This window comes from Dendropsophus ebraccatus, chromosome 2, assembly GCF_027789765.1.
Source record: "Dendropsophus ebraccatus isolate aDenEbr1 chromosome 2, aDenEbr1.pat, whole genome shotgun sequence".
NCBI lineage: Eukaryota > Metazoa > Chordata > Amphibia > Anura > Hylidae > Dendropsophus > Dendropsophus ebraccatus.
This window is the reverse complement of record NC_091455.1, coordinates 110495768-110784125: the sequence shown is the minus strand read 5'-3', so window position 1 is coordinate 110784125 and position 288358 is coordinate 110495768.

Below are 288358 nucleotides of genomic sequence, written 5' to 3'. Positions count from 1 at the left end.
CTGGTTTCGCAGTGTACTTTATGAAAAAATTCAGCCTGTCATTGCAAAGTACAATTAGTGGCGCAAAAAAATAAGGGCTTATGTGGGTTTCTTGGTGAAAAATGCAAGTGCTATGGCCTTTTAAGCACAAGGAGGAAAAAACAAAAATGCAAAAATTTTAATTGGCCCGGTCTTCTAAGGGTTAAAGGGATATATAGTATCATGTCAAGGGAGGTACAGTGAGCCCTATTTAAAACCTGACCATCTGTCCCTGCCTACTTGATGTGCTTAAAGGGGTTGGCCACTTTATAGTAAAATAGGTCAGTGTACAGTATTAGTAACTGTACTCACTGTATATACTGACAGCAGGTTCCTGTGTACCTCATAGAGCTAAAATCAGACTCCCCTCCTCCAGGCTGGGCTGCCCTGCTCTGTGGGGTTTTGGTCCATAAAATAGCTGATATGGAGGAGCATGTGACCATGCCCTGTCCACTGTGTCCTCCATAGACATATACAGGCTCAGTGGTGGATACTGGGGGGCGGGGCATGGTCACATGCTTCTCCATGTAAGCAATCTTATGGACCAAAACACCACAGAGCAGGGCAGCACATTCTGGAGGAGGGGAGCCTGATTATAGCTCTATGAGGTACACAGGAAGCTGCTGTCAGTATATACAGTGAGTACACTTACTAATACTGTACACTGACCTATTTTACTATAAAGTGGCCAACCCCTTTAACTAGGCAACAGACCCCAACTGAACAATGGTCCATACACTGCTTATGTGCTAAGGGCATCAGGGGAGAATAGCCACAAATCAGAACCAGAATCAAATTCAGATAACAAGCCAGGGTAAAATCGAGAGACAAAATTAGAACCAAAGGGGAAACCATATAACAAGCCAAGATGAACACATTATCTAAATCACCAACAACACATGTTTCATTAAAGGCCCCTATATAGCAAAATAGTTAAGTATACAGTATTGGTTGGTGTACTCACTGTATATACTGACAGCAGCTCCCTGTGTACCTCATAGAGCTAATATCAGACTCTCCTCCTCCAGGCTGTGCTGTCCTGCTCTGTTTTGTTTCTGTCCATAAAATGGCCGACATGGAGGAGCATGTGACCATGCCCCGCCCCCCAGTGTCCACCACTGAGGCTGTAAATGTATATGGAGGACACAGGGGACAGGGCATGGTCACATGCTCCTCCATGCCGGCCATTGTATGGACAGACACACCACACAGCAGGGCAGCACAGCCTGGAGGAGGGGAGCCTGATATTAGCTCTATGAGGTACACAGGGAGCTGCTGTCAGTATATACATAGAGTACACTTACTAATACTGCACACTGAACTATTTTATTATAACGTGGCCAACCCCTTTAAGCTTGTGGCTGCATATTAAGTTTCAACCTGCTTCTAGTATCAAACTTGTCTCTTGGTAGTGTTTCTTCCATAAGACATGCTGCATGTAAGATCTGTTACTGCTAATTGCTTCTTCCCTCATTAGCCCTCATGGACTAATACTGTGTTTACACAGACAGATTTATCTGACAAATTTTTGAAGCTAAAGCCAGGAATGGATATGAAAAGAGGATAGATCCTAGTCTTTCCTTTATGACCTGTTCTCTGTTTATAGTCTGTTCCTGGCTTTAAAGATCTGTCAGATGTATAAATGCACCATAAGGGTATAAACCCAAACACCTTATACGCAGCAGATACGCAACAAATACGCAGCAGATTTGATGGTGCAGATTTGATGCTGTGTTCAGTTATTTAGATCTAATCTGCTGCGTATTTGCTGCTTATCGCAGTAGTAAATACGCTGCTTATACGGTGTGTGGGTTTATACCCTAAGGCTAGGTTCACACTAGATATATTTCAGTCAGTATTGTGGTCCTCATATTGCAACCAAAACCAGGAGTGGATTAAAAACACAGAAAGGCTCTGTCCACACAATGTTGAAATTGAGTGGATGGCCGCCATATAACAGTAAATAACGGCCATTATTTCAATACAACAGCTGTTGTTTTAAAATAACAGCAAATATTTGCCATTAATTGGCGGCCATCCACTCAATTTCAACATTGTGTGAACAGATCCTTTCTGTGTTTTTAATCCACTTCTGGTTTTGGTTGCAATATGAGGACCACAATACTGACTGAAATATACGTAGTGTGAACCCAATTAAACTGTTTTATTGTTTTATCCCTTTATTTCTCACACTCGCAGTGAGAGACAAACACTGGTTACTATAGCACACATAATAGGGGGACAGTACCGAATTTCTGTAGATTATTTGTCAGCTTTTACTGTGTACAGTGTCGGCAAAAAAAATAAAAAAAATCTTTACATGTAAAATCTGCATCAGAATTTCTTTAGGCTATGTTTTCTATTAATTAATCTCGGCCGTTGTTGCCGATTTGCAGCAATGGCCGTGATTAATAGAAAATTTATGTTGCACTGCAGTCAATGGCTGGAGTTTACACACATAGTCCATTATGTCCATCAATGCATTGTTTTAATTGACTTGTTAATGAATTGCATTAAAGTCTGGGGATAATGAATGTCTTTTGTACAAAGTGTATTAAATCACAAACTTCTTTTAAAGGTGGACATCAACTAATGTTCATGACAATTATTTTCTGATGTCTTTTGCAAACAACGGATGTTATTTTCAACTAGATTTGCATTTCCAGGGAAATACATAGTGCTTGAAAAGAGCGCCCCTTTACCAGTGACTTCCTCTTAACTTTAATCCTGGGTGTCGTCCCTTTAAGAGCGACTTGGGTCCCATCCCTTTAAGAGCAACTTGGCTCCCGTCCCTTTAAGAGCGACCTGGGTTTCGTTAAGAGCGACCTGGGTTGCTTTAAGAGCGACGTGGGTCCCTTCGCTCTTAAAGGGACCCAGGTTGCTCTTAAAGGGACCCAGGTCGCTCTTAACGAAACCCAGGTCGCCCTTAAAGAGACCCATTTCGCTCTTAAAGGGACCCAGGTCGCTCTTAAAGGGACCCAGGTCGCTCTTAAAGGGACCCAGGTCGCTCTTAAAGGGGCCCAAATCGCTCTTAATGGGACCAATTTCGCTCTTAAAGGGACCCAGATCATTCTTAAAGGGACCAATTTTACTCTTAAAAGGACCCAGGTCACTCTTAAAGGGCCCCCGTTGGACTTAAAGGGACCCAGGTCGCTCTTAAAGGGACCCATTTTGCTCTTAAAGGTACATATTTCACTCTTAAAGGGCCCCAGCTCGCTCTTAAAGGGACCCATTTCACTCTTAAAGGGACCCAGGTCGCTTTTAAAGGGACCCATTTCGCTCTTAAAGGGACCTATTTAACTCTTAAAGGGACCCAGGTCGCTCTTAAAGGGACAAAGGTCGCTCTTAAAGGGACCCAGCTCGCTCTTAAAGGGACCCATTTCACTCTTAAAGGGACCCAGGTCGCTTTTAAAGGGACCCATTTCTCTCTTAAAGGGACCTATTTCGCTCTTAAAGGGACCCAGGTCGCTCTTAAAGGGAGCCAGGTCGCACATAAAGGGACCCATTTCACTCTTACAGGGACCCAGATCGCTGTTAAAGGGACCCAGGTCGCTGTTAAAGGGACCCAGGTTGCACTTAAAGTGACCCATTTTGCTCTTTAAGGGACATATTTTGCTCTTAAAGGGACCCAGGTCGCTATTAAAGAGACCAATTTCACTCTTAAAGGGACCCAGGTTGCTCCTAAAGGGACCAAGGTCACTCTTAAAAGGATCCATTTTGCTCTTAAAGGGACATATTTCACTCTTAAAGGGACCAATTTCACGCTTAAAGGGACCCATTTCGCTCTTAAAGGTACCCAGGTCGCTGTTAAAGGGACCCATTTCGCTCTTAAAGGGACCCAGGTCGCTCTTAAAGGGACCCAGGTCGCTAATAAAGGGACCCAGGTCGCACATAAAGGGACCCATTTCACTCTTACAGGGACTCAGATCGCTGTTAAAGGGACCCAGGTCGCTGTTAAAGGGACCCAGGTTGCTCTTAAAGGGACCCATTCTGCTTTTAAAGGGACATATTTTGCTCTTAAAGGGACCCAGGTCGCTATTAAAGAGACCAATTTCACTCTTAAAGGGACCTATTTCGCTCTTAAAGGGACCCAGGTAACTCTTAAAGGGACCAATTTTGCTCTTAAAGGGACCCAGGTCGCTCTTAAAGGGACCCATTTTGCTCTTGAAGGGACATATTTAGCTCTTAAAGGGACATATTTTGAACTTAAAGGGATCCAGGTCGCTCTTAAAGGGACATATTTCGCTCTTAAAGGGACTTAGGTTGCTCTTTAAGGGACCCATTTCACTCTTAAAGGGACCCAGGTCGCTCTTTAAGGGACCCAGGTCGCTCTTAAAGGGACCAGGTCGCTCTTAAAAGGACCCAGGTCGCTCTTAAGGGGACCCAGGTATCTCTTAAAGGGACCCAGGTCGCTCGTAAAGGGACCCAGATCGCTCTTAAAGGAACCCAGGTCGCTCTTAAAGGGACCCAGGTCGCTCTTAAAGAGACCCATTTTGCTCTTAAAGGGACATATTTTGCAATTAAAGGGACTTAGGTTGCTATTAAAGGGACCCATTTTGCTCTTAAAGGGACCCATTTCGCTCTTAAAGGGACAAATTTCATGCTTAAAGGGACCCATTTTGCTCTTAAAGGGACCCAGGTCACTCTTAAAAGGTTGCTCTTAAAGGGACCAATTTCACGCTTAAAGGGACCCATTTCGCTCTTAAAGGTACCCAGGTCGCTGTTAAAGGGACCCATTTCGCTCTTAAAGGGACCCAGGTCGCTCTTAAAGGGACCCAGGTCGCTAATAAAGGGACCCAGGTCGCACATAAAGGGACCCATTTCACTCTTACAGGGACTCAGATCGCTGTTAAAGGGACCCAGGTCGCTGTTAAAGGGACCCAGGTTGCTCTTAAAGGGACCCATTCTGCTTTTAAAGGGACATATTTTGCTCTTAAAGGGACCCAGGTCGCTATTAAAGAGACCAATTTCACTCTTAAAGGGACCTATTTCGCTCTTAAAGGGACCCAGGTAACTCTTAAAGGGACCAATTTTGCTCTTAAAGGGACCCAGGTCGCTCTTAAAGGGACCCATTTTGCTCTTGAAGGGACATATTTAGCTCTTAAAGGGACATATTTTGAACTTAAAGGGATCCAGGTCGCTCTTAAAGGGACATATTTCGCTCTTAAAGGGACTTAGGTTGCTCTTTAAGGGACCCATGTCGCTCTTTAAGGGACCCAGGTCGCTCTTTAAGGGACCCAGGTCGCTCTTAAAGGGACCAGGTCGCTCTTAAAAGGACCCAGGTCGCTCTTAAGGGGACCCAGGTATCTCTTAAAGGGACCCAGGTCGCTCGTAAAGGGACCCAGATCGCTCTTAAAGGAACCCAGGTCGCTCTTAAAGGGACCCAGGTCGCTCTTAAAGAGACCCATTTTGCTCTTAAAGGGACATATTTTGCAATTAAAGGGACTTAGGTTGCTATTAAAGGGACCCATTTTGCTCTTAAAGGGACCCATTTCGCTCTTAAAGGGACAAATTTCATGCTTAAAGGGACCCATTTTGCTCTTAAAGGGACCCAGGTCACTCTTAAAAGGTTGCTCTTAAAGGGATATATTTCGCTCTTAAAGGGACACATTTCGCTCTTAATGGGACCCAGATCGCTCTTAAAGGGACCCAGGTAGCTCTTAAAGGGACCTAAATCGCTCTTAAAGGGACCAATTTCTCTCCTAAAGGGACAAATTTCACTCTTAAAGGGACCCATTTCGCTCTTAAAGGGACTCAGGTCGCTCTTAAAAGGACCCATTTTGCTCTTAAGCGGACATATTTCGCTCTTAAAGGGACCCAGGTCGCTCTTTAAGGGACCCAGGTCGCTCTTAAAGGGACCCATTTCGCTCTTAAAAGGACCCAGGTCGCTCTTAAAGGGATCAATTTCTCTCCTAAAGGGACCCATTTCGCTCTTAAAGGGACCCATTTCGCTCTTAAAGGGACATATTTCGCTCTTGACATACTTTGCTCTTAAAGGGACCCAGGTTGCTATTAACGGGACCCAGATCGCTCTTAAAGGGACCTATTTTGCTGTTAAAGGGACCCAGGTTGCTCTTAAAAGAACCTATTTCGCTCTTAAAGGGACCCAGATCACTCTTAAAGGGACCCAGGTGGCTCTTAAAGGGACCTAGGTCACTCTTAAAGGGACCAATTTCTCTCCTAAAGGGACCAATTTCACTGTTAAAAGGACCCATTTTGCTCTTAAACTGACATTTCGCTCTTAAAGGGACCCAGGTCACTCTTAAAGGGACCCATTTCGCTCATAAAGGGACCCAGGTCACTCTTAAAGGGACCCAGGTCGCTCTTAAAGGGACATATTTTGCTCTTTAATGGACATATTTCACTCTTAAAAGGACCCAGGTCGCTCTTAAGGGGACCTAAGTCGCTCATAAAGGGACCCAGGTCGCTTTTAAAGGGACCCGGGTCACTCTTTAAGGGACCCAAGTCGCTCTAGCGACATGGGTCTCTTTAAGAGCGACATGGGTTCCATACCTTTTGGAGTGACTTGGGTCCCTTTAAGAGCAACATGTGTCCCATCTGTTTAAGAGCAACTTGGGTCTTGTCCCTTTAAGAGCGACTTGGATCCCTTTAAGAGCTACATGGGACCCTTTAAGAGTGACTTGGGTCCCGTCCCTTTAAGAGCGACTTGGGTCCCGCTATTTTAAGAGAGACTTGGGTACCTTTAAGAACGACTTGGGTCCCTTTAAGAGCGGCATGGCTCCCGTCCCTTTAAGAGTGACTTGGGTCTCTTTAAGAGCGACTTGCGTTCCTTTAAGGGTGACCTGGGCACTTTTAAGAGCTATCTGGGTACTTATAATGGTAAAGATCATTGCTCGGTTACCATGACAATCTTACTCATGTCAGTGAGACAAAATCGTTAAGGACCTTCCATATATTACATCTTCTATTGGCCAATAGTGGACATGTGACTGTGGATGTTGTGATACATTGCCTGACGAGACCTTAGAGTTCCTATTGGCTGCTATATCTCAGCTATTTGCATATGTGCTGTGATTGGCTGTTAGCGGTTAGAGTGTGGCCATTATTTGCAATGGGCCATTATTTTCTATGGGAAATTTGGGGTCTTTAAACATAAATTTCTTAAAAACGACAAATCTGATCGAAACGAAAAATAGATAGCACACCTCACACCGCCGAGGGCTTCGAAATACAGAGTCTGTGCGTAAAGCGGTTCGGGCTGTATTACGCGCAGAAAAATAGCTGGAAGAAGAAGAAGAAACGGAAGAAGAAGAAGAATACGGATTAAAATATTGTGCTTTTCAAGCACTATAATTAAAGACACGCCCAAAGGGAAATCACTAGAGATGAGCGAACTTGCCGGATTTCTGGTTCGTATGAATCAGAAATCTCGGAGTCTGATTCCCGCTGTCTGCCGGCTCCGTGCACCGGGTGGATACATTGTAAGGAACACCTGGAAAACTGGGATACAGCCATTGGCATCCACCAGCTGCACAGAGGGAGCAGACAGTGGGAATCAGACGCCGAGATTTCTGATTCATACGATCCAGAAATCCGGCAAGTTTGCTCATCTCTAGCAATCACTCCACCTAAGCTAGAATGATGTACCAACAGGCTTTATTGCACTGATGTTTAAACCATGATATGATGGACGTTATTTTGGGCTCAAGATGAAAGATGTCATTTTAAAATATATTAGTGGACAGAAAAAACATTGTGGTAACAAAGTTACATGGATAGTGATCCGTGCAACAATTGTGGATCCTTACTATTTTTTTTTTCTGTCACAGACCACAGCCCCATAACACGTACAGAAGCGTGAACGGTGCCATTGAAATGTATGGGTCTGTACTGCAGTCTGTACTTAGGAGTCCGAAACCACAGGCTGCACTGCAGACGTGTGAATGAGGCCTAATGGTGACATGACTAAATACTAATTGTAACTAAATTTTCACAATAAAACACTTGAATGTTAAGATTTTGTAGTCTTATTAAACTTGTGACTTACATATAGTCAGTGCACTTAGAATTATTTACATTAAAAACATTTTCTTTTATTGCATAATGCAGGGGATATGATACAACTCCAAAGCTTTTTATTCCTGTAAAAGACTTCTACCAAAGTAAACAGAGCAGGGAAAGAGTGATATCACTTGTTAGCGAAGGAACTGAGGCTGGCCTAATGAAGGCGTTCACGGAGTCCTAGAAACCCAATCTATTCATTATCTGATAAATTGTACTCATGTTTTTCTACTTGGTCCAACAACTTGAACAAAGCCTTTTTGTCTTGACATAACCTTCTATCTAAGTAAAAACTTGTGGAAGCCGAAAAGATAAAACAGAAAAGATAATAGTGCCAGGAGGACTGGCATTTTATTTTGTGAGACATTAACAGAGATAAATATAGTAAATGGCATCCTCTCTGCAGAAGAGCACATAGCCGTTCCTCTATTCCTATTTATGCTCCTGGAATTCTGATGACCAAGTATTTTCATTGAATATAAAATCAAGTGCCTTTCCTTTCTAGCAATGTAATAAAACATTAATTAAAACACTGGCACTTGTGCTATCTGACATATAAATATCATATACATTTTACTATGACATTTATTCTGATTAACCATTTAGGTTATTTTAGCAGGTATATGTGTGTGAAATTACAAATATTATACAGCTTTATTAGTGTGTAGTCCCACATAAGTACCCATTGCCCATGAAGACCAAATATAAGGCTGTGTTCACATTTATGTTGCAATAATGATGTGTTTTTCACACAATTTTGAGGGTATTTTGCTGCAAATTGCGCAGTTGCAGTAAAATAGCACCATTTTTGCAGTGATTCTGTCAAAATTGTGCAATTAACTGCAAAAGCAAAATACTGTACGGTCAAAAGTGAGGCAAAAGTGCACCATAAAAATTGACTGCTGCAGTTGCACAGTACAGTTATCTAAAAAAAAAGCATAAATTAGCACTCAGACATATATGAGAAGGAGAAAATAGCTTTTGGCAAAATTCTCTTTTGGCCAAGAGCTATTTATCCCGACTCCTCTATAAACATGGAAACTTGACTTGACCAAGGGTGCATGTTTATTTTAATAGAAGAAGTGAAAAAGCCACTGCCAGACACCTCGGGCATTATTTATCTGCTGGGAACAAAGGATTGGGCATGTTGAAATCCAGCTTCCCTTACGTCCCATTGGCATCACAACATATGGGGTAAATTCGCCCCTGCGAGCCCCTGGGACAAAGAAATATTTAATGAAAAAATAACAATTAAATTTTAATCCCCTCCTCCATGAGGTATAAATAGGCTCCACCTCCCCCTAGACCTCAGTCTTTTCTTACTTCGTTGCTGTTAGCCCTAGGGGACTTTGTCCCTCCTCCGTTTTTATGCTTTGTTAACCTGTTACATTCAGGTTTTCTCTCCAGGTAATGATTGCTGGGATGCTGCTGGAGCCGGTGTACAGGTAGTATCCTGATATCCTGATATTTTGCTTTTAAGTTTTTCTTACCTAGTGCATCTTGGAACGCACTCTGCGTGTCACCCGAGCCGCTGGCTTTTCTTCCAGTCGCGTTCGACTGTGGAACGCATGAGCGCTGCGTGTGCGTCTCAGCACTGCGGCATCGGCGTGATGTCACTTCCGGGGGCCGGCAGCGGCGCGCGCTCTCTGCATGCCGGATTAGCTGTGTGTCCAAGGCAGAAGGTAAGCTGTTGCTACCTCTAGGTCTGGCTGTCTTCCTCTGGAAGGATTTTCTGTGGCTCATTTGGATCTAATAGAAAACATCTGAGCGCAAAGTGCTGTGATCTCTATATACTTAAAAGTAAGTGTTGCTGCCACCTAGTGTCTCTTTCCTGTATCACTCTAGCCAGGCTAGTGGTTTATATGTATTGTAATACATTGATTATTTGCAGATGTCTGAAATGGAGACCAGTCCTGCTGCTGGCAAAAGACCTTCTAAGGAAGCACTTCATGTGCCGAGTGTGAGACTCCACTACCTGACGGCTATGGATACCGTAGGAGGATCATTTTTTCCAGATAAGATTCATCCTTTCTTTCATAAAAATATTTATAATGCCTAAGTACGCTGTCCTTCATGCAGACCTAAACCTATGAGGAGCCTGATGTTCAGGATGTAGTTGTATGGGTCAAGGACTATGTGCAAAAGACTTTAGCGGCTAATGAGAATCGCCGCCCGTGTCCTAAGTTAAAGACCAAATGGAGTATTTCTCTCTCTACTCCCAGCCTTTGAGTATATTACTTTATGGCTGCAGGATTATGGTCATTTTCAGTTTTACTGTGATTGATAAAGTTAACTCATCATCTTCTTCTGAAACCTCTTCTACTTCTGAAGATGAGAAAGAATTATTCAGGGGGTATTTCACAGCTGATAGAATTCACAAGCTCTGCTAAGCTGTGCAAGCTGAAATACACCCTGAGGAAATAGAAGAGGATAGGATTGGTCCTCCTCAAAAAAGCCTAGGGCCTTCTCTGTGGGTAAGACTTCATTGTCTAGGTTACAGGCGGAATGGAAGGAACCGGAAAAGGCTCCGGGTTTGAGCAAGAGGTTTAAGACCTTATATGTTCTCAAGGAAGAACAATGTAAGGACTGGATTGAGCCTCCAAAGGTGGACCCGGCCATAGCCAAAATGTACTGTGCTGCCTGCGGAGGACGGATCCAATCTTAAGGATCCGATGGATAGAAGGGTGGAGGTAGCCCTCAAGAGATCATATACGGCAGCGGCAGCCCAAGGGGCAGTCTCCATTTCTTCTTTTGAGGTTTCTAGAAGCCTAAGGAGATGGCTGAACAAGGTCCAGGAAAATTTGGAAGGTGGAGCGAGCAGGGACAAGGTCCTTCGCTCCTTAAAAAAGGTCATTATGGCCATTGACTTCCTCTGCGATGATGCATCTCAGGGAACCAGGTTAGCGTAAAAAAACTAGTACGCTCTCAACCGCTGCCGAAGGGCGCTATGGTTAAAACCCTGGGTTGGAGATGCTAACTCCAAAATTCAGCTCTGTAATATGGAGTTCCAGCCAGGTAGGCTGTTTGGCTCTGAGCTGGATAAATTAATGGAGGAATTGTCTGACAAGGAGGGGAAGTCCCTACCATTGTCCTATAAGAGCGGTGATTCCTTTCGCAGAGCAAAATCTCCTCAGCGAGGCAAAGGGAGATACCAGTACAGAGGTCGAGGAAGAAACTATTCCAGAAGAGGTTCCGGGAAGCAGCAGAATAAGGACACCAACAAGAAACCAGACTTCTGACGCAGAAGCTGTCCAGTGGGGGGCGTCTGAGTTTGTTTCTCCCTGACTGGGAAGAATTAAGAAAAGATCACTGGGTGTTAAATATTATTCAAAATGGTTATGTCCTTCATTTATCATCTCTTCCTCCTCCAAGATTTCTTCTGTCAAGAAATCTTAAGCCAGAAAGACACTTAGTCCTAGAGACAGAAATTCTTTACCTCCTTTTCCATTGAGGCTCTAGAGGATGTTCCTCTATCTGAGATCGGTCAGGGAGTTTACTCCCCAGTGTTACTAGTGCTGAAGCCATCCGGAAATTGGAGGCTTATTATAGATTTGCGATATCTCAACAGGTCCATCGTAAAGAAGACCTTCCACATGGAGAACATAAGATCGGTAAAATCTATCCTCCAGGAGGGAGATTTTATGGTCACCATAGATCTACCGGATGCATATCTTCATGTACCGATTCTGAAGGCTCACAGGAGAGCCTTCGCCATCCAAATCCAGGGGAAGGTAAGACACTTACAATTCAAAGTCCTTCCATTCGGAATACCTCCGCACCCTTTGTTTTCACATAGGTAGTGTCACCATGATGGTTCGCTTCCGTCTACAGGGGATAAAGTTATCCCTTACCTGGACGATTGGTTGATTATGATCTTCTGAGAGTTCAGTTGTGTCCAGGACATACTTCAACAATTAGGTTGGCTCATCAACATAGAGAAATCAGACTTAATTCCTAATTCCTCCTCGTCAGGTATCCATAAGAACATAAATGCGCTTTCTAGGGCTCCTTGCCTCAGCTGCGGACGCGGTGCCATGGGCGTTATGGCACATGAGATTTCTTCAGAGAGAAGCACTAACAGTATGGAACCGAGGACTGAAGGACTTGGATGCGATGATGTTCTATCGACTCAAACAAGACATTCTCTAATGTGGTGGAGACAAGTCAAACATGGAGTTTATTTTCAGAACCACACTGGGTAACCATCACGACAGATGCTTCAGGAACAGGTTGGGGAGCTCATCTGACAGTCATCACGACTGCAGGATCTTGGAGTCAACAGGAATCCGCTCTGCCCTCCAACGTGAGGGAGCTTAGAGCGATTTACCTAGCTCTTCTTCATTTTTCTCCTCCTATTTTACAGAGAGCAGTCAGAATCCGGATGGACGACATGGCCTGTGTGGCGTACCTAAACAGGGAGGTACCAGATCCCCTTCTCTCCTCAGGGAAGTAGAGAAGATTTTCTGTTGGGCAGAAACCAGAATAACCAGACTCTCTGCGATTCATATCAGGGGTGTCGATAATACATTGGCGGATCGACTAAGTCGAGGCCTGACATTCCCGGGGGAATGGTCTCTCTCAAGGAGAGTGTTCATTCAGTTAACCCAGAGGTGGGGGCTTCCTCAGAGAGACCTCATGGCATCAGCAAGCAATGCCAAACTGAGGAATTTCTGTTCCCTTTACAGGGCGGACAATCCCACGGTAGTGGACTCAATGACAATACCATGGACATACCAGCTGGCGTATATCTTTCCTCCCATAGCCATGGACATACCAGCTGGCGTATATCTTTCCTCCCATAGCCATGGACATACCAGCTGGCGTATATCTTTCCTCCCATAGCCATGGACATACCAGCTGGCGTATATCTTTCCTCCCATAGCCATGGACATACCAGCTGGCGTATATCTTTCCTCCCATAGCCATGGACATACCAGCTGGCGTATATCTTTCCTCCCATAGCCATGGACATACCAGCTGGCGTATATCTTTCCTCCCATAGCCATGGACATACCAGCTGGCGTATATCTTTCCTCCCATAGCCATGATTCCCAGAGTTCAGTCTAGATCAGTCGTCAGTAATAATAATAACTCCTTTCTGGCCGAAGGGGTCATGGTTCACCCTGCCCATGAATATGAGCAGAGGGGAATTTTGGAGATTACCTCTGCATCCGGATCTTATATTCCAGGGTCAACATCTGTGCAGGAATCTTTCCAGCCTCAGCTTGACAGCTTGGAGACTGAGAGGACTGTATTGGACTCTAGTTTTTCTGAGAAGGTATAGTATACTCTTTCTCACGCTCGTAGTAGCACTACAAATAAATCTTATGCACGGATTTAGAAGATTTTTCAAGATTGGAGTGCGAGCAGGAGTATTGATGGACTTAAACCTTCTACTCCACAGTCATTGGAGTTTTTACAGGAAGGCTTCTATAAAGGATTAAAACCTAGTTCCATCAAGGTGCAGATAGCAGCCCTCTCTGCACACCTAAACTCACGTTTCTTTCAGATCTTGGAGGTTAAGAATTTTGTTAAGGCTAGACTAGGCCTAACCTGGTAAAGTAGGTAGACCCATGGGACTTATCCTTTGTGTTGAGACGCCTGTGTCTTCCTCCCTTTAAGCCTTGGGAGGAAGTAGACTTCAAGTTAACATTGAAAGTTTCTCTTTTACTAGCCATTACCTCTGCTAAGAGAGTTGGAGAACGTCAAGCCCTTGGCTCCGCACCTCCATACATGATTTTTTCCCAAGACAAGGTTATCCTTAGGTTCCTTCCAGGATTCCTGCCTATGGTGGCTTCATTTGCCAACATCAACCAGCCAATAGTATTGCCTGTATTTTCTCCTACTGGATCATCTGAAGAAGACTTGGATCTTTCTTTATTGGATGTATCCAGAGCTATCAAGATCTATCTACATAGAGTAGGTGATTTTCATAAAGACAAGAATTTCTTTATCCCTTTCGCAGGAAAGAACAAGGGGAGGAAGGCTTCAAAACCTTCAATATCCAGATGGATCTGTGACTCCATTGCCTTATGTTACTCTTCTGCTGATCTGGATCCACCAGAATTTACCAGGGCTCACTCTACTAGAGCTGTGGCCTCCACTTGGGCAGAGCGTGCCGCTGTGCCACCTGAGGACATATGCCAGGCAGCTACCTGGTCGTCTTTGACAACCTTTGTGAGATATTTCAGGCTGGATACTTCAAGAACAACCTTTGCAAGATCTGTTCTTAATGCGGACGTAATAAATAACCCGCCCATTGGGGATAATGCTTGCTAATTCCCCATATGTTGTGATGCCAATGGGACGTAAGGGAAGCTAAAATTATTATGTTAATTTGTTTTCCCTGAGACCCATTGGCATCACAAGACTCCCTCCCTGTGTTTTATGTTTCTTTATAATTAGACTGAGGTCTAGGGGGAGGTGGAGCCTATTTATACCTCATGGAGGAGGGGATTAAAATTTAATTGTTATTTTTTCATTAAATATTCCTTCGTCCCAGGGGCTCGCAGGGGCGAATTTACCCCATATGTTGTGATGCCAATGGGTCTCAGGGAAAACAAATTAACATAATAATTTTAGCATGTTTGATCTTTTTTTCCTCTGAAGTCTGCCATCAGGGAACTGTAGGGCTGCACACTGAATTCAGCTTCTACGGCAACTGTCACATAACTTTCATTACACTTTTGTAGTGTTATTCTCCCTATGTATTTCTTACTCATACATTTTTGTGCAATACCCACATGATCTCTTACAAGTTACAGTATATGTGATTTCATACAAATCTAAGGCTTGGTTCATATCACATTTAGAAGATTTATGTTTATTTCTTTTTGCAAGGAAAAAAAATTTCTGCATACAGTATACAATGTGCACACTGACTGTGCTTTGGCTAGAGCCTAAACAAACATTTTTAACATCCACTTCTTAAAACCCTTAATCCTGAGGATAGGCCATCAATTATTAAAGGGATATTCACATCTCAAGTAACATAGTCAAATGTGTAGGGCTCGTCAAGAGAAATACATTTTTGCAAGTATACTTATTTAGCAGACTTGCCCCTTCTTCATATATATTTCCATCCCACCGTTGCTCTTAAAGCAGTGGTCTGGCAGGTGTATATATATTTTTTTTATAGTTTACAGTATATATATATTCTATGTGGTAGATGCATCATTGGGTTTGCAGTGTTATTGCAGTGATCTGCTGCAGATCCACTGCAGATCCTGTACGTATGAATGCACCCTAAGGCTAGGTTCACACTATGTAACTGTGCGGCTGTATTTTTTATGCGGCTGTAAATGTGCGGATGAAACTACGGACGTGGGAAAAAATAGACATGCGGCTCAAAACATACGGTCATTTACTTGGAAATCTGGTTCAACTAAAAATAACAAATAAAATCTTAAAAAAGTGATGCAAACACCTCTGGATGCATCTGGGAAAGCAGGGAAACAGTTTACATGAATTGCTATTACCGGGGTTTGCGATCCTCTGCAGTATGCCGATGTCTCTCATGGTTAATCTAGTAAAATAATAAAACACATTTTCGTTGTAATAAAGTCCCTTTCGTTGTTCAATAATTAAGTTTAAACTAATCCATCATTTTGCAATTAAATATACTGTTAAAATAAATATATATATATAAATGTATATTTATATATATATATATTTATTTTTTGACAGTATATTTAAATGCAAAATGATGGATTCGTTAGAATTAAATTATTGAACAACGAAACTGATTTTATTTCAACGAAAATGTGTTTTATTAATTAAATATTAATTAGTACAGGAAGCTCCATAAGCCGTTAATTCATATTGCCGGCAAAAGAGTATTCTGTACTAATCATCACTTTACTGTAATGAAAACATCAAATGTTTCTTCTAATTATGTTATTACAATAGCATTATTAGAAGAAACATTTAGAATTATATGTGCGCTCAGCTGATTGGCTGATCGGCTGAGCGCACATATAATTAGCGGGTCCGCAGCACAGTGACTTCATTGTGCTGCGGACCAGCGAAGAGGACACATCGCTGTGAGTATAGAGCTCTCCCCACCCCCTCCCCAGCACTGCACCCCTCCCAGCAAGGAAGGGGGGGTCACTTAACCCCTTCCTTGCTGGGATGGGTGCAGTCTGACATCAGTCTGGCCCCCAAGCGGTTAAGGGGGATGCAATACATCCTCCCTTAACCCCTTGGGGGCCAGACTGTAAGCAGCGATCTGTAAAGATGCTGCATACTGTAAGGAGCACAACACCGCTCACAATGATGGGTGTTGTGCTCCTGTTTGTGTGTTTTTTGTGTGTTTCTCCCTTTTTGTTTTTCAGATATCGGTATCCTGGGGATTACGTCGGATTCTGTGGACTACTTCGATGACCAGCGTTTTTTGTTTTTTTTTAATAAAATGGTCAATGAGGGGTGTGGGGGTGTTTTTATTTGAATAAAAAAAATTTTTAACTTGTGTCTTGGCTTTATTTCTTTACTTTATAGACTTAGTAGTGGAAGCCGTCTAATAGACGGAATCCATTACTAAGTTGGGGCCTAGTGTTAGCCGGTATAAAATGGCTAACACTAACCCCCTATTATTATTACCCCAGTACCCAATGCCACCAGGGGTACTGGGAAGAGCCGGGTCCCAGTGGTCCCAGAGCGTCAAAATTGGCGCTCCTGGACCGGGCGGCAGCAGGCTGGTAAGATTTAGGCTGGGGAGGGCCTAAACCAATGGCTCTTCCCACCCTGGTGTTACCAGGCTGCTGTCGTTTGGTTTTTAACCCGGCTGGTTATAAAAATAGGGGGGACCCTATGCATTTTTTAAATTATTTATTTATTTAAAAAAAAACCTGCATAGGGTCCCCCCTATTTTTATAACCAGCCGGGTTAAAAACCAAACGACAGCAGCCTGGTAACACCAGGGTGGGAAGAGCCATTGGTTTAGGCCCTCCCCAGCCTAAATCTTACCAGCCTGCTGCCGCCCGGTCCAGAAGCGCCAATTTTGACGCTCCGGGACCACTGGCAACCCGGCTCTTCCCAGTACCCCTGGTGGCATTGGGTACTGGGGTAATAATAGGGGGTTAGTGTTAGCCATTTTATACCGGCTAACACTAGGCCCCAACTTAGTAATGGATTCCGTCTATTAGACGGCTTCCACTACTAAGTCTATAAAGTAAAGAAATAAAGACAAGACACAAGTTAAAAAAAAAAAATTATTCAAATAAAAACACCCCCACACCCCTCATTGACCATTTTATTAAAAAAATAAATAAAAAAACGCTGGTCATCGACGTAGTCCACGGAATCCGACGTAATCCCCAGGATACCGATATCTGAAAAATAAAAAGGGAAAAACACACAAAAAACACACAAACAGGAGCACAACACCCATCATTGTGAGCGGTGTTGTGCTCCTTACAGTATGCAGCATCTTTACAGATCGCTGCTTACAATCTGGCCCCCAAGGGGTTAAGGGAGGATGTATTGCATCCCCCTTAACCCATTGAGGGCCAGACTGATGTCAAACTGCACCCATCCCAGCAAGGAAGGGGTTAAGTGAACCCCCCTTCCTTTCTGGGAGGGGTGCAGTGCTGGGGAGGGGGTGGGGAGAGCTCTATACTTATCCCGATGTGTCCTCTTCGCTGGTCCGCAGCACAATGAAGTCACTGTGCTGCGGACCCGGCAATTATATGTGCGCTCAGCCGATCAGCCAATCAGCTGAGCGCACATATAATTCTAAATGTTTCTTCTAATAATGCTATTGTCATAACATAATTAGAAGAAACATTTGATGTTTTCATTAAAGTAAAGTGATGATTAGTACAGAATGCTCTTTTGCCGGCAATATGAATTAACGGCTTATTGAGCTTCCTGTACTAATTAATATTTAATTAATAAAACACATTTTCGATTAAATAAATTCAGTTTCGTTGTTCAATAATTTAATTCTAACGAATCCATCATTGTGCAATTAATACTGTCAAAAAATAAATATATATATATATATATATATATATATATATATATATATATATAAATATACATTTATTTATATATATATTTATTTTAACAGTATATTTAATTGCAAAATGATGGATTCGTTAGAATTTAATTATTAAACAATGAAAGGGACTTTATTACAAAGAAAATGTGTTTTATTAATTTAATATATTAACTATTAGAGGCATCGACATTCGGCATCATTGCCGGCTATTTTTGAAGTACTCCGTACGGACCGCCTGTCAATCCACGGCCGCGTTTCCAGCCGCAAACAATGGTCTTGTTCATTTTTTACGGGTCCGTTTGCGATCGGGCCGTAGATTCATACATAGTGTGCACTGTGCAGCCGTATATCCTATACTTTCCAGCGTACGCATGAACCACCAAAAATACCGCCGCACAATTACAGCCGCATATACAGCCGCACACTTACATAGTCTGAACCCGGCCTAATACTGAGTTTTTGTGCACAGTGTACAAAATTGTGCTAAATTATTTGCTCTTTGCTCTTTCTTTGAGCAGTTTTTGACAGCTGCACCTTTTTCATTTTTTACACTTGGAGGGGGTATGGTTTATTTTATAGTGAGATTTATCATGTGGTTTTTCAGTTTTTACAGTTTTTCGTTTTTCACAATTGCTCAGCAGTACTCTACTACCCTGGTGTAGTTTTTTATGATTATTATTTTTTTAGCCAATATGTCCTAAGGCCCTGTTACACACAGATATTTATCTGATTATTGAAGAAAAGGCCAGGAATGGATTTGAAAAGAGGAAAAATCTTAATATTTCCTTTATGACCTATTCTCTGTTTAACCCCTTCAAGACAGAGCCCAGTGATGCACAGATATCGGTGTCAAACTAATGCAATGTTCTTCCCCGCTTCTAATAGCCATAGCGCTTTTATTTTTCCACCTACAGGGCCGGTTGGGGTGTCATTTTTTGCGCCATTATCTCTAGGTTTTATAAATATCATATTAATGTAACGGAAAAATTTTGATTGCTTTTTATACATTTTTCTCTGATATATAATTATAAAAAGTTCAGTTTTTTTATTTAATTTTTTATTTTGTTTACCATGCGGGAACAATAATGTAACATCTAAATATATCGCACAATTCCGCTTACAGTAAATAGCAGCAGAAGATCCCGATATTTAAGATCACAATTGTTTATAGGAAGTCTCAAACAATAAAGGGGTGCCATATCCCTTTATCAAGTTAAAAAGACACTCAGCTCTCCAAAGAAAGATGATCAAAAATCAAGAGAAAAAAAAAAATATATATATATATATATATATATATATATATATATATATATACACTACCGTTCAAAAGTTTGGGGTCACATTGAAATGTCCTTATTTTTGAAGGAAAAGCACTGTACTTTTCAATGAAGATAACTTTAAACTAGTCCAAACTTTAAAGAAATACACTATATACATTGCTAATGTGGTAAATGACTATTCTAGCTGCAAATGTCTGGTTTTTGGTGCAATATCTACATAGGTGTATAGAGGCCCATTTCTAGCAACTATCACTCCAGTGTTCTAATGGTGCAATGTGTTTGCTCATTGGCTCAGAAGGCTAATTGATGATTAGAAAACCCTTGTGCAATTATGTTCACACATCTGAAAACAGTCTAGCTCGTTACAGAAGCTACAAAACTGACCTTCCTTTGAGCAGATTGTGTTTCTGGAGCATCACATTTGTGGGGTCAATTAAATGCTCAAAATGGCCAGAAAAAGAGAACAGTCTATTCTTGTTTTTAGAAATGAAGGCTATTCCATGCGAGAAATTGCTAAGAAATTGAAGATTCCCTACAACGGTGTGTACTACTCCCTTCAGAGGACAGCACAAACAGGCTTTAACCAGAGTAGAAAAAGAAGTGGGAGGCCGCGTTGCACAACTAAGCAAGAAGATAAGCACATTAGAGTCTCTAGTTTGAGAAACAGACGCCTCACAGGTTCCCAACTGGCATCTTCATTAAATAGTACCCGCAAAACACCAGTGTCAAAATCTACAGTGAAGAGGTGGCTGCGGGATTTTGGGCTTCAGGGCAGAGTGGCAAAGAAAAAGCCATATCTGAGACTGGCCAATAAAAGAAAAAGATTAAGATGGGCAAAAGAACCCAGACATTGGACAGAGGAAGACTGGAAAAAAGTGTTGTGGACGGATGAATCCAAGTTTGAGGTGTTTGGATCACAAAGAAGAACGTTTGTGAGACGCAGAACAAATAAAAAGATGCTGGAAGTATGCCTGACGCCATCTGTTAAGCATGGTGGAGGTAATGTGATGGTCTGGGGTTGCTTTGGTGCTGGTAAGGTGAGAGATTTGTACAGGGTAAAAGGGATTCTGAATAAGGAAGGCTATCACTCAATTTTGCAACGCCATGCCATACCCAGTGGTCAAACGCTTGATTGGAGCCAATTTCATCCTACAACAGGACAATGACCCTTAACACACCTGCAAATTGTGCCAGAACTATTTACAGCAGAAGCAGGCAGCTGGTATTCTATCGGTAATGGAGTGGCCAGCGCAGTCACCAGATCTAAACCCCATTGAGCTGTTGTGGGAGCAGCTTGACCGTATGGTACGCCAGAAGTGCCCATCCAACCAATCCAACTTGTGGGAGCTGCTTCTAGAAGCGTGGCGTGCAATTTCTCCAGCTTACCTCAACAGATTAATAGCTAGAGTGCCAAAGGTGTGCAATGCTGTAATTGCTGCAAAATGTGGATTCTTTAAAGAAAGCAAAGTTTGATGTAAAAACAATGTTATTTCAAATACAAATCATTATTTCTAACCTTGCCTTGACTCTATTTTCTATTCTTTTCACAATGTATGGTGGTGAATAAGTGTGACTTTTCATGGAAAACACAAAATTGTTTGGGTGACCCCAAACTTTTGATTGGTAGTGTGTGTGTGTATGTGTAGATATATATATATATATATATATATATATATATATATATATATATATATATATATGTATTACCCTGTACACACGGAGACACACACACACACACACACACACACACAAACACACCATTGTATTAGGGAAGATTGGTCCAGAAAATCCTTAAACACTGTATATACAATGCATCTTGTACATATAAAAGAATTACCAGAACCATTTTCTGAAGACCATTACTATCTTAATGTACCCTCAACCAAGGAGTAGGCCTTTCATTTATCTAATTTAAGAAAGAAAGATGTATCTGATTTAGATTTTCTGATATAACACACATACTAAATAAATCATTTAAAATAATATCATGTAAGAAGACATACAGTTTTACCATACTGTTTTAATCTTAAATTGTTCTTCACTCAGAGTTCTTCTGTGCTGTATGTATCACTGAATACATATACCAACTGCGCGGTCGCGGTTCAAAAAAAGGACTGTGGCACCAGCATCCCCACACTGGTGCCGGTCTGTTACTGTAAAAAGCCCATAGCAATGTACCTGGTGGTACAATCCGTTTAACAACCATATCTATACATAATCTTATACAGTAGGCAGGTATTTATAGTGTCACTTAATATGGCCTTAAATTTTGAATAAAAGTAAATACATAAATAGTTAAGTGAATTCCCAATATTAAGTATCATTTTGTCGGGGTTATAATAGAAAAATATGTTGTGTGTATTTCAAAAGTATCTATGGAAAAAAAAACTGCCATAGCAACTAAAATATAAGCTACAGTATATGAGATTATAAAATACAGGATTTTACAACAATGTTAATCTAAGTGTAGTATTAATTCTCTCTCTCTCTCTCTCTCTCTCTCTCTCTCCATATACAGGCTTAAAGATGTTCATGAAGGAAGTACATGAAGCACAAATAAAGGACTTACTTTATATTGTTATTGTTTAACTTTTCTATGCCAAAGAAGCCCAGGCTGCTACAAAGGTACATTAATGAATGAATCAAAATAACCAAATTAACCAAAATAAAGGTGTAAATTCAATTTTTTTTTAAGTATTCTCTATTTGATTTATAATGTTGTTCTTAATCCAGATTAGAATATTGTATTAATAGAGAATACAGCCTCACTAGACTTTAAAGTTTTTATTACATTTTAGTATTGAGCTAACATTTTTATTGATTTGTGATTTCCTTAACGTAGTTTCAGAATACATTATTTATTTAAATAGATAAATGAAGGTCATGAAATAACCTTTGAAAAGAGATATTTGACAGTTTTGTTTAAAGATTTTTTTAAAGTTTTTAATATACTATGGTTTGTTTCGCTGCTAGCAAAACTTCAAAGCAAATTAAACTCTCTGATATATTTATCTAGGAATTGTATATTGTGTAAAGACTTTTTCAAAAGTTAACAGAAATCATTAGCGTTTTCATGAAATATACCAGATTCACACATTAGCCAACATCTCTGCTTTTTGAACATTTTTCTTTGAATTTCTCGAACCCGTTAAAATGAAAGCCTTACTTGTTCTTATAATGAAAAAATCATAGAACCAAATATAGTGAAACTAATTCTATAGGAATACTTTTTTAGTGTTAATACAGTATAGAGTGCTGTAATTTACATTATTCCAAACTCCTGACATGATTTCTGGGTGTGTTTATTATTCTGCTGCTTGTTTACACCCAGGCATAATTCTAAATGGTAAATATGATGGACATACAGTATTTCTGGTTCCGGAATTAGTAATTTTTTTTATATCGTTCTGACATTTTGGAACTAGTCTCAGTTAAGCAATTATGCTGTTTGCCTAGGTACATGTTATTTTTAGAGATGATCGAGTATACCATTCGTTCAAGTATCGGGGTGCTCGGAAGTGCTTGATACTCTAATGAATGGTACTCGTGTAAAATAGCAAGTCTCCTCCCTGCACGTTTGGCAGCTTAATTCAGCCAAAAAATATGCAGGGAAGGGCCCCCTAAAAATGTTATTTAAACATAGCCTTTTTAAAAAAAAATAATGCCTTCCAGCACCTATTATCTGCAGTATGCTCTAGAAAAGCCATGTAGTTTTTCAAGTGAGAAATTATGCTTCTGACAGTGGTGGCATGAACTGTCCAGATCAGGAAAGGTTTGCACCTTGTATGACCGGTAAGAATACAGCACCTTCTCCAGGACATACAGCAGCTGATAAGTACCAAAATGTATCTTTTTGCTCTTTAATAAGAACTAATTTACAAATTAGTATTTGAAAGGAGGTGATTACAAAGGACCATCCACATTTATGCCGATACCATAAGTCTCCAGGCAGAATATTGCCCATAGAATCATAATATTTCTGTCAGCTTATTTTTTCCCACATTCTGGTGCCATCACTAAAAATAGAAACAGTGATTCACAAGATGTAAAATAATACAGAAATAATCAAAAAGCTCACCTTCTTTTATTGGTGTTTGGTTCAGTTCTGATGGTAGCATTCCCATTGCACTTTTTATGGGTTTACACATGCATCAATAAGCTTTGAGTGCAATGTACTGGAAGCAATTTACTGTTTGTATTGCATTCCATCCCTTACTATACTTTATAAACTAAACAATGTATCACCCAAACCTATTTGTTTGGATCTATTCTGACTGGGTCTGGAAAAAGAGTAGGTGAGGTAAGTGAGTGCTTAGGGCACCACTGTGCTACAGAGAGTAAAGGGGCACATTGTATTGAAAATAAAAATGTCCTTCTGGTTCCTACCAGTCACTGTTAATGAACACATTCATTATCCAATGAGAGCATCCACCTACCTGCATGAGGAGAGGAGAGTTTTCTGCTACAAGAGAATGGAGGGTGAGAAAATCTGAGATCCCTGTTTGTGGCACCTGACCTAGCATGTAGTAACCTGCTCAGCTCCTTCTCACCTGTCCCAAGCTGCTGCCAAATTCTGTCCTATTAAGGTAAGGACTAGTGATGAGCGAGTACTAAAATGCTCGGGTACTCGTTACTCAAGACAAATATTTCCCGATACTAGGGTGCTTGTTTCTAGTAACAAACCCTATTGAAGTCAATGGGAAACTCAAGCATTATTGCAGGGGACCCAAGCTCGGCACAGGGAAGGTTGCAGGAAAACCTGTCAACCTCAGAAAATGATGGAAACACCACGGAAATGGAAAGGAAACAGCAGGGGCAGCATGTATGCATGCCTCTGAGGCTGCCTAATTGCACCATTACGCCAAATTCTGGGCAACAGCTTGGCAGTGAGAACAGAGGAAACCATTAAAACAGTGGTAGCATATGAACCACCCCAAAATTTAGCCTGACACAGCATGGCAGTGAGAACACAGGAAACCATTAAAACAGAGGTAGCATATGAACCAGCCAAAAACTTTGCCTGACACCACGGAACACCATGGAAATGGGCAGGAAACAGCAGGGGCAGCATGCAAGGATGCCTCTGAGGCTGCCTAATCGCACCATTACACCAAATTCTGGGCAACAGCCTGGTGGTCAACCTTAAGACAATAGTGCTGACCCAGACCAAGATGGGCAAGGCACATGCGACCAAGGTCAAAGGCCTAAAGGTCACTTTAAAGGTCAAAGGCCTCTAACACAGGACAATCAGCAGTGAGCTTGGATATGGCTGCACTAAGAAACAATAAAGCAAGCCTGATGACTGGCTGTAGATGAGAAAATATACTGGCCACACTAGTTTTTGGAGGTTGTCGTATAGAATCTGTGTGTAAGTGTTGCTATATGGTGTATGCCACCCTCTTACACAGGAAAATCAGCAGTTGAGCTTGGATAGGGCTGCACTAAGAAATGACACAACCCTGATGACTGGCTGCAGATGAGAAAATATAGTGGTCACACTAGTTTTTGGAGGTTGTTGTATAGGCTGTGTGTTAGTGGTGGTATATGATGTATGCCACCTGTTACACAGGACAATGAGCAGGAAGGTTCTATGCAGCTGTACTACAAATCACAGCAGTATGATGTACAACAGCAGCAGCACCAGCCACAAAAAAATATAATAGTTCTGAGGACTTCTTTGGGTTCTGTATGAAACACCTGCTGTTCCCTTTCTGCCAGCAGTTGATCACCACAGTGTGCTGCTAAAATCATTGTAGATGCACTGCAAGTCACAGCCAGCAGTCTGGAGTAATCCAAAAAAAATTAAGATTTTAAGCCCTTACAAGGGCTGTTGGGTTCTTTCTCTAGTATCCCCTACCTACTAGAACGCTAATTCCCTCCCTAACGCTCTCCCTGACAAGCAGCAGCTCTGTCCCTATTCTCCTCCAGCATGCATGTGAGGCGAGCACAGGTTTTTATATGCCAGGGTCATCTGATCTGGCCAACCAATCGCTGCTATCGACATGTATGGGTCCCACATAATCGCAGGATGTTCCAAAGTCTCTTGCATATTGATTGGCTGAGAAATTGTGACCAAACTTACAGGAAAAGGATGATGATTTTCTCGAAGATCGTGAGAGTAACGAGTACCATCAAGTACCCTAATGCTCGAACGAGTACCAATCTTGGACGAGCATGCTCACTCATCAATAGTAAGGACACTTATTTCTATATGTGCATATATTATATAGTGAAGGTGAGAGTGAGCCTGTCTGTAAGTCAAGAAGATGTGTCCAATTATCAGATGAATGAGAATTCCTGGGAGCACTCATTCACTTTAGTCAGCATGTGTAAAAGAGACAGTCATTAGTTAGATTCGATCTTTTGTTTGACAAAAAAAAAATTATTATTATTATGGGAGACACATTAATACAACAGGGGATATGCAGCTGATAATAATAATTTTGATGGGCTACACAAACAATCCAGTGATCAGCACTGAGAAGCAAGATCAGCACTTCACTGTTCACTGCTGAAAGTCGACCTGTCTAAAAGGATTCCAAGTGGAGAAGGTGAATGTGAGTGTTCAAGAAAGTGACAAAAGGTGTTTGTTTATATTTTTAACCCGTCCTTCTCAGGAGTAGTGGGGTATATATATTACATTTTGGGGTCTGGTTTGTAATGTAAATAACTTAGTGGCCTGGTCTGTGGTGTAATAAACTGTATGGTGGAATCAGTGATCAGGAGAAGTCATCATACTGGTATAAGCAGATAAATAAGCAAAGTGGTTATGTGTGGACCCGTGGATATTTGTGTTCACATGTTTTATTCAAACTTGGGGGGGGGGGGGGGGAGCTTGATGACCCAGACTTTTACTCAAACTTTAGCATTGATCCAAACCCAATTGAAGTCAATAGGGACCTGATCTTCAGGCCATAAAAGTGGGTGTAGAAAGGGAAAGAAGGCTGCAAATGCAACCAAAATGTTGGTAACAACAGGACTAGCTAATTAAAATTTAAACTGCAATTTTGATTGCAGTTTTTTTTTAAGTTCCTGTTTGTAATTTTCAATTTAATTTGAATTTAATCTTTTAATTAATAATGAAATTTTATTTTATGGTTTGATGCAACAATGAGGTAAGGGTGAGGGGTAAGGGCCTGGTGGTGAACCTCCTTATAATTTATTATGATGGCCTAGTGGTGAACTTCCTTATAATTTATGTCGAGAGCCTAGTGTGATCGTCTTTAAATTCTTGGAGGTAGGGCTGAATAAATAACAATACAGTCTTTCTAAGAGGGCCTGGAATTTTGTTTTTGTAATCACTGTTTATTATAAAGTTTTTCAGAAAGCATAACAGGAAAAGAAAAAAGATTAGAAATAGCAATATCACGGTTGGGGAACAGTCCCCAGGAGGCACATGGTGAAAACCAGAAAAAAACAATAACATAGCTATATATTTATATATACATCCAAAGTATGTCTACACATGATAAATGTAAAGCTAAGAGGGCCTGGAATTTGAATGTGCACACTTTCAATTATTTAACAACTATCTATGAGAGGGCAAGTGTAACAGTGAAGACCCAGAACTCAAAGACAATAGCCATGCCAAGCATGATGGAAATTTGTGAAGGATCCAGAGTGGGTGGGAGCCTAATTTTAAGTTACGTTTGACAATTTCTTATTCAAATTTAATTTTTTTTTTATAGTGTTAATTTGAATTTATTAAACAATTCAAGTTTTAAAATGGAACCTCTAAAATATGAAGCCTAGAAGAATTGAAAAAGACCAATCTAAAAATAGTTCTTGTAAGATTCAGGCTCATGGCACAGATGCCAGGCCATGGAAAAAAAACTCTCCCCAAAAGGGGTGTAGGTTTTTAAGGGTAACAGAGGAGAAACTGCTACAGGGGAAAACAGTGTGGGGGGATAACATTGAAGCCCCCAATGTAGACACGTAACAAACTTTGTTGCATTTAAAATTCTAGGACGCTCTGAGCCACCTGCCCCTCAGCACAGGAGACTGCACTGTTGTGCCTTGAAGTTAGTAAAATGTTTTGGCCTACCTAGCTCTCCCTGCCTGCTGCTGCAATCTCTCCCTACACTAATCAGCAGCAGAATGGTGGAAGGACACATGACCGGTATTATTATACACCAGGGTCACATGTCCTGCCTGACCAGTTGCAAGTGCAACAGTAATGCGTACAAACTTGATGACTGGCTGCTGAGGCAGCAGCAGCGTTTCAACAAACTTTATATATAAACAAGGAACAGATACACAAACACTTAGGGAGAGATTTATCAAAGGGTGTAAAATTTAGACTGGTGTAAACTGCCCGCAATAACCAATCACAGCTCCTCTTTCCTTTCAGCAGAGCTGGAAGCTGAGCTGTAATTGGTTGCTGTAAGCAGTTTACACCAGTCTAAATTTTACACCCTTTGATGAATCTCCCCCTTACTGTTCATTTATCGGTTCTGGGGTACTAACATGTGCGTTTGTACATGAACTCAAACTTGGTGGTTCGAATTCGCTCATCCCTTATGGAAAGCGAACATCTACAATGAGAGATGACATATCTGCGAGTCACCAGTTGTAATAATGATGTACTCTGCCTGTCATTTCATCTGACCAGTGCTAAGGCTGGGTTCACATTACGTTTTTCCTATCCGTTTAACATATCTGTTTTCATTTGGTTACTTTTAAGAACAGAAAACGCAGTCAACGCTATTTTTGTGTATGTTAAAAAAACGCATCAGTTTCGATCCCCTTTTTTTATGTAATGGAAGTCAATAGAAAAACGAATCCAAACGGATAGTATACAATTGCATCCATTTTTGCATCCGTTTTTTTTTCATAAAGCATATACGTTAATTGGATAGGAAAAACATAGTGTGAACCCAGCCTACATACTTCTGTATAATTTTCAGTGTGATATCAGAATCAGCAGACTGTATGGATCTAGTATTTACAATAACCATTTACAATATAGTGGTGGCTAATATGTGTGCATGACTGAGAGAGCAAGCACATGTCTGTTTGGAATGTGTGACTGTTTTTTTCTGATTCATTGTCCACTTACCACCTAATACTGTACATCCCAGCCCTTGACATGTGGCATTGTAGCAGTTGATCAATGTTACTATCTTCTCCTGTCAGTGGTTTTAATGTTCCCGCTGATCAGTGTATGTATGCATCAGCATAACTGCCATTTATCACACTAATAAATAAAGGGAATCTGAGAGTATACTGTGACTGCTTTGTGGGTCTCTCTATATCCACAGACTACAGTACAAAAGCAGGCACACACCTTCATCTCATCAATGCTGTTATGCTCTGAAAGGTATTTGGTTCCGCTCTGTAGGCAAAGCTACAGATTTGCCTAACACGTACATATTAATAATGTATTGAATACCATTACACTCTACTGGAGTGGTTTTGTTTTATTCTTATTTTAACTTCTCTTCTTACAAAATAATATGGAAAAAGAAAGAAAACTGCTAATTTTCCAATTCATTGATTCTGACAGTGTTCCAGGGTGAAATATTTCTCACACTGTGTTGTTGACTGGTAATTTACTTTTTAGGAGCTATTTCAATAGCAATGCCAAAAAGTAAGAAACTGCAGTTCTATCATTGCTGAAATACTGGAGATGGGAAGGTAATGTAGCAGAGCTGCTGCTTATCTACAGCAGGATACAAGGGAGATAATGCTAATAGAAAAAGGTCAATGTGCAAAGCCACTCCAAATAAAAACTGGAGAGCAGTTTACAAAATGTCTGTTTGCATAAGGCAGAAATAAACAGTTCTTTTGCTATGTATTTCTTCTGCAAACCCTTATGTCAATAATAGATCTCTTTCTTAGTGAATATTTTAAGCTAATGCCATATTCAGTCCTATGCCAGGCTTGCACGTGCCACCACCAATAGAGGGTAGTAACTCAAAGAAGGAGATGAGGAGAAATGAGACAGCTATTGATATTAAGATAAGTAGAGGAACACACTAGGAAGTCTAGAGAGAGCAATAGCGAATGTGTGCAGAATGCAAATGGCCATAAAGAAAAGACACACTGGGGAAGATGTATAAGACAAATTACATTCAGATGGTAAAGCCTTGCTGGATTAGCGACAGAGCCACTAAGACTTTATATGAGAAAAACTGCTAAGAAGGAAACTCAATGTCCTCTAACTTATGAATTATGAATTACCAAATACAAAAATATACAATGGATTTCTAGGGGTTTACAATTGAACTAGATTGCATTCAGTGAAATGTTATTGTTGAAAAGACTATGTTGGAAAGAATAATGTTTCAAAACTATTTTACTAGTGACTAATGACTAATGGAGGGGGGGGGAAACTATAAGGATATACCTACTATTATTATGTTTACAGTGGTCCCATACTGATTATGGCTGATGTGACTCGTTACACTGCACAGTGATGGAAGGACTACCTAGTAGTCATTCTTTTAAGACACACTATTGTGTTACTATTCCATAGTTTCTCTTTCTAGAGGTATGTTCTTTTCGGTTAGCTACCAGTTTTTCCCAAACACCTTAAAGCGAATGTACCATTAGGTATATTTGCTTAAAGTTTTGCCTATGAATAGAACGGCATCGGCGTGGGGAAGCCAATGCAGTGGTTCCTCTTTTGAACTGAGACATGTTTCCGGTGTACAGCACCATTCTATTCATGAGCACTGGGCCGGGGTGAAACACTGGAGGAGTGCTTCCGGCCTGTCCCCAGTGGGAGAACCGCCCCTCCCTCTATGATGCGGCTCCATTGATTCTAGAGTGGCTTCAGTGCTTCACACACACCCCTGGCCTGCTGCCAGCGAATAGACCAGCACCGTACATGAGAACTGGGCCGCGGTTCAAAAAAAGGACAGTGGCACCAGCTTCCCAACGCTGCGCTGTTCTATCCATGGGTAAAACATGATGGTACATTCGCTTTAACTCATTTTCTAAGCTGCAATTCCAATAAGGGTTCTCCAAGTTCTGTGTTTTGGTAGCTTGGCAGCCAATTGGTCTGTCTTGCTTTCAGGAAGGAATCAGGATAAGAACAGCAAGTTAGAATTTTTCACAGAAGCTAGGATAATCCTAAGCAGTTGTGGGTATAAGACTAACTCCTAAGAGGGAAAGAAGCTAGACACACCTCTGTCCTTGGCACTCCACTAGAATTACTTAGAGAAGACAACGCTTTCTTTCTCGTTACTATAGAACATGTACTATATGTGAGTATGTAGGCGTATACAGTAGGTTAATCCGATTTTATGACATCCAAATTACAGTCCCTACAGGGATCCTAGTGGGACACTGCATAAAGATCCTAAATACTGTATGTCCACACTTTACATAGAGTGACCGTATACATAATTGTACTTAATATTTTTTATAAGAAGCATGGCTAATGCATATGTTATGCAAGGTTCTTACACAGTGTAGAGTAGCTACATTGCCTACCATAGCCTTATGATTATAAGGTAAAATAATAATCTGTTGGTAAAATTACATTTTCTATTCACTTAGCTATTTTGTGCAGACTAGCTACACTGTAAATTCCACAATCCTCTTGATATTGCTCTGAAATTTAGGATTGTTTGTTTTAGCATGCTTACAAAAGACCAGCTGATCCAGCAAACACAATAGGTAAATTATTTATAGCATGCATAGTACTGTACCCGGCTGAGGTCAAGCATATTTAATATATCACAAATCTCCTACAAAACACAACTTTGCTTTGTAAAGAAAGTGGTCATAGGCTATATTCCTTGTCATTTTATAGACTGTACTGAGATGACCAATAATGAATGTCAGATCTCAGAATAAGCTGTAGAAATAAACACAATATGATATTAAGATACTGTATACTGTATTTCATGTAATGGTACATTAAATTGTTGATTTAAAAAAAGATGGATTTTGTTAGAGCCACAATTTACATAAAATATCAATGTACTACATATGTGTGAAAAATTACAAAGATTGGGATTTTGAGCCATGTGATCTCCTTGTGATAAAACTCATCTTTATAGATAAAAAAAAACATCCACAGTGAATCCCTACCAAAATCTAATGGAATTGGATGTAACATAGCAAAAACATGTAGCTCAACAATGCACTGTGTTATAATATGTGCAGTAAGCCAGTCATTCTTGACAAGTACTGTGCTATTTTTGAAATTGTGTTGATGTAAACCCAGGGTTCAGCTGTGCTGTAAATTATAGACAAAGATTTAACACATAAATGTTTTGAAGGGGAAAGAATGGTACTTCTGCCCAGGGCTGGCCTTAGGGGTATTTGACCTGTGCAGCTGCACAGCGCTGTGCCCTCCCAGTAGCACATGGGCACAACCTATCCGATCCTGTAAATACTTTAAAAAGTCTTTCAAAAGACAACTTCAGAGATTGAAATATATATATTTTTTTTTTATTTGCTTATACAGTATTTTAATAAAGTCATGAGGCACAAGCTTTTGAGACAGAAATAAAAGCGGCACTCACCAAATTATGCTGATTTTCTTTATTGGTGGAAAACGACCAGAAAAAAAAGTCATGTGCACATAGCCTATATATCACTATATATATATATATATATATATATATATATATATATATATATATATATATATACACTCACCGGCCACTTTATTAGGTACACCTGTCCAACAGCACGTTACCCCTTAATTTCTAATCAGCCAATCACATGGCGGCAACTCAGTGCATTTAGGCATGTAGGCATGGTCAAGACAATCTCCTGCAGTTCAAACCGAGCATCAGTATGGGGAAGAAAGGTGATTTGAGTGCCTTTGAACGTGGCATAGTTGTTGGTGCCAGAAGGGCTGGTCTGAGTATTTCAGAAACTGCTGATCTACTGGGATTTTCACGCACAACCATCTCTAGGGTTTACAGAGAATGGTCCGAAAAAGAAAAAACATCCAGTGAGCGGCAGTTCTGTGGGCGGAAATGCCTTGTTGATGCCAGAGGTCAGAGGAGAATGGGCAGACTGGTTCCAGCTGATAGAAAGGCAACAGTGACTCAAATAGCCAACCGTTACAACCAAGGTAGGCAGAAGAGCATCTCTGAATGCACAGTACCTCCAACTTTGAGGCAGATGGGCTACAGCAGCAGAAGACCACACCGGGTGCCACTCCTTTCAGCTAAGAACAGGAAACTGAGGCTACAATTTGCACAAGCTCATCGAAATTGGACAGTAGAAGATTGGAAAAACGTTGCCTGGTCTGATTAGTCTCGATTTCTGCTGCGACATTCGGATGGTAGGGTCAGAATTTGGCGTCAACAACATGAAAGCATGGATCCATCCTGCCTTGTATCAACGGTTCAGGCTGGTGGTGGTGGTGTCATGGTGTGGGGAATATTTTCTTGGCACTCTTTGGGCCCCTTGGTACCAATTGAGCATCATTGCAACGCCACAGCCTACCTGAGTATTGTTGCTGACCATGTCCATCCCTTTATGACCACAATGTACCCAACATCTGATGGCTACTTTCAGCAGGATAATGCGCCATGTCATAAAGCTAGAATCATCTCAGACTGGTTTCTTGAACATGACAATGAGTTCACTGTACTCCAATGGCCTCCACAGTCACCAGATCTCAATCCAATAGAGCATCTTTGGGATGTGGTGGAACGGGAGATTGGCATCATGGATGTGCAGCCGACAAATCTGCGGCAACTGTGTAATGCCATCATGTCAATATGGACCAAAATCTCTGAGGAAGCTTCCAGCACCTTGTTGTATCTATGCCACCAAGAATTGAGGCAGTTCTGAAGGCAAAAGGGGGTCCAACCCGTTACTAGCATGGTGTACCTAATAAAGTGGCCGGTGAGTGTATATATATATATATATATATATATATATATATATATATATATATATATATATATATATTCATTTATTTATTTGTATGTGTATACAGTGTATGTGCCTGCATGTATGTTTGTGTATATATGGCTATGTTTGAAAGTTGTTTTCTTCTGTTAGCTTTTGCTTTGACTCCCATCATTTTGCGTACCAAATGAAGTCAGTCATTTAGTGTTTGGACATCTGTCAATGCAGACAATGTCCGTTATTTGATACATTATGTGCACTGGGCATCCGTCATTCCATTGACTATTAAATTATCACATTTCTGATTGCACATTGTAAACAGCAGAAGCAAAAAAGCCAAAGTGCAAAATTGCTGATTTTATTTTCACTTCAAACCCAGAAAAACTGACGTAATTTTAAAAAGAAAAAACACATTTGTGTCACTTGCTGGTTGGAGGAAGAGACTGTATACCAGGGAAAGAAAGCTTTTAGGTTGAGTTAGGAAGGAAGGGACTCCCAAAAGCCCTTGCCAGGGCTAAAAGTATAGAAAGCAGAGATTTAGAAGCTGTTTTGAGACAGTGGGGGAGATTTATGAAAGGGTGTAAATATACACCTGGTGTAAACTGCCCACTGCAACCAATCACAGCTCCACTTTGGTTCTACCAGAGCTGAAAGCTGAGCCGTGATTGGTTGCTGTGGGCAGTTTACACCATGTGTATATTTACACCCATATCATAAATGTTTAATGTTTACCGACAACAATAGCAAACAAGATTGTTTATCGTTAATCTGAAATTGTTCACCATATTACACATAACTATAGTCGTTAGTTCAGATCATTATTGTGAAAGTTACTACGATTGTTTACTCCATCTGATCCCAGCAAAACAATAAACAATGTGCAATTATATTGAATAAGTAGTAAACAAATGCGGAACTTGAGCGAACGAATGTGGAATTACAGCGAACGATTAGCAAACACAATAGTTAGCAAACGATAATAGTCCTGTGCAATAGGGCCCTTGGGTAGGAAGGGACCCCAAAAGTCAGATGCACCCAGGCATGCTTTCTCTGCTTTCCCATATGCATTTCATAGGTTTTGGCATTATTTCTTTAGGTGTCATTGGTGACTTGGTGACCTCCAAGTGGTCGAATATTGATTTCAAAGTCCCAAGTATTTTTCTCCCTTAGACTATAATGGGATTCGATATTTGATCGAATATAAGAATATCGGGGGCTATTTTAATCGAATTTCAAATTTTCGAATATTTCACTATTCGCTCATCTCTAATCAAGACAATTATTTTCAGGCGTCTATTGCAAACAATGGGCGTTATTTTTTTTTTAGTTGTTCACAGGTTTTTTTTTTTTTGTCACTGTCCTTTCACCATTTTTACTATTTAATTCAATGAAATTTTAAATTAAAAACACACCCAAAGGCCAAAGAGTTCAATTAACCCCTTTGTGCTGCAGCTAGTTTGGGCCTTAATGACCAGACTAATTTTTCAAAATCTGACCTGTCTCACTTTATGCTCTTATAGCTCAGTGATGCTTTAACGTATGCTAGCGATTCTGAGATTGTTTTTTCGTGACATATGGCACTTTATGTTAGTGGCAAAATTTGGTCACTACTTTGTGTGTTTTTTGTGAAAAACATCAAAATATCATGAAAAATTAAAAAAATTTGCATTTTATGAACTTTGAAATTCTCTGCTTCTAAAAAAAGAAAGTCGTAGCACATAAATTAGTTACTAAGTCACATTACCAATATGTCTTCTTTATTCTGGCATAATTTGGTAAACATATTTTACTTTTTTAGGGTGTTATGGGGCTTAGAAATTTATCAGCAAATTATCACATTTTCGTGAAACTGATTTTTTTAGGGACCAGTTCTTTTTTTAAATGGATTTAGAAGTCTGGTATCCTGAAAACCACCATAAGTGACCCCATTTTGGAAACTACACACCTTAAAGAATTAATCTAGGGGTATAATGAGCATTTTAACCCTACAGGGGCTGGAGGAAAGTATTCACAATTAGGCAGGAAAAAAATTGAAAATTTTAATTTTCCAATAATATATACGTTTAGATTAAAGTTTCTCATTTTCAAAAGGAATATGAGACAAAAAGCACCCCAAAATTTGTAATGCAGGTTCTCTTGAGTACAACGGTACCCCATATGTGGGCGTAAACCACTGTATGGGCACACAGCAGGGCTCAGAAGGAAGGGAGCGCCAATTAGCTTTTCCAATGCAGATTTTGCTGAAGAAGTTTCTGAGCGCCAGGTGCGTTTGCAGAGCCCCTGTAGTGTCAGCAGAGAGAAAACCCCCCATAAGTCACCCCATTTTGGAAAGTACACCCCTCAAAGAATTCATCTTGGTGTGTGGTGACCATTTTGACCCCACAGGTATTACAGGAAAGTATTCAAAAGAAGACAGTAAAAATGAAAAACTCGAATTCTTCCAATAATATGTTCGTTTAGTTTGAAATTTCTCAATTTCACGAGGAACAAGAGGAAAAAAGTACCCCAAAATTTGTAACGCAGGTTCTCCTGAGTACAATGGTACCCCATATGTGGGCATAAACCACTGCATGGGCACACAGGAGGGCTCAGAAGGGAAGGAGCGCCAATTAGCTTTTTCAATGCAGATTTTGCTGCAGAAGTTTTCGAGCGCCAGGTGCGTTTGCAGTGCCCCTGTAGTGCCAGCGGAGTAAAATCTCGCCATAAGTCACTCTATTTTGGAAAGTGCACCCCTCAAAGTATTCATCTTGGTGTGTGGTGACCATTTTGACCCCACAGGTATTAGAGGAAAGTATTCAAAAGTAGACAGTAAAAATGAAAAACTCAAATTTTTCCAATATTATGTTCTTTTAGTTTGAAATTTCTCAATTTCACGAGGAACAAGAGGAAAAAAGTACCACAAAATTTGTAACGCAGGTTCTCCTGAGTACAATGGTACCCCATATGTGGGCGTAAACCACTGTATGGGCACACAGGAGGGCTCAAAAGGGAAGGAGCGCCAATTAGCTTTTTCAATGCAGATTTTGCTGAAGAAGTTTCCGAGTGCCAGGTGCGTTTGCAGAGCCCCTGTAGTGTCCACAGAGTAAAATCTCCCAATAAGTCACTCCATTTTGGAAAGTGCACCCCTCAAAGAATTTATTTTGGGGTGTGGTGAGCATTTTGACCCCACAGGTGTTTGAGGAAAATATTCAAAAGTAGACAGTAAAAATGAAAAACTCGAATTTTTCCAATAATATGTTCCTTTAGTTTGAAATTTCTCAATTTCACGAGGAACAGGAGAGAAATGTCACCCCAATATATGTAAAGCAGGTTCTCCTGAGTAGAGCAGTACCCCATATGTGGGCATAAACCACTGCATGGGCACACAGCCGGGCTCAGAAGGGAAGGAGCGCCAATTAGCATTTTCAGTGCAGATTTTTCTGAAGATGTTTCTGAGCGCCAGGTGCGTTTGCTGAGCCCCTGTAGTGTCAGCAGAATAGATTCCCCCCAAAAGTCACCACATTTTGGAAAGAGCACCCCTCAAAGAATTCATCTTGGTGTGTGGTGACCATTTTTACCCCACAGGTATTAGAGGAAAGTATTCAAAATTGGCCAGTAAAAATGAAAAACTCGAATTTTTCCAATAATATGTTGGTTTAGTTTGAAATTTCTCAATTTGACGAGGAACAGGAGAGAAAATTCACCCCAAAATCTGTAACGCAGGTTCTCCTGAGTAAAACGGTACCTCATATGTGGGCATAAACCACTGTATGGGCACACAGCAGGGCTCAGAAGGGAAGGAGCGCCAATTTACAGGAGCAAAACCGCAGCTATTAATGGTTATTAGAATAGCGCAGTTACTAAAATAAAATAAAAAAAATGAAATTACAGGTAATGTGGGGTGGTTATGGGCAACCAGGGGTGGTTACAGGTAATCTGGGGTGGTTACGGACAACATGGGGTGGTCACGGGCAACCTGCTGTGGTTACAGGCAACGTGGGGTGGTTACAGGCAACGCGGGGTGGTTACGGGCAACGTGTGGTGGTTATGGGCAACGTGTGGTGGTCACGGGCAACCTGCTGTGGTTACGGCAACGTGGGGTGGTTACAGGCAACGTGGGCTGGTTACAGACAACGTGGGCTGGTTACAGGCAACGTGGGCTGGTTACAGGCAACGTGGGCTGGTAACGGGCAACGTGGGCTGGTTACGGGCAACCTGCTGTGCTTACAGACAATCTGGGATGGTTACGGGAAACGTGGGGTGGTTACGGGCAACCTGCAGTGCTTACAGACAATCTGGGGTGGATACGGGCAACGTGGGGTGGTTACGGGCAACCTGCTGTGCTTACAGACAATCTGGGGTGGATACGGGCAACGTGGGGTGGTTACGGGCAACCTGCAGTGCTTACAGACAATCTGGGGTGGTTACGGGCAACGTGGGGTGGTTACGGGCAATGTGGGGTGGTTATGGATAAACTGAAGTTCTTATAGGCAATCTGGGGTGGGTACCTGTAATCTGACATGGGCACCGCAATCTGGAGGGGGTCATTGGCAATTTGGGGTGGTCAGAGGCGACGTGTGGTGGTCAGAGGCGACGTGCGGTGGTCAGAGGCGACGTGCGGTGGTCAGAGGCGACGTGGCGTGGTCAGAGGCATCGTGGCGTGGTCAGAGGCATCGTGGCGTGGTCAGAGGCATCGTGGCGTGGTCAGAGGCATCGTGGCGTGGTCAGAGGCAACGCGCGGTGGTTACGTGCAATCTGGGGGGGGTTACATGTAATCTGGCATGATTACGGGGAACCTGGGGGGGTTATGTGCAACCTGGAAGGGTTACAGACAATCTGGGATTGTTACTGATAAACTGAAGTGCTTATAGGTAATCTGGGGTGGGTACATGTAATTTGGGGTGGTTACGGGCAATCTGGAGGGGGTCACTGGCAATTTGCGGTGGTTACGGGCAACGTGCGGTGGTTACGGGCAACGTGCGGTGGTTACGGGCAACGTGCGGTTGTTACGGGCAACGTGCGGTGGTTACGGGCAACGTGCGGTGGTTATGGGCAACGTGCGGTGGTTACGGGCAACGTGCGGTGGTTACGGGTAACGTGCGGTGGTTACGGGTAATCTGGGGAGGGGTTAGGGGTAATTTGGGAGTAAACTGCAATTATTACTATAATAAAAAGTGTGTGTTTTATTTTTTTGTATGTTTGTCACTTTTTGTACTTTATACATTCATTTTCACTGTATTACTATGATTACTGTGATATTTTCTATCTCAGTAATCATAGTTCAGTGACAGAGACCAAATTGGTCTCTGTCACTTTAAATTTTCAGAGCTTGGCTGGTTGTGAAGCGCATGCGCACTTCATAACCAGCCAGGACGTCGAGGAGGAAGGAGCTCCGTGGATCCGGTGAGTATATGGGGAAGGGAGGGTGACTCGGGGACGGGGGTGACAGGGGGGGTGGGGGGCGACTTGGGGGGTGGGGGGACATCACTTTTTATCCCCTGTCACCAATCATTTATGGTGACAGGGGATAAAAAGTGCCAGGAGCACATGGTACAAGCGATCAGCGGTATATAGTATATACCGCTGATCGCTTGTACCGGGACCCCACAGGGGGGTCCCCGATGACTGCCCCATGCTCTCCGCTACCTCCGGTGGCGGAGAGCATGGGGCTTTCATTCATTTTAACTTTTTAATCGCTGTGAACCGACGTTAGTCGGTTCACAGCGATTGCGGCGGCCATCTTGGAAATGATGGCCGCCGGGGGAGGGGGGTTAGTTATCGGGGCACTAGGGGGGTCTGATCTGGGGTCTGATATACACTTATTTCATCTCCCCCCGCTGTAGATTCACGGCGGGGGGAGATGAAAGGTGGCGGCGGCACCGGTAATCCTCTTTACCGACGGTCGCCGCTATAACGTTAATAGCGGCGATCGTCGGTAAGGGGGGGGGCCGGGACGGACCTCACACACTGCCCCAACCCCTCAGCTACCTCCGGTAGCCGGGGGGATGGGGTGGGAGCCGTCCCGGCCCCGCAGCCTTATTCTCTGCCATCGCCGTAAAAAGCTGATGGCAGCAGAATAAGGCCCATTAGTGACCGCCGTAGAAAGCCGTATCGGCGGTCACTAAGGGGTTAAACTAGATTAATGTACCAACAGCCGTCATTTCACGGCAGCCAAACAGCGAAATGACGGACAGCATTTTAAAGTCAAAATGACGGGCGTCATTTTATATGGAGAGGAAAAAGAAAAAAGTTGTGTGAACATAGCCTAATTGTGTAAATGTATATTTTATGTATGTGTCTGTATGTGTAAATGTGCCTGAATGTACCTGCATATATATAGATGTGTGTGTCTCTATCTAGCTCTATATAAGTGCAAACGTAAATGATTATGTAAATCTACTCTTTACTATGTAAAGTTTAGAGGATAACCATAATACACCTTGGTTTAAGAGTAACTTGGATTGAGAGAGTTTTACAAGAAGAGCTCAGTTTTTCAAAATTGTAACTTGGTTTTAGAGCATTGCTTTTGTTTAAGAGCTCCCTGTACTGGGTGGGAGGGGACTGGGGAAGAGTATGGTCTGCATAGCGTGGTCTACAGCATTGTACTCTGACCCAGGAAGTTCCCTGACAGAGAGGGCTGCATTTATGTGCCCACATATGCCCTGCTCATTCCTTCATGCTCCATGCAGTCTCTGTCAGCCCTTGTGTTTCCCATCCTCTCCATTCATACTATAATGTGCCTACTATGGGACCTATGGCTGGGTTCACACTATGTATATTTGAGGCTGTATTTGGTCCTCATGTTAGGTCCTCATAGCAACCAAAACCAGGAGTGGATTGAAAACACAGAAAGGCTCTGTTCACATAATGTTGTAATTGAGTGGATGGCCGCCATATAACAGTAAATAACGTCCATTATTTCAATACAACAGCCGTTGTTTTAAAATAACAGCACATATTAGCCATTAAATTACGGCCATCCACTAAATTACAACATTATGTGAATAGAGCCTTTCTGTGTTTTCAATTCACTCCTTGTTTTGGTTGCTATACAGCCTCAAATATACGTAGTGTGAACATAGCCTAAAAAGCCTAAAAATGTATACCTCTGCAAATGCCTAAAAAATTGACCTCACCCAGATAAGTACTGGATTTAATGACCAGAATGCCATTCAGCTGTCAGTAGGACAATTCTTCTAAAATAATGTGCTTATACATAGCATACTGTATTACATGTCTGCACAATCCATCACTTGAGTTCAATACAACATTATTAAAATCATTTAGGCAGGCCATAGGGCATGAGTTAATAATTCAACTCTCTGTAAATCCACCAAAGCTGGAGGCCTTAATCTACCAGACCTCAAATTATATTACCAAGCTGCTTTGATAATGCAAACCTTAGCCTGCAACTGTGACCCTTATTCTGCTAAATGGGTTCCTTCTACATCCCTTTATATCTCCCCACCAACCTTAAGGCCACTAATATGGTCCCATTATCTGGTTAAACAGCTGGCAATTATTTCAAATAGGATTCAACTATAAGTTTAACTATACGTTATCATATGATGTAGTATTTTTGCAGAACATTAGAAAATTAGAACATAGAAAATGATCTTTTGAATTTTCTATTACAACCATTATTAATCATCCCAGATTATTCCACTGGCCTGTGCCCTTAAAGACTTTCATCTTGGGACCTTAAAAAAACCTCCATTCATTATATGAGTAGTTTTGCTGTATTTGCAAATGAATCATTTTCTATCCTCTCCCACATGCTGTACATTTCCAACAATTTTCAAATCCCATGTGGCTTGCCATGACTCACCCAAAGGTAAAAAGCAACAGTATTTTAACAGATTAAATCTATATCTTACATAGGACCAGCTTTATAAATATAAAACCATCGGAAAACAACTTTTGCTGTTCCTAGGGAATAATCAAAATTGAACGTATTCCTTTTCTGCACTTGTGGCACATATCTCAGTCACCATTTAATGTGGCAATTACTAATAACACTGCCTTTTCATTTTTCTACTTCTCAGTCTGGTTGTTCTCAATTAAATACTTTAGCTTTGTATATTGCTGAGCACACCCAGCTCCGATAATCCAAAAATTTAGAGGAGAAGTCCAGGCATGAAAAAAAAAAAAAAAAAAACTGCCGGAGAGGAGGTGGGGGAAAAAAACAACATACACTCATCTCCCCAGCTCCCGCATTTGGGTCCACTGGCCTCCACTCCATGACCCCCTTCTAGGTCTGAGTGGGATCTGGGACATGATATATCATGCCTGCTCAGCCAGTCAGCAGAATAGGCAGGACCCCAGTATGGCCATTGACTGGCTGAGATGACTTGGATCATCAAGTCCCAACTCCACTCTCGAGACCAGGAAGCTGCCAGGTATAAGAGACCAGGGTGGAGAACAGAGGACTCCAGTGCTTGAGGCGGGGAGGTAAATGCATGTTGTTTTGTTCACCCACCTCCTCCCCAGTAGTTTTGAAAAAAAAAAGTCTATGCCCAGACTTCTCCTTTAAGGATACCATGACTAAAAAACAAGGGTATTCTTTGTGTAGTGCATTTAAAGTTTTGTATTGCCCTACCCCCCAAAAGTTATACAAATCACCAATATACACTTATAACGGGAAATGCTTATAAAGGGCTTTTTTCCCTGCACTTACTACTGCATCAAGGCTTCACTTCCTGGATAACATGGTAATGTCACGACCCAACTCCCAGAGCTGTGCGGGCTGTGGCTGCTGGAGAGGATGATGGTAGGGGGACACTGAGGGACACTGAGCATCCCTCTGCCATCATCCTCTCTAGCAGCCACAACCCACACAGCTCTTGGAGTCGTGTCGTGACATCACCATTTTATCCAGGAAGTGAAGCCTTGATGCCGTAGTAAGTGCAGGGAAAAAAAGCACTTTATAATCATTTCCTGTGATAAGTGTAAATTGGTGATTTGTATAACTTTTGGGGGGCAATACAATACTTTAATAAAACATTTCGCTGGACTTCTCCTTTAAGGTTCCAACCCAGCTTGTTTCTTAACTATTCCGCTCTTCTGCTTGGTACCTGTGATTACTGAATTTAATGACTAGGGTAGCTGACCTTCTTTCAACATCTATGGCCATTGAACCTAGATAAGTCAGCTGTTATGTTAGGAAACTATAGGGTGGTGACCTGTCAATGCCCTATGGTAAAGAACATACAATTTTGTAGGGATTTAGGTGAATTTATCAGCTGCAATTCATATTCCAAACTTCTGGCATGGTTACATAGCATACATGCCAAATAAATGAAAGGCATCCACTTTTTCTTTTTAAAATTACATCCATTATTACCGCGTTTTAATTGACTTCAATGGAATGTGTTGAAGTCAATGGAATGGCGGCTGCCCAATGCACACAATGTATTAAATAACAGACGATGCTTGTACGGGCGTCAGAATAATGAACATGATAATGATTTGTGGATGTCTTTTGCAACCAGCAGATGTTATATTTTAGTTGTTCGCACATTTCTTTGTTTTCTTCACTGTTCTTTTTCTGTCTTTATTTTTAAACTCAATTAAAGACACACCCAAAGGCCAACCCACCTAAACTAAAATAATGTACCAACAATTGTCATTGTAATAACAAAATGTCCAAAACGTGACGTCATTTTAAACTCAAAATAACATGTTATTTTGAAAATTAAAAAATGGAAAGAAAAAAAAGTCATGTCTATGTTCACACACCAAGGCTATGTTCACACAATGTAATTTTTCAGTAAAGAAAGGACGCTGATCAGTGCCCGTTCTTTACTGCAGAGTCAGCATTGCATTGAAGTCAATGTGATGCTTCCCACTGTGTTCACACATCGTCATGTTAATGCCCGTTCTATATTGTACCTGTCTATTATTTGCAGACCCTGTTCAATGAACAGTATCCGGAAATAATAGGTGTTCACACAAGTAATGTGCAGTGGCTGCACATTACATTGAAGTGAATGGTAAATTGATTTGCGTGCACACCCGACGGTGCAGGAACGTCCTTAATGCAGCCTGGCAGCCTGCAGTTTAACATAGCAACGGACACTGTTAAACGTTTTGTGAAGATAGCCTAATTTATCCAGGTCAGTTCCACTTCTTTTTTTGGTTGAAAAAAGACAAACAGAAATACTATGCGTGAACATAGCGTAAGGGAGAAGATCCACAAAATTCCTCAGACTCCACTCTCAGATTTAGTCAAAATTATCCACTTGGACTGTTCACATTTACTATCACTAACATTTAATATTGGGGACATTTGAAGCATTTTTACAAATTGTGTTCCCTTATAATTAGCTAAAATTCATGACACTCAACACATTGAAAGGATAAGTAGTACTACAAAAGACAGAGGGGGAGATTTATCAAAGGGTGTAAAATTTAGACTGGTGGAAACTGGCCACAGCAACCAATCACAGCTCAGCTTTCAGCTCTGGTAAAAGGAAAGAGGAGCTGTGATTGGTTGCTGTGGCCAGTTTTCACCAGTCTAAATTTTACACCCTTTGATAAATCTCCTCAAGATTCCCCAATGTTAAAGGTCTGTGGTCAGTATAGAGTTCTTTATGAGTGACACCAAAGAGTCTTAAACTGCAGGAGACTGTTATTTATTTTATTTCCTGTACCATGAACGAGTGATATGTACTATTGTTTTGAGACTTCAAGCTCCTGCTTCTGCTTTGCTACTTAAAGGGGTTATCTAGAATTAGAAAAACATGGTCACTTTCTTCCAGAGACAACATGACTCCAGTTCAGGTGTAATTTGCAGTTAAGCTCCATTCATTTCAAGGTAATTGAGTTGCAAAACCCCATCCAAACTGGAGTCAAGAGTGGTGTTGTCTCTGAAAGAAAGTGGCCATGTTTTTTTAACACTGGATAACCTAATACGTGGTTGTGGAGCTTTGTAAAAAGAGAATATATAAACAATTGGCAACAGTAAGAGCAATTTAGGAATAATTGACTAATTATAGGTTGACAGTACTATTTGTGCTATATTAGCACAATTGGTAATATTTGTTTTTAAATGGTGTGTTTTTCCAGTAATAGTACTGAGATAATATTTAATCAGTGTATGGTGGTATCAACTGGTCCTTATATAGAGGTATTATTTACCACTGTATATAAATTGCTTCTGTTTTGTGTGTATATGCTTAGAGCTTGTGTCCTTTATCTTTTATGATCCTAGCAAAATCCCTAGAAGCTCTAGAGTTCAGTTCTGCAGCTCTCTGTACACAACATTTTGAACTGACTAGACATGATTAAATTATTAGTACAGCACTTTAACCCCTTAGCGACCCATGACGTATCTGATACGTCATGGTGCCGCGGGGGGTGTTCAGAGCGGGGTCCCACCAGGACCCCGCTCAGAACGGCGCTGATCCCAGCTGACATGTGCAGCTGGGCAGTGCCTCTATTAGCCGGCGCGGGTCCCGCTGCCGCGCCGGCTAATTAAGCCTCTAAGTGCAGATGTCAAATCTGACAGCTGCACTTAGAGGCTTTGATCCGTGCATCCCTGGTGTCTAGTAGGATGGTAGGATATCCGTTCTTCTGCCCGTTCCGGGCCTCAGCGTCAGCGTCAGAATGACGCTGATCCCGGCTCGGCAATAGATTGCTATGGCCTGCAGCAGGCCATAGCAATCTATCACCGATCTGATCAATCTTTGCTGTGTATATACACAGCATTGATCTCTATGAGAGATCAGTGCTGTGTATATACAAGTCCCCCAGGGGGACTTCTAGTTAAAGTAAAAATAAAAGTAAAAATGTTTTTTTATTAATAAAAAATCCCCTCCCCTATTAAAAGTCCAAATCACCCCCTTTTCCCATTTTATAAATAGAAATAAATAAATAAACATATTTAGTATCGCCGCACACGTAATCACCCGAACTATTAAGCCATCACATTCCTGATCTCGCACGGTAAACGGCGTAAGCGCAAAAAATTTCCAAAGTGCAAAATCGCGCATTTTTTGGTCGCATCAAATCCAGAAAAAATGTAATAAAAAGTGATCAAAAAGTTGCATATGCGCAATCAAGGTACCGATAGAAAGTACATGTCTTGGCGCAAAAAATTACACCTCACACAGCCCCATAGACCAAAGGATAAAAGAGCTATAAGCCTGGGAATAGAGCGATTTTAAGGAACATATATTTGTTAACAATGGTTTGAATTTTTTACAAGCCATGAGATAATATTAAAGTTATACATGTTACATATCGTCGTAATTGTAACGACTTGAGGAACATGCATAACAAGTCAGTTTTACCATAGGGCGAACTGCGTAAATGCAAAACTCCCCGAAATCAAACCAAATTCCTTTTTTTTTTTCCAATTTGACAGCGCAAATGATTTTTTTCTAGTTTCGCAGCATATGTTGTGGAAAAATAATGCCTGTCATTCTAAAGTACAATTGGTTTTGCAAAAAATAAGGGCTCATGTGGGTCTCTAGGTGAAAAAATGCAAGCGCTATGGCCTTTTAAACATGAAGTGGAAAAAGCAAAAGTTCAAAAACGAAAATTGGCTTTGACCTTAAGGAGTTAAGGCCACGTTCCTTTAAGGCACACTGTATTTTTGCAATAAACAACGGCCATTGTTGCAGGTTGCAACAACAGTCACTGTTTATTAACAGTTGAAATTACATTAGGGTGTATGGAACGGCTGTAGTGTATACACACTGTATGCACTACGGACGATATTCTCTGCGGCCGCACAAAATAATTGACAGGTCTATTTTGTACGACCCTTAGTCATTGAACAGCTGCCCTACAAGATAGCCTCTGCACACAATGTAAAGTATCGCTCCAAGCCATACTTTACTTTGTGCTCTATGGTTAATTGGAGTGCGAGCACACTTGAATCCAATTAAAATGAAGTGATTCAGATTCGGCTGGGTGAACATCTGAGACATTGGCCATTGTTTGACACGTCATGGCCTAAGGCTGTATGTTCACACATAGTATTTTGGTCAGCATTTCTCTGTCAGGAATGGTACCGACTGAGAAAAATTATAATGGAAAGAGTTGCACAGCTTCTGTGTTTTCAATCCACTCATGGTTTTGGTTAAAATAATACTGACCAATATACTGAGCAAAATATTACATTATTGCCTAAAACTTCAAGTAGACTTTAACATTTAATTTTCACAAGGGACATACTTTGTATTAAAATGGGCCAAATGTTATAATATTATAATAGAGATCAGTGAACCTCGACCATGCTTGAGCCCATCCGAACCCGATCTTTCGGCATTTGATTAGCGGTGGCTGCTGAAGTTGGATAAAGCATTAAGACTATGGTGAAAACATGGATATAGTCATTGGCTGTATCCATATTTTCCAGATAACAAGAGCTTTATCCAACTTCAGCAGCCACCGCTAATCAAATGCAGAACAATCAGGTTTGGATGGGCTTGAGCATGCTTGAGGTTTGCTCATCTCTATATTACAACACTATCCTAGTCAATGAACCATGGCATCCATAATCCTGTCAGTGATTTACCAGTTGTCTTTCATTGTACTATTTTGTTAAATACTAATCATAGCATACTGGAAACACTTTAAGATTTTTGAGGGGAAGTTTTGACCTACTGTAGTAATTTAGCCACCACACTATTACCTGTGTCATTTCAGTCTTGGCCCTTTTTCCTTCTTCTCACATATCAGTGACCTGATTATTCACTTTTGTCTGTTATAATAATCTGGTATGTCCCTCGCTTGCTTTTCCCTTTTTATTTTCTGCCTTTCCCAGCCCATTTCACTTTTTCCTATATCAATGTCAGCTCTGTGTAGCCTTTTTTTCCCTAGATGAGAGATATTTTTTCTTTCTGTCTACTTTAAAAGTTTTTAAAAAGTTTGAAAAATACATAAATAATTATTTAAAGAGATAAGCCACCGTGCTAATATAAAAAATAAAATGACCTTTGAGTCTTAATTTGGGTTTAACATGCTGTGTTACGCTAATGCTCATGCTCATGAACCAAAGTGTGACATTTAACTACTGTACTATAGCATAGCCAAATACATTTGAACTTATGTACATTTTATTAAGCAGACATTGTAGAATTCAGAAAAATTCTACGAGAATAAAATGTAAAGGACAGAAAGTATTATTCTATACCTACTTATTCTGGAGGTGCAAATTGCACAACAGGAAAAAAATCATCTTTAAAGGTCTTTTTGCTAAGTGTATAATTTAATTCACTTACTATAAAAATGCTACTTTCTAGTTAAGGGATATTTTCTATACAAAAACCTAGAATTAAGAAGAAGAAAAAAAAAGTCCAAGAAGCCAAAAGATTTGTTTATGAAGCTATAAAGTACCTCAATATAACAGCAGATTGAGTTTAAAGTCCAAGCAATATGTATTTATGTCACACCAAAGCACAGAACTGACATATTAAGCTGTAGATGAGTTATATGAAGAAGTTATAAAATCTATCTTTGGGAAAAACTGGCAGAATGAAATTTGTGCAATCAAACTTTACAGTGCCAGGGTGATAATGTATCAAATATGACATTAGTAACATATATCATAATCATTCCTCAAATGAATTTATAATAATACCTTAAAGGAAAAATCCAGACAAATATTACATTGTATGATGCCTAGTTTAGTTAGCGGTGCACCTCCCCTTATAAGATAATAAAACAAAATCTGTTTTGGTATTTTTTTTCCTATTCCAATTTCGCTGGAATAAAAACTCTATATAGGAAAATGAAGATGAGCAGGTATTTATAGAAATGTCAGATAAAGGATCCTGGTGTCAAGAGGCATGTTCTACTAGGGCTATATAATTCTACTAGGGCTATAAAAGTCAAAGTGCAACATAATGATGTTTTTCCAATTAAAAACAAAGGGGAAAAAAATAAACTGAGTCTGACATTTATGAGAGGACACGCAGTGATTGTTATGTAAATCAATGCCCAGATAATATGTAAGGATATTGTTTTGAAAGACTTTTATTAAAAACTTTATTTCATCACTTAACTAATAAAAAGGTAAGTCTGGACACATCTGCACAAATGGGTACAATAGGCCATTGTTTGTTAATCTCAATAAATTTTTTGAAGTAAAACTTTTGGTTCACATGGTAAAAATAGAATGGGCCGTTTAGGGGTGGGGGCCATCTCTGCAGGGGACATATTTAAATAATATCACAAACTAATGTGCTTGGCATATTCCAGACAAAATAAAGAAAATGTCAACCCTCTCACCTTATTTCTGTCAGTTACACTATTTTTCAATTTTCTTTGTTAGTAATAGTGTCATGTCCATAACTTGATTATTCCCACAGCTCTTCTTGTACTATACTTAGTTTTGCCTCCCCCCTCTTATTTCCCAAGCACAGTTAATAACATTTATACATTTCTCCTACCAGCACATTCACCTGCTTGCTCATTTGTCATCCTGCTGTATTCTGTCAATCCTAATGCAGCATTATTGAGGTGACCATTACAGGTCATGCAGATTCTGTATCTTGCTTCCTTCTCCTCTGCAGAGCATCATATAGCAATTAGAAACATAGTTTCCCCAAACTTTATATTTATAAGACCTGGTTCACACTGTGCTTTCCCACCTTTTCTACTGTTTTCATTTCAGTACTTTTAATTTTAACATACAGAAAATCTAGGTCAACCATGTTTTTGTGTACATAAAAAAGATCCATTTTGAGCTGTTTTTATAATGTAAGTCAATAGAAAATGGATTCTGGGCTGCAGTATGGCAGATAATATCATCCGTTTTTACCCTTTTTTTTTTTCTAACTAACAGCTACCACTTCTAGCTAGATATGACTAGCTAGAAACAGGCCTTAATATGTAAATAAATATAATATATTCGTTAGATCTGCGCTCCACTCATCAAGCTGCCGTCCTTTCAGCACTACTCCATTTTCTGCCACTCCACTCAGAATGCCGGGATGAGATGGAGCCAATCCTGGGAAACTTCTTCTAGTTTCCCAGGATTGGATCCAGCTTTTCCCCAGCATGCTGGGTGGAGAGGTAAGGAGCAGAGCGGTGCTGAAAGGCTGGCAACATGATGGGGGGACAAAGATCATACGAAGAGTTTCGCTATGTTTAGATAAGTGATTTGCTCATCTCTAATTCTATTCAGCTTATCTAGAATTACGACAAAAAGGATCTTCTGTTCAACATACTGACATATGCTATTCTGCACAATTAGAAGTGTGCAGTGAATAATTAATATACAAGACACTAGATAATATAATGTGAAAGTTCATCTTGTGACCTTCCCAGATCTATATGTAAAAGTTCTCATGCTGTGACAGTTTCACATTGTAAGTAACCTTGTTATTTACTAAATGGTAAGCCATTTTCCTTTTTTATGTCATTTTAAGCTCCAAAGTGTCCCCTGGAGATTTATTCAATAGATTTACTTACCGAAAGCCTGATGTGAGTGGGAAAAACCAGCCATCTACTGCTCACTGCAGTAAACCACAGGGTGTAAGCTTACTTTTGATTAATGCTTATCGCTAGACCACCAGCTGTTTAGGAAACTACCCCTGTGATGAGGGGAAATCAACTGTTGGTACTTACTGCTTTTTAGTAGCTGCAAAGTACTTGGCTTAACACATTAGACTGGAATGGAACATTATGCATGAGCATATTTAAATATGCACAGCAAAATGATCAGTGTTTAAGACAGAACATTACTATTTATAGTTTATAGTGTGGAAGAAAGTGCAATGGAGCTGGTCTCCTTGAATAAATATCTAAATTTATATGAAAAAAATAATAATTATTTTTTTATATTATTAGTGTTCACAGTCAACATATTTTTGATAATGAGGAGCCATGCAGTTTTCTGTAGGCATATTTCAGTAGAAATCCAAATAGTGGCCTATATAAGTGCTATAAAACATGAGTATAAAAAGAAAAGAGGAAATAAAGCCCCTACCATTACTCTTTCATCTATCATCCTGCTCTGAAATTAGCTCCTTTACTAAGTACTTGTGATTACTATTGTTGCCACACAATCAGCTGGTAATTTTCACAGTTGTCCTTGTTGAGCTGCGTAATTAAGAACCGGTTGGTAGATACTTATCTTGGTTATATTTATGGGATAAATATAACTTCCTTATCAGACTCTCTGAAACAGACTGAGTAGCCTATCTATCAGATAATACCTAGATCGATAGTTACAGACTTTAGAGTGTGTGGGTGCTGCTCGTAGTCATGGATGAAAAGATTAACATCTACAGTCCTTGAGATGGTTTAGTACTAGGAAATTAGAAATCATAGAGCCGTATCCTCTTGATTGTATACCATTTACCATACAGAAATGTATACCAGAGATCTAATATTAATGATTGCTATTTATTCAGATTTTTTTGTCTTAATTTTATAAATGACAGAACTAAAATATAATAATTTCATTACATGTTTGGGGCATACCATTAAGTTTATGTATTTTTTTTGTTATGAATAAATGTTAAGTTGAACTGTTATAGTGAACTGTAATGCAATGCAATTATAAAATAATCAAGACAATATTACAACTGCCTTAGCCTTTCACTGCAAAAACCTTGCAACAACATGGATGACTACATTTTTCATATAGTCAACAACAGTATCAGGCTATGTTCATACTAAGAAAAAAAAGTGTCCGCTTTTTAATAAATAAATAAATAAAATCTGGCATTAGAATATCTTAACATGCATTGAAGACTATGGAATAATGGACGTGATTTGAACACTATATAAAATGACGGACGTTTGCACAGACATCAAAATAATGATCATGACAATTGTTTTCAAATGTCTTTAGTAAACAATGATTGTTGTTTTTTTGTTGTTCACATACAGTTTTTCTTTTTTCACCATCCTTTCATCATCTTTACTATTAGATTCAATGGACTTTTCAAATTAAAGACACACCCAAAGGCCAATCAGTCCACCTGAACTAGAACAGTGTACCAAAAGCCATGATTGCACTGGCAGGTGGCCAAACCGCAAAATAACTGATGTTATTTTAGGTTCAAAATTACTGGTGTCATTAAAAAAAAAAAAATTGTGTTAACAAAGACCCAAGATGTAAAGCTTTTCAAACTCTACTTACCCATATTTGTCCACAGTAACTGATTTTTTTTTTTTACTTTTAAAACAACAGTGATGCATTGTATATTGGCAACTTTCATCTGAAAGATAACATATTCCATGAATATTTTGATATTTATTGTACAGCCATGCATTCTTATTTTACTGTGCAATGCACATATTGGTACACCATGAATTTAGAAGCAGAGATTTGTGTCTATGAGAAGATACTGTTACTGAGTAACATGGGACCAGCTAGTTTAATGATAATTGATAACTGACTCTCTATGGGACATATTAATTAACTCAGCCATAGTCAGCCATATTGCATTATTTATATTAGAATATAAAGCCTAACAAAAATTAAGATGCTTAATTAAGCTTAAATAATACATTAAGCAATCCTAATTATAGTTTATATATATACAAAAGCTGCGTTGTTATACTTTCAAAAACTAGCATTATTTCGCCTTTTACAGTTGCTCTAGTAAATGTTACATTAGTAATACTATTATAGGCCATGTTTCCATAGTGTGAACATTGTCTTACACTGTACTGTATATCGTCCAAACTGTACAGGACACTCAGGAAACGGAGAATGAGGAAACTGTATACTGTATATACACTCCATAAGAAATAAAGATTTCTGTTACAAAACTAAAGAGAGTGAAAAAAAATATAAAATAATATGAAGAATACTGTAGAGGAAATATGATTTGGTAATCATTAAAACTGTGAGACATTTAAGAACAATTGTTAAGAGTATATTCGCATGCAGGAGATTTTTTGGAGACATTTCAGACAATTTAAAGAATTGTATTGCCCCCCAAAAGTTATACAAATCACCAATATACACTTATTACAGGAAATGCTTATAAAGTGTTTTTTTCCCTGCACTTGCTACTGCATCAAGGCTTCACTTCCTAGATAACATGGTGATGTCATGACCTGACTCCCAGAGCTGTGCGGACTCTGGCTGCTGGAGAGGATGATGGCAGAGGCATGCTCAGTGTCCCTCCAGTTCCCTGTGTCCCTCAGTGTCCCCCTGCCATCATCCTCTCCAGCAGCCACAGCCAGCAAAGCCCTGGGAGTAGCAGCATGTACTGCAGGTGTTGGGTGACGGATTGCAGGATATCAAGCAGTTAATATGGTAGGTGGAAGCTTTTACTAGGCCTTTGTGCCTACCATATTGGGTCTGCTAATAAACTCTGTCTCAGAAAGTCTCTAGTAACAGAATGACGAGCTAACTGATCAGTATAACTAATTCGGTAATTATTATAGTCTTGTAGGGGGAATCAAAAAGTGTATTCTTTCAAATGTTTTAAAAATATATTTTAAAAATCCCTCTCCAAAGAGAAATTAAATTTTTCACACTTATCCCATGTTATTAATCCCATACAGTAAACTGAGTAAATGGCAAAAAAAAAAAACATAAAAATAATAATAATAATAATAATAATAATAATAAATACAAAACACCACCTTTACTGATTGATTCTTACATATCACATAAAAATATGAATCTCTCTCTCTCTCTCTCTCTCTCTCTCTCTCTCTTTCATTGAAAAATCCACTTTTCTCCCCAATACTTCATTGCTCCCTGCATTGGTTTGTCTGTGTAATGGTATGTCCTGGCTTCACTCTCTTCTGTATTGGCACTTATTGCTGCCCTCTGTAAACAGTAAACTAACAATGTTTGTTTTCAAAAATGTTTCGCTGATCTTCACTTAATTGTTTTCATGGGCCCACCCACTTCATGTTTCACACCTGGTAAAAGTGATTAGTTAATCCCTTCAGGACCAGTCCCGATAGTGCCTTAAAGGGGAGCTCCAGGTAGAGGGGGAAAAAATGAAACTTCTTCAAAAGCATATATCATTACTTACCTATCTATCCCAGTTTTGAAACTACCAAAATCCATTTGTTTTGGAGGGGTTTATTCTGTATTGTGTTTCTGAACTTCCTGGTTGAGCAGTTCTACACAGTATTACAGGTTCCATAATGCAATGCTTTCTCTCAGCTGTTCATCACAGTCCTCCACCCTGCATATTCCCCGCCAAAAGCTTTTGCAGACCATCTAGGCTGTGTTCACACATTGCAGTTTAATTGTGTTACTGAATTATTTGCAGTACTTTATCATTTCATTGTGGTCCCACCCACACAGCTCACTGTATTTTCTACCTGTAACGCTGATATTGGAATAAAGTACTTTTTTAAGAACTTAGAACTTTTTTAAATTATTTTCTTTTCTTTTTATCTCCACGCACATATTATGATCAAGCATCTTTTATTTTTAAGGTTGAGTCCCACAATAAGGACTTTATCCGATATTATCTTACATGGGATATGCTGTTAATGTCTTGTTTCTGTCCAGGAGGGATTGGCAGTGTCGGCTCTGATCCTCTGTACTGTTTAGCATCATTTAATTGTGTTACTGCATCATTTTTGTGGCTGCGCTGCAGTACTGCAATGAAACTTCAACATGTGTGAACATGACCCTAATTTCACTGCAGACTTTTGCACAATCAGCAAAGTTGCAGTACCTGCTTCTGGCCGTTCAAAAATGGTGGATCAAAAATGGTGGGGATTGGGGGATCCAGCCAAGCCTCCTGTGACATCACGCCCTGCCTCCTGTCTGCATCATCAGCCTGTGCTCAGCAAACACACAATGTGAGACAGAGGCATGGAATATTTGTCACCTAAGGGAGCAGGAGATAATGTGGATTGGCACAGAGGCCATTTTTCTTCACTTCCTGTATTTCAAACAGATATGGTAATACATTGTATAGACACATCTGTATAACTTTAAATGTACTTTTAATAGAAAACAGGTTTTCCTTGTGTGGAGTTCCCCTTTAACCCTTTGAGGACCAAGCCCAAAATGACCCAGTGGACCGCGCAAATTTTCATTTTTGTGTTTTCATTTTTTCCTCCTCCCCTTCTAAGAGCTCTAGCACATTCATTTTTCTATCTACAGGGCCATGTAAGGGCTTGTTTTTTTTACAGTAATAGTTGTACTTTGAAATTGTGTCTTTTATTCTAAAATGACATGTATAATGGAACATCAAAATTATTATTTATGAAGATATAAATTGGTGAAATCGTAAAAAAGAATGCAATATGGTAATGTTTGGGGGTTTCCTGAGTCTACGTAATGCACTATATGGTAAAAGAGACATGATATTATTCTATAGGTCAGTCCGAACACAACCATATGCAGGTTTACACATACTTTCTAAAGTTATATATTTTTTTTTAATGAAATCCTTTTTTTTGCAATTAATTATTAATAATATGGTCCTATTGACTCTTATATCGGTTTTAGTTTTTCACCTATGGGGCTGTATGGGGTGTCATTTTTTCCACCATGATCTCTAGTTTTTATTAATACCATATTTGTGAAGATGGGACGTTTTGATCACTTTTAATTACATTTTTATTATATATAATGTAACAAATAGTCGGTAATACTGGCCCTTTTTTTCCTCTCTTTGTCTACGATGTTCGCCGTTAGTAATGACGCTTGTTATATTTTAATAGATCAGACAATTATGCACGCTATGGTATATTATATGTTTATTTATTGTTATATGTTTTATTTATATAATGGGAAAGGGGGTGATTCCAACTTTTTTGGGGGGAGGGGCTTTGGGGGTACTTATAAAGATATTTTTACTTTTTTTTTACACATTTTAAGTCCCCCTGGGGTACTTTTACATTCCATACTTTGATTATTCACACTGATCATTGCTATGCCATAGGCATAGCATTGATCAGTGTGATAGTCGCTCTGCTGAATAAGCCCGCCTGCGGCAGACTTAATCCTCAGAGCGCCGATTGGACCGCACGGAGGCAGGTGAGAGACCTCTGGCGGTCCACTGAAACTATTTGGACCCCCCCGTTTAAGGAGTTAATCCCAATCGCTGCTTCCTGTCATTAACGGTGAGGTGCAGGCTGCTCATTGCAGTCAGCCCCCACCTGCTATTAAGCGCGCTCCGCTTCTAAACGAGCTTCATAGGTAAGGACATACCAGCACACCCAGGGTCGTCTGGGCACAGACTTCCAGGGCGTACTGGTACGTCCTTAGTCATCTAGGGGTTAAGGACCAGAGCTCATTGCCAGAGCTTATTATTAAATCTGACAAGTCTTACTTTATTCCGTTACAGCTCTGTGATGCTATAACTTATCCATGTGATTCTGGGACTATTTTCTCGTGACATATTAAACTTTAGGTTAGTGGTACATTTTGACTGATAGCCGCTATCTCTTTGTGAAAAATGCCAATTTTTCATGAGAAAAATGGCAAAATTAACGTTTTCACATTTATTGTGGTCACCATATGGGTTTAACCTCTTAACAACGGCTCCCGGCGTGAGCCCTCTCTGCAGCGCGCGGTCCCCGGTTGCTAAGTGCAGCCAGGGACCGCGTGTATTCGCCGGCGCGGCCGATCGCCGCGCCCGCCTAATTAACTATTCAAATGCTGCTGTCAAAGCTGACAGCTGCATTTGAATAGCAGCTGTGCCCCCTCTCCCTGGTGTCCAGTGGGGGATCTCCCCCCCGCGATGCGATCGTGGAGGGGAGATCCGTTCTAATGAGCCGGCCGGGGCTCAGCGTCGGAATGATGCTGATCCCGGCTCGGCAATCTATTCAGATGGTCTGCAGCAGACCATTATAATAGAGCACCGATCTGATGGATCATTGCTCTATTATATACACAGGATTGATCTCAATGGGAGATCAGTTCTGTGTATATAGAAGTCCCCCAGGGGGCTTCATATTACTGTGAGTGAAAGTGAAAAAAAGTGTGTTTATTAATAAAAAATCCCCTCCACTAATAAAAGTCTGAATCACCCCCCTTTTCCCATTTTACAAATAAATAAATAAATAAACATGTTTGCTATCGCCGCGTGCGTAATCGCCTGAACTATTAATTGATCACATTCCTGATCTCGTACGGTAAACGGTGTAAACGCAAAAAAATCCCAAAGTGCAAAACACAGGAGCCAGAAGCAACAAACTCTGCAAGCTAAGTACTTCTATATTGTATTGTGAGCGAGTTTTGGAGCGTGCGAGTTTTTGATCTGAAGTGTGTTTTTGTCTAAAGTGTGGGACTTTAATATTCTGGGAAGGAGTGTATAACATACCTGTTACTGAGTGCTATCTGTCCTTACTGGGTTTATAGATAACAAATCCCTGTACACATATAGTATATAGCAAGGTACTATAGATTAGTTATCTGTATTTATTTTCCTAGAGGTTATATACATTGTATCTGGTTTACTTGGGACACATTACTATAGCCTGTATATACACAAGCTTGCTGGAGGTTACACAGGTGGAAGGGGAGGGGACTGATTGCTAATTAAGAGTTGATAAATTACATCTGTGTGAAGCCTGCCAGTCTCTCCAACACAGGAGCCAGAAGCAACAAACTCTGCAAGCTAAGTACTTCTATATTGTATTGTGAGCGAGTTTTGGAGCGTGCGAGTTTTTGATCTGAAGTGTGTTTTTGTCTAAAGTGTGGGACTTTAATATTCTGGGAAGGAGTGTATAACATACCTGTTACTGAGTGCTATCTGTCCTTACTGGGTTTATAGATAACAAATCCCTGTACACATATAGTATATAGCAAGGTACTATAGATTAGTTATCTGTATTTATTTTCCTAGAGGTTATATACATTGTATCTGGTTTACTTGGGACACATTACTATAGCCTGTATATACACAAGCTTGCTGGAGGTTACACAGGTGGAAGGGGAGGGGACTGATTGCTAATTAAGAGTTGATAAATTACATCTGTGTGAAGCCTGCCAGTCTCTCCAACACAGGAGCCAGAAGCAACAAACTCTGCAAGCTAAGTACTTCTATATTGTATTGTGAGCGAGTTTTGGAGCGTGCGAGTTTTTGATCTGAAGTGTGTTTTTGTCTAAAGTGTGGGACTTTAATATTCTGGGACTTTAGATTCGGGGAGTTTTAGAGGAAAACAAATTGTTTATTTGCTTTTGAACACATTGTTTGCTTTTGTTGCTTGTTTGTTTTTTCTTTCTTTATACATAATATCCCCATATAAATGAGCGCCATGTTTGACAATGCGGCCCAATGTACATCTTGTGCGATGTATGCAATCCTTGATCAACCGATCGAGGGTGCATACCATTGTGGGAGATGTGTGCATGTTGCTGGTTTGGAAGCCCAGATCCTGGATCTAAATGAGCAGCTGCAACGATTGAGATGCATTGGCAAACTGGAAAGGGGTCTGCTTCTGACTGAGCAAGCACTCCAAGGGGTAGATGGGGGAGAGAGTGATAGCATGGAGGTACAGGAGGAAGAGGCAGCTAGTTGGGTCACAGTTAGAAAAAGGGGTAGAGGGAAGAGTGTGAGGGAGGCCAGTCCTGATCTGGCACACCCCAACAAGTTTGCCAAATTGGCGGATGAGGGGGATGTTGATTCAGGGGTGGCATTGCTGCAGCAGGACACTGCCTCTGAAAGCCAGGGGGGTGTCTGCTCCAGTAAGGTGGGAAACAGGAGTTCAGGGCAGGCCAGGCAGGTACTGGTAGTGGGGGACTCAATTATTAGGGGGACAGACAGGGCAATCTGTCACAAAGACCGGGATCGTCGAACAGTGTGTTGCCTTCCTGGCGCTCGAGTTCGTCACATCGCGGATCGGGCTGACAGATTACTGGGAGGGGCTGGCGATGACCCAGCAGTCATGGTGCACATTGGCACCAATGATAAAGTTAGAGGTAGGTGGCGGGTCCTTAAAAATGATTTCAGGGACTTAGGCAGGAAGCTTAAAACTAGGACCTCCAAGGTGATATTTTCCGAAATATTACCTGTACCACGAGCCACACCTGAGAGACAGCGGGAGATTAGGGAGGTAAATAAGTGGCTCAAGAGCTGGTGTAGGGTAGAGGGGTTTGGGTTCATGGAGAACTGGGCCGACTTCTCGGTCGGTTACAGGCTCTACGGTAGGGACGGGCTGCATCTCAATGGGGAGGGTGCAGCCGTGCTGGGGGAGAAGATGGCTAAGAGGTTGGAGGAGTGTTTAAACTAGGGACCGGGGGGGAGGGCAACTACAATATAGTAAGTAAAGACAGAGTAGATGGAGAGCTGGGCCTAGATTATGGAACTGGGGGTGGAGCGGCGGGAGGGGTTAGAATAGTCACTAGTGATAAAAGGAAAGGGAATATGGACAAATATATTAAATGTATGTATACTAATGCTCGAAGCCTCACTAATAAAGCTGAGGAATTAGAACTCATAATGGTTGAAGAGAAATACGATATAGTGGGGATAAGCGAGACATGGCTGGATGAGACCTATGACTGGGCCGTTAATATCCAGGGTTATAGTCTATTCAGAAATAACCGTAAAAATAAGAAAGGGGGAGGGGTCTGTCTATATGTTAAATCATGCCTTAAGCCTATTCTGCGGGAGGATATATGTGATGATAATGTGGAGTCTCTTTGGGTAGAAATAAGGGGAGGGACGAAGAATAATAAAATTCTTATAGGAGTGATTTATAAACCGCCAAGTATAGTGGAAGAATCAGAAAATCTTCTTATAAGACAAATAGATGCGGCAGCGAAGCAGGGGGAAGTCATTATTATGGGGGACTTTAACTACCCAAATATCAACTGGAAAGCAGAAACCTGCAGCTCCAGGAAGGGAAGCGTGTTTTTGGAAATAGTAAAAGATAATTACCTTTCCCAACTAGTAGAGGAACCAACAAGAGGGGGGGCCCTTCTGGACCTGATCTTAACCAATAGGCCAGACAGAATATCAAAAATAGAGGTGGGGGGTCACCTAGGTAATAGTGACCATAACATAGTAAGTTTTCAATTATCCTTCAATAAAATGATTAGCAAAGGGGCTACAAAAACATTAAATTTCAGGAAGGCTAATTTCCAAAAACTAAGAGAGGACCTTGGGAACATAGACTGGGACAATGCCTTCAGAAATAAAAGTACACAAGAGAAATGGGACATATTTAAGAGCATCCTGGGTAAATCGTGTGAACGACACATACCATATGGGAATAAACGTAGTAGAAATAAGAGAAATCCAATGTGGTTAACTACAGCTGTAAGGGGTGCAATAAATGATAAGAAACAAGCATTCAGACAACTAAAACAAGAAGGTAGTGGGGAAGCATTGAGCAACTATAGACAGAAGAATAGAATGTGTAAAACGCAAATAAAAGAAGCAAAAATAGCAACAGAAAGAAGGATAGCCAAAGAAAGTAAAACAAATCCCAAAATGTTCTTCACCTATATAAATAACAAAAGACTTAAAACCGAAAATGTTGGTCCCCTCAAAAATAATCTGGGTGTAATGGTGGAGGGGGAAGAGGAAAAGGCCAATCTACTAAATACATTCTTCTCTACTGTATTCACAGAGGAGAATCCCATAACAGACGATATGACTAGGGATAATGTTAATCCTCCCATAAATCTCACCTGCCTAACACAACAAGAAGTGGGGAAACGCCTTAAAAATATTAAAATCCATAAGTCACCGGGCCCAGAAGGTATCCATCCTAGAGTTTTGCAAGAATTAAATACTGTGTTAGACAGACCGTTATTCCTATTATTTAAAGATTCTATTACGACAGGGATTCTTCCACAGGACTGGCGCATAGCTAATGTGGTACCAATATTCAAGAAGGGGTCAAGGAGTGATCCTGGAAACTACAGGCCCGTAAGTCTAACATCTATAGTAGGTAAAGTATTTGAGGGGATTGTAAGAGATGCTATACTGGAGTATCTTAATGAAAATAATCTTATGACTCAGCACCAGCATGGATTTATGAGGGATCGGTCCTGTCAGACTAATCTGATCGGCTTCTATGAAGAGGTAAGTTATAGACTGGACCTGGGGGAGGCTGTGGATGTTGTGTATCTGGACTTTTCAAAGGCATTTGATACTGTGCCGCATGAAAGGTTGGTCTACAAAATGAGGATGCTGGGACTCGGGGAAAACGTATGCAAATGGGTAAGTAACTGGTTGTGTGATAGAAAACAGAGGGTGGTCATTGATGGAACATATTCAGATTGGGTTTTAGTTACTAGTGGGGTACCACAGGGGTCAGTGTTGGGTCCACTTCTTTTTAATATTTTTATTAATGATCTTGTAGAGGGGCTACAGAGCAGAATCTCCATTTTTGCAGATGATACTAAACTGGGTAAAGTAATCAGTACAGAGGAGGATAATATCATATTACAGAGGGATTTGGAGAAGCTAGAGGCTTGGGCGGAGAAATGGCAAATGAAGTTTAATGTGGATAAATGTAAGGTTATGCATTTGGGCCATAGAAATAATAAGTACAGTTATGTGCTAAATAATAAAACACTGGGTAAAACTACTTCCGAAAAGGACCTGGGGGTATTGGTGGACAGTAAACTCAACTTTAGTGATCAGTGCCAGGCAGCAGCTGCCAAGGCTAATAAAATAATGGGATGCATCAAAAGAGGTATAGATGCTAAAGATGAGAACATAGTTTTGCCTCTTTATAAATCACTGGTCAGACCACACTTGGAATACTGTGTACAGTTTTGGGCACCGGTATATAAGAAGGACACAGCTGACCTAGAGCGGGTGCAGAGGAGGGCAACAAAGGTCATTAAGGGAATGGGTGGGTTACAGTACCAGGACAGGTTATCACGCTTGGGGTTATTTACGCTAGAAAAAAGACGTCTTAGGGGCGATCTGATCACAATGTACAAATATATGAATGGACAGTACAGAGATTTTTGTAGTGGTCTTTTTACTCCTAGGTCTGTAACAATGACAAGGGGGCATCCTCTACGTCTAGAGGAAAGAAGATTTCATCATCAGCATCGACGCGGGTTCTTTACTGTACGAGCGGTAAGACTGTGGAACTCTCTGCCACATGATGTTGTCATGGCTGATTCAGTAAATAAGTTCAAGGGAGGCCTGGATGCTTTTCTTGAACAATATAATATTACAAGTTATGGGCATTAGATTTCTGGTGATACGTTGATCCGGGGATTGTTCTGGTTGCCATTGCAGTCGGGGGAGGGGGGAGGGGGGGGGAGTTTCTCCCTGTGGTGGGGCGTTTGTCTTCTGCCTCATAGGGGTTTTTCGCCTTCCTGGATCAACACAGTAGGATTTTCCTAGGTTGAACCTGATGGACTCTTGTCTTCTTTCAACCTTATTTACTATGTTACTATGTTACTATGTAAAATTGCGCATTTTTAGTTGCATCAAATCCAGAAAAAAATGTAATATAAAGCGATCAAAAAGTCGCATATGCACAATCAAGGTACCGATGAAAAGAACACATCATGGCGCAAAAAATGACACCTGACACAGCCCCATAGACCAAAGTATAAAAGCGCTATAAGCCTGGGAATAGAGCGATTTTAAGGAACGTATATTTGTTAACAATCGTTTTAATTTTTTACAGGCCATCAGATACAATAAAAGTTATACATGTTACATATCGTTTTAATCGTAATGACTTGAGGAACATATATAACAACTACGTTTTTCCATAGTACACACGGCGTAAAAATGAAGCCCCCCCCAAAGAAAAATAATTGCGTTTTTTTTTTCAATTTCACTGCGCATATAATTTTTTTCTAGTTTCGCAGCATATTTTATGGAAAAATTCAGCCTGTCATTGCGAAGTACAATTAGTGACGCAAAAAATAAGGGCTCATGTGGGTCTGTAGGTGTAAAATGCAAGTGCTATGGCCTTTTAAGCACATGGAGGAAAAAACGAAAACGCAAAAACAAAAGTTAGCACGGTCCTTAAATGGTTAATATTGTGATAGTTGTATTGCTAGTGTCATTATGCACGCCATGATACTAAATCTGTGTACTTTTTTATTTATTCTACATTTATTATTGCATTGGGGGCTATGGGGATTTTATGTGTTTTGTACTTTATTTATTTATTTATTTGTGTGTATTTTATGTTTTACTTTATTTTACTGTTCCAACATGGAGACATCACTATTTGATTGCCTGATTACAGACACATTACATTGCAATGTAAAACTGCATTCCATTGAAATGTGCCTGTAACAGGCAACACTGACCTTGAGCCTGATCAGCCACTGTACTTAAAACACAGGAGGCTTAAGGGAAGCCTCCTGGTGTCATAACTACCATTGGGACTATGATATTGCTTCTGCACAGCGCCGATGGGAAGATCCTCTCTCCTCTCTCTGCTGGATAGGTGTTACGATCGGCCTGATCAGAGCACCTATAGGGTTAACTACCGCAATCCACAGACAGCCAGGACCCGCTGCGGATGTCATGGGCACAGATCATGCACTGTCCTATGGTGGGCTTCAACTTCCAACATCCCTCAGCCTGACAACAAACAGGGTCGGGTTGTTGGTCGGCTGTTATTGGACAACTGCTCCTTTACCATAATTCCACTTCTCCCTACCCTCTTCCATTCCTTTGAAGTGCATTTCATCTACTCCCCCTGCAACCTCCAGTGCTACAGAACAACCTTCTTTGACCAATATACCACTTCACTATTGCACTTCCTCTCTATGGACATTCCCACATCATCATTGGTGACTTTAACATCCCTATTGGCAAATCCCAAATAGCCACTTCCAAACTTCTCCTTCAGCCTCATGTAGTGGTTCTCCATGGCCACAAACAAGAAAGGGTCACACACTGTACCTTATCTTTTTCTGCCTCTATCCAATATCTGACCTTGCTTGCACCTCTCCAGATCACTGACCACAATCTCCTAACATTCTCTTCTTTCTTTTTGTTAAATAACCCCACTACTACTACCACCACCACCACCACCACCACAAGTCCAGAACCTTGCCAACCCTCACAGGAGCCTTAAAAACCTTAAAATTTAAACATTCTCTGACTCTATATCTTCTCTTAATAACACATGTGCAGCCCCAACCAGCAAATACACAATTATCTCAGATAATAGAACTTGAGGCATCAACAGACAGCCCTGGCACACCAACATAGCCAAATACCTAAGGCAAGTGTCCAGGGCAGCTGAACGGCACTGGAAGAAATCCCGCTCCAAGGAAGACCTTAGACATACACACAAGCACTCCTGAATTTCAAATCTCCCTTTACCTCTACTAAACAGGATAGCGTTACTTCCCTCATTTCTTCTTTGTCACACAACCCTAGGCAACTGTTTAACACCTTCAACTCCCTTCTCCACCCCTTGACCTATATTCTCCCACTTCTCATCCAACTGACTTTTTGAACCACTGCAATCTGCCCCCTACACCACTCCATTGAAACTGCCCTTACCAAAATGGCCAATTACCAAAGCCTCACGTCAATACTCTGTACTCCTTCTCCTTGACCTATGTTCTTCCTTTGACACAGTTGACCATTCCCCCCTCCTACAAACTCTTTCATTCCTTGATGTAACCAGCTTGGCCCTCTCCTGGATTACCTCTGCAACCTATTTTTAGTGTCTCACTCTCCTTGCCCCTTAACTGTTCCTGTCCCCCAAGGCTCTGTCCTAGGGCTTCTTCTCTTCTTCATCTATACTTTTGGCTTGGGACATATCATAGAATTCCATGGCTTCAAGAACCACCTCTACACTGATAACACAAAACTACCTCTCTGGTCTGATTGATGACAACTCTCTGCTATCCAGAAATCCAGAGTGTCTACCAGACTTATCTTATTGCATGTATAGTGCTATGGAATCATGTGTTGCTAGGCATCTGCCTTCTCCCCCGACGGTGCCTGTGGGGTGTGGGGGGCCCAGTGGGTTTAGTCCTGTGACAGTAGGGTTGGAGGGCCATTCTGTGGCCCCCCTCTCCTGTTGTCTCTTGCTTTGTGGGGTTGGTGGTCCCTGACTAGCACAGTGTTGGTTTGGTGTAGAGACTCATGTGCGCAAAAAGACCTGCATGCGTTACATGAGGCAATATGGTTTGATCAAATTATATACCAACAGTCTGGCATTGGGTGTGAGGTGCTGCAGATCCTTTTTCTCTAGGTCTGTATGAAAAACGACATACCCAAATGACATACCCAAATTATGAGACCCTGTTTTTTAGACTTTTTGATATTTTGTAGTATAATTTATTGTAATATCTTGCTATAGTGTTTTGACACGTAAAAAAAAAAAGAATAAAAAGAAACAGTGAAACAGCTATGAAAAATCTTGCAGTATGAAATTTGAATCCAGTCTTATGTGACTAAGCTGTGCTCTACAAGCATGCTTTTTACTATGCTTATGTACTGTAGCAAACAACTTAATTTTTATCAGCTGCTGAACCTTAGGTAATAATTTGCCATGCTCCATGCTGATCTGTTTTGGACTGTAAATCACTGGAGGGCTGAGGAGCTTGTCTAACGGAAATATAACAGGGAATTTTAATATAGCTGGCCTGGTCAGAATCAAACTAAAAAATCTAAATGATTTCTCCTTTTACATCAATCTCTGTTCAAAGCTTCTTTTAGTTTACATTTGAAAGGAACATAGGTCAGTGTTCAGGCAAATGATATTGCTATAAACACTCAATCCCAATTATGACAAGGTATAAATAACCCACCGATCAGCTGACAAATGGCTGCTTCGTTATTTGATTTCTGTCACTTTAATGGTGGAATGTTTATGCTGTTTATTGGCATTTCAGAACAAGATCAAAGTTTCTATGTAAAGTCTTTCCTTATTGATGTACTGTAACTGCACTGGTCATAACCAGTGGTTTTAATGGTACTGGGAAACATTACTCCAGGGCAGGACCTGACCTAGTCAATGGCACCTCTCACTTAGGCTAGGTTCACACTGCGTTTTTGCAATCCTTTTTTTTTTTCCCATCCTTTTTTTGCAAAAAACGGATGAAAAAAATCAAAGCATTTGTGTGCATCTGTATTGATGTGTTTTTCCATTGACTACCATTGTAAAAAAAAGTGGATCAAAACTGATCCGTTTTTTTTAACGGACACGAAAGTAATGTTAGCAATGTTTTTGTGTCCGTAAAAAAAACGGTTTCTTTTTGATCGTTTTTTTTTTTTTTTTTTTTTACAATGGAAGTCAATGGAAAAACGTATCAAAACGGATGCACACAGATGCATCCGTTTTTTTCATCCGTTTTTTGCAAAAAACATATGAAAAAAAAAAAACGGATTGCAAAAATGGTGTGAAACTAGCCTTAGGAGGACACTAGTTTGTGTGCTTTTTCCCATAAAGAGGAGGCACTTTTCACAATGAAAATGCTGAGATGATGTTGTGTACGTAGTATACATAATGCTACAACCAACTGTAATACTGGCCTCAGTGGTCATGCGCTGGACACGCAAGAAGAGCATAAGTCACCCTTATTAAAGTATCTCAATATTATTTAGGTTGTCTTGATGTCACCCCAAAAACTGTGACCCATTGAGGCATGGATTTTAAAAGAACTCTGAAGGCGTATTTTGGTATTAAGCCCCAAATATTAACAGTAATTCCATTAACTTTAGTAAGTTGCAAGGTGGAGCCTCCACTGAATCATTTCTCCAGCACAATCCAGAGATGCTCTTTTGAATTATGATCTGAGCACCTTTAACTCTTTAACATATTCCTCACATCCTACGGAGAGTGTTGACCACCATAAGGTAATACCAGTGCCATGAATGGAAGTATTTGCTCAGGTGGTGTGTGGTATATGCCAAAGTAACATTCATGAGTTTTCCTTTCTTGGAACACTTGTATTAGATGCTAATCACTGTATATTGGTAACAACCCAAAGGTTCTGCCATTTCAAAGATGCTCTGATCCAAATATCTAACCATTGTAAAGTAATTTGGCCCTTGTCATAGTCATTCGGATTCTTCCACTTGTCTATTGCAATTGCTCCCAACACATCAGCTTGAAGGACTGACTGTCTACTTGCTGCTCCAAGTGGCATTGTCACAAGGTAATTATTGTTATCCACGTCATCTGCCATTGGTTAATGATAAGGGTGATCAGTTAATTTGACCTGAGTTTTTTATGCTGTAACTAGAGAAAAAGTAAATTTCAGTGATGAAGGAATGATTTCTATATATAAGTTTTACCAAGTTAAACCTTTATACTATGTGCTCAATTACTTGTCTTTACTCTTTTCAAATAATCTTTTATTCAATATATTCTTAGGTTCTATGTCTTTAAAAAAAAGTAGCTGAATCATAATATAAAGAAGTAACAAAGAAAACTGTTTAGTCTTTTGAGAACAGAACATTCAGTAATAACAATTCTTAACCCAGCGGGAAATCATAATGCCTTTTGAAACACTTGGGCTATCACATATATGTTTTTTCATGTTCATAATATTTCAGATTCTCTCCAGTAGATATACCAAGATACAGTATGAAATCTTCAAAACTCCAGAATAAATAATAGAAGATGATAAGAAAAAAGAATATGTTACATTACTTCAGTTACTATAAAATGTGCTACCTTAGGAGATGTTGCACACTGATATATTGTAAGAAAAGAATCAAAACGTTATTGTCAAACATGTCAATCACAGCAAATTATAATTAACACATTTATTGTAAAAACACAATGAATTATGCATGTTATAAAAACACAATACAGTGGGATAAACATTTTCTATAAACCTGGTCATGACTTAATCCATAGATACCTCAAAGTCAATGGTAGTGAATCAAACAAAACATTAACATGGGTTTGGCTTGCCCTTTTTTTCCAGGGTAAAAAAAAAAACATTGTTGCTTTCTTAAGAAATAAAACAAAATTAAATAAAAAAAAAACAGCATCACACCTGTCCTTGTGTTGTTTGTGGTATTACGACTTGGCTTCTGTTCGCTTTATTGGCTTCTATTCGCTATTGAGCTACAGTATTGCACATAAATTGAACGGTGCTGTTTCTGGAAGAAAGCAACAATATTTTCCCAATCTTGGATAACCCCTTTAAATTCTATTCCTTGCACCAATACACCACTTCTCAATTATGCCTGGGAGCAATAAAACATTGCAACCAACTACGGATCCAGAAGTTTTGTCTACCCATATACAACAATCTCATTCCCTTACAATGACCATTTTAAACCATCCTGTAGTATGGTAAAGTCATGTCTTATTTCTTCAAGTAAAACATCTGGCAGCAGGGAACAAAACACACTTTATTCATGCCTGAGAACTAGATATTAATGTATCATTTGAGCTATTTGTAGTTGATGCCAGGCCTATGTATAGTGCATTAGACCACACAATACAAGACAAAATATCTATATTTTACTGATTTGCAAAACAATGAAGGACTTTGACTTTCAATATGGTTTTACATTTTCTAACTAACATTGTAGTAATGTAACATACCATGCCTACTTGCACTAATAACTCAAGGTTTGGTATTCCAAGGTACGACTATATGCCAGTATTCACACATGCCTTTGATGACTGCATATAAAAATATACCCTTTAACCCCTTAGCGACCCATGACGGGGGATGTTCAGAGCGGGGTCCCGCCGAGCCCCGCTCTGAACGGCACAGCTCCCGGCTGCAATCTGCAGCCGGGCAGTGCCTCTATTAGCCGGCACGGGTCCCATTGCCGCTCCGGCTAATTAAGCACTTCAATGCAGCTGTCAAACCTGAGAATTGCTGTGGCCTGCAGCAGGCCAAAGCAATCTATGACCGATGTAATTGATCTTTGCTGTGTATCTACCCAGCATTGATCTCTATGAGATATCAGTGCTGTGTATATAAAAGTCCCCCAGGGGGACTTCTAGTTTATGTAAATATATAAATTATAAATGAATGCAAAAATATTAATATAAAATATAAATTAATAAATAAACAAATAAATAAACATATTTGGTATCGCTGCACACGTAATCGCCCGAACTATTAAATTATCACATTCCTAATCTCGCACGGTAAACGGTGTCAGTGCAAAATTGCGCATTTTTGGTCGCATCAAATCCAGAAAAAATGTAATAAAAAGTGATCAAAAAGTCATATATGCGCAATCAAGGTACCGATAGAAAGAACACATCATGGCGCAAAAAATGACACCTCACACAGCCCCATAGACCAAAGGATAAAAGCGCCATAAGCATGGGAATAGAGCGATTTTAAGGAACATATATTTGTTAACAATGGATTGAATTTTTTACAGACCATCTCATAATATAAAAGTTATACATGTTATATATCATTGTAATTGTAACAACTTGAGGAACATGCATAACAAGTCAGTTTTACCATAGGGCCAACGGCGTAAATGCAAAACTCCCCGAAATCAAAGCAAATTCGTTTTTGTTTTTTTGTTTTCAATTTGACAGCGCAAATGATTTTTTTCCGGTTTCGCAGCATATTTTATAGAAAAATAATGCCTGTCATTGCAAAGTACAATTGGTTTCACAAAAAATAAGCGCTTATATAAGTCTCTAGGTGAAATAATGCAAGCGCTATGGACTTTTAAACATAAAATGGAAAAAGCAAAAGCGCAAAAACGAAAATTGGCTTTGACCTTAAAGGGTTAAAGTAAGTATTGAAAAATTGTATAGTGATGTTTATAGTAATGTTTATATTAAGAGGGTAAAACAAAGGTACAAGGAATATTGCTTTCTACTGGACAACCCTGCTTTCTACTTTTCCAACCCCTTTCTACTGGGTCCTACACATCTAGAATACGATGATGCTTGGGCATCATCAGCATGCAAAAAATAAGCCTAAGCCAAAAAGAGTGAAGACGCTTATGTAAGAAGAGAAAAGCTTGCATAGCATGTCATCAATTTTGTGAAAACTGCCTCTCCAGCTGCGCTTCATCAATAACTAAGGGGCGCCTCACCAGTTAGGCCCACCTCACAGTATGAGGAGCTCAGGATTAGTGTGTTGTCATTCCTGGGGTCATTGCTCATCAATTTGAGGTCAATCATAAACACTCTAGACAGGTTCTATTCAGCACCACAATAGATTATCTCCATGGGGAATATATAGAGTCAAGCTTTCCATTACTTAGAGCCAAAAGTGACCTCCATCTATACTGAAAGTCCTTTTCACATGGAAGTATGACTTAAAGGCTCATTCTTAAATCAGTGTTAACTTGGTCATGTCTTGAGTATAAACTCATTTTCACCTTCAGATTTAATAATAAAAAAAGGTTAGGTATTGCATCATGTGAATTCACAATGCAAATGGAGATATCTTGCCAATTAGCCTTATGAATAATTAGGATGCATTTAGTAAAGACTCAGAAAACCTTCACATTTCCCATTGTTATGAATAGTTTGGCATCCACATTATCTACAGTATATTGCTCTCCATAATGCTTTCCAGTATCTCTACACTTACTGAAACTGTAGACTGTGATTGGATTGTCTCAGACAACACTGAGACAGATGCAACTAACTGGTAAAATCAACTTAACCATTTATTCATTTATTCATTCATTCATTCATTCATTCATTTATTCATTCATACATACATTTCTACATTTATACAATAAAAAAAAAAGCTGTCCCAGAATTATCATATCATGGGGAATACATGTATTTACTAAAGTAGACTTGTCAGGAGGAGCAAGACAAGAGCAACATTGCAGGGGAAACTTTTTCTTTAGCAAGAGACACCATTTTGCGTGCATTTTTATACATTATACCAGTGAGCAACATATGTGACTTCATGGTTATACATACATTAAACATGTATTTCTAGGAATACACATAAACAGTATGTCTGACTGAGGCTAGGTTCACACTATGTATCTGTGTGGCTGTGTTGCGGGTGGTAAAGCAATATATCCTCCCTTAACCCTTTGGGGGCCAGACTGTAAGCAGCGATCTGTAAAGATGCTGCATACTGTAAGGTGCACAACACCGCTCACAATGATGGGTGTTGTGCTCCTGTTTGTTTGTTTTTTGTGTGTTTCTCCCTTTTTGTTTTTCAGATATCGATATCCTGTGGATTACGTCGGATTACGTGGACTACGTCGATGGCCAGCGGTTGTTTGGTGTTTTTTTTTTTAATAAAATGGTCAATGAGGGGTGTGGGGGTGTTTTTATTTGAATAAAAAAAAAATTTCACTTGTGTGTTGTCTTTATTTCTTTACTTTATAGACTTAGTAGTAGAAGCCGTCTAATAGACGGAATCCATTATTAAGTCAGGGCCTAGTGTTAGCCGATATAAAATGGCTAACACTAACCCCCTATTATTACCCCAGTACACAATGCCACCAGGGGTACTGGGAAGAGCCAGGTGCCAGTGGTCCCGGAGCGTCAAAATTGGCGCTAGGGGGGTTAGTGTTAGCCATTTTATACCGGCTAACACTAGGCCCCGACTTAGTAATGGATTCCGTCTATTAGACGGCTTCCACTACTAAGTCTATAAAGTAAAGAAATAAAGACAACACACAAGTGAAATTTTTTTTTTATTCAAATAAAAACACCCCCACACCCCTCATTGACCATTTTATATAAAAAAACACACCAAACAACCACTGGTCATCCACGTAGTCCACGGAATCCGACGCAATCCACAGGATATCGATATCTGAAAGACAAAAAGGGAGAAACACACAAAAAACACACAAACAGGAGCACAACACCCATCATTGTGAGCGGTGTTGTGCACCTTACAGTATGCAGCATCTTTACAGATTGCTGCTTACAGTCTGGCCCCCAAGGGGTTAGGGGGGATGTATTGCATCCCCTTTAACCCCTTGGGAGCCAGACTGATGTCAGACTGCACCCATCCCAGCAAGGAAGGGGTTAAGTGACCCCCCTTCCTTACTGGGATGGGAGCAGTGCAGGGGAGGGGGTGGGGAGAGCTTTATACTCACCCCGATGTGTCCTCTTCGCTGATCCGCAGCACAATGAAGTCACTGTGCTGCGGACCGGCTCTTTATATGTGCGCTCAGCCGATCAGCCAATCAGCTGAGCGCACATATAATTCAAAATGTTTCTTCTAATAATGCTATTGTGATAACATAATTAGAAGAAACATTTGATGTTTTCATTAAAGTAAAGTGATGATTAGTACAGAATGCTCTATTGCCGGCAATATGAATTAACGGCTTAATGGAGCTTCCTGTACTAATTAATATTTAATTAATAAAACACATTTTCGTTGTAATAAAATCAGTTTCGTTGTTCAATTATTTAATTTAAACGAATCCATTATTGTGCAATTAAATATACAGTCAAAAAATAAATATATATATAAATATACATTTATTTATATATATATATTTATTTTAACAGTATATTTAATTGCAAAATGATGGATTTGTTTAAATTTAAATATTGAACAACGAAATGGGACTTTATTACAACGAAAATGTGTTTTATTATTTAAATATATTAACCATGAGAGGCATCGGCATACTGCAGAGGATCGCAAACCCCGGTAATAGCGATTCATGTAAACTGTTTCCCTGCTTTCCCAGGTGCATCCAGAGGTGTTTGCATCACTTTCTTAAGATTTAGTTTTTTTTAGTTGAACCAGATTTCCAAGTAAATGTTTGTTTTCAGCCGCATGTCTATTTTTTCCCACGGCCGTAGTTTCAGCAGCACATTTCCAGCCGCATAAAAAATGTGTACACAGTATGTGAATAGAAGTTATATGTGTTACTGTAGTTATATATAATGTGTATGTGGGTAATATGTGTATACTTTATGAAGGGAATTAGTCTAAAATGCTGGTTATGCTATAAAAGCACACAGATTTGCACTTCCCTGTTTTTTTTTTTTAAAGGTGCATGTCCATTCATAAATCATGTAGTAAAGCGGGCCATGTAACTTCTAGCTAGCGTAGATTTTAGATACATTGGGGGAGATTTATCAAACATGGTGTAAAACTGGCTCAGTTGCCCCTAGCAACCAATCAGATTCCACCTTTCATTTTCCAAAGAGTCTGTGAGGAATGAAAGGTGGAATCTGATTGGTTGCTAGGGGCAACTGAGCCAGTTTCATTTTACACCGTGTGTGATTAACCCTCCCCCTATTAATATACAGTATTACAGGAGGCTAGGCCTCCTATGTGTCCACCTTACGCTAAGAATCACCCACTCGGTAGGCATGACATAAAGTGTATGTATGTGTGTATGTATGTATGTGTGTATGTATGTATGTATGCATCTATCTATCATATAACTGTAATATATATATATATATATATATATATATATATATATTATGTGTGTGTGTGTGTGTGTGTGCAGCTTAGTGGTACTATGCAGGTCTGCTCTACATCTTCTCAATGTATGTGTGCATCTGAATAATGTACGTTTTAAGTGTAGTGGAACTATGCCTGTATGTAGTAAAATTACACAATGTATGTGCTACTGTTGGAATTGTAATCATGCTGTATTTATACCTTTTATGGGGAAAGGGGATAATGGGGTTCTAGCTACAGATGAGGGATAGATTCCTAGTTCTAGAACTTGTCTTTCAATATTACATGCATTCCAATTATATATCATTTCCTGGCATTGTCTTCCAGTGCACTCACATTAATTATATGGGACCTGTTGTTTTAAAATAAATAAATCAATAGTTGACATATCCTAGGAACATATCAAACATTTTGATCAGGGTGGGTCTGTTTAGACCCCCATTGATAGAACAGACTGAGTGCTGTCTCTAAAATATCTGTGCATGAAACAGGAGACTGGCCCATAGACTTACCATTGAAGTGTGCTTCCTATTGTGTGGACGAAATGAGGAGTAACCTTTAGTGCTGCCTTCATTTTCTCATCTCTGTATCTATCTATATCTCTATCTATGAACAACCAAAACTTTTGACATGTCCCTATTACTTACATCTACTTGGGGCTAGCCCACAGTGGCCCAACAATGGCTCCCAAAGTCCCTCAATTTCTTTGCCAGCTAATCGACTTGTCCTCTAGCAGCTACATTTTTTTTATTCTGTGAAGCACAACTCTCGGGCATTAGCTCTACATCTGTCAAAGCAGCTCTACTTGGCAATTATGTCCCATTTTGACTCAAGCCCCTACCCAAAGTCCCTACCCGAAGTCCATTAACATCTTAAAGTTGTATTGCTCTTGTTAAGTGTACCTTCAGCAGGCATCTCTTTGGCAACTGGATGCAAACTCTATTATATAACCCCTTCTGCTCCCACCCAATGATGTAGTGCAACACTAGATATCAAAAAACTGTACACCCCTAAACTTTTCTCCACTGACATCTTTCATCAAAAGAGAACCTGAAGACCCATTACATGATTGGTTCTATCAAAATCAATGGTTTTGGTCACATTAATTTATTGTCTACTGTAATACAGTACAGAGCTATTTGTTTATTTTGTGAGACATTGAGAAGCATTACATTGTTGACAAAATTATTTATTTGACATAGGCCATTAGTCAGAATAATAATTGCACCAACTGTTAACCATATATACTAAACAGAATAGATCATGTTTTTATAGGACAGACCCGTGACTATCATTTCTATCTCTGAAAAACACATAACATATAAAAATAGATGAAGTTCATTTCTTATTTTTAGTATATTTTTATATAGAAATGAAATCTCCATTTGGACCCTTAAGCGCTTTTTCCCCTCCTGCTGTAGACTTTGCTATTTCTTACATTGTTTTTTTTCCCACTCTGTTTCCTGAAATCATACACAGAAATGTTATTCTCTTCTAGGATATATTTAATGATGGGGGGAGAAATGTTTGGCTCATCTAAATGATTTCTGCTCAGCTAACCTAATTCCATTATCCGTTAGTCATGTTTATAGCGTACTGACAGCTAATAACTCAGGCGGAACTCTGTAACCATTTTTAATCTTCCTCTTCATCCAAGTCAGTGCTCAAAGTGCTTTGCTTTCTTGATTATTAAGGATCATGTGCACGTATCCTGTCAGCTTTCAGTTCATGGAATCTGAATAAGCCACAAGGTCAAATTTTTCAAACCAACTATGTAGATTGACATATGATAATTACAAGCACCTATCAAAACCGATTTGAATTATCTGAGACACAACACCTCAGACATTAACATTTGCTCTTCAAGCTTATGAAGAAAAAACGCTGAACGACATCTTGGCTGTTAATGTTAGAGCAATGCCTGAATGACAAACGGATACTTTTTGTCTAGCTTTAGACTAGACTGATAAAGGTTTGATAAACATGAAGAAATTGCCTTGTGATGCATTGGTTCTCATGTTGTATAGCACATGCATTGAGATGGAGGAAATAGTGAATAGCAAAAGGATGCATTCCCTTTTAAGCCTGTACATTATTATCTCTACTCTGTGGCTTAAAAGAAATGTGCTTCAAATAACAGAGCCAATGTACACTTTAAGCAATCTACAATGTATGTGGAATTCCAATACAACAGGTCTGAAGGACAATAGCTGCAGAGTGGGGGGGCACTGTAGATTCAAATACTCTAAGTACATATTCCCTGCATAGGGCAACATATATACAAACAAGCACTTACATTCTCTTTGTATCTATAGTACCAAAGAAAATCTACATTTTACCGAAAAATATACTAGTACGACTTCAAGTAGTTTGTAAAATACAGAAACATTGTTTATTGTTTATGAAGCAAAACCAATTTTTTCATTGCCTATAAATCAATTTGAAGTAATACGTTACCACTTATTGTGCACATCATATATCATTACATTCTACTGCACTGTGGAAATAGCAGAGATAGATTCTTTAAAACATAGACACTGAGCAGATAATTTTCATTTTCTCACAGCCAGTAGACCAGTTAATTGCTAATATACCATCTTTTTATATATATACTTTTACTTTTTGGGGGAAGTTTCAAATATTTATAAAAAATTCCCGAACCATTAGTAAGTATTCTCTTGTAATTATACCAAAAATTCTTAATAGATTAGTAAATCAATTGACATAATTCAGCTTGATGGTTATTTCTACAGTATTTTTTCCAACATTTTCACTTGACACTTTTAGCATAGATATATCTGAGGCAGCTTTTAAGGCAACACTTGGGAGATACTTGTTTTTCTACATTTAATGATGCCTTTGTTAAAAGTCAAGTGGCAAACAATCAGAAGAATGTATGAAGTACCCGGCCAATCAGAATTCTGAATCTAATCAAAGTGGCTTAAGCGCGTGCTACAAGACAACTTTAGCATCTGACAGTTCCAATATAAGAGGTAAACAAATTAATTTAACAAATTTTCTATTTGACCCCAATTTGCACTGTGTAAATCAATGAAGGCTCAATCTATTACCACATTAAAACTTCAAGAAGGTATAAAGAAATCATGTACAAATGGGAGTGAAAGATAAAGAGATTGAAAGATATAAGGCAGAGAAAGTAAAATGTAGGCAATCAATGAATTAGATTTCCATTTTATCACTCAGAATTCCTGACAACTGTAATGAGACACAACCATCCTTAACAAGGGCATCTATGAGATGTCCATCAAGAGGTAAAGTAATAGGTGTGAAGAGCTTCTATTATTATAGCCCCAAAAATACAGATATAGCTGCACAGGAACAATACTGAGTGCACGCTTCCCTTATTGTAGTGTAATTACAAAAAGAGTAGCCAGAGTCAGCACTTTGAGAGTCCAAATAGGATTTCATCACACCAGTGGGCAACATGTTGTCTGTGTAAGTCTAGCCATTCTGCATGAGGTCACACACAGCCGAATCATCACACACTGACGTGATGAAATCCTGTTTGGGATCTTGAAGTGCACTAGATACTATTTACTAACTACATAAAAAGAACATTAGGGTAAATGTTGTGAGGTAGGTATTCTGAGCATAGCTGGTTCTCTTATTTCATTATGTTCCTCAAAGAGTGAATGCCACACACAGTATACAGCCTCTTATTTTCAGTGGGAATTGTAAAGTGGAAACTTTTCTCACTTATTAATTTAACCCTTTAAATTTTGTCCTTTTTTTGGATTCCAGCCCAAACTTCCATCATGACTTCTTCTAATCACTGAAGTTTCCTTCTGAGGCCTCTTTTGCCCTTTACTTCTGCAGCAATGCAAATACGTTGAGATACCTAACCATTAAATTAATGCAAATCCTGGACCTGACCCCTCAGAAAATACAAAAACCTATAACCAACCCCCTAAACTAATAAAAAGCCATACATGACCCTAAAGAATAGCAGACCTCATGTTAGGCAAGCATTTCCAGTCTGGACCCAGATCAGCCCCTGCAGAGCTCCTAAGGGGACATTTATCAATGCTGGTTATACACCAGTCTTAAATAAAGGCGAGTGGGGCTTACAGCTGGCGTAACCATTGCAAAGGTAAGAATCTGTATGTTTTTAATAAATGTGCTCCATAGCCTCAAGCCCTCAAGGTCACATCAAGCCCTGCAGAGGTCATATCCACAGCTGACCTTTGAATGTACATATGACCTCTATAGGGGCTCATATAACAAGGGATAACATGACCAATGTAATGGCAGATAATCAACCTTCACAGAAGTCCTATCAGTTGTAGTTATGGCAGCCTCTAATCTAAAAAAAATAAAATAAAATAAAAATCCACCATTTACTGCTTTGCCTGGTGCAGATTCTCCTAATATCTATCCATCAATAATTCCCCTTCCCATGATATTTCAGTAACCTCCATCTCTCTGGCCACTTTACTGGGCCATCAGGAGTCAGCTACTTTCAGAAGGGGGAGCGCATATGCCGTACACACAACACAGTACAGGAATCATAAGGGAGGTTTTAGTTTGCTGCTGAAAATCCACTGTCCATGAGATGGCAGTATGTTATGAATATAGCCGTATCATTTTAAACTAAAGCATCTGAGTGTAGCCAATGACTGATTTTACATGGGCATAAACCAATTTGTGTGCTTGGATTACGGCTGAATGGTGGTTTGATTACCTGAAGTGACAGCTGTTAGTGTGGGTCACTAGACTGGTAGTCATATAATATGCCCATGAGAAACCAGACTAAATCCATTTACTCTATCACTTCCCTACATATAATTGTAATGATACTTCAGCATTCAGATCCCCTCTAGCAGGCTGCAGTGAATAGGGGACAAGCCAGCCCCAGCTTCCTCCACCACACAGTTGCAGATAAATAACATCTCCCCTCCCTTCAACTTAAAAAGTCCCATGAAAATAAAATCTCTTTCCTCTTTCCAGTGACATTTATGTTGGGGATGCTGGTATCCATTGTTTGTTGATCCATTGCCTTTTCTACAATAAAATAAGAAGAGAACTGTTCCAGTGAGGGCTACTTGTCTACTTTTCTTCTATATTCAACGTTTATATATCTTTAAGCTTACACGTTAGCTGAGCACCATCAGTTTCTTATTGAGTATCCGTTTCCAGAGGGCTAAATACAGAGTGCTTCCACACTTATATGGACTGCTGGTTTGACCTGTATATAACAATGCTTTTCCTCAGTTGAGGCTTCCTATCCTACAATCCTAGTTAAATAACATCACTCTTTTCCCTTCAAGCTCTCCAATATACAGCTTCATGTGAATACCATCATGCCCCTTTCTTTAGGCACTCCAAAATACATTCTCATGTAAGTAACACCACCCCCACACACCGTTTCAGGCTCTCCAACATGCAGTACCATGTAAATGACATCACTTTCCTCCCTTTAGGTGCCCCAACTTACAGTCCCATGTATCTTATGGAGTCATTCATGCTCAATGACATACAGTCCCATGTTAATAACATCACTTAGCCTCCCTGCAGGCTCCATTACAATCTGTAAGGCCCCACCCCTTCCTCCAAATTGTACCCAGTACCATTATAAATTGATAACAGAAGTTTCTATAGAGGGCCTGATGGTGAGCGCTCCTCCTCAGCTTGCTCTTCCCCTGCACCTGTACACTTTATACGACATAGCTGGTCCTCTAGCAGGCTGTGAAGTGTAAGGAGCATGCTGTAAATGCCAGATGGTCTGTAACTATTGTGTTAGTAAAATAATCACTGTCAGAATTTTATATAAAAGATTAATACACCTGCACTCACAATCTTTCAAACATCGGCTGCTGTACTGCATGGAAATGCCCTGGGCCAATGAAAAGATTATCTTAAGAATTATCCAACCCTTTGAATATAATGATTTCTTTCTAAATTAGATTCTATTAAAAGCCGATCATGTGAAAATAAGTCCAGATAATATATTGTTTAGACACCAGTGCGTTGTAAGCTCTAATGAACTCTTGTTCACTGCAATATTAAGTTACTCTACAAAACCAGATATAAAAACATTGCATACTGTAAAACACAATTCAGTTGGAGACAGTTATGCACAAAGGTACAGTATGAGAAAAGTCTGCACAGTATTAGAAAAACCCACTCTGCAAAGCAGACATACTCCAATCCCAGTGCAGACTACACAATAGCACAAAAACCCACTTCATAATGTGAAGAATTCTCTGTAGACATACAGTTTAGAAAATGTTATTAAGGTTAGCTTCACATGTACCAGATTCACAGCGGATTTCATGCTGCGAGTTTGCAGCGAAATCCGCTGCGGTCCTAGTACTGTCACTTCAATGGGGTTACACACCCACGGCAAAATTTCCATTCCACTGCGAGTATTTAACCCTGCCCTGTAGCTTGAAATCCACTGCAAATCCGGTGTGAAGGTACCCTTAAAATATACAGAAAGGGCATATATGGTCTGGAGTCACATGCATTATTTGAAGCTATTTCACAACTTTGGTACTACAGGATAGTATCATTATAGTGCCATGGGAGCAGTGTCCTACTGTATGCCAACCTTTTCTGGGATACTGGGAGAGGGAGGTTTTTTTTGTAGAGCGGCATAAGCTTTAGCTCATGTGCAGTGCCGTTATGGTGCAAATGGTTGCCATCCCTCCTTAAAGACTTCATGGAGAGTCCGAATTCTAATCAGATAAATGTTAAAGAGGTAGAATAAAAAAGTTTTTTTTTTTTTTTACCAAAGATGCCAGTTCATCAGAGCATTGCCATGGATATGTATGCAATACTGTACTTCTGTGATCAGTGTCTTGAAAATGGCAGCACAGACATTTATATATCCGTTTAAAAGATCTTTTAGTAAGAAGCCATTATGTACACAAACCATCAAACCCATTTAAAGTGAGAGGACAGAAGGCAGGATTTTATCTGTGCTTTGATTGCATGGCATGTCAAAATATTGTTCAACAATAGATTTATCTATCTAGTGGTAAACACAGTGTCAACATTCACCAATAGAGTGGTTGCCCCAAGATTTACATAGGTTTGACATATTCACATACGTGAACATTAGTGTTGAGCGGGCATGCTTGGTCGATTGTTGTTGCTGCAGAAACCTATCATAACTTTTATTCTAATGTTTGTATATTTCATCCACTGAAGGGATATTTAAATGAAATATACAATATTTATAATAAAAACATGTAATAGATTTTTACAAGACACATTAGAACCCTCACAGTTCACCGGCAGGCAATTGCTGAGCAGGGGGTCACATTGTTAAATGCTTGATTCTATCATTGATTCAATGGAGTTCATTACTCGTACTTGACCATTTTAAAGTGCTCAACTTGTGTAACGAGCACCCGAGCATTTGAGCTCTTTCTCAACCATGGTGAACATGTTAGGGACTTTCTTGTAGCAAAAGGAACACAGGACATAGCAGAACTGAAAACTTTACCTAGATATTTTAAAATATACCCTGCTTGATGTACTTAGGTTGGTGTTTTGCATGGTTTAAACATTTTTTTTTACATGGCACACTGCTTTTGGTTTTACTCTTTGCTTTCTGCAAAAGTTGTTAGGTATACATTCTACTGAGTTACATAGAAGTGTGCCTGGAAAGGTAAGCTCCACCTTTTAAAATCAGTGTGGAGAGACACAGGTCTACAATTTTGGTTTTCACTGACCACTGATATGTCAATTTGTTCTGAACAAATCATACAAGGTACAAGGTCACCAGGCAAGATACTGTATGTCACTAGATGTTACCTAAGGGCGCTGGTTGAACATTGCCCCCTGGGAAATCAAATATGCATACTAGATGTTACCTAGAATAGAAATAAACAGCATGCATCAAGTCTGTCCTAGTCCTCTGATATCTACATTGTGTATAGAACCAAAATTATAATTATTAAATCTCCAAGCATTATTCATAGAGGTCCACTTGAACACAGAATTGTACTATAGGCAGATGTTGTACTGCTAGTTTGTCAAAATCCAGAAAAGTTCCTCCCAGCTATCATGGACATAATTGATCAGTTTTCCAAAGCACCCTACTATAAACTTAATGAAACAAACTCCTCACTCACGCCATTAAAATTATTGTCAGCTGTATATGTTGTTTCCTTTGAACTGAAGTTTATACTGGCTTTACTATGCATAACATATTTGGGTATCCTTTTAACTCTGTCTATGTCTCAAGCAGTCTCTCAAAACTATTTAAAACTTACTAAGACGCTTTAGCAGGACTGCCCCAGACCTCCCTCTTTCTAGTTATCTTGGATTGCTAGAATCAATATTGTAAAAATGATTTTGCTCCGGAAATATTTATATTTGTGTTATAGGGGCTAGAGAAGCTGTCCCTAATCTAAAACCTTATAATACTGATGTGATCCCAGACCAAATAGCTCTGGTATAAACTTTAAACAGCTTTGGTATAAACTAGACATGACCCCCAATTTGTGACTAGAAATCTTCTATTAGCATTATATTTTGGGATTCCTTAACAAGCTTTTCAGTTGCAATCCATGTCAGATGTTTTGACGCTTGGGGACCAATATTTGGTCCGCCTAAATTGGATACATGTTCTAAAAGAATCAATTCCCACCCAGTTTCTGCAATGCATTATGCCCAACCTAGACTTCCAAAATTGGATAATCATTGGCTGCACTTCCTTGCCTAACTTTTATGACAATGATAAACTAAAGTCCTTTGCAGATATAAACAACCTACTATCCCATTTAAAAAACTAAACCCATTTTCCAATATTTGTAGATTAAAGTGTTACTAAAGTCGTTAATTCTTTTTTTTTCTTCAGAAATCAATAATCCAGGTGATTTTAAGAAACTTTGTAATTGGGTTTATTAGGCAAATATGCCATTATCTGCATTTTAAAAGACTTTCCCCAGGTCCCCCCTCCTCTCCTTTCTGTCATCCACTGCTCAGAATTGGAAAATCTCCATCAGACAGGTCCTGTCTGTTCTATGAAGAGGGGAGGGGGGAGAAGAGATGAGGGAGAAAGCAGCAGAGAGCAGAGAACAAAGGATTACACAGTGGGGGCGCTATTCAGAGTGCTATTCAGAGGTCAGTGGTGACATCAGAGGGGAGAGCCCAGTGATGTAGCTTTAAATTAACTCTTTGTTGTCCTGTTTTGGGGTCTCATTTCCCTTTCTCATTACGAGAAAAATGAAGGCAGGGGAAGAGCTTCAAACTTCTTTTTCATGATAAAAATGTATTTTTCAGCTAATAAACCCAATTACAAAGTTTATTAAAATCACCTGTACTATTGATTTCTATCGCCCAAACTATTTATTTATCAGATTCCTGATCTCGCACAGTAAACAGCGTTAGAGCAAAAACTCACCAAAGTGAAAAATTGCGCATTTATGTTTACATCAAATCCAGGAAAAATGTAATAAAAATTGATCAAAAAGTCGCATATCCAGTAAGTAATCAAGGTACCGAAAGAAATAACAGATCATGGCGCAAAAATGACACCTCAGTCGGCCCCATAGAACAAAGAATAAAAACGTTATAATCATGGTAATAGAGCGATTTTAGGGAACCTTTATTTTCTGTGAAAGTGTCATGAATGCAACTTTGGCACAGTCCTCGGTGCGTAAGGTATGACCGAGAGTGCGCTTTTGGCCATAATCTTCTATTTATTCTGTGTTTTGTTTGCCTTTTGTTTTTGCCAGTCTGAACTGTGTCTTTTTCCTTCTGGTCTGCTAATTGTTTTCCCTGCCCCACCCATGTCTGTTCTTCTAAACTTCCCTGGTCATGTAACGGTTAACCTGCCTTTGCCTCAGTGATTGACAGCTGGTCCCTCCTACCATCTTCTGGACTTGGTTCCTGGTGTCCTATTTTAGATTTCTGTTTCTGCCTGTGCCTTGCCGGTTATTGACTTAGTCTCTGCCTGCTTGTGTGTTCTGTTTTCTGGTTTCTCCTGATTTCTGCCTTGTATCTTTTGACCTCGCTTGCTTGCTGCCTGCCCCCGACCATATTGCCTGTTATTTGACTACTATTTTGGATCCTGATTTTGTACCTTTGCTGCCAGACTGTTGTGACCCAGATTGCTGACCATTCTTATTGTGTTTGTTCGTTTTGTCTTGTCTATTGTTTCACGTATCCAGGCCAGGGATCGCCGCCAAGTTGTCCGCTGCCATTTTAGGGCAGATTGCGGCAATTAGGTAGGGACAGTGGGCGGGGCTGAGCTCAGGGCTCACTGTCTCTGTGTGTTTGGTGTGACTGGTCCTGACAGAAAGGTTTTATTTTTTTAATCAAATAATATAAAAGTTATGCATGTTACATATCGTTTTAATCCTACCAACTTGAGGAACATAAATAACATGTCAGTTTTTCCATAGGACTAACGGTGTAAAAGCGAAGACCCCCCCCCCCCCCCGAAAAGAAAAAGAATTGCGTTTTTGTTTCAATTTCACCGCACATATAATTTTTTTTCTGGGTTCGCAGCATATTTTTTGCAAAAATTAAGTCTGCCATTGCAAAGTACAAATAGTGACACAAAAAATAAGGGCTCATGTGGGTTTCTAGGTGATAAAATGCAAGTACTATGGCCTTTAACCCCTTAAGGACAGAGCCAATTTCGATTTTGGCGGTTTCGTTTTTTCCTCCTTGTGCATCAAAGGCCATAGCACTTGCATTTTTCCACCTAGAAACCCACATGAGCCCTTAATTTTTGCGTCACTAATTGTACTTTGCAATGACAGGCTGAATTTTTGCATAAAGTACACTGCGAAACCAGAAAAAAAATTCAAAGTGTGGTGAAATTGAAAAAAAAAAACGCATTTTGTTTATTTGGGGGAAATGTGTTTTTACGCCATACGCCCTGGGGTAAAATTGACTTGTTATGCACGTTCCTCAAGTCGTTACGATTAAAACGATATATAACATATATAACTTATATTGTATCGGATGGCCTGTAAAAAATTCAAACCATTGTCAACAAATACACGTCACTTAAAACTGCTCTATTCCCAGGCTTATAGCGCTTTTATCCTTTGGTCTATGGGGCTGTATCAGGTGTCATTTTTTGCGCCATGATGTGTTCTTTCTATCGGTTCCTTGATTGCGCATATACGACTTTTTGATCGCTTTTGATTACAATTTTTCTGGATTTGATGCGACCAAAAATGCTCAATTTTGCACTTTGGGATTTTTTTTGCGCTTACGCCGTTCACCATACCAGATCAGTAATGTGATTAATTGATAGTTCGGGCGATTACGCACGCGGCGATAGCAAACATGTTTTTTTATTTATTTATTTGTTTACTTTTATTTATAACCTGGGAAAAGGGGGGTGATTCAGACTTTTATTAGGGGAGGGGGCTTTTTATTGACAACAACACTATATATATTTTTTTTACACATATACTAGAAGCCCCCCTAGGGGACTTCTAGTATATACACTTTGATCTCTCATTGAGATCTCTGCAGCATAGATATGCTGCAGAGATCCATGAGATAGGCACTCGTTTACTTCCGGCTGCTGCTGCTGGTCATGTCCAAAACTACAGAATTTTTTGATTTTTTTTTTCAACTCATATCCAAAATTTCTAGAATGGTTATTTCCCCTGAACCAGCTCTTGCTGTACTGGATATTTCTTCTCAATACTTTTCTCCTAATGTCATCATGAGTTGACTCTCTCATCCTTAACTATATCAGGTAGAAGGTGGATTAAAGCTTGGAATCAATGGACTTACTCAGAATACTTTAATGACTTGATTATATTATCTCTACTATAAATGCTCACCGATGCTTTTTAGCAATGCCTTAGTACTGTTTCCTTTTTTGCTTTTATTGTTATGTTGAACAGTTTGGCTCTGTGGAAGCTATTTTTTGTAAAATCTTTATAAATTAAATAAATAAAAACCTAAATGTGTAAACATACCCTAAAAATGTTGACGTTAATTGTTGATCAAGATCCAATATGTGATTTAGGATTCCCTTTAATAAAACACTTTTTTTTTCTGCCTGCAATACTTTTTCTATTAGAATGTGGTAATGCAGAGGTTAAAATGGTTACATTTTAGCTGCATGAAGGTTAGAATTAATCATTCTTTAGCTTTGTAGAGGATGTCAAACCTTAGGCAACAGTGTCAAATCACCAACTAAGTTTTCACAGGTCATTCAAGGCTGTAGAATACAGAAGGGTATAAAACACATCAAAGCCATTTGAAATAGTAGTCATCTTTTCTGAATACATATATAACATCTGTCATCTGCACCATATTCTCTGCAGCATATGTTATTTTTTATCATTTGCAGCCAAACAATCGAGCAACGGGCTGTATATTTTTGGTACTCGTACTCAGGAGAATATTTCAAAAATTCTCATACAACAGACTTATACCTAGTAAGAGGCAGAGGGCTTGAGCGGGCATTTTTTCTTAATGTGGAATCCCGAATGAGATTCCACAATCAAAACTTTAACTCAAAGTCTAAATGAGTTTCCTTTTCTGTGGCCATGGGTTTCAAACCATAATCTAACAGGATGTTATCTAATGAGGAAAGGCAGGGAAGAAGCACAGAGAGGCTCTGTAGACCTAGGGCACGGCAGCTTCAGGAGCTGCATCTTTAAAGGGGTTGACCAGCAAAAATCTTTTTCTTTCAAATCAACTGGTGTCAGAAAGTCATATAGATTTGTAATTTACTTCTATTAAAAATCTCAAGTATTCCTGTACTTAAAAGCTGCTGTATGTCCTGCAGGAAATGTTTTATTTTCAGAGACAGTGCTCTCTGCTGACATCTCTGGCCGAGACAGGAACTTTCCAGAGCAGGAAAGGTTTTCTATGGGAATTCCCAAAGCAAGCCTCTCCTTCTCTGAAAAATTCCTGTCTCGGCCATATATGTCAGCAGAGAGCACTGTCTCCAACTTAAAATAAAACAACATTTTCTGCATGACATACAACCACTTTTAAGTATGGGAAGACTTGGGATTTTTTTAAAGAAATAAATTACAAATCTGTATAACTTTCTGATACCAGTTGATTTGAAAGAAGAAAAAAAATTCGCTGGACAACCCCTTAATCCAATGTACAGAAACAGACGTTTTTTTCCCAAAAAAATACTTTCACCAGTAGAGATTTGAACCCCAAGTTTTCTTGAAAGTTACACAACGGTACAACAAATCTACTTTAAAGCTGTGCCACTGTGTCACACTTTAAGTCAGGATACCTATTTTCTTCTGTTCCAGTTTAGTTCAGTAGTAATGCATGATAAGCATAATGTGAATTATACCAGGGTTTACATATTGTTTCTGAGGCAAAGTTGTAGTGTATTCATGTTGTAACTTTGCTTAAAATGATTCTTCATTATTCTTCCATACTGTTTAAGAAACACGATGCAGATATTAAGAACATCTTTTCAAGTCTTGCTGCCTAGAAGCATAATTCTATTGTGTCTAATAAAATATGTGTCCCCATTTGAATTAAAATTCCTTTAATCTGCCATCTGTTCAGAGATATTAATAGTCTAAAAGTTTTTTTTTTCTAGAACAGCAAAATAATTTAATTTTTTTAAGACTTTAGGCAGGAGACAGGATAGAGAGAACAGTTGTAAGTATATAATTTTACTGTCCAGTAATCCAGTACATTGGATAAATCACAATCAGTTTACTGTAAAGATTAATTGCAAAGTTCTGACTTTTTAGTCTACATAACTTTATATTCAAATACTTATATTTACTAAACGGTCTGTTCAGTATGGACACAGTGTTCAAGTTTCAATAAATGATGGTTAATGTTGGTGTTATCAAATCTCATCTTTTTTTCTCATATTCATTCTGTATCATTTTCTTATACCATAGCAAGAACTTTTTACTGTTATTTAACCACTTAGTAGTTTATCATCACCCTATGCCTAATATACATGTATAACCTATCTTGCACCCTTTACCTGTTTTTTTTTTTTTTGCATTCTTATCAGCTTTGGATGTGTAAAATCCTCTACTCTAGGTACACTCTGACCGCCCTCAGCTCCCTCTTTCCCCCTATCTTTGTGGTAACAGGATATGTGACCTCCTCTCTGGGGGCCGAGTTAGCTGTCCATTGACTTGGTTACTTGGCCCCCTGGAGACATTATCAGCACCTGATCACTACTAGTGAATGTGCTGTGTCCCTAGACTTACAAGTGTCCCTGAGCCTAGGTTTCTGTAATGTGAAATGGTATAGTTCTATATCTGCTTGCTTCCAGTGAATTCAGGTATATACATGTCTTTGTGTCACAGCTCTGTATATTGCAAGTGTAATAGATGTTCTTAGAGTCTGGATAGAACTAGAATGTTTTCATTTACAGTCAGCAAGCACAGATCTAAACCTACACTAAACCCCCATCCCTGTTAAACAGTTGTCTGTTATGCAGCACATAGCTACACCATATGTATGTCAGCTCTGCTACATCATCAGCTAGTATGGAATACATATTGGTGGATGTGATGCAAAATCAGTGTTTACTGTGCAATAGTAATTAACCCCTTAACGACATAGGGCGTAAACTTACGCCCTCGCGCCCTGGTACTTGGCGCATCAGGGCGTAAATTTACACCCGATGTTTCCCTGATCGCTGCGTGTTCACACACAGCGGTTGGGGAAGATGGCCTGCTATAAATCATAGCAGGCCATCATACCTCCACGGCACGGGGGGTGGTTAACACCCCCCGTGCTTACGATCGCCGCTATAGGCTGATCAATTCAGATCAGCCAATAGCGGCGATCGGAACCTTTCCGGGTCATCGGCGACCCGATGACCCGGAAAAAAACAGCGGTCGGTGCTGTCCGAGGACGGCACCGACCGCCATTACTGTAAAAAGTAATGGTGATCGCCGTGCCACCGGCGATCGGGCCGGTGGCACGGCGATCAGAGTCCCACAAAATAGTAAATACCTGCCCTGGACCCCTCAGCTAGGTAGCCGAGGGGTCCAGAGCAGGTATTTGTACATTACTCACCTGTCCCGGGCTCCTGATCGGCGTCTTCCGGGTTTGCGGCGTCCTCGTCTTCGTTCTGCTCTTCGGCTTCTTCCGTGACGTCACGTTCGGCTTCTCTCGGCTATTTTCGGCTCCAGCGTCGGCTTTTTCCGTATTTTGCGCTCTGCTGCCCTCTAGCGGCTGATATGTGTAATACACTTATCAGCAGCTACAGGGATGTTCAGAATGTAGAAAAATTTTTATTTTTTTTTTCAATTTTTTTTTTTCTATTTTCCGCACCCTATCGCCGCTGAGTGTCGATCAGCATCGCACGAAAGTGCGCTGCTAATCAGCAACTCCTCCTTTTTGGCGTAGAGTGTTTTTTTTCTATATTCTACTGCCACGGTCTGCTGATAAGTGCGGCATTTATCAGCAACTCCTTTGTTGGCGTAGGTTTTTTTTTTATACTTACTGTAAAAAAACACGTAAAAAACACTACATTACACCACACTACATTGAATAAAGTTTGACACTACACCACTACATACCCCATATACCAATCCCCATATAAAGATGGCCCCCAGAGTGTTTTCGGCGTCAGAGGGATACGTTATTATTGCCTCCGACACCGAAACAGCCAGTGAGGATGAATGGGGGGATCCTTCTTTCCTCCATTCATCCTCATCATCCTCATCATCCAGTGACGTGTCTGGGGGGTAGCGTAGTGTACGCTGCCCCCCAGACACGTCTTTTCCGCCAGTTCCGTCCCAATAAGAGATGACGGTATGGTGTGAAATTCTACAAACTGTGTGAGCGTACCTCAGGGTACTCTTACAGATTTAGGGTACGTGCACACTGCGGAATGGCGAAGGATAACCCTTTGTGCATTCCGCAGCTCGCACCCACCAGCGGGCTGATGCGGGCGCATGTCTCCACCTGTGTCATAGACTCCATGTTATGCATGGGCGGATTCCATCGTCCGTGCAAAGAATGAACACGTTGGACAGAGAGCGGAATCCACCCGTGCATAGAATGGAGTCTATGACACGGATGGAGACGCGCGCCCGCATCAGTCCGCCGGTGGGTGCCAGCTGCGGAATGCACGAAGGGATATCTGTCGCAATTCCGCAGTGTTCATGTACCCTTAGAATGTATGTAGGAAGGGACACCCGAATCCAGCCCCAGATGCCCCCTCCCCCCCCATCCTCGGAGTTAGTGGGAAGATCGTCGGGCAGTAACAGAGCCCTAATATTTAGCAGCCATGAAGGACATGAGGGATATGAAGGACCCCGTATTGCACCAGGACAACATTTTCCAGGTGACGTCCCCCACACTGGAGAACAGGAGACCCCAGAAGAAGTGCAGAGTGTGGCGTAACAGGGGGATCAGGAAGGACACCATTTTCCAGTGTGACGCCTGTCCTGATCACCCCGGCCTTTGCATACTGGATCGCTCCAAGGCGCACCACACGTCATTGGGGTTCTACATTATCTAAATTCTGTCCCTTATTCCTATTTCAGGGGTCACGTTGGTCCAGGGATTATTCTGATCGCCATTATGGAGTCGGGAAGGAATTTTTTCCCAGTGATGAGGCTACTGTCGTCTGCCTCACGAGAGTTTTTTTTGCCTTCCTCTGGATCAACACAGGTTGAATTTGATGGACACCTGTCATTTCCAACCTTATAAACTAATAATTGCCCTAATACCCCCAAATAAATTAGAATTGTCCCTTTTTCCCCAGCTAAATAGGTATGGCCGCCATTCCCATTAGAGGATGCCATGATGCAATTACAAAGCCTCTGTGCGGCCAGGACAGTAGAAACCCCCCACAAGTGACCCCATTCTGGAAACTACACCCCATAAGGAATCTAACAAGGGGAGCAGCGGGGATATGGCCCCCTGGTGACGGCCACGTTTGGGACGTGAAGATGAAAAAAAAATGTATTTTTTATTTTCTCGGCACATGTTCTACGTAAGTGCCCGTCACCAGTGGGGTCAATATGCTCACTGCACCCCTTGTTAGATTCCTTATGGGGTGTAGTTTCCAGAATGGGGTCACTTGTTGGGGGTTTCTACTGTCCTGGCAGCACAGGAGCTTTGTAATTGCGACGTGGCCTCCATCCTCCATTCCAGCCTCTAAATGGCGCTCTGTCCTTTTGGTGACTTGCCCTGTGCCCATATGGCACATTATGCCCACATGTGGGGTATTTTCGTACTCAGGGGAAACTACCCTACACGTTTTGTGTTCATTTTCTTTTTTAACCCCTTGTGGAAATGGAAAAAAAATCAAGGCTAGACCAACATTTAGTGTAATTTTTGTAAAATTTTTACTCTAAATCATTAATCTTGTCATGATTTTTTCATTTTCACAAGGGGTTAAAAGATAAAAAAAAAACATTTAATGTGTAGCGCAATTTCCCCTGAGTACGGAAATACCCCACATGTGTACATAAAGCGCCATTCGGGTGCAGGGTAAGCCTCCGAAGGGACGGAGCGCCATTTGGTTTTTGAAGGCTGGATTTGGATGGAATGGATTTCGAGGGGCCATGTTGCATTCAAAAGGCCCCTGTGTTGCCAAGACAGTTGAAACCCCCCACAAGGGACCCCATTATGGAAACTGCACCCCTCAAGGAATGTAACAAGGGGTGTAGTGAGCATATGGACCCCACTGGAGACGGACACAAATGTGGAACAATGTGGCGTGAAAATGAAATATTACATTTTTTACACTATAATGTTGGTTTAGCCTTGAATTTATCATTTTCACAAGGGGTTAAAAGAGAAAAAAACACACAATATGTGTAGAGCAATTTCCCCCGAGTCCGTAAATACCCCACATGTGGACATAAAGCGCCATGTGGATGCAGGGCAAGCCTCCGAAGGGAAGGAGCGCCATTTGGATTTTGGAGGTTGGATTTGGCTAGAATGGATGATGAACGCCATGTCGCATTTACAGAGCCCTCGTGCTGCCAAAACACTGGAAACCCCCCACAAGTGACCCCATTCTGGAAACTGCACCCCTCAAGGAATCTAACAAGGGGTGCAGTGAGGATAAGGACCCCTTGATGACGGGCACATTTGTGCCATGAAAGTGAAAAAATGAAATTTTTCCCTTTCACGTCACATTGTTCCACATTTGTGCCCGTCACCAGTGGGGTCCATATGCTCACTGCACCCCTTGTTAGATTCCTTGAGGGGTGTAGTTTCCATAAAGGGGTCACTTGTGGGGGGTTTCCAGTGTCTTCGCAGCACGAGGGCTCTGTAAATACGACATGGCCCTTGAAATCCTTTTCAGTGAAATTCAGCTTCCAAAAGCCAATTGGCGCTCCTTCCCTTTGGAGGCTCGTCCTGCGCCCCCTTGGCACTCTATCGCCACATGTGGGGTATTTCCGTACTCGGGAGAAACTGCGCTACATATTTTTTGTCTTTTTTTGCCTCTTATCCCTTTAAGAAAATGAAAAATTGAAGGCTAGAACAACGTTTTAGTGTAAAAAATAAATTTTTATTTTTTCACGCCATATTGTTCGGAAAATCTGTGAAGCACCTGTGGGGTCCAGATGCTCACCGCACCCCTTGTTACATTCCTTGAGGGGTGTAGTTTTCTAAATGGTGTCCCTTTAGGGGTGTTTTTTAGGTTTTGGCACCCCAGAGCCTCTGCCAACCTGAAGTGGTACAGTCAGAAATGACCAAATATAACGGAGGCGTTGAAATTCACTAGGCGCTCCTTTATATCTGAGGCTTGTGGTTGCGTCAAATAGCGCAATAGGGCCACATATGGGGTATTTTTATAAACTGCAGAAACGGGACAATAATTATTGGGGTGCATTTCTCTGGTAATAGGTTTATAATTATGAAAAATATTGGATTACAATAAAATCTCCGCACAGAAAATTAAAATTTTCAAATTCCTTACACACTTAGCTTTTATTTCTGTGACTCCCCTAAAGGGTTAAAACACTTTCTGGATATGCTTTTGCAGAGTTTGGGGGGTGCAGTTTCTGAAATGGGGTGCTTTGTGGGGCTTTCTAACATACAGGCCCCTCAAATACACTTTAAACCTGAACAGGTCCCTAAAAATATCTGATTTTGAAATTTTACTGAAAATTTGGAAATTTGCTGCTAATGTTTTAAGCTTCCTATTCTCTAAAAAAAATGAAATATAGTTTAATAAATGCCGCCAACATAAAGTAGACATGTTGCTAATGCTATTTAATATATAATTTATGTGGTATAACCACTTTCTGTATACGCAAAAAAGTTTCAAAGTTGGAAAAATGCATTTTTTCACATTTTTTCACATTATTTGGTTTTTTTTTCATAAAGATTTGTTATGAGTATCGACTCCAATTTACCAGAAATGTAAAGTACAATATGTCACGAGAAAACAATCTCAGAATCAGCCGGATAGGTAAAAGCATCCCGAAGTTATTAATGAATAAAGTGACACTGGTCATATTCATAAAATTTGTCTCTGTCATTAAGGCCATTTCAGGCTCTGTCCTTAAGGGGTTAAAGGAAAGAAAGCTAAGGGGACGAGTACGCAAATGGACCAATCAGGGAAATGCATGATGGGAAATGTAGTTTCCTATCTTGGTTATAGATCATTTTTTAGAAAAAGTAACTCATGAATGGCAGCAGCATTTCATTTTTCACTCTTAGGTGAATAACCCCTTTAAATTTGAGGAAACTGTCACTGTGCCCACACAATCAGGTAGCAAGATCTCCACCATAATCCACAACTGAGACCATGCTGCAACAGTCTGATTTAGACTATGTTTACACTAGGTAAAAGTACGGCCGTTGTTGCCGATGGCAACAACGGCCGTACTTTTGGCGCTGTGGAACAATGCCTTACTTTCAATGGGATCCCGGCCGGAGCATATACACATCGTATACGCTCTGGCTGGGATCCCGTACGGGGCCGCAAATAACTGACATGTCAGTTTTCTGCGGCCACAACTCAATGAATTGCGGCCGTAGGAAACACTGTCAGTTCACACTCCATAGTGTGCAGGGGGAAGCTCTGATGCGGGTTCGCGCTGATGCGCCCTCATCAGAGCTCTGCGGCCGGACAGATCATCCGGCCAGTACCGGCCGCTATAATCCGGGCAGAGACTGTTGGTCGGTTGTCAATGCAGCATCGTCTAGGCCTCCTGGAGCTTGATTCAGCCTGCCTCTACTAGGCTGAAACAATCTAGTCCCACGGTGATTGATCAATGCAGTAAATAGAATAAAAAGTGATCAAAACGTAAAAATATATGCAAAGGTGGTATCAATAAAAACTACAGATCACATATGAGCCCTCACACAAGATAGAAGTTATAGGTGTCAAAATAGGACACATTTAAACCCCTTAAGGACAGAGCCTTAAAATGACCTTAAGGACCGGGCCAATTGTCACCTTTGCATTTTCGTGTTTTCCTCTCCTTCTAAGACTCATAACACTTTTATTTTTTCCCCTACAAGGCCATGTGAAGGCTTGATTTTTTTCAGGAGCAGGTATATTTTGTAATGGCATCTTTCGATCTGCCATAAAATGAATGACGGAACCCCCAAAATATAATTTATGGGGTGAATTTGGGTCAAAAAAGGAGATTCCGCATTATGGTATTATGCACTTTACGGGAAAACTGACATTTTTTCTTTATTCTATAGGTTAGTCTGAACACAGCAATATGCATTTTTCTTGGTTTTCTAACGTCTTACTTTTTTATTAGCAGTAAAACTTTTTTTTTTTGCAAATAGGTGTATTTAAAATGGCCCTATTGTGACTTATAGTGCTTTTATTTTTTCACCTACGTTTTTTTTTTGCGCTATGATGCCTAGTTTTTATTAGTAACATTTTTTCTAGATCAGACATCTTGATCGCTTTTTATAAATTTTTTATACATAAAATGTAATTAAAAAAAAAAAAGCAATCTCTGTGTTTTTTACCGCTTTTTGTTCACAACGTTTACTGTGCGGGAACAATATTGTTTTATTTTAATAGATCGGACGATTACGCATGCTACGGTATATTATGTGTTAATTGGCTTTAATATTTTTATGTGTTTTATGTATAAAATGGAAAGGGGGGGTGATTTAGACTTTTATTGGGGGAGGGGCTTTGGGACATTTTTTAAAACTTTATTATTATTTTTTTTAAACATTAGGGGACTTTTACATACATACATTAGATTGTATACACTGATCACTGCCATATGCCATAGCATAGCAGGGTCAGTGTTATCTGTGATCTTCTGATAGAGCCTACCTGTGGCATTCTCTATCAGAAGATTAAAGATCAGACCGCACTGAGCTAAGGAGTATACCTCCGGCAGTCGGGAAGTGTGATCGTGTCCCGATCGGTAAGTGAATGGAGATGCTCTGGTCACTTACACTTAAACGATTGCGGTGTAGAAGGGGTTAATGCCAGCCGGCGGCCCGCTATTGAGGTTGAGGGCCCGGCAGACGGTCCTCACCCGCCATAGGCTAACTCAGCTCCTGAGCCTGCGCCATAGCCCGGTACCACGGCAGGGCGTACACGGGCACCCCATGTTGTTAAGGGGTTAAGCAAGTAGTACAACAAAATAAAAGGTACATACATTGCATATCATTGTGATCATACTGACCTGAAGAATATAGATAACGTCATTTACCATGTAAAAACAAAATCACCCAAATTAGAAAAGTGTTTTTTTTTTTTTCTATTTCATAGAAATATATACATTTTTTTTATTCTTGTTTTGCTGCATGTTTTCTGGAAAAGAGTGTAATTGCAGTACAGCTGGTTTCACAAAATAAGCAATCATATAATTCTGTGCATGGAAGAATAAAAGAGTTATGGCTATTCAAAGGTAACAAGAAGAAAACAAAAACCACAAAATGAAAATTGGCTGTGGAGTTAGGGGGTTAATGGCACAGACTATTGCAACTGTGGCATGTAAACTTCCTTTTGCCACTGTGCAAGCTGCTCTTCTATACAGCCTGGACCTTGCTGTAAGTGCTATGGTCAGACATGCATTTAATCCTTATTAACCCTTAAAATGCTGCTGTCCGCCTAAGAAATTTTACAGATGGAGGAGACTACCATTGTCACCTGTCAGCACTTTAAATCCAAGATCTGTCATTGGGTCCGTTCGGCAGGTGATGCAGTTATTGTCCTAAAAAACAACGTAAACTTGCAGCCCTGTGTCAAATTGGCGTGGCCTAGAGAGTCTATAAAGTAGGCTGGCACAACCACTCCATCCCTCCTCCTCGCCCTCTTCATTACTAGGAATGCCCCAGGCAGGTATTGTCCTATTAATCAGCTGTGTGAGCACGGCACATGGGCTGGATTGTTAAGGCACCTGTGCAGTTTTCAATGCAGAGGAATAGGAAAAATCCTCCCAGTGGCATTCCTAATGATAAAGAGGGTGGGGAGGAGGGACGGAAGGGTGGTGCAAGGTTAGAGAACACATACTCTAGGACACGGCAGTTTGACACAGGGCTGCAAGTTTAAAAGTTGTTTTTTTAGGACAATAACTGCATCACCTGCGGAATGGACCCCAGGACTGATCTTGGATTAAAAGCAGCTATCAGAAGGTAGTCCTAGTGTCTGTGTGTCTAAGGGAATTTCCAGCATCCAGCACCTTGGCCGATCAGTTGTTCAGTGCCCACACTGGACAGTGAACAGACCAAAAGCAGTTTGTCTCAATTCTCTGTGTAATTGTGATGACCTGTAACTGCAGATCAGCTCCTGTTTCACATTTTCCAAAGAACTTAAAACCTTATAACAATTTTACATGGTAAAAATAAATAAAAAAATAAACATCTAAAGAAATGCAAGCTTCACTTGCTACAGTTATAAACAGTATACAATATTCTACAATAAGACACTCCATAAATGTGTAGAATAATATAATTGCAAGTCACAAATCACTGCTGACCAAAGAGACCCATCAAGGAGGCTTCATGTGAGCATAATACAGATGCATTTATGCCTCAATATTATGGCCACAGTTACCAGCCCGACTGTGGGCCTAATAACTGAAATAGATAGCATGACAGGTTAGGTGAAACTAGTCTAAACCAGATTAACCCCTAGATGGCCCTTTATGACATGGCCACCTGGGACTGAACGATCCATGCCGTACCAATAAGCCATAGGGAACAGAAGGTTCTATGAAGTAAGCTTAGAAGCTGAGCTTGTTTCATAGGGATTTCTAACTGTAAATGATGAGCAGCAGTGATTATGCTCCTGCTCGTCATTAACCCCTAGACGACCCAGGGCGTATAGTTACGCCATGGAAGTCTGTCCCCAGACGACCTAGGGCGTAACTGTACGCCCTGGGTGTTTCTCCCGCTATGAAGCGTGCTCCGGAGCAGAGCGCGCTTCATAGCAGGTGGGGGCCGGCTGCAATCAGCAGCCGGGACCTCACCGGTAATGACACGCTGCAGCGATCGCGCTGCCGCGTGTCATTAACTCCTTAAACGCCGCGATCGCGGCGCGACCGCGGCGTTTAAGTGTAAGTGACAGGGGGAGTCCCCTGTCACTTACCGATCGGGACCCCCGCAGTGTGACTGCGGGGGTCCCGATCGGTAAAACGGGCCGCCGGAGGTCTCTTACCTGCCTCCGTGCGGTCCGATCGGCGCTCTGGTCACTGAGCCTGCACAATCAGGCTCAATGAGCAGATTGCCGATAACACTGATCAATGCTGTGCCTATGGCATAGCATTCATCAGTGTAGAAATCTAAGTACTGTATGTAGAAGTCCCCCAAAGGGACTTCAAATGTGTAAAAAAAAAAAAAGTTAAAAACACTAACACACTACCCCAAAACCCCTCCCCCAATAAAAGTTGAAATCACCCCCCTTTCCCATTATATAAATAAAACATATAAAAATAAATAAATAGATAAACATATAATATACCGTAGCGTGCGTAATTGTCCGGTCTATTAAAATATAACAAGCGTCATTGCGAACGGTAAACGGCGTACACGAAAAGAGGGAAAAAAGTGCGCGGATTACCGATTTTATGTTACATTATATATATAAAAAAATTAATAAAAAGTGATCAAAACGTCCGATCTTCACACATATGGTATTAATAAAAACTAGAGATCATGGCGGAAAAAATGACACCCCATACAGCCCCGTAGGTGAAAAAATAAAACCGTTAAAAGCGTCACAATAGTCCCATTTTATTTATAATTAATTGCCAAAAAAAAGGATTTCATTTAAAAAAAATATATAACATTAGAGAATCTGTGTAACCTGCATATGGTTGTGTTCGGACTGACCTATAGAGTAATGGTATCATGTCGCTGTTACCATATAGTGCATTACGTAGACACAGGAACCCCCCCAAACGTTACCATATTGCATTCTTTTTTGCGATTTCACCTATTTATATCTTCATAAATAATATATTTGGAATTCCATCATACATGTTATGGTAAAATGAAAGACGCCATTACACAGTACAACTACTCCTGTAACAAATAAGCCCTTACATGGTCCTGTAGATAGAAAACTGAGAGTGCTAGAGCTCTTAGAAGGGGAGGAGGGAAAAACGGAAACACTAAGATCAAAATTTGCGCGGTCCACTGGGTCATTTTGGGCCTGGTCCTCAAAGGGTTAAAACCTTTGTGATTGCAGCATTTATTGTAAGTGTAACACTGATCAATGCTATAGCATTTACAAGTATATAAAATCTATTGAGATCATGTAATAGTTCCCTAGGGGGACTTAAAAAATGTAAGAAAATATATACAGTGAAACCTCCCAAGCAGACCAAATTTTTTTTTTTTGTGACCAATTTTTTAACCGTTATTTCCTATGAACATTGCATCTCTTTGAAAAGATTACCCCTTGAACCGACCAAAGTCCACTTTGTTTTATGCAGATTTCATAAAAAGACCCCCCCATAAAAAGACCAGAAGCAGGACTTACATGTTAAAATTGCTACCCGACAGCGCTGACAGGCACCTTGATGAAAGAGGAGGGAACGCTCAAGCAGGACGTGAGAGGGTGGAGGGTGGAAGGAAGAGACATGGCTGAGCTGGGAGGAGAAGGAGTGCTATAGCATCCAGGAACAGCACCCACAGTGGAGCTGTGTGGGGAGCAGCTCCAGCAGCCACCAGGACCCCAAGATTGCCCCCTCCTCTTTCCCTGGTAACTAGCATTCTCTGGATGACATGGGCACAGAAAAGCCTGTGTCATCCGTGGTGGGTTCTGGCTGTCAGTGATATTAGAGCCCACCACAACTGTCAGCGCTGGAGACATGCTCCAGTGCTGAAAGTTAAATCTATAAATACATGACTGCAGCATCTATAGGGCTACAGAGAGAGAATTATCCTCGTACAGACATGGACATGGAGAGAGGGGAGGCTGACAGAAAGAGAGGGGAGGCAAATCCTCCTCCCCCGTCTTCATAGAATGGTATAGATTCTTACACCAGTGATTGAATAGAGTATGCAGCTGATTCCAGTGATGGGATAGAATGGTGTATAGAGCTGATACCAGTAATGGAATAGAATGGTATGCAGAGCTGATACCAGTGATGGAATACAATGGTGTATAGATCATGATACCAGTGATGTAATGAATGGTGTATACAGTTGATACTGTATTTTTGCTATACTGTATTTAGTTCCAAGAATAGTTTTAGGGCTGAACAATACTTCCCATATGTGGGGATGTATGAAAAAAGTTCACATAAGGCATGGTTGTGAGCTCTTTCATCATTATATAAGTATAAACGTAAAAGAGGGGTTTGTGGAGCCTCAGTTACGAGTCTCAAAAGCACAGGAATAGCCAGATATCCCTCCAGGGGAGAGAAGCCTATTGCTAAGGGGGTGACTCCCAGTGGGGAGATCACCAAACCACCCTGACATGTAGCCCCTTAAGTCGGTTGCGAGTTAAAATAACAGGGTGGCCCCTTTTGCGTCAGTCTAACTCTGTGGCGAGTATTGCGACATGACAAGGGTTTACCAAGGCAGGCATCCATCCACAGACAGCCATTTCAGGGTAGTTGTCCCTCATCAGTGAGGAGTAGGATTCTGGCTAACAGGGTCAATGAAAAATAGACCAACAAAACACAGCAATCGGTGAGCTCAGGGAGAACAGCAACAAAAAAATCTAATGGAGTACTCACTCAAGAGTCTTCATTGATACATTTTTTGTCGCTGGTCTCCCTGAGCTTAGCGATTGCTATGTTTTGTTGGTCTATTTTTCATTGCCCCTGTTAGCCAGAATCCTATGCCACACTGACGAGGGGCAACTACCCCGAAATGGCAGTCTGTGGATGGATGCCAGATTTAGACTTTGACACAAAAGGGGCCACCCTGGTATTTCCCTAGTTATGTTCCAATACTCGCAACTGAGTGGGACTTAAGGGGCCATGTATCAGGGTGACTCTTAACTGAGGCTCCACAGACCCCTCTTTTGCAAATTTATAGGGGGCAATGTATCAATGGGACTCTTCGGTGAGTACTTCATTTGATGTATAAATGTATACTGTACATATTCCTGCTTCAATTTCACATTTAATTCTGCATTTTCTATATTTTGTTCTTTGACAAGACCACCTCCATAAAAGACAATTTTTTGTGCAAAATTGGGTGGTCAGCTCATAGAGGTTTCATTGTACTTAGTTAAAAAAAAAAATATCACAAATCTCCTTCCCAATTAACATCTAAATCACCCCCTCTTTCTCATTTTATAAATAAAATGAGTAAAATGAATAAAAAAAAACATGTTTGATATTGTAGTGTGCAGAATTGTCCAATCTCTTAAGATATAACATTGTTGTCCTCGCATGGTGAATAGCGTAAATAAAAAAAAAGAAAAAGAAACACCAGGATTGACAATTCTTTTGTTACATTATATTTCAGAAAAAGATATAAAAATAAGATTTAACACAATCAAAGCACGAAATCATGGGGAAAAAAGGTTTGCCTCAAACCCCGTAGGTTGAAAAATAAAACCGTTATATGATTTACAATAGGGTAATTTTAGTCATTATCATTATTCGCAAATACAAAAGTTTTGCTTTTATAAAATGTGAAATGTTAGAAAAGCTATGTAAACACAGCTATCACTGTGTTTGGACTGACCTTTAGAATAAAAGATATCCAGTCAATTCTACCATTAAGTGCATTGTGTAGACATGGAAGCCAACCCCCCCCCCCCCAAAAAAAAAAAAAAAAAAAAAAGTTTTTTTTTGGGAGGTTCCATCATACATTTTATGGTAGATTGGAAGGTGCCATTACAAAGTACACTTGTTACTGAAAAAATGAAAATTACCATTTTCATTTTTGGGCTGTGTCATTAGGGGGTTAAGCAAATATTTTTAATTCTATAGAGGAATTAAGAAATATAAATGTGGATTTGTTTGGTTTGTTTGGGAAACTCACTTTTATCATGCTTTAGTTTTGATACATTTTCACAATAAAATTTCATTTATAATACAAATTAAGATTGTAATGGTAAGGGAAATACATTAATTAAATTAAAGAAAGTGCTTCAAGGTGTAAAATTGCTACACATTTATACATAAATGGGTTTTATTGTAGGTAAGAAGATCAAGAAGGTACTAAAAAGAATAAGACAGGCAATATAGTAAGATAGTCATGCAAATGCAGTGTATCAGATGAGATATTCCTTCATTAAAGTTCAAATTTCATCACTGTGTATGCGTTGCGGTGCAGTAAGGAATTATTTGTCGTTTCCATGTGTCCTCTAGTCAAAGTCAGAACTAAAAGAGACTCTGGGGTTAAACATGTAAGGAGCAGGTCATATTCCTTTCAGTCCAGAAATGACAGGGTGGACAATAATAGACTTGATTCACACATGCAGGTTTTATGCCAGTTTTTGAGCCAACACAAGAGAGCATACAAAAGATAGAAAAGGTGTAATGGCTTCATTAGCATTTAGCAGGGGGTCAGAAAACCTTTAACTCTCCAGCTGTGGCAAAACTTCTAATCCCATTATGCCTGGACAGCCAAAGCTTCACCTGATAGTCATGATGGGAACTTTAGTTTTGCAACAGCTGGAGGGCCGCAGTTTCCCCTTTCCTGATTTAGCAGAATCAACAGAGGGAGTATTAGGGTAACAATGCTAATGATTATTGTTAAAATATATATCAAACAGAAACCCACATAGAAAAACACAGTCTACAGAATATGGATACAGGCAAGAATATGATTGAAGGATCTCAAAACATTGGCATTTCCATTCACCCAATATGATGAGGCCTGCACTGCATTAAGGGATTTCTAGCCTATTTCATGTAAACACTACACTCCTGCATTAAATGGATCCATAGACCCCAATTTACCCTATAGAGGCCAAGAGTGTGTCATTTTGTCCTCCATTTAGAAGGTATGTGTCAGTCGGATTTTTCTGGATGGAATCTCTGCACTATTCTGCTAAATTTGGTTGGTAAAGAACTACAGCTTTATTGATATAACTCATCTTGTGGAGTAATGAACACAGCACATTCCTAGTTTGCTTGTCTTTGCTCCTGCAGTCACATTTTTGATCCAGCTTACTTTAAATTGTCTTTTGCTTCTGACATGGTTGTTCAATTGTACCTTTACCTATATGTTATGAAGCCCATGTTTACCTATTCTGTACCTCTTCAGCTATGTTCACACAACGCCGCAATTTAACTGACTGCAATGGCAATGCATTGAAGTCAATGTGAAGACGGACGTCCAATGCGCACAATGCATTGAATAATGGACGTTTTTTCAGCTGATGTCAAAATAATTAACATTATTTTCGGACCTCTTTTGCAAACAACTGATGTTTTTTATTAGTTGTTCTCACACAGTTTTTGTTTTCTTACTGTTCTTTCTCCGGTTTTACTATTAAATTCAATGGACTTTTCAATTAAGCCGCACCCAAAGACCAATTAGTAACTCCAAACTAGAATAATGTACCAACAGCCGTCATTGCACTAAGCGGAGGCCAGGCTGCTAAATGATGTCCGCAATTTGAGACTCAAAATGAGGGACGTCATTTTAAATGGAGCTGAAAAAACGTTAGAATAATTTTAGATTTGGATTCTTCTGAAGTGTCATTACGCCCCTGTGAAACTAACTTTAACCCCTTAAGGGACGGGCCAATTTTGATTTTTGCTTTTTGTTTATTTAAATCCACAAAAAAGTCAAAGCAGCACAAGACCTAAAGTATGGGTGCACGTCTCACCAAACTGGACCCAGGTTCGTATGAATATCCAGGTAACACGATGGAGACCGCACTTCCAAAATGAAGACTCTTTAATCACACCAGTGCAATGTTTCGGCTCATAGTGTAGCCTGTCTCAGTATCACTGCTTTAGAAAGGCTACACTATGACCCAAAACATTGCACTGGTGTGATTAAAGAGCGTCTTCATTTTGGAAGTGCGGTCTCTATCGTGTTACTTGTTTATTTTTTTATTTTTATTTATAACGTGGGAAAAGGGGGGGTGATTCAAACTTTTATTAGGGGAGGGGTCTTTTTATTAATGTTGACATTTTTTTTTTTTACACATATACTAGAAGCCCCCCTAGGGGACTTCTGGTATAAGCATACTGATCTCTCATTGAGATCTTTGCTGTATAGATAAACAGCATAGATCAATGAGATAGGCACTGGATTGATTCCGGGGAAGCAATCGAGTGCCGAGCCAGGATCAGTGCCATTACGGTGCTGACCCCAGCCGGTAAAGGATGTGTGGATCACTCCTCCGGGACAACATCCCGGGGGGGGGGGATCCACCCCACTAGACACCAGGGAATTGGCTGCATAAAGGATTCAGATGCAGCTGTCAACTTTGACAGCTGCATCTGAATCCTTAATTAGCGGGTACGGCGATCGGACCATGGCAGCTAATTGCCCCGGTTCCGGGCAACTAGCTCCCCCAGGACCACGGCAGTTCAGAGCACCTGGGATCGCGGTGGTTCAGAGCAGGGTTGCCGCACAACCCCTCTCTGAACGCCCCCACCTGCATGAGGACGTACAGTTACGCCCTCATGCGGGAAGGGGTTAAAATAGCACAGATAGGCAAGACAGCTTTCTTAAACCTGGCCAGATTGTATTGTATTTTATTTTTCATATGAGTCCTTTATCTTAAAGTCTTTTTGTGTCTTTTTTGTCTTGAGGGAAGAATATTAGTTTCATACTGTGCATTTTTCTAATATTCCCATTAGACACTTTTTTCCCAAAGATTTAGAAAATGGAAATATGAATTTCAACAACGCATTTTCTTTTCCTTTGTGCGACATATAAAAGTATGAAGACATAAAGTTGTGTTTGAATTGGAGACTCTTTATGCTGTTGTATTGTTGTCTATTAACAGCAAATGTTACATCATACAGAAAGATATCTTTAGAAATAGAAACACTCACAAATACTCTGACACAAAATACAGAGTTCTATTGTAAAAAAAGGTTCATAGGCATGATAATATTTATGAATTCTATCAAATAGCAGTGCTAACACAGTAGACAGTCTTTCTGCTACTGTACACTCATAAATTAGCTACAAAATTATATTTTGTATAGATATATATTTTTGTATTGCTAGAGAAGTAATATTAGTAGTATCAGACATTTACAAGTAATCATATAGCAAAATTATTCCTATTCTGTATTGTGAGCTGCACAGCACATCAGGCTGACGTATTGTCAGGCGGGTCAGACAAGAGCTGTTTCTTATCCACACAGGCAACCAAGGAGAGTAGACGTTAAGGGCCATGGAGGACACCCATTCTGACCACACACTGAGGTAACATACCAATAATGTTATTGTTTTTGTTGCTGTTGTTGTTTTCTTTTAAAGTTGCACTTAAAATGAAGTGACACATTTTTTTTACTTGTCCCAGACATTTAAAAGCGCTTTTTATGAAAAACTGAGCTTTAAAATGCATCAAAAACTACACCAAAAAAGTGTGCTTTTTAATTACTGTGTAAACAAACCCTTACAGAGTATTATTGCAGGAGGCAGTAACCGGTGGTTTCAGTGAGCTCACAGGGCTAAAGACAGACATAAAATTTATATGGCCCCTCCCCTCTGACGCGGCTCCATTGATTTTAATGGAGCCTTTTCAAGGAGGGGCTTTTGTCACACTGTGGGCTGGTGGGCCTGCCCACAATGCTCCAGGTCGGTGCTCTGGAAAAGACTGGCGCTGAGTATGGGAATGGCGGAGCAACACAAAAAACAGACCATGCCATCGGCATCCCAGCGCTGCCACCGATCGATTAAGGTAAAAAAAATTGCAGCAATGTACCTGATGGTACATTTGCTTTAACCGTAGAAAAGTTTTTACAACATAACAGCTGAAGTAAGAATAGAATGGACACAGGATATGGATGTGGGGCCTGTCAGAGTTGTACTAGTAAGACTGAAAAAAGTAAGTCCAGGGGAGCCAAATTGTAGCAAGTTTTTCCAGTTGTTGGTTATAATCTGCTATAATTTTTTCCATATGATGGAAGAAATATATGTGTTTAAATCAGTCAGAAAAGGATCAATCATATTAAATTCCGTATTTTCCAGCATAAAAGACGGCTTTTTAAACTCAAAAAATCTTCTTAGAAGTCGGCGGTCATCTTATACGCCGGGTATGGTCACCCCATACAGTGGGGGAATTAAAAAATGGCCCCATCCCCACCGTATGGAACTACCACTACAAAAAAACTAACAGTTAACTCACCTGGGGCCCGTTCCCGGCCTCCGTGCACCTCCTGATCCCATTACCAGCCTTCGCGGGCCTCGTGTCCCGCTCCCGACGTAGGCAGTGTGACATACATTGACTGCGCCGGGGATCCCCCAAAGCTCTCCCAAGCAGCCGAGCATCTCATTGGAGAAGCTTGGAGACGCTCGGCTGCCGGGAGAGTTTCGGAAGAATGACAGAGGCTCTGGAAGTGCCCAAAGCCTCTGTCATTTTTCCAAAGCTCTCCCGGCAGCCGGGGGTATCCAATGAGACGCTTGACTGCTCAGGAGAGCTTCGGGGATCTCCGGCACAGTCAGTGTACGTCACACTGCCTTCGCCGGGAACAGAACAGGAGGCGCATGGAGGCCAGGAACGGGCCCCAGGTGAGTTAACAGTTTTTATTTTTTTTATTTAGATGCAGTTAACCCCTGCCTGGGGTTAACATTTTCCGGTGTATAAGGCAAACCCCTGACAATCTTCTTGAAAGTCAGGGGTTGTCTTATATAGCCAGTCGCCTTATACGCCAAAAATACGGTAGATGCCAGTGGAATAGGTAAAAGGAGGGAAACTGGGTCATTTGGAAGTAATTCATTCATGAGTTAATGTGCCCTTGTCATTTCTGCATCTCCAGCATTGGTCATAAATGGCAGGGTAAGCTTTATGCGGGACGGTAGGTACATGTTACAATCTAAGCAATTTGTTACTAGTTTCTGGTATTTTACTGGAGGAAGAACTTGTAGAAACATAGGATATAATTGGCAGAAAAAGACCACCTGGTCCATCTAGTCTGCTCTTATATTATTTTCTTTATTATTATCTTAAAATAAATACATTAGCAAAAAATGGCACAAAGTAAAAGCTTTTTTCTAGTCAGATGCTGGGAAGGTCCAACCTAGTTTCTTTTCCCAACTTGAAGTGAATATTGGTGTAGAAGCATAACAACTGTCCTAACAACTAATAGTGTTAGTGTAACGACTGGAGTCGTGGATCCGCTTTGCTACCACTAGCAATGATGTAAGCCGCACCAGGGAGCAGAGTTTAAGGGTCTGCTGGTCTTCACCAGTGCCCACCAGAAGGCGGGATAGACTTGCTGTGGTAGGCAACCCCCCCAGGTCATTACCTCAGGCTTGGCTTGCTAGTGGCGGGCGAGGTGAAGCTGGTGACATGTAGGCAGGCAAGTTGGATTCAAAGCTTGAACCGGAATAACAGACACAGGCAAAACCACAGTTGGCTGGAACCAGGAACAGCAGGAAACAAAAATGGCAGGAACCACGGGCAAGAAACATGGAGAGCTGGGACCATACACTGACGGGAAGCATGCAGAGGCTCCAACAGGAATTGTCAGGAAAGACATTTTAACATATATAATTTACTTTATGGATACCTGCACATGCTGGATAATGGTGTCAGAGAAAATCACAAGACTTACGTCACCTGTAAATCTTTGAGGGGTTTTCTGTGACTTTGACATGATCACAGTCAGATTTTTTATAGGGTCAGTTATAGGAAAATAACCTCCATCAATAATTGACCTCTTCAAAGGGCTCTTTAAATGAGCACTGAACAACTTGTACATTTTCAGTCAGTCATCTGCCTATCTAACACAGCCTATAAAGGGTATCAAAAGGTGTCAAAAAAGCCTATCCAGGTATCAAAACAGAAAGGAAGGATGAGGGAAGACATTCCAGCAACTTGCGTATCAGGAGCATGGAAAAGCCTCTTTAACTCTGTGTACCAGTAAATAAAACCATTTCTCTACATCCTGGACAAACAGTTATATGAAGGGTACCATGTGCCTTCTTGGCCTAACAGGTATTGGACAGCTATTTGCACCATGAATTACAACTGACAGATTCCCTTCAAACTCCTCATTACCCAGTTTCATTTGTATAGATTTTTGACAATACATCCAAGCATGTCAAAGTTTGTGTCACACTGGGTCTCAAACTAAAACTCAAAGTTTGTGTCCTGAAGGCCAACATTGACTGCATCCTGAAGATTTCAAGCAAGAATGACTCGGCCTAGGCATGTGTGGGCTACAGCCATAATGGGGTTCTGAAGCCACAACATACTGACACCAGCTTTTATTCTCTTTACCAGTACATATACCATGTTAAGAAAGGTCCAATACCAAAATATCCATACATAGGTATACAGATATTTTGTTTAAATCTATGGATAAAATAATGGGGGGGGTTCATGAGTTGATAACATTCATGGTCATATAAGGTAATATTCATGGTCATGGAAGATACACTCAAACTGTCTTTGCTTTTAACTGTTTTTAGTTCATTACCGGTGGCTGCAGTAGTTGGATGTGGTCCTAAGGCTACCTGGAAAATATGGCACAGGCTGTATCCATGTTCTCCAGGAATCCCTAGGGCTGCAGCTAATATCTGCAGCCACCAGTAAACAAATTCTGCACACTTGGACAAACCTGAACATGCTTTAGGTTTGTTCATTTCTAATTAAGAGCAAAAACAATAGCAATAAACAACGGCTGTTGTTGCAGGTTTGCAATAACGGCCGTTGTTTAATGACATCGGCCAATTACATTACAGCCTATGGAATTACAGCCATGGTGTATACAAACTGTATACACTGCGGCCAGGATTCCATACAACCACACAGAAAACTGACATGTCTCTTTTGTGCGGCTGCTATTCAATGAACAGGGGCCGCGCAAAATAGGCTATGCGCACAATATAATGTATGGCTCCCGGACGTACTTTACATTGTGTACTATGGCTAATTGGAGTGCGGGCACACCCTAATGTGCCCCCATTCCAATTCAAATAAAGTGAAGTAAAGTGGTAGTACACCCTGCAGATACACGGCTGTGTAACCAAACGACTGATGTTTGTACCATGTGTGAATGATCTTCTAACTTTTGGGGTGGTGTTTAATTTTTCCAATATAGAAATAGGGTGGGTTCACACTGAGGAATTCTCGCAGATAAACTCTGCGGAATTCCGTGGGCTGTACACGCTCATGGACGCGCGCCTTTCCGCCGGCTCCATAGACACCTTTCTATGGGTCGGCTGATTCTGCATTCCGCCGAAAGAACTGACATGTCAATCCTTTTGGCGGAATGCGGAATCAGCCAGCCCATAGAATGGTGTCTATGGAGCCGGCGGAAAGGCGCGCAGAGTTTATCCTCGAGAATTCCTCAGTGTGAACCCACCCTGTGTATACCTCAAATAGGGTTACCCTAAGGGCTTGGCATCCGCCTGATGGTTTGACTGGTAGCCTCGTTGCCACAGCCCAGTGGAGCAACACATATAAATGTGGCAAAATAAAGGGAGGTATGTGCTGTTTAAGATGAGACAGAATAGTACATTACAGTGTAGTGTAGCTCAAGTATAAAATAAATATATGAATAAACTATATTGAGATATATCTTTATAAACCTCTAACATAATCTAGAACGTGCCCTTGAAAGATTATCTACAATGCTGTGAAAAAGTAGTTCCCTTGCTCCTTTCTTTAGTTTGAACTCATTTTGTCTGAAATAAAATGAATATTGGAAACTATTAAGAATGACAAAAATGTGAAACAAAAAAATATAGGCAAACAGGTTTAACGATACACTTCAGGTGTCTTGGACATAAAAGTAACTTTTTACAGTTTTTCTTTTTCTCATATGTATTGCAAGGTAATTGAAGTTAATGTATGGAACACCTGTATATGACACTCCTGCTTGCAGTTTTGTTCTTTTTAATTAAAGTTTAAGTCTTATAAAGACTATGTTAGCAAGATTCCTTCTGTAAATGTAACAGGATATTAAAATACAACAAAATTTATCTAAAGCATCTGTTTATGCAGAAACCTCTAACATTGCCTTTATATGTGAATTGTTTAGAGATTAGTTTTTTAGAAGGTTTGAAATTTCTTGACATTGTAGAAACCTAGTGCTTGGAAATACCTCAATGACTTCTATGAGAGTCTGATCTTGGCATGTTTTGCGACCTGTGCAGATGTCACAGCACAGGGAGTGGGAGTGGGTGAGCTCTGACTATCATCTATTGTTAATAATAGCTGGCTCCTGATTTTATTGGTGTTACTTTTAATTATTATCCTCCCTGTGGTGACTGCTGAGAATCGTCAACAATCTCAGTGCCCAGTATGGATACAGCAATACTTCAGGACAATATATATATATATATATATATATATATATATATATATATATATACATATATTTCATAGTTCATTAATATTTTTAACATGAAAACTTGATTGAAACAAGAGGTAATTTAAGTCAATGACAGTCAGGCCTTATGGTTATTCTGTAATGCAATTTTAGAAATCAGCTTAACCCCTTTGCTATAACAGACACATTGTCTTTATAAATTTAGCCAATTTCCTTAAAGAATTTCCATTTTAATTTATTAAGACCCTTTAGGAATTATGTTCATGAATTATTCAGACCTCCTATTGCAGTATGCGGAACCATCAATGATTTAGTGCAGTTTAAATTTGGACTCAGCAGCTTGAACGGAATCTTAACTAGTACAGACATCAATGCTAAGCTGGAGACTTCTATGTGATATCAGCCATCCATCACAACATGATTTCTGGCTAGAAAAAATGTAGTAGTAATCTTCAAAGATAACAAGTATAAACACTTGTGAAAGCGCAGAGCGATATGAAAAATTCACTAGCAGGTTACAGAAAAACTTGAAGCACAGCTTCAGTCACAAATGATATTAACATCACGAATAACAGGAATTATGAAAACAATATTAGTATTCTGAAGTTTTCACCCATTATACTTTTTAATAACCTACATTATGTTAGCTTGAGAAATATTATTTTTAGTATCATTTTGCTAAAAAACAAACGAACAAACATTACAATGCATTGTAAGCAACAAAAGTTGTAGGGTAGTATATGTATTATTGCTGTCTTTGGCTATGTTCACACACGTCAAAAATATTGAAAAGGTGTCCGATTTTGATATTTAAAAAAATCATCCGTTATTGCCGCTATTTAACTGACTGTTAAATGCAGTGAAGTCAATAGAAAGATGGACCTCCAATGCACACAGTCTATTGAATAACAGACGTTTTTACCGCAGACGTCAAAATAATGAACTTAAACATTATTTACGGACGTCTTTTGTAAACAGCGGACTTTTTTTATTAGTAGTTCACACACAGTTTTTCTTTTCTCACCGTTCTTTCTCTGTTTTGATTAATAAACTTAAGTGACTTTTCAATTAAGCTGCATCCAAAGGGCAATTAGTAATCCCAAAGAAGAATAATGTACAAACACCAGGGGAGGTAACGCGGGTAAATGACATCCGTCATTTTAGACTCAAAATTACAGACGTCATTTTAAACGGAGCAGAAAAAACGTGTGAACATAGCCTTTAACAACTTTTGAGTTACATATTAGAATATACAGTATATACCCTGTTTCCCCTAAAATAAGAGATCCTCCGAAAATAACACATAGTGGATGATTTACAGGATAGCTTAAAATAAGGCATCCTCCTGAAAATAAGGCATCCCCCGAATATAATACCCCCGCCACCACCATGGTTATGTCTAGTTATGCTGCTTATTTATGACAACCACTGTACAGTATATAATAAATGTTCTTTTTTTTGGGGGGGGGGGGATTCTTCATGGAAAAATAATACACCCCCTGAAAATAAGACATAGTGCCTCTTTAGGAGCAAAAATTAGTACAAGACAGTGTCTTTTTTTTGGGGAAACACAATATAAATAAATATATATATATATAGAGAGAGAGAGAGAGAGAGAGAGATGAGCAGACCTCGAGCATGCTCAAGTACATCCGAACCCGAACTTTTGGCATTTGATTAGCGGTTGCTGCTGAAGTTGAATAAAGCTCTAAGGCTGTGTGGAAAACATGGATAGGCTAGGTTCACACAACGTTTAACAGCGTCCATTGCATAGCTGCAGGCACATTCTTTTTTCACAATTGATTTGCGGGCACCGGCAGCTGTGCCCGCAAATCAATTAACCATTCACTCCAATGCAATGTGCGGCCGCGCTGCACATTACGTTGTGTGAACAGCTGATATTTCCAAGCTCTGCATCAAGTCTATTTAGTGATAACATGCTTTATCCTATCATGTATTATTGCACTTGGAATAATACATGATGAAACATCATGTACAAATTACCTGTTGTGATTGTACCAGAATAGAAGCAAAATTAAAGTACTCAATAAAACTTACATCGCTAATGTGCATAAATAAATGCAGTGTGAATAAGTGCAGTAATACATTTCTTATATGGGTACAATAATTGTTTAAGAAAAACAACAGTGTTGAAGAAATAAAATAGTGTGAACAAGTGTAATAATACATAATAGAATAGTACATGTTATCAATAATTGGACTTGATGCAGTGTCCTTTGAATTTGGTGACTTTATGAACTGATAAGAACTTTCATGAACTGTTACACAAGGTTCCCATGGTGCTATTGGTGATGGCTGCTTAAGTATAAGTGTTTGGTTTCTTTTCATTTTGTTTATTTAGTTTATTTTAAATAACTAATAACAGTTATATTTTAAGTCTTTTTCTACTCAGTGAAGATAATTAAATAAAAGGCTATATTAAACTACTGATAATTTTTATGTGTCTCTATGGTTACAAACTAAGTAAGGCTATGTTCACATAAAGTATAATAAATGTGAGTAATTATAAAAAAAATGAGAAAAAAAGCTGTATTTTGCAAAAACATGATAAATTATGAGCGTGCTCATTATTTGGATTGTTGTAATCATTTTACGGTAGTTATTCTATACTGTGTGGGCACTGCCGCCCTATTACCATTCACTTCAATGAAGCACATTATTATATTAAAAACATAACTGTATTTTCACCTCAAAATTACAGCTGTATTCTCGTATTTTGGTGTGCGAACACATCCTTGCCTCGTCTTGTCACAAATAGCACTGTTACTTCATGTTCTGGTATCTCTCTCTCCATTTGCGTCAGTAGCACCATGTCGCTAGGTAATCTGTGGATGCTGCTATTTTTGTAAAATGTGACCAAGAGGTTTGGGCAAAATCAGCACCTTTTTCACAAAGTATGCCTTGCTTGTCTGATAGGTGGGCAGGGGGGTATGGCATGTTGGGAAGGAAGAGTCTGATGGGGAGGAGTCCGATAGTTCAGCATTTCAATACTGGTGGCTGAAGAAGTTGGATGCAGCCCTAGGGAGTCTGGGGAAATATGCATACAGTCTATGGCTATGTTCCCACAACGTCAAAAATAGAGAAAAGGCGGCAAATTTTAAAAAAATGTAAGTTTTTGCCACGATTTAACTGACTACAATGGCAATGCATTGCAGTCAACGTTAAGACGGACGTCTAATGCACACAATGCATTAAATAACAATGTTTTTACCACGGACGCCAAAAGAATGAACATGATCATTACTTTCGGACGTCTTTTGCAAACAGCAGAGGTTTTTTATTAATTGTTCCTACACAGTTTTTTTTTTCCACTGTTCTTTCTCTGTTTTTTCTATTAAATTCAATAGACTTTTCAATTAAGCCACATCCAAAGGCCAATTAGTAATCCCAAAATAAAATAATGTGCCAACACCAGGCATTGCACTGCATTGCAAGGGGAGGCCAGACAGCTAAATGACGTCTGTTATTTTAGACTCAAAATGACGAATGTCATTTTAAACGGAGCTGAAAAAACATTGTGTGACACATAGCCTATGGCTGTATGATGTTTTCCGGGCAGCTCCATGACTCCCTAGGGTTGCATCTAAATTCTTCAGCCACCAGTAAATAATGAGTATTTTTTTTTTTTTTTGCCAGTTTTATTTTCTATACAGTGTGTGTACTTTTGACCTAAACTTGCCCCTGCCAGCTGTCCCTGTCTACTTGCCCCAGACAGCCCTAGGTGGCTGCAAGCAACTGGGCAAGAGTCCCTAGCCTGTGACCAAGGTGTGAAACATAAAACACAAACAAGACAAACAAAAACCAAAGAGGTAGTAGCAGAGGCCATGGTCAAATCAAACTACCAAGATGGTACAAAAGCACAATCCAAGAGGGAAGTTGAAGAAACCAAAGCCAAGATCAGAAAACCAGAGTGTACGAAACAAGAGCATTGTTATAGAAAGACCAATAGCGTAAAGAACAGGGCAATAATGCACTTTAAAGAGGGACCCAGTCCGGTGCAGGATTGGACAAGGCACACAGAACACAGATTAACACAACAAAGTTGTTAGACAGGATGTCAATCACCTCAAAAAACAAAGGTTAACTGTTTAATGACCAGAGGGAAATTATCAGAGAGGAGATGGGTATGATGCAGAATGATATACCAGAGCAGAAGGACTTGAGCTATGTTCAGACAGTGTTCAGGCTGGAGCAAATAAAACATAGAATTTAAATGCAAAATTAGGGCTAAGAGCACAGTTTCGGCAATGTATGACAAGCTGAGGACTGCACTGAGGTCCGAACATGACAGCCATGTTCCTACTATGGGATTTTATTATGAAATGACGACCATCTATTCATAACAACGGACATAAATAATGTTCATGATCATTATTTGCAGCAACAATTATAAATAGACTTCCGTCATTTTACAATGAAATCCCATAGTGGGAACATAGCCTTATACTTAAAATATGACAGTATTTTTACCTCAAAACTATGGAATTATGGTTGTATTTTGTCTTTAGGTTATGATGTGTGAAGGTAGTCTAAGGCGATGTTCCTACTTAGGGAACATATCAGGCAAAGGTGGCCGTCTCAATATATAGGACACTAATTATGTCCATGATCTTTAAAACATCTATATAACGAGACAGTCGCCTTTGTTTGATATGGTCCAGAAGTGGGAACATTCTGACTGACATGAATAAAAAAAAGGGTAAAAATTTGCAGATGATAAATTCCTCCCATTACTGATCCCCACAGAAAGTGTAAACATTTGCCAGATTTACTGTTTACTGCATGTGCTGATATTGCACAACCTCAGATTCACATAATTAAACCTTTAACTTCTTCTTGATTGTTTTTGTTAACTAAAATGGTTCTTTAATTTAGTGAAAATGCTGCATTAAGAGTTTTGTGATGATTTATTAGCTCTTTAATAAATGTTGTCTATTTGACAAAAACTTTTCATTTTATAAAATAATAAAATACCTGAAGGAAAATACCTTGATGAATTCATCAATTAGCACACATATCTGTGAACAAAGGACAGATTACTATTTCAGTACTAATTACTCACAGATTTATCACATCAGCAAGTGGTCAATTAGGAATCACAATTAGCTAACTGAACCACATCTGCAGAGGAGCTTAATAAAGTACCTCATGCATGGCTTCATATAACGTATATATGAATAGACCACAGCACTCCGAATTGTGAAGAAAACATGGTAGGTTTATTATTAACCCACAAGAACACAGCAAGCAATGTAGGGTCCGTGCACACTATGAAATTAGCAAGGAATCTCAAGCGGAGTCTGTGCCGCAGAAGTTCTGCCTGTACCGTTGGTTTAATAGGATGTCTCTCACGCATTCTGCCATCTACTCAAAGACTTGAAATTCCACGCTAATTCCATAGTGTGAACTGACCCTAAGTGTGTGCTCCTTTATCCCTTCACTACTACGTAAGTGTATTGTTCCTGTCAGCATACTGCCTACAGGCAAGCTGCTCTGCCATGCTTCAGGCACAGCTGAGTAGGCAGATACCAATGGAAGGTCCGGGGGATTTTATTTTGGCTATTGAAACTCAACTGCGTCTGGTGATTGTATTCCTGAGTTGCTGAACCTCACAAACTTTTTACTCTGTCACATTACTTTTAGCAGGAGATTTCCATGTTACACATCTATAACATATACAGTAGCAGCAGTGTGGATAAGAAATCTCATCTACACTCTCCATAAAAAAATTGCACAAAATCCATTCAGAAATTGACCTGCAGAAATTAAGCCACAGGGGATCTCACTTTACTATCCTGGTTCTTCACCTTCTGCTTTGATTTCATTGCTAGGATTGAAAAAAGTTGACATTTACATGTACATATAGTGCTCACAATAATGCAAAAAATGTCATAGTTCCCCTTTGCCATCAATCATTTTAGCATTGGTGAGTGTGGAACTAGAGAACAAAGGTCTATTAAGTCGAAAGGAGAGGCATGGGGAATAGTGGAGGTGAAAGGGAAAAGCCGCAGGCCATCCCAGTGAGCTCTTCTGTCTCATTTACATAAAAGTGGATTTTCTCCGCAAAGACTACAGCTCAGTACAATAAAGCTATGTATGTTAATGTCATTCAAATCCCTTACTTAGACCTGTGGTTATTTTAGTTGTGAAGATACTTCTTACTGGCTCCCTTTAAATTTGTCAATGGAATATAATCTAGCACTATTTCTGCTAAGGTATGTTTTATTATTTTTTTTACCTTGTACACACTCTATTTTGATGCTTTTGTTGCCTTTGAAAATCAAGCTTCAATGTAAGTGTTTTTTCTTTTCCTTCTAATGAAACAACACAAGTGATATACTGTTTATTTACAAGACCTCGAACTTTCCAGAACTATTGTCAGCAGCAGTAACAGAAGGAAAGAACAAGTGTTCTATTTTAATATCACAAAAAAGCAACAACAACAACAACAACAACAACAATAATAATAATAATAATAATAATAATAATAATAATAATTTAACCCCTTAATGACACAGCCAATTTTCATTTTTGCATTTTTTTTTTACCTCCTTGCCCTCTAAGAGCCATAACATTTTTTTTTTCATTTTCTTTGTACAGAGCTTTATGAGATTTCGACACCTTTCATTTAACCATAAAAATAGAAAGTGAAACAAACAAACGAAACAAAACACTTTAATGCAATTTTTTTTATTTTTTTTTTTTTGGGGGGGGGGGATTTTGTGCAGTCATTTTAAAACATAAATATGGACATACTATGCAAATTACAGGCATAATTTACATAATGAGGGCAATTGAAAAAGACATTAAAAAAAAGATGCCGCGCAAACATAGCCTACAACTTTTTTTTTTTTTTTTTTTTATAAATCAGATGGGGAAACTAATCAGAACCCCCCCCCCCCACACACACACACAGTCACACTGCAGGAGTTGCTATCAGGTAGTGACAGGTGCCACTTGAAAGCTGTAATTGCTATATATCAAGGGGTTAATGGCAGTACTAAAAATGCTACAACTAGATGTTAGCTGAGAGTCAGTGGGAAAAATGTAACCTAATAGTAATGATGAATCAGTTGGAGGGCAAGGTGGAGAGGCTGCATGTGTGCTGGCTATGGCACCTATGGGTGCTGTGGTCAGAGGCTGCTGTATAAAGTGATTAGAGGGCAATTAAGCCTCCATTTGTGAAGAGCAGTGGTATTTATCCCTGGGCCACCATTGGATATCTTTATACACTGTGCACTTTATATTGGTATGTCATGTTGTATGATCAGATAGAAGTCTGATGTAGTCTCTGTTGTCCTAGAGCGGTTTTCTGTAATTTTGATACACATGTAAGTATTTTATGTCCTAGCCCCTCCACCTTGTTTTTAAATGTCCTTGTGTGTTTATGTTTTTTATGGGATTATCTGGAAGTTATGATTTAATAAAAGTCTAATTATCTTCATGAATGTGGCGTCATTTTGGTCTTATAAGGGTTTATTTATTTATTTATTTTTTAAATAGTTATCATGATCACTATTCACCGTGATTATTATGAGACAGTCGCCTTTCCCGTTATGTTCCGATAGTGGGAAGATAGCCTTATAGTGTGAAAACATGATCTAACTGCTAAGTTGAAGTACACAAAAGGTTAGTGCATGGGTCTTCAATGTGCGGCCCTCCAGCTGCTGCAAAAGCACAATTCCCATCATGTCCGGACTGCTAAAGCTTTGGATTTGGCTGTGCAGGCATGATGGGAAATGTAGTATTGCAACTGCTGGAGGGCCACAGTTTGGAGACCCAGGGGTTAGTGTCTAATACGCTATAGATTTCAAAGCTTTATGCACACATACATATTTGTTGGTAATGATGATTTTAAATCGAAAGTACGGCTACAACCACACAACACCTTTTTTCGGGGCGTATAATGGTCATTTTTTGTGGATGGCAGTCATTTTGCTGCCAAATAACAGCAATTATTTGTTTTTATTTTTCAAAAAGCAAAAGCTCTTTTCCCAAACAATTCACTGTTAAGTCAGTGTGACGTCGAATTTTTAACTCTGCTGGTAGTGTATAGAACGGTGAGAGAGATGTACAATTATGTATGAGGTCATTTCTGTGTTTCTCTATTATGTATACATGTGAGGAAAGTATTATGTATAGACGCACTATGCTAGGACATCTGCCTCTATCTATGCATATCTACAATATAGAATAGCAGAAATGTTTAAGCTCAACCTTATGTTCTAGAAGTTTCATTTGCATATTGCAGATATGAGTCAATAGATATACACACACACAGACAATATATCTATACATAATACTTTTCTCACATACTTCATGTATATGTTATAGACACTAAACTAAATTACAAACCACCTCATTAAATTGTCCATCTCTCTGGCCCTGCTATACCCTGCCAGCAGAGAGAATTTTAACTTCACACTGACTCCTTAGCGGACATTCTGAGAGAAGAACCTTTGACTCTTGGCTAAACATGAAAGCAAACATGGAAATGATTGATAATTAATGCATACGTTATATATTTCACGCTAATGCTAATTCTGGACATTCAAAAAGTAAGAGATAAGAGGCAGACATTGAAATAAATGGAATTAATGCACAAATATGTCCATGTTCTGCTGTGAAATGACCCCTTCCATGAGCATTACATGGCTTACTGCTCACTAGTCTGTATCACAAACCTAAAGTGTAATCCATCAATTGCTCAAACAGATCTGTGCATACAGGATAGGCATGTATCTCAAAGCAAAATACTGATCTGAGGGTGATCACATTAATTAATCTCCCCAACCGTTACGAAGACATATTATCTCACTTTATAGGAAGCAGTAAAAACACTTTATTCTTCTCTTCTTTTTAACAAATATAACAAAACAAAGAGTTGATAGCATGATACAAAACTAATGACTGTGTCTGGGAATATTTCATTTTAATGTAAAACAAAATCAAGTGATTAAAATGCAAGCATTATATTGTTTGGAATTTCCATATTTTAGAATGCTTTTCTTGTCGACATTCAATTCTATAGCATCATTTCCCAATTGACTTAATGTGCTATTATCCAACAACTGCTTATTGTGTTTTTTTTTCTTCCTTGCATTGTCTTTAGGGAAATAGTGTGTTCTTCCAAACAAATGCTTCATACTGATCACTAGGCCCTGTACTACTGAGTCTTAAAACGTTCTCAAAAACAGTAAAAAAAAATTAAAAAATAAAAATACACAAATTAAATACCATATGCCATACATTGTTGATTTAAACAAATATTATTGAAAAGAGTTTTCCATATTTAATTAATATGAGTGATTTGTGGAAGTCTGAGGGCTAAAACTCAACCAATAAAGGAGACACATTGGTGAAAAGTATACAATCCTCATTAGTGATGGTCAGTGAGAAATGTTAAAGGTTCTATTACACTGAGCCAAGGAGCAAGCAATTCTTCACTGATCGGCTGATTGGTGTCTTTCAACATGTTTAAAAATCATTGTCCGCCAGCTGTGTAATAGGCTCGGCAAGGGAGTGTTCACTTATCAGATTGCCGCTTACCCCTTGGGTTCGGCAGTGTAATTTGGCCCTAAGAGTAATTTTGGGGCCAGGTTTATGGTTTTCCCTAAACATCCAGTACATACTGTATCCATAGGACATAGGACTGTTCACTGTTTATGTAAATGGATGTAGAACTCACCCAGTCTTGATAAGCATGTGCACAGGCGGTAAAGGAGAGTTCCTGTAAAGAAGCAAAGAAATGTACGGTCAGTGCTGTTTCTATTAAAGACGATAAACAACAACAACTAAACACATATTCTTATTGTTTTGCAGGTAAAATTGTTATAAAATAAATAAATATATAATAACATTGCAATTGCAAATTCAGTGCTATGTGAAATTTGGGGCTGATGTAAGAGCACTGCCCTTACGAAACTTCAAGCCAAAGAGCTGAGTAATAGGATTTAGGTTAATGTGGGTTAGGTAAGGAGTAAACTCTGTTTAGAATAGAAAAGAGACTCGGATCTGCCTGATGAGACGTTTCACTGAAAAGACCTGCAAAAGGATCTAAGATTGTCTGCTGGCTTGATTGTGAACCTGGTAAAGGTTTGTAGAATATTGATGGATAAACTGTGTGCGGGTGTTTTAGATGAGAGAGAAGGCATGGGGGAAGTCCTGGAGAGGAGATAAATAGATGTGATTAAAGTAGAGGAATAGGTCACACATAGAGACAAGAACTTAGGGTAAATAGCAGTCAGTGCAAGGCCTAACAATGAAGAAGGGACTCCAATGAGATGAAAAGAGCATGGAATCGATATCTATAGCCTGATCAATATTTATAGCACATACTCTCATTAATTTCTTATTTAACCTAGAATTATAGGATGAATCAGATTTATCTTTTACAGATCAATTATCAATACATTAAATGGTTACATTAAATACAGCCATCTATGGTATAATATTTATTATTAAGTAAGTTTAACCACTTTGGGGAGGAGTTCAAAACATGGGTAAACTTTTTCAAGCAGATAGATAGATAGATAGACAGACAGACACTTTTTTTTTACCCTTGTATGGGTTACATATATTGCATTGAGTCTTTTATTTTATTTTTTTTAAAAATGTGCGCGCTCTTTTAAATTATTTTTTATTATTCTTATTTTTAACCCTTTTGTATCACTTATTTAATACTTTGGTATACTTAGCATTCCACAGCATTATTACATGTCAGTATTACAACCTTGTCTGCTGACATTGTCATAAAATATTTTATGACATGGAGATAAGCAAGGATTTAAAGAGACAGGCCTCAGTAAACAACATATGCTGTGTGTCTCAACATTCCTCCTGTCATTCTGTACTCAGACACTGTCCTACTCCCTTTTCTTTGCAGCTTTCTTTGCAGGCAAACTCAGCCTGAGCTTTACTCGGCAAAACTGCATTGTCCTTTGCCAGGAGCCCAAATACAGATCGGGCTGGACTGTTAAGTGGTAAAAAAAAATTTTCACACCAATATCATAGTGATAAAAACTAGACATCGTAGCAAAAAAAAAAAAAAAAAAAAGCCCTCAACCAGCCTTGTAGGTGGAAATATAAAAGCATTGTGGCTCTTCAAAGGCGAGGAGGCGACACTGCTTTATTGTGACCTTGACATCTGTGCATTAATGACCTTGGTCATGAAGGGGTTAAAATAGCAGACAAACATCAATATAATAGACCATAATTTCACATAGATGATGCCAAACAACAATAATGATCATTCGTCCGTTGTAAATGGTATCTAAAAAATATTTATATGCAATATAAAACTTTCTACATAAATATAAAACCTTCTAAAATAGTGACCAGTCACAAAATATTCTTTACCGCTTATTAATTTTTTTCTGATATACAGTATGAAAAAATGAGCTATTCTGTTTCCCCCCCTCTTTTTGTTTACGCCTTTCACCAGGCAGGAAAAATATTAAGATATTTTAATATATCAGACAATTCCGCAAGCTACAATATATAATATGCTTATTTATTTTTCATATTTTTATGTTTATAATGGCCAAGAAGGTAATTTATACTTTTATTGGAGGTTTATTTTATAAAATTTAAATGTTTTATTTTTTACACTTTTTAACAGTTACATATGCAGTCAATGGATTACATATACTGATCTATGCTATTCCATAGCATAGCATAGATCAGTACTATCGGCGATCTGTACATAGAGTCTGTCTGAGAGTGGACTCTATGCACAGATCTCTGATCCAACATGACTGAGGTAAGTGGCTTACCGCCTACCGACTGTGGGGGTTCTGATCAGTCAGTGAAAGGTGCTTGACTTGTCACTGACTTCTTTTAACACTGATATCACTATGCATCGTGACGATCAAGGGATAAATGACAGGCAGCTGCGTTACTACGGCTGGCTGTCATTATGGCTGGCTCTGGCAACACTGATATGTATGGCACCACTCACATTGACGTGGCCCTGCACACATTTAAAACCCCTTCAGTTAAGGAACATTATATATATATATATATATATATATATATATATATATATATATATATTTATTCATACTGCGTGGGGTATGTGCAATAAAACACACACATATTTTTTTAGAGGTGAAGGTTAAATATTGTTGTAATATTGTTATAATAAGGGCCATGGTAAAATCCTTTGCTGCTTTTACTATGGACAGGACATGTACAATCCCAGATCCCAGATATTTTGCTAGATATCATGGCTGGGTTGATAATTTGGGAAATAAAAGATTTGTACTGAATGCTGCTAATAATTCTTCTCATTCAAATGTAAAGGATTCTAGTATTATTTAGCCAACATCTCAAAAACAAGCACATACCTGAATAAGATGTGGCACCAGAAGAAAAATGTAGCCATTAGCTTAAAGTGAATCTGCTACATTCAAAGTAAAGTTCAATTTATCTGCAGTATGGGGGGATCTGTACAGAAAGATACATGGATTTGCGGGAAAAGTTTCAGTTTAAATTGGCCCTTATTCATGTTAATTTCTTCTTATTCTGGGAGAAGTAGTCCATTGGTTGGTCCTACTTAGTGGCGATAACTGTATATGTGTACATTTATAGTGATCTGTCAGTTACTGAGTAGGGCCTCCCACTTGACTACTTAGCTCAGAGTGTACAGAGATTTACATTAAAAAAAGACTTTTATCCTGAACTTATCCACAAAGCCTAATATGAGCATAGCTCTTCTGTTCTATAACACAATTTCTTTAATGTGACAGGTTCCCTTTAAAAGATGGTCTTGGCAGAAACTTTAAATATTGTTACACTTTAAGTGTTGACCCATCAGGAAATCCCTTCTCAAATGCCCTATGAGGACATATACTACATACATTAGAGATAAAAATTTCTCCCCCTGAGAACGCCTTTTCTCAGGTACAACAGATAGCCAAGTCTACAGTCTCTCTCTCTCTCTCTCTCTCTCTCTCTCTCTTTCTTTCTCTTTCTCTCTGAGATGAAGACAACTCTCAAAGGCAGCTAGGCCTGCTGTCATATTAGAATGGTTGTCTATGAAGTAGACACAGTGATTTAGTATGATACACATAAAAGTAGTCACAATTGAGAAGATATTTCATGGCTGGGAAGGGAATAATCATATTGTATCCTTAATATCAAAGATACTTGCTGTTTATTTTGTACTACGCTGAATAAAAATATACCTGTAAGGTAAGTCATCACAAAACGTGTCTGTCATCTAACCATTTTTCGACAGTTTGATTTATGAACATGTTAAATTGATGTAAATTCCCTAGCTGAAATCCTAAAAGTAATTTTGGGGTTTGTGCTGACTGTTACAAATTGGTATTGTCTTGTCAAACCTCGAAGTGCCAATCATGTTGACAGAACAGCAATTTTACATACTGAATGAACACTTAAACTGTTTCTCACTTTTTTGTACTTACATAATCTTTCTTTTCCCCCTCTGTCATTATTTCATATGATTATGTGACACATTTCTTCTTTGCAGGTATACCATTAAAATGAAAAAAAAAAAAAAAAAATGATGGACTGAACTGTTGTAATTGTATGCTTTGCTTAAGTGCCAGTCATTCTGTAGTTTTAAAATGACAGAAAAGTAACTTTGGAATTGAAAAGGCTGCCATTGCTAACCAGCAGCAGTTACTTAGGGGTTTGAGACTGTTCATTACATTATGAATGATGTGGATTAGAGGAAATGCAAATTACTATTAATGACCACTACATGCTTCTTGATAAAAAAAAATAAAAATAAAAATAAAGAATAAAGGGATTTTACGAGTTTTTTTTGTTTAGTGACCTTTTTAATATTACATTACTGGGGCGAGGAGGAGAATGGTTGTAATATTGTCAATTGGATGTGCTCAGACTGTAGACCAAATTGATTAAACAGAAGATTCATCATCAATTGGATATTACACAAAATAGTTTGCAAAGTGTAATGGGCAAAAAACAAACAAACACACATTTGGTTTATGGAGTAGCCTGTTAAAGGGGTACTCCGACATCAGGTAAAAAAATAAATAAATAACCATTCTGCAGAAGCATGTGGCATAGCTTACCTTGCCCCAGTTTTAAAACTACCAAAAATCTATTTGTTTGGGGGTCTTAGTTCTGCATTTATTCATAAAACATTGATTTCTTCTGCGTATTCCCCTCCCCCAGCACTCCTGCCAGTTCCTCACCCATCACATCTAATGTCATTGCACACCATAATGTTGTAGCAACTGCTTATCATTCAGCACAAGACAGCATGTTGTAATTACTCCTCATTCTCCTTAAGGCTATGTTCACACAAGGCAGTTTTTATGTGTTTTTGCAGCAAGATCCACCCTATTAAATCACAATTGCGCAATTTGTATAGTGGCATGTTCACACATTCAGGTTTTCTTAATTGCTGTTAAAGGGATACTCATGTACTTAAAACATAAACTTTTTATCCTCCCTTCCCCAATGTCCTTCTGTGTCATCTCCAAGGCAAACTTGTCTTGGTAGTGACAGCCTGCTCGGCCAATCACTGATGCTGTCTTTTCGACTGAGCGGGATGTCACTGGGCAGCACAATATCAAATGTTTTTAAGTGCCAGACTACCTCTTTAACCCTTTAACACCCCATGAAGTACCTCATACGTCATGGCAGTGCATGGGGCGGGGGGTTTCAGGGAGGGGACATGCTAGGACCATGCTCTGAACGGCGCCGCTCCCAGCTTCTATCAGCAGACAGGGAGAGCCTCTATTAGCCTACGGGGTCTGCTTGCCACGACGGCTAATTAAGCATTTAAAAGTAGCTGTCGAACCTGTTAGTTTGATTAAAATGCTCTGAAAGCCCCTACCCTAGCGTCTAGTAGCTGGGCCTCAGCTTCGCACTGTCGATGATCCTGGCTCGGCAATACATTGCTCTGGGCTTTTAGAAGCCCGCTGATCATATATATATATATATATATACACTACCGTTCAAAAGTTTGGGGTCACATTGAAATGTCCTTATTTTTGAAGTAAAAGCACTGTACTTTTCAATGAAGATAACTTTAAACTAGTCCTAACTTTAAACAAATACACTCTATACATAGCTAGACTATTCTAGCTGCAAATGCCTGGTTTTTGGTGCAATATTTACATAGGTGTATAGAGGCCCATTTCCGGCAACCATCACTCCAGTGTTCTAATGGTACAATGTGTTTGCTCATTGGCTCAGAAGGCTAATTGATGATTAGAAAATCCTTGTGCAATCATGTTCACACATCTGAAAACAGTCTAGCTCGTTACAGAAGCTACAAAACTGACCTTCCTTTGAGCAGATTTTGTTTCTGGAGCATCACATTTGTGGGGTCAATTAAACACTCAAAATGGTCAGAAAAAGAGAACTTTCATCTGAAACTCGATAGTCTATTCTTGTTCTTAGAAATGAAGGCTATTCCATGCGAGAAATTGCTAAGAAATTGAAGATTCCCTACAACGGTGTGTACTACTCCCTTCAGAGGACAGCACAAACAGGCTCTAACCAGAGTAGAAAAAGAAGTGGGAGGCCGCGTTGCACAACTAAGCAAGAAGATAAGCACATTAGAGTCTCTAGTTTGAAAAACAGATGCCTCAAAGGTCCTCAACTGGTATCTTCATTAAATAGTACCCGCAAAACACCAGTGTCAAAATCTACAGTGAAGAGGCGGCTGCAGGATTTTGGGCTTCAGGGCAGAGTGGCAAAGAAAAAGCCATATCTGAGACTGACCAATAAAAGAAAAAAAATTAAGATGGGCAAAAGAACACAGACATTGGACAGAGGAAGACTGGAAAAAAGTATTGTGGACAGATGAATCCAAGTTTGAGGTGTTTGGATCACAAAGAAGAACGTTTGTGAGACGCAGAACAAATGAAAAGATGCTGGAAGAATGCCTGACACCATCTGTTAAGCATGGTGGAGCTAATGTGATGGTCTGAGGTTGCTTTGGTGCTGGTAAGGTGGGAGATTTGTGCAGGGTAAAAGGGATTCTGAATAAGGAAGGCTATCACTCAATTTTGCAATGCCATGCCATACCCAGTGGACAGCGCTTGATTGGAGACAATTTCATCCTACAACAGGACAATGACCCTAAACACACCTCCAAATTGTGCAAGAACTATTTACAGCAGAAGCAGGCAGCTGGTATTCTATAGGTAATGGAGTGGCCAGCGCAGTCACCAGATCTGAACCCCATTGAGCTGTTGTGGGAGCAGCTTGACCGTATGGTACGCCAGAAGTGCCCATCCAACCAATCCAACTTGTGGGAGCTGCTTCTAGAAGTGTGGGGTGCAATTTCTCCAGCTTACCTCAACAGATTAATAGCTAGAATGCCAAAGGTGTGCAATGCTGTAATTGCTGCAAAAGGTGGATTCTTTGACCAAGCAAAGTATGATGTAAAAACAATGTTATTTCAAATACAAATCACTATTTCTAACCTTGTCAATGTCTCGACTCTATTTTCTATTCATTTCACATTGTATGGTGGTGAATAAGTGTGACTTTTCATGGAAAACACAAAATTGTTTGGGTGACCCCAAACTTTTGAACGGTAGTATATTATATATATATATATATATATATATATATATATATATATATATATATATATGTATTAAGCATGGGAATAGAACAATTTTAGGGAATGTTTTTTTTGCTGTAGAAGGTTTTATTTTTATAAAAGCCATTAAATAATATAAAAGTTATGCAAGTTGCATATCGTTTTAATTGTACCAACTTGAGGAACATATATAACATGTCAGTTTTTTCCATAGGACAAACGGCGTAAAAACGAAAACGCCACAAATAAATAAAATTGCGCTTTATTTCAATTTCACTGCGCGTATAATTTTTTTCTGCTTTCCAGCGTATTTTATGCAAAAAATAAATCTGCCATTGCAAAGTACCATTAGTGGCGCATAAAATAATGGCTCATGTGGGTTTCTAGGTGAAAAAATGCAAGTGCTTTGGCCTTTCAAACACAAGGAGGTAAAAACGAAAACGCAAAAACGAAAATTGGCTCAGTGCTTAAGAGATTAAAGAAACTTTCTTTTAGATTTTGCTAATATAGTTACTTTTTTGTTTACATGCTTGCTATTTTTTACCTGAATTAGTTTTATCTGCAGAAAAAGTAGTAAATTAATATTTTCACTAATAATTAGTGATGAGCTGACATGTAGATATTTGGGTTTGAACAGTTCATTTAAACTTGAAAAAAGTTTGATAACCCAGACTTTTGCTTGAAATTTTGCACAGACTCAAACCCCATTGAAGTCAATGAAAGTCACCAAAAATGTGGAATAATAGGACAACCTATTTCAAAATTAAATTGAAATTTTAAATTAAATTTTTTATTGAAACTTTAAGCAATTCCCGACCATAAAAGTCCCTTGTTGCTGTTTTACAAAGATTGAACTGTTGCGACCTTTTGCAGTGTGAAGAGCAGCTAGGAGGGCAGAGGTGAAAATGTAATGATGATAAGATTCCACATTGACACATTGACTAAAGTCCATGAGAGACTGGAGGAAGAGGTAGTGGAAACTCAGCACCAGCCTCCCAGTGGCCCGTAACCAGCTAGTCAGCAGGTACAAGCTACTGCGCCCAGGACACACCAAAGCCAGCTCAGAGGAGCTAACTGCCATCTCATATTTACACCCTGCTGCTGCTCACTTGTCTGTGCTGCGCATTGTAACTTGGATCATATAACCTACCCAATCATATGTGTTGTAACCACAATGCTGCAAGGACTGTATGAGCAAAAGGAGGCCATAGTGGAGGATTTCATGAAATGTGGTGTGACTATGGGGATGTAGTGGACCTAAAGGAGAAATTTCACACCAAGGACTACATGCCAGGGACTACATGCATGCAAGGACTACCCCATTAACTACATGCATTAATGCCAGTGCAGCAACCACAGTTACCTATCCTGCTATATTGCCCATTGAGTTTGAAAGTGAGGGCTCTGTGGAAGCACAAGGCCCAGGTGGTGGCAGTGGCAAACGCTATCTGGAGCAACAGCACAAACTTAGAAGGGAGGGTTAGCATGGTAACAAAGTGAAACCTTGTTATGAGTACTCCACAACCTCCACTTACTGCATGTGATAGGGATGCTCTTTATGGGAGGCAGAGTAGAAACCTATAAAATTGCAACCAAATATATGTACACAGCTCTCCAGTTAATGAGCGAGGGGTTCACTGCTCAATTTCATTGTCACTAAATTTTGCAGATTTTGCGCTTTGTGCCTTGAAGGTGCAGACCTGTTCTATGGTAATTGTGCTATCTTAATGGGTGTTTCACATGGCAGGGGTAGTCATCACAGACAAGCATATCTTCCTATCCATGGCAACATGGATAAGCTGAGTTTGACACTGACATGTGTGTGGGGGGGAAAGATATAAACACTCACAGCCTCCATCTATGCCGGCTTGGCGAACTTGCACATAGCCACAATCACTAAAATAAATTAGCCTGCAATAAACACATAACAGTGTGACTGTGGAGGTCTCGATCATTAAACTGACCGCCGGAGGTCTCTCACCTGCCTCCGTGCGGTCTGATCGGCGCTCAATGAGCAGAGCGCCAATAACACTGATCAATGCTATGCCTAGAATACAATACAATGAGCAGTGTAAAAATCAAAGTACTGTATGTAGAAGTCCCCCAAAGGGACTTAAAATGTGTAAAAAAAAAAATTTAAATCACTAACACACTACCCCAAAGCCCCTCCCCAATAAACGTTGAAATCACCCCCCTTTCCCAATATATAAAAACATATAAAAATAAATAAACATATAATATACCGTAGCGTGCGTAATTGTCCAATCTATTAAAATATAACAAGCGTCATTACGAACAGCGAACGGCGTACACAAAAAGAGGGAAAAAAGGGCGCGGATTACCGATTTTATGTTACATTATATATTTTAAAAAAATCTATAAAAAGGGATCAAAACGTCCGATCTTCACAAGTATGGTATTAATAAAAACTAGAGATCATGGCGGAAAAAATGACACCCCATAAAGGCCCATAGGTGTAAAAATAAAAGCGCTATAAGCGTCACAATAAGGCCCATTTTATTAATAATGAATTGCCAAAAAAAGGATTTCATTAAAAAAAAAAAAAAATAACATTAGAGAATCTGTGTAAACCTGCATATGGTTGTGTTCGGACTGACCTATAGAATAATGGTATGATGTCGCTTTTACCATGTAGTGCATTACGTAGACACAGGAACCCCCCAAAAGTTACCATATTGCATTCTTTTTTACAATTTCACCAATTTATATCTTCATAAATAATAATTTCAGGGTTCAATCATACATGTTATGGTAAAATGAAAGACACCATTACAAAGTAAAACTATTCCTGTAAAAAACAAGCTATTACATGGCCCTGTAGATAGAAAACTGAAAGTGCTAGAGCTCTTAAAAGGGGAGGAGGAAAAAAACGAAAACTAACAAAATTTGCGCGGTCCACTGGGTCATTTAGGGCCTGGTCCTCAAAGGGTTAAATGCAAACTAACCCTGAACTGGAGACAAGAGTGGTGCCATCTCTAGAGGAAAGTGGCCATGTTTTTGCAGTGCTGAATAACCCCTTTAACTAAAAGAAGTAGACACTGGAGTCCACTAAACAGCTGATTGCAGTGGTGTTGCTTGTAACCTGTGTCTTCAGTTGTTTTATGTAGTATATGAATGCTGATCATGTGCTATTTTGCTGACACAGTTTAACTCATAATCCCCACTAGTGGAAGATAAATATATGGCATAGATTTTCATGTAACTGTAATTTTGCCTCCGGCTGGTATCAGCATCTGTCAGGACAGACTGGTATAGTACTGTAGCTTGATGAACACTTGTGAGGGGGGGGAAAAAGAAATGTTTATGCTGTAGCAATATTAAAAATAATTTCTTAAATAAAGACCATAAAAGTCTTTTTAAAGTGGTCAGGAAACTTGTATGACCAGGCTATGTATTGAAGATCTAAGTAATTGTTGGGTATGTGGAGGTCAGTCTAGCTAAGGGGCGATCTATTTATTATACTACCTCTTAAGAAAGTAGAGTAAGGGTCCTAATACACTGAGCGATTTTTAACGATTAACGATAAACTATCGCAAATGAGATTGTTTATCGTTAACCTGAAATCGTTCACCATATTAGGGTGCGTTTACACAGACAGATTTATCTGACAGATTTTGGAAGCCAAAGCCAGGAATGGATTTAAAAAGAGGAGAAATCTCAGTCTATCCTTTATGACCTGATCCCTGTTTATAGTCTGTTCCTGGCTTTGGCTTAAAAGATCTGTCAAATAAATCTGTCTGTTTAAACGCAACATTACACAGAACAATAATCGTTAGTTACGATCGTTACTATGACCGTTATTGCGATCGTTACTATGATCGTTTATTCTTTCTGATCCCAGAAAAACAATGAACAATGTGCTATTACACTGAATGATTAGTGAAAAAACATGGAATTTAAGAGAACGAATGTGGAATTACAGCGAACGATTAGCGAACGATTAACCATAATTTTAGGTTCAGATCGAAATAAATGATAAATGGCATACGAACAATTTTTCGATCGCTGCCTGCAATTACACAGAAAGATTATCCTTTAAATTTGAACGATTTAATGATTTTTCACACGATAATCGTCCCGTGTAATAGGGCCCTAATTTGTAAGTGTTAGGTGATTTCTGCTTTTTTTCAAAGCAGTTTGTATGTCTGTATGCCATTAATTTGTCTTTTTTTATTTGTATACAATATGCTTTTTACTGTATATAAGTGGTGGTAACGGGTATCTGGGATGCTTGGACTCTGTTGGGGTATGATTTATGCATGTGAGTAGAGATGGATCAATCTCTTGTAAGTGCACCACGCATCATGTGCTTCAGGCCCCAGACAGCTGCCAAGTCGCCCACCTTATTATCATGTTCTAGGGAAGTACATACATTATAACACTGAACTGTGTACAGCAATACCGTGAGAAGAAAGATGAGGGCACTCACCGCTTATGTGATCTTCTTATTTATTTCATCTCTTTACGTGCAAAAACTTACAGGGCAAACTGGGCTTAACGTGGACGCCAGACACCCACCGAGTCGGGTAACAGCTGTTTCACGCGCATGCGCGCTTCTACAGAGCCTGAACTGTGTTCTACTGAACTGTGTACTCTACCTACCTAAATTAATTTCTCTCTAACATTTATTCATGAGTTTCTGCCAATATTTAAAGAGACTATGTAATTATTACCCAAAGCCTAACCTATACATTTCTCTCTATGAGGCAGATATGCTTTTTGCTAAGCCATGTCACATTGTTGTTGATTTCCCCTGCACGCTGAATTTGGTTCTATATGACTTTGATGTATATGGCGCACTTCAGTAATTTGCTCTTTACCTATTTTACTTTGTAGCGGTCATGTCCCCATGCCCTCTGCTGCTCTCCTCTCTAACACTGTTCTCACATTCATGGCTCTGCTCCTTTTGGCCTTTCTGCATAGCATTCTGTCTGCCACTGCTCTCCTCAAGGTAGCGCCTAACTTGTGCACACCCGCAACCTATTTTTTATAATTCCAGTCACAGTTTTATCTCCTCAGCCAATGTCCTGTTACCATTGACTAGGATTAACTTCCTATTGTACCCTGCTGGAGGTTACTACAGTAGGTTCACTATTTACCATTACAAGTGAACCCCATCAGCCCTGACCTCCATGTATCTTGCTAAAGGATCCTACTTTGTTAGTAATGACCTTTACTCTCGCAAAGCAGCATAATTCCCCCACCACTCTGACCTGCATGACTGATGTACAGGACTCAGCATGTTACTCTGGCCAATTTACCACCTGACGACATAAAGTGTGACTTGTCTTTCAAATTGCAGTTTCACTGTTCAGTTAACATTAAAGGCTATGGACACTGTGTTTGACATGTATTGCATCAAATGAACTATATTTACAATTGGTTGAAATTAGAAATCCAAATTATTTGACTTCTGCGGCTCGTATGTTCTACAATACAATGGCAGCTGCTGAAGGCTGTTTAGAACTCAAGCTGTCAATGAAGATCTGTTCAGTCTGCTGCCCCTTCTATCCTGATTATTCATCTAGGCTGACATCTTTACAGTCAAGATTTATTTTACTGAATTGTAAAGATGTCAGGTGTACATGTAGATTAACATTCAGGAGGGTAGGGAGGGGAATGAGACTGAGCAGTCAGAGAGCATGTCTGACAGAATGACTTCTGAATGGCTTACAGCGGCTGATACTGCACTCTAAGACACACCAGCAGCGGAGGAGAAAGGGCAGTATTATTGCTCCACATGCTCCTGGTGTACTTTGAGCCACTGTGTAGATGCTTTGGGACACATTTTTTTACTACTGCGCTCAACATAGGGGTGTGGCATAACAAAAAAGGGTGTCAATAGTCAGAAAGGGCGTGGTTTCAGTGTGATTTACCAGTGAACCACATTGATAATGATGATGATTATTATTAATTTTATTTATTTATGAAGTGCCCTCAATTCCAGGGCGCTATACAAGCAATAGGGTTAACAAACAGGAACATTACAGGATCAAAAACACATTACATGAAGGTAAATGGCAGACTGGTACATAGGGAAGAGGACCCTGCCTGCGAGGGCTTACAGTCTATAAGGTACTGGGAGAGAGACAGAAGGTAAAGTGCAGCCAGTCAAGTGTGATGCAGAATTGTTATAGGTTGTAGCCTAGTTTGAAGAGATGGGTTTTCAGGTTACTTTTGAAGGTCTTGATGGTAGATAAGAGAAGGATGTCTTGGCGTAGCAAGTTCCAGAGTATGGGGGAGGCTCGGGCAAAGTCTTGGAGGCAGTTGTGCGAGGTACGAACAAGGGGGAAGCACATAAGGAGGTAACTGGAGGATCGAAGGTTGCGTGAGGGACGGTAAAGGGATATCAGGTCAGAGATGTACAGAGGGGACAGGCTGTGGATGGCCTTGTACAGTCATGGCCAAAAGTTTTGAGAATGATACAAATATTAATTTTTACAAAGTCTACTACTTCATTTTTTAAAATGGCAATTTGCATGTACTGGCAAAATGGCAATTTGAATGTTGTAAAGAGTGATCAGCTTAAAAGCAATTACTTGAAAAGTCAATATTTGCCTAGAAAATTTACTTTTCCCCCAAAACACATTTCAACATCATTTCAGCCCTTCCTTAAAAGGGCCAGCTAACATTGTTTCAGTGATTGCTCCATTAACACAGGTGAAGGTGTTGATGAGGACATTGCTGGAGATCAATCTGTCATGATTAAGTAAGAATCACACCACTGGACACTGTAAAAGGAGGCTGGTGCTTGGCATCATTGTTCCTCTTCTTTTAACCATGGTTATCTCTACAGAAACACTTGCAGTCATCATTGCACTGCACAAAAATGGCCTAAGATAGAAGAGTATCGCAGATAGAAAGATTGCACCTCAGTCAACAATCTATTGCATCATCAAGAACTTCAAGGAGAGAGGTTCCATTGATGCCAAAAAGGGTGCCCAAGAAAGACCAGCAAGCACCAGGACCATCTCTTAAAAGTGTTTCAGCTGCGGGATCGGGCTACCAGCAGTGCATAGGTTGCTCAGGAATGGCAGCAGACAGGTGTGAGTGCATCTGCACGCACTGTGAGGCAGAGACTCTAGGAGCAAGGCCTGGTCTCAAGGAGGGCAGCAAAGAAGCCACTTCTTTCCAGAAAAAACATCGGAGACAGACTGATATTCTGCAAAAGGTACAGGGAGTGGACTGCTGAGGACTGGGGTAAAGTCATTTTCTCTGATGAATCCCCTTTCTGATTGTTTGAGACATCTGGAAAACAGCCTATTCCGAGAAGACGAGGTGAGCGCTACCACCAGTCTTGTCCCATGCCAACTGTAAAGCATCCTGAAACCATTTATGTGTGGGGTTGCTTCTCAGCCAAGGGAATCGACTCTCTCACAGTCTTGCCTAAAAACACAGCCATGAATAAAGAATGGTACCAGAATGTCCTCCAAGAGCAACTTCTTCCAACCATCCAACAATGCCTTTCCCACCATGATGGAGCACCTTGCCATAAAGCAAAGGTGATAACTAAATGGCTCAGGGAACAAAACATAGAGATTTTGGGTCCATGACCTGGAAACTCCCCAGATCTTAATCCCATTGAGAACTTGTGGTCAATCATCAAGAGACGGGTGGACAAACAAAAACCAACAAATTCTGACAAAATATAAGCATTGATTGTGCAAGAATGGACTGCTATCAGTCAGGATTTGGTCCAGAAGTTGATTGAGAGCATGTCAGGGAGAATTGCAGAGGTCCTGAAGAAGAAGGGTCAACACTGCAAATATTCACTTGCTGCATTAACTCATTCTAACTGTCAATATGAGCTTTTGTTACTCCTAATATGATTGCAATTATATTTCTGGATGTGATAAAAACATCCAACAAACACATATAAAAACCAGAGGGTAGCAGATCATGTGAAAATATAATATTTGTGTCATTCTCAAAACTTTTGGCCATTACTGTATGTCATGGTTATCTGATACTTTTCCAAACTGTCTATTCAAAGTTTACACTGTCTCAGAATTAAACAGTTAAATAAATCTGGCCCAATGGGGAAATTGATCATTAAAGTAAACTAGTTTTCTGATGGATACTTCATCAGCCTATTTTGCCTAACAAATCCCTTTAAACACCTATGAACAAACAAAATGGTCATTTGTAAAATAACTGTAAAGCAATATAGCTGTGCATAACATATCTGTATACACTCGCAATGAAAATGTGTAAAAACACTGAGCTTTCATATCAAGTGACAGATAAATACCAGACAGTGCTAAGGTTACCTGGTAGAAAATGTTCAATGTGAATATGCTGCATACATAGTGCAACACTTGCATGCATAAGTCCTATAAAACTAAGAAAACATATAGCACCCAATACTACACTTATCCTAACATACATAAAGTATAAAGGGCTTCCCAAAAGGTATATAGTTCAGTCCAAGGCATGTAGGCAGCCCCTGAGGTGACCAATGTGCTTCTTTATAATTCAAATGCAAAGTACTTAACTACAAAACAACAAACGTGCCTAAGTATGCACTATAGCAAGCATCAGGCATAGTGAGTGACTGAGTTTTAAAGAAAACCAAGTCCCCGTCTCAGAGGTGATTGGGGCTGACAGCCAAAAACTTATAGGGCTGACAATCACTGGCAAGGCAAGAAGATTTGTTATTTATTATAGAGCTGATAAGTACCGGAAGACTTGATATTTTTTATAGAAGTACAGTGGTATTTTGGTTTAAGATTAACTTGGTTTAAGAGCATTTTGGTTTAAGAGCTCACAGTTTTTCAAAATTGTAACTTGGTTTAAGAGCATTGCTTTGGTGTAAGAGCTCCCTGTACTGGGAGGGAGCGCGAGTGGGGGAGGGGCAAGGCCTGTATAGCGGGGTCTACAGCCCTGTACTCTGACCCAGGAAGTCTCCTTCACCTTCCAAATCATAGTAGATCCACTTCAGGCTGGGGCTTACATCAGGGGACAGGACTGTGGAGGTAATCTCTTCATAGCTGTAACCCCTCTCTCCCCGGACAGAGAGTGCTGCATGCATGTGCCCACATATGTCCTGCCCATTCCTTCCTGCTCCCTGCAGTCTCTGTCAGCCCTTGTGTTTCCTGTCCTCTCCATTACTGTACAGTAACTTATTATATCACATATTCTGCTGTTTCTGAATGTTTGTTTCATCTGTTTTACATGTTATTCAAAATAATAAATCATTATTTTGGGGGGGTGGAACCAATTGTTTGCATATCAGTGTTTTCCTATGGGAAACTTTGCTTTGGTTTAAGAGTGGATTTGGATTACAAGCAAAGTCCCAGAACAAATTATGCTCATAATCCAAGTTACCACTGTATATTACAAATCTCTGGTACTTTCTGGCATTAGTCGATTTGAAAGAAATATTTTTTTGGGGTGAACTGCCCCTTTAATCTTAATGAAAATACAACTTCCATTTCCAGTTCCTTACTCCAGGACTCAAAGCTCTTTTTGTGTGTATTTGTGTATATTTTGTGTTAATTAGGGATGAGCGAGTAGTACTCAATCGAGTAGTTTTTCTATCAAAAAATACACTATTTGAAATATTTGTTTTCAATCGAGCATCTGACCAAATACGCAGCCAAAATGTGATGCTCCTCCCACCTTGGAACTTTTTTTCTAGCCAATACCAATGCAGTGGGGGGGGGGGGAGAGGCCGTAGGAGCATGCAGGCATCACACAAGAACAGCCTCTACAAACATAGTCTGGCTTATTCATGTGAATCAACTGTAGAAGCTACTAGCCTGAAGAAACCGCAGCAGCGCTTACATTTGCCAGCGCTACAGCTGTTGTGCGACGTCAGCATGTGCTGGAACTCAACATACTATGGCCAAGGTTTGTGAGCCGCAGAGAGTGTTAATTTAGTACCAGCTCCAAAACCCCCATGTGCACCCACTGTGTATGCCAGCAGAGAGTGGCAGAGAGTGAAGGCACTCAAGGCATCGCAAGTGTCATCTCTATGATGTGTCTATGATGGAAAATCATGGTGGGCCTCTTTGTTCAAAGAGAGATAAGCTGCAGCGAGAGCACTCTTGTTTCAGCTTGCCCCTCCCCACCCCATAGAGAACACAAGAATGCTCAGCAGTGCCAGATGTTCCTGTGCCAGAATGCTTAGTTATCAAACACCGCTCTGTGTCATATCTGTAATAAGTGTATTTGCTACAAAGTTACAAAAGAAAAATCCTCTAAACCTCATGTTAAGTTGTGTTTTTTTTCATATTTTATTCAAGTATTGTAGAGAGACCTGCATTTAATTGTTCTATCCCACCACATATATTTCATAGCATATTTTATGATCCTAATAAGAGACAAACACACACACATTTCCATGCCAGTGCTAGGAAACCATAGTCTCTTAGCAGTGAAATAATCAGTCAATAACATCAGTAGGTAAACCACCACCTACTCCGTATATCTACCTTTTTTAGAGTTATTTTATCTGATTAAAACATATGTTTAGGGTTTTTTTTATTTTTTTTGCAATCCTTTGAAATTAGATTTAGGCAATTCTGCCCTGTAACAAAAGCAAGTTGAAAAGATTAATGGTCAATTAAGTTTCTTTTGCAGTTATTTACAACACTAATCATGCGTGCAGTATATTGTTTAAGTCTAACAACATACTAGCATTTGGCTGAACAAGGATATATTTGCATAAGTGGGAAATTGTTTTGAAAGCTAAACCATCTGAAAATCTAAAGAGGGATCTTTGTTTTCAAAGTAACATTATGCTCCCTTATTACATTATTTCATGCAGCCGCAGATTTATTCATTGTTCAGAGACAGATTTTCTTTTGCCTTTTTGAGAGCCTGGTAAAGAATGACACCATTAATGTCGTAAGTGAACTCTTGTCATAACCAGAAGTATTTAAGCAGATTTATCAGTATTGTTGTAAATACAGAGCTTGCCAGTATGGTAAAGCAATTTACCTGAGGCACTTTTCACTTACCACACACTAATAAATTTTATCCATTGTGTTTATAGGGTATTACAACTAGGGTTGAATTGTGCAGTGATTTTTTATTACTCACATTGGGCTGAAATATCATGATGTGTTACCTTTGTTACTTCATAGGACATTAAGTAAACCAACTTTATTGTGATGGGATAGGACTTCTTTAAAGTAAGAAATCTATTACAAGTCATATTGTACAGTGTTCTTGTTTGGCACTGTGCCCAATAAACAGCCCATTTACTGTCAATCACCAAAATGACTTTTTTATTTGATTTTTTTCTAATTTTCATGCTGCTCCCAGCAAACAGTGTATACGTTTTAGTTTTAGTGGGGGAGTTTGTTCACAACCATGCACATTATGTTAGTGTTGATTGAGTATTATAGCATTTATGAATACTTGTGAGTAAACGGCGTAGCACTTGCTGCCATTCTGTACAGTACATATATAGGCTGGGTTCACACTACGTATATTTCAGTCAGTATTGTGGTCCTCATATTGCAACCAAAACCAGGAGTGGATTAAAAACACAGAAAGGCTGTGTTCACACAATGTTGAAATTGAGTGGATGGCCGCCATATAATGGCAAATATTTGCTGTTATTTTAAAACAACGGCTGTTATATTGAAATAATGGCAGTTATTTACCGTTATATGGCGGCCATCCACTCAATTTCAACATTGTGTGGACAGAGCCTTTCTGTGTTTTTAATCCACTCCTGGTTTTGGTTGCAATATGAGGAACACAATACTGACTGAAATATACGTAGTGTGAACCCAGCCATAAGGTGATTCATATCTTTCACTGCTGATTGGGTATCATATTATTACTTGTATCCACTAATCCACTAAACTGAAATGCTTTAGAGTTTAGGGTGTTTTTTTTTTTTTCTATGCAAAAGTTAGTTTCATTGCTTGATGCAAACTATGATCTTTAATCCCCTGATTAAAGGTCATAGTGTCTGAAACCCTTGGAGAACAGAGCGGCAGCCTCTCCACTACAAGTGCACCGCTTGCGCTGCTAGTGGTTCTATCAGAGTATAAAGATGGACAGAGGGAAGAAGTGGAGCTCTCCAGATAACCCTTTTAATAACAATTGTAAGAAACTTTCTAAAACATATTTGTAGAGAAGCATGCATTTTTCCTTTCCAACTGCTAAACTTCCATTTAGTTAGGAAAAAAAACTGCTAACCCTGAAAAGTTACCTTTTATTTATCAAATTACGTTCCACGAGAATTATTATGTTCCATTAGAATTATACCTTTGCAGGAATGTATCTGTACTTACTAGTACACACAATTTACCTGCCTGTGGTTGAAATACTGACTCTACACCAAGAATAATGCTTTAGAGGAAAAACCTTTGATCTTTCAAGTCTATGGTGACATACCAAGGCTGAGTCAAAGAATTGGTTTCTTTACAGACTGATTGCTTTAGACAAGTTGAAAACATAAGATTTGCTACAACCTGAAAGTTGCCCTAAACTCACATTGCCAGCCCTTTCTTTGTGTTTCTTAACCCATAATGACGTCCCTGGATGTCAAAATGCGTTAAGGGGTTAAATATTGTGGTAAAACCGCAAACTTTGCACCACTACAATGTACCACTATCAGACTGCTTAGACGGTATAATACTGGTATACTATACTGTATGTCAGATGCTTTTTATTGTATGTGTCACACAGGGATATCACTAGGCCAAAAAAGGTAAAACAAATTCACTGGGCACCAATACACTTTACCACTATCAGACCTGCCTAATAACATAAGCCCTACACTTGCTCTATCCGGCTGTAGCAGCTCTCCTTGTTAGCTAACAAACCGCAGGTGAGACAGGCACCAGGTTAGTTGTGTCTATATACACCTGATACAGCCAGCCAATTACTGCTATACCGGCAGCCAACATGGCTGTGGCATGCCAGGATGTGCTAGCCCTTTCCCCACGTGTTTATTGGCTAAATAAAGCTGTCAAACATGCAGGTAGGAGACTTCTGCTCCATGCAGTATTCGTTCAATTATAAAAAATGATAGAATGTCCCAATACTCAAGCGAATGCTGTACTCGAAAAAAACACATGATTGCTTATCTCTATTGGGTACCTTTCAGCATTTGTTACTATGCGAGTTTCGGCAATAAAGAACATTCAGTAACATCTAATAAACTACAATAAAATTCTGGAAAATAAACTAAAAATGATGTATGATTGGTGAACCATAATTAATATTTCCTTAATCTCAGCTAAGATAAATTACACAGTTTAGTCATTCCAGCCTAAAATGTAGCCTTCAGAAGCAAAGTATTTGGGATGACCAACCTTCTTTTTAGTCAATAAGTTCTATTTCACCAGAGCGTTGTAAAGGAGATGACTCTGTGTGCAGTTTAATGATAGAGAAAAGCATAGGATGGACCTTTCTACAGTAAGCATCCATCACAAATATAGCTCATTGCTTTTCTGTTGCGGATAACAATATTTTTCACTTGCAAGTTCCCTTGTGATATGTTGACTGTACAGAGAAATCTTAAAAGCTTCTTCAGCTCCAACAACCCAAGTGAATCACTAATCTGAAACATGGGCTTTATATGCCATAGGGACAATTGTGCTGCGCTTGTTATAACTGAGGCATGCATACTTAATACGTAATAAAAGTTATAAAAATAATTTTTCAGCCAAAGGCTATGTTCACACAGCGTTAAAAATAGAGAAAAGGCGGCCAATTTTGCTATTTAAAAAAAGTCTGTTATTGCCATGATTTAACAGACTGCAATGCAATGCATTGAAGTCATTGAAAAGACGGAGTTTATCATTTTATTCATCCTCCACCCAGGCATATAGTAAAATGTCCCCTGCGGATGACCCCTTTAACATAGTGCAACTAATACGTGACACAACTTATTACATTTTGTACTTTCAGACTATGTCCACACACCGTTGAAATGACAGCTCTTATTTACCGTTAAATGATGTCTGTCTAATAGAAATGTGTATGAACATAGCCTTATGTACAAAAAAAGGTAATATTCAGGTTATTTTTTTGTTGGCAGTATTATATAACTGTAAAAAAAATTGCTGTAATTCATATGGCTATGAGACACCTGAACAAAAATATAGCGGGCACCACAGAGATACTTAGATGAGGTGCAAACAAATAAGTATGTCAAACATACCAAGAAACATAAGCGACCATATTATAAATGACAATGTACACTCGTATATAGAACTGAGAAAAAATATGTAAACTTTATTACATATACTACAATTAAAAACACTTAAAAAGTGGCCAATAGAGATGAGCGAACCGGGTTCGGGTTCGAGACTATCCGAATCCGAACATTCGGTATTTGATTAGCGGGGGCTGCTGAACTTGGATAAAGCTCTAAGGTTGTCTGGAAAATATGGATACAGCCAATGACTATATCCATGATTTCCACATAGCCTTAGGGCTTTATGCAAGTTCAGCAGCCACCGCTAATCAAATGCCGAAAGTTCAGGTTCAGATCGACTCGAGCATGCTCGAGGTTCGCTCATCTCTAGTGGCCAACTATGGTCCATGTACATGCTGGTGGGCCCCCATGATAAATGGACCACTACCATTCACCTGATGAACAATAACATAAGGAATAGGCTCACTTGAACATGGTTATATATAGTACAACGGATTAAACAATTAATCAAAGCCAATAATCACACAATAGTAATCCAAAGTAACACACAGGACAAATACATAAAGAAAATAAATCACAAGTGATATGTGATAAATGAAAATAAGTGAGCTGACCTGATCTGGTGAATACAGACCAACCCATATAAAATAAAATAAATCACAAATATGTGATAAATAAAAAAAAGTGAGCTGACCCGATCTGGTGTACTTATATTGCTATGTGTATACGTTGTACAATGTTTTTAAGTTAAAAAAATATGGTTGTTACGGCCATAAATACTGATGATGCTTTTTATTCATGGCTATAGTTTTGCCTAAAAAAACGTTTTGTGAACATAGCCTACTGATTTATTTTTTGAATTTGTCACATTCCATTCAGTTATTTATCAGCACAGGCAAATCATTTTTTTTTTCTATGAATCTGTTAAATGAAAGTGAAAATGAAAGGATGTGTGAATAGGTTTTACTGTACAGGTTACAGGTTGTACAGGTTGTAAGTAATAAACATGTTCATTACTTTTTAAAGGAAACCATTCACCCCGTGGCCCCCGGCAGAAACTGACATACAGTGACATAAAGGTTAATATACTTACCACATCGCTCCCGATCCCGTTGTTGACACGGAGAAATCGCCGACTCTTCCTCTCCCACCCATTATGGTAATGAGCTGAGATGAGTCCAACGTCCATAGGAAACGATGGACGAGTCCAACTTATTCATGAGGTCCTCTTCTCGTTGCCGCCCATCCACGCCTCCTGGAACTTGATTGACGTCTTCAGTCTGCAGTCTACTGACGAATTCCTGCGCAGGCGCCGTTGCGATGGTCTCATCACTTCTTCTGCGCCTGCACGGTAAACAGGATACGTGTTCGAGACAATCGGCGCACGCGCAGTAAACAGTGAAGCTGCGGAGCGGCTTCAATTGTGAACTGCGCATGCGCCGAAAACGACTGTCACGGCGCCTGCGTGGGATCCGGCGAGAAGAAAGAAGACGAGGAGGAAGAGGACCCGGCATCAATCAAGTGTCGGAGGCGGGGAGAAGGCTGGACTTCGGACCTGGCGGCGCTCATTACCATAATGTGCGCGAGAAGAAGAATCGTCGATTTCTCTGTGTCAACAACGGGATTCGGGACGGGACCGGGAGCGTTGTGGTAGGTATATTGACCTTTATGTCACTGTATGTCAGTTTCTGCTGGGGGCCACGGGGTGAATGGTTCCCTTTAAGCCTGTACTTAATTACCAATGTTTTTACAATGTTTTTATGTTCTACTGTGTGTGCACTGATTTCCAGTCCCTGAGATTTCAAGCACATTATTGCATTTAAAAAAACCTGACATATTTTTCACTTAAAATGATGGCTATATTTTTGTGTTATTTTACTGTGTGTGAACATAGCCTCACACTGAATGGCAACTTAATTAGAGATACCCAACTAGTATTGGACCTCAACTGACCTTCCGAACTGCAGCGATTTAATGTGGTAAAAAGCCACTAGATCTTTGAATTGTTGCAGGATAACTGGCACATATGAACAGGACAGCTTTTTGCAGTTGCAGTAAATTAGACGGAAGTTCTGAAATACTTTAAACAGCCCGTTATACCTTATTCCAGAGATGCCATATAGGATAAATATCTGGGGACTGTGAAGGTCACGGAAGCAAGAAAAACTCACTGTCATGTTCCTAGAACATTTCATGACTATATTTCTCATGTGGCATAGTGCATTGTCAGCCAAAATGTAAAGATATGACCTACAGCAGGCAGGGATGGGGATCCTTTGGCCCTCCAGCTATTGAAAAAACTAAAATTCCCATTATGCCCTGATAGCCACAGCAAAGGTTTCTCCATCCCTGCCCTAAAGTCTAAAGGCTATGTTCACACCCTGTACAAACAACGGCCATGTGCCGTAAACAGCCTTTTCTTAATGCTACCAACCACCAGAATTAATGATCATGATAATTAATTCCGTCAGTATCCGTCAGTTAAACGAATGAGTTAAGTTATGTTCACATTACGTAAGAGACGGCCGGGGTCATGGAACGGCTGGTCTCTGCAAAGATCATCCCGGATGGTACTGCAGTACCGATCCGGATGATCTTTCCGGCTGCAGTGTTCTGATGCGGGCGCATCAGGGCGCGCCCGCATCGGAACTCTCATAGCACACAATGAAGCAAGCGGACGTAGCCGCTAGCTTTATTGTGTGAACTGATAGGTCTTTCTGCGGCCGCAATTCACTGAATTGCGGCCGCAGAAAACTGACATGTCAGTTCTTTGCGACGCTGCATGGGATCCCTGCCAGAGCGTATACTATGTGTATACGCTCTGCCCGGGATCCCATAGAAGAATAGGCAGTGTTTCGCCATTGTTGCCGATGGTACTTTTACGCTGTGTGAACATAGACTTACAGCCATTGTTTGTACAGAGTGTGAACATGAATGAATGTCAAAACCCAGGTATCAAAGGACCAAGATTATGCAAAGAAAACATCCCCTTCTCCATTCTGTTAGCACTACCACTTTTTTAACAAATTGGGGGAGATTTATCAAACTGGGGGAAAGTGGAAACTGATTGGTTGCTAGGGGCAACTGAGCCAGTTCTACTTTACATCCCTTTGATAAATGTCCCCCATTGTTTTAATAAAGTACTGGCTGTACTGAGGTGAAGCTTAAGGGAGGCCAGCATGACTGGGTATGTAGGGAGCAGAAGGTGCTGGGCTATGGGTGGGGTTGGCATGGGGTGACCGTGGTGGCTGCTAGGAAGGAATTAGGGGGGGGGGTGTATAAAGGGGGGGCTAATACAGGAGGGTTTTAGGATTGGTGGCTGGCAGTAGTGGTCTTGGGCACCAAGCATCCCACGCAATTGCGTGGGGCCCCCGACATCCAGGGGGGCCCCGCTCTGGTGCCCAAGACCGCTGTGGCTAACTATGTGCGCTCGTAACAAGCGCACATAGTTACAGGCAGCAGCGGAACTGGCAGGGCAGGAGCCATTGTCTTCATCCCTGTCAGTCACTCTTGTGGCCGCAGGAAGTGTTTTTCCTGCGGTCACAAGAGGCCGCTCTGTGTCTCTGGTGCCGGCGCTCGAGGCGTCACTAGAGCGCTGATGCCATGACAACGGGAGAGCGGCCTCTTGTGACCGCAGGGGAAACACTTCCCGCAGCCACAAGAGGGAAGAGAAGAGAAGAGGAGACGCCGGACCCAGGTGAGTAAAAATGTTTTTTTTTTTTTTTTTTTTTGTGTTATATACTATATAGGAGGTAGAGCACACAGTGGGGGCCTATATAAAACGGGAGGAGCGCACAGGGGGGCTATATAAACGGGGGGAACGCACAGGGGGCTATATAAACGGGGGGAGCGCACAGGGGGGTTATATAAATGGGGGGAGCGCACAAGGGGGCTATATAAATAGGGGGAGCACACAGGGGGCTATATAAATGGGGGGAGCACACAGGGGGCTATATAAATGGGGGAACACACAGGGGGGCTATATAAACGAGGGGAGCACACAGTGGGGGTCTATATAAACGGGGGAGCGCACAGGGGGGCTATATAAACAGAGGAGCACACAGGGGGGCTCTATACAAGTGGGGGAGCGCACGGGGGGCTATATAAATGGGAGCACACAGGGGGCTATATACAAGTGGGGGAGCTCACAGGGGGCTATATACAAGTGGGGGAGCTCACAGGGGGCTATATACAAGTGGGGGAGCTCACAGGGGGGCTATATAAGGGGGAGCACACAGGGGGGCTATATACACAGGGGGTAGATAAAACTGGGGGCAGCACACAGGGGGTATATACAACTGGGGGCAGCACACAGGGGGCTATATACTAGTAGGGGAGCACACAGTGGGTATATACAACTGGGGGGAGCACACAGGGGGTATATACAACTGGGGGGAGCACACGGGGTATATACGACTGGGAGCAGCACACAGGGGGTCTGTATAGTATACTGGGGGAGCACACAGGGGGTGTATATAGTATACTGGGGGAGCACACAGGGGGGCTATGTATAACTGGGGGATCACACAGGTCTATATATAACTGGGGGAGCACACAGGGGGGTCTATATACCACTGGGGACAGCACACAAGAGGTATATACTACTGGGGGCAGCACACAAGCGGTATTTACTACTGTCGGCAGCGCACAAGGGGTCTATATAACTGGGGGCAATGTCTTTATTACATTGGGACTGCACAGAAGTGCCTATATGCCTTACTACTATACTGGGGCACAGAACATACCTAATTAATAAGTGGGGTCACAGGGACACCTTTAATCTGTGGGGGCACAGAGGGGCGTAACTACTATATAGGGGTACAGGGGACCTAACTACTGTATGTGTTGGAGCCTAAAATATTTCTCTGACAGATTCTGGAGGGAAGATTACCAGCGGGGAGAAGAGTACAAGGTGGCCCACGCTGGATGGAGAGAGAAAGAAAAAGAAGTAAAAGACGCTGATCAGAGAAGACACCTCCTGTAAGTCACTGGATGTAACTGCACTCTGTTATAGGGTCTGTAGTGATAGGGGTCATGGTGTGGCAGTATTATGTTATGGCATCATTGGTAATATCTTCCTGTTTTGTTCAGAGCAGTTTTGAGGCGATATGTAATCTCTGTATGGTGGTAGGAGGGTTATAAGAGGACTACTGGGGGGGGGGGAGCGCATGTCGAGGGGGGGCCCCGGACATGACTTCGCTTGGGGCCCCAGAAATGCCAAGACCGCCTCTGGTGGCTAGTAGGGTGTGGTAGTGGGAGTGCCACCAAAAAGGGTGTAAGAAAAAAAAGGGGAGGGCTATTTTAGGGGGCTACGAGGTGGTGTTATTAGCCTTTTAGGTTAAGCAGAGCCAGTGGTCAAAACTACCACCCACCCTCCCTTATGTTTTTTCTTTTGTTTGTTTGTGTCTTTTGGCAGTGTCACCTTGCTTTGGGCCTGAAATGAGTTGGAGGGTTGTTCATAGGTCTGGGTCTGGGCAGTCTGGTGGTCTCATTTGTCACAGTGGCTGTGGGGAGGGGGAGAGAGTCGGAGGGTGGCATAAAAGGGATCGGAGGTTTAAAAGGGAGGGAACCAATATAGGTTCTGGACTTTCTAATTATGCATTGGTGGTTTATGGTGATGGCAGTTTATGGACAGGATTATTTGGGCACACAGGTGTTTAGGGGTGGTGCCTTCCAAGTCTGGGTTAATCGGCTGGGGGTGCCACCTATGTATTTGGGGGTAAATCATAGTAATGGGGACCGCCAGTTGTTTTGGGGCTTCGAGGACTGCCTCCTATAGTTCTTAGATATACCGATGGGACCTTATTTGATGGGGTTAGGGGTTGTCATGGGAATGTGCAATTGTTGTCATGTTGTTTTAATATTTTAATAATAAATATGGCTCCTGTGGCCTCTTAAAATCTACAGTACCCAGTCAAGTTATATACTGCAGTATATAACTTGTGCGGGATGAACTTCACAGACAGCGAACGTTCTGTGACACGGCCATGTCACAGAACGGCCGCTGTCATACAGCATGTGAACCGGTGTAGCAGGCCAGAATAACCCCTGTCCAGATTATACCCGGGTATAGTTTTACCTAGGCCAGAGTATACCACAGGGTATAAAATAGCCTAGGCCAAACTATACCCCTCCAGGCCAGAATATAACCCAGGGTATAAAATAGCCTAGGCCAGAGTATACCCTGGGGTATAAAATAGCCTTAGACAAACTATACCCGATGTGTAAAAAAGTCTATCTAATGTCGAACCAGGCCACAGTATACCCCGGGGGATAAACTCTATACCTGGAGGTTTAAAACAGCCTAGGTCATGCTATATCCCTCCGGGCCATAATGTTATTATGTCACTGGTTTTCTCACCCCCTGCCCAGGCCACAGTGTACCCCAGGAAATATATTTTCATACCCAGGGGTGTAATATAGCCTAAGCCATACTATAAAGTCTAGCAAAGGCCACAGTATACCCTGGGTGATAACCGGGGTGTAAAACAGTCTAGGCCAGACTATATTCCTCCAAGTTATCATGTCACTGGTTTTCTCAGTTCTAGCCCAGGCTATACTCTAGGGGATATAGTCTTTATGAGGGGGTGTAAAAAAAAAATTGGCCAGATTTTATCGCTCGAGGTCATAATGTTATAACTTTGTTGGTTTTTTACACTTTATCTCTAATTTGTTGAAAAGTGCGCAAATATTTATTTTTATATATATGGAACTGATGGCGCTTTACCATCAGTGCATCATCTGCACTATTTTTTTGAGCAGGAGAAGGTTTTTATGGGCTGCGCAAAATTGTTGTGCAAAAATCATCATTAGACGCAAGTGCCTTGATACTTCTTGCACAATTTATTCCACAATCTTTGCCTAAGGCTGGGGTCGCACTGCAATTTTTGCAGTCCATTTTTTCATCCTTTATTGCAAACGAAAAGAACGCATTGAAAAATGGATCAAAACGCATCTTTTTTTAGCGTACACAAAAACGTGGTTAACCACGTTTTTTGTGTACACTAAAAAAACCATGCATTTTTATCCATTTTTTTATTAAGGAAGTTAATGGGAAAACTGATCAAAACGGAGGCACACAGATGTTTACTTTTTTCCCATCTATTTTGCAAAAAAACGGACGGGGGGGGGGGGGGGGACATACTGCAAAAACACGCATCTCCTTACTAGACAAAAAAAAAATGTGCAAAAACAATGGTACATGTCTCCTCTGGGGGAGATTTATCAAACATGGTGTAAAGTGAAACTGGCTCAGTTGCGCCTAGCAACCAATCAGATTCCACCTTTCATTCCTCACAGACTCTTTGGAAAATGAAAGGTGGAATCTGATTGGTTGCTAAGGGCAACTGACTCAGTTTCCCTTTACACCCTTTACACCATGTTTGATAATTCTTGTGTATGTCAATCAATGCTGCTGATTTCATGGGGGTATAAAATGGCCTAGGCCAAAATATACCCTGGGGTATAATCTAGCCTAGGCCAAAATATACCCAGGGTATAATCTAGCCTGGGCCCTTTTAACCCCGGGTATAGTCTGGGCTGGGGGTATACTTTGGCCTGTTACACCCGCCTTAATGTGGATTAACACTGAAAATAGTCCATGAAAACTTGCTTGATTGTACTTGAACTCTGAGGTCATGTGTCTAATTTCCACGTAGGGCTGCTTCAATTGTAAAAGGGCAGGCTCCTCCAATAAAGTGACCATGTAATGTATAATACCATTGTCAGCTAATATATTTTAAAACCCTTTCACTTAATCAGCAGGATATCTACTTAAGTAAAAGAAATATAATTTTCCAACTGATGATTATTTAAGAAGTATGGTAATTCCTGGATCTGTTTAATCTTGCTCCATAGAATTTATCTGCTTGAGTCGATAATTATTGCACTTGTTCCCACAAGATGGAAATCTTATAACATGATATTTAAAGGTAAGAGTTGTTAATCCCTTGTACAGACAGATAATCATTTTGTCTTGAGTTCTCCACCTCTGTTTGAATTATTACTGCTATTATATATGTAAAAATATGTTGCTATATCTGTTATGTAGATCTGTAATACAGCTCCCATATCGTCCTAATAAACCATACTGATTTTACACAAAAGGTGTGCAGAAATTATTGTCAGATTCATGTAAAAGCATTGTATTTAGACAGCTCAGTGCATCACATAAGTATCATAGAGTGCACACTATACCTTTCGAAACTTGGGGGAGGGGTGGCTATCAAGACCGACATCTCACACGCCGATATGTCCTTTGCCAGCACACGGGTATGCAAGGTTTATATCACTCCTTCCTGTAAGGCTGTGTTCACACATGCAGGTTTTGTTTTGTTCGTTTTTTTTTTTTTTTGCAGCAATGTTTCTCTTACTTTGCTACACAATGCACAATTGCAGTAAAATAGCACCATTTTGCAGTGATTCCACCAAAATAGCAGGGAAATAGTGGCACAAATCAAAAAGCAGCTGTTGTGTATGAGCTATGCCTTGTACAGTAGCTCAGCCCCATTCACTTCACAGCCTCAGTACCAGACACATTTCATGGGCAACAAATTTAAGTGTTCTTCAGTTTAAATCTCAGCAACATGTGCGTGACTGAAGGTGTGTGTTTGGGGAGGGAAGGGGGGGGGGTGAGGTTAGCAGAGAATATGCCCTGGGTGCTGACAAAACATCAAAACATAGAGAGGGATTTCTGAGACAAGTTTCTGTCAATCAGAAGGCTTTTTCTCCCATTGAACAATGTGTTGACTCACCACATTATAAAAAGCCTAAGCAGAGATGAAGGATTTTGTAAGTGCCAGGACCTGCTTCATTACAGATGACAGAAGAGGTCCTTATATGTGCTGCACTAATGAATTCAATCCGCTGAGAAAATGTTTGTTGAAAGGGGAACACTTGTTTGAAGTTTGGAACACAAGAGTCTGTTATGCTGTCCTTGCACAAGTTAAAGTTTTATCGATTCATACATATAGCTTCCAGTTTGAAACTCCCATTATTAATTTAAAGCCACTACAGTTTTCTTCCACCCTGATTCACCCTATTTCCTCATTTAAAGCTGCTGATGCTAGCAGAGCCTTGACATTGCATTTATCTCAAGAGACAATAATATGAATAGAAATACATATAATGTACAATGGCAAGCACATTTATGCCCTCTGTAACAATGGAACTGGCACTTCCTCTATTGATGTTGCAGTATAGGTTCACATTATATTTGGATACTACTTTTGGTTGGAACGTTTACAACATTAGGCTATGTTCACACAATGGGAACATTCATTAAACAATGGCCGTAGTTGCAGGTTTGCAACCACGGCCGTTATTTAACCCCCTTAGCGTCCCATGATGTACCTCGTACGTCATGGCGGCGCGAGGGGAGTTCAGAGAGGGGTCCCACCGCCGGGGAGCGCCTCTATTAGCCGGCACGGGTGCCGCTGCCTCGCCAGCTAATACAGCATTTCAATGCAGCTGTTAAACCTGACAGCTGCATTAAAATTTTATACCTCATGTCCCTGGTGTCTAGTGGGTCGTATCTGTGGGAGATCCATTCTTCTGGCTGGGCCAGGCCTCAGCGTTGCAATGAAGCAATAAATTGCTCTGGCCTGCAGCAGGCCAAAGCAATGTATCACAGATCTAATGGATCATTGCTGTGTACTGTATATATACAGCATTGATCTACATGATAGATTAGTGCTAAGTATATACAAGTCCTCCAGGGTGACTTTTAGTTAATTTAAAAAAAAAGTAAAAAAGTGATTTTATTAGTAAAAAAAAAAAATCCCCTCCCCTAATAAAAGTCCAAATCACCCCCGTTTTCCCATTTTATAAATATAAATAAATAAAAAAATAAACAATTTGGTATCATCGAGTGCGTAATCGCCCGAACTATTAAATTATCACATTCCTTATCTCACACGGTAAACTGTGTAAGCGCTAAAAATTCCAAATTGCATATTTGCGCATTTTTGGTCGCATCAAATCCAGAAAAAATATAATAAAAAGTGATCAAAAAGTTGCATATACGCAATCAAGGTACCGATACAAAATAAAGATAAATAAAATACAGATCATGGCGCAAAAAATTACACCTCACACAGCCCCACAGACCAAATATTTGAAAAAGAATGGGAATAGAGCAATTTTAAACACATTTAGTTTTAAAAGCAATCAAATAGTATAAAAGTCATACAAGTTACATATTGTTGTAATCGTTCTGATGTGAGGAACATAGGTAACATGTCAGTTTTACCATAGAGCGAACACCGTAAACGCAAAACTCCTTAATATTAAAACAAATTCCTTTTTTTTTTTTTTTCAATTTTACAGCGCAAATGATTTTTTTCCAGTTTTGCAGCATATTTTATGGAAATTATTATGGAAAGTACAATTGGTTTTGCAAAAAATAAGGTCTCATATGGGTCTCTAGGTGTAAAAATGCAAGCGCTATGGCCTTTTAAACATAAAGTGGATAAAGCAAAAGTGCAAAAACTAAAATTGTCTTTGACCTTAAGGGGTTAATGAATTGGACGCTCACATTAATTACTTAGGAATCCTGGCTGGAGTGTATGCACTCTGTATACCCTCTAGCCGGGATTCCTTGTAACCACAGAAAAAACTGACATGTCAGCTTTGTGTGGCTGCTATTCATTGAATAGTGGGTGCACAACACTAATAATTCACACAATGTAGAGTGCGGCTCCAGCCGCACTTTACATTGTGTGCCATGGGAAATTGGGATGTGGGCACACACAAATGCGTCCTCCTCCCAATTCTAAAGAAATTAAGTCATACGGCCGGTAGTACTGGCTCTGATTACCTTTACTGACACTGTCCGTTCTATGACTCGACTGGGTCACAGAACGGCTTTTGGCGCATGTTGTGTGAGTCCGGCCTTAAAGTAAATCTTTCATCCCTTGACCCCTTATCATTAAAGGCATTCAGAACATACCGTTCTTGTCTGTGTCTGTATTTTTATCTTCATAAGAAGGCCTTTATTTGGATGTTAAATCCTGTCAAGGAGGTGGGGCCCTAACACCTTACTGTACTGTATGCACAGTGCAGGTCACTGAGTAAGCATACTAGTGGGCATACATAAAGGCCTAAAAAAAGGCCTTTAACTTTTTAAAACAAAGACACAGGCAACATGTTCTAACAGCTTTTGTTGGTGGTCAAGGGGTGTCGGGGGGTGAGATGTACACCAGACATAGGAAGTTGTTGAGCAGTATAAATGGACACAAATATGTATTGAATAAGAATCACATGTGAAAGCATCCAATTTGTAACCAATCTCCAAACTGACATTTTTGCATTCACAAAACTAGTGAAAGCAGTGCATTCTGAATAAACAGATGAACAAATTCATACACAGCATGTACAATATTGTATAAAGAAAAGAGAAAAAAAATAGCTTTGTGAGCAAGGTAAAAAAAATAATATATTGGATCTAATGGATTTTACAATAGTTTCTCTTAGGACCTTCATATTTATTGGATTCATATCTTAATTTCCATGTAAAAACAAAACAAAACAAAAATGACTAAAATTATGTAAACCAGGGGCTGTGTGTATATGCAAATGTGTAGCTGAGCACAAAGTCACCAATTACCAAATACCCTGTAGAAATTTTCATTGTTTGATTTTATTCAAGATGAAATGCATACTTAAATTATATATATAAAAGAAGTCTAATAAAATGAATTCATATCTCTAAATCATTCCTCTGCTGAAAAATAATTAATTTAAATACAGTCATTTTAGAACTGCAGTCTGAAAGCCATAGGTAAATTATTATGCTGCAGTTCAGAATCCACAAGGCTTAGCAGGAGCTTTCTCTATTCTGCTGTTTTAAAGATTCTCTATTTAGGGTGCGTTCACACCTACCGCATCCGCAGCTTATTTTTTCGCGGAAATCCGCAGGTCTGGTAGTGCAGATTTCAACCTGCGTGAAATCCGCGTATGTGTGCGTTTTGCGGTTTTTCTGCAGCAAGTTTATCGCAACTGAAATGTCCGTTTAGAATAAGAGACATTTTAAACGGACATTTCAGTTGCTATAAACTTGCTGCGGAAAAACTGCAAAACGCACACATACGCGGATTTCTCGCAGGTTGAAATCTGCACAATCTGCACAATCAGAAATCCGCGGAAAAATAAGCTGCGGATGCGGTAGGTGTGAACGCACCCTTAAAGTGGTTGTCTGAGTTTCCAACTCTTATATCCTATCCATAGGCCTCACCAACCTTAACATATATAAATATCTCAAGGAGAATCCACAATTTGATAAGAATTTTAGTAACAAAATATAAAACACAGAAGCTGAGATGCTACAGAAGAAAACCCACAAACTTAGTAGGAAAAGAAAGGACTATAGAACAGGGAATGTAAAGTTTTGGTCAAAGGGAATCTGTCTCTAAGTTTATGCTGACTTAAATGATGGCTGCATAAACTAGCGACAGAAATGCTGAACAGAATAATGTGTTACTTACATCATTCTGTTTAGCTGTTCTCCTGATATACAGGAGAATGGGATTCATGCAGCACCACTTGCCCTGCCCTCCATCTGCTGATTGATATCTATCTGCCTATATAAAGAATGGATAGATAACTGGCAATCAGCAGCTGGTGGACAGTTTTCTGACAGGACTACTGAGCACACTCACATAATGGAGAGGGCTATTGATTGTCTATATTATTAAGGAGGATCGCCCCCCTTTCCCCATTTTAGAAATAAAAATAAATAAACAAACATGTTTGGTATCGCCGCGTGCATAATCACCTGAACTATTAAATAATCACATTCCTGATCTCGCACGGTAAACAGCCTAAGCATAAAAAAATTCCAAAGTGCAAAATTGTGCATTTTTGGTTGCATCAAATCTCGAAAAATTTTAATAAAAAGCAATAAAAAAGTCGCATATGCGCAATCAAGGTACTGATAGAAAGAACATATCATGGTGCAAAAAATGACACCTCACACAGCCCCATAGACCAAAGGATAAAAGCGTTCTAAGCATGGTAATAGAGCAATTTTAAGGAACATATATTTTTTTAAAAGGTTTTAATTTTTTTTAAAAGCCATCAAATAAAATAAAAGTTATACAAGCTACATATCGTTGTAATTGTATTAACTTGAGGAACATGTATAACAAGTCAGTTTTACCCTAGGGCAAACAGCGTCAAAACAAAACTCCCCCAAATAAAAAAACATTGTGTGATATTTTTTTTTTCAATTTCACCACACATATAATTTTTTTCTTGTTTCACAGCATATTTTAGGCAAAAATTACATCTGCCATTGCACAGTAAAATTGGTGGCGCAAAAAATAAGGGCTCATCTGGGTCTATAGGTGGAAAAATGCACGCGCTATGGCCTTATCTACACAAGGAGGAAAAAAAGGAAAGTGCAAAAATGAAAACTGTCTGTGTCCCCTAAGGGTTAAATAGAGCATAATAAACCTATGACAGATTTTTTTCATTAGGGATCCTTATCCTAGGTCGCAACCTTTTCATGGCAGGTCTAGAATAAGGAATCTCAGGCTCCCTGTGCAGGGATCATTGGAGCAAGGCTTTTATACTTACAGCCGGGCTCCACGCTGTATTTATCAGGAACGGAGAAATCTCAGTTCCTCATCCTGATAGATTAAGTCACATTGTGACAGTGACTTGTAAAGCATTTTCTGCAGAGGAAAGGATCTATACTTACCAGTTGTCAAGGATCTGCGCTGTGACTTATTTTCCCATGACCCAGGATAGTTCCACCCTCTGATGGCTGCCCTAGTTTTTTCCCCCCTATTCATGATTTTCTCTGTCTCTTGGTTGGTCAATAAATCCCTTTATTTGCAAGTACTGGAGCAGTATACAGTATGTGTGCGTTTCCCAGGTGTTGGAGGTTGGACCCTTTAGGGTCTTTGACATTCATTCCTGTGTATGTATGTTTCTATAGGGACACTGTGGTGGTTGATCACTCATGTCCGTACCTTGTACGGATAACACTTTCCGGCAACACTCATACCATGATCGGCACCCATATGCAGGGCCGGCGTCAGCACCCGGCTAAGTAGGGCAAATGCCGGGGCCCCCAGCTCCTCTAGGGGCCCACTCCCGTTTGTTACTACATTTTTTTTGTCAGTAAAAAAGAAAAAAAAGTGTAGTAACAAAGGGGACTGGGCCCCTAGAGGCCGCATGTGACAGTTAGGGGCCCGCCGATCCATACTTGGGCCCCCGAGCACCTGTCTTCCATCACAAATCTTCCCTACAGCCGAGTAGGAAAGAGGACCTTTGAGTCTGAAGGACCTTTGATGATGTCACGGGTCATGTGATCGGACACATGACCTGATAGAGGGCAGCAGGTAGGCTCTGCAAACTAAGTGTCCTGTATGTGCTGGTTCTTCTACTTGTTTTGTGTATAGAGGTCCTGCTGTAATATATCTATATCTATTACAGCAGGATATATATATATATATTACAGCAGGACATCTATACACAAAACAAGTAGATATCTGTATCTCCTATCTATCTATCTATTTCCCTATCTATCTATCTATCTATTTCCCTATCTCCTATCTATCTATCTATCTATCTATCTATCTATTTCCCTATCTATCTATCTATCTATCTATCTATCTATCTATCTATCTATCTATCTCCTATCTATCTATCTCCTATCTATCTATCTATCTATTTCCCTATCTCCTATCTATCTATCTATCTATCTATCTATCTATCTATCTATTTCCCTATCTATCTATCTATTTCCCTATCTCCTATCTATCATATGAACATGGTGAAACCTCTAGTTTTCCTATATTCAGGCCCTGCAGTGATATACAGTGTGTGTGTGTGTGTGTGTGTGTGTGTATATATATATATATATATATATATATATATATATATATATATATACACACACACTGTATATCACTGCAGGGCCTGTATATAGGAGAACTAGAGGTCTCACCATGTTCATATTATAAATAAATAAATATATATATATATATATATATATATATATATAATGCTGGTGCTGCTAGTTCTCTAGTATACAGCTCCTGCTCTGTGTGTATGTATATACACACACACACACACACACACAAGGAGCTGTATACTTGAGAACTAGCAGCACCAGCATGATATATATATATATTCCTGTCACTGTGTCTGACTCCTCCAGAGTCCTGACTACCGCAGAGATCAGGAGATACAGGAGGAGAAAGATATGCAGCAGCCGCATGTTTCTTCTGCTGCAAATCTTTCCTCGCCTGTCTCTCCATGATTTGCTCCTCAAAGGGGCCCGCCGAGGCTCTGTCGCCCAAGGGCCCACAAAAAGCTGGAGCCGGCCCTGCCCATATGACTAGTGGTGTTGCCTTCCTCGTCACTATATTGTGACCAACCATCACCCGTGTGGTCACCAGACAGAGCTCATTTATTGTGTACCCATCAATACAGGCTTTTCAAGCCAGGGGCACGTCATCACCGACTGGTGATCATTACTACCATCGGCCCACATAGCTGGCCCACTAGTGCTGGTCCCTCTCTACCACTGGTCATTCCTTTGCACACACTGGACCATATAGATTGACAGGGTGACCCTTCCCACAGGATACCCTGTATTGGTGCCAGCAGTGCGTCTTTTATTCTTTTCCCACTCGAGTTACTCCATGCCGAGGCACAGCCAGCGCTGACAGCTACGGAGCTGAGCTCTGTGCCTGAGCTTCGGGTGTTTCCCTGGCAACGCACTGCACCGCCCAAAACCTGACGGAGTCACTGACGTCAGCTCAGGGTGCACCTAGCTTCATTGGGAGCTCTCGGCGCACTTCCGGGTTTCCTCAACCACACGTGGAATTCCCGCCTGACGTCACCACCATCCGCTCTGAGCCAGTCCCGTCTCTGGAGCGGTGGAGATCTTCTGGAATCCCAGATATGGAGTAGTCTTTTTCTCACTTGATACTAAGGTAACTTGCTATGATGATATACGTTATTTGACGTGGTCTAACTCACACACATTATATGACCGGAGGACTCCGGTCCTGTTCTTAGGTCGCATCTGTTTACCATGTTAACGCCCCTTTTTGTCTACTAATTGGTGAGGGGGTTGGCACTTGTATATTTATAGTGGCTCTACACTGTGGTTATATATACTTGACAAAGACCCCGGATGGGGTCGAAACGTCGTATTTCATGTAAGTTGTTTTGCGAAGTAAAGCATTGACAAATTCCCTGTGGATGCTGCTGGACCTTCTCTACTCTACTTTGCTTCGACCCACTGGAGGAATTGTGGGTACACCAGCGTGCATCTGATACCAAGGTACTATTGGGTCTATTGGTGCTGTTGACCCCCATACTGCTACTTATTTCCCAGGGCTGTCATGGATTCCTGAGTACTCAGCCACGTCTGCAGCAAGGGCAGGTACAGTGCCTCTCAGCAAATAGCTGACAGGCTCAATGCAGTTTGTAATGCACTGCCCTAGGTTACTAGATTACTAGTGCAGTATATTACAGTAGTGATGAAACAATTGTTAAGGAAGTCATATTTTGTGTATTTAGTGAAGCCATATAGCGCTGACCTTCTAAACAAGTAGAGATGCTTACATTCCTTACAGCTTACGTTAGTAACACTAGTGCTATGTAAGTAACCCTCTTCACACCTCAGCCAATGAAGTACTGACACAAGCCTTAATAAAAGAACACATGCCTCCAAGATATATAAACTGGCTGCCATCTTTGAATAAAGGAGATCCACCTTAACCATTAGTGTGTCAGGGTGTTTGATTCTCAGTGCGCACTATAAACTTTATAATTTGCAATTTGAAACAGACAATTAATATGACAGCACTCTTGAGGTGCATCTTATTATTTGTCGACCAACAGAGGCCTAAACTTACCTACCAACACCCCCCTATGTCTCAGCTCTGAGCTGTGTGTGAGACGGCTGTCAGGCCAGACACCTGACCACATAAGATAAGCCCTTGTCCCAAGAACTTGGTCAAAACCTAACATTGACTGTCTGTGTTGCAACAACTAGTAGCTGTATAAGCTTAAGATTGAAGTGATAATTTGAGTTCCTAATCTCATCGTAGGTAAAGCCCGAGATTAAATTGATAATTTGAGTTCCGAATTTTAGACATATGGGGCCCAGGTGGAAGTGATCATTTCAGTTCCGGACCTCAGGCAATAAGGTTTAGATCAAAGTAATAAAAGTCCCCTTGTGGGACATAAAAAAAAATGTATATATATATATATATATATATATATATATATATATATATATATATATATATATATATATATATATATTGTGGCATGGTGGGACTGTAAGAGGCAGTTCTATGCCTCTGGAGTGGGAATTGGAGTTCAGGTGGAGCTCCTGTTCCAGATACTCCACTCCAGCCCTAGAGCTAATGAGGCTCTGAAACCACCTGGTGGAGCTCTATTAGAGACTCCAGAGCTGCCCAGGTGATGGCTCTCAGGTGAAGACTCCCAGGGTGGGAGAACAGGCAGCACTAGGCCTGTGGGAGCTGCAGACAAGAAGTCTGGGTGAGACCAGTGTACCTGGTCAAATAGAGCAGTAGGCTCAGAAAGTCAGCTAGGGAAGCTGTAATGTGTTAGTCAGTGGCTAGACAGCCCAGGTTTTATTTTATTGGCAGTGTTGCCTATGTCTTGTGTTATTTGAACGGATAAATAAAGCTGACTGAGGTCAGTATAAAGCATACAGCACTGACTGGACTGCAATTTGTGATGTGCCAACCGTCTCAGGCCCAGGAGATGGCGATCCCAGCAAGTGAGTAACCCCCAGATTGTCACATATGGTGGAGGATTGCTGTGGGCAAGAAAATGGCACATGAAGTTTGTGGCTGAATTTAAAGAGCCTGAAGCCTTACAGAGATTGAGTCTCTGTGGAGAGAGACATACAGAGACTGTGTTGCTGTGGAGAGAGACATACAGAGACTGTGTTGCTGTGGAGAGAGACATACAGAGACTGTGTTGCTGTGGAGAGAGACATACAGAGACTGTGTTGCTGTGGAGAGAGACATACAGAGACTGTCTTGTCTGGATAAGGCCAGTATTGCTTATGTTTGAAGCTGGTGTTTCTGCTGCATAAAGAATATAGTTGCCATGGGTCTAGCAGAGGACTATGTCAGACGTATATGGGACATACAGCGCCGTGAAGACATGGCTAAACAGATGGGTTATAACCTTGCGCAGTTTGAAGCAGAGCGGGAGGCTGTTGAGGCCCAACTGCAAAGGACATTGGATAAGCGAGCGTCTGTACAAAGTGCATGTACTGCTACACAGAGCTGGTGTCCAAATACCCGCACCGCACTGCAGGGGGCTACTAACCAGAAAGCACAGGGGTCCAAGCCAAGTGGTTGCTGTACCAAGGTCCCAGGTGCATCCTGGTCTGATTCCCCAGATAAAAAGCGTGAGGGTGCCGTCCCGAAAGCCAACCAGCCAGAGCCAGGCTTGAGATGTATGAGAATGGACTGTTGTGTAATTGGATGTGCTTTTGCCCAGTGCCCAAGTGTTAAAAAGTCACTTTTGCAGAGGCGCCATGATGTTGTTGCTAGGAGCAACCAACCACACCAGCAAGTGGCCGTCACTGAGCAGAGGGAGCCATGTTGGAGGTGCATGGGAGCAGGTGTCTGTGCATCTTACTGTCCTCTGGTCAGGAGATCAGAGAGATTTAAACCAAAAACCTGTGAGATGCTGGTGGGTGGAATCCCACTGCTGGTTGACCTGGATTGTCGCCAGGAGGTGTCCAGGGTCCATCCGGATATTATACTGTTTGTGAAGAGTCGACCAGAGCCGTATGGTAAGACTATTCTAATTGACTTTAAAACTTGTTATGGGACAGTAAATCATGTGCTTGAGGTCTGTGCGGAGCTTCAGGTGGAGTTCATACTTGGCAGAGACTTTCCTTATTTCTGGCAGTTGTGGGAGGGAGAGTCCCCAGTAAAGTGTACTGTACCACTGCCTAAGGGGGAGGAACCAGGAGAACCATATACACATGTCCCAGAGTTACCAGTGGGTGGAGCCTCACCATCTGACTGTGTGAACTGTGACCAAAATAAGTCCAAATGTTCAGCAATGCTACCAAGTGAGGAGAAGAATCCTGTGGCTGACAAGACCATCCTGATGTCTGATGAGATTATTGCACAGTCTGAACATGGACTTGAAAAGTCAGATGAACTTAATGATAATGTATTGCATGCAATGTTTATTGAAAATGTTACCCAGCAGTTATGTGACAGCAGTAATGTCACCCAGCAGTTATGTGATAGCAGTAATGTCACCCAGCAGTTATGTGATAGCAGTAAGGTAATGTCAGATTTGCTGCCTAACATGCATTTAACCCATAACTATGTCACACAACCTGAGCAGGTAAATGATGGGTGTGCTACAGAGGCAGTTCTAGTGAATGCAGAGTGTGAACTAACCTCTAAAGCAGAAAAAGCAGTAGAGGGGATTAGCTCTAGTGTGCCCCTAAAGGTCATGATGTGTAATGATGAGAAGATTGCATGTGATGAAGGTACAGTGCTGCCCCTAGAGGTCATGGTGTGTAAGGACCAGAGTATTGCATGGGATGAATGTGCTGTGGCTGAAAACAATATGGAGAGTTTGGTGGCCTTTACTGACACAAGTGAGGCCAATGTGGTTGCTAGTGGAAACCAGATATCTGTTGTAAATGGTAAGAAGGAGGGTGAGAAGACTGTTGACAAGCGTATCGGTTTGCATAATACCAGGAGAGTCGCCTACAAAGTCAAACAGCATGTGAGAAGTGACTGTGGCAGTAAGCGGTATGTATGCTGGGTTTGTGGGGTGCGTTTTTCCCAACGTGGTGCAGTGAGAATGCATGAGATGCGGAAACATAGTGAAAATGTGTTGTGTATTCTCACACCTGCACTGCGTCCTTACAGTGAGCAAGTCAAGAAGTTCTGCTATAATAAGGTTTTCCATCACCGCTGTGCTAGCCTGCTGTCCAACAAGTATCACAGAAAGAAAAGAAGGGTAAAAAGTGACCAGTGTGAACATGGTTGTAGACAGAAATGTTGCATGAAGATAGCCAGGTGTGCTTGGCCTGGTAGGAAGCCGTATGCATGTGGCTTGACTGAGAGCGCCCCCTATGTTTATGACAGTAAGCCCGGTGTGGATGACTGTGTTACACGGCAGAGCCAGATAGACCTGAGTGGTGGTCACAGAGTAGGCGCATCCAGTGAGGTTATGGATGATGGTCACACAGTAGTAGCATCCAGTGATGTTAGTGGTGGTCACACAGTAGAAGAACAGTCGCCACTTATGGTTATAGAGTCCCTTCTTTGTCAGGTCCCAGAAGCTGTTCCTGTGGCTAATGTGAACACGCCTCAAGTAGCAAGTGATGAGATGGTGGCCAGAGAAGGTCCGACTGAAGAGCTTGTGTTGGCTCACACATTACCTCTTACAGGGAGTCTGGAAGTTGCTGAGGCTCATATAAATGGTGAAGAGGTAACTTTGGAGGAACTGAGTCCTCAAAACACAGATGTGCATGAAGGAGCTAGTGTGAAAACTGTCACTTTGGAGACTGAAAGTGGCTGCAGTCTGTATGTTGCCCTGTCTGGAGTGAGAGGTAGTGAGACCTATCAGGCAAGGTCTGAGCTGAGTGTCACTCATACAGTCCCATCCAATGTAGCTGGAAGTGAGAGGTTTCATGTTGCCGAGGGTAACAACCTGGATGTTACCAATAAGGGAAACCAAATTGTGAATGAGAATAAGGACTGTGTGCATGATGAGACTGGTTCTCAGTACAGCCGTCCAATATATGTCTCCCCTAATGGACGTCTGCATGAAAGAAATGAACGGCAAAGTGAGAAAGTGGACCATGGTGTTCCTGTGTTAAGGAAAATGTGGGGGAAACACAAATCTCATAAAAAGTGTGGGTTGTGTCCCCAGGAAAAGAAGATAAGGCATGAATGGTGTCACATCTTACCCCAATGTAGGACCTTTGACCCAGGAGGGGGTGTTAATAAAGTGACAAGTCCTACGGCCTTTGTCAGGGGGGGAGGATATGTGGCATGGTGGGACTGTAAGAGGCAGTTCTATGCCTCTGGAGTGGGAATTGGAGTTCAGGTGGAGCTCCTGTTCCAGATACTCCACTCCAGCCCTAGAGCTAATGAGGCTCTGAAACCACCTGGTGGAGCTCTATTAGAGACTCCAGAGCTGCCCAGGTGATGGCTCTCAGGTGAAGACTCCCAGGGTGGGAGAACAGGCAGCACTAGGCCTGTGGGAGCTGCAGACAAGAAGTCTGGGTGAGACCAGTGTACCTGGTCAAATAGAGCAGTAGGCTCAGAAAGTCAGCTAGGGAAGCTGTAATGTGTTAGTCAGTGGCTAGACAGCCCAGGTTTTATTTTATTGGCAGTGTTGCCTATGTCTTGTGTTATTTGAACGGATAAATAAAGCTGACTGAGGTCAGTATAAAGCATACAGCACTGACTGGACTGCAATTTGTGATGTGCCAACCGTCTCAGGCCCAGGAGATGGCGATCCCAGCAAGTGAGTAACCCCCAGATTGTCACAATATATATATATATATATATATATATATAGTGGTTCATTGGATTCCAAGCGAAATTCGTTCCAGGACCATGTTTGTAATCCAAATCCACTCTTAAACCCAACTGGTTTCACACCTCCAAAATGATTTTTTATTCTGAACAACAGGTTCAGAACAGGTTTAACAAACAATGAGAAACAGCTAAATATGTGATATTAGCAGTTACTGTACACAATAGAAATCAGCATGTGGAGTATAATGTATAGTAACTGCATGAACCTGAAAAGACAGCTGAAGTTATCAGATATAGGATGGAGGTGCAGATCCCCATAATGCAATAGCGAAGTACAAAAGGTTAGAATAGAGAAGCCGGGCTGCTGTCACAAGTGTGTGTGGTCACATGACAGTAACGGGGAAGAGATGCGTGTTCAGCATGGACCAATCAGGAAGTCATTATCACTCAGCTGTGCAGGAGGAGAGTGACAGAAACTTTATATACAGCAGTTTGAATGGCAGTATATAACGGATATAGTATAACGGAGTGTAAGTGAAGGCACATTATAGCACCAGTGTATATAGCTGAGTGTGAATGCAGGGAAATTATAGCAGCAGTGTGTATAGCTTAGAGTCAGTGCAGGCACATTATAGCAGGAATGGAGAGGATGGGAAACACAAGGGCTAACAGAGACTGCAGGGAGCATGAAGAAATGAGCAGGGTATATGTGGGCACATAAATGCAGCAATCTCTGTCCGGGGAGAGAGGGGTTACAGCTGTAAAGAAATCTCCACAGTCCTGTACCCTGATGCAAGCCCCAGCCTGAAGTGGATCTGCTATGATTTGGGAGGTAAGGGAGACTTCCTGGGTCAGAGTACAGTGCTGCCCCTCCCCCACCCAATACAGGGAGCTCTTAAACCAAAGCAATGCTCTTAAACCAAGTTACAATTTGAAAAACTGTGAGCTCTTTTTTGTAAAAACACTCTTCATATTTTGTATTGCAAAATCCAAAATGGTAACAATAAAAAATACAACTTGTCCCACAAAAAAAATAAGTCCTTAAATGGTTATGTCAATGGAAAAATAAAAAGGTTATACAACTTGGGCGGCAACCATGGAAAAATGGGAAAAAAAAAGCCACCATTGTATGCAGAAAAAAGGGGTTAAAGAAAAAACCACAGGAAGAAATGAATAAACCTTCAGGTACACTTCCCTCTCATTATAAGTAGAGTTGATCGAACTTTGGGAAATTCTAGTTTCGAACGAACTGGAACATTCCCGAACCTTCCGCATTTGGTAGCGGATGCCTTCCTAGTCCATGGGGAAGGAGGAGACAGCCCGGGTACCACCTGGAATTACAGGATTCAGCCTAGGTAATAGGCTGAATCCTGGAATTCCAGGCAGTACCTGGGCAGTCTCCTTCCCCACGGACTGGAAAGGCATCGGGAATTAAATGCGGAAGGTTCGGGAATGTTCCAATTCGATCGAACCTAAGATTTCCCAAAGTTCGATCAACTCTAATTATAAGGTCTCTAACAAATGATTAAACAGGAACAATGATATGAAAGTTTACTCTAACATTAATAACTTTGCCAATCCCCAAAATCAAAAGCAAAAGAACAAATGTTATTTGGACTGATCTCTAAACAGTACAACACCATGGAGGTGCATGCATTCTTATCATCAGTATGATTCCAGAAGATCTCCTCCTTCTTGTGGCAAAGAAGAGATAATCCCTTGGATCAGCATGCTTCTCTGAAAGTCTGGACCTTTAACAGGTCCAGAATTGGAAGATTCTCTTCTGAAGATACATGAGGCCCACAGTCTAAAGCATCTAACATTAGAAAGTAAACTGAACATATCTCTTAAAACTATCTAACAATTAACAAAACACTATAAGGCTACAGTATGTTCACACAACGTTTTTCAAGCTCTGTTTAAAATTACGTTAGTCATTTTGACTCTAAAATAACGGATGTCATTTAGTAATCTGGTCTCCCCTTATTGCAATGACTGTTGTTTGTACATTATTCTAGTTTGGGGTTACTAATTGGCCTTTAGGTGTGTCTGAAGGTCCATTTACACAGAAAAAATATCTAACAAATTATCTGCCAAAGATTTGAAGCCAAAGCCAGGAATGGATTTGAAAAAAGGAGAAATCTCAGGTTTTCCTTTATGATCTGATCTGTGTTTATAGTCTGTTTCTGGCTTTGGCTTTAAATCTTTGGCAGATAATCTGTCAGTTAATCTTTCTGTGTAAATGGACCCTTACTCGAAGAGTCCATTAAATTTAAAACACAGAAAGAATGGTGACAAAAGAAAAACTGTGTGTGAACAACTAATGTTTGCTGTTTGCAAAAGATGTCCATTGACTTCAATGCATTGCCATTGCAGTCAGTTAAAAGCGGCAATAGTAAATGTTTTTTTTTGTTTTGTTTTTCATTCTTAAAATCGGCGTCCTTTTCTCCATTTTTGACGTTGTGTAAACATAGCCTAAACCTGAATGTATGAATAAAAGATTTTTGTTTACACATTTTTTTGCCTCTTTTTCCTATATATTTTTTAGTTTATCAATAGTAATATTAATAAAAATATTTTATTTGGGGTGTATTTGTTTATTCATTTGTTTTCCCATCCAGCAAATATATATTTAGCCATATGGCATTTATTGTATGGTGTGAATTTTGATGAAACCTCTACTATATTATCGGGATATATTTCTGATTAATTCTTTTACAGTATGGCAGCATTATTTTCAGACAACAGTCTTTTGCGTGTAGTTTATATAGATACTATTATTATTTCTCTGGTATACCAGCTGCTTGGGTCCCAAGCCTCACTTTGATTGAATCCAAGCCTAAATTTCATATATTCTCTGCAGTATACAAGCTGCTTGCACTCCACGCCTCACTTTGGTTGAATCCAAGCCTCAATTCTATTACATTTTCTGCAGTATACTAGCTGCCTGCATTCCAAGACCTGCTTTGCTTATATCTAAGCCTCAATATCATGATGTTTCCTGTGTATGTTGTTATAAATGAATTTCTATATTTAAATATATTATGTTTTAGAAATATATCAATTGTTGTCCATTATCATAGTCTAAAGGAGATAGTCTATAGGATTATCTCCTATAATTAATCTGCAAGGGTTCTTTTAGTACTGCAACTCTTAGCTGGTGTCTAAGGGTAGTATTACACAGGCCGATGAAGGCCCGATAATAACTGTAAATGAGTTCAGATCTACTAGATCGGCGCTCGTTTACTGGGCCTATTACACGCCATGATTATCGTTTACCAAGGGCTGCAGGGACATCGTTACCTATGTTCTTGCAGCCCTTGCTTTTACTTTATACATTACCTATCCAGGCTGCAGGGCTTCTCTTGCGGTCCTATCTACAGGTCCCGCATGCTCCAGCTTCAGAGCGGCCTATCTCAGCTGACAGACTGTTCAGCCAATCACTGGCTGCAGCGGTCCCGGCTTGTGATTGGCTGAGCGGCCTGTCAGCTCAGACAGGCTGCTCTGAAGCTGTAGCGTGCAGGACCAGGGTAGAAGAAGACCGCAAGAGGAGCCCTGCAGCCTGGATAGGTAATGTAAATCGTCGGTCACCAGCCCCGCATTGCTATTTCATGTAGCAATGCGCGGTCGGCGCCTGATAATTATAGATTCAAACCTATATCAACGATCAGCCGATGATCGTTGTCATCGGCTGATGGTTGTATTTATTACACGGAGCATAGGTCAAAGGGGTAGTTACTCTCTTTAAAGGGCTAGTGCGGCACTAAACAATTATTCACAAAATAACACACATTACAATTTTATACAACTTTGTAATGTATGTTATGTATGTGAATGGCCCCATTCCTCATGTTTCCCCCCAGCCACGCTAGACACGGAAGTGCGGTGCATTATACTTACCACATCTCGTGTCCACCATCTTGGGACAATGACGTAGTCTTCGGGAGGCCGGCCGAACCGCTCCATCCGTCCCTCATGCCGGCTCCCCTCTGTCGCATCATCAGCAGCTCAGCCGCGATTGGCTGAGCATAACTGTGCTCAGCCAATCACGACTGAGTACAGTTATGACGCGGCAGAGGGGGGCCGGCATGAGGGACAGATGGAGCGGTTCGGCCGGCCTCCCGAAGACTACGTCATTGTCCCAAGATGGCGGACAGGGGTTGATACGACATGTGGTGAGTATAAAGCACCACACTTCCGGGTCTAACGTGGGTGGGGGGAAACACGGGGCAGGGGGCCATTCACATACATAACATTCATTACAAAGTTGTATAACTTTATAATGTGTGTTATTTTGTGAATAATTGTTTAGCGCTGCACTACCCCTTTAAAAAGAGCATAAAGACATGTGGAGACTTACAGACCATTGCTGCTCCACTGAGAATTCTGGGAAGAAAGGATATGCAAAATAGCTCTCACACCTCTTGAGCAAATAGTACCCTAACACCTCCCTTTCACCTCTCTGCTATTTCCAACACTGAAGAGCCTTCTGATTTCTGCACAAGATAACATATTATAACATCTATTATAGCACATGCTCCTCTTGGCTCTTAACAGGCAAATACCATGCATGCATAGAATATAGGCTGGATGACAGAACGGATTGACATCAGAACAGCTTTGCTGGGTATCAGCTCATATAACTCATAAAAGTATACCTATACCTGTAACTAGGGATGGTCCGAACCTGACGAGGTTCGGGTTCGTATGAACCAGAACTCTTGGCAGCAGATACCCGCTGTCTGCCAGCTCCGTGGAGCGGGCGGATACAGCGGGAGGAACGCCTGGAAAACTGGGATACAGCCTATGGCTATGGCTGTATCCCAGTTTTCCAGGCAGTCCTCCTGCTGGATCTGCCCGCTGCACGGAGCGGGCAGACAGCGGGAATCATTACCGAGGGTTCGGGTTCGTACAAACCCGAACCGAACTCGGTTCGGCCCATCTCTACCTGTAACAAATAAAAGTAAACCTTTTTTTTTCTTTAAAACAACAAGTGAATGGTGTCTAAACAAAATAGGTAGTATAAATAAATGAGGTCTAATATAAAATGTATTCATTGTATAATTAAAAATACAGAACAATAAATATTAATTTCATGAAAACTCACTTATGTAGCTCACATAGCTCATAGGTAATATTTTTTTTCCTGTATTCAGGTTAATATCTCTCTGCTAATTTGTGTTTGAAATAGCTAAATATATCCCTCAGGAGCATACAATGGAATGACTATGCAGTTACATATGTCCAGTGTCGGACTGGAGTGCCTTGGCCCACCAGGGGAAATCATTCTTGGGGCCCACCCTTCTGCCACCACACTTATCTATGGTAACATTAATAAAGGTACATTAACACGGCGTGATATGGTGCAGTGTAGGGCTGCAAATGATTGCTAATCAGCAGGGCAGGAATATATAGAGATGTGCAGCCGACAGCAATGATCTTAGCCGCACAAAAGATCAAATCAACCGACTATGGGGCATTTGCTTGCATGTCAGCCAATCTCTGGCACTTTTACATGGGCCGATCATCGGCTGAATAGACTTCCTAGGAGCACTTGTTACCGATTATTGGCCGGTGTAATCGCGCTATAAGACAATTTTCTTTGCATGATAACACTGTATGCTACCAATAACACCAGTATATAAAGAGCAAATATCCCCACACATATTACCGCTATACAGTAACTGACCAAATCCTGTATATCAAGACCGATATTACCAATAAACCAGTATACAGGAGGGAAATAGTATCACCATACATATTACCGCTATACTGTTACTGACCAAATCCTGTATACTGAGACCAAAATTACCAGTACACAAGGGGGAAATATTACCGCCACACCACAACCATCACCACCATATTGTTACTGACCAAATCTGGTATACTAAGACCAATGAACACCGCACCAGATTACAAGTAACAAATAATACCCCCACATACTGACTAACACCGCCATTTACTGACTAACACCCCAGCTGCTACTGAATAAAATCCTCTGAACAAAGATCAATATCCCCTCATACAGTCATACAGAGGTAGCCCCAGCTCTACACTATATACGTTACAGTGCACATAGATTTAGTGACTCACAGGGGACGTCTTCTCTGATCGGAGTTCTTCCCTTTTCATCTACTTCTCCATCTGCCCTGGGCCGTTATGAGAACTTCTCCGAGCCACGAATCCACAGAATCTGCCAGAGAAATATATTAGGCTCCTCACTCTGTCACCATCCTCATCTCTCTACAAACTGCACATCTGTATTGGCCTCTTTACACCTTCTCTCAGTGGTTAGCCCTGACTATTGTGTGTGTGTGTTCATAGATATATATATATATATATATATATATATATATATATATATATATATATATATATATTGTGCACACACCTTGTAGATGGCCCCTTGTTCAGTCCTCCATATAGATGGCCCTGTGTCCCTGTGTGCCTCTACTATAGTAGAGATCCCCCTCTGTGTAATCCCTTTATAGTAGATGACAACCTCTGTGCATTCCCTATTATCAGGGGTAGGGAACCTTGGCTCTCCAGCTGTTGCAAAACTACAACTCCCTTCATGCCTGCAACAACTGCAACAGCTGGAGATCCAAGGTTCCCTATTCCTGCCCTATAGTATATGGCCCCCTCTGTGTAGTCCCCTTATAGATGACCCCTCTGTGTAGTCCACTAAAGTAGATGCCCCCTATAGCCTATTGTATACACACTGCACCCAGTATAGTTAACCTTATAGATGCCCCCCATTGTTGTCCCCCTCTGTGTAGTGCCCTTTATAGATGCCTCCTCAGTGTTGTCCTCCTTATAAATTGCCCCCATCCAGTGTCCCTTATAGATGTCTCCCTGTGTTATCCCCCTTATAACTGGCCCGCTTGTGTTATCCATCCCCCCATATAGATAGCCCCCTTATGTTGGCCATCCCTACCCCCCATATAGCCCCTTATGTTGTCTATTCCCCCGTATAGCCCCCTTATGTTGTCCTTGCCCCATATAGCCCCCTTAAGTTTTCCTTCCCCTGTATACAGCCCCTTATGTTGTCCTCCCCTGTATACAGCCCCTTATGTTGTCCTCCCCCTGTATACAGCCCCTTATGTTGTCCTCCCCCTGTTTATAGCCCCTTATGTTGTCCTCCCCCTGTATACAGCCCCTTATGTTGTCCTTCCCTGTATATACCCCCCTTATGTTGTCCTTCCCTGTATACAGCCCCCCTTGTGTTGTCCTCCCCCTGTATACAGCCCCCCTTATGTTGTCCTTCCCTGTATACAGCCCCCCTTATGTTGTCCTGCCCCTGTATATACCCCCTTATGTTGTCCTCCCCCTGTATACATACCCCCTTATGTTGTCCTCCCCTGTATACAGCCCCCTTATGTTGTTCTCCCCCTGTATACAGCCCCCCTTATGTTGTCCTGCCCCTGTATATAGCCCCTTATGTTGTCCTTCTCCTGTATATAGCCCCCTTATGTTGTCCTCCCCCTGTATATAGCTCCCCTTATGTTGTCCTTCCCTGTATACAGCCCCCCTTATGTTGTTCTCCCCCTGTATAAAGCCCCTTATGTTGTCCTCCCCTGTATATACCACCCTTATGTTGTCCTGCCCCTGTATATAACCCCTTATGTTGTCCCCCCCCCTGTATACAGACCCCTTTATGTTGTCCTCCCCCTGTATACAGCCCCTTATGTTGTCCTCCCCCTGTATACAGCCCCTTATGTTGTCCTTCCCTGTATACAGCCCCCCTTATGTTGTCCTTCCCTGTATACAGCCCCCCTTATGTTGTCCTTCCCTGTATACAGCCCCCCTTATGTTGTCCTCCCCCTGTATATAGCCCACCTCATGTTGTCCTCCCCCTGTATACATACCCCCTTATGTTGTCCTCCCCCTGTATACAGCCCCCCTTATGTTGTTCTCCCCCTGTATACAGCCCCCCTTATGTTGTCCTCCCCTGTATACAGCCCCCCTTATGTTGTCCTCCCCTTGTATACAGCCCCCCTTCTGTTGTCCTCCCCCTGTATACAGCCCCCCTTCTGTTGTCCTCCCCTGTATACAGCCCCCCTTCTGTTGTCCTCCCCTTGTATACAGCCCCCCTTCTGTTGTCCTCCCCCCTGTATACAGCCCCCCTTCTGTTGTCCTCCCCTTGTATACAGCCCCCCTTCTGTTGTCCTCCCCCTGTATACAGCCCCCCTTATGTTGTCCTCCCCCTGTATACAGCACCCCTTATGTTGTTCTCCCCCTGTATACAGCCCCCCTTATGTTGTCCTCCCCTGTATACAGCCCCTTATGTTGTTCTCCCCCTGTATACAGCCCCCCTATGTTGTCCTCCCCTGTATACAGCCCCCCTTATGTTGTCCTGCCCCTGTATATAGCCCCTTATGTTGTTCTCCCCCTGTATACAGCCCCCCTATGTTGTCCTCCCCTGTATACAGCCCCTCTATGTTGTCCTCCCCTGTATACAGCCCCTCTATGTTGTCCTCCCCCTGTATACAGCCCCCCTTCTGTTGTCCTCCCCCTGTATACAGCCCCTTATGTTGTCCTCCCCTGTATACAGCCCCCCTATGTTGTCCTCCCCTGTATACAGCCCCCCTTCTGTTGTCCTCCCCTGTATACAGCCCCCCTTCTGTTGTCCTCCCCTGTATACAGCCCCCCTTCTGTTGTCCTCCCCTGTATACAGCCCCCCTTCTGTTGTCCTCCCCTGTATACAGCCCCCCTTCTGTTGTCCTCCCCCTGTATACAGCCCTCCTTCTGTTGTCCTCCCCCCTGTATATAGCCCCCCTTCTGTTGTCCTCCCCTTGTATACAGCCCCCCTTCTGTTGTCCTCCCCCCTGTATACAGCCCCCCTATGTTGTCCTCCCCTGTATACAGCCCCCCCTTATCTTGCCCCCTCTGATAAAAAATAAAAAAAAAACACAAGACAACTCACCTAACCACACGATCCCCCGTCGGTCGCCGGTGTCCTCTTCTCTGACAGCAGCTCCGATGTGAAGTCCCGCCGGCGCCATCACTGACCTCAGTGTGCGCCGCGGTGGCTGGGACTTCCGGTATGCGCTGCATGAACCGGAAGTCCTAGCCGCCGCGGCGCACACTGAGGTCAGTGATGGCGCCGCCGGGACTTCGCAACGGAGCTTGCGTAACTCTTGTGATCGCAAGCAAATCTCTGCTTGCGGTCACAAGAGTGATTGACAGGGCGGGAAGCCGTAGGCTTCCCGCCCTGTCAATCACAACACTGCTTACATTTAACTGGAAGCGATTGTTGCGATCGCTTCCAGTTAAAAAGGGAGGTGCGGCCCCCGGCCCCCCTAGGAGCAGGGGGCCCACTCCAGCTCGGGGCCCACCGGGGGTTTCCCCGGCCCCCCGGTGGCCCAGTCCGAGCCTGCATATGTCTATCATTGACTGTATCATTGACAATACAGTGTTTTGATCTTTGCCTATATGGGTGGTGCAAAGGTATACTAAGATATATTTAACAAACTTATGTTGTAATGATATGGTAAAATTTATCAGACTGCTACACGGAGAGCAGAAGGAACAGGTGATTTATTATGTTGGGCAACAAAAAGCATGCATGGAAAATGTGCTGCTGTTTGAATTGCCTGTTTTATAAAACTTTCAGGAATTTACATTAATTGTTTTCTACATTCTGGACAATAATATAGGGACACCTACACATTACACCTAAAGGAGCTTTTAGGGCATTTCATTTTAAATCCATAGGAATCAATATGGAATGGTTCCTCCATTTGCAGTTATAACAGCTTTAACTCTTCTGGGAAGACTTCTTCAAGTTTGCAGTATAAGGCTATGTTCACACGACGTCAAAAATAGAGAAAAGGCAGCCAATTTTATTATTTTAAAAAAGTCAGTTGTTGCTGCGATTTAACTGACTGCAATGGCAATGCATTGAAGTCAATGGGAAGACAGACATCCAATGCATACAATGCATTGAATAACGGATGTTTTTACCGTGGACGTCAAAATAATGAACATGATCATTATTTTCGGACATTTTTTGCAAACAGCAGGCATTTTTATTAGTTGTTCATACACAGCTTTTCTTTTGTCGCCGTTCTTTCTCAGTTTTTATTATTAAATTCAATGAACTTTTTAATTAAGCCACAGCCAAAGGCCAATTTGTGATCCCAAACTAGAATAATGTCCCAACAGCCGTCATTGCACTGAGGGGAGGCCAGGTTGCTAAATAATGTCCGTTATTTTAGACTCAAAATGACAGACATAATTTTAAACGGAGGTGAAAAACCATTGTGTGAACATAGCCTTATAGAACCTCAGCAGTTTGATAAAAGCAGGGCAGTGCATAGGTATTGCAGTGTACTGTAGTCAAAATATGTACAAACAAAAAACAAAGCAGTACAAACCTTTTTTTTATTTAATCAAACATTTATTTATTATTATTATTATTATTATTATTATTTCATTTCCAACCGTGTCTGTAATTGCAACTAAGTGACATTCACCTTAAGACTTAACTTAAATAAAAGGTCAATAAAGCATGTCATAGAGACCAGTATCTACAAACTTTTGCACAGAACCATAATACTTAATTTTGTACAGTTTCTAAACCATCCAGTAAGTAGTGCAGATACTTCACAAAGTGTGGGTAGATGGCAGCCATACCTGCGTGAAAATGAAGACGAATTACATCCTTGGCGTCATCTTATATTGCCATCTGCTCCTCATTAACATTTAGGAAAACAAACATTGATAGTATATTTTAATCTTAATCAATACATTTATCAAACTTAAGACCTATCTTAGTATGTTTGAAACCTCTACATTATAATTAGAATGTAATAATTCTTATAGAATGTCAATCAGTAACTTACAATTAACTCAGGAAATGGCACAGAGGGTTCGTTTGTTTTAGACACGATTAAGACTTTGAAATGTTCATTGTAAAGTACACCTTATGCCATCCAAATGGCATTCTTAAGCACTAAGTAAAAGCTATAATTTATGGGCATTTTCCTTTGTGAAGCAGTATAACGAAAATGCAAAAATTTAATAGATGAATTAAATATTAGATTAATATTTTTTAAAGGAAAAAAACACTTAAGACATTGAGGAGAGTTAAAGATTTTACTATAATTGTGTACATACAATAGAATGTGTAGAATACTGAGCATTGCCATATATTAGGGCTAGATTCACACAGTAAAATGAAAGCAAAATATGATCATAAATAGGTCTTAAATGTGGCCTTATTTTAATTTAATAATGCGCTACATTAACCCCCTAGAAAACTCGTACTGTATGTCCTGGCTAATTAGCCTTTTAAATGCAGATGTTAAAGCTGACAGCTGCATTTAAATGGTCTTTTTTTCCTTTCATTGGTGATCTCTTAGTGGGATTGCCATACTACCACCACCACAGTGATCCAACTGTGGAGGAGTGATCCTTGCATCTTGCTGGGCTAGACCTCTGTGCCGTAATGACCTTGATCCTGGCTTGGCAATTGTTTTTGGTTGCAGCAAACCACAGCAGTTAATCACAGATCTCTTTAATCTATGCAGTACTGTACATATGTACTGCATAGATCTCAATGAGAGATCAATGTAGTCATAATAGAGGCCCCCAAGGAGACTTCTAGTTGGTGTGTTAAAAAAGTCTTTTCATTAATAAAAAATCCTTTCCAATAATAAAAGTTTAAATCACCCACTTTTCTAAAAAATAAACAAACATATTTGGTATCACTGTGTGTGTAATCGCCTGAACTACTAAATTTTAGTATTCCTGACTGAATACGGTAAAAAGCATAAACGCAAAAAAAATTCCAAAGTATAAAATGGCTGATTTTTAGTCACATCAAATCCAGAAAAATTGTAAAAAAAAAAAAGGTTGCATATACACAAACAAGGTACCAATAGAAAGTACAGATCATGGTACAAAAAAATGACACCTCAAACAGTCTTATAGACCAAAAATTAAAAGCGTTACAAAGATGGTAACAGAGCAATTTTAAGAACTTTTTTTAAGTTTTTTTTTTTTTAAAGCCATCAAATAAAAGGAAAATTATATAAGTTACGTATTGTCGTAATCGTAACAATGTGCAAGAAAGCAACAATATGTGGATGAATGGCTATTTTGAGGGTCTGTAGTTGTTGTGCTGTAATATGATCTTCTGCAGCAGCTGTGCTATATGCTGGAACTTGAAGTACAACAATTGCAGCTAAAAGATGATGTCTTTATAAAGTAAGAGGCCATTACTTTTAAAGGTTAGCAGTGCTATAAAGATATCTTAATGCACATAGATTATTGTAATACACTTCGGCTGCTGCAGAACCTCATCATACACCTCAGATGCCGCTGAACCTCATAAGTCTCTTACTTTAAAGAACCAGAATCATCTTTTGGCTAGGTTCACACTCTGTATCTGTGCGGCTGTATTGCGGGCGGTAAATCATCGGCCGGATTTTTCCGGTTCATGCGTACGCTGGAAAGTATACGATATACGGCTGCACAGTGCACACTATGTATGAATCTACGGCCCGATCGTAAACGAACCCGAAAAAATTAACAAGACCGTTGTTTGCGGCTGGAAATACGGCCGTGGATTGACAGGCGGTCCGTACGGAGTACTTCAAAAATAGCCGGCAATGATGCCGAATGCCGATGCCTCTAATAGTTAATATATTGAATTAATAAAACACATTTTCTTTGTAATAAAGTCCCTTTCGTTGTTTAATAATTTAATTCTAACGAATCCATCATTGTGCAATTAAATATACTGTTTAAAATAAATATATATATAAATATATGTATATTTATATATATTTTTTTTTTGACAGTATATTTAATTGCACAATAATGGATTTGTTAGAATTAAATTATTGAACAATGAAACTGATTTTATTTCAACGAAAATGTGTTTTATTAATTAAATATTAATTAGTACAGGAAGCTCCAGTAAGCCGTTAATTCATATTGCCGGCAATAGAGCATTCTGTACTAATCATCACTTTAATTAAAACATCAAATGTTTCTTCTAATTATGTTATCACAATAGCATTATTAGAAGAAACATTTAGAACCCCTTCCTTGCTGGGATGGTTGCAGTCTGACATCAGTCTGCACAACACCGCTCACAATGATGGGTGTTGTGCTCCTGTTTGTGTGTTTTTTGTGTGTTTCTCCCTTTTTGTTTTTCAGATATCAGTATCCTGTGGATTACGTCGGATTCCGTGGACTACGTCGATGACCAGCGGTTGTTTTTTTTTTTTTTTTAAATAAAATGGTCAATGAGGTGTGTGGGGGTGTTTTTATTTGAATAAATTTTTTTTTTAACTTGTGTCTTGTCTTTATTTCTTTACTTTATAGACTTAGTAGTGGAAGCCGTCTAATAGACGGAATCTATTACTAAGTCGGGGCCTAGTGTTAGCCGGTATAAAATGGCTAACACTAACCCCCCATTATTACCCCAGTACCCAATGCCACCAGGGGTACTGGGAAGAGCCGGGTGCCAGTGGTCCCGGAGCGTCAAAATTGGCGCTCCTGGACCGGGCAGCAGCAGGCTGGTAAGATTTAGGCTGGGGAGGGCCTAAACCAATGGCTCTTCCCACCCTGGAGTTACCAGGCTGCTGTCGTTTGGTTTTTAACCCAGCTGGTTTTAAAAATCGGGGGGACCCTATGCGGGTTTTTTTAATTATTTATTTTAAAAAAACCGCATAGGGTCCCCCCTATTTTTATAACCAGCCGGGTTAAAAACCAAACAACAGCAGCCTGGTAACACCAGGGTGGGAAGAGCCATTGGTTTAGGACCTCCCCAGCCTAAATATTACCAGCCTGCTGCCGCCCGGTCCAGGAGCGCCAATTTTGACGCTCCGGGACCACTGGCACCCGGCTCTTCCCAGTACCCCTGGTGGCATTGGGTACTGGGGTAATAATGGGGGGTTAGTGTTAGCCATTTTATACCGGCTAACACTAGGCCCCGACTTAGTAATGGATTCCGTCTATTAGACGGCTTCCACTACTAAGTCTATAAAGTAAAGAAATAAAGACAAGACACAAGTTCAAAAAATTTTTTATTCAAATAAAAACACCCCCACACCCCTCATTGACCATTTTATAAAAAAAAAACTACAAACAACCGCTGGTCATCGATGTAGTCCACGGAATCCGACGTAATCCACAGGATACCGATATCTGTAAAACAAAAAGGGAGAAACACACAAAAAACACACAAACAGGAGCACAACACCCATCATTGTGAGCGGTGTTGTGCTCCTTACAGTATGCAGCATCTTTACAGATCACTGCTTACAGTCTGGCCCCCAAGGGGTTAAGGGAGGATGTATTGCATCCCCCTTAACCCCTTGGGGGCCAGACTGATGTCAGACTGCACCCATCCCAGCAAGTAAGGGGTTAAGTGACCCCCCCTTCCTTGCTGGGAGGGGTGCAGTGCTGGGGAGGGGGTGGGGAGAGCTCTATACTCACCCCGATGTTGCCTCTTCGCTGGTTCGCAGCACAATGAAGTCACTGTTCTGCGGACCCGCTAATTATATGTGCGCTCAGCCGATCAGCCAATCAGCTGAGCGCACATATAATTCTAAATGTTTCTTCTAATAATGCTATTGTGATAACATAATTAGAAGAAACATTTGATGTTTTAATTAAAGTAAAGTGATGATTAGTACAGAATGCTCTATTGCCGGCAATATGAATTAACGGCTTACTGGAGCTTCCTGTACTAATTAATATTTAATTAATAAAACACATTTTCATTGAAATAAAATCAGTTTCGTTGTTCAATAATTTAATTTAAACAAATCCATCATTGTGCAATTAAATATACTGTCAAAAAATAAATATATATATAAATATACATTTATTTATATATATTTATTTTAACAGTATATTTAATTGCAAAATGATGGATAGTTTCAGCCGCACAAGACCAATAATGTGGCTACAAAACTCACCAAAGTATAACTGCCCCTACAAACAGCTGAGATGTGGTATTTCAAGGTATCAGATTCCTAATGATCTTATTATAATTGCATGTCCTAGACACAGGCCATCTGTATTACAATCCCAGAAACCCCCCCTATCCAACCATTTTTTTTTCTTAGCTGTGCACAGTTTGGTTAGGGAACAATCCATCAGTGCTGTGATTGCATTGTGGTGGGTGAAGGAGAAACAGCATTATTACAGATTTGCTTCATAGCAGGCACATGGACATGAAAATATATGACTTTCTGACATCTGTGGGATGTTCTATGTCACGTACGGTGGCTTTTGTACAGAGAGAAGAAGCTGAAATGTAACATCAACTAGTCTCAGTGATGGATCCTCTGTTACCTGTCTACTGCTTTACAATGGGTCTGGTACTTTTTATTGTAATTCTACAGTGGCTTTTGATACTAAGATCATTGCATGTTTGTGCACAGCTTTAGCTCTGCAATAAAGGAATGGATTTTTTAAATACATAAATATAATAAAAATATAATTTCCATGACCGAAACTTTATTAATAAAAAAGTTTTTGTTTTCCTTTTTATTTAATTTTTGTTGAAATGATGTCACAGATATTATGCTGATAAATATTTTCTATAATTTTTTGCCACCAAAACACAGTTCTCCTTTAGTGAAATATTTTATTATTTTCATTTACTGTCATGTTTTTATGTCATGTCTTTGAATTTTATGAATATGTTGAAAAGTGTTCTCTGGGTGGTTAAATGCACATTGGAATTCAGTGCACAATTCCTTATTCTTACAAAGACAAGCGACAAAGACAAGCGACATTGTCTCCCAAATTGTTAGCACCAAGTGACCTTTAGAGCTTGTACAAACTGTCAGAGATACATGACTCAATAACTTCCTACAACCACTCGTGTATTACCGCATACCTAAAGGTTTCACATTTCTGATTTATTAAAACTTTCCATGTAATAACTTGGAAGTAAAACATTAAAGTGAAGCCTGGTTTGAGCAACTCTAATGACTACATTAAGAAATTACATAACCTAGTTATGGGCCAGGGACATTTTGGGCCAGGATGAGGGGTAGGCAGGGTAGGCAGCTGTATCAATGAGTGTCTCCCTCTTCAGACTGAGAGAAGTGCTTACCAACCAGTCAGTGCCTCTATCAGTATGAATGAGGAGAGTGCTCACTGATGCAAGAGGACTGGAAAAGTAGTACAGCCTGAGCTATAGATGAAGCCTATAGCTCCTGGCTATGTGAGTAAATGCTAAATGGAAGGTGATGGTTAGAAGTTAGAGGGGAGTTAACACATACAATAAGTGTCCTGCACTGCCCTGAAGTGCCATCTGCACAGGGGCAAGAGCTCTTGGAAAGCTAGGTGCCCTGTCTGTAAAAAAAAAAAAAAAAAAGTGGAACTATGTACTGGAAGAATGATAGGTTATCACCGGCAAGACAAAGTGATTAGTCTAACAAAATGTTTGAAACAACTTCCCTAACAAGTTCCTTTAAAAACTGTGTAAGGCTATGTGCACACTACGTAATTTCTATGTAAAGACACTAGTGGCAATGGAATCAGCATCCGTTCTTTACTGCAATGCCGCCCACTGTGTTCACACAGCATTATGTTAACACTCGTTTTTTAGAACAGGCGTTAAAATAATGTACCTGCTATTTTTTCGGGACGCTTTTCAATGAACAGTGTCTGGAAATAATAGTCAGGTACATTATTTTAATGTCCGTTCTGAAGAATAATAATAGCTGTTTACACAATGTAATGTGCGGCAGTAGCCGCATATTACATTGAAGTGAATACCTAATTGATTTCCGGGCACACCTGATGGTGCCAGCAAATCAATAGTAAAAAAGAACGCTCCTGCAGCTCATACAGAGGTACTTGCTGCAGGAACAGCCTTAATGCAGCTCAGCAGCTGGCGGTTAAAAAACGTCCATTGCTATGCAACGGACGCTGTTAAACGTAGTGATTAAGCGCCATGGCGCGAAACGCGTTGGTTTTAAAGCATTATTTTAACAGTTTAGATTAAAAGTTATGTTTTATTAGTTTATCTTCCCCTAACACCTTGGAGTGCTGGACCGTACACTTTTTCCTCCCTTGTTCCTAGTAGTGTGAACATAGCCTATAAGTGTATATAGAAGAATTGATGCTGTCTTAAAGAACGGTAACACCAAATATTTATGTGAATTCGATTTCTCTTCTGTTCATTCACTTAGTACTTTTTGCAAAAAAAAAAATAAAAATTAAAGCATTCTTTCAACACCTGCATAAAATGTTTGCACAATACTTTTCATATATTTCCAAACTTTGCTCCATTAAAAATATTAAATAAAGCACTGAATAAAGTTATTTATACTGCAGATCAGAATTTATGTGTGGGATCATTAAGAGACTTTTTTTTTTTTTTTTACAAGATTTGGTTCTTTACCTAGTCAGAAATGTTTTATTTATCTGTTGAGTCTTGACAATAAAATTTTGATCTATATTCCTGAATGATACACTTTTTAGCAACATGTTCAGTTCAAAGTACAAATGCCCTCTCCATATGTAAATACAGACTAGAATACAGTTATGAATAAAATCCTTCGCAGCATCTTTCTTAATAGCTAGCAAACATTTCAGTTATTTCAGTACATACATCTATATTACATGCAGGTTTAATTTAGCACCTTACTGTGCTTGTTCTTTTGAAGAAAAATGCTAAGAAGTCTCAAGCAGAATGAAAACTATTTCTGTACTGTAGCATGCTATAACAGAAGTGATATAGTGCTGTCGAGTGATCGGTAATAAAACAGTGTCATTTTATAGTCATCATTAATATTGTAATTTTTCTTTTTATTGTATTAGTGCCATCGGAAATTCCTTGGGATGAGGGTAATTAGGTTTTGTGCACAAAGTTAATAGCAATAATGTTAACTTAAATTAAAACATGAAACATCTGTGAACTGTATTGCTGAACAATTTTAGTGAGTTGTAAATCAACTATCAAAACGTTAATATGGATTTTTAAAATATAGGCTTAAGCCTTCTGCTCTTTGGCGCTCATGCTTTTCCACATCTTGGAAGTAAGTCTTCTAAGACGTGGAGCGTACGGGCATGTATCTGGATGTCCAAAACTGCACAATGTCACCATAACATTAACCTTGAGCTGCCCACTTGTTATGTTTGTAGTACTATGGATCTATCTATCTATCTATCTATCTATGTAAATGTAATTGTACACTTACTTGATGGTGGAATAACTATTGAATGAAGGATCAGCTGATCATTTTCCAAATACAGACTTTTTAGTTATTTTTTTCATTGCAGTTGTTCAGACTAGCCACACATGATCAATGACCTTGAGCAAAGGATTAATGTTATTTCAAGGAATGTTCTGGGAACATTCTGTGAATATTCTGAGAAAATTGTTTCCTGAAATATTGTTCATGAATGAAAGTTCTTTCCTGAACAAAAGATTTTTTATCCCTCTATGGGCTGAAAATTTTATACAAATGATAACAGTTTGCTATTAATCTGCAGTAACAAATGTTTGTTGTTAAACTTCACTTGACAAATGATCATTTTTGATAAAATCATACATGTTCTTTGTGCATAAGCGTCCAGTGCATAAGTATCTAGTAGTAGTAGATTTTCCCGGGAAAACTCAATGGTTAACTTAATGCCAACCCATTATAGTGCCATCCCATTAATTATAATGGTTTTAGTTGAAAAAATACTGACCAAAAGACTGATAGAAATACTATATGTGAACATTAGAGATAAGCTAAATGAATCTGACAAGTCCAGATGTGCGGCAAATTGCACTGCCAATTCACTTTGTTTCGCGAAGCGAATTCAGAGCTATTCATTACAATATTCACTAATCTTGCAGTACTGTCACATGATAGAAGAAAGGGATTATCTATAATCCCTTTCAGCCATCCAATCAATTGCAAGCTCCATTGTAATGTGAGCAACTCACCCTCTAAATAGGAGCTACTTCCTGGAGACGGGCAGCTACAGTACAGTATGTGTGTAGTGGAGAGTAGGTTGTTGTAGGCATTTAAAGCAGAGCAGGAAGAGAAATACAGAGACAAAGGGACAGAGAGGAAAGCATAGGAGGGTGGATTGTGGGTTGATTATGGTTAGACTGCTGGTAGATTGTGGATGATTTTCTGTGGGAGCTGTGAAGCCAGTGTCCAGTATACAAAGTAACTGGGTGCTGGTTGTGCATTATACCATGTCACTGGGTGCTGGATGCACATTATAAAGTGGGTGGGTATTGAGTGTGCATTGAGTGTGGTATCTTTTACACCATTATGATACCAATAAAAACTATAGATCATGGGGCAAAAATGACACCCCAACCGACCCTGTAACTGGAAAAATAAAAGTGTTGTGTCTCTTAGAAGGTAAGGAGCAGAGCTCAGCTTCATTGAGACCTGGACATCTATGAATCAATGACTTTTGGTGACGAAGGGGTTAATGAATGTCTACCCATGATAGATGGTTGCAATCCCTTGGCCTTTGTTCCTACATGGTGTATAAACACAATTTTTGCCGCAAGTTTTCGTTTTTATTTTCTGTCAAAATCGCTGCAAAAAAGCATAATTACTGCTAATTAAATGCCATGTGTGAACAAAGCCTTGGCCATAAGCTCCAAGGTTGCAGGATTTTACTGCTTGTTTCGGATCCCAGGACAGATCTTGGATAAAAAGCAGCTATTAGATGGTACAATCGGTTTTCGGGGTCAGATTTTGGGTACAAAGTCGCTTTAAAGCTTTAAAAACAAGGTTGGCCTTCCGGACATGTTAGATATTTGTGGGAGGCCTTGTGTGTTCGGCCATGGATAAATCGATAGATAGATAGATAGATAGATTACAGTTCTAAGTTCCTGCAGTAATGTTAGATATTTGTGGGAGGCCTTGTGTGTTCGGACATGCATAAATCGATAGATAGATAGATAGATAGATAGATAGATAGATAGATAGATAGATAGATTACAGTTCTAAGCTCCTGCAGTAATGTTAGATTCAAGGTTGGCACATAGTATTGCCTTCACAGCCAATCAGGAGCTAAAACAGCACACCGCTATTGCAACTAATTGGAAGAGAGGGCTATAGCACAGTGCTTCTCAATTCCAGTCCTCATGCCTCACCAACAGGTCAGGTTTTGTGGATTTCCTTAGTATTTCACAGGTGATATAATTGTACTCAGTGCAGGTATTATCACTGGCGTTCTTTGTATGGGATATCCTCAAAACATGACCTGTTGGTGAGGCCTGAAGACTGGATTTGAGAAGCACTGCTATAGCATATGCTCAATACCATATGTTTAGTCCAGAATGCTGGACTGATACCCTGTGATGCCAGCAGTGCTGGGGGAGCGAAAAAGGTGAGTATAGCTTTTCTTTTTGCTTATTTTGTTATTTTTTTTTCACCAGTGTTTTTTTTTTTTAAATCACCAAGTCCACAGTTACCCCCCTAGATAACTGATTTTATTTGTTTGTTCTGTGATTTTAACATTTATTTACTTTTGTCATCCCACTAATCCTTAGCGTTAATAGTTTTTAGTTTCATTAGTTTTTATTATTCTCTTCAGTATTTTTATGTTAAGAGCAGGTTTATAGCTGCCTGGAAAATTTGGGCTACTACTTTCTATAACCCCCACAATGCTGGTTGACAGATTTCCCTGTATACAATTGCATACCGAAATGTATGTAATTTTAGGACTGTTTAAAATAAACAGCTCTTTACAATTAAAATACTGAACTATCCCATTAAAAACTTTACATCTCCAAATATACAACTCTCCTTTTGTCTATGCCGGTAGCAGAGGAGACCTAACATGTACCCTTTAATATGCATATCTAGGAAACAATAAAATCTTTGTCATATCTTTGATTTTTCTAAAAGTATCTAGATTTTTATTGGCTGTTAGGGGTTTTTGGCTCTTTTGTTTTACCATAAAGCATATTAGAAAAGGTGCATAAATACATTTTCAGGTAATACTGAGATTTCTCCATTCACAAAGGGCATCTAAGGAATAGATATATAGTTTTATTTGTCACAGAATTCCAACTCTGATGATTTAATTCTGGAGTCCTGGAGCTAAAGACTGCACAGCAGCAATCATACGCCTCTGACACATGACCATACAGTTCCAGCTGATAGCTTTGGTTTGTGCAATGAATAATGTATAATTAATACATCACATCCTACAGTTTGTGGCTTGTTTCCTGTAACATTTCTTATTGTGGTATATAAATCCCCCCAGATAGGAGTTAACATTCATTGATCTGCTTTACAAAATATAAAAAAAAAAATATCCCTGTGTTTCTACATTTCCTGGAACACTGTCATATACAATCTAGACTATATAACCTAGAAATGTTGACCTTGAAAGAAAAGAAAAGACAATAAACAGCATACCAGGCTGAGATCTAGGCTCTGTCAGAATGATTTCTTATTCCATTTTATTCAAGCATTGCCAAGCTTTATCACTTCTGTGTTCAACTCTTAGAGTGGTGGCAGCCTACTTGAAATGGTAAACTACATGGGTAAAGCATACATATGCTTTCCTCATTGTCACTTCGATTCAGATTATGTCAATACTAAAAATATAATGATAACAATGATTTGGATTAAAACATAATATTTTATGAAAATGCCTTTGATGGCTGAAGTAGAAAAAGAAAACTTTATTAACTTTACTATTGAAGTTGTACACATTAAGTATAATGCCATCCACAATACAGCAACCTAGGACCAGGACAACGGTTTCTTGGAATAGGTTTGAGGTTTACATTTTTTTTTTACAATTGTGTCCCCCTAGGGGACTATTACATTCAATCATTATATTGCTAACACTGGTCAATGCTATGCTGTTGCATAGCATTCATCAGTAGTATTTGCGATTTTCTCATAGAGTTTGCCTGATGTGACGGAGACTGTATGAGAAGATCTCCAAGCTGCCTCTCTAGCAGGCAGGGAAATTTATTAGTATGCCGGCAATTATATTGCGGGGGTCCCAATTGGACAGTGACCAGAATGCTGCTGACACTTGTTACAGCATTCGATTACTGGTGCCTGAAAAGGTTTGAACTTCTTCAGCTGCCAATAATCAAATGCTGCATGCTCAAGTTCAGACTAACCCGAGTATGCTTGAGATTCACTCATCTCTACTAGAAAATCCAAACACTGTATAAAGTGGTATTCAAGGTAATCCTCAGAAAGGGAAGTCGCACAGTAAGGGGAGCATGCATGGATGCATTAAAGACTCCCAGGTCCTTGTATTATGCCACATTTACATATTCACAATTATGTGCAACCAACCCAAAAGAAGGTCCAATGTTAGGAAACACTATTTCCTGTACATTTACTTGTAGAACTTACCCATCCACCCACCGCAAAAAAGGCATCCCATCCTAGTTCCCTTCATCTATGACAAGCATAAATACTACATGCGAGGGGGAAATCAAACCACACCCACTGTTATTGTGGATGTCTGTAACATGGACATCCTGTTTACATTTTGAATGCTGTGCACCAAGTGCAAGGGATGCCAAAGATCAAAAGTAAAGAGGCATTCCCTTTCACCCTTCATTTCATTTTATTTACACATAAAAGAGGGCCTCATACTAAAGCTGATATAATTTTGTGTGAGAGCCTGGTGGTGACCCTCCTTATAATTGAGGAAGAGAGTCTGGGTTTTTTAGAAGCTAATCCCCTTGCTGTCCCTGCTCCAGCAGCTCTTCCTGTCAGCTAACAGACCACTAGTGAGCCAAGCATCAGATAACTTCGGTCTATATAGACCCAGGTCACCTCATTTGAATAGTCAGTCACTGTTATGCCAACAGCCAACATGGCTGTGCATACCAGAATGTGCCAGCCTCTTCCCCACATGTTTTTTTGGCTAATTAAAGCTGCCAAACATGCAGGGAGGAGACTTTCAGTATTTCTCAAGCATCATGCGAAACTCATTTGAATATTGAGTACTTTCGAGTACCCCATTCCTTGAGAGAATAGTGTGCTTGAACAAGCATGTTCGGCCATCTCTAGTTGCACATCTTCCGTGCACGTATTGTATTTAGGGAATGTGTGAATGCGGCCTCAGATGATAGAAGCCCAAAACCTAACAGTGGGTTCCTGTCTAAATACTATTAATTTCTACTCCTTAGGGAAGATTACTGGGTAGGAATTGGGTAAGCCCTATGGTAAAACCGAAATGTAATCTATGTTTCTCAAGACAGTACGATTACAAGGATATGTAACTTGTATAACTTTTATTTTATCTGATTGTTTTTATAAAATTAAAACCTTTTTTTTTAAACTAAATGTTCTTAAAATTGCTCTATTCTGGTCCTCATAATGTTTTTACTTTTAGATCTATGGGCCTTTGGTGTAAGGCATTTTTTCTTGCCATGATCTTTACTTTCTATCAATACCTTTCTTGCTTATATGCAACTTAATCCTTTTTTAAAAAATGTTTTCTAAATTTGATGTGACACAAAATGTGCAATTTTGCACTTTTTTTTTTTGCGCATATCCTGTTTACCGTGTTTAATCAGGAAGTGATAACTTGAGTGATTATGCTTGCGGCAATACCAAACATATTTATTTTTTATTTATTTATTTTTATTTATAAAATGGGAAAGGGGGGTGATTCAGATTTTTAATATGGCAAGGAGCTTTCTATTATAAAAAATACTTTTTTTTAACACTACATTACTCTTTTTGCTCCACTAAGAGGCAACATTATACACTACACTGATTCCTCAAAGGCATCAATCTAGTGTATATACATTACCTAAAATCCATTTTTCTGCATGTCGATTGTAAGGGCTGCTACAGCTGTTACAAGTCAGTCCACGAGCTGGGATCAGCGTCCCGGCCAGACAGGGAATGGTGATCAGGCTTCCCTGATCGCATATGGGGAAGCTTGATCAGCGCTACTGAACCACCAATGATGGTTTTTAAGGACATTAAAATACAGTTGTCAGTTTTGACAGCTGCATTTAAATGTCTAATTAGTTGGTGCGAGGATCCACCCGCACCTGCTAATGGCCATGGTCCGCGGCTGCATATAGCAGCTGGGAGTGGCAGGATACAGAGCGGGGTCGTGGCATGACCCCTCTCTAAATATAGGTAGCGGACACATGCCGTAGGGGTACGGCATGTGTTTTTAAGGGGTTAAATTACAAACTAATAATATATGAATAATGAGGCTGATCAGGTGCATATCTCTGTGACCACAGACTATGTATCTTAAAGGGGTTATCCAGCGTTAAAAGAACACGGGCACTTTCTTTCAGAGACAGCAATAATCTTGTCTCCAGTTCAGGTGTGGTTGGTAATTAAAGCGACTCTGTACCCACAATCTGATCCCCCCAAACCACTTGTACCTTCGGATAGCTGCTTTTAATCCAAAATCTGTCCTGTGGTTGGTTTGGCAGGTGAATCAGTTATTGTCCTAAAAAAATACTTTTAAACTTGAAGCCCGTGCCAAACGGGAGTATCTGTGTCCTAACTTTGCACCACCCCTCTGTCCCTTTTCCCCACCCTCTTCATCATTAGGAATGTCACTGAAACATTTTCTCCATGCTGAACATTGCAGGTCCTTAACGATCCAGCCCATATGCCGAGCTGACAGAGGTGGAGAATCAGAGACAATCTGCCTGGAGCATTCCTAATGATGAAGAGAGTGGGGAAGAGGGACAGAGAGGTTGTGCAAAGTTAGGGCACAGATACTCCCATTTGGCACAGGCTTCAAGTGTAAATGGACCGCAGGACAGATCTTGGATTAAAAGCAGCTATTCGAAGGTACAAGTGGTTTGGGGGGGTTTAGATTGTAGGTACAGAGTCGCTTTAAGCTCCATTCACTTCAATAGAACTAAGTTTAAAAAAAAAAGAAGAACACCCATGCTGGAAACAAGAGTTGTGTTGTCTCTGTCTAAGGGTCTGTGCATACTGAGTAAAAGAGGCAGTATTTACAAGCGGAGTCCGCAGAGTGGATTCCGCTTAAAATTCTGCCTGTCCTTTTGCTTCAATGGAATTTTTTGTGCGCCTCTGCTGTTTTCTCAAGAATTAACATGTATATTATTTGAGCGGGGAGCAAAGGCGCACGAGAAATCCCATTGAAGCAATAGAACAGGCAGAATTTGAAGCGCACTCCGCTCGTAAATTCCTAAATTCCGCATCTATTACTCTGTGTGCACGGGCCCTAACACTGGATAAATACATTTCTCATATATCTCATAATGGGAATTAGATAAGATAAAAAAAAAAAAATTTATATATATATATATATATATATATATATATATATATATATATATATATGTATGTATGTGTGTGTGTGACATATGTGTGTATGGCGGAGGAGGGCTACATTTTTCTTTTTTTCCCTGTACTGTACAGTACTTGAAATCTGTTCTGGATATATAAGTGTCACCATCTGGCCTGTAAAATGATGCTGACTAGATATTTTTTCATTGCTTATGCTGGTTAACTGAACACATTCACCCATAAAATGACATTGCCTATAGCAGCACACTGCCTATTGCCATGTTTCAGTAGCCTACAGCTCATTGGCATCTCATGGTGAGCTTAATGCCAGCTGTTATATTACCAGTCCAATGCTCCTAATATTTGTGTTAGATGCTGTGTTATTTATGGCATTTAAAGGAAGTTTTATAATATGTCAAGTATGTTACAGTAACAAATGCACCTTTCCGAAATACACTTAAAAAAAATCTACTCACAGGAATAAAAAGTGACACCTTCACTATTTTCTTCCATTCCTAGTTCAATGCTTGGGAATGGGAATTTCAATTTCATAAGCTAATTAGGCTATGTTCACACACTGTATAAAGAACGGCCGTTTAACACGAATGGCCATTTAACATTATTTAATGCTACCTATGTCCAGAAAAAAATGATCATGATAGTTATCTCCAGCCGTAGGTGGCGTAAAACAATTATACAGCATGTGAACATAGCCTTAAAGTGTAACTATTTTAACTGACTGCAATGCAGTGAATTGAAGTCAATGGAATGACAGACGTCTAATGCACACAGTGTATAAAAAGCTGTGTGAACATAGCCAAATACTGTAATAAACTGTAATAATGTTATTAAAAATAAATTAATTAATTAACAGTAGATGTCATATAAAGCAAGTTTGCTGTTTACTTTCATTATTATTATTATTATTAGTTATTATGGAAAACACTTCCTGTGTTCTATTTTTTTTTTATTTTACAAAAAGTCTAAACAAAAGAGGTCCTTTATTTTCCAGGTAATCTGAGCGCTCAAAGAGAGAAAGCAGTCATGTGATTGATGGACACATTAAAGGGGTTATCCAGCGCTACAAAAACATGGCCACTTTTCCCCCTCTCTTGTCTCCATATTAGGTGGGGTTTCAAACTCTGTTCCATTGAAGTAAATGGAGCTTAACTGCAAACCACGCCTGACCTGGAGACAAGAGAGGGGGAATAGTGGTCATGTTTTTGTAGCGCTGGATAACCCCTTTAAGCTGCGACTCTCTGTACTGGTCTGGACTTCTTGTGTTTAATCTCTTTTTTCAACCAGCAAAAGACTAAAAAGCTGCCTTCAGGAAGCTGGACCTGATAACAGAAAAAAAATGAATGAATGAATGAATGAATGAATATTGCAAAATTTCTTTCTTTCACATCTACTGCTGATTTAACTTTGAAAATTATAACGACAGTGACACTTTAATGTTACTGTATGCTTTAACCCTTAGGGGACACAGCCAGTTTTCATTTTTGAGCTTTCGTTTTTTACTCCTTGTTTATATAAGGCCATAGCAGTTGCATTTTTCCACCTAGAGACCCAGATGAGCCCTTATTTTTTGCGCCACTAATTGTACTGTGCAATGGCAGTCATATTTTTTTGCCTAAAATAGGCTGTGAAACCAGAAAAAAAATTAAATGTTTGGTGAAATTGAAAAAATACAAAAAAAAAACCCAATTTCTTCTACACGTTCCTCAAGTTGTTACGATTACAACAATATGTAACTTGTATAACTTTTATTTGATTTGATGGCTTTAAAAAAATTAAAACCTTTTAAAAAAATATATGTTCCTTAAAATCGCTCCATTCCCAGGCTTATAGCGCTTTTATCCTTTGGTCTATGGGGCTGTGTGAGGTGTTATTTTTTTGCGCCATGATGTTTTCTTTTTATCGGTACCTTGATTGCACATATGCGACTTTTTGATCGCTTTTATTACAATTTTTCGAGATTTGATGTGACCAAAAATGCGCAATTTTGCACTTTAAAATTTTATTACGCTTTCGACGTTTACCGTGCAAGATCGGGAATGTGATAAGTTAATAGTTCCGGCGATTATGCACACGGCAATACCAAACATGTTTGTTTATTTATTTATTTTTATTTATAAAATGGGGAAAGGGGGTTGATTCTCACTTTTATCAGGGGAGGGGATTTAGTATTATTAAAAAAACATATACTTTTTTTACTTTACGCACATTCCTGGGGGACTTCTAGTATGACTGCTCTGATCTGTCATAGAGATCTATGCAGTGTAGATATACTGCATAGATCAATGAGATCTGTGCAGCCGAAAGCAATAGAGTGCCGAGTCGGGATCAGCGCCATTATGGTGCAGACCCCGGCCAAAAGCAGATCCCTCCACTAGACCAACAGGTATGAGGGAGAGAAAGTATTTAGATGTTTAGATGCAGCTGTCAACTTTGACAGCTGCATCTAAAAACTTAATTAGCCGGTACAGCAATTGGACCGTACCTGCTGATAGCCGCAGTCCCAGGATGCATACAGTATAGTAACCGGGATCGTGGTGACCCCCTCTGAACTCCCCTAGCAGCACCAGGACGTTCAGTAACGTCCTGGTGCAGCTATGGGTTAAATGTTTGGTCTTCAGCCAGATATAGACCAGGCTAGGATTTTAAAGTCACATCATGCCATCCCCCTTATGGTAAGTACAATTGCAAGTAATTTTCAACCAGAAAATATCACTTATTATATCTCTCAACTATTTTTCAACTAGCTCTAGTGTCCAAGCTATAGAGTTAAAGTTGTATTTACAGTGTGTAATGGTATGTGTTTCTGCAGCTCAGCTCATTACAATATGACCTGCCAGTAAAGTATCATTGCTCCCAGCAAACTGTGTCAGCCACAGGATGGGGAACACTGTAGTAAAGTAAAACCTAACTGACAAAAAAAATCTCCAGTTAGAACACTCTGTATATTTACACATATACATTTTTAAATGTGGATAATATTTAGTGGCAATGCAATTTTTAGTTGTACAATTAAACATTACAATATAACGTATGCAAACAATGGGTGATAACTGATGACTAGGGATTTGTATTTAGACCATTCACAAATCAAAAGACATTCAATGAGGATTTTTTTACCAGCTGCATAGCCACTCCTGTCTAGATATTTCATCTTGTACTGCGGCTCACCTCATTGACTTAATTTGCGCAGTGCTACAATATAAGATACAGACTATGGATGAGAAGAGTCCTGAGTCTGCTAAAACCAATAAAAAGTCCCTTCGTGTCAGTGCCAGATAGGAATTCTATCACTCAGAGTCATATTGAGATATGTCATCAGGTTTATCTAATTTACATATACTGTAAGTGAACAATCAATTTTAATGACAAAATAATGTCTGCTTCATTTAGAAGTAACGGAACATGTAATCCACCTGTGTTATTACTATAAACATAAATAAGCACCTTAGAGAGGTATCAATTAGAATTGAGCTTATGAATGCACTGTACTGTGCTTACTGCACCCTAAACAGTTCATATCCATAAAAGTTAAGGGTTTTCAAGGAGAGTGAGCTTTATCCTTTAAGGCTGCATATTCATTGCACCTATGCACCATAAAAAGACATCATTTGAAAGTAAAACAAATTAAGTAGCTTGCAAGAAATATCAATACAATTATAAGCAAGGCCAGAAGTGTATGTCTTAATGTTAGGTCGATATAATTCTATCCCAAACTGCAACATGCCCTTCTTTGTTCTCTCTTGTTAATTGATTACCAATTACTGAGCTTTGTATATTGCAGTTCCACAAGACTAATGTACAAAAGGTCGGTCAGTCACTCACAATATTGCGACTGTGGTGTGGATAAACTTACTTAAGCCTTTTTTTTTTTTTTTTTTTACTGGGGTGAAGCATTCTTCTCAGGAGTATAGAAAGCCCTACCTAAAATGGCCACATCCCCAAAGTGTACTATTACCTTAAACCCCCTATTACACAGGGTGATCAGCGGGAGCAAGCAAGCGTTGACCTGTCAGGTCAGCACTCTCCTGCTCCTCACATTGTGCATGTCAGCTGATCATTGCCTTTTATTACTCAAAGCAATTATCCTTCGTAAAGCTATGTTCCCAATACGTAAGAGACCGGCCATTCCGCGACCCGGCCGGGTCACGAAACGGCTGGTCTCTGCAAAGATCATTCCGGCCAGTACTTAAGTACCGGCCGGATGATCTTTTCGGTTGCAGTGTTCTGATGCAGGCGTATTAGCATGCACCCACATCAGAACTTCCCATAGCACACAATGAAGCAAGCGCTCACTTCATTGTGTTAACTGACGTATTTCAGTGATTCAGTGAATTGCGGCTGCAGAAAACTGGCATGTTAGTTCTTTGCGGCGCCGCATGGGATCCCGGCCAGAGCGTATACTATGTGTATACACTCCGGCTGGAATGCCATACAAGAATAGGCAGTGTTCCACCCCATACAAACAACGGCCATACTTTTACGTAGTGTGAACATAGCCTAATAGCCAATAATCTGCCAAATACAGCCATTATTGCTTTGTGTAATAATGTTATAAGGCTATGTTCATACAGTGTACGGACAATGGCTCTTCTTTGTAATCTTGTCTTGTTATGGAATCTGCGTGGATATTTTTCCAGCGGATTCCGTAGCTTGTACCTGCTCACGGTGGTTCACATATCTGCCCGTCCCATAGACTCAATTCTATAGGCAGGCAGATTCCGACATCTGCCGAAAGAATTGACATGTCTATTTTTTCAGTGGTTACTGAATGTCCTGGTTCAGGTATGGAAGCTCAGAAGGGGGTCGCACAGCGCTGATCCCGGCTCGGCACTGAGCCCAGATCTCATTGATCATTGTAATTGTAACAACTTGAGGGACATGTATAACAAGTCAGTTTTACAGTAGGGCGAACGGCGTAAAAACAACCCCCCGCCCCCCAAACTTTATGACATATTTTAGGCAAAAATTAGGCATCTGTCATTGCAAAGTACAAACAGTGGCACAAAAAATAAGGGCTCATCTGGGTCTCTAGGTGGAAAAATGCACATGCTATGGCCTTATACACACAAGGAGGATTAAACAAAAGCACAAAAATGAAAACTGACTAATGACCCGTTCTTTTAATAAAAAAATATGGAGTGTGAACATAGCCTAAGGCTATGTTTACACGCTGTTAAAACAGCGGCCGTTGTTTGCTGTGTCAAAGAACAGATGCTGTTTTATATGATCCAACATTAGTAATATTATCTTATTTCTATTTGGATTACGGGCACCTTCCCGTGTGCCTGCTTCCAATTAGCCAAAGCCCTCTGTGCAGTGTACAGCCTTCGGCATGGTCGTAGATTGTGTGCACAAAAGCCGATGTTCATCGAACTGCAGCCGCAGATTGGTGACACATTTATTTTTTTCCTCCGGTCGCAGTAAACAAAGGCTGTAGTGCACCTGTGTGTGAGCACTACAGCCATTGTTGCATTGACAGCTATGTTCAGTGTATCATCAGAAAACTACGGCCATGGTTTTCCATGTTTTTTTTATGCTGTGTGAACATAGCCTGAAACTGTATAACATTATCCTTCTTTGTGAATCATCATGTTTACATACTGGTTAAAATACTTAAAATGGTTTAAAGAATGTCATAACTTACAAAAATGGAGGAACAGTTGATGCAGAGATGCCCGAGGGCCAATGGCAATCACTATGCTGTCATATGGTGCTCATATGGGGTGCTATTACAGAGGTACAGTATTACTCTTCAGAAGAAATGCTCTACCAGTGGATAATTGACATATACCACATTATACATACACACTTACTTACTAAGCCTTACGTTACTAAGCCTGACAAAACCTCAGAATAGGTCTATGGATACCATTTTGCAATCCTGTTCAACTTGGAGGTTGTACAGAACTATAATACACTTGTTTGCATGAGCCCTAGGGCAGATTAATGGATCTAGGAATTAGAAACAGCTTATCATAGTAAATAGTCTTTAAGCCCAGTTGTGTTTAATGCAATAGAAAATATATGGTTTGACTGAATACTAAATTGTGTTTGTATTAACAAAATCAAAGTTAGATAAAAAAAAAAAAAAACTTGTCTGTAAATAGTTCAGCTAATGGCTGTAACTCACTTATCGTTGTTCCACTATTATGACTAAACTTCAAAACATCATAGCAGCTCTTTAAAGTTGAGTATCAAAACGATATATAATATAGAAAAAAAAATTCCTCTTTTCATTTATGCTATCCACTGTGTGGCAGCAACCATGTTACATCTTAATAGATTGTACAACTGTGCATAATACGATACCAAATATTTGGGCTTTGTCATATTTTAAAAAACATAAAATTAAATCTTTTAGGAGATTGTTACGAACAATTATTAGATTGCTTACACTGGTCAATGCTTTGCCATTGCATAACACTGATCAGTGTTATCTACACTTTTCTCATAAAGTCTGCCTAAGGCTGCACAGAGGTAAATATTATACCTCATTCAGTCAGGGAAAGTGATCAGGACCCCCGCAGTCACAATTTATTGCTCTATATTTTTATATTGAAATGAAAGGTGTCACTACAAAGTACTCAAAATTTCTTTAAAAAAAGATAAACCCTCACTCATGGAAAATTTTAGAAGTTATGGCTCTTAAAAGGCAAGGGAGTAAAATGCAATCATTAAAATTGGCTTCCATTAAGGAATTAAGTAACACACACACATACACACTGTAACTGTCAAAATAATGTAAAAGAAAACACGATTTATTGAATTAGGGCTCAACTCTGATGCTCACTTACACATTGTAGATGCTTTTGCTAGCAGGGGGGCCTGGCATTGCCCGGGTTCACCAAGTACTGACACCAGCCTTGCTGCCATGTGTCTAATGCTGCATTTACATGGAGCGATAATTCGCCCGATCATACGATTAACGATTTTGAAGTAACAATTTGTTTATAACGATCAGCGTTTAGATGAGATGATATATTGTACAGAAAAATCGTTTTGCAATAGCTTAAGCCTATCTCGCACATATGTTAAATCGGTGAACGACTATTTACACGGAACGATCTGCGAATTTTTGCGAACGACCAACGACGATTTGAGAACATGTTCAAAGATCAAAATGAACGATTTCTCGCTCGTCGTTTGATCGTTTGATTAAGTGGGCTTATGGCAGTAGTGACTCTGTGCTGTTTCTGTGTCTGGATCAGACCAGATGAGCTTGCCGATGCATCTTTTAATTAATTTTGGTAATTATTAACCACACCATACCTGTGCCTGGATAATACAATTTTCCTTATCAAAGACATTAAGATTATTGTGCTTGCTTACTTTTTTTTTTTTTTTTTTTGCTTTCACATCTCTGTCCTCACCACAGGTCTGATAACGTTAACTTACAACATAGGTTGTAGGTGCTGCATAGGTGCTGCATGCAAATCCGAAGCAATGGAAAATGTTCTGCGGAATGATGAACCACATTCTCTATCTGACAGTCTGATAAACAAGTAGTGGTTTAGCCAGGTAAATGTTACCTGCCTGACTGCATTGTAGCCACTTTGTTCCAGTAAAGAGAAGTCTTAACTGTTGACATGCTTATAATTAAAGCCTGTTTGACATGCTTATAATTAAATCAGGCGCCCTGACTGACAGCGGGACTAGCCATTGTCTCATCACGCTGTAAGTCACTCTTGACACAGCACGTCTGCTATGAATAATGCGGCACATGGGGGGCTATATATGGGGAGGCTACACATGGGGGAGGTATATAAGGGGGTGCTGCACATGGGGGCTAAATATGGGGAATTCTGCACATGGGGGTAGAGATCTTATATGGGGATTGCACAGAGGAGTCTATACTATATAAGAGAGCATACCTATTATGTAAGGGCACAGAATGGGTGAACAGAAGGGCCAACTACTATATAGGGACACAGGGGACCTAAAACTATATGATGTGGAGCAAGGAGCCTAAACAGTTTCTATGGCAAATTCTGGAGAAAGGATGCAGAGAAGATGTCTCCTGTGAGTAACTGGATGTAACTGCATACTATTATAGGGTGTGAAGTGATAGTGATAGTGGTCATGGTGTTGCAGTATTATGTAATGGTATCATTGGTAATGGTCAGCTGTAGTAAGGAGGCAATATGTACTCACTGTATAGTGGTAATACTTTTTGGCAACACTGTTATAACTATCTATGTTTTCTGATCTCATGACCTACTCACTCTTATAATACTAGGCTGGGGGGGGGGGGGGGTGCTTAAAAAATTTTGCACAGGGCACCATTTATCCTAAGGCCAGCCCTGAGCACAGATCTACTCCAGTAGAAAGTGGATAAATATGGATTTAGAATGGGCTCAAAATGTCCTAAAGCTTCTGTAGGTGTAATGTGTAGGTGTCAGGACCAGTCACACCAAACACACAGAGACAGTGAGCCCTGAGCTCAGCCCCTCCCACTGTCCCTACCTAATTGCCGCAATCTGCCCTGAAATGGCAGCGGACAACTTGGCGGCGATCCCTGGCCTGGATACGTGAAACAGTAGACAAGACAAAACGAACAAACACAATAAGAATGGTCAGCAATCCGGGTCACAACAGTCTGGCAGCAAAGGTACAAAATCAGGATCCAAAAGCGTAGTCAGAAAACAGGCAATATGATCAGGGGCAGGCAGCAAGCGAGCGAGGTCAAAAGATACAAAAAGATACGTACCTTATGCACCGAGGACTGCGCCAAAGTTGCATTCATGACAGTAGGTATCTCAATATGGTGTATAATGTGATACACGTGGTTAAACATCAAAATGTTAGCTTCAGCAAATAGGGTATACAGGCTTGACCTGGTAGAGCTCATATATACCGCATATACACTACCGTTCAAAAGTTTGGGGTCACCCAAACAATTTAGTGTTTTCCATGAAAAGTCACACTTATTCACCACCATACATTGTGAAATGAATAGAAAATAGAGTGAAGACATTGACAAGGTTAGAAATAATGATTTGTATTTGAAATAACATTGTTTTTACATCAAACTTTGCATTTATCAAAGAATCCACCTTTTGCAGCAATAACAGCATTGCACAGCTTTGGCATTCTAGCTATTAATCTGTTGAGGTAAGCTGGAGAAATTGCACCCCACGCTTCTAGAAGCAGCTCCCACAAGTTGGATTGGTTGGATGGGCACTTCTGGCGTACCATATGGTTAAGCTGCTCCCACAACAGCTCAATGGGGTTCAGATCTGGTGACTGCGCTGGCCACTCCATTACCGATAGAATACCAGCTGCCTGCTTCTGCTGTAAATAGTTCTTGCACAATTTGGAGGTGTGTTTAGGGTCATTGTCCTGTTGCAGGATGAAATTGGCTTCAATCAAGCGCTGTCCACTGGGTATGGCATGGCGTTGCAAAATTGAGTGATAGCCTTCCTTATTTTGCCCATCTTAATCTTTTTCTTTTATTGGCCAGTCTCAGATATGGCTTTTTCTTTGCCACTCTGCCCTGAAGCCCAAAATCCCGCAGCTGCCTCCTCACTGTAAATATTGACACTGGTGTTTTGCGGGTACTATTTAATGAAGATGCCAGTTGGGGACCTGTGAGGCGTCTGTTTCTCAATCTATAGACTCTAATGTGCTTAGAGTTAGAGCCTGTTTGTGCTGTCCTCTGAAGGGGGTAGTACACACTGTTGTAGGAAATCTTCAATTTCTTAGAAATTTCTCACATGGAATAGCCTTCATTCCTAAGAACAAGAATAGACTGTCGAGTTTCAGATGAAAGTTCTCTTTTTCTGGCCATTTTGAGCGTTTAATTGACTGCACAAACGTGATGCTCCAGAAACACAATCTGCACAAAGGAAGGTCAGTTTTGTAGCTTCTGTAACGAGCTAGACTGTTTTCAGATGTGTGAACATGATTGCACAAGGGTTTTCTAATCATCAATTAGCCTTCTGAGTCAATGAGCAAACACATTGTACCATTAGAAAACTGGAGTGATAGTTGCTGGAAATGGGCCTCTATACACCTATGTAGATATTGCACCAAAAAACAGACATTTGCAGCTAGAATAGTCATTTACCACATTAGCAATGTATAGAGTGTATTTGTTTAAAGTTAGGACTAGTTTAAAGTTATCTTCATTGAAAAGTACAGTGCTTTTCCTTCAAAAATAAGGACATTTCAATGTGACCCCAAACTTTTGAACGGTAGTGTAGTTATAGAAATTCTTTCAAATATGGGATATATTCAATCTGAAAATAAAACATAGCAACAACCTTAGTTTATGTGATTAAATACTGACAGAGATATCTGTTTTCTGTTGTTGGCACTGAAAATAAACTTAACTAATGGAAGTTAAACTATACTAAATGCTAACACTAAGGAGGGGCTTTAGGAATAACTTTATTGAGGCTTAATTGTCTCAGAATATGCACAGCACATAACCATAGTCTTGTTTTCTCATTTGTGGTTTAGTTGTTTGTATGCTTTGGGTATAAAAATAAACTCTCAATGACCTGACTCCCTGTTAAGCTTCATTCACAGAAATTAAGGAAGAACAATTCTTCATACATTGTCCACTCTGATTTGTTCTTAATCTGAAACCTGTCAAACTGTTCCTATCACCTCTATAAATGAAAAAAAAAAATCATAAAACATTTTCCCTACCACTGATCATTAAATTGTTTTGAATCTGGTGACTTTGTTATTTCATCCCCTTGGTATTCCATTACACTTTATTAATTTTCATGTAAAAAGCAAGAGCTGCATTGACATCACTAACGATGCCTGTGTGGCCCTTGCTGCACAATAATTAAGCTACGGTTTAAGCTCAGTAAACAAAAAACAATCTAACAGATCTGTGCTGGCTTACACTGCAGAATCGGGCTGTGTAACACGGCCCTAATCATCTGAAGACTTATGAAGCAGGCTCTAATGCTACCTGAACAGAACTAAATGTAATCAGCTAGCCAAAGGACAAAAGAAAAAAGTTATTGAGCACCATCAAAAGCACAGCTAGGATTTAAATAGATCCTCCGCATGGGCCCCAAGACATGATTTGCTCAAGCCCGCCTCCCCCCTTAAAAAATTATTCAATTAAAGAAACACCCTAAGGTTAGCTTCACACGTACCGACTCGCAGCGTTAACTGAACGACCGCTGCGTGTATGTACTTCTGCCAGCCGCTTAACCCCTTCAGCTGCCGCCCGGCTCCCGCTCTGTATACATTACCTGTCCTCGCTGCACGGGGTCCCAGTGTACTTCTCTCCCGCCCGGCCAATCAGTGGCTGCGGCAGGGCAACACACTGATTGGCCGGGCAGGAGAGCAGTACCCCAGGACCCCGTGCAGCGAACACAGGTGATGTATACAGAGCTGGAGCCGGGCGGCAGCTGAAGGGATTAAGCGGCCGGCAGAATTACATACACGAAGCGGTCGTTCAGACCGCTGCGTGTATGTAGTGAAAGTGATCTGCCAGGACCTAGCCGTCTTGCAGCGTTATTAACGCTGTGAGTCGGTACGTGTGAAGCTACTCAAAGGGTGATCAGTCCACCTAACCTAGAATAATATACTAACAGATGTCTTTTCACTGAAGGGTGGCCAACCAGCAAAATGACGGACATCATTTTAAACTCAAAATGACAGATGTCATTTAAAAAGAAAAAAAAAAAAATAGTGAAAAAACGTGTGAACATAGTCGTAGAATGAAAGCAGAAACATGAGAAAACAAAGATTTTTTTGATAAACGGTCTTGGCAGGTTGTGAAGGTTGCAGACCTGTCAGTCACTGTTGTGCCACAATGAACAATCAACTTTTTTATGAATTTGAAAACAGTAAGCAAATTTTGATTGATTGTTTTTTCTCTCAGTGAGTCAAGAAACAGTCCTAACCTTTTGTTTGCTGTTAGTTTGGTTTCCCAAACACAAAACAAAGTCTGAACTTATATTGCTATATTATTAGGGATAATAAAATGGGGTACATGTTAAATGAGAAAAAATTCTAATAAAATCAATCACAGAGTTAGTGAGAATGAAATTAATTGCATTAATACTATTTTCTTTCCAGTATTTCCTACATTCTTGTTTCTAGCAGATTATCATTTCTTATCCCACGGCCTAAAGCTGGTAGAATAGAAATAACCACAGTTAAATATAGAACATGGTGTTTAATCACACTAGGTTTTAAAGAAAAACTGTCAACAGATTGATAACCAACAGAGGCAGTACATATGGACAGGCTTCATCACTACAATAGTATTAGTCCTGAAAAAAAAGCCAGGAAAAGACATTGACACATGGACACAACTTCTATGTTTCAACAGTTCATTCAGTACAGAAGCCCTTGTCCTCAACCCACAGAACATCAGCTGCCAGGGAAGGTCCTACCTGGTCTTAATGCCTATGGACACCTGGCTATTTCTACCTAGTGCCTTCTCAAGTTTATAAAGGCCAAATTTTATCAATGCTAAATACTATGGCAATGAATTATGGTCATACCAGATCTACTCCCCAGGTGGTCATGCAATACAGGTCCTTATGGTGACTAGCTGCTATCTGTCAGAAACAGACCATGCACTTAATACTTGATATTGGGCTCTAGGGTTACATTGTAGCTTATAAGCACTACTCAATATCAGACTCTGAAGTGGTTCATAACAGTAGTTTGTGTAACGGTTCTTAAAGGGGATCTATAGCTAGTAGGGCTAGGCAAGCTTTTTAAAAGCCAAGTTTGGTCGGTAATATGAACTAAAGCAGAAAGTTTGGTTTGAGCTGAACTAAATCAAGATACCTCCGTCCTGTCAGATCGGCGATCTATGAATAGAGTCTGCTCTCGCCGATAACACTGATCTATGCAATGCTAAAAAGTGTAATTAAAAAAAAGTTGTTAAAAGGTATTAAAAAAGCCCTTATAAACCACCCCCCCAATAAAAGTTTAAAATACCATTTTGCCCATTATAAAAAAAAAAATATTAATAAATAAATAAACATATTACATATAGTAATTGTCTGATCTATTAAAATAAATCATTATTGTTCCCGCACGGTGAACGACATAAACTAGATATGGTATATTAATAGTATGGCCAAAAATATACATTTGAAAATAGCCCTGTATATATGTAGCTGGATCGTTCTTGTATAAATTGCACAGATATGAAAAATATTTTTTATTTAAATATTCTAGATAGAGAATGTTTATACACTGTATTGCTTGGTGGAATCCACCTCTCACCCTTTCCACTTCTCTTTTGCTTTAAGCAGAATTAAAGCCCCATTGAATTCCTCTAGTTAACTATGCCCAAAGAAACCTGATCTACGGCAGAACATTCTGCTTGAAAATTCTGCAGTATAAACAGCAGAGCAAAGATCCCATTGAACACATTAGGACATTGCTCTGACAATATTTTACAGGAGGAATTTTCGCTTCAAATTCCTTGTCTATTCTTCAGTGTGCACATACCCTCAATTTAGGCTCTGTCCCTAAGAGGTTAAATTTATCAGTATATAACATGCTTTTACTTAGAAGCACCAAAAATATTCCACATCTTCATATAATATAACGGTGCTGAAATTCTAGCACATGGCCGGTGAGCATAATTGTTTGCTATCATGAGATCGGATTTCTCAAAGCACTCGAGGTTTAGATACACACACCTGTTAGCACCGAGGTACATGTGTGCATTGTCATGTAGCTGCTTAAGTGAAGTTATGACTTTGCAGCTGGAGTTCTGACATTTGTCATTGCTTTTTTTTTTTACGTGGCAACAGATGTCTGGAGGTTTTGCACAGATGCTTCATAAAATACTGGTATAGTGATGTCACCAAATTGGTCAGAGCTGAATATGATGATATGTATGGGTGACTGTTGTGTTAGGATGACTATTGTCACAACTAATATTTTATTCTTTGGCTACAAACAACAGCTAAACTTTTAGCAATTTTTTTTTTTAATGATAAAGATTGGGAGGATCTAAAGAGACAATCATATAAATCCAAAAGGAAATAGACATACACCATTCTATACCACACTGCTATTCAGTTTTGTCTCATGTTTAGCTAAAAAATAATGTGAATATAACACTGTATACTGGTATATACTATTGTAAAGGCTTATTCTAGCACATGCTATAGTCACCTGTACTGCTTGCCATTTAGAGAACTGCTTCTACAGGTCTGACAAACCTCATCATTAACAAAACAGTCTACCTTTAAATCTACAGGTCAGCCAGACTCTAGGACTGCTAGAGGCAGCTGTATAAATCACTTTTATATAAATAGAAAGTTTTAAAATTCTCAGTGCAGCATATTATATTTTCTTGTGTCATTTTCTTATGGGAGATGCCCTTTGGTCAACCAATGACTATTTGTCAATGTTGACTAGTTTTGCCAGCAGACTCTATAAGACGTACAAGCCTTGCCTGATTACCAATTACACCTAGCTGCCCTCCATGCTCTGTAATCTCTGCTATTGTGTTAGCCTCAGCTTTACCTCCTACATTTTGTGTACAGTACTTCAGATATATATATATATATATATATATATATATATATATATATAATTTTTTTCCCCCAATCTGATATACAGACAATAAAGATGAATTAGAACAAAGTCTGAGTTTTTTTTTTCCCCTGCAGCAAACCAATGGGATGGGGATAGGAATTATTATTTAACTTTGGACTGACACACACACGCGCGCTCACACACACACGCGCGCGCTCACACACACACACACACACACACACATATATATATATATACAGTATATCTTTTATACTATTTCTACAACTACTATTGCTGCTACTACTTATTCTTCTCCTTATTCTTTTTACTTATAAGTAGTATCATCATTACATCTAGCAGTAAATAGTAATAATAATAATAATAATAATAATAATAATAATAATAATAATAATAATAATAATAATAATAGTATTATTATTAGTGGTATGCAAATTTACAGTAGTAGCGAAGCGCTTTGCTAGGCTCGGCCATCTGCTTGTGAGCCAGCTGCCTTTGACCTCTGTGCTGTGCCTTCTCCCAATTTATAGGCCTAACATACCTAAGATGCTAAATGTATTCACTAGTTACATACAATATTGTTGCAGTGGAATAAAGTGGTCCCTTTGTGAACCATCACAAAAAGATTTATTTGAACTCATCAAGATGTTAAAAACAGTTACATATTTTCAGTCGAAATTGGCTGTTCAGCATGCTTGCCTTTATTTTTGTAGTTGGGGTGTTAAATAATAAATTTCAAACACTCTAATGTTAAACTACTGTAAGCAAGGGCATATATATGTTATAGAGATGAATTGTGTGACTGCTATTTTAATGACAAATCTTGCGCTGCATGCTTAGCTCTAGTGCAAATTTCTCTTATTGTTTCAAATTTTCTCAAAAAGAAATTACTGTAAATAATGTCATAGACAGTTATACTATTAAGAGATAAGTGAACTTTTCAAAATGTTGGTTTGGCAGGTTCCTTAAACTTCAATGTACAGTTCAGGTTTGGAAACTGCTCTAAAATGATTGCAAAAGTTTTATTGCAGTTTAAAAAGAAATACCTATTATACTTACCAGTCCACACTCCCCCTGTGTCCTCCAGTCCCTGCATCCGCCAAAATTCTGTTCAGCCAATCACTGACTGGGATGAGACAGTACCGTATTCAGTGATTGGCTTAGCAGCATTTCACTCTAAAGGCAAGAGTGACAGCCTGCTCAGCCAATCACCACAGTGCTGTCCCTTCCCATTCAGCAATTGGCTGAATTCAGGAAGTTATGGAGGAGGACAGAGACCCAGAGGAGGACAGGGAAAGAGGGAAAGCAATTTTTTTTTTTTTTTTTTTTGTATGGAGCCTCTATGTTTCCGAACTTTTTGCAAAGTTCAGAACGAATCTCGGTTCACTCATTTCTACTAATCATATATTTTTACAGTAACTGCAAAAAGTCAGAACCTAAAAGTTTTCATAAGGAAAAAAAAAACGTACATAACTTTCAGAATCAATTATTTCATCTGTGAGCAACAATTTGCAGTCCCTGATTGAAAATAGTAACATTGAAAGGATGTTGAATGAAAACATCACAGGAAGCAAGACTTAGTACTTGCCTTTTACCATTAACCTCTGCTGACTGGAATCACATTAAGCCTCTTTATTGCATATCAACCACAGTATAATGTTCGATAGTTTAAAACATTTATCTTGATCGAAGAAAAAAAAAAAAAAGTATAGAACATTAAAGTAACATAGCAAATCAGGCTGAAAAGCTCCATTATATCCAACCTATATTAACATTTAATCAGATAAGATCCTTATTCTCTATATACAATGATATAATTGCTTCCTGGAAAAGTCAAACGAAAACCTCAGCTAAATGTTTTCCAGTTATAGTGTCTGTTATAAGGCTAAGACGTGAACAATCACTACCAATGTGCCAACAGTTTTTAATAAACTGACATTTACACAAATGTATTTATCTTTCAGTTTAATAGAACAATCTAAAACATTTTTACACAAACAATGCTAAGAATATAACATAATAAGACTAGATTAACAAAACATTTGGAAACTATGTCTAGTAGGATTGTTTTGCAATTATGTTCCCATTTAAAATGAAGCAAAGTTTGTTGGCAGGCTAAGAGAACAAGAAGCAAAAGCACTATATACAACGGTATTCCCCAGATGGATCCATTTACTTCACTGTGATGAACAGAGTCTATGGGTACATTGATATGTAAACAGCTGCGGATTTCAGTGGGCAGCAAAAATTACAGCAAGGCTGTTCCATGGGTTGCGTGCAGATCACCAAAATGTAAGAAATTAACTGTTGATACATAGCATCACCTCTTATCTTTTTGGGCTGTGCAGTAAGCAGCAGTACATAGTGCACCATAGCAAGTCCATACTCTGAAAAGAGTTTCCCACTCAAGACTAGAAGAATTCTGCTACTAAGTGGGGCAGTTTCTGTATAGCTGTGGTCTGGCTTGGGCTGAGCAGGAGGCAACACTTTTGGTATCAGACACTAAGCAGCAATCTGTGTAGATTATTGCTTACTGTCTCCTCACCCCTACATATAATGCATAGATGCACAGCACTACCGCTTCCTGGTAGCCTCTTGTGACCATCACATAATCATAAGGGGTGAACCTGCTAACCCCACTCCCAGAATGACCCAACTTTCAATATAAACCCCAATAAAACACAGAAAACATTCTTGGCAGAAAATTTGGCAGCATAAGCTGCCCTTCATACAACCAGGGAGGCCCGACACAAATCACAATCCTTCATCAAGAAAGTAAAAAAGTGATTTCTAACTAAAAAGTCCATTCTGAGGGGTGTCCGCCTAGACATCTCCTCCCTCTTGACGGCGGGCTGCCGCCTAGCAGAATCTTTCCTGCCAAGGGGCCCCTAGCCCTACGGCCGTATCCCTGGAAGAAGGATCGTGATTTCCACCTCACAAACTGATTGAACATTGTAAACATTTCAAACAACATTACAACAAGAGCATATATTATAAACATATACATTATAAAAACATATGTTATAAGCAGGGCAGGTTCTGCCATGAGGTGGAATGAGTATTCCACCTCAGGCGGCAGATTCTGCGGTCCTGTGAGGGGCAGCATAATGTTCCCCCTGCTGTCATTTTAGTTAAGTTTCACTTAAAAATGACAGCAGGCCTGTAGGGTGCATAGCACCCAGGGCTGTGGAGTCGGAGTCGTGAAGTCGGAGTCGGAGCTAGTTTTGGCTAGAGTTGGAGGTGGAGTCGGAGCTAGCTTTGGCTGGAGTCGGAGTTGGAGTAGGAAAAAAATGTACCAGCTTTAAAAAAAATCTTTTAAAAATGTAGAATTAAATTTTGATGTGAATTTTACAAGTTTTGCTCATGAATCTATATTATGAGCAACATTCTAATAGGATACTGGCCCTATTACATAAGGGTGGTCATGGAAAAGTTGTCGGCCACTATTTGGCAGTTTGTTTCTGAGCTTGAAGAGTCCATTTTGTGGGGGGGAGATCTGTGCTGTTCTCTTCCTGAATGCTGGATGCCTGTATATGAGCAGCAGTGTAATATGAAGATATCCTGTGTAATATAGAGGAGGAGAAGAAGACATAAGTAGTGTAGCTGTAACTTCTGTCCTCAGTGTGGTGTTTTCTCTCTGGGAGAATATTGTGTGTTCAATGGCTGCAGCTGTGTGTATGTGTGTGCGTGCTATGGCTGCAGTAGGCTGTGTGTGTGCTATGGCTGCAGCAAGCTGTGTGTGTGTGTGCACACTATGGCTGCAGCAGGCTGTGTGTATGTGTGCTATTGCCGCAGCAGGCTGTGTGTGTGTGTGTGTGTGTGTGGTATGCACTATGGCTGCAGCAAGCTGTGTGTGTGCTATGGCTGCAGAAGGCTGTGTGTATGTGGTGTGCGCTATGGCTGCAGCAAGCTGTGTGCGTGTGTGCTATGGCTGCAGCAAGATGTGTGTGTTATGGCTGCAGCAGGCTGTGTGTGTGTATGCTATGGCTGCAGCAGGCTGTGTGTGTGTGTGTGTGTGTGTGTAAGCAATGGCTGCAGCAGGGTGTGTGTGTGTGTGCTATGGCTGCAGCAGGCTGTGTGTGTGTGTGTGTGTGCATGCTATGGCTGCAGCAGGCTGTGTGGGTGTGTGTGTATGCTATGGCTGCAGCAGGCTGTGTGTGTGTGTGTGTGTGTGTGTGTGAGAGAGAGAGAGTGTGTGTGCATGCTATTGCGTGCCCCCACAGTGACCTTCTATATCACTGTGTGACCCCTCTCTATATCACTATGTGTGACCCCTCTCTCTATCACTATGGCTGACCTCTATATTACAGGCATTTGGCATTGTTAGCAGTGTTTCTTTAACCCCTTAAGGACAGAGCCAATTTCGATTTTTGCGTTTTCGTTTTTTTTCCTCCTTGTGCATCAAAGGCCATAGCACTTTCATTTTTCCACCTAGAAACCCACATGAACCCTTATTTTTTGCGTCACTAATTGTACTTTGCAATGACAGGCTGAATTTTTGCATAAAGTACACTGCGAAACCAGAAAAAAATTCAAAGTGTGGTGAAATTGAAAAAAAAAAACGCATTTTGTTTATTTTGGGGAAATGTGTTTTTACGCCATTCGCCCTGGGGTAAAATTGACTTGTTATGCCCGTTCCTCAAGTCGTAACGATTAAAACGATATATAACATGTATAACTTATATTGTATCGGATGGCCTGTAAAAAATTCAAACCATTGTCAACAAATATACGTCACTTAAAACCGCTCCATTACCAGGCTTATAGCACTTTTATTTTTTGGTCTATGGGGCTGTGTCAGGTGTCATTTTTTGCGCCATGATGTGTTCTTTCTATCGGTACCTTGATTGCGCATATACGACTTTTTGATCGCTTTTTATTACAATTTTTCTGGATTTGATGCGACCAAAAATACACAATTTTGCACTTTGGGATTTTTTGGCGCTTACGCCGTTCACCGTACAAGATCAGGAATGTGATTAATTAATAGTTCGGGCGATTACGCACGCGGCGATAGCAAACATGTTTGTTTATTTATTTATTTGTTTACTTTTATTTATAACCTGGGAAAAGGGGGTGATTCAGACTTTTAGTAGGGGAGGGGGCTTTTTATTGACAACAACACTATATTTTTTTTTTTTACACATATACTAGAAGCCCCCCTAGGGGACTTCTAGTATATACACTTTGATCTCTCATTGAGATCTCTGCAGCATAGATATGCTGCAGAGATCCATGACATCGGCACTCTTTTGCTTTCGGCTGCTGCAGCCGGAGTAAACGAGTGCCGAGACGGGGACGGCGCCATCTTGGAGTGCCTAACTCACACTCATACAATCAGAGGAATCATGGTAGGGAGCCGAGAGGTGAAGGCCGTCCTCTTTGCTGATGACTTGCTTCTTCTCCTTGAATATCCGTCTGAAGACCTACCTGAGGTGTTCGAGGCCTTGAGGCTTTTTGGACAGCATTCAGGATACAAGATCAATACTGGCAAGAGTGAGATCCTTGACATCTCGGCTCCATCAGCCCGGAAGCTAGGCCCCTTATCGGTTCCTGTCCAGGTTGCCTGTAATCACATTAAATATCTGGGGATTTTGATAGGTAAAACCCCTCACTCCATCTACACTTTAAACTATCCCCCCCTAATTACTAAAGTGATAGCTAAACTTCACCAATGGTCCCATATTCCTTTACCGCTGCTGGCTAGATGCCACCTTCTAAAAATGATGTCATTCGCCAAACTTCTATATCCAATGCAGACTATTCCTTTGTTGCTCCGCCACCAAGACGTGAACAATCTTCAGAGAGCGTTTGTGCAGTTCATATGGGCAAACAGAAAACCGCGCATTGCTTACCGTAAGTTGGTCTTCTCTAAAGACAAAGGGGGGCTAAATTTACCCGACATAAGATTGTACAATCTGGCATGGCTCTTAAGGCATTGCATAGACTGGTTCAGGGGAGGGGGTAGCTTCTCAAATGTGGCTCTGGAGACGGAATTAGCATCTCCGTGGTCGGTGACTTCCCTCCTCCATACTAAGTACTCTGTTCTACCGCCAGCGATCAAGAGTAGTGTCCTTTTTAGAGACACGATCGCTGCATGGAAAGCGGTCAGATATGCTCTTGGTCTGCCGTTTCGGGTTAGCAAATTTATGGGGCTTTGGGACCATGTGTCCTTTCCTGAGGACAATAACAACAGAATGTTCTTGGAATGGAGGTCTAAGGGAATCATGCAAGTGCGCAACCTTTTACATGACAAAGAACCTCGGCTACTAACGTTTCCAGAGTTATGTGCCAGATGGGGATTAGGACGTGGCCATTTTCTTTCTTACGGTCAGGTTTCCTCTTTCCTGCTCTCCTGTGTTGGGAACTGGAAAAAGGAGATGGAGGTCGGAATGCTGGACACTTATGTGATAAATGTGGAGGCTTGCCACTCCCTTTCCTTTCTCTACCAAGATCTTAAGAGGGAGACTTTATCGCCAGTGCTCCCATCTATGTTTGCCTACTGGGAAAGGAAACTGGGGATGGACAACCTTACTGAACCAATTCTGAAGGGGTGGGGGACTGTTTGTAATGCCGTCGTGAATGAACGATGGAGAGAAACTCATTTTAAAATTATTCACCACGCAACCTATGGTTTCTCCTTACCCAGATCACTGTCGCAACCAGATAGGCTAACAGCTTGCCCGAAATGCCATACTTCAGGGACAGATTTACAGCATGGACTGTTATCATGCCCTAAAGTCTTACCCTACTGGGAGTCATTAGCGAGGTTGATGGATCGGAGGCTGCATCAACACTTATCCGTCGACCCCCGAACAGTGATTTTACACATCTCTCCGGGGGGTAAACCCATGTCCCACCTATTACATATATTTATTCTTGTAGCAAAGCATTGTCTTTTGGATAGGTGGTTGCTGCCCTCTCTTCCAACAATTTCGGAGGTGCTGGGGCAAATGAAATATTACCTTAAAATGGATCAGCTAGACACAGAGCTACAAAAGGATAAAAAGGTGAAACACTTTATTAATAAATGGAGAACTTTTATTTGTGCCTTTCTCACTCCCGCTGAAATAATATCAGTCGTTCACCCGTTCCGCCTCACGGAATGGTATTTAAAGACGGATTTTGGGCAAGCTGAAGCTTCCGGTTCCTTAAGATAGGTCTAATTGATAGCTGGGCCCCAGGTGGTTCTTCATCCGCGGACTGTGGTACTGTACGACTACGAATATATGAGACATAAGCGTGGTTCTGTGGGATTGGTTCTGCGAGCATGGGGAGGGTAGGGTTGGGTTAAGGGGGGGGGGTTATTGAATTGCTGTTATTGTTATTGGACAAAATGTGAATTGGCGATCTGAAGCTGTATGATCTCATGTTCTATATGTTGTATGTAATGAAAAAATTGGAAAACGGTATAAATAAATATTTAAAAAAAAAAACAAAGCCCTGTCTGCCCTCTGGCGGCCATCTTAAACTTACAACAGTGTCTCTCTATATCACATTGCTGGACCCATTTCCTACCCTCCCGGGGCCATTTTAATCATAGTTTATTAACTCATATTACCACACTGGACCCATTTCATACCCTAGTAACCCCTTAAGCGTCACCTGGTCATGGTCGCAGACACACCCCTTATGGCTCCTCGCTGGAAGGCCCCTTCACCCCAACTCGTCGCTCTATAGAGGCTGCAGTTAGGGAAAGATGCATTCCAGACAGAAGCACAGAGGCGTGAGTGTTAAGCTGTGTTTCAAAATTGTATTTATGTTAAAAACATAAAGTGGGGACAGAGCCTTTCAGCATTTCCTGGGCTCTATTCCCTGTGCTGCTAGCCACAGTGTATGCACTACCAGACTGTATACAGGGCACGTGTGTGTGTGTGTGTGTGTGTGTGTGTGTGTGTGTGTGTGTGTGTGTGTGTGTGTGTGTGTGTGTGAGTTTAGCAATTCATAAATCTAAATTATGTACCCTGTCTTGTTCCTTATGGCTTTCTTTACTTTTAAGTGCTACTTTTTTATATCCACAGGATTCCTATACAACTTTAACACTTGCAGTCATCATATCTATGTTACCATGTTCACTCATTTGTGGACATTAGCCATCTGTAACTTAAGTATGTTTATATTGGTTGCCTTATTGTTACTGGGTTCTCCCTCATAAAACATTTCTAGTATATTACGATGTATGGCAAAACATTTCATGTTTCTGCTATTTTTACATGTGATATGTTAGACTGCTAAAAATAACCTTAATAATGTCTGTAATTTTTCATACAAACCTCTCCTAGCATAAAAAAGTAATTTAAAGGCAAATTATTTGTACTGCTAAGACATATAGTCATATAGAAATTGTGAAAAATAGAATAAAAGGGCATAAAGCAAAAAAAAAGGAATAAAATGTAATTTACTTTAATGTAAGCAGAGGAAAGTGGAATAATGTAAATTTATTTGAAGCTTGTGATTTTAATCCCATTAGCCTGTGTCGTTTGAGGAGGCATTTGACACTGTAAATGCTCCTGTTTTCATATATTTATGGACACTGAGGAAATTAAGAAGCAAGTAACACCTTTTTGCTACTTCTACCATGAAGACTTCAATAAACTACCAATGAGATCCAACAAAGAGTTGTTTTCCATTTTGACATCCATGAAATACTATACTGTTGAATTAAGATAAGGCATGACCCTGAAGCATATATGTTTAGCACAAACTGGAAAGGGAGAGATAATGGCTCACAAAGCAAACTATCGCTATGAAAACTGGCCTGAAGACCTACAACATTGCTTACAAAGATAAGTGTAATCTGCTTGTAACTTTCCAATGAACTGTTACAAAGTTGAGGGAAGTGTATTGATAAAGCTGATGTATATAAGTTTTATATCTACCATACTTTCAGAGCATAGGATGGACTGGGCTAAGTGACACACAAATTTGTTATTTGTTAAATTTAGTTCATATAGTGACATGTCACTTCTTCTGGTGTTTTTAAAAGGCAGACTTAAAATGCAAACAAATATGCGCTACAGTTCACAGTGCGACTGGTGACATGTATTCCCATTGGAAACAATGGGCACACAAACAGTAGCATACATTTTGTAAGGGTATTCCTGCAGGTAATAGACTAAACTATAGGTAAGCATAGACATAATGTTTTTTATTACTGGAAGACCAGTGATAGCCAACCAAGTATAAAGTCTTACTTGGCGTGCTAATGTGTTATAAACGCGTTAACGTGACAATTAAGCAAAAAATTATAGTTAGCCAAGATAATATAGATTGGATATTGACAAGCCAAAACTGAATGAAAGAAATTTTTTGGGAAAAGAATGCCTGTGTTGCTATTATGTGATATATATGTGAACACATTAGCATTTACTCTGAACTGTGAAATAATGTATAATGTGTCACAAGCTCCCTTTGCCTAAAACAAATCCCATTCCCCAATATTTTTTTATCGTGAACACTAGCCAATACTGGACATCATTTACTCTTGGAGGAATCTTCATCAGATGGGACACACAACGAAGGACATCTATGAAGACCGGCATACTATTACGCCGGTCTTAAATTAGGCCCTGTCCCATACTGCCAGGCCGCAGTCACTAAGAAGCGCACTTCTCTTAGTGAAACCGGGCTGATCTGCGCCCACCATCCCCTCCTGAACAGGTGTATATTTCTTCCATGATTTATGCCTGCGAGCAGGGCGTAAATTATGGGAAAACTGTCATGGGAGGAGGCCATGCCTAATCCCAGCCTTGCTGCATGCCCCCTGTCCGCCTATCGGACGAGCAGGGGCTGTGGTTGGGGTATGTCAGGGAGAAGGGGTCCCAAAGTTTATCATATCTTCAATGTAAAAGACAATCTTATAGTGAATTTCTTCATTTCTTACTATGTTTGTGTTCGCTTGTCTTACGCTTTTTGCAATAAGAATGTCCAATACATAACAAGAAATAAACTAGTAATTACATTTTTGTTTTGACCCTGTATATGTAGGTTAGTTGTATATCATATCATGCTGTGATTTCCTGCTGAGTAAGAAATAAAGAGTTGTTTCATTCAGTGTTGGACACAAACTAGTTACAAAAACAAACAAGGGGAACAATGCAACTTACTAGAAATATAAAATGTAAGAAATGCATGTGGAATTTTCAACATGTTGATTTTTTTTTTCATATGAATATCATCCCTGAGTACAATAATTGTTTAATTTAGGTCAATGAATTAGTTTTTATTTATTAATTTGACAATATATGTCCTGTAGGTTTGTTTGATGTTGTTTGTGCACTAAGGAAATAATTTGTCTGTATCAAATGTATTTCGTATAGGAGGATTACATACAAACTGGCAGAGAGAAATCCTATACTACAACACAAGTATTGGATTTTAGAAAGACAAATTTTAAGGAAATGGGGAATATTTGAACAGTGAATTAAAATGGTGGGATAAGACAAAGGAAGGTCAACTTAAATATATGTATGACAAATAGCAAAAGTAAAATAAAGTAATAAAAAAAAAATCTATGGTTTACAGAAATTGTAAGGACTATAATTTTTTTTTTTTCTTAAGTCTGCCTTTAGGAGGAATAAAGAGACTGTAAATGGAGCTGACAGAGAGGGGTATAAAATGATACAAAAGGAGGCAAAGCAGATTATAAATGCTGCTAAAGGCTCAAAAGAGGAAGAAATATAAAAATCTGTAAACATTGAAACTTCCTTAGATATATTTGTGACAGGAAGAAGAAAAGGGGTGACATAAAAAAATAAATGGGCTAATGGAATGCTGGGCTGTATAGCTAGAGGTATAACCAGTAGGAAGATTGTGATCCCGCTGTATAGAGCTCTAGTGACCACATATGGAATACTGTGTCCAGTAAAGACTTAAGTCTGTATAGTCTGGGGGAAATAAGGGAAAGGGGAGACATGATCAAAACCTTCAAATATGTTAAAGGACTAAATGAGGTTTTATTAGGTCAGGGGCTAAAGAAATTATCAGCCAATGATTGTTTCATCCACTGATAATTCATTTTATTACACAGACCGATTCGGACGATTATCACCATCAAAATGACAGGCGTTTTTCTTCGTTTACGCCATTGAAGGCCAAATAATGCCCATTATTTTATAACAACGGCCCTTATTATACAAATAGCAGCCATTATTATGAAATAACAGCCATTGTTTGGCATTTGGTTGGTCAATAAAAGCAGTCGTCATTTTAATAGTGTGCGAACATTAGCTTTAATCAGCTTTAATGTAATGATAACCAATCGTTGTTAGTATACACGTTAGTATATTTTTCAGATGCCAGAATACTGTTGTACTAATAAACAGTAGAAAATGACATTTCTAAACTTCTATAGTAAATACATGTATGTCTATTGTTATTCTGAAAACTAATTTATGAAACATTCATAATTACCTTGCGGGCATGTACTGTACTTAATCTGCATCTTAAGTATGAGTATAGGATTCATGTGCCGTATTCAGCTCACAGACCTGTTGTCTGATGTGACCAGATTTTCACACATGACATGACATCTAATTTACAATACACTGCAGGCACCATCAATTAAATCTAACATAGTACATTAAATTTTATGTTACTTTATAGTTATACATACTATCTTCTATTAAAAAGTCATCTTTGTAATGTGCGGAATCTTGGCTCTATGTCCTATCTATGCCATTCATGATATGACACCAAGCCTATTACTTGTAAAATTATTAAACCTGATAAACTATACTGCTTGGCTGAGCATTTAATCATGCCCCATTACCTCCTTGGATGGTTCACTTCAAAGACCGTCTGATTTACAATATGTATTTTTTAGAATAGATTGTTTTTCTTAACTTGCCTATAGTAATTAGGAAAGTGATCCTTCAAACTTATTGTAAACATTGCTTCGATGATAAAAATTGATCTCTTCATATGAGATGCTTAAATCATTTTGTGAGCTTGACGTACTACATGATTTATGTGCTGCATCAGACTGATTTACTAAATAAATATCTGTCTGCTACTGTATAGTTTATAAAAATGCTTCAGAGGTTCTGGTTCTATTTTTTCAATACTTCAAGAAAAGTCTCCGAAGTATCCTCAGGTATAAACTTTTTGCTACCCCATATGACCAATAATAATAATAATAATAATAATAATAATAACAACAGTCATCAAATTCTGCATTGATCTAATTAAGCACATATATTATGGCTGGATATGGAGCTGTGATATGGCATCTGCAGACTTTTCTGGAGCATATTAACTATGTTTTTCCCTTTTTTTTTTTTATAGTTCTAGTTCTGGAACTTTTAAATAGTGCTCCACGGTACTCCTCATATGTATGCTTCCTTCTGAAATCAGAGAAAAATCTAGTATGTTTCAGGGAAATCTATAGATGTTCTATGGAAGAACTGCTTCTTTGGAAGAACACATCCACAACTATGGTTAAAGGAAAACATCTCACTCTCGCATGTGCAGGAACAGCAACCCCTCTCAGTACATTTGCTGTTTCTGTGCATGCATGAGAACAAGACTTGCCTGCTTACATAGCTAAACCTGCATAAGTAGGTGTGTACGTGGAAGCCGGCAGGCGGGTGGAACGGTACTTATTTGCATATATATTTAGGAAGGAATTGCTCCAAAATGGCGGCGCCTACAAAGATAAGAACACCAGAGGTAGGCGGCTACTGGGACATAGCAGTTTTTTATGGCCAATAGTTACCCTTGAAATAGTCTGGAGCAAAGGCTCCATGCAGGGTCCTTTACTTAAAGTAAAAAAAATAAATAAATAAAAAAAATACCCTTGTATTTATTTATTAGGCTAGGTTCACAGTGCATTTGTTAGGAATGTGACTTTGCGCTCCTCGGTCTGTGCCAGGCGGCCGAGGAAGCGCTGAATTTTTGTCTGTGTTTTCATATGAATTGTGTCTGAACTGTGTTTTACTTCAGCCACACCTGCCTTGCCTGTGAGACTTCTGGCAGTGCAGGGGTTACTGCACTGCTAGGTCTGTTCAGCTGAGCTTGGTGCTGGAATCAGGGCTGCTCCAATCAGCTGCTGGACCTAAGCTCTTACCCTGGATAAAAAGCAGTCAGATCCTCAGTTCCCCGCTGGCTATTAGTTGTCACTAGTCCCAGCTCCCCTACTCCTTTCCCAGCGGTCCCTGTCCTAATCCCCTTGCTATTGCTCTGCCCGTGTTCTGACCTCTTGCTTGACATTTGACTATCCGCTCTCCTTCTGATTTTGTACTGCGTTGTCTGTTTGGTTTTGACCCTGCTAGTTGACTATCCTCCATTGTGTTTTGTTTGTCTGTCTACGTTTTGTGTATTCACCTACGCAGTGTAGGGACCGACTCCGTGGTTGTCCGCGACCGTTTAGGGTCGACCGAGGCAAGTAGGCAGGTGACAGTGGGTGGGTTCAGATCTAGGGTCACTGTCTCTTGTCTTGTTTACGCCTGCCAGTCCTGACAGAATAGCCAGCCCTAAAAAAAAAAAAAAAAAAAATAAAAAAAATAATTTTTTTTTTGCAGTCACCTTGCATCATGGAGGCTCTGGTTAACCAGATGCAAGGTCTGAACACGCTGGTTCAGAACCTTGCTGAGCGCGTCCAGGAGCAAGAGACTGCACCACTGCAGGTGACCATGACCACCCCTCTACCTCTGGAACCTCCTGTGCAGCTCCCTGAAAAGTTTAAGGGAGACAGGAGGAGTTTCCGAACATTTAGAGAGGGATGCAAGTTGTTTTTTCGTTTGCGCCCCTGCTCCTCTGGGGGCGAGGACCAAAGGGTGGGCATTATTATGTCCCTCTTGCAGGGTCCTCCTCAGGAGTGGGCTTTTTCATTGTCCCCTGGATCCATGGAGTTGACCTCCGTGAATCAATTTTTTGCTGCCCTAGGGCTATTATATGATGACCCAGACCAGGTGGCAGTAGCAGAGCATCAGCTTACTTCTCTGAGACAGGGTAAGAGACCTGTAGAAGAATATTGTGCTGAGTTCCGGCAGTGGTGTGTACCATCCGGCTGGAACGATCCAGCTCTGCGTTGCCAGTTCCGGATGGGGTTGTCGGATCAGCTTAAAGATCTATTGGTAGTGTACCCTACCCCTGATACTTTAGAGGGGACCATGACATTAGCCATACGGGTGGACAGACGACTCAGAGACAGACGCAGAGAGAAAGACACCCCTGAATCTTCTAAAACCCTGTCCTCTGCTGTTTCTACTCCTAAGTTAAGTCCTTCTGTTCCCCGATTGCAAGATGAACCCATGCAACTCGGGGTTGCGGATGCCAAGATTAGACGGGCTTACCGCCTACAACATAATCTCTGCTTGTACTGTGGAAAGGCCGGACACCGGGTGAGGGAATGTACCTCCAGACCAGAACCACCTCCGGAAAAACTCCAGCGCCTGAGTGACGATCGAGGGGGTCACTCAGGTGCCCAGGTACCTCTTGAAAAGAAAAACAAATTAATGTTGCCTATTTCTTTGTTTTTGGGAGACAAATCTGTTTCTGGTTATGCTCATGTGGATTCGGGGGCCTCGGCCAACTTCATTAACTCTGCATTCTGGTCAGCTCTGGGAATATGCCCGCTTCAGCTTAGATGTCCGTTGACTATTACTGGTGCTGATTTTACACCCCTGGCCCAGGGTAAAGTCAGGTACATTACTCCTTCTATGGAGGTGCAGGTTGGGTCAGTACACAAGGAGATTCTTGATTTTCTGGTCATAGATAACTTGTCTTCTGACATAATTTTGGGTTTGCCCTGGTTGGAACAACATAATCCTGTATTTGATTGGTCCACTAAGGAGTTGATTAAATGGGGTTCTAAGTGTTCTTCTCACTGTATTGCATTAAATGTCACAGACTCTACTATGGAGGGAGAGATTCCTGAGTTTGTAGCTGACTTTGCCGATGTGTTTGATGAAAAATCTGTGGAAGTTCTGCCACCGCACCGTCCGTACGATTGTGCTATTGATTTGATTCCAGGGTCCAAATATCCTAAGGGGAGAATTTTTAATTTGTGCAGACCTGAGAGGGAGGCCATGCGAGAATACATCCAGGATAGTCTTCGCAAAGGTCATATTCGTCCCTCTTGCTCTCCATTAGGTGCTGGTTTCTTTTTTGTGGGGAAGAAAGATGGTGGACTTAGACCCTGCATAGATTACCGTGAACTTAATAAGATCACCATTAAGAATCAGCACCCCCTTCCTCTTATTCCGGATCTGTTTAATCAGATTGTGGGTGCTCAGTGGTTCTCCAAGATTGATCTTCGTGGGGCCTACAATCTGATTCGAATAAGAGAAGGGGATGAATGGAAAACTGCCTTCAATACCCCTGAAGGGCATTTTGAATACCTAGTCATGCCCTTTGGGTTAAGTAACGCGCCGGCAGTTTTTCAGCACTTTGTAAATGATGTGTTTCGTAAATATCTTGGTCACTTTCTGGTAGTATACCTGGACGACATCTTAATTTTTTCACCAGATTGGTCCTCTCATGTTTGTCACGTCCGTAAGGTATTGGAGTTACTCCGACAGAATCACCTCTACGCTAAATTGTCCAAGTGCCAGTTCGGGATCCAGAAAGTCTCTTTTCTTGGTTATATTATCACCCCTAACTCTTTTTGTATGGACCCCCTTAAAGTGACCGCTATTGAGAAATGGGAACGCCCAACTAACCTCAAGGCCCTGCAACGGTTTTTGGGGTTTGCCAATTACTATAGAAAATTTATTAAGGGGTTCTCTGTCATTGCTAAACCATTAACTGATTTGACCAGAAAAGGGGCAGATCTGGTGAACTGGAGCCCCGAAGCCGTACAGGCATTTGGACAGTTGAAGAGGTGTTTCTCTGAAGCTCCAATCCTTATTCAGCCTGATCCTGAGCAACCATTTATCATTGAGGTGGATGCTTCGGAGGTAGGGGTTGGAGCAGTTCTCTCACAGGGTCCTGTGACACTGACTAACTTAAGCCCTGTAGCCTACTTTTCAAGAAAATTCTCTAAAACAGAGTGTAATTATGATATCGGCAACAGAGAACTACTGGCCATTAAGTGGGCCTTTGATGAATGGAGACATTTTCTTGAAGGGGCTAAGCATAAGATTAAGGTTTTAACTGACCATAAGAACCTATTATACCTGGACAAGGCTAAACGCCTTACCCCCCGGCAAGCCAGGTGGGCATTATTCTTTACCCGGTTTAATTTTGAGATTACCTTTCGTCCTGGTTCTAAAAATGTCCGAGCTGATGCCCTGTCTCGCAGCTTTGATGTCAGCAGTGCCCCCAGGGAAGAACCTGAGACTATTTTAACACCAGGAGTGGTCATTGCCACTCTCCAACCTGAACTTGCAGCTCAGGTGGTAAACTCACAGTCCCTAGCACCCAGGAATACTCCAGATGGGAAACTCTTTGTACCTCCTAATCTTAGACTCAGGGTTCTTGAAGAGACCCATTGTTCTGTATTAGCAGGTCACCCGGGCATTGCTGGCACAAAGTATTTGCTCTCACGTTGTTATTGGTGGCCTACTTGGGCCAGAGATGTTAAACTGTTTGTTGAGGCCTGTGAGGTCTGTGCCAGGTCCAAGGTCCCTCGCAGATTACCCGAAGGTCTTTTACATCCTCTACCTTTACCTGAGAGACCTTGGACTCACCTTTCAATGGACTTCATCACTGACTTGCCGCCATCAAAAGGAAAGACTGTCATCTGGGTTGTTGTTGATAGATTCTCCAAAATGTGCCATCTCATTCCCCTTAAGAAACTCCCTAATTCACGTGCTTTAGCATCTTTGTTTATCAATCATATTCTACGGCTACATGGGGTGCCAGAGAACATTGTATCTGATAGAGGGGTGCAGTTTGTGTCTAAGTTCTGGAGGGAGTTCTGTGGTCGATTGGGCACTTTATTATCATTTTCATCTGCCTTTCACCCTCAGAGCAATGGGCAAACTGAAAGAGTGAACCAGTCATTGGAACAATTTCTCAGATGCTTTGTTTCTGGTGCCCAGGACAAATGGAAGGAGTATTTGTCCTTGGCAGAATTTGCCCTCAATAATAGGGAAAATCAATCTATCAAAATGTCGCCGTTTTTCTGTAATTATGGTTTTCATCCAAGGTATTCATCTGCGCATGCTTCTGAATCTGTTAACCCGTCCGCTGAAAAGACCTATAGTAGACTGTGCACAGTCTGGGCTCGAGCTCTTGAGAGCTTGGTTAAAGCCCAAGAATCTTCTAAAAGACAAGCCAACAAAAGACGCATATCTGGCCCAGAGTATTGTGTGGGTGACAAAGTGTGGCTTTCCACCAAAAACTTGAATCTTAGGGTTCCGTCCGGAAAGCTAGCACCTAAATATATTGGTCCATATGCCATTACTGAAATCATTAACCCTGTTTCTTTCAGGTTACAACTGCCAAGAACCATGCGCATTCATAATGTGTTTCACAAATCTTTATTAAAGATGTATGTTACTCCGGTGTTGCCATCTACTCCCCCTGCCCCTCTGATCGTTCAGGGGGATCTTGAGTTTAAAGTGGAAAAGATTCTGGACTCTCGTCGGGTGCAGAACTCTGTCCAATACCTCATCCATTGGAAGGGGTTCGGCCCAGAAGAGCGAACTTGGGTGGCGAGCAAAGATATTCATGCTCCTCGCCTCATACGCCAGTTCCATGCTCGCAATCCCTCTAAGCCGAGTCCTTTGAAAGAGGGTCCGGAGGCCCCTCATAAGAGGGGGGGTACTGTTAGGAATGTGACTTTGCGCTCCTCGGTCTGTGCCAGGCGGCCGAGGAAGCGCTGAATTTTTGTCTGTGTTTTCATATGAATTGTGTCTGAACTGTGTTTTACTTCAGCCACACCTGCCTTGCCTGTGAGACTTCTGGCAGTGCAGGGGTTACTGCACTGCTAGGTCTGTTCAGCTGAGCTTGGTGCTGGAATCAGGGCTGCTCCAATCAGCTGCTGGACCTAAGCTCTTACCCTGGATAAAAAGCAGTCAGATCCTCAGTTCCCCGCTGGCTATTAGTTGTCACTAGTCCCAGCTCCCCTACTCCTTTCCCAGCGGTCCCTGTCCTAATCCCCTTGCTATTGCTCTGCCCGTGTTCTGACCTCTTGCTTGACATTTGACTATCCGCTCTCCTTCTGATTTTGTACTGCGTTGTCTGTTTGGTTTTGACCCTGCTAGTTGACTATCCTCCATTGTGTTTTGTTTGTCTGTCTACGTTTTGTGTATTCACCTACGCAGTGTAGGGACCGACTCCGTGGTTGTCCGCGACCGTTTAGGGTCGACCGAGGCAAGTAGGCAGGTGACAGTGGGTGGGTTCAGATCTAGGGTCACTGTCTCTTGTCTTGTCTACGCCTGCCAGTCCTGACAGCATTTTTGTGGTCCAGATACAAAACCAGATGGTAAAATTGGATGCTGTTGTATGCCATACTGTGGGATCTGTTTTACAATGATCTACATTATTAAAAAAGACAAGCACTGTACATACAAAGCAAAGTGCACACACCACATTTTTCCTTTTAGAAGAATATGCTACAAAATGGGTGGCAGAGAGTAGTCTTGGATCTCTTGAGTATTTTTGGTCACATTTGATACATCGATTAGCCCCACTAATGGGGAACTGTACAGCTCATGGGCCACATTCGGCCCCTTAACTAGCTCTGTCCGGCCCTCGTCTGAGTGTTTGTGTTGCTGAATCAAGGATAAGCACAGAGTGTCAGTAGCACTCTGAACGTTATGTTTACGCCGTACAGGATTCACAAGGCTCCAAAACATAATGTTCAGAGTGCTGCTGACACAGTGTATGCCGGAGTACAGGCCCCTGCTCTCCCCACCCAACAGACACACACATACTTACCCTCACCCTGCCTGACATAGACCCCGGTGTTTGTCCTCCCAGCTCACCGGTGGACAAGTGACGTCACTCATGTGCCGTAGAGATAAGGGAATGAAAGCCAGGGGATTACACCAGGCCAGGAAAACATAAGGACATCAGGCACTACCAGGTGCTTGTAGCAACACTTATCGGGGGTGGGGCAGGGCTATTGGAGTTAACAAGAGCCACTCTGAGATGCTGATTGTCTGGGGGGGGGGGGCTAGGTGGAGGATATGCACGCTGGCCCCTCTTTGACGTTGTCCCGGGGGTGGGTGGCCCTCAAAAAACCATTCCAATTTCTCATGTGGCCCCATAGGAAAATTAAATGCCCACCCTTGATCAAGACTTAACACCCACATCCTAGTGTGGACTTGGATTTTCAATGTAGAAAACCATCATATAAGGTGCTTTTCAAAATTTTAAACTTTAAAAGGAATGAGGCAACAACAGCAAAGTAGTTTTATTACAATTTGCACTTGTACCAGACATAAATTATAGCAGAAATGTTCATATCTGCTGTAGACTTCTATTTCTGCTGCATTGACAGTCACTAATACTCAAGATTTTTTGACAGGCTGGCGTCCCTCCTGAGTCTGAAATGATCCAGTGATTTTACTTAGAACTACCATACTGTATGAAGCATCATTCTAAGGTGATCTTTCTTATTGTCTTTCATTTGCTGCCAAATTGACAGTGTTCGAATTTTCAAGCACAGGTTACCTTAACAGATTTGGTCAGTATTTTGAAGCACAAAAAGTGTTGGATTTTAAACTCAGGGCATAATATAATGGAAAGATTTATATTTCTTCTCAACCGTGCATCCACTTCTTATTTCAATGTCAAAATACTGATGCAAGATATTGAACAAATCTGCAAAGTGTGAATAAGGCCTAAGGGTGTAGTCATACACAGAAGATTTGTTGAAGAAATGTCTGTGACTAAAAATTTAATTCTATTATTCTGAATCAAGTTGTTTTGACAGTAAGTATATGGATTGACAGATGTATGGGACTGCAGGAGAAATTCCAGCATGTAGTAATATGCCTCTTTGGGCATTATTTTATTATTGCATATCAAATAAATAATTGTAATATAGAGGAAGATTTATCAAACTTTCTTATAGTAAGGTGTTCTCTTTATTGTCTAAAACAACCAATCACAGCTCAGCTTTTATTTTAGCAGCAAAATTTGAGAAATGAAAGCTAAGATGTGATTGGTTTCGGCGGGCAACAAAAAGAACATTACTATAGAAGCCTTTGTTGTCAGCCACTGAGGGGTTATAAAGGTGGTGTTGAGCTATAACAATACACCTCTTCCTTTCCCATTCTGCCTTGCCCTGCATGATTGATGGCTTTTAGCATGTAGCACTGTTTATTAATCTGTGAAATGAGGGGGGGGGGGTAGAGTAGGGGAGTGCACATTCATTTTTGTATAAATATATTTGATAATAGGTGTAGTTAATTGTGAACCCCCCCATACCCTCCTTTTAAGTATAAAGCTTCCCTTGAAATACTGTATATAGAGGGTTAGCTTTATGAAGATGTATACTGGGCTGATTTTGTTATGACAACCCCAGAGGATTTTTCTAAGCCAGCTACTTATAGGCTGACGGGACACTCATCCACTCACTTCTTCAGTCAGTGTCTTTGTAGCCCCATTATACTTATAGTAGTAACTGCACAAGATGACTGTCTTTTTCGTAGTATCCAGGCACCACTTGAAAAAACAGCACATTTCTCCTGAAGCGACTCACCCCTATTAGACAGGCAACCCTCCTAATCAGCTTCATACAAACCTACAACATGTCCTTCAGTCTCCAGTTCAAAAGTGCTTTATCAATCCCAAATGCACAATAGACAGAGTAATCCCATCAACATGAATAGGAAAAGTGTTGTCTGGGTGTAGTCTGTGACCTTTGGAAAGGTCATTCCCATAGGCAGGGGGAGTCTGAGCTGTCACCATCATCTATTGTCCTTTTATATCTTTTGTTATCTTATTTCACTGTATTTCTGAACAGATCTCATTTAAACAGTCTCCTTATCACAAGAAAAACAGGAAGTGTCAGATTAGTTTTAGTGGTGAGAATTAAGATTTCAACATTTCAGGATTATTTTAAAATATAGATATTAAAATTTAAAATTTGGGAAAAAATAACAAAGAACTTGACTTAAACAATAGGTTCTATTGACACTTTCTGACATTTCCTTTAAGCTTCATCTTTTCCACAAAAAAATGCAAACACCCTGTATAGCAGAGGTTCTGAAACCTCCTTGCATAGACTTTTTTTTTTTTTAAATAACATTTATAGTACTCATATATAGTGCTGTATAGCGCTCAGAGCTCTCTCATTGAGCATTTTTCTCCTGCAAAGTCATCTGATATCTACACCAAGGACTACTTCTGAACACATCAAGACCATTGTCACTGTCCACGCTATCTTTTCACATTCCCCAATTCCAATTGCCAAGAATCCAGCCTTTTAACACCTGTGTGGCCTAAATGCACTCAACATGATGGACCAGCACATCATCATCATCGTGTACATTAATTTGCCAGTGAAAGATTATTTCATGGCCTAAGCCAATACCTGTACATCCTCCTATGCTTGTAAGCCTTAAAAAGGTATATATCCCTATTACTATCATAACCCAAATGGTAAGTGCAGCCAAACGTTGCACTTACAGTATGACACGGTCAAAGCCAATTTTTATTTTTGTGCTTTTGTTTTTTCCACTTTGTTTAAAAGACCAAAGCGCTTGCATTTTTCCACCTAGAGACCCACATGAGCCCTTATTTTGTTTTTTACACCAAATTGTACTTTGAAATGACTGAATTTTTTCATAAAATATGCTGCGGAACCAGAAAAAAAATCTTTTGCGCTGTCAAATTGAAAATAAAAGTAATTTGTTTTCATTTCAGGGAGTTTCGTGTTTGCGCTGTGCACACTATGGTACAACTGGCATGTTATATATGTTCCTCACATCAATACGATTACAATGATATGCAACTTGTATGACTTTTATTTTATTTGTTGGCTTTTAAAAAATTAAAACCTTTTAAAAAAAAAACTAAGTGTGTTTAAAATTGTTCTATTCCCATCCTTATGATGCTTTTATTTTTTGGTCTATGGGGCCTATTTGGTCTGTGAGGTATCATTTTTTGCGCCATGATCTGTACTTTCTATCAGTACCTTGTTTGCTTATATGCGACTTTTTGATCACTTTTTATTACATTTTTTTAGGATTTGATGCAACCAAAAATGAGCAACTTTGCACTTTGGAATTTTTTGTGCTTAGGTTGTTTACTGTGCGAGATCAGGAATGTGATAATTTAATATTTCGGGCAATTACGCATGCGACTATATCAAATATGTTTGATCGCACGCGACAATATAAAATATGTGCGATCGCATCGCGGGGGGGGGGGGGGGGGGGGAGGAAATCCATCCCACTATACACCAGGGACATCAGGAGCCCAGCATGTAAATGCAGCTGTCATGTTTGACAGCTACATTTAAATGCTTAATTAGCCAGCTCGGCAAGGGGACCCACGTTGGTTAATAGAAGCGCTCCCTGGCTGCAGATAGCAGCCGGGAGTGGCACCGTTCACAGCTGATTGATGTTTTAATTCCAATCTAAGAATCATGTGTAAAATCATGCATGGCTATGTGTAGCAAAGTACGGCCGACGTCAACGTCTGATGACTCTGTAAAGAGTTTATACATACAACTCCATGCTCCCTTGTGTTCTCATGTCTGCCCACTCTCCGCTGCCTTCACTGGAACTTCAGGGTGACACGCCGCTAAACCAATCACTGGCCAAGATGGGACCTGTGATTGACTAATCAGCCTGTCAGTTCAGAAACCATCTCTGAAGCTCCATCGGCATCTACAGACAGTGGGCAGAAGTGAGGAGATCACTGGAGCGTGGAGAGGTATTTATAAACGTCATTTAAAGCAAGGGCTGCACGGACATCGCTAAGCTGTGTAATAGGCTTAGTAAACAAGTTCCAATCTACTGTATCTACAGTATGTTACATTGAGTCTAAAATACCATTGTTAAAGTAAACCCTTTATTATAGTGCTTGAAAAGCACTATATTGTAATCCGTATTCTTCTTCTTCCAGCCATTTTTCTGCGCGTAATACAGCCCGAACCGCTTTGCGCACAGACTCCATTCAAACTGCGTTTCGAAGCCCTCGGCGGTGTGTGGTGTGCTATTTTTCGTTTCGATATGATTTGTCGTTTTTAAGAAATTTACGGTTAAAGACCCCAAATTTCCCATAGAAAATAATGGCCCATTGCAAATAATGGCCACACTCTAACTGCTAACAGCCAATCACAGCACATATGCAAATAGCTAAAATATAGCAGCCAATAGGAACTCTAAGGTCTCGTCATGCAATGTATCACACCATCCACAGTCACATGTCCACTATTGGCCAATAGAAGATGTAATATATGGAAGGTCCTTAATGATTTTTTTCTCACTGACATGAGTAAGATTGTCATGGTAACCGAGCAATGATCTTTACCATTATAAGTAGCAGAGTTCAGTCAGTAAAATAGCAGAGCTGAGGCAGGCATGTAGAAGGGACGGTACCCAAGCCACTCTTAAAGGGACGGTACACAAGCTGCTCTTAAAGAGACGGTACCCAAGCCGCTCTTAAAAGGGACGGTACCCAAGCCGCTCTTAAAGGGGCAGTACCCTAGCAGCTCTTAAAGGGACGGTACCGAAGCCACTCTGAAAGGGATGATAACCAAGTCGCTGTGTAAGGGGAATTACATAAGTAGCTCTTAAAGGGACCCAAGTCGCTCTAAATGGGTCCCTTTAAGAGCGAAATAGGTCCCTTTAAGAGCAGAATGGATCCCTTTAAGAGCGACCTGGGTCCCTTTAAGAGCGACCTGCATCCCTTTAAGAGCAAAATTGGTCCCTTTAAGAGCGACCTGGGTCCCTTTAAGAGTGAAATATGTCCATTTAAGAGCAAAATGGGTCCCTTTAGGAGCGACCTGGGTCCCTTTAAGAGCGAAATATGTCCCTTTAAGAGCGGCCTGGGTTCCTTTAATAGCAAAATATGTCCCTTTAAAAGACACCTGTCACCCCCCGTGCCGGGGTGACAGGCTCCCGACCCCCTGTTAGATCCCCCTATACTTACGTGAACCGCCGGGTCCCGCTTCCTGAGCCGGCAGGGTCCCGGAGATATCAGCTCCCGAATCCCGACGCGCGCGCTGACAGTAGAGTCAGACGCCCATAGAGAATGAATGGGGAATCCGATGCTCCGTCATTCTCTATGGGCATCGGACTCATCTCTCAGCGCGCGCGCCGGGCTTCGGGCGCTGATATCTCCGGGACCCGGCCGGCTCAGGAAGCGGGACCCGGCAGGATCACATAAGTATAGGGGATCTAACAGGGGGTCGGGAGCCTGTCACCCCGGCACGAGGGGTGACAGGTCCTCTTTAAGAGCAAAATGGGTCCCTTTAAGAGCGAAATATGTCCCTTTAAGAGCGACCTGGGTCCTTTTAAGAGCAAAATGGGTCCCTTTAAGAGCAAAATCTGTCCCTTTAAAAGCAAAATATGTCCCTTTAAAAGCGAAATAGGTCCCTTTAAGAGCGACCTGGGTCCCTTTAAGAGCGAAATGGGTCCCTTTAAGAGCGACATGGGTCCCTTTAAGAGCGACATGGGTCCCTTTAAGAGCAACCTGGGTCCCTTTAAGAGCAAAATATGTCCCTATAAGAGCAAAATGGGTCCCTTTAAGAGCGACCTGGGTCCCTTTAAGAGCAACCTGGGTCCCTTTAAGAGTGAAATGGGTCCCTTTAAAAGTGAAATTGGTCCTTTAAGAGTGAAATTGGTCCATTTAAGAGCGACCTAGGTCCCTTTAAGAGCGATCCGAGTCCCTTTAAGAGCGACCCAGAGTGATCTGGGTCCCTTAAAGAGTGAAATGGGTCCCTTTAAGAGTGAAATGGGTCCCTTTAAGATTAACCTGGGTCCCTTTAAGAGCGATCTGAGTCCCTTTAAGAGCGACCCAGAGTGATCTGGGTGCCTTTAAGAGTGAAATGGGTCCCTTTAAGAGCAACCTGGGTCCCTTTAAGAGTGAAATGGGTCCCTTTAAGAGTGAAATGGGTCCCTTTAAGAGCGATCTGGGTCCCTTTAAGAGCAACCTGGGTCCCTTTAAGAGCGATCTGGGTCCCTTTAAGAGCGAACTGGGTCCCTTTAAGAGCAAAATGGTTCCTTTTAAACGCGACCTGGGTCCCTTTAAGAGCGAAATGAGTCCCTTTAAGAGCGACCTGGGTCTCTTTAAGAGTGACCTGGGTCCCTTTTAAGAGCGACCTGGCTCCCTTTAAGAGCAAAATATGTCCCGTTAAGAGCAAAATTGGTCACTTTAAGAGCGACCTGGGTCCCTCTAAGAGTGACCTGGGGCCCTTTAAGAGCGAAATATGTCCCATTAAGAGCAAAATGTGTCCCTTTAAGAGCGACCTGGGTCCCTTTAAGTGCGAAATGGGTCCCTTTAAGAATGAAATTGGTCCCTTTAAGAGCGATCTGGATCCCTTTAAGAGCGACTTGGGTCTCTTTAAGAGTGATCTGGGTCCCTTTAAAAGCAACTTGGCTCCCTTTAAGAGCAAAGTGGGTCTCTTAAGAGTGACATGGGTCCCTTTAAGAGCAACCTTGGTCCCTTTAAGAGCGAAGGGACCTAGGTCGTTCTTAAAGCGACCCAGGTAGCTCCTAAAGAGACCCATGTCGCTCCTAAAGAGACCCATGTCGCTCTTAAAGAGACGGGAGCCAAGTTGCTCTTAAAGGGATGGGACCCAAGTCGCTCTTAAAGGGACGGCACCCAGGATTAAAGTTTCTCTTAAAAGGAAGTCACTGGTAAAGGGACGCTCTGGAAGTCACTGGTAAAGGGGAGCTCTGGAAGTCATTGGTAAAGGGGCACGCTGGAAGTCACTAATAAAGGGTCTTGTATGTATTTCCCTGGAAATGCAAATCTAGTTATTTATAAAAATCCTAATAGACTTGTTTGCGCATAAGCTGTACACTTCTGTAAAAGAAGGAGTCAAAAGTCCCTGCATGCAGTGAATAATCCCCTTGGCACTGTCATCAATGGCCCAAAATGTCCAGCAGGTTGTTCACTAAGAGTATTCAATCACTGTTTATATATTATTCAATGTGTGCTTAAAACACTCATGCATTATTAAGCAATTTTGTATATATTTAACTGTTTATACAATTGTTATAGTCATTTTTATATTTATTATATGTTGCACTGATTGACTCTTTGGACTTGCTTACATCCTCGATAAAATGCTTATACCTTCAATTATCATATTTAAAGGACATTTTACTTAAGATATTTCAGCATTCTTTTTGATGTTAAAGATAAAACATGACAGTGTTTGGTGGATTGGGGAGGAAGGAGGGGGCGGCTGCTAAAGGGGTTAAAAGGTTTATCCCCTTAGGAACTGTCTTGACAATATCATAATGTTTTGCATTTACCACATTTCCAGTAAAGCTAAATCATTTTCCATATTACCGACACCTTCAGGAAAGTCAACCCTATTGCACACATTTGTGTCGTCAGCAAACAAACTTTACATGTGGTACACCACTTGTAACCAGTCTCTTCTCCAAATACACATCATTAACCCTTGGATATTTATCCTTCAGTCACCCACAAATCCACTGAACTATCCAGGGATAGAGTATTACTTTCACTTCATTTTTGTTATCATTAACTTCTCTCTCAATAACTTCTCTATCAGCTCTTTATGGGTACTGTATCAAAGGATCAGAGGAGGCTGCAGGAGGAGGCTCCCTGCACAGGCAGAAGGGAAGAGAGGAGGGCTTACTGTAAGTGCCTGTGTCTGTCTCTAGGTTATATATGTGTGTATGTGAATATATGTGTGTCTGTGTTAGCAGTATATACAGTTTGTGTCTGTGTGAGCAGTGTATACAGTGTATGTCCGTGTAGGCAGTATATACACTGTGTGCCTGTGTAAGCAGTATATACAGTGTGTCCGTGTAAGCAGTACATACAGTGTGTGTCTGTGTAAGTAATATACACAGTATATGTCTGTGTAGGTAGTATATACAGTATGTGTCTGTGTTAGCAGTATACACACTGTGAGCCTGTGTAAGCAGTATATACAGTGTGTGTCTGTGTAAGCAGTATATACAGTGTGTGTCTGTGTAAGCAGTATATACACTGTGTGCCTGTGTAAGCAGTATATACAGTGTGTCCGTGTAAGCAGTATATACAGTGTGTGTCTGTGTAAGTAATATACACAGTATATGTCTGTGTAGGTAGTATATACAGTATGTGTCTGTGTTAGCAGTATTGACACTGTGTGCCTGTGTAAGCAGTATATACAGTGTGTGTCTGAGTAAACCAGGGCCGGATTAAAGGGAGGGCACCCGGGGCACCTGCCCCGGAGCCTCCACCTCTAGGGGGCCTCCATCAGATGGAACCTGGAAGTGGTGACCGGGAGCCAGTCCTGTGCTAAAAGCATTTGAAAATCCCACCTGGACACAGCACTACATGCTGTTATGGGAGGGATGGAGGTGTAGGGTTAATCCTTTGTATACCTCTCCTGCCCGGCGTGCTCAGACTCTGCCCCCGTTAGCTGTGAGTGGATTCTTCCTGTCTTGGTCCTGTCTCCTGCCGACAACCACACACCCCCTTCCCCACCTTACTGAGGAGAGGACAGCACAGGACCTCAGCAGGGAAACCTGATCTCTTCAGCAGGGTTGTGACATCATGGAGCCTGCTGGAGGATCTGTCACAGTGGCTGACAGGCTGAAGGAAACAGTACAAAGCCAGAAGAGAGAGAAGACCTGTCATCTGCCCAGATCGGGTGAATATGAGATTTTGTTTTGTGTTGGGGACATTAGAGCAGGGGGTATATACCATGGGGGCATATATCAGAGCAGGGGGTATATACTATGGGGGCATATATCAGAATAGGGGTATATACTATGGGGGCATATATCAGAGCAGGGGGTATATACTATGGGGGCATATAACAGAGCAGGGGGTTTATACTATGGGGGCATATATCAGAGCAGGGGGTATATACTATGGGGGCATATATCAGAGCAGGGGGTATATACTATGGGGGCACTTTACCGCAGGGGGTATATACTATGGGGGCTCATATATAAAAGGCTGTGTTCTAGCATTTCATTAAGTGGGAACACACCCTGAAATTCACCTCTCCCCTGTTCTGTCTTTAGGGCCTGGCATCCTCCTCTGCATTGCAGCCTCTAGTGACCATCACATGCAGAACAGAAGAGGATGCTGAGCCATACAGCCAGGAGTGAATAAGGGTAGTTGCTAAGTCCCCTACAGTAAGTAGCCACCTGTATAGATCACTGTATGGTTTATGTTTGGGCCTATCTCTTGGAGCTGTTGTGTCATGCAATGCGATGGTAGCACACATGTAAACTCACAGCTTATCTGGCAATCTGTCATGTCTCTTTTCGTAATGTCACTTCTAGTGCGCATCACTTATACATTATTACTGTAATAAAGTATTAATTAAAAAGCTGGGGACTTCTATGTAATGTGAGTAGTGAGTGGCTTGCAGTCTGAGATTAGGATCCTATAAATGAGGTTGCTGGTTGACCAGTAAAATTGGCAGTGTTGAGGGAAGAGATGACAGATCTTGTGTGGTGAGACACAAAAAAAAAAAAATTGTGCACAAGGCACCATCTATCCTAAGGTGCCTGCGTGGCACTGATCACTAAAGTTGAGTTTACTGTCCTTCAATACCACCAAGTACTTTTCAGAAGTAATTTTCCATTTCTCTGCCCATGCCTCCAGCTTCTCCACCTTCTGTAATGACATTATCCTCCTCTGTAGTGATTACTTTACTCAGTTTAGTGTCATCTGCAAAAATGGAAATTCTCTGTAGGTCTTTTTTAAACATAATAATTTTTTTTTTTTACCTAATACTGACCCTTGAGGTACCCAACCTTTAATTTTGACCCAATCACAGTAGGTTCCATCAATAACCATCCTCTGTTTCCTTTTACTCAGCCAGATGCTTACCTTTTTACATATGTCTTCTCCTAGTCCCAGCATCCCAGAATTTTATAGACCAACCTTTCATGCGGCACAGTATCTAATGAAAACTTTGAAAAGTCCAGATACACAACATCCACAGCCTCACCCAGGTCCAATTTATAACTGAACTCTTCATAGAAGCTGATCAGATTAATCTGACAGGACTGATCCCTAATGAATCCATGCTGGTGCTGTGTTATAAGATTATTTTCATTAAGTTACTCCAGTATAGTATCTCTTACAAACCCCTCAAATACTTTCCCCACTATAGATGTGTTTTCAATCCACTCCTGGTTTTGGTTGCAAAATACTGATCAAAATACTGAGCAAAAATACTGTGTGGGAACATAGCCTAATAGTAATATTAACATGTTCGCCCCAAACACTGATTTTTTTGGGGGGGATTTACATGATAGCCGGCCAACTTGTCAAAATTGCAAAAGCTGTATCATAACTATCAGTCCTTATTAGGTATCATCTTTACAACACTCAAATCTTACAAGTCATGCAATTATGTGTACCCTGCCCTACCCTGCCCTGTGCCCTGTGCCCAGAAGTTGATCACAACTATTTAAGATTCTAATGCTATTTAGTTGGAGTACAAATATAATACAGATAAATGTGCATTGGAAAGGATTTGGGAAATCACCATAAATCCTAGTGACATGTTGTAACATCTGTTTTACTGTCATTAGCTATACTAATTAAATGTTAATCGGGAGCTAAAATTGGTGCTGAACAACAAAAATATGGTGAAAGTTATAAAATGTGATTTATGATAACACTAGATAAAATGATCCATAGGTTCTGCAGCTGAATATGTAATTGCAGACACTGTCAGTCGCCATAATACACTATATAAATCTGTGTCTTCACTTGACACCTGAGCAATATGTCACAGTTTCTTATTTGCTATTCCATCTGCAGCCAAAATGATCCACAAGTTCATGAAAATGACAGTTTCTTGCTGCACAGCAATTTCAATCAAACATATTTTAGCATTTTTAATACAGTCATCTTGTTTGATGTGTATGTATGAGTTGAAATAAGCATATTTTGAAATAAATAAACACAATATACAAATAAGACAATAAAGTGTTGCTATAGAACTGCCAATGTGCCAGAAAGGGACTGTCTGAATTTGAGTGAGTAAAGTTTGTTTGTTGAAAGTTTAATAAAGTGCAATTATAAAACATTACTTTAGATTTTGTTCCCAATTAGTGATGAGCGAACATCCCGATGTTTGGTTCGGGTTTGTATTTGCTGAACATACACCAAGAAATAACGAACATACAGTAGAAGCATATGTTTTGGTCAACGCACATGCGTACAGATTATCAAGTGCAAAGCGTAAATTACGCAGTTCTACCTCCGATGCAGTGGTAAGTAGTAAGACCTTGTTCACACTCGTGTTGCTTGGTGGCCGCTTTCTCCGCCGGCAATGCCGGTGAGGTTTTGGGGGGCCCTTTGGGGTTTGGTCCTGTGACAGTGTTGTTGCAGGGCCAGTCAATGGCCTCCCTTCCCTGCTTGCGCTCACTTTGCAAGGTTGGCGGTCGCTGACCGACACAGTATTGATTTAGTGTAGGGACTCATGTGGGCAGGGGACCTGCACGTGGTACATGAGGCAATATGGTTAGATCAAATTAAATACCAACATCCGGGCATTGGTTTTTAAATGTAGCCGAGAGGCATTAGTGTAAGCCATAGGTGTGAGGTGCAGTAGCTCCTTTCTCTCCATGTCCGTATTTTAGTTTTTTCCCTTTTCTGAGTGGATAGCACTCCTCCTGGTAAGATCCATGTGACCCCAATTAGTAGGAAGCACCTGTGCACACATGGTAAGTACCTCCTGTTTCTCCTATTCTACCTCTGGTGCAGTGGTGAGTAGTAAGACCTTGTTCACACTTGTGTTGCTTGGCGGCCGCTTTCTCCGCCAGTGGCACCTGCTGGATTTGGGGTGGCCCTTGGGGTTTGGTCCTGTGACAGTGGGGTTGCAGGGCAATTCTGTGGCCTCCCTTCCCTGCTTGCGCTTGCTTTGCGGGGTTGGCAGTAGTTGACTGACACAGTGTTGAACTGTGTAGTGACTCATGTGGGCCAGAGGACCAGCACGTGGTACATGAGGAAATATGGATTGATCAAATTTTTAGGGTTGAGCAGATACTGTTCGATCGAATAGATATTCGTTCGAATAGTAAGGTATTCGATAGTATCGAATATTATAGAATAGTAGGTCAAATATTCAATAAATATTCGATAAGCGTTCAAATCCCCCTTCCCTTTTCCTGAGGTGTCATTGTGGACTTGGTGAACCTCCAAGTGGTCGAATAGATGTTTTCAATAATCAAATACTTGTTCCCATAGACTTTAATGGGATCGAATATTCAATCGAATGTTCGAAAGTCTGGGAGATAGTCGTACGAATATCGAATATTCGACTATTTCACTATTCGCTCATCACTACAAATTATATATCAACATCCTGGCATTGGATTTTAAGTGTAACCGAGAGGCATTACTGTCAGCCATAGCTGTGAGGTGCAGCAGCTCCTTTTTCTTCATGTCCATTTCGCTGTTGCATGTGCCTTTGCGTACATATTGCATATGCATTCATTTGCTTACATATTGGGTACAGATTGCGTACAATTCAGTCTAGAGTTACGCACATGCGTACAGATTATCAGGTGCAAAGCATAAATTACGCAGTTGTTTATGTTCGCAAGGTCAAATATGTTCAAAACTGATCTTTATAACCATTCCGATCATTAAACAAATTTTTCTTGATCAGCAAACACAAACAATTAGGGTCATGTTCGTACGAACATGTTCGCTCATCACTACTCCCAATCTGTACATTTTTCTACACTCTGTCTCTGCTTCAGTGGATGTTAATACATGTTATTGTCTACTATTTGGAGAGGCCCATGCATTTTAATGAAAATATGTCATATTGTGTATTTTTGTGTGTATAAGGGGGAGTCCAAGTCTGTCAATTTCTCAGCCACAAATCAGCAGGAAATATGCAACATGTTCCACTTACATAACACACATACATTTTACCAACAAATACACAAGAGGTTAAGACTAGTGATCCACAAACTTGCCAAACGTCACTGTGGCTGAAGAAGTTGGATGCAACCCTAGGGAGTCCTGGAAAACATGGATACAGCCATATTCATATGGTTTGGCAAGTTCGCTCATAACTACACTAATTAACACATATGTATATTTAGATGTATCCCCAAATTCCTCAATGGCTGTGATTTAGGGTGCGTTTACACAGAGAGATTTATCTGACAGATTTTGGAAGCCAAATCCAGGAATGGATTTGAAAAGAGGATAGATCCCAGTCTTTCCTTAATGACCTGATCCCTGTTTATAGTCTGTTCCTGGCTTTGGCTTCTAAAATCTGTTAGATAAATCTGTCTGTGTAAATGCACCATAAGAGTCATGCTTCTAAGGTAACATCCTGCATCAATCATTTGACTGGACAAATAAGGAAACAAGCCAAATGGAGGGGGTTTCATTTAAAGGGTCCTACTGGGATCTGTCTTAGGCTACAGTCATCCATTGTGTGCATAGAGGTTTAACTACTGCCCCTGTTCACCAAACTGTTTGACTCATTTATTGCCTAGCAGCTTTGCACTAGTATTTGCTTCTGATTTGATCACCCACCATTATGTATATTTGTCCTTGTCTAAAGTTTGTTTTTTTTGTCCTATTCGATCTATATTAGCATAAGGGATAAAAACCAATGTTGTCCCGTGTCGCCTCGGACACATTGAGGTAAGTAGGCAGGGTCAGTGGGTGTGGGACAGCATTAAGGCTGCACTTGTCTCTGCGTCACCTGTGTGTACCCTAACCTGTCCTGGTATGCCGTTATTTAACAAACAATGGCCGTTACTATAAAATAATGGTGTTTTGTTTTGTTTTTTACGTTAAATGAAGGCCATTCTAATAAAAATGTCAGACATTTTAACAGTGTGTGAACATAGCCTTAGATATACAATAAAATATTCATAATAAAAAAAAAAATACTCCATACGAAATTGGAGGGATAGAGAAAAGCAAGCAAACCTGTGCAAAATTACAACTTCTATGCAGCTCAGATGTTAAATACAGCCGTTATTTGTGTATGAGTTCTTAAATTCAACTTTATGGCTTTATTCTTTAAGCTATTTTGTTAATAGACAGTCTTTCATATGTTGTAAGAAATCTCTGCAAAAGTACAAAAAGTACAAAAAAATGAGTGTAACACTGAATGAACACTGGTAGGCGGGTGATAGATGTGATCATCAATCTTTATAGGAAGAACATGAGTTACAAACAGTGGAGAAAAAGACACTCTATGACGAAGCAGGAAGATTGATGTAAGCATTGTCATATGGAAATGCATTACTTTCAGGCAAGAGCAGACGACTGCAAAGACATGTATCAGTAAGGCAGCTATACACTATATCCGAATGCAACAAATTAATTGTTATACAAAAATTTCAGACCTACCTGAAACATTTCTGTACACATGTAACGTCAGAAAAGACAAACCAATTGTCGGGCTAAATATCTTTTTTTTTTGTAGTTTTTATTAAGAATGGTCTACAACTACCATCACAGCTCTATATAAAAAATATCTTAGGTTTTTATTAAGGGTGGTCTACAACTACCATCACACCTACATAGAAAAAATGTATACTAAATCTCACAAACATATGTAAGTCATACGCAAAACAGAAAAAGAGTCTGTGCAAACCATAGCCAAAGCACATAGAAGCTATGTCACATAAAAAGCATTTTATTTTTTAGTTTTATATTGTGGGTTTTAGTATACAATTTTCTTTATAGGTATTGTGTTTCTTGGTTGGTATGTGGCCAATATTATATTATTAGAAATATGATGGGTATTCTAATATTTATAATATTTATGTGCGTTAACTATATGTATATGAAAACTTTTTTTTGCGCTGAGATACCTTAGGCTTTGGACTGGGGTGCTGGCTTTGGACTGGGGTGCTTACTTTTGAATAAAACTAATAAAAAAAAAGACCTTAGCAGTATGTCATTTGCTTGAGATGGTTTAACCTTGTGCTCAGTATTTGATGTCTTGCCACTGTAAAAGCCAATCGTTGTATAAGAACTTGGAGGATCCAATCCTTGTTGGGTTTAGAGTTGTAAAGCTGGGCAATTCTAGGAACAAACTAATAACTCCTGGTGTTATTAAAGGACAAGTGCCATGAAAAACTTTTTCACAGTAATTGAAGCACATTACAAAGTTATATAACTCTGTAATATACTTCAATCACCTATCTGCCTCCCTTCCCTGTCTTTTTTTCCTCATCCACCCCCCACCAGGAAGTGTCCTGACTCACACAGACCTGATTACCGTCGTCACCGCCACCAAGCTCTTCTCTCAGCTCCTTCTCCTGTTACACTAGCCTCCCCCCTCCCCTGCCTTGTCAGGTGACAGCTTGCTTAGCTCCCATTGGCTGAACAACTGCAATCCATCACTTGTCACATGTCATGCTTATCTTCCCTCCGACTGACTCCGGCAGGTAGGCAGTCCCCCCCTCCCCCCACCTCATACCCTCTCTCCTGCTGCCGTGGACTCAGTGAGTGAATTAGTCATGTCACTAGAGAAGATAAGCTGAGCAAGCAGAGTCACCTGACAAGGAGGGGGAGGCTGGTGTAACAGGAGCTAGAGCAGCCCTCCTGCTGATGACTCATCCTCACAAGAAGGAGCTGCCTGGTGACGGTGACGGCAGTCATTAGGTCTGTGTGAGTTAGGACACTTCCTGGTGGGGGGTGGAAGGGGGAAAGACAGGGAAGGGAGGCAGATAGGTGATTGAAGCATATTACAGAGTTATATAACTTTGTAATGTGCTTCAATTGCTGGGAAAAAGTTTTTCATGGCACTTATCCTTTAGGCTATGTTCACACTACGTACATTTCAGGCAGTATTTGGTCCTCAAGTCAGGTCCTCATAGCAACCAAAACCAGGAGTGGATTGAAAACACAGAAAGGCTCTGGTCACACAATATTGAAATTGAGTGGATGGCTGCCATATAACAGTAAATAACGGCCATTATTTCAATATAACAGCCGTTGTTTTAAAATAACAGCAAATATTTGCCATTAAATGGCAGCCATCCACTCAATTACAACATTATGTGAACAGAGTCTTTCTGTGTTTTCAATCCACTCCTTGTTTTGGTTGCTATACAGCCTCAAAAATACAGCCTCAAATATACGTAGTGTGAACCCAGCCTTAAGCTGTATATAGAAATATCTAGAGATGAGCGAAGCAGCCTGAAATTTGTTTTGCGAGCTTCTCAAAATTTTTGGTCAAACAATTCAGGAATTGTACCTTAACAAATTTTGTTAAAACAGCCAAAACTATAGTTGCTACAATACTGGGACTATTACAGAAGAGCGAATTTGTTAAAGCATGTTGTTGCAAAAGTGTCAGAATTGGAAAATCAGACAGTCAATTATCCAATTTCCACCGTTCTTCTCCTATGTCCCTATATCACTCTTAGTCTCTCCCTGCTCTACTCTAACTGCCTGCTGTGATCCTACTCTCTCATCCACACATAGCCGACTGGCCACCTCCATAAATGAACCACCTTATATAGATGGTAAGGGGGAGGTGCTGACATCAAAGAGGGGCCTGCAACTGATTGGATGGGTCCTAGGGATCATGGGTAATCACTTTTTACTGTCCAGTGATGCTCTAGACAGCATGTGCGGCCATCTTTTTTTTTTTTATTTGCAAATTCCCTGAACGAATTGGAGGGTATTTGCTTTGCAGAACGAAGCAAATTGACAGTGCGATTCACAGCGAATCTTGATTTGCCCGATTCCCTTTGCATGGCAACTTTTAACACAATGCTCTTTTTTTATAATATAGGTCCTAGTCGAATCTAACAAAAGCTTTCTAACCTCCACAACTATAGTTATAGTCTTACTAAAGAGCACATTTGCATTTTTGTGACCTCATAAACAAGTCTTCTTACTGACTCAGCTGAGCAGAGGGCTTCTTACTAATTTAACATAAGTGAAGCAGCTTGACTTGGGTAAATCAGAACTACATTATTAAAGACCTTAAGTTAAAAGGCTCTCATGCCTGTCACATTGTGTGGCTTTTTAGCATGAGTCACTTAGTACTGTCTTGATAATTTAATTTCAATATCATTTTCTAAAATAGTCTATGTTCCTTTACGTTCCTTATGTCTATGTTTTCATTGCACAAAGGATTTTTATTATGTTTGGTTGCCTGTGTTAAATAAATTCATAATGCAAAATGTTAACCCCAGCATTGGACAAATTCAGACGTCTGAAAGCCAGATACTGGTATTATATCTCTGGTGACAGAATACAGTCTTTAAATACAGTCATTATGTTAAGTTATTTGTTATAGAACCTTTACCATATTCAACTAGTTTAAAGCAGACCTTTCAGCAGGAAAACAATGGTGTAAAGATCCCCATACTTATTCTGATGCTGGTTTTAGACATTGCAGTTTTTTGGAAAACTGCCATTGCAGTTTTTAGGCCAAAGCCAGAAGTGGATTCAAAGTAATGGGTAAAATAAAGGAAGCACTTATATGTCCTCTGCCTGTCAGATCTACTTCTGTGTAAAACCAGCATAAAGTTGGCTCTGCTGCACTCAGGGGACCTAAAACAACTGGATCTAGTCATGGGAGAAGTTTTTCTGGACTGCACCCAGCTTTTCCAGGCATCCTGAATGGAATTCAAAAGGCAGCCAGCTGACAAACAGACACTCAAGTTTAGCTCAATGTATGTAGCTTAATCAATGTAGATTTACTGACCTTTAGCTTTCTCTATTAAAAAAAAAAAGTTTAAATTGAACCACAATTTAACCACTGAGTAAACACAAAAGGTTCTTCTTTAACCCCTTAAGGTCAAAGCCTATTTTCGTTTTTGCGCTTTTGCTTATTCCATTTTAAGTTTAAAAGTCCATAGCGCTTACATTTTTTCACCTAGAGACGTATATGAGCGCTTATTTTTTGCGAAACCAATTGTACTTTGCAATGACCGGCATTATTTTTCCATAAAATATGCTGCGAAACCAGAAAAAAATCATTTGCGCTGTCAAATTGAATAAAAAAACGAATTTGTTTTGATTTCTGGGAGTTTTGCATTTACGCCGTCCGTCCTATGGTAAAACTGACTTGTTATGCATGTTCCTCAAGTCGTTACGATTACTATGATATATAACATGTATAACTTATATTGTATCGGATGGCCTGTAAAAAATTCAAACCATTGTTAACAAATATACGTTCCTTAAAATCGCTCCATTCCCAGGCTTATAGCGCTTTTATCCTTTGGTCTATGGGGCTGTGTGAGGTGTCAGTTTTTGCGCCATGATGTGTTCTTTCTATCGGTACCTTGATTGCGCATATACGACTTTTTGATTGTTTTTTTATTACATTTTTTCTGGATATGATGCGACCAAAAATGCGCAATTTTGCACTTTGGAATTTTTTTGCGCTGACGCCGTTTACCGTGCGAGATCAGGAATGTGACTAATTAATAGTTCGGGCGATTACGCGCGCGGCGATAATAAATATGTTTATTTATTTATTTAATTTATATTTATAAAATGGGAAAAGGGGGGTGATTTGGACTTTTATTAGGGGAGGGGATTTTTTATTAATAAAAGCACTTTTTTACTTTTTTTTTTACTGTAACTAGAAGCCCCCCTGGGGGACTTGTATATAGACAGCACTGATCTCTCATAGAGATCAATGCTGTGTATATACACAGCAAAGATCGATTAGATGCACTTTGCCCCTCTGCCATTTTGTCTCGCACCCCCTCCTGATAGTATGTAAGCTCATGCATGCGAGCAGGGACCTCACTCCTCATGTATGGATAATTATATGTATATCTCTGTAATGTCGATTTTTTGTCTATGTATGTACCTCCAGAATTGTAAAGTGCTGCGGAATCTGTTGGCGCTATATAAATAAAAATTATTATTATTATTATTATTAGATCGGTCATAGATTACTATGGCCTGCTGCAGGCCATAGCAATCTATTGCCGAGCCGGGATCAGCGTCATTCCGACGCTGAGGCCCGGCACGGGCAGAAGAACGGATCTCCCCCCCGCGATCGCATCGCGGGGGGGAGATCCGTCCCACTAGACACCAGGGACGTGCGGCGCAGTGCCTCTAAGTGCAGCTGTCAGGTTTGACAGCTGCACTAAGAGGCTTAATTAGCCGGCGCGGCAACGGGACCCGCGCCGGCTAAAAGAGGCACTGCCCAGCTGCACGTGTCAGCCGGGATCAGCGCCGTTCAGATCGCGGTCCCGGCGGGACCCCACTCTGAACACCCCGAGCGGCACCATGACGTATCGGATACGTCATGGGTCGCTAAGGGGTTAAACTGAACTACAATTTTGCTCATTGATAAATGTCGGAGGACAGTTACATAGTTGGGGAGAAAACCCCTTCTGTCTCTTCTTTAAATTAAACCACCGTTGAGGTCATTGGCAACAGTCGGAGGGCAGTTACATTTTTTGATTTTTTAACCCCTTAGGGACCAAGCCTGTTTGGGCCTTAATGACCAGGCTCATTTTTCTAAATCTAGCCTGTCTCACTTTACGCGATTCTGAGAATGTTTTTTTGTAACATATGGTACTTTATGTTAGTGGCAAAATTTGGTCACTGTCTTGTGTGTTTTTTGTGAAAAACATCAAAATATAATGAAAAATTTGAAAATTTTGCACTTTACGAACTTTGAAATTCTTTGCTTCTAAAAAAAAAGGCACATGACAAAAATTAGTTAGTAAGTCACATTATGAATATGTCCTCTTTATTCTGGCTTCATTTAGTAAACATATTTCACTGTTTTAGGGTGTTACGGGGCTTAGAAATGTATCAGCAAATTATCAAATTTTCATGAAATTTCCAAAACTGATTTTTTTTAGGGACCAGTTATTTTTTTAAAATTATTTAGGAGGCTTGTATACTGGAAACCCCCATAAGGGACCCCATTTTGGAAACTAGACACCTTTTAAAGAATTAATCTAAGGGTATAATGAGCATTTTAACCCTACAGGGGCTGGAAGAAAGTATTCACAATTAGGCCGGAAAAAAATGAAAAATAGAAATTTTCCAATAATATATTTGTTAAGATTAAAGTATCTCATTTTCATAATAAACATGAGAGAAAATGCAACTCAAATTTTGTAACGCAGGTTCTTCTGAGTACAATGGTACCCCATTTGTGGGTGTAAACCACTGTATGGGCACACAGCGGGGCTCAGAAGGGAAGGAGCGCCTATTAGCATTTCCAGTTCAGATTTTGCTGAAGAAGTTTCTGAGCGCCAGGTGCATTTGCAGAGCCCCTGTAGTGTCAGCAGAATAGAACCCCACCCAAAAGTAACCCCAGGGGAGAAACAGGGGAGAAAACTCACCCCAATATATGTAACGCAGGTTCTCCTGAGTACAACGGTACCCCATATGTGGGCGTAAACCACTGTATGGGCACACAGAGGGGCTCAGAAAGAAAGGAGCGCCAATTAGCATTTTCAGTGCATGATTTTTCTGAAGAAGTTTCTGAGCGCCAGGTGCGTTTGCAGTGCCCCAGCAGAATAGCAGAATAGAACCCCCCCGAAAGTCACCCCATTTTGGAAAGTGCACCCCGAAAAGAATACATCTTGGGGTGTGGTGACCATTTTGACCCCACAGGTATTAGAGGAAAGTATTCAAAAGAAGATAGTAAAAATGAAAAAATAGAATTTTTTCAATAACATGTTTGTTTAGTTTGAAATTTCTCAATTTCACGAGGAACAGGGGGAGAAAACTCACCCCAATATATGTAACGCAGGTTCTCCTGAGTAGAACGGTACCCCATATGTGGGCATAAACCACTGTATGGGCACACAGCCGGGCTCAGAAAGGAAAGGAGTGTCATTTTAGTTACAAGCAATATGTGGGTGTTTACGGGTTATCTGGAGTGGTAATGGAGAATCTTGGGGTGTTTACTGGCTATCTGAGGTGGCAACAGGCAATCTGGTGGGGTTATGGGCAATCTGGGGTGGTTACGAGCAGTCTGTGCCAATCTGGGGTGGTTACGGTCAATCTGGGGTGGTTACGGGCAATCTGGGGGTGTTTACTGGCTGTATGGGGTGGTTATGGGCAATCTTGGGGTGTTTACTGGCTATATGGGGTGGTTATGGGCAATCTTGGGGTGTTTACTGGCTATCTAGGGGTGGTTACGGTCAATCTGGGGTTGCAACGGGCAATCTGGGGTGGTGACGGGAAATCTGGGGTGGTGACGGGCAATCTGGGGTGGTTACAGGCAATTTGGGGTAGTTACAGGCAGTCTGTGGCTATCTGGGGTGGTTATGGGCAATCTGGGGTGGTTACGGGCTGTCTGGAATGGTTATGGGCAATCTGGGGAGATTACGGGGAATCTGGGGAGATTACAGGCAATCTGGGTAGATTACAGGCAATCTGGGGAGATTACAGGCAATCTGGGGTAGTGACAGTCAATCTGGGGAGGTGACTGGCAATCTGGGGTGGTTATGGGCAATCTGGGGTGGTTATGGGCAATCTGGGGTGGTTATGGGCTGTCTGGGATGGTTATGGGCTATCTGGGGTAGATAAGGGCAATCTGGGGAGATTACAGGCAATCTGGGGTGGTGACGGGCAATCTGGGGTGGTGACGGGCAATCTGGGGTGGTGACGGGCAATCTGGGGTGGTTACAGGTAATCTGGGGTGGTTACAGGTAATCTGGGGCACTTGACTTTGGTGACAGGCGTAAAAAAGTGCCGGCACCATTTGGAACAAGCGATCAGTGGTATATAGTTTATACCGCTGATCACTTGTACTGGGACCACACCGGGTGGTCACTGATCATTGCCCCATGCTTTCCACAACCTCCGGTGGTGGAGAGAATGAAGCTTTGATCATTTTCAGGAATCCATCACTGTGAACAGAGTCTGTTCACAGTGATGGCGGCGGCCATCTTGGATCAGATGGCCGCCTTGGGAGGGGAGGGTCAGTGACCAGGTCACTAGGGTTAATTCTGGGGACAGGGGGGGACATGTTCTCATCTCCTCTCACTGTGGATTCACGGTGAGAAGAGATGAAAGCGTTCAGCTGAGCTGGCAATGTCTGTTACCGGTGGCCGCCATTATACTGATAATAACGGCGATAGCCGGTGAGGGGACTTGCCGGGACTGACCCCACACTCTGCCCCAACCCCTCAGCTACCTCCGATAGCTGAGAGGAGGGGGCTGCGGGCATTACCGGCGCCGCTGCACTATTCTGCACCATCACCATAAAGAGCTGATGGCAGCAGAATAGAGCCCATTAGTGATCGCCGTAAAAATCCGTATCGGCGGTCACTAATAACATAATAGATGTATTCTCTGGGTCGCTACGGTTACGGCGATACCACATTTGTGTAGTTTTTTTTAACTATTACCGCTTTGGCGCAATAGAAACTATCTTCCTAGCAAAAACCCACAAAAACTGTTGCCGCATTGCAAGATCCATAGCGTTCTCATCTTTTGCACGACAGAGCTGGTTTTGGCCTGTTTTTTGTGGGAAGATCTGTTGTTTCTATTCATATCAAGTTTTATATGTATATGACTTTTTGATCTCTTTTATGACATATTTTCTAAAGTGGATTGATAAAACTGTTTTTTTTTATTTTTTTTTTACAGCGTGTGTCGTGCGATATAATTATTGATATAGTTTTATAGATTGGGTCGTTACGGACGTAACGATACCAAATATGTATATGATTTGTGTTTTTGATCACTTTTATGTCACGTTTTATTGGGTATGGGGAATGTAATGCATCTTTATTATTGGGGGGGCTGGGGGGGGGGGCTGTGTTGTGTTTGGTGCACATTTTTTTTTTCACTTTTTTTTTACTTTTACACTAGTGTACATTACTGTACACTAGTGTAAAATACTTAGATCATTGATACAATACATTGCAGTACCTGATGTACTGCAATGTATTGTATCATGCCTCATGCTGACAGGCAATAGCCACGGCCACCCCTGTCAGCATCAGGCATCTCCATGGAGACCCCGGGGACCTTCATTAGGACCCCAGGATCACCCTGGAGACATCGGAGAACCGGACGGCGGCGCGGGACATCGCGATCACGTAAGTGACCCACGGCGCCGTCCGGGATCCACCGGGACCCGTTAGATGCCGCTGTCATGGTTTGACAGCGGCATTTAACGGGTTAAACTGCCCGGAGTGGAGAATCCTCTGCTCCGGGCAGTTACAGGAGGGTGTCAGTGGTCACACTGACCGCTGATCACCCGTCCTGCAGCCGCCGCCGGGCGGTAATTTATTCCAATGCGCCCGCCGTTAAAAGGCGTACGCATCGGAATAAAGCCCATTAGTGGCCGCCGTGAAAAGGCAGCATGGCGGTCACTAAGGGGTTAATACAAAGAAGCAAACAAACAGCAAAAGGGTTTATCTTTAAATTGAACTACTATTGTGTGCAATGTTATCAATCAGAAGACTGCCTGAGTTTGACAATTGTTTTGACCAAAACATGAAAGAGGCACAAAGAAGGGACATGGTGGTGATGGAGCAGCTTCTTCTGCTGTTGAAGGGAGCAGACATGGGAGATCTGTGTCTGCTAGAAAATAGAACACCTTCCTTGCTCTTCCTTTCTAGTGCAAGCAGACGACAGGGATTACAGCACAACTTTCTAGGCCCCAATTTTGGCCGGCAAATGGTCAGTCAAGGCCAAATGGAGGCTTTAGTTCATTACACGGCACAGAGTACCTAAAGTTCAATGGGGTTGTCTTTAACCTGCTCCTCTGCCGCTGAAAACATCAAACCCTACTCCTTCAACCCATTACAAATCTTCTAAACTCTATAAGCCCCAGATTATGGAGAAATCACTAATGTTCTTTAAAGATTTTGCTGCCATGGATTTAGTGGTCCGTCCACCTTGCCTAGTTGAACACCTGCAATGCACCAATGCCCAACCACTTATAGAGGATGAGGACGTGAAAGAGTAGTGTAAATGGGAAGGGGACCCACACCTGACATGTCAGAAGATGAAATTCAGAGCACCCAAGTAACTGGCAAGTGGCTGGGGGCAACCACCATGTAAAACGTGTCAAACATGCGTTTTAGAGAGAGAGCCTCATAATATCTTAACATTTAACGACTGATAGTGTCCGTCATGCAAAAGGATTGAATACTATCACTTGTCATACAAAAGGAGCCATTTATGACTTTGGTTGCCCCTGTGGAAAATTATATATAGAGAGAACAATTAGACAATTAAAAACACGATGGTCTGAATCTCCTATAAGCTCACTATAGAGACAAAAATAACAATGTTCCAAAGGGCACTTCATTTAAAAAAAAAAAAAAATGTCCAGAGCAGAGTTGAGATGGATATTTGTTTTAAATACACTAGCACCAGCCTATCTGAATGTGGAAATTGAATTATTTGCTATTTCATTTCTTCCAATTATGATATTGGACACCTGCATTCGGCTCACATTTAGACTGACTGTTCATGCTATTTTATTTTACTTTATTGCATTTCATCATACTTCATTTTATTATTTATTTTTTTCTATAAAATTTTATTTATTGTCAGACTGGACCCCTATATGTTATCTTACTTTTGACAGAGGATATAATTTCCCCTAACATATATGTGTAGTCATGAATATTTAGTAGATTGAACTTTTTTAATAAATCTTTTTATCAAATTTGATAAAAAGCATGTTTTCTTTTCCTTATTATTTTTCTATATTTTAGTTTTGATATACTCTTTATACCCGTAACAAGTAGGATATAGTTGGAGATGTAGGTTTTTGGGTTTCTAAACTAGACATCTGACCAGAGCTTACCTTTTATGTCTTGGGGAAACTGGCTTGCCCTGCAGCAAGTGTGCTCTCTGAAGGGGTATTTAGCTCTACAGGGAGAATCAGTACCAACAAGTTTGTTAACCTATCCACAGGCAATGTGGACAAATTAACATTTCTAAAAGTGAACAAGGAATTGATCCCAGATGACTTACCAGTCCATGTCCCTGATTAAGGAGTTTGGCTATGTTCACACAAAGTTCTTTCAGCTCCATTTAAAATGACTCATTATTTTGAGTCTAAAATAACAAACGTCATTTAGCAGCCTGGCCTGACATAAAAAAAGTGTGTGTGAACATTTAATAAAAAATGTCTGCTGTTTGCAAAAGACCTCCGAAAATAATGATAACAGATGTATCCAACCTTACATTTCCCTTAGATAAGTCATATATGGGAAATATTTCATGACAGCCTTTTACATTTTATCAAAGGATTTTAAAAGGCCCCATTTAGATAACAGTCACTGTGTATCCTCTAATAGACTCAGCACACAGCATTTACATGTATGGTATGTTTACACAGAGATTTATCTGACAGATTCTTTAAGCCAAAGCCAGGAATGGATGAGAGAATAGGAGAAACCGCAGTCTTTCGTTTATGACCTGTTCCCTGTTTATAGGCTGTTCCTGGCTTTGGCTTAAAAAATCTGTCAGATAAATATCTCTGTGTGAACACACCATTAGTGACAGAATGTAATGAGCTCAAATTTCCGAGAAAAGCTGGTAACAGTTATCACAAATGAAATTCTATTTAGAGATAAGATGAGAGTGGACACATCTGTAAGTAAGAATTAGGGGCAATATGCATGTTAATTACATCATAACAAAAGACAGTCAATGTTATAAATTTTTTAAAGTTGTATAGAGAGGGGCATGGTTAAAGCTGGGAATACACTGGACTTTGATTTCCACAACCTGGCTGATCAATCATCTATGGGATCATTCAAACAATCGCACATGCAACATGCAAGACTAAACTGCCAGATCACTGTTTCAAATGATCAGCTGAAATAGCCTAATCAGACCATACTGCTGAAAAAATGATAGTTGTCCAAAGTGGCCCAAATTTCCCAGATTGGTCAGTTTAAATGAAATTATATAATGTGTCAACTGTATTAAAGACTGGTAACATTTTTACATTTTTGTTGCAAATTGTGCATGAATCCCAGTAAAAAAAAAAAAACATAAGCAGAAAACATTGCCGTACATGCTATGTAAGTCAATATGGCTATGTGAGGCATTATATATATATATATATATATATATATATATATATATATATATATATATATATATATAATTTGTCTGTCTGTCTGTCTGTCCGTTCATAACTGGTAAGTTATAATTTCAAGTTATATATATAACTAATATTCATTTGACTGACATAGTAGCACCAGTCCCATCAATTACCTTGCTATCTACCCCATGCTGTGCTATTTCTTTTATCCAATTTAATGTTACACTGCTTTCAGTATGAGCATCATTAGCATTACATGGAGTACATAGTTCTAATATATCGCTCAGCATGTTATTGGTAATATTCCTCAGTTATTTTCTACATATGGTAAAGCATTGTACAAAATGCCTATTAATAACACTAAAATGAACGCCTGTGTATTTGTGCATATATGCGTGTTTGCATGTTCGCCTGTTACCTTACCGTTTTGTTTTTTTTTTGTTAATGCATTAAGTGTCTTTAAAAAAAAAAATCTAAAAACCTATACATACTGTTTTTTCTATAAGGTAATCCAAACCTCAATTTTCAAGAGATCTATAAGTAAATCTCATTGGGTTCTATGGAGAGAAAAAATACTAGCTACTCCAGTACTTTTTTAAGATTGTACTCCTACCATGTAGTGATTAAAAACAGACTTGCTAGTTGCCATAGGTGTCCATAATTTAGGGAATGTCTGACTGGAAGATAGAAGGGTGTTTTTTTTTCCTTATAATTTATGGCCTTTTAGAAACTATATGAAAACTGTGTCAGAATGCTTTTTTACTAAGTGATACACTATGAACCTCACAGATTCCCTTTAAAAAGCCTAAACACTAGTGTTGACTGAACTTCATGAAAGCGTCTATGTTTGGTAACATCTCCAAATCTGAGCACTCAGCAAAAAACTCCCGCATCTGGAGAAGTTGTAAGCCGTAAGCCACCAAAGGGAGTCCTGAAAAACCTGTTTTCAAGGCAATCCTTGGGCTGCTTCAACCTTTTGTGAACACTCGACATTTAACTCCCCGCATCTGGAGAAGTTGTAAGCCGCCCTAGGCCCGTAACGGGTCTCTCTGCCTGTCAATCATCCTCACACTGTGCAGAGAGTCTGAAGTAGTTTTATTTTGCTGCATGAGGACAGGAGAGGGGTGGCATCAAGTCATCTGGGATCTCTGCCCAGATTACTGCTGTTGCCCCTCTCCTGTCTTTGCATGGTGGAAAAAACTCGGCTGGTAGCTCTATACTGTGCAGCAAGGAACCATATCAGTCCAAGAACCTAAATAGTATGTAAACTATAACTACAGTGTTCTAACTATAAGGTCATTGCCCCTGAAATAAGTAAAGTTCAGTTGGTTTTGTGCTGTAATGTTTTCCTCCTGTTGCGCCATTACTCCTGTGGGGTGTTTTTCTTGATACTCCAACCCTGCCTTAGGGTTCATTCCTACTTCAGGTTTGTCACATTACAAAAACCCTTTTAGCCAAAACCAAGACACCTAGCTATCATTCCACTAAGGAAGTAGGCAACATGGGGAAATGTGCATTTGATAGCTATCTCTCCTTTGCTCTAAAAATTGCACTTAAAATCAATAGCTAAGATAAAATAGTAGAGGCAAGAGAGAGAGGGGACTTAAAATGAAAAATAGAGGGGATGGGAATGATACCGTCATGGCCACAATAAATCCATATACATTATAAAGCAATCAGAATAAGATTGCTACACATTTTATAAATCCTTATATACTAGACAAGTATTGCCATCTGTACATATTCTTACCACACCTGGTAAAAGGCAGGCAATAAAATATTTGATTTTATCATTATAGGTAAGAGGAAAATTGTCAGTGAATTTAAATGACAGGAATAAATCACTCACATACAGCAAGGACCATCCTGAATTGTGACATTATAAAGTTAAAAATTACATCATATCTACTGTATATGCATTTACATAGAAAAACATTATGGGAGCGATTTATCATGTCTTTAAAAAGTTTTTGCTGTCCATAGCAACCAATCACAGCCAATCACAATTTGAGTTGTTATTGTATATATATTATATATAATATATATATATATATATATATATATATATATATATATATATATATATATATATATATATTATGGTTGTACTAGCTGAATTTAACTGGAAATATTACAAAATGTTATAAAAATACATTTATTGAAACTGCTTGCATTAAAGTCATTCTCCTTTTTTCCTCCCCCCCCCCCCTATGAAAGGGGTTTTCCATCCCATTAAGAGGTCAACAGATCGAGCATGTTAAAAGCCTGCATGTCTAATCTTTCTTTCCGACATCTGCCAATATTGGGGAAAAAGGCCACCCCCATACTTGGATGGCTGGACCTACTGAAATCTGTTGGTCTGGCTAAGATTCTTACATGTCTGCATATGTTTAATAATTATTCCTTTACACAGACGATCAAATAACAATTTCTGCACTATTTACCCTGTTAAAAAAAGAAATACAGTTGTGTTAAGTCTACTTTTCTAATAAATTAAATAATTACCTTAGTATTATGTCTGTCTTTAGTCTTTTTGACATTAGCATGAAACCTGTTTTTGTTACAAAAAACTTTAAAGAGCCAAAAATGAATTCACGTTATCTTCACAGTCTCTCAAGATGAAAGGAAGAGGATAAAGATGCAGACATAAGCTGAACAAAAAGGATAATAACCCCCTCCTTACTTTAAAAAATGTGAACAGCAATGATATAGTTTATAGTAATGGAAATCAGCAATGAAGGACAATGAATTTAACCTCTCATTTTCTTTAATGTGACTCACAGCTGCTTTAACATTTCAAATTATCTTTTCGTAAACATTGAAACCTTATTCTTTATCCAAAGAGAATGAATTAGGGATCAGTGCCAGGAAACTACAACACAATGCCTGCCAAGAAAAGTTAACAGATCAATCATGTTCATGAATCTTGACCGTCTACGGCCATTATTTTCTTGAATTCAAAGAAACAGTGACTCCTGCGTCTAATCAATTTATATGAAAGAAAACCAGGGATGCTGCCTACACTGTTTTCATACAGGCCTTCCCCTTTTCTGTAGTATATCACTGCCTCTTCTATTTTTGACTTGGCCCTTGAAAAGACGAGGCCACAAAAAATAACTCAGTGTAGCATTAGTTAGCCTTTGGTTTGTACAGGGCTCTAAGCACATTTCATAAAAGAGTATTCTACTCTGTAATTCTATTGTCTGCTTAAAAATAGACAATCTTGTGCTCTTTCAATGAAAAACTGAAGCAACAGTAGAAATAAGAAAACATGTCCAATTCAATTAATGGTCTTCCCTGCAAAAAAAAAAAGAGCAATGAGGAAATAATCACATGCATGACTAAATACCAATAACAAATAAAACAGAAAAAGAGCATAAAGAGGAGCATTACTTATGTTTTTTTTTAGCCTCAAGAAAATGGGTGACCTCACACATGAAGATATTAACATACTCGGCCCATGATTGTCTGAATTCTCGGTTTGTTGTGCTTCCAATTGCTAATTGAAATTTAAGTGCAAGAACTCTGGCAGATGGTATAGCAAAAATCACTCAATTATCAAGGTTAATGATATTCAATTAAGTGGAAAATGTTCTGGTGTGGATACATTGTTTAATTAGCATTATCATTTCTGTTTTGTACACCAGACATATGTGTGCAAATAAAACTTAAAGAGAAACTTCAATATTCTCACTATTAAATCGAAAACGGTTTCATTAGCATTTTATTACTGCAAATTATTTTGTTATCAACACATCAAACGCCATATTCCCCTAGTCATTGACTGATATCTCTTTCTTAGAGCTTATTCCTATGTCCTGTATATTAAGAAGGCTAGGGACAGGGAAGCCCTGTAATGGAGTGTTTCCCCCTCTGGCATGATTTATCAATTTCATCCTGGGAACAGGAAAACTGTTTCAATCTCCATGGCAGATTTATGCTTTTGGCTATGTTCACACTGTGTTTAACAGCGTCCGTTGCATACCAACAGACGCTGTTTAACTGCCGGCCACCAGGCTGCATTCAGCACATTCCTGCAGCCGATACAGAGGTATCGGCTGCAGGAACATTCCTTTTTACTATTGATTTGCAGACACCGTCGGGTGTGTCCACAAATCAATTACCCTTTCCACTTCCCTATAGTGTGCAGCCGCCGCTGCACTTTACATTGTCGGAACAGCTATTATTTCCGGACGCTTTTCACTGAACAGCGTCCGAAAATAATAGGCAGGTACATTACTTTAACGCCGGTGAACACAGCGGGCGGCATTGCATTGAGTTCGATGCAATGCTGCCCCTGCAGTAAAGAACGGACACTGATTCCATTGCTACTAGGGTCCATTCTTTACTGATATAATATGCTGTGTGAACTTAGCCTTTCAGTGATTCTGCAATGCTAATTTGCTATATGTTTTAGGCAGGGGCGTAGCTAAAGGCTGATGGGCCCTGGTGCAAAATTTTAGCTTGAGCCCCTCAATCCCATCCGATCAGGTGAAACTGCCAAACTACAACTCCTATCATGACCAGTCAGCAGGGCATGATGGGGGTTGTATTTCGGCAACCTGGAGAGCCACAGACTGCACAACTACAACTCCCATCATTAATTGTTAACCCGGCATGATGGGGGTTGTAGTTCTATCCTGAGGACTGCATACTATCAGTAAATGCTGGGAGTTGTAGTGTTTGCAGCTGTTGGAGTTGGAGGATCCTAGGTGTACTGTACACTGGATGCTTAGTGGGAGATCAGAACACATAGTTATGTGGGGGTTCAGTGTGTGGGAGTGACCCCAGAACACACTAATAGGGGATACAACAAATATATATGTGTTACCATATTATCACAAAACCAAGACCAATAAAACCAGTATATAAGAAACAAATATCACAACACCTTCATCACCACCATTACCATCCCCATACCATTACTAAAAAAAAATATTCCAAGGGTCACTTTAGGGCATTGTATATATGGACAATACATTGTGATTATGAAAACAGTGACTTAAGTCTCACTTGGAATGGCAAGGCAAGCTGAGCTCTGGCTACATCCAGCAGCCCTATAGATTAAGAAGGTGGCATGCATGCACACGCTGCTCCATTCTGACATGACACATGAGACTATGGTCCTAATGATATGACACTTATACCCTATCCCATGGGTCTCCAAACTGCGGCCCTCCAGCTGTTGCAAAACTTCATTTCCCATCATGCCTGGACAGCCAAATCCAAAGCTTTAGCTGTCCAGGCATGATGGGAGTTGTAGTTTCGCAACAGCTGGAGGGCCGCAGTTTGGAGACCTATGCCCTATCCTATTGTAATGCAAATGGCACTGCAGTCATTTATAGGATTTACTTTATGTAAGCAGGCCTCTGCTGTGGCACTAGGTAAATAAATGATATTATATCCAATAAATGATGAGTCTATAATCTTACATACACAGAGATCAAACAAAGTGAAATACAGCTGTTTGAGCCACAGGGTAAGGAATCAACAGTGACAGGAGTCAGAGGCAGAGACAGAAGTAAGGAGCAGGGAGAATGCAGCTCACCCACTCACTATCCTGACACTGTATTCCTCCTCTCCTCAGAAGGAGCAGGGAGAATGCAGCTCCTCCAATCACTATCCTGACTCTGTATTTCTCCTCTCCTCTCCTCAAAAGTAAGGAGCAGGGAGAATGCAGCTCCCCCACTCACCATCCTGACTCTGTATTCCTCCTCTCCTCTCCTCAGAAGTAAGGAGCAGAGAGAATGCAGCTGCACCACTCACTATGCTGATGCTGTATTCCTCTTCTTCTCTCAGAAGAAAGGAGCAGGGAGAATGCAGCTCCCCCACTCACCATCCTGACTCTGTATTCCTCCTCTTCTCTCAGAAGAAAGGAGCAGGGAGAATGCAGCTCCTCCAATCACTATCCTGACACTGTATTCCTCCTCTCCTCTCCTCAGAAGTAAGGAGCAGAGAGAATGCAGCTCCCCCACTCACCATCCTGACTCTGTATTCCTCCTCTCCTCTCCTCAGAAGTAAGGAGCAGAGAGAATGCAGCTGCATCACTCACTATGCTGATGCTGTATTCCTCCTCTCCTCAGAAGAAAGGAGCAGGGAGAATGCAGCTCCTCCAATCACTATCCTGACACTGTATTCCTCCTCTCCTCAGAAGTAAGGAGCAGGGAGAATGCAGCTCCCCCACTCACCATCCTGACTCTGTATTCCTCCTCTCCTCACAGAAGTAAGAAGCAGGGAGAATGCAGCTCCCCCACTCACCATCCTGACTCTGTATTCCTCCTCTCCTCTCAGAAGTAAGGAGCAGGGAGAATGCAGCTCCCCCACTCACAATCCTGACGCTGTATTCCTCCTCTCCTCAGAAGTAAGGAGCAAAAAGAATGCAGCTACCCCACTCACTATGCTGACGCTGTATTCCTCCTCTCCTCAGAAGTAAGGAGCAGGGAGAATGCAGCTCCCCCACTCACCATCCTGACTTTGTATTCCTCCTCTCCTCTCCTTTAGAAGTAAGGAGCAGGGAGAATGCAGCTCCCCCACTCACCATCCTGACTCTGTATTCCTCCTCTCCTCAGAAGTAAGGCACAGGGAGAATGAAGCTCCCCCACTCACCATCCTGACACGGAATTCCTCCTCTCCTCTCCTCAGAAGTAAGGAGCAGAGAGAATGCAGCTCCCCCACTCACTATGCTGACACTGTATTCCTCCTCTCCTTAGAAGTAAGGAGCAGGGAGAATGCAGCTCCCCCACTCACCATCCTGACTTTGTATTCCTCCTCTCCTCAGAAGTAAGGAGCAGGGAGAATGCAGCTCCCCCACTCACCACCCTGACTCTGTATTCCTCCTCTCCTCTCCTCTCCTCTGAAGGAGCAGGGAGAATGCAGCTCCCCCACTCACCATCCTGACTCTGTATTCCTCCTCTCCTCAGAAGTAAGGCACAGGGAGAATGAAGCTCCCCCACTCACCATCCTGACACTGTATTCCTCCTCTCCTCTCCTCAGAAGTAAGGAGCAGAGAGAATGCAGCTCCCCCACTCACTATGCTGACGCTGTATTCCTCCTCTCCTCAGAAGTAAGGAGCAGGGAGAATGCAGCTCCCCCACTCACCATCCTGACTTTGTATTCCTCCTCTCCTCTCCTCTGAAGGAGCAGGGAGAATGCAGCTCCCCCACTCACCATCCTGACTCTGTATTCCTCCTCTCCTCAGAAGGAGCAGGGAGAATGCAGCTCCCCCACTCACCATCCTGACTCTGTATTCCTCCTCTCCTCAGAAGTAAGGCACAGGGAGAATGAAGCTCCCCCACTCACCATCCTGACACTGTATTCCTCCTCTCCTCTCCTCAGAAGTAGGGAGCAGAGAGAATGCAGCTCCCCCACTCACTATGCTGACGCTGTATTCCTCCTCTCCTCAGAAGTAAGGAGCAGGGAGAATGCAGCTCCCCCACTCACCATCCTGACTTTGTATTCCTCCTCTCCTCTCCTCTCCTCTGAAGGAGCAGGGAGAATGCAGCTCCCCCACTCACCATCCTGACTCTGTATTCCTCCTCTCCTCAGAAGGAGCAGGGAGAATGCAGCTCCCCCACTCACCATCCTGACTCTGTATTCCTCCTCTCCTCAGAAGTAAGGAGCAGGGAGAATGCAGCTCCCCCACTCACCATCCTGACTCTGTATTCCTCCTCTCCTCTCCTCAGAAGTAAGGAGCAGAGAGAATGCAGCTCCCCCACTCACCATCCTGACTCTGTATTCCTCCTCTCCTCTCCTCAGAAGTAAGGAGCAGAGAGAATGCAGCTCCCCCACTCACCATCCTGACTCTGTATTCCTCCTCTCCTCACCTCAGAAGTAAGAAGCAGGGAGAATGCAGCTTCCCCACTCACCATCCTGACTCTGTATTCCTTCTCTCCTCAGAAGTAAGGAGCAGGGAGAATGCAGCTCCTCCAATCACTATCCTGACACTGTATTCCTCCTCTCCTCTCCTCAGAAGTAAGGAGCAGGGAGAATGCAGCTCCCCCACTCACTATGCTGATGCTGTATTCCTCCTCTCCTCAGAAATAAGGAGCAGGGAGAATGCAGCTCCCCCACTCACCATCCTGACTTTGTATTCCTCCTCTCCTCACCTCAGAAGTAAGAAGCAGGGAGAATGCAGCTCCCCCACTCACCATCCTGACTTTGTATTCCTCCTCTCCTCTCCTCAGAAGTAAGGAGCAGGGAGAATGAAGCTCCCCCACTCACCATCCTGACTCTGTATTCCTCCTCTCCTCTCCTCTCCTCATAAATAAGGAGCAGGGAGAATGCAGCTCCCCCACTCACCATCCTGACTCTGTATTCCTCCTCTCCTCAGAAGTAAGGAGCAGGGAGAATGCAGCTCCCCCACTCACTATGCTGATGCTGTATTCCTCCTCTCCTCTCAGAAGTAAGCTGGCAGCGGCATGGCTGAGGCCCCTCCCCCAGACCAGATCACATTGCTGTACAGTACACAGTGAGCTCCAACCTGGGGGAGGGGCTTCAGCCATGTCGGTGCCAGCTTACTTCTGAGGAGAGGAGAAATGCAGGGTCACGATCCTATAGCTAAACGCTGTACAGGTACGGCAATAGGACACAGCGTGGAGGAGGGGGTGCTGGTACTTGCTGTCATCTGACTAGGTAAAAGGCCCAGTCAGATGACAGCATATGCCTTCATTTACTGTATGTAAGTGGCACAGCTGGCCCAGGACAGTGCTGGGAGGTGCTGGGCTGGAGGCCAATGGGAAAGTGGGAGAAAGTGGCAAGGGGGGCAAAGCGGGCCCCCCTAGCATACGGGCCAGGTCACATAGCGACCGCTGTGACCCCCTATAGCTATGCCACTGGTTTTAGGGTATGTTACACACGTTGGAGTTTCATTGTTTTAGCGCATGGCTGGATAGTAGTGAAATGATGAATTACTGCAATGAAGTAATGCAGTAAAGCAATGAAATGATGCAGCACTGCAATTAAATGATCAATAACTGCAATTAGATAAACAAGAATGTGGTGCTCTACTTAATGAGCATGCAATGGAATAGAACTAGTGCACAGAGATATGGGTAGACAAAATTATATCAAATGAGTTGGCTCTCAAGGTGTCTCTAAAGTATTTAACCTTTTCCCTATCGGGACAATTTTCATATTTGCGCTTTGATTTTCTCCTTCTTGTGTTTAACCCTTTCCCGCACGAGGAGGTAACTGTACGTCCTCGCGTGGGTGCGGGCGTTCAGAACGGGGCCGCCCGGCGACCCCGCTCTGAACCGCGGCGGTCCCGGGTGCCGCTTGTAGCCAGAGACCGCCGGTATTAGCGGGCACGGTCCGATCGCCGTGCCCGCTAATACAGTAATCAGATGCAGCTGTCAAGCATGACAGCTGCATCCGATTACCGGCTGCAGCACTTCCCTGGTGTCTAGTGGGGGAGATGTCTCCTCCAGGACGTTGTCCCGGAGGAGCGATCTCCCTGTCTGATGCCGGCCGGGGACTCGTCCAAGATGTTTATTATGTTTATTCCGCTCACCGTGCAGGAACAATAATGTTATATTTTAACAGATCGGACAATTCCGCACGCTACAATATGTCATATGTTTATTTATTTATTTAATTACTGATTTTTATTTTTATAATGGGCAAGGAGGTATTTTAAACTTTTATTGGGGGGGGGGGGTTATAAGGGATTTTTAATACTTTTACAACTTTTATTTTATTTCACTTTTTTTTTTACACACTTATTTTACTGTAAAACATGCAATCAATAGATTGCATATACTGATTTATCAGTGATCAGTGTTATCGGCGATCTGTGCATAGAGCCTGCTTGAGAGCAGACTCTATACACATATTGCCCATTCAACAGGACAGTGGTAAGTAAGTGACAGGGGCTTAACTTGTTACTGACTTCCTTAAACGCGACGATTGGTATAGATCGCGGTGTTTAAAACATTATCTCCGGCCCTGGACACACTGATGTGTGCTGGACAGCTCACACTTGCTTCGCGCACATCTCAAACCCCTGAAGTCAGGAACATTTATATACAGCAGCAGGAACATATATAAACATATTGTGGATGTGAAGGAGTTAAAAGGCCAAAGCACTTGCATTTTTTCCCTACAGACCCACATGAGCCCTTATATTTTGCAACAGCAATTACATTTTGCAAAGAGAGACTTAATTTTCCATAAAATATGCTGGAAGATCAAAAAAAAAAAAAAAATATATATATATATATATATATATATATATATATATATATATATATATTTTTTTTTATTTTTTTTTGAACAATGAAATAAAAATGAAAAAGTGCAAGTCTTTTTATTTTGGGTAGAGTTACATGTTTATGCCCTTTCCCCTATGGTAAAACATGCTATTTATGTTTCTCAAGTCAGTACCATTAGGCTATGTTCACACAATGTTTTTTCAGCTCCATTTAAAATTACTTCCGTTATTTTGAGTCTAAAATAACGGACGCTATTTAGCTGCCTGGCCTCTCCTTAGTGCAATAACAGCTGTTAGTACATTATACTAGTTTGGGATTACTAATTGGACTTGGATGTGGCTTAATTGAAAAGTCCATTGAATTTAATAGTAAAAATGGAGAAAGAACAGTGACAAAAAGAAAAACTGCAAGTAAATAACTAATAAAAAATGTCCGCTGTTTGCAAAAGACGTCTGAAAATAATGATCATGTTCATTATTTTGACATCCGCGGTAAAAATGTCCATTATTCAATGCATTGTGTGCATTGCACGTCAGTCTTTCCATTGACTTCAATGCATTGCCATTGCAGCCAGTTAAATAGCGTCAAAAACCGATGTTTTCTTTTAAATATCAAAATCAGGCACCTTTTCTCAGTTTTTGACGTTGTGTGAACATAGCCATACAATGATAGGAAACTTGTACAACTTTTATTTTACTTGATGGCTTTTAAAAAATTAAAACCATTAAACAAAAAAAACTAAAAGTCTTCAAATTGCTCTGTTCTGATCCTTTATTTTTTGGTCAATAGGCTGTGTCATTTTTTGCGACTATGATCTATGTTTTCTTTTCATAGCTTGCTTCTGTATATGTAACTTTTTGATCACTTTTTTGTTACAATTTTTTCTGAATTTGATGTGACACAAAATAAGCAATTTTTAGAGATGAGCGAACATGCTCGTCCGAGCTTGTTACTTGTTAGGGTATATATCGCGATACTCGAGATATCTTCCTCTTCCTGCATGTTTGGCGGTTTTTTTTCAGACAATCATCATGCAGGAAAGTCTTTGGGAGCTCGTAGTATCGTGTGGAATCCCTACATAAGAATCAGGTCCCGGGATGCTCACTTCAGATGCAGGCTGGATGAGCATAGGGAGAGAGCTGCTGTCAGGGAGAGTGTTAGACAGGGAATTAGTGTGCGGTTAGGCAGGAATCTGACATGAAAAACCCAACAGTCCTTCTAAGGGCTTAAAATTCTCGACACTTTTTTTTTTGCCACTCTTGGCTGATGGCTTGGACTTGTAGTGCAGCTGTCAGTAGTCAGTTTGTCCTGTTGCTGACATTACCTTGGCTGGCTAGGATCTGTAGTTTAGCTATACCTATCCTCACTGTGCAGTGTCCTGTGCAACGGGTGCCTTACAAAAAAAAAACAGCACCAGTTACACATATACTCTATACGTCTACCCCCAAAACTGCTGTCAGTAATTAATTTGTCCTGTTGCTGGCATTCTCTTGGCTGGCTGGGATGTGTAGTTCAGCTATACCTGTCCTCACTATGCTGTGTCCTGTGCACTTGGTGCCTTTAAAAAAAAAGCCTCAGTTACACACATACTCTATATGACTACCCCCCAAATCTGCTGTCAGTAGTCAATTTGTCCTGTTGCTGACATTCTCTTGGCTGGCTGGGATCTGTAGTTCAGCTATACCTATCCTCACTGTACTGTGTCCTGTGCATGTACTGAGAGAGACAGGGACCAGCGAAGTACAGCTACTGCATCAGTGTGTCCAAAGCTGTACTTTGACCCCTGATAGACATCAATCAACTCAGGAGATTACTGGCCCGACAGTGAACAGAAGTTGGAGTGAGGGAGGAGGTACAGGAACATGGGGGAGAGAGCAGGGAGCCCATAATTTGGCATAATGTTGTGATTATCCAGCCCCATGCATACTGCCCCTACTGTTTCCTGTCCATTTACATGTTGTTTCCATCATTTTCTGAGGATTACAGGTTTTCCTGCATCCTGCCCTGTGCAGAGCTTTGGTCCCCTACAAAAATGCTTGAATTTCCCATTGAGTTCAATGGGGTTTGTTACTTAAAAAGAGCACCCGAGAATCGGGAAATATTCGTCTTGAGTATCGAGCACTCGAGCATTTTAGTAATTGCTCATCCCTAGGAATTTTGCATTTGGGGGGATTTTTGCCCTTACGTTTACCTGCGAAATCAGAAATGTGAAAACTTAATAGATTAGGCGATTCCGCACACTGGAATGCTTAATAGGTTTTTTATTTTTTTATTTTTATTTATAAAATGGGAAAACGGGGGTGACACTATGTAATGATCTCAGATAACCTGACATAGCCCCTCCTCAAATAAATGTTCAAATCCCCTCCCTTCCCTATTTTATAAATAAAACATATAAAAATAATAAAACAAATAACCATAGTATGTACTGAAGTGTGCGTAATTTTCTGTTCTATTAAAAGAAAACAATATTGTTCGGTAAATGGTGTAAACAAAAAGGTCGGTGTTGCAAATTGCAACACCGGCCATGATAGATTCAAAGTATACGTTGCATTCATTTCAATCGAATTTTCGAATTAAAAAAGCAACTGCTCAAAAATTTTGAATAGCAGACACATAGAACTGACAGTTCACACAGTGTAAAGTGCAGCTGTGGCCACACTTTACATTGTGGGCAATGGTGAATCCCGCATCCCATTTCAACAGAAATGAAGTTCATCCAGCCGGTACTGCTGTACCAGCAAGGATGAAATTCACTGACACCGGCCGTTCTGTGACAAAGACATGTCACAGAATGGCTGGTGTCATACTGTGTGAACCCAGCCTAAGAGTCACAATAGGGACATTTTAATCATGCCTTATTGCAAAAAAATAAAAAATAAAACATTAGAAAAGAAATGTAAACATGTATATCGCTGTATACCGACTGAATAAAGATATCATGTCAGTTTTACCGCAAAGTGCATGATGTAAACACGGATCCATACAAAAAAAAAATGCTGAATATTTCAGGGGTTTCAATGTTAATTTTATGGTAGATGAAAAGGTGCCATTGCAAAGTACACAAAGTATTGACTTAAAGTGGCTAAATCTAAATGCAAATATACATCACGCTTTTCAGATTTTTATAAAAATATATATATATATATATTTTTTTTTATTAAAATATATCTTTATCTATATCTATCTATTTATTTACATTTAAAAAACCATGTATCATTTTCTTTACACTTCACATTTGCTTGCTACTTTGTGTTGGTCTGTCACATACAATCCAAATAAAATACATTTAGTTTCATGAATATAAAATAAAAAAAAAATGTGGAAAAGTTCAAGACGTATAAATACATTTTCAAGACACTGTATAGCTTTACATCTGCAACAGATCATGTACATGTGTATCACGTTCATTGATTTAGTTGATGAATATGCTAGAATATGCAGCATTACATCCGCAAAGCTCACATGGATGCTTTTCACATCTATTGATTTCATTGATGAATAAACTGGGACAAACAGTACATCATCAGATCTACAGCATATCCCATGGGCATTTGTACATGCATGGTCTATATAAAGAAATTACTGGACATTTATGGATCCCCCAGGGACAGGTAGTCTTTCCAGAAAATAAGGTACTATGATGTGTTTTTAGCTATGTCTCTTCTATTATTACAACTTCATCTTCATCTATGCTATTCATAATTCAGCTGTAATATACGTGCAATTTCAGAAATGGGACATAATTCCGTTTACAAGTCCAATTATATCATGATAATATAATAAATAAATAATAAATTATTTTACTATTATACCAACTTCAATATTTAGGCTATGTTCCATCTTTGTGAGACACTGGCCGTTCTGAGACCTGGCCGGGTCACAGAACGGCTGATGTCAGAGAAGATCAACCCGGCCGGTACTGCATCTGATGAGTTGGGATGGGACTGTGAACTGATGCGCCCGCATCCCAATTCATCAGATACAGTACCGGCATTCACCACTGCACACAATGGATTGTGCAGCCGGAGCCATTGTGTGCACGCTCCATTGTGTGCACTGACAGGTTTTCTGCGACATGTGCTTTTTTGCAGTGCCGCTAGCGATCCTGGCCGGAGTGTATACTATGTGTATACACTTCAGCCGGGATTCCCTCAGCCTGCAGCACAATGTAAGTTCCTTATGAATCACGGCCGTTGTACAACAACAGCCGTGATTAATACAGAACTTACGTTGTGTGAACATAGCCTTACTCTGTATCATACATTGTCCACTAATATTTGAAAAAATATTTAGCAATGTTTTTGGATTCTTGATTAGCACTACAGTATTTTTCTACTTTCAACTGGATTATTTATGGACCTCTTTGCTGATTGCCACAGAGCACAGAGGAGTCTTTTTGGCTTTGCTGAGAGTGTCCGTGTATTGGACTTTTCTGTTGTGAAATCTCATATAAGCCTCTTTCTCAAAGGTCTACTTTTACTAAGGGCCCTATTCCACAGGAACGATAATCGGCCCCATTCAGCCTGATTCGGCGGATTATCGCTCGGTGGAATAGAGAGAACGATCAGCTGATGATCGTGTCATCAGCTGATCATTCATTTAGGGCCAGACCTAAAATCATTTTCCCCCCACTGCGTATTGCTACGGTAGAATAGCGGTGCGCGGCAGGCGACCAACGATTTGAGAAGCGCAGCATACATTACCTGCAGGGCTTCTCCTCCGCTCTGTCTTCCTCCCTGGGTCCCGCTCGCTCTAGCTTCAGAATGGCCTGTCAGCTAACGGAGCGCTCAGCCAATCACAGGCCAGGACCGCCGCGGCCTGTGATTGGCTAAGTGACCTGTCAGCTGACAGACCATTCTGAAGCCAGAGCACACGGGACCCGGGGAAGAAGACAGAGCGGAGGAGAAGACCTGACAGGTAATGTATGCTGCAAGGACATCGGTAACGATGTCCCTGCAGCCCTCACTCAACTATCATCAGGCTGTGGAATAGGCCCAGTAAGCGAGCGGCGATCTAGCAGATCGGCGCTCATTTACATCGTTGATCGGGCCCTGCTCGGCCCGTGGAATAGGGCCCTAAGTTTGTGGACACCCTGTGTATATGAACTAAATTCAACAATGTCTTTGACTTTCTGGTGAGTGCCACAGCATTTTCTACATTAGAGTAGAAGGTTTTTCTAGAAACAGCTCCACTCCACTCCACTGGATGTGTTTGGTATTATTGTTCAGCCCTGTTCACATAATTGAAACTGTAATGCAACACCAGAAACAGACAACGGGTGGCCCTTTTTTTTAATGTCATACAATCCTTTTTAATTGGAAAACTAAAAACAAAGTACATAGGTGAGTTGAGCTTGCTTTGAAATGGCAATTTAAATTAATGATTACATTCCGACTCTCAGTGTCCAAAGATTTATAGTGCAGCCTTTATTAAATCATTAAGCTCTATTTGCTAATGAATAAATGTCAATGAAACCACAGTCACTCCTTTGCCATTGTAATTGTGTAATAGTAAGGCTACCGGATTGGGCACATAAATCTGAACACAATGGCTGCAATAGAATTAGTTAGCAATTAATATATTGAATTCTTGCAAATGGCTCTTTATAACCTACACTCATTGATCAAGTATAATTCATAGTGTATTTTCTGTGGTGAGGTATACAGCGTAGAGAAATAAAAAATCTTGCTGCCTCAACTATTTTGGAATACCCTATTGTTTGCAACCTTTAAGGATTCTTTATCCCTTATAAATATATAATGTATAAGGTTCCGATCTGAATTTAAAATGTTCATGTTCATTAAAGGAGAAATCTGGTGATTTAAATTTTTCTTTTCTAAACAGCACTGGTAGGTGGGGTAACATAATAAACAACCATTACTCACCTCTCCCTGTGCCTTTGCAGCGCTGCATTGCCACTCTGTATTGTATTGCTGTAAAATCTTAACAATAGGCTTCTCCTGTTGTCTATTAGAGACACCTAGACACTGGAAGTTGGGGCAGGGCTTAGCTAGTAAAGATCTGATTAAAGATTTTGGGACAGAGTTATTAAGCAGTTTCATAGTAAGATTGTCAATGTTGCCCATAGCATCAGAGCTGCGCTTTAATATATTGTCAATGTCTGGGAAAATGAAAGCTGAACTCAGGCTGCTATGGGAAAGAAAAACAATAAAAAAGTGAAAAAATGGAGATCAGCTCACCTTGGTGTTGTGTTGTTTGGACTTCAATGCATTCGAGAGGGTGCACGGTTCCGAGCGGTGGCCAGCCGTTAATGGACAAATGAAATGGAAAAAAGTATAGGTCCGGCACTCCAAAAATGAATTAAAAAGTATAAATTTTATTAATCCATGTTAAAAAACAGCAGAGCCGTTTTTTAACATGGATCAATAAAATTTATACTTTTTAATTCATTTTTGGAGTGCCGGACCTATACTTTATTCAATTTCATATGGGAAAGAAAGTCAATCTTAGATAATAGATGGCAAAAATAATGTTTTTATGGTTGAACGTTAGTTCGGCTGTTTGTATGTCATTTTCTGTTGCTTTCAATTATATGCCGGGACCCAGGCAGCAACTATTGCAAAACTACAACTTCCTGCATGCCTGGAGAGCCTTCACACAGCTAGCCAATGCCGCAATACACAGCCACGTTGTCAACTGCCACACTTTGCAGAAAAGTAAAACTTTCTGCTTCTGCCTGGAAAAAGCCAGGCAGAAGCAAGGCAACACAGGAGAGGAGAGGTAAGTATGGTATTTATTATTTATTTATTTTATTAATTAATTAAAAAATATATTGACATGGGACCTCTGAAAGTTCTGTTTATTATAACCTAGTGTGTTTTTCTAGATATTTTCAGCTTAGTAGTGGAATCCACATGATAGAAAGTCTCTATTACCAAGCATGAGGCTAGCCTGTAAACTGGCTAATGTTAACCTCCCCCCTTACTACCCCAGTAACCACTAGCAACAGAGGTACTGAAAACAGCTGAGTGCTGTGTAAGGACGGGAGCATCAAAAAAAATTATGATACTGGCTGCTACTGCTTGGTTTTGTATGTGGCTGGTTATACCCATATAGCATGTCTGAATAGGGGCTCTGAAATAAAATAAAAACACTAAAACAAAACATAAACAAGCCAATCACACTCACTGGCTTGTTAACACAATGAGATAGAGGATAAAAAGCAAAACAAAAACAAAGGTAAAGTGGATTGAAAAAGTGACATTTCTGATCCCAGGAAAAATGGTCACTCATTGTCCCCAGCAATAGAAGAAACTGGCAGGCTACATGCAAAAGACTGTAGCCTGCCATGTATTGTATAACCGGGATTACAGGTCATCTATTGTTCCCAATAGATGCCATTGCCAACAATAGACGACTCGTGGATCACAGCAATAACTATTTTTAGGAAACATATGTACCCATCTTTCCTGTAATTGGAGACTTATTTTTTCCAGTCCCATGAAAGATGAGTAGCGTTGCTCCCTGGCCATAGATGACACTCATTTTCCTGAGATCAAATAAGGAGTTTATTAAAGATGAGTGCTACTGCACACAGAGCCCTGGAGTGTGGCCTTTACACTACAGTCTAGTGATGAGCAAATACTGTTTGATCGAATAGTGAAATATTCGAATATGCGAATATTCGATAAATATTCGATAAGCGTTTAAATCCCCCAGCTTCCGGTTTCACCCCCAAAATGGTCAAATAGATGTTTTTCACTAATCGAATACTTGTTCCCATAGACTTTAATGAGATCGAATATTCGAATATTCGTACGAATGTCGAATATTCGAATATCTCACTATTCGCTCATCACTATTACAGTCCAGTAACTGTCAGCTTTACTTATACTCAGCAAACAATTATTGAAGATGTATGGCCATCATAAGAAGCTACCTGCACAGTATACGGTATATACAGTGCAGTGGCATCTGGAGCTGCTGTTGCTGGCAGGTTGCAGTACACCTGTAAAAGGTTGATAATCCCTGTGCCATTTGATGTGTAAAAAGAGACAATAAATGCTTTTTTTCCCACTGAAGGTTAATTATCAGCAACAGTAACTGAACTGTTACCCCTACACAGATCATGAACACATCTAGTTAATGTGCTATGTCTGTGACCATTAACACTACTATATCTGTAAACGCTAACATCTCCTCCGCACCTTCAACATGTTTCTGGGTAATCTTTGTCAATTTTGTGGAGATTAGAGTGTGTGGCATAACACCATGTCAGCAGCTTGGATTCATTTTCCTTACCCAATTCTTTTTGACTGATTCTTCTCAAGTTTAAAATTTTGCTAGCAAGTTTGTCACTGCTAGTACCCCACCCCTCTTTTTTTAAATATTTTTATTAAAGTTTTCAATATTGTACAGCCATGTTTAACCATACATGTATGATACAAAGACAGGCATTAACCATCCTATGTTTAGCATTGCTAATAATGCTTTAGTCATTAGCAGTCACAATAGATCACCAGAGAACAGCACTTGTCCGTACTTAAGGGGACAGTAAGGGAACAGGGTGGGGAAGGGTGAAGGCAGTGGAATGGGGAAGGAGAGGCATAGGGTGGTAAGGTTGTAAGGGCAGTGAGGGAAGGGGGAGGAAAGAAGAGGGAAAAGAGGGGAGACCGTAGGAAAATGTAACATCAAAACAATAGAATATTAGAACGTTTAACATTGTTTCAGCGCAAAAGTGTAAATAGAGACGATATCACATACTTATGTAACAAGCTCTGGGACCAGTTGCTAGTACCCCCTTTAACCCCTTCACTACTCATGTATTTCAGCTCCTACAGGGTGACATATGTATGTATGTCATCACAAGAAGGTTTGCCATGTCTTCAAGCACAATCACAAGATCAAAGAAATACCAGAACACAGGGTGTTACACAAGGAAAGCTAGACAGACAGCGGCAGAACTGGTAGCTGCTCTCTTGTGCATGGAGGGACAGGAGTACTGCCACAGCACTGATGTGCATGTCTGTGAGGGTGGACTGGGGACCCTACAACCGCTACTTGGACCTGTTGCTCACAGCTCAAGACTATGCAGTTTGATTGACATTCAACAGTTAACACCAGAATTAACAACTTTTCTTCACAGATGAGAGCAGGTTCACACTGAACTGATGGGACATACATGGAAGAGCCTGGAGAATCGAGATCTTGGAGGGTCACATAAACCTCCAAGTAATAGCCAATAGTACCCTGACTGCTGCTAGGTAGAATGATAAAAACCCTTAGGGCCCTATTCCACCAGACGATAAATTGTTTGCATAATCGTTAACGATTAACGATCTCAAACGACCGCTATTGCGAAAGACCTGTAAACGTTCACTCATTTCCATGGAACGATAATCGTTACTTATGATCGTAATTGCGATTGTTTTTTCTTCGCTATTTATTCGCTATTGCGTTCGTATCTATTGCGAACGTCCGAACAATGTTTTATTCAATGCGAACAATTTGCGAACGTTTTGCGAACGAGCAACAATAAAAATAGGTCCAGGTCTTATAAAGCGATCAACGATTTCTCGTTCGGTCGTTAATCGTTAACTGCATTTCAACCGAACGATTATAGTTTAGATTCGAACGATTTAACTATAATCGTCTGGTGGAATAGGGCCCTTAGAGTCAGTGTCAGAACAGTGAGCCCTGTTGTCATGAGTTCATAAAGGCAGGTGCTATGATAAGATTTGCACAAATTTGATCCGCCTGTGATTTAAATAGTTTTACTTATATTTTTTATACTTTTTGGAAAGCAGCTCTCCAATAGTAGGTCATTTCTGCTTCCATTACCTAATTTGTTCCCAATGAATTACACAATTCATATAATTTAAGATTTTCAACTGGAATAAATTGATCATCAAGAATTTGATATGCAATTTAACCCATTCATTTTTTGGGTCGTGAAAGAACTTAAAAAATGGCCGAGTTTGACCTATTTAACCTGTTCACCAATCCTATTGTACTAACTTTTTTTTCTTAGAACCCTGTATTCAACTAATTATTAGTTTACATCTATTTTTAATTACTCTAACTTCATCCTATGGCTTTGTTCACACAACGTCATTTTTGCGTGAAAAACGTCCGTCTTTTGATAAAGACAAACGTTTTTAATTACCATGACAATTAATAATTTCCATCTTTATCAAAAGGTTCACGTTTTTACAAAAAAGACATTGTGGGAACATAGCCTATTTGTTGCTTCTATAAAGCTACAAATGCTTAATATTATATTTACACAGGAAAACATTATATAAAGAAATACTAATAGTAATTATAGATACAGTATGCAGTGTTTGGTGTGTTTATGAAAATACATAAATCAGTGACAATCGGCATTTCACAGCAAATAAATTAATATACTCATATATGACAACTAATTTTGTATGCTGAAGCAAATACTCTTTTATTCACACTTTGTAATATAACTTTCTTCATGCACTCAATTTGTTATTCTGTGAAAAATCTTACTGTAAATGAAGTATAGAGTGTTATGATAATAGCATATTAATACTATTAACTGTACATTTCTTTCCCTGACGGCCTGACGGTCCTTCTTTTCTTTTGTCTACAAAATAGCACATTTTATGCATAAAATTAAAACCATTTGCCTAATACTGTGCATGTCCTACTTATGCCACCTAAATAAATATGACTATTTAAAGCAACTACTCAATACATCTTAAGGTTTTCTACAGTAAACGGTGTATCAGACAAGGTCTTCTCCTTTCTTTGCTACATGGCCCATTTACGATGTTCAATGTATACTCTAAAATTATATATATATATATATATATATATATATATATATATATATATATATATATATATATATATATGAGAGAGAGAGAGAGAGAGAGAGAGAAAGAGAGAGGGAGAAACATCACATATTTCAAAACCTGTATTCAGAAAGTTCTGAGTGTGGCTTTACTCTTTGGGGGGGGGGGGGGTTCAATTATAAATACTGGCATCTGACACTCCAAATTTAAGGAACACTGCAAGCGTACGGGCACACTGGATTTATATTATACGAGTAAACAATGGACTTAGTTCAGTAGAATCAATTGATATTTTTATTATGTATTAGAAAGGTACCAATTCAAGCAACATATATTATATGTAAAATAGATTTAAAAATGACCACAATTTTTTTTTTTTATGTAAAAAATGGTGTTAGCTAATACAACTCATTAACAGTGCTTTGAAACACCCTCTGTCATGACATCCATCTAAATGGCAAGATAGGGATACACATGACCTTATTGCATGAGATTCTTATTATAATAAGTCTCACAGTGCCCCCCTACACCTTTCCTTATATAATGCCAAGGAGATTCTTATTATAACAAGTCTCACAGTGCCCCCCTATACCTTTCCTTATATAATGCCAAGGAGATTCTTACTATAACAAGTCTCACAGTGCCCCCCTATACCTTCCTTATATAATGCCAAGGAGTCTATGACTGGTTACTATCACAACCTCAGTCCTTATTGCACTCACCCATATTGCTGTACACCAAGGAGCCGTCCCTATTTATGTTTCGCTAAATGAGCTTCATCAGGGAACTATGTACAGGTACAGGCCTGTACATAAATCCGGAAGCATCTGAGCTATATGAGCTCTCACTGAAATCCACGTCAGCCGTGAATTTACATAGATTGTTGTTGTCAGGAATAAATTGTGATAATGTGACATAAGATGTGACCTAAGTTATCTCCCCCCCCCCCCGCACCGCATTTACATGCTGCAGGCTTTGAAAAGTCTGTCTGTGCCACCCCCACTACATGATAACCCCCCTCCCCCCAGCCCCTCATAGTACAGTGGTGCCTTGGATTACGAGCATAGTTTGTTACAAGACAAAATGCAATGCAGACAATTGGTTCAACACCCCCCCAAAAATGATTTTTATTCTGAACAACATGTAAAACAAATGAAACAAACATTTAGAAAGTTAGGCTGCATTCACACGTTCAGTTATTTTCCAGGTCAGTGATTGTGGTCTGGTAGCTACCTCTGTGATCTGTGCAAAACAGTCCGTTTTTCATCCGTGTCCGTTTTCTTTACGGATGTGTTTTACAGCATTTTAAATTACATTGATTACATCACGTACGTGTTTTTCACGGATGAACAGGGATGTCCCATCCATGTACATCCGTGAAAAACACGGATATCATTGATTTCTATGGGGAATCCGTTCCGTGCTTCCGTTCGAGTTATAACATGTCCTATTTTTAAACGGAATGGATCACGGATATGTGAAATCACGGAGCATCTGAATAGCCCAATAGAAAGCAATGGGCTGTAAAATTGTCCGTTCGCACGGATCCATGAGCATGGACATCTTCCCGTAACTTATAAATTCAGCGTTACTGTACTGTATAGCAACAGTTTGTAGATACAGGATGGAACTGCAGATCCCCATAATGCATTAGCATTGTACAACAGGCTACAATTGACAAGCAGGGCTGCTGTCAGAGGTCTGTGTAGTCACATAAACACAATGGGGGAGAGGTGTATGTTTATTATGGACCAATCAGGAAGTGATAATCACAGAATTGTGCAGAATTTTTTTTATTTTGGGTGGGGGGGAGGGTTGTTTTTACTCCGTTCGCCCTGCATGAATCCATGAGATCAGTGTTCTATTGCTTTCGGCTGCTGCAGCCGAAAGCAATAAAATGCCGAGCCAGGATCAGCGCCATTACGGCGCAGACCCAGGCCCGGGATGGATGCGGGGATCGCCCCCCCCCCCCCCCCTGCAATCGCACCAGGTATGGAGATGAGCAAGTATTTAGAAGCAGCTGTAAACTTTGACAGCCGCTTCTAAGTACTTAATTAGCGGGCACGGCGATCGGACCGTGCCCGCTAATAGCCGCGATCCCGGGCTACATGCGACACCCGGGATCGCAGCAGTTCAGAGGGGGTTCGCCGCGTGACCCCCCTCTGAACTCCCATAGCGGCACCAGGACGTCCTAGAAACGTCCTGGTGCAGCTAAGGGTTAATGCACACGACGGGGGAGAGCTATCAAACTGGTGTAAAGTAGAATTGTCTTAGTTGCCCCTAGCAACTAATCAGATTCCACCTTTCATTTTTTTAAAGAACCTGTGAGGAATGAAAAGTGGAATCTGATTGGTTGCTAGGGGCAACTAAGACAATTCTACTACTTTACACCAGTTTAATAAATCTCCCTCATAGCCTTTCATTGCATTTGTTGTTCATTGTTGCTTTCAAACTCATTGGTTCTCATTTCCCTTTCTGTTTCTTGTTTCGTTTGATGTGTAGTTTTTTTTTTTTAACCTTACAATCTTAGTAAAGATGGTCCATTATGCTTAGCTACCTCAAAGTAGTACTTTTTTTTTTTTACCTCATCAATATTGGTTTACATATAACGTTGTTCAATAACCTAGTGAAGTACAACAGTGTTTTAAAAATTCAGCAAAAACACAATTCATAATTGGCTTATCAAAACGTTTAGAATTTTTTATAATCTAATATGCTGCCAATAATAATCAATCAAAAGTCAGCATTAAACTTTTGCCAACAAGGTACCCGCGTTTTATTGCCAATGTCAAACAAAAGAAATATTAGAAAATCTCAAAAACTAATCACACTGTAAATCATACCCTACTGCTACAGCAATCCTTCAGAAGCTTCTTCCAAGAACAGCAAACCACGGGGAGTTAGCTGACTGTGGAGTTTTGAGTCTTTGTCATTTGCTTGGTCCTAAGAGGATCTTTCATTTTCCAGTCAAGTGAGACGATGTCCTAAGCAATACCATAGCGTTAAATTAATTATTCTAATGTGCATTGAACAACATAATTATTTGCAGTCTAGGACCTAGATGGAATACATTTGTACAGTACTCTTAGAAGGATCATCCAATGTATAAATACAAATGATGGATTACCTTACTAGTAAAATAATTACAGGCGAAAGGAAATGACATTTAATTGGAAATACATATTTAGTCTATCTGATTTGGTTTGGATTCCTACTGATTTTCCTGAAGTTGACATTCCAAAAATAATGCCGCTCTCATGTCAATGATATAAAATTGTTCTATTCAATCTAAAGGCTTGTAGAGCAGATTGGGTGACACTCAACACCTACCTACCCCCTTCCTCCACCATTAGCATTAGTCAAGTAAAGATCTCTGCACTGTAGGACATCCAACATCTATAGAAATAAATGACTGCACACTGATATAAAGGGGGTTGATATAAAGGGGAAATGCAGTAAAAACACTAAACACAGCTTTACAGCTGCAGCAGTGGAATCTGCTACTGTACAGTTTTTCAAGACCAGGTTGTTTGAGCTAGATAACCTGTTTAATGTAACTCACATTTATGTTATGCCTTTTCAATATTATATACAATAGTATGACTTGACATACAGGCCAAGCCATACAATCAATACTAGTCCATAACAGCATGAAAATATTCATGAATATGTGTTTCACAGATGTGTTAAGCTGATTATCAATATCAGATAATGACTGATTAAGGATGAAGGTGTCCTGCGACGCTTAAGATATGGTTCAGCGATAAAAGGTTAATTTATTCATAAGGTACAGTATATGCTTGAGGTTTGACTTTTACAGATTCATGTTTACTCCCTCGTCTCTATGGCATAAAACCAAAGCGGAGCGTGTGCTTATACATTAGACAATTTTCATCACTTCAAGACGGTTGTGTTGTATTAACAGAGGGTGCCCCTTGATATACAGTATTTACATATTTATAGAAATTAAAGTTACACTATATAGTTTGTTTTAGAGCCTTTGTCATAATTCACATACCACATACATGTTATCTCCTGAACTCTAAGCCTAGACAAAGGGGGTATTCTCATCTTAAACTTATAATATTCTTAAAGGATATGCTGTAAATATCTTATAGGTTTAGGTTCTACCCTCATTCAGTATGCACATTAATGGAAAGGTGGATGGGCAATCCTGCTACACTTTTCAATCTCCCATAGTTACATAGTTAATAAGGTTGAAAGAAGACATGAATCCATTAACCTACAGTCCAAGTTCAACCTACAGAAACCCTACTGTGTTTATCCAGGGGAAGGCAAAAACCCCTGTTAGGCGGATAACAATTGCCCCATCACAGGGAGAAAATTCCTTCCAGACTCCAATGGCAATCAGACTAATCCCTGGATCCGCGTCCTATCACATGAAATCTATAGTAGATGCTGAAGAAGTCAAGTAAGCAAAAATAGACAAGATGAGAATATCCTTTTAAGATTAGCCCAGACGTTCTTTTGCCTAGCCAGATGTTGGCCAGAAATGTCTGTACAGCATAACAACTTCTGTCACATTAGTCTTCTCTAAAAGGGATATAGCAATGACAAGAGAAACCCTAACCAGTAAAACTTGCCTCATCGCTGCAAATGCTCTGCTGCTTATACACTCGTTTCACTTCCATGCAATTGCTCTCTTAGGCTATGTTCATACAACATACAAACAACACCCCTTGTTGCAAAACCACAGCTGTTCATGATCATTAATAACGGCCGTTGTTTTACAACCATTGCCGTGGTTTAGAGTTAAATGACGGCTGTCCACTAAAGAACAGATGGTCATTAATATGTTTTGTGAACATAGCCTTACCCTTACAGGGGCCATACTACTTTGTCTACATCTGCCGCTACTCCTTAAGAAGCTTCTGCCACCCTATTTCTCCCCCTGCTGCACATGTTGTGGAAATGATTTTCTGTACAGAATTTTACATGCAAAAGTTGCATGATATGTAAGGATTAGAAAATTCCATATATGCACTGCATGAAGTTGAGAAGTGAATAAAACCAGGGAAAGCGAATCACTGTCCAATGTATACAATCTCTGGTTTGCTTGGCCTGATGGAGATTGGAATTGCATCATCTTTACTGAAACACCCAGGTCAGGGGCGTAACTAGAAATGGCTAGGCCCCATAGCAAACTTTTGATTGGGCCCCCCTCCCCCCCGACTGACCACTAAACGGTCAAGTCATAACTACATAACTGCTAGCTCTGGTCAGGAGTGCTTGCAGTTAAAGGGACATTTGCAAAACCCAGGAGACCAGCAGGGCCACCCGGTGCTGCAAATGATGACGGCTCAGGGGGCCCAGTGTATTGCAGGAGCAGGCCATGGGGCCCCCTGATGCGGCGGGCCCCATAGCAGCCGCTATGGCTGCTATAGTGGTAGTTACGCCCCTGACCCAGGTTCTGTTTGAGGTTTGACAATGGTCAGGTTCCAGTATGAAGGCCATAAAGTGATTTTCTTTTGCTGTAGAGAAACACCCTATCCCAATTCATGGTGTGATGACCTGGGGAGTCATTGCATGTGACCCCACTAGTAAGGGGTCACAGGCTCAGTGATTTGTGCAAGGCATTCTACGTCTATGTGTGTTGTCTTTATTGGCTAGGCCTACAACTGACATTTTCCAGCAAGACAAAGCTCACCCACACACAGCTAGGATTTCTCATCAGTTTAAAATGATTCCTTGACCTGCCCCATAGCCAGATCTATCACTAACCAAGCTGGAACACCAGCTTTGGCAGCCTGAGTGCAGGGCCGAATTTACCACTAGGCACCCATGGTCCGGTGCCTAGGGCAGCACCTTGCAGGGGGGCAGCACCATGGAGCAGGGGGAAGGGGATTTTTTTTTTAATTTCTCAAGTTTTCCATCCCCTGTTGAGACTTGCCAGTATATCTAGTGTCTTTTTGAGGAGGCGGGGGTATGATGGAATTGTTCAGGTCTGATATGGTGGTGTTTTCCAGTCACAGTATGACAGTATGGGGTGTCTTCGGGTTTAGTGCCTCGGGCAGCAGCAGCTGTTAATACAGCCCTGTTTAAGTGTGAGGATCTAGAAGCCCAACTGCAATATCAGTGGGAAAGCAAAACCTGTATGCCTCTATGGTCAGCAGTATCTCATCTTTTATCCAGGCTAGACATGGCCCAACAGGGTACTAGAGCTTGTGCAGTTTCCAGTAATCATATCCTTTCCCTCTAATATTGAAACCACTCACACTTATCATTACACATCAGGTTTCATTAGATTCCAGCAACATTTTATTAAATAATTATTTAATTATTAATGATTATTATTATTAGTATAATAATAAATAATAATTATTATTATTATTATTATTATTATTATTATTATTATTATTATTATTATTATTATTATTATTATTATTATTATTATTATGTCATATCATATATCATGTGTTATGGTATATGTGTATCATACTTTGTGAGAAGCCAAGCAGTTTTATCCCATAACTGATGATTTCTAGTGTTCAACTGTTTTTAGTTCCAGCTGGCTTTTCTTCTGCATGGCCCCAACCACCTCACTTACAAGGGTTTATCTCTGCTGGCATGATGTATTAGCAATTCTCTCTGAGCCTTTTTCGCTATACATCTGCAGTACAATCCAAGATATTAAAATGACTGCTTAATTCCACTGCAATTTTAGAATATGTATTTCTATGCTAACCAAAATAAGCTATATCACTGAAAGCAGAATGGCCTCTTCAAGCTAGGCAAGATCTATTACTGAAAATGAGCACGGTATATATTTCTCCACTGATATCCAGTCGATAATATGAGCTGCACGTCATTAATCACTTCTGCAGCAAATGTCATGACTGTTGCCTAAAATGTATCTTTACTGAATAGTGAATACCATACAGAAAATCCCATGTCTATATCACTCATTCAGGAAATGAACATTTATTGGGAGCAGAACATTATCTTATATCAACTAGAAAAATAGGATTCTATGTAGCACAGCAGGGACTGCAAAGATTAGTCTCCTTCATATATACCAGCTGATATAGCAGATAAAGAGAGTGACTTGAAAAGCCCTGTAATAGCTGATACATATTTTCATAGCATCTATAGAAACCAATTCAATCATACTGTTTACTGCATCTGACTTTTTGACATTTGACCAAGTAGGGGTGAGAATAATGCAGGGGAAATTGCTAAATGTGTATGTTATAGGGCACAGATCTTTTCATATGATATTGTATCTTCTAAATAGCACCTTAAAGTGCCAACGAGAACAGAACCCAATCTCCCAAAAAGAATCAAATGGTTTATTTCCAAGAGCATTCAGGGATTCTTTGATATATTTTTTTCTGGGCCTGATAAAGAGAAAGAACATTTCTGGTTTCAATGGAGCGGGGGACAAAGTTTACCTTCTATTGCCCCTTAGTGGCACATACATTTATTTCCAGAAGTGAGAGGGAAATAAGCTGCAGTCACTTCAGCCAACAGCTTTCCTCCAGCGGGAAAGAAAATGGTTGAACATGTCGAAATACAATATGCTCGATTCTTCTTTTCCTCAACATTGACCATCAGAGGTGATCTCAATACAGATGGCCTCTATATACATTAGATTATTGGTTCTTGTCAAGGTCAACAGGTTCAGCCAGGTTTTATCTAATGTGTATGGGCATCTTAAGGGCTTTTTCCTACGTTCCATAAATCACAAAACCTACGGACGAGGATGCCCTTTATTGCACTCCTTCCATGCTCAGCATCATGTATCAATATAATGCCGGGATTGGGGACAATATTTGATTCTTCTCTGCACTGTAATGAAGCAGCCACCTGGCTGTGTCATTACAGGAGGGGGGGGAGGGTCCAAGTCGGGAAAGAGTCCACTACATGGCTTGCCCATCCATAGGTTCCATGGTCCATCATGCAATTCCTTAAAAGTGTACCCAGTTACCCACACTTTCTATAAACTTTTAAAACCATCTTGGTTTTGTTAGATTAACCCTTAAGAGTTTTGACAATGCAGGAATTGCAAATAAAATATCAATACTTTTTACAAATTGCGCAATTCATGGCCAAATTTTGATACTTAATTCTAATTAAACATACACTTAAATGCCATGTGTGAACATAGCCTTAGAGCTTTCACTGTTTCTTATTCTCTCCATTTCAGGGGATGTGGGCAAAGCTGGACTGTTTGACACCAGTACTCACATATACTGTAAGTTTCCCTTATGCATAGCAATACGGAACCAATGACAGAAAATCATCTACTTGTAAGCCAGTATGACTTTGATACAGAGGAAAGATGGTGCACACAGTGTGCTGGAAAAGAGTGTACTGCTGAAACTGAATGGAAAAAAAATATAGGTTGATTTGTAGGACATTAACCCTTTCATGTCAAAGGTCATTGATGCACAGATTTCTAGGTCAAATTGAAGCAATGTTCCTCCTCGTCTTCTAAGAGCCATAGCGCTTTTATTTTTCCACGTTGGGGTGTCATTGTGTCATGATCTCTAGTTTATTGGTATCATATTGGTATAAGAGAATTTTTTTTTTTTTTCAAATATATAATTAAAAAAAAAAAAAAAAACTGCAATCCCAGTGTGTTTTTTTTTTTTTTTTTTTATTTGCTTTTCATTTACGCTGTTCACTGGGCAGGAACAATATTGTTATATTTTAATAGATCAGACAATTCCACACGCTATATGTAATATGTTTATTTTTAAAATATTGTTATTTGTACAATGGGAACAGGGCAATATAAATGTTTATTAGTTTGTTTGTTTTTTAACTATTTAAAACTTTTTATATTTAGCACATTTTTATTGCATATATCCTGAAAGTCCCTTAGGGGACTTATATATGCAATGCTCTGATTGCATATACTGATGAATGCTATTCGATTTATCAGGCATTGTGTAAATTGTAGAAACACTAGTGAATGTTGTTTAGAATTTTTTGGGTGAAGTGAGATCACAGGAGATGCCAAGGAGGAAGGTATGTGTCTTACATTCCTTCTCAGCGCCGTTCCCATGCAGTTAATTGTGTACTCTGCAGTCCAGTGAGACCATTAGGAGCATTGGGGCACCCATTAGGAGCACTATCAGCCACCCATAGTGCAGATCCGGGGACCTGGCTGGTCGGAGGCGGATTGGTGCTATGGGAGTGGGCAGTGCTCCTAACAGGTGTCCCAGTGCTCTTAAAGGTCTTAACGGACCGCGGAACAAAAGACTAACTGCTTCTGAATGGTGCAGAGGAGAAAGGTAAGACACATACCTTCCTTCTCGGCTTCTCCTGGGCAGTATTGACATAGCAGGTTAGATTCGTCTAACCTGCTAATAGTTCCCCTTTAAGGCTATGTTCCTACTACATACCATAGGTCGTGAACAATGGCCATTTTTGTAAAACAATGGCCGGAATTAATTATCATGAACAATAATTCCAGCAGATGTTTTATAAAAAGGGCTGTTGTTTACAATATTTTGAACATAGTGGGAAGATAGCCTAACAGTGTAATAAAACACCTAGCGGCCAAGTCTTTAGAGCTTTTTTCTTCTAAGGTAAGGAGTCATTTTTAGTAAATTAAGTGCTTAACTAATACTGTATGCTAGAAAGCAGATACAGTAGGCTATTAATGGAGGGAAGTTGAAGGGACAATAACCAGATAAGCTCTTGACCGCCAATATGCTTTTTAATGGTGACCTTATTTCGACACATGTACCTTTTAACGGCGGTATTGGAATATATTGGCATCACAGGAGATCAGCTGTCAGTATGACAGCTGGGCTCCTGTTGTATTTACCTGCAGCTGGGAATCCTATATTTGGGGAAGTTTAGCCTGTTACATGCCTCTCTCAAATCATGGCTGTGGCATGTAACATGTTCTAAAGCATGTGGTCTAAAGCATACTTACCAATTGGAAGTCCAGGGATGAGGTTCGACTTCTGATCAGTCCCCACGACAATCCCGAAGGCATGGCTGTGTAGATTGCCTGTCCGTTTAATGCTGACATATACAATACACTGCATTACAGTAGTAATGAAATGAATGGTACCAGCAATCAGCAGATAACTGGTTAATAACCGCTAGTAAAAATAGTGCTAAAAAAATAAATAAAATAATTTTACCCCACAAATAATAAAATTACATTTTATTCCCCATACAAACTAAATTGTTTAAAACAATGCTTGGTCACCAAATGCCTGAATACTCCCATCATTAGGCCCATATGGAAATATTACATCTGGTAGTCCAATGCAAAACATTTGAAGAGTTACATGAAATAAATTTGCTATCATTGTTTTAGAAAATGTCTATCTCATGAATGGAAAAGCCCCTTGTAATAACAAATATAAGCTCTGTATTTTATAAGTTTTATAGTTACACAGCAAGAAGACAGCACAGTAATGCACATTTAAACAATATTTCTCCACATGAGTTCCATGAAACCACAGTGTTACATCAAAGGGCCAAAAGAGATTCATTAAAAGAAAGCGTATAATGCCAGAAAGGGGGAACATGGTGCTGACACTATCTTAGCAGCTGTTTCATGTTTGAAGATTCCTCGCAGTCGCCAGCTGATTCCCCACAGTGTTACTGTGAGCAATTATTGGGGTTATAGCTTACCACCAATGTACCATGACACACATGAACTAAAGTGTAATCTTCGATCTCTTTGACTAACAATTGCTTGAAGCATTTCTTTTCCTTACCTACTTACCATTTTTAGCTGTCATCTTAGTATTGTATTAAGTATATTTACTAAGTGCAGCAGTAACATTTCTAAATATATGAGATTAAATTGGCCATAAATCCCCAATATCCACACTATATAACATTTAAGCTTCTGTACTCAGTGTACAGCTTGTATATTAGTGTGATTTCTTGTGCCCTCAAAATAACTCAACACACAGCCATTAATGTCTCAAAGCCTGATAACAAAAGTGAGTACACCCCTAAGAGAAAAGGGTCAAATTGTTTCCAATTAGCCATTTTCCCTCCACAATGTCATGGGACTTGTTAGTGTTACAAGGTCTTAGGTGTGTATGGGCTGCAGGTATGTTACCTGCAGGTGTTATCGCCCTCACATTACTTCTCTCATACTGGTCCCTGGAAGTTCAACATGGCACCTCATGGCAAAGAACTGTCTACGGATATGAAAAAAAGAGTTGTTGCTCTACATAAAGATGGCCTAGGCTATAAGAAGACCCTAAGGCTATGTTCACACTACATAAAAGTACAGCCGTACTTTTGGCACGGTGGAACAATGCCCGTTTCTTTATGGGATCCCGGCTGGAGCGTATACACATCATATACGCTCTGGCCGGGATCCCATGCGGGGCCGCAAATAACTGACATGTCAGTTTTCTGCGGCCGGAATTCAGTGAATTCCGTCCGCAGAAAGACCTGTCAGTTCACACACACAGCTTCACTTCGTGCTATGGGAAGCTCTGATGCAGGCGCGATGTGATGTGCCCGCATGAAAGCTCTGCGGCCGGACGGATCATCCGGCCGGTACTTAAGTACTGGCCATGATGATCCGGGCACGGACCGGCCGTTCCGTGACCAGGCCGAGGTCACGGAACGGCCGGTCTGATACACAGTGTGCACATAGCCTAAAACTGAGCTGCAGCACAGTGACCAAGACCATACAGTAGTTTAACCCCTTTAACCCCAGTAGTTTCATGGTTTGGGCTGCACTAGTGCTTCAGGGAGCTGCAGTTCATTAAGGGAACTATGAATACCAACATGTACTGGGACATACTGAAGCAGGGCATGATCCCCTATATTCTGAAACTGGGCAGCATGGCAGTATTCCAGTATGTTAACGTCCCTAAACACACCTTAAATAGGGAACTCTGCATTGCTAAAGAAACTGAGGGCCTAGCCAAGCATGTCTCAATAACTAATCTCTATTAAGCATCTGTGGGACATTCTCAAAGAAAAGGCTCTAACACCCATCAGCTCTGAAGTTGTCATGGAGAAGTAAAGGAAAATAATGGTGGTCACTCAAAATGTTGATACTTTGGGTACAATTTGTCCATTTTCATTTAAGGGTGTATCACTTTTAATGCCAAGGGTGTAGACATTAATATCTATGTGTCTAGCTGCTGTATTTTAAGGGTACACCAAACTTACAAAAGCTGTAATACAAGCTGTACTATGTATTTTAAATTTTATCAAAGTGTCACATCTTCAATGTTGTTTTATTAAAATATTTAATAAAATATTTACACAAATGTGAGGGGTGTACTCGCTCTCATGAGATATTGTATACATATGTTATATAGCTGTTGTATAGCTGCCTCCATCACCTATAGGATCCCATTAGATATATATATATATATATATATATATATATATATATATATATATATATATATACACACATACACACACACACACACATATACATACATACATACACAAAAAAGGGGTCCGTGGAGCCTCAGTTGCGAGTCTCAAAACATGGGAATAGCCAGATATCCCTCTCTCCAGAGAAGGAAGCCTGTTGCCAAGGGGTGCCTCCTAGTGGGGAGAACACCAAACCACCCTGATACGTAGTCCCTCAGGTCCTCACTCTGTTGCGAGCTTTGGGACCTAAATAGGGAAACACCAGGGTGGCCCCTGTGAGTCAACGTCTAACTCTGTTACGAGTGTACCAACATAAAACAAGGGTTACCAAGGCTAGGCATCCATCCACAGACTGCCGTTTCAGATTTGCCCCTCGTCAGTGTGGAGCAGGATTCTGGCTATCAGGGGCAATGAAAAATAGACCAACAAAGCACAACAATCACTGAACTCAAGGAGAACAGTGAAAAAAAAACAATGGAGTACTCATTTAAGAGTCTCCAGTGATTGCCCCCTACAAAATTTGAATATGCAAAAAAAGGGGTCCGTGGAGCCTCAGTTGCGAGTCTCAAAACACGGGAATAGCCAGATATCCCTCTCTCCAGAGAAGGAAGCCCATTGCCAAGGGGTGCCTCCTAGTGGGAAGAGCACCAAACCACCCTAGTCCCTCAGGTTTCCCTATTTAGGTCACAATGCTCACAACAGAGCGAGGACCTGAGGGACTACTTATCAGGGTGGTTTGGTGTTCTCACTAGGAGACACCCCTTGGCAACAGGCTTTCTTCTCTGGAGAGAGGGATATCTGGCTATTCCCTTGTTTTAAGACTCGTAACTGAGGCTCCACGGACCCCTTTTTTGCATATTCAAATTTTGTAGGGGGCAGTCACTGGAGACTCGTAAATGAGTACTCCATTGTTTCATTGTTTTTTTTCACTGTTCTCCTTGAGTTCAGTGATTGGTGTGATAATATATATATATATATATATATATATATATATATATATATATATATATACATATATATATATACACACACACATACACACATATATAGATCCTATGAGTGATGGATGCATCTATATCTATATAACACTGTGTGAGGCTTCTAAATTTTCTTAAAGCGTAACTGTCATTTCAGGGTTATTTTTTTTTAAACATTAAATATCAACAGTAAAAGTGATTTTAAGAAACTCTGTAATAGGTTTTATAAACCAAAAGAGTTTCCTTCTGGACTGAAAAAGCAATCTCCCAGCCTCCCCCCTCACTGCAGAAGCAGTAGGATTTCTGTGTCCATTATGTGGCTATGGAGAGGGGAGGGGCTGAGTGACTGAGCACAGAGCAGTCCTGCAAAGCACAACACCCTGCAATCTTCTCTCAGTAAGGTCATAGATAAGCACTGACCTTTCTGACCCCAGAATCCTGCGGTTTAGGTGCCCAGTCTTCAAACAGCTGACCTTCATGCCACCTCTTCCTGCTCCCTCAGCCCCTCCCCCCTCCATAGGGATAGAATGGAGAGAGCAGAACCCGTCTTCACTGGCTTCTCTGTAATGAAGACGTGTTTGCCTGATAATGCACAGATAAGAAGTCAGGGGGGAAGGCTGGGAAATTGCTTCTTGAGTACAGAAGGAGGCTTTTTTGGCTGATAAAACCTATTACAGAGTTTCTTAAAATTGCTTATACTACTGATTTCTGCAATAAAAAAAAAATATGACAGTTACGCTTTAAGTCCAGTATGTTGAAATAGTTTGATATAATACTTATTTATACAATAATGTTGGCTCTTACTTAAGATTAAATTATACTCTTCAAACATACTTCCAACGTACAGTAACTTAAAGTCGCTTGGCTTTCCTTGTTATCCATTTAGCTGAATTATCACTATTGCATAGCAATAGCTATTTGTAGCACAGAGTCTCATAACTTACTTTTCTGCCCAACAGACCACTTATATTGATTCATTTCTTTCTTTAGCAGTAGCAAATGTATAGATAAATGCCCTATTCTTGCCTCATTTTCTTGCTAATTCTTCAGTCTATATAATTCCTTTGATGCAATTACAGAGTACCACTTTAAGATTTATATTTTAAGTGATTATTTCTCAATAACTTTGTCTCTGTAAGTTGCTGATCTCTTTACTTTTGTACTGGGCCAGCTCCAACCCTACAGTATGTAGCAGTTTAAATACAGTTACGTAAGTTTGAAGGGTGGCAAAACAAAACAAGGGTCCAACCTATAGCCCAACTACTATCACATCAAATCCCACAATCAGCATCCAATCTGCAGAAATCTAGTGCACATAAATTTTAATATTTTCAAGGAAAAACATCCAGGCTCCTCTTTAACATGTTCAATGAATCAGCCATCATAACATCATGTAGCAGAGTGTTCCATAGTCTCGCTGCTCTTAGAGCTAAGAATCCCCATCTATGATGTTGTTTAAAGCCTTCCTCTAGACGTAGAGGATGTAGCCTTGTCATGGTTACTGGCCTAGGTATAAAAAGATCACTACATAAATTACACTACTATCCATATAGTTGTCCTGTAGGATTAGATCGCCTCTAAGCCATGATTTGTCCAAAGTAAAAAGCCCCAAGCTTTATGACCTGTCTTGGTTCTGGAATCCACCTATTTATTTTTCATGACCTCCCTCCTCTGTATTCCCACTAGTTCAGCTATATCCTATAAAAAGGTGCAAAAAATTGGACTCAGGATTTCAAAATTAAATGGTCTAACAAGGGATTCGTATAGAGGCAAAACTATGTTTTTGTCATGAACACCCATGTCATATTTATGAGTCCTTTAATTTTATTTGCCTTGACAGGAGCTGGCATTGCTCAAAAAGATTTCACTGTCCGTGAACAGCCCCAAATGCTTTTCAGTGACAATTTTAGGCTATGTTCACACTACGTAAATTTTGTAATAATCACGACCGTTGTTGCCGACAACGGTCGTGATTACTACGGAACTTATGTAGTGCGGCCATCTATAGAATCCCAGACGGAGTGTTTACACATAGGGGGACATTTATCAAGGCTAAAATGCGTATTTTTTGTCGGAAATGGGCCCGATGCAAATAAATTTATTCGCAAATGGCTGTTTTGCGAAAAAATTATTAGCATCGGGCCATTTTCCGACTGATACACCAGGGGGGCGGGGAGGTCCACTTAATTTATTATTCTTTTGCCGAAAAAATAAGCAGGAAACCCTGACACAAGTAGGGGATTTATGTAGAGGCAGTCCGCCTCTACATAGATTTCCATACCATAAATCTCCATACCATTGGAGCTGCATTTTTAAGTCCGGACCTAATAAATGTCCCCCATAGTATACACTCCGTCCGGAAGCCCTAGCGGCGCCGCAAAAAACTCACATGTCAGTTTTCTGCGGCCACTATTCACTGAATAGCGGACACAGAAAACCTGTCAGTGCACACAATGGAGCATGTGGCTCCAGATGCACACTCCATTGAGCGCAGCGGCGAATTGGGATGCGGGTGCGCACGGATATGCCCGCATCCCAATTCATCAGGAGTGAAGATCATCCGGCCGATACTGCAGCACCGTCCAGGATGATCTTCTCTGACACTGGCCGTTCCGTGACCTGGCCGGTGTCTTACGCCATGTTAACATGGCCCTAGCCTGTGTTACTGCGAGGCCTCCCAGGCTGCAGTAATCAAGCCATGAAATAAAGGATTAACGCTGTGTAATCAGCCCCAAAGTGTAATCACTCCCTTTTTATTTGAAATATAAACAAAAAATAAACATATTGGCTGAACTACTGTATTAAATTATCCCATTCCTGATCTCACATTCAGAAACATTGTATATACATTTTTGTGTACACTTAAAAAAAAACAACAATTTTTTTCATCCCCCCCCCCCATTAAATGAATACGTTGAATGGATGGCAAAAATGAAGTGTGCACCCAGTCGTAGAGTTCTTTCTATACTTTTAGTCAAACTGGGTCAGCCAATCCCATGTACACTAATCACAGTACAGTATTTATATTACTATAAATTATATTTTATTATATGAGTTACATGAAAACAAATATATAACAGACATTAATACTGCTTTTACTTTCTTTAATATAGTGTTTTAAGAATCTTGGGTCACATAAGCAGGGCTGTATTAACAGCTGCTGCTGCCCTAGCACCTATTGGCGATACCAGACCTGACCAATACCACCATACCCCCCACCCCGCTGCAAAGACACCAGATTTACTGGCAAGTCTGAACGGGAGGAGGGAAACTAAAAAAAAAAAAAAAAAATTCTGTCTCCCTGCTCCCTGGTGCTGCCCCCCTGCAAGGTGCTGCCCTAGGCACCGGACCATGGGTGCCTAGTGGTAAATACAGCCCTGCACATAAGTAAGGCTTCACATAAGTATATTAACCTGCAGATTTACAGTGTGCTTACATGTATGTCACCATTGCTATAATAGGCAACAATATTTGTGCCAACTAAAGACTGGAGAAATGTAGATATAAAAGATTGTATTACTCATGGGTTTAAAAGGGGTATCCTTTCTAATCATTCTAGAGGATAAATTATTAATACAGGTAATCAATATAATTGCTTGTATCAGTTACACCATTGCACTCCTTACACCATTGCTAAAATGCCAGCTACATGACAATTCAAGCACACCTAAAGTTTACATTGCTTCAAACTACATTACCAATTTTCTCAATCATCTAGTGCCAGGAACATAGCAAAGAGCTCATAATGTTGGCTAAGATATCCCAGCAGATTTGCATACATTATAATGCAATTAAGAGGCACATGGGTAAATTCACACATTGAGAAAATCCTGCACATGTAACCTGTAGACTTGCACAAGTAAAATCTGAAGAACATTATATTACCAGGGAAGTGCTGTAAAAGTAGATTTTTATAAAACTCATTCACACAATCCAGAGATTTTTCTGCATAGAATTTCAACCGCAGTAAGGATTTATAAATCTGCAGGATGTCAACTTCTGTCGCAGATTTCCACTGCAGAGTACACTGTGGTGTAATACAGAATGTCCCAGTCCAACTCTGAGTGCACTAATCTAAACTCACAGCATCATGTGTGCTGTGAACTGTTTCATACATACATAACATACTGTTTGTTTAGGTCAGTAAACCTATGGATGGACTGGGAAAATCATCCATCACATGGATGAAAAATCTCCCCATCAGAGACACTAAATAGAAGCCACCGATCAAAGCTCAGCTTTCATATATTAAAGAACTCTAACGCTGAGTTGTGATTGGTTGCTATGAGCAAAACAAGACAGTTTTGGTTTCAGGCATACATAAATCTGGGACATTTTTGTGGGGGATAAGAGAAAATATGGAAAATGAGGGGGGCTAAATGTGATGTGCATTGGGTCACTAAAGTAATTATTATATGTGCCTTATGTTAATATTAAAGAGGTGGTCCAGGCAAAAACAACATGTAAGATACTGCGGGGGGCCATCCTCCAACCCCGGCTTCTTTGTTATGATTACAGCTGCAGGTACGGAATGTCACCCATGGCTATATTCATTGCTTTGGAGCTGCCAGAAAGAGTCGAGTGCACTGAGTGTCATTGGTAGAGGGTACAGAGGTTGGACCCCTTGCAATCTCTTACTTTTCCCCTACCTGTGGATAGGGGACAAGATAATTTTGCCTGAACAACCTCTTAAAGTAACATGACATGCCTTATCTTAGTGTTACTAATGTAAGGCTGTGTTTCCACATATGTGTTCGCAATGTGATCTGAATGCTGTGGAAACCATGCTCCTAGTTCTCCCGTATAGCTCCATGTTGTTGTCGGGATTATTGGCAACATTGCATGGCTATTGGCGGAAGAACTAGGGTAATAGTTTCCACAGCACTCAGATCACATTCCAAGCCTTAGGCTGGGTTCACAATGTGTTTTTGCAGTCTGTTCTAGTGCTAATGCAAAACTTAATCAATTGTGTATATCCATTCTGCTAACTTCTATTATAAGGCTGGGTTTACACTGTCCATTTCATTTCATTGCTTTATGGGGGGGGATAACAGATGTAAAAATGGATTTAATTGTGTGCAATCCTTTTTGATCTGTCTTTCCATTGACTTCTATTCTAAAAAAAAAAAAAAAAAGAATCAAAATGGATGATGGTTGACCACAGAAAAACGTGGTCGACCGTGTCCAGTATGTTAAAAGTAACCAATTTAAAAAGGAATATGTTAAACAGGCTGAAAAAAAGCAGTGTGAACCCAGCCTAAAAATGTTTTGTAATTGATACTTTTTCTCTCTTTTTATTTTTTAAAGTGTACACAACAATGTGGTTGACCACTTTTTTTCTGTACATTAAAAGTAACCATTTAAAACAGATCCATTAAATGGACTGCAAAAATGCAGTATGAATCCAGCATATTGGGTACTAAAGTGCACAATATCAAGTAAAACACTTGAGGATGCATGCCTGGAGTTATTAATGGGAGTCACACCTTGGGTTACTAGTGGAAAACATGCCTGGGGTTAGTAATGGGATAAACATCTACCTGTAGATTAATAATGGGAGACACACCTGGGATGAGTAAAGGGAGGCGCATCTGGGGTAAGTAGTAGGAGGTACACCTGGGGTTAGTAAGACTAGGGTAACATCGTTTTTGAAAGTTTAATTTTAATATATAGAAAATGTGCACAACCAAGTCTTTGGCTACTTTAAAATTAATTTAAAAATAAAACGGATAATTCTCCAGTTTTTTTTTTTATAATGTAAATCAATAGAAAAACTGATGCTACAGCATACAACTGCATCCATTTTTACCATTTATTTTTGCATAGTTTTTTTTCCTTTAAGGGGGTAGCAAAAAGGAAGTGCGGTCCTAGCCTAAAGAAAGGCACACCTGGGATTGGTAATGCAAGGCACACCTGGGGTTAGGCTCTGTTTACACTTTGTTTTTACTGTCCATTCAAAACATACATTTAAAGAAGAGAAAAATCAAAGCAAATGGATGGTAAAAACAGATGCTGCTCTATTCTATACTGCAGGATCTGTTTTCCATTCACTATGGCTAGGTCCACACTGTGTTTATGCTGTTTATTTAACATGTCCATTAGATGGGACAAAAATGGATGCAAAAACCGATGCAGTTGTATGCCATCCATCAGGATCCATTTTCTATCCGCTTACATTATTAAAAAAACAAACAGATCTGTGCTGCTGCCTCTGTATATGGTAGAGGCAGAGGTGCAGGACTTCCTCTTTACGGTCTTGTGTTTGGGAGACTATGTGTCTTTGTCCACGCTGGAGCTGAGCTAACAATTAGATAATGCCGAGAGGTAAAACTACTGAAAAATAACGCTCAGTAATTCTGCTTTTCCTAAAGTACACACTCAACAGCTAATTCTGAAAAGTCACCTGAAACGACAGTAACTACTTCATTAATTTGGGAGAAAATATAAGCCATGATTGCTTGTGTTTCAGAAGGAAATTGCCTGCATGGCACACATGACTAATTAGTACACTCCTCAGTGCTAATGTCATCTGAAATATGTACTGTACGGGAGAACATTAAAGAGAGTGTCTAATCGAAAGACTGTCAGGACTTTCCATACTTTATGTAACAAGATACAGTGTGGAAATAAATTCCTGCAGAACATCAAATGAGAAACAATCTTGTATATAACAGTGTTTCCAATAATGAACTTCTTCATTGGAATCACTGGGATGCTATCATACTATCCAATACATCAACATTTGTGTCACTTTGTGCCATTGACACCTCATTTCCATTTGTAGTTAGCACTTTCTGCCAAGCAAGGATTTATTATGCTAATGAAAAAGGACAGAGGTAGCATATGACTTTGTCCTCCGTAATAGAAGTCATCTTGGAAAATGCACACAATTTGATTTCTACTAGGTTAAACCGACTGGTACAATTGTAGGACATAATGTTTATCAATATTACATTTTATTATTGGATGAATAGAAATTAACTGAATAAGGTAATTAGGTAATTTTTTTTGTTTTGTTTTTCTTTCATACTTTGTCTATCTATCTATCTATCTATCTATCTATCTAATTGTACCTATTGGTAATAATGATGACCATCATTACTTGAATTGTATATATTTCACAAACTGACCAGCCCTGTGGTTTTGAGACTAAGGGCCCTACTACACAGGACGATTATCGTGCAAAAAATCGTTATAACATTTCAATTTAAACGATAATCGCTCTGTGTAATTGCAGGCAACGATTGAAAAATTGTTAGTGTGTTGTTGATCGTTGATTTAGATCGGAATCTAAAATCATCGTTAATCGTTCACTAATCGTTCATTGTAATTCCATTAAAAGCAGTATAGTGCTAAAAGAGAACAGCATTTACAAATACATAACGCTAGGTCTGTTCTTTATGCTATCCTCAAGAAGATTGGAAAACAATTGAATGGATTGGACTCCAAAGGCATTATGTTGAAGGTTAACTTCAGTCCATGGGCAGATCCTGTTGTAAACGGTAGTGTCTACAGTAGTGGTAATACCAAAATCACTAAACGTCTTGTTTCACAAACAGAAAAATGCCAAAAATTGAGAATATATTCAGCAAAATTGATTGAACTGAAACTTACTTACAGATGGAACAAGAAGAAGATTCCAAGTTATTTCTCACATTAAACACTCACAAGGGATTATATCACTATAGCAGGCTAGTATTTGGAGTAGCATCTGCCCTAGAAATCTGGCATAGAGCCATAGATCAAGAATTACAAGGATGCCCAAAGCTTTTAGATAACATTATTGCTGCAGGAGAAGCTGATTAACTACATTTACAAAATCTATAAACTATCTTAAAGTGATTAGAAGAATATGGACTGGAATAGAGAGAAAAATTTAAATTTGTATGTATTTCTTGCTGTGATCAAATGATGCACAAGGACCCGGAGAAGGTTGAAGCTGTGGTGAATACTGTACATCAAGATCACAAAATGAGTCAAAACTATGGCTCTTTTTAGGATTTATAAACTACTTGTTGTTACAAAACCTAGCCACTGTAATACATTCATCAAAAGGTTATTCCTTCCTCTACTGGTACCCTTATTGTTTTGAGAACCCTATCTCCTTTCCTGGCTCAGTCCCCCTCGCCCATTATGCCAGCTGCCTTGACCCCAAAACTGATTGGCAATGTACAGCCCATATTCTCGCCTGTTTGGAATAAATTGGCTCATCACTTTAGCCGACTTGATGTCCACTGACTCCCTTCCAAAGGAAGTGACACTCTGGGATTTGCTGGGGCTATTCAATCTGACCTTCTTACATAAGGCTCACATCTCACAATCCTTTTCTAAATTACTTCCTGACAAGTCTCTTCCGAGGGGGCTGACAGAGTTCAAGAAGATCTGCAGGAGCCCCTTAGCTAAACTGCGATCCGTATCGGCCCTCTATGAACTATTTACTCCAACATTCCCACGGCTATTTGCGTTGTGTGCTGCTGCAGGTAGACTACAAGTTGCTTTCTAGGTGACAAAACTCTGGCTGAAGTCGCAATATCATCTGTCTTGGTTTCCCTCTATGGCCACCCCACTGACGAGCCCCTCACCTCCAGCCTCCCCACTGGGGACATCTTGGGAGGCCCTGTGGAGCCCTGAGCTGGGTTCCTTGACTTCTACCACCTGTTCCAATTCCCTCTCCTTCATTGCTTGTCCTTTGTCTGTTGTTTTCCTCCTCGTTGCTATTCCCTCCCCGCTGTCAAATTTGCTGTTGCTTTTGTTTCACTATAACCACATGTGACTTAACTTATGTTGTAGTTATACTCTTTGGTAAAATAAAAAAAAAAGTGAATTTAAAAAAGAAAAGTTATTCCTTCCTTAACTAATATAGTTAAATTTGTAGGGATCATCTAGTTAAATCCTTCAGGACCAGACTGGTTTTTGTTTTTGCACTTTTGCTTTTTTCCTCCTGGTGTT